Here is a 288,358-nt window from a genome sequence, read left to right on the forward strand (position 1 = left end):
TATCGTCACGGTCATGTAACTTCTTCAGGGGTCCGAGTCACTGATATAACCCTTAAAGATTGGCACAAGTGTGGATCACACCAATATATGAACTGTTTCACTGATTGTGTAGAAAAAGGACATCTGATGATTTTTTGTGATTGTATTAAAGTTATTATAAGTATATTTTCACCATGTATTGCAAAGAGATATAATGAAGGATTGAATGTTTATTTGGAGCACTTTTTGTAAGAAGAGTATTATATACATCATGGAGGATTTAAATTGATGCACAATCTAAAGGGAGAGGCGCAGCAATATTCATTTTGGTTGTTTGACGGAAGGGATTGTGGGAACACAACTCTGTTTGCAGCCACTCATTCGTTTTATATTGGATTGATAATTTTAGCACATACTGGTTGTAAAAGGTTGCGCGGTATAGCACATACGCATTAATCGGAAAATACTGCCACTATCTGTATACTGTGGTCAGCAGCCCATCTCCTTAAGAGTTCTCCTGTGTACTCAGTTTAACAAAACAGGAACAGTGACTGTATAAGGGATTTTACATAAAACATTAAATGAAGGTACAGCAATATGAATAAAACATACCTGTAAGACCACAAGGAAGCATACTGTCACTGTACACCAATATCAACAACCCACCTATATCATTACAGGCAGTTATTACAAAACATACCCATACATACATGTACGGTGACCAGGTTTTCAAAATGAAATCCAGGGACATATTTTTTTTTTTTAATTGGCAAATGGTAAACTATTTTAAAGGGCATATTTTCTTCAAATTATATATGCCCATCAGTGCCGCCTATCAGTGCTCATTAGTGCCACCTATTAGTCTCCATCAGTGCCACCTCATCAGTGCCCATTAATGCAACCTATCAGTGCAACCTATTAGTGCCTATCAGTGCCACCTCATCAGTGCAGCCTATCAGTGACCATCAGTGCAGCCTATCAGTACCACCTCATCAGTGCCCAACAGTGCAGCTTATCAGTGCCACCTCATCAATGCAGCCTATCAGTGCCCATTAGTGCCACCTCATTAGTGCCCATAAGTGCCCATCAGTGCAGCCTAATCAGTGCCACCTCATCAGTGCAGCCTATCAGTGCCATCTCATCAGTGCCCATCAGTGCATCCTATCAGTGCCACCTCATCAGTGCCCATCATTCCAGCCTATCAGTTACCATCAGTACCACCTATCAGTGCCCATCAGTGCCACCTAATCAGTGCCCATCAGTGAAGCCTATCAGTGCCCATCAGTGCAGCCTATTAGTGCCACCTCATCAGTGCCCATGGGTGCAGCCTATCAGTGCCATCTCATCATTTCAGCTTATCAGTGCCCATCATTGCAGCCTATCAGTGCCCATCAGTGGAGAAAGATTACCTTTTTGCAAAATGTTAAATCAGAAACTCACCTCCTCTTGGTATGTGGTCATTACACTCAGTCTGTAGCTCAATTCATTAAAGGCAATCCCGCCCCTATGGACTACATTGCCCCTAATTCCTTGCAGTACATCATCCAGAAGGGAGGGGGACTGTGCTCTGTTCTCTCCCCTATGTACTACCGCTGCACCGAGAGAGATGGAAGGAGGAAGCAGACGTAGGAGGAGAGGGGCAGGATGCTAAGAGGAGAGGGCAGTCACAGTGCACAGAGCTGGACCTGACACTTCTCACACTGTGAGACTGACAGCCAATGTGGCCCCCGCCCACCAGGAAACTGCCCGCTCCAGGTCAGAATCGGCCCTGTAAAGCAGGAACAAATCCGGGGACAGTGTCCTCAGTCCGGGGACGTCTGGTCACCCTAACATACATTACAGAATTTATAAAGCAGCAGAACATACAGAGCAAAATAGACTAACCAAGGGCAGGCTTAGTCATATACAGCAGCCCGATTACAGTCTACATATGCTGCACTGTTTGTCTTCAATATATAGGTCACTCACCTGCAGTTTAAGCTCTAAGACTAACAAAAATATAGCCACTATATTACAAACTACAGAACCAAATATAACAAAGATACAACCTTTTCAGAACATGTAGAAGTTTGTATAGGGAGACATTTATGTCTGCTTAAAAAAAAATACTGCTTCCCCTTTTCTCTAACCTACGCTATATACTGCTGGTAAAAAAAAAAAGAAAAATTGGTATAGTCATGTGATGCAGAAGCTCTGACTTCCCTGTGTCATGTAGGGAAAAGTAGGGAGCATGGTCAACAGATGTGTAAAACTGTGATTTGCAGCGCTGCTTAAACTTATAAATAATTTATAAATATAACACAAATCATGAACTTCATAAAATAAAATAAAAATCATAAAGTGCTATTATATCATCAATTCCTGTAAGATCAGTGCCAGTGAAAACAAATGAATAAATCAGTGTCCATTATATCATCATGTTGCTATGATGAATCTTTCCACTTAAAATCATACAGGTGCTAAGCTACAGATGACGTTGTGTTCCACATCGAAACGCGTCTAGTGATTGGTCGAGCGTATCACGTGACCTCCGGCCGGTGTAGTGGATGCTGCGGGAGCAGCTAGCCGACGAGCCGCTCTCTTCATTCATTTTTTGCATGACATTGTACTATGTTTGTGAGTATATCCCCATTGTTTTACCCAAATAAACACCCTTTTTAAACGATCTTCACCATGAATGACTTCTTTTTCATGAGGACATCGGGGAGGAATCTATATTCACAGCTATAATTGCACATCAAGTGGAGAAGCAGTGTACAACAACTCTTACATGCCTGAAAACTATCATTTGGCGGTGAGTAGATAACCAAAGGGGGAGACCCCGAACAAAGCACAGATCGAGCACCTTAGCACCTGTATGATTTTAAGTGGAAAGATTCATCATAGCAACATGATGATATAATGGACACTGATTTATTCATTTGTTTTCACTGGCACTGATCTTACAGGAATTGATGATATAATAGCACTTTATGATTTTTATTTTATTTTATGAAGTTCATGATTTGTGTTATATTTATAAATTATTTATAAGTTTAAGCAGCGCTGCAAATCACAGTTTTACACATTTTAAAAGAGCACCCAGCACTTTCACACTGCAGCTAGCAGCTTTTTACACATTCTATTAGTATATTGTTGCACTTAAGCACTTTTTCCATAAGCGCAGGGTCCCCTCAGTTTCACATGGTCAACAGATGAGTAATGGAAGCCAGCAGGTCATGTCACTGCTCCTGGAATTTAGCAAGGTTTTCCAGGGCTTTATGACACAGGGAAGTCGGAGCTTCTGCAATATACGTGACTGGACCAGAGAAGATTGGAATATGGTATTTACACTGATATTTATACCAGCACTATGCAGCATAGGTATGGGGGAGAGCAATGTTTTTAACCCCTTCCCGCCAACGTAACGCAATTATGCAGCCTCGGCTTCAAGGTGTACCGGGGTGATGACTGCAGCTAGAGAAATCACCCCAGTACCGTTTTTTAGAGCCGATGGTCGGCTTTCTTTTAATAACAACCAATGCCGCTTTCTGCAGCTCGCCTGGGTCTCCCGTCCCACCGGCCAGAATTGGCTTTGCTCAGGACTCGGTTCCAGCAATGTCATGACATCACTTCTGGTTACTGGAACCTTAAAGGCGCCAGATTTAAAAGAAAATTACAGTATTCAAAACAACCAAACTTGGTGTTTTGAATGCTTTTAGGTGCAAAGGAGGGATTTAAGGTATTTTAGACCCCAGATTCCTCCCTAAAGAGGACCTGTCACTGCCTATTACTGTCATGGGATGTTTATATTCCTTGTGACAACAATAAAAATGCTAAAAAATTTTTTTTTAAAGGGACAGTGTAAAAAAAAAAAAAAAATTTAAAGCGCCCCACCCCTCCGTACTCGAGCGCAGAAGTGAACACATACGTAAGTCGCGCCCGCATATGTAAACAGTGTTCAAACCAAACATGTGAGGCATCGCAGCGATCGTTGGAGCTAGAGCAATAATTCTAGCACAAGACCTTCTCTGTAACTCTAAACAGTTAATCATTACATTTTTTAAAAAGAGTCATGTATGGAGATTTTAAGGAACCGTTGTTTGTCACCGTTCCACGAGTGTGCGCAATTTTAAAGCATTACATGTTACATATCTATTTACTCTGCCTAACATCATCCTTTACATTATACAAACAAATTGGACTAACGTTACTGTTTTTATTTTTTAATTCATGAAGTCTCAAAGGAGACTCTGTTATGTCAGATTCTATTGAGACTGTCCTTTCAATTATTTTTAATGACTGGCAGTGTTATCAACAAAAACTAAAGTGTGCTGAGAAATATAATGTCTTGCAACAATTTGGCTCTTTTTTCGGAATCAGCTGAAAACCAAGGGCATATGTGTGGTGACACTAGAGGTTTGTGATTATAGTCCAGAAACTGTACCAGCAAATATCTTTTATGTCTAGAGATTCCGCTAAGTAGTTCCTGAAACATTTTTTATTTACTTAGAGACTGTTTTTTCATGTACTGCAGCTAAATATTTGGGATTTCGCTATCCTACCAAGCTCATTTTTACTATCTGTCCAAGGTTCACAAACCTGGTATGTCTCCAAGATGCCAGTATCTTTGCCAGTATTTGATCTCTGGTTTATGGATTGGGCAATTGGAGTGATTCCCATGTTCAACTCTTGGTCTGTCACCTTCACTAAATTCATGTTGTGTCAAGTTGTTAGCATGCTGTTTATATAGGCAAAGGTGCAACAACCATTCACATAATATACTGCAATTCGTAAGTCTGCCCCTAGGTGGTAGTGTTATCCCTATTGACTGTCTCCATGTTCTCATTATTTTTTAATAAAACAAGAAGGGCTCAGCCATGTGTCTGGCAACATCTTTGAGAGTCATATCTGCAGCATCTTTCCAACACAAATAACTCTATTCGGTAATCTGGGCTTTCTAGCTTTTAAATTCAGCATCAATTTTATGGCCCTCTAGCCTTTTTCTTAAAGAGTAACTCCACTTTTGTTGAGAGAAAAAAAAAAAACAATCAATGTACATTGCAAGAGGTTTTACAAACTGCCTGCTTCTACCCTTAAGCTGTAAATTCCACTATGTCCTTGAAATCCGGATTCCTGAATGGGAGTGTCTGTGTTCATTATAATCCGCTAATACACTTTCATTGTTCTAATGAGGAAAGTTGCAGTGTCTGCATCCCTTTAGAAGTACTTAAACCTTAGGGAGTATCTCAATCTGCAGATTGAAAAGGAAAGGTAAATTTAATAAAATTACATTACAGCTTGTGTGGCAGCTCTATACTGATATGGACTGCTTAATGTTATCAACCTACAGAGGGCTGAATTCAAAGAAACCCCCAAAATAAAAGTGCAAAAATGATGCAGCAGACTAGTCCATTTTGCAGAAATTTCTTTGCAGCAACTCAAAATGGTACTCAGCAGTTTGTATGGCCCCCACATGCTTGTATGCATGCCTGACAACATCAGGGCATGCTCCTAATGAGATGAGGGATGGTGTCCTGGAGTATTTACTCCCAGATCTGGACCAGGGCATCACTGAGCTCCTGAACAGACTGAGGTGCAACCTGGCGATGTCTGATGGACTGAAACATAATGTCCCAGAGGTTTCTATTGGATTTAGGTCAGGCGAGCGTGGGGGCCATTCAATGGTATCAATTCCTTCATCCTCCAGGAACTGGCTGCATACTCTCGCCACATGAGGCCGGGCATTGTTGTGCACCAGGAGGAACCCAGGACCCACTGTAGTGTAGGGTCTGACATTAGGTATCTAGGATTTCATCTAGATACCTAATGGCAGTCAGGGTGCCATTATCTAGCCTGTAGAGGTCTGTGCGTCCTTCCATGGATATGACTCCCCAGACCATCACTGAGCCACAACCAAACCGGTCATGCTGAATAATGTTACAGGCAGCATTATGTTCTCGTGAACCAAGAGGAGCCCAGGACCCACTGCACCAGCGTAGGGTCTGACAATGGGTCCAAGGATTTTATCACAATACCCAATGGCAGTCAGGGTGCCATTGTCTAGCCTGTAGAGGTCTGTGCGTCCCTCCATGGATTTCCCTCCCCAGACTATCACTGACCAACCACCAAACCGCTCATGCTGAACAATGTTACAGGCAGCATAACGTTCTGCACGGCTTCTCCAGACCCAGTCACGTCTGTCACATGTGCTCAGGGTGAACCTGCTCTCATCTGTGAATAGCACAGGGCACCAGTGGCAGACCTGTCAATTCTGATGTTCAATAGCAAATGACAATCGAGCTCCACAGTGCTGGGCATTGAGCAAAGGGTCCACTAGAGAATGTTGGGCCCTCAAGTCACCCTCATGAAGTCTGTTTCTGATTGTTTGGTCAGAAGTATTCTCACCATTGGCCTTCTGGAGGTCATTTTGTAGGGCTCTGGCAGTGCTCATCCTTTTCCTCCTTGCACAAAGGAGCAGATACCGGGTCCTGCTGATGGGTTAAGGACCTTCTATGTCCCTGTCCAGCTCTCCTAGAGTAACTGCCTGTCTCCTGGAATCTCCTTCATGCGCTTAAAACTGTGCTGGGAGACACACCACACCTTCTGGCAATGGCCTGTATTGATGTGCCATTCTGGAGGAGTTGGACTGCCTATGCAACCTCTATAGGGTCCAGGTATCGCCTCATGCTACCAGTAGTGACCCTGATCTTAACCAAACGCAAAAACTAGTGAAAAAGTCAGAAAAGATGAGAAGGAAAAAAAAAATGTTGGCGGCCTCAACTTGTCAAACCATTCCTGTTTTGGAGGCTGTCTCATTGTTGCCCATCTAGTGCACCTGTTGTTAATTTCATTAACACTAAAGCAGTTGAAACTGATTAACAACCCCCTCTGCTACTTAACTGACCAGATCAATGTCCCAGGAGTTTAATTGCTTTGATGCTATACTCTGATTAAAAAGTGTTCCTTATATCCTATGCGTGTGTATATTATATATATATATATATATATATATATATATATACACACACACACACACACACACACACACACACACACACACAGTCTGTTGCAGCACCAACAAAAGTATAAGAAGCGTAATTTACTTATTTTTAACAACTGAGAATATCCATCAGTAAAGACTGTTACTACATATTCTGAGATTTTCATACTTGGATTCATTTTTATATTAACTGGTTCTTGGATGTGTTATGTGCACTGGTGGCACTGTACTAAAGTTTTTCACTGTTGCATCTTGCACTTTGTGTTTTATATATATATATATATTTTTTTTTTTTTTTTTTCATTGAGCATTTGTTTTAATATTGTATGCACCTCTGCACTTTGTTATCTGCTTTAACCAGGCATATGGTTAGATAAATAGATTATAATTTGATCTTTGATGTGTCACACGCATCATAGATCCAATAATTATTTTTTTTGCACTTTGCGTTGTAGAGTTATAAACCTATGTTTTTTTGATCATTTGTTTATCAATACACGCACCTTACATGTCTTAACCTTTATATCCTCAGATACAGGGATTATTAATTGTTAATTTTTTATTCCTTTAATCCCATTTATGTCAATCACTTGAGCGCACTAGCACATACACAGTACATATTTTTTCCCAATGTCCAGGGACTCCTAGGTGCTGCTCTATAGTAAGTTAGCACTTCCTATATATTTCACTTTTTCATATTATATATACAGTGGGTACGGAAAGTATTCAGACCCCCTTAAATTTTTCACTCTTTGTTATATTGCAGCCATTTGCTAAAATCATTTAAGTTCATTCTTCTTCCTCATGAATGTACACATAGCACCCCATACTGACAGAAAAACACAGAATTGTTGACATTGTTGCAGATTTATTAAAAAAGAAAAACTGAAATATCACATGGTCCTAAGTATTCAGACCCTTTGCTCAGTATTTAGTAGCCCCCTTTTGATCTAATACAGCCAGGAGTCTTTTTGGGAAAGATGCAACAAGTCTTTCACACCTGGATTTGGGGATCCTCTGCCATTCCTCCTTGCAGATCCTCTCCAGTTCTGTCAGGTTGGATGGTAAACCTTGGTGGACAACCATTTTTAGGTCTCTCCAGAGATGCTCAATTGGGTTTAAGTCAGGGCTCTGGCTGGGCCATTCAAGAACAGTCACGGAGTTGTTGTGAAGCCACTCCTTCGTTATTTTAGCTGTGTGCTTAGGGTCATTGTCTTGTTGGAAGGTAAACCTTCGGCCCAGTCTGAGGTCCAGAGCACTCTGGAGAAGGTTTTTGTCCAGGATATCCCTGTACTTGGCCGCTTTCATCTTTCCCTCGATTGCAACCAGTCGTCCTGTCCCTGCAGCTGAAAAACACCCCCACAGCATGATGCTGCCACCACCATGCTTCACTGTTGGGACTGTATTGGACAGGTGATGCGCAGTGCCTGGTTTTCTCTACACATACCGCTTAGAATTAAGGCCAAAAAGTTATATTTTGGTCTCATCAGACCAGAGAATCTTATTTCTCACCATCTTGGAGTCCTTCAGGTGTTTTTTTAGCAAACTCCATGCGGGCTTTCATGTGTCTTACACTGAGGAGAGGCTTCCGTCGGGCCACTCTGCCATAGAGCCCCGACTGGTGGAGGGCTGCAGTGATGGTTGACTTTCTACAACTTTCTCCCATCTCCTGACTGCATCTCTGGAGCTCACCGATGTGCATAAAGTGAGATGAATGGCAGCCTCAGGCCAGACTCCAGCCAGGCCATGCCTCCATCATGTTTCGCTCCACCACTTGAAGCTTAATCATGGGTATTAAGCTCATGATTAAGCTCCAAGGGGTGGAGTGAAATGCGTAGAGGGCATGGCCTGGCTGGAATCAGGGCTAAGGCTGAAATTCATCTCACTTCATGCACATGAGCCTGCTTCATGATGTGTGGCTTATGGATCTTTTCCTTTGACATTGCTGCAGCTTGGAGCTAGAATGACCTCCCTGTCCCCATCTGCTCCTACAGTGGTCTAGTTGGACTTTACACCTCGGTCACAATCATTTAAACATGCTTTATGATCCCCGGCAATACCAAACACAGCAACGCTAAGAATGTCCAAAATTGTTTAGCCTGATGGAAAAATTATACATTTTTATTATTTTGCTATTTATGCAAGCAAAGCCCATCCTAAAGAAGATTAGGACCTGTGGAAAAACTGGCCCCATTTCTGAGAACTATTGCAGTATTCATGACTCGGGAAATAATTGTAACAGATTGTAAGGAGAAATGGTTGTGACACGCTTGTCACTCTTGCCATATGTTCCCAATCCCTCTTATTACTAGCAGGATATGATTCTGAAGATGTGTTACTGGAAGCATAAACTGCACAGAAGAGCACATAACACAGGCCTGCTGCCCCTCTTCTTGCCTCTGCCAAAATGATAGGGATGGCCTTAGTGTGCTCATTGTCATTGACTGTAATGCTGTGGATGCAGAGGACAAATGAGCTGCCATGGTACTTGCAGCAAATCTCTATCTTCCTAATGCATGATCTGCTGTCTAAACATCCCAGTAATACTAATAAACATTTTAGTGTTGTGCTACAAGAGGCAGATTATACCACAGGCAGCTGGAGACTCCTATGAGATTTTCCATTCTCTTCTTCCAAATGATACAGCATGCAAACTTAAAACAGAATACCATTTGATTACTCAACTATAAATTAGAAGTCTTATAATTGTGGATTTTAATTAAAATTAAATTTGAATTAAAAAATGAGAAAAAAAAAAAAATCTATAAAAGAGACTTTTTATGTGTACCTGTCTGGCCATCCATGTTTTCAATCTTTGCTTTCCTAAAGAGGAAAGCAGTTACTGGATTCATTAGCGTAACTTCTCCACTTGTTTCGGATGTCTGCGTCTTCACTATAGCACTGTGTGTTTTGTTTTTGAATTATTTTCATCGGTTATACATGCAGTACAAATTTGTACAAAAAAAAAGTACAACCCAATTCCAAAAAAGTTGGGACACTGTACAAATTGTGAGTAAAAAAAGGAGTGGACTAATTTACAAATCTCATAAACTTATATTTTATTCACAATATAATATAGATAACCTATCAAATGTTGAAAGTGTGACATTTTGAAATGTCATGCCAAATATTGGCTCATTTTGGATTTCATGAGAGCTACACATTCCAAAAAAAGTTGGGACAGGTAGCAATAAGAAGCCGGAAAAGTTAAATGTACATACAAGGAACAGCTGGAGGACCAATTTGCAACTTATTAGGTCAAGTGGCAACATGATTGGGTATAAGAAGAGCCTCTCAGAGTGGCAGTGTCTCTCAAAAGTCAAGATGGGCAAAGGATCACCAATTCCCCCAATGATGCGCCGAAAAACAGTGGAGCAAATATCATAAAGGATTTTCTCAGAGAAAAATTGCAAAGAGTTTGAAGTTATCATCATCTACAGTGCATAATATCATCCAAAGATTCAGAGAATCTGGAACAATCTCTGTGCGTAAGGGTCAAGGCTGGAAAACCATACTGGATGCCCATGATCTTCAGGCCCTTAGACGGCACTGCATCACATACAGGAATGCTACTGTAATGTTAATCACAACATGGGCTCAGGAATACTTCCAGAAAACATTGTCGGTGAACACAATCCACCGTGCCATTCGGTGTTGCCGGCTAAAACTCTATAGGCCAAAAAAGAAGCCATATCTAAACATGATCCAGAAGCACAGGCGGTTTCTCTGGGCCAAGGCTCATTTAAAATGGACTGTGGCAAAGTGGAAAACTGTTCTGTGGTCAGACTAATCAAAATTTTAAGTTCTTTTTGGAAAACTGGGAAGCCATGTGTGCATGGGCAGCTTACACATCTGGAAAGGCACCATCATTGCTGAAAGGTATATCCAAGTTCTAGAACATATGCTCCCATCCAGACGTCGTCTCTTTCAGGAAAGACATTGCATTTTCCAACATGACAATGCCAGACCACATACTGCATCAATTACAACATCATGGCTGCGTAGAAGAAGGATCCGGGTACTGAAATTGCCAGCCTGCAGTCCAGATCTTTCACCCATAGAAAACATTTGGCATTATAAAGAGGAAAAAGTGACAAAGAAGACCTAAGACAGTTGAGCAACTAGAAGCCTGTATTAGACAAGAATGGGACAACATTCCTTTTCCTAAACTTGAGCAACTTGTCTCCTCAGTCCCCAGACATTTGCAGACTGTTATAAAAAGAAGACGGGAGGCCACACAGTGGTAAACATGGCCTTGTCCCAACTTTTTTGAGATGTGTTGATACTATGAAATTTAAAAGCAACTTATTTTTCCCCTAAAATTATACATTTTCTCAGTTTGAACATTTGATATATCATCTATGTTGTATTCTGAATAAAATATTGAAATTTGAAACTTCCACATCATTGCATTCTGTTTTTATTCACAATTTGTACAGTGTCCCAACTTTTTTGGAATCGGGCTTGTATAAAAACAAAACTTTGGAACCAGTGTGCTTAAAGCAAATAAGCAAGTGCTCCACCACACAATCCACTATCATTGAGTACACAAAGTAAGACTGTTGACAGGCTTTAAAGACCACAAAGGTCACCACAGTGACAGCTATACACATCCTCGATATGAAGAAAACATTATGCATGCTTTTGGCACATGACACCAGGGGATGTGGTAAGCAGGAGCAAAAAGGAAAAAGGACAGTCATACAAAGTGGATCATCCTGTCAGGGGTACATATAAGAAACTGGTGGGACCACATAAGGAACCATATGAAGGCAGTTGGGGTAAGACAATGAAATCCAAAGATTCGAACCATAAGGATACAACTTTATTGAATCTGGAAGGACATCCCCTACTGCTATAAGGCAACTTTATAAAATGGTAGTACCGAGTTAATGTTTTCCATTCAGCCAGAGTGGGAGGGGCCTGGTCCTTCTATTTGAGGACAACTGCCTTTCTGGCATTAAATAGTAATAGACTTATCAATGTTTTAACCATTCTGTGTTAGGCTAGGGGGTCCACCACGCCCAAGAGGCCGAACACCACATCCTTAGGAACTGTAACACATAAGCTCAGTTATGTTTTGCACTACCCTAGACCTGTACATGGATATCTCAGAACACGACCATAACATGTATAAAATCTGCTAGGGAGCATCTCCAGCAGGTGGTAGAGTACTGGGCAGAGATTACATTCAGCCTTGCTGGTGTAAGATAAACACGATGCACCGTTTTTTATTATATGAGCTTAAAATTAACCCTTTAAACCCCAAACTGCCACCAGATAGCTTTGGGTCTATCAATCCTTCGCTATATTATCAATAGCAATTTATAACTTTAAATAAATGTCTGTACACACACTGTCACCAAAGACCGGTGTATCCGGAGATTTCAAATGTAATGTAAACCTCGTGCTAGATGGCAACCAAGGGAAACTCAGACTGCTGCACCTAAATCAATCCTAAATACAGAAATAAAACTAAAATTAAATAAAAAATATGAAGTGCTGTCTTATAATAAATCCAGACAAACATGTGACAATATTTGCCTGATAGACATGCCTTAGTCACAGTGCATATTCATCAATAATGTAAAAATAATAAAGCATATATTGCACCTGGTATATAAAAAAAAAATATTATAGAACTCTAACCAATTCATCAAATATACACAAAATAATTCATCAAATGTATATAAAAAAGAACCTTCAAAGAAATGTGCATAAATTCATCAAATCTAGTCATAAAAAAGTAAAATAAAACAATTTTTAGTGCTCCCAAGTGCTCGAAATCCGACATAAAATTCATCAAGTAAAGTTCATATAAATTTGATTGCAAAAAGTTCATAAGAAATATATAATTAATCACTAGTGCTCTTCTTCAGGTGCCAAGTGCTCAAATCACATAAAGTGCTCCAAAGTGCTTCTTAAATGACACAGCCTCTTACCAGACCAAAATGATCTTCAAATCATAAGAGATTAATAATGCTGTTTGGTTTAGCGAAACCCTCAGCCGATGCTCTCACCACCGGATGGTTCCAATTTCAATTACTCCGTCAGCAGCAATGTACAACCATATCCCGGCACCATAGAATCTACTCCATCAGTATTGCTTGTTGCCCATCAAGCTCTCCCAGGCAACAATAGGATATTAAATACAAAAGAGAAGAAGGCTCATAGCGCATATATAAATTTGATGAATTATTTTGTATATATTTGACGAATGAGAGTTCTTTGACATTTTTTTTTTTTAAATACCAGGTGTAATATATACTTTATTTTTATCACATTTTTGATTCAACTTTTTGATATATTATTTGGAATTATCACTTCAAGTTGCACAACGGTGGAATTCTTACACATAATTGGGACTTGTTACTTTGATTATATTGTATTATATATTGGTTGAGCTACACTGATTATGTTATACTGATTTTTGCTTAAGAGTCATATGTGGACACACTCTGATAGCTGTTCGCAGCAAACCCAATTAACCTCATTTAAGGCCACTGAAAATTATTTTGCATAGTATGTTTTGCACAGAATCATTTTTTTTATTGAACTTTAAGCAAACAGATACAATCCTCTTGCTTTAGTTCACACTGCACCAAAACAAGACACATAACAACAGCCTTTAATACATAAAAAAAAAACGAAAAGGGGGGAATTCCAGATAAGAAAACACAAGCACAGCATATAAGGATATAAATATCACAACCATTGATGAAAAATAAACTTGGCAAACATCAAAATTGTACTCAGCCTCAATCTTTTTTAATATTGTGCAGATTACATACCTCTTTAGTCTTTTTTTTACTAGTTATCAGCTTGCACAGAGACTTTTTGCACTGGGTTTGTGAATAGTGTGCTGATTATATATTTTTTTATAATATTGCTACATGTTTATCTGGGTTTTTTTTAGAAGAAAGCGCATCCTATTGTTTATTTAATATCCAGAGATTTACCATGTAGCAGTGCTCGTCAAGGTGACAGGGATTCTTTTAAGTCCTGTGTTAGTGTATTACAGAAAATGTTAACACTTTTCAAGATATTATTCAATGATGAATAGGTAAAAATGGTGCAAAGAAAATATTTACAGAAAAGGGATATTACAAAAGAAACAAAGAGACAACAATGCAACAGCAAAACAAAAGTGTTGAAAAATGAAAATTCCTATCAAGTCCTGGTTACAGCAAATTTCAATCAATAAACAGAGTGGAAAAGGGACTCTCATAAACTTGACAGATCTTCCTTCATTTAATGGTACACGAGAACTGACAACTGCAGGGAAGACCTTCTTTCCTTGTATGTGGGGGTGGGGGGGGGGGGGGTTGGCTTTTGACAGAAATGATCTAACCAATTAGGCAGTTGAGGAGTGGACATGGGACATCCCTGTCTTTATGATCAAGCCACAGATCCAGTTTTGTATAGGTATTATTATCTTTGAATACCTACATGTTACAGTCTGGTAACTTTCATAATATTGTCCAGCATTGAAATACATTTTGAATGGATATAAATTTGACAGGTTTCGGAGGTCCAGTTCCCCTAGGGAGAGGAATTTGGGCCGATTCTGCTCCCAGTACTTTCTAGGGTAGCAGTGTTTGGAATCAAAATGCCACCAATTAACTGATGGAGGTAAAAATGTCCTTATTCTGGCTGTTCTGTAATTATTTCAGAAGTTATGAAATACACTTTTGGTATTGATTTGATCAGGAAGAGAGACAGAATTATGTTTTGCTAAAGACTCCAGCTACGGTATTTACAATGGGGATGATCTGGCAAGATATCTGTTTTTTTTCCCACTGTTCAAGATTTCAAGTCTGACAGTTTTACGAGGACCCCTAGACTGAAGTATGGCTTCAGGTAACAGGAAAGAGGGTCTGCATGTGTCCTCTCAAGGTATTGATAAGAATATTCTTGTATGCAGCTTAAAGCTTGTGGAGTGTATAAAATGCTTTTCTGGGGGCAATGTGAAGGAAATTACTGCTGTTATTAGGTCTCTATTCTACAAAAATGTCATGGCCGACCTAGGTTTCCTAAAACAACATAGCTGCTACACACAGCTTTTCGTGTGCCCCATATGCACGACCATTACAAAGGTAATCCCATACATCCTCCCAGTCTTCATTATACAGAGTTGTAAGATCACAAGATCACTTCTCATGGCCTTTAGGTAGTACTATATGAGCAGGATGGTGAATGGCCTTGTAAATGGTTGAGTGTGTCTTAGAAAGGATTCAGATCTCAGCAGAGACTCCAAGCTAGGTAACAGCGAGAATGATTGTAAACCAAATTTAGAAATGCAGGCTTGATAAAGCTGCAGAATGTGAAAAAAGTAACGGTTGGGGAGAGTATTTCCTTTGTAGCGCTGAAAACCTTAGCATGACGCTGTGTACAAATATATCCCCCAGGGACGCAACACCTTTGGATGCCCAGATGATGGGCTCCAGGAGATTAAATAGATGTGGTAGTTTAGGGCTTCTCCATAAAGGGATATATGATGATCACTGATTGGACAATGCCCTGTGAAGAACTTTGGTTCTTTTCCATGCCCTGATCATGGCTTTCATGGTGTGTGTGTGTAAGGGAAAGGGAGCTTGGCATCCCCTATATAATAGAGACTCCAACGTTTCATATGACCCCAGGGTAGCAGCTTCCGCAACGACCGCAGCATTGTTTCGAGGGCACGTAAACTAGTTATGGGCATGTAAGAGATTTCTGCTTTGCTACTGCCAAGAAAGGAGAAAAGTTAAGGGACACAAATTTGGCTGGATTATTTAAATCATGGACTGTGGAAAATTTTGCATTTCATTTGGAAATCAAGGTCCCAGAGTCTGGAGGAAGAGTAGAGAGGCACAAAATCCAAGTTGTAAAAGGTCCAGTGTGAAATTCCCGCAGTCAGTGATAATTTGGGGAGCCATGTCATCTGCTGGTGTTGGTCCACTGTGTTATCAAGTCCAAAGTCAGCAAAGCCCTCTCCCAGGAAATTCTAGAGCACTTCATGCGTCCCTCTGCTGACCAGCTTTATGGAGATTCTTCCTATGTCTTTGTACATTGCTGCATTATTTTTTCCCTAGATCCTGACTAGTCTCCCAGTTCCTGCCACTTAAATACATCCTCACAGCATGATGCTGCACCACCAGTCTGGGTTCTGGGCTGGGCCACTCAAGGACATTCACAGAGTTGTCCTATAGCCACCCCTTTATTATCTTGGCTGTGTGCTTAGGGTCTTTGTCCTGTTGGAAGATGAACCTTTGCCCCAGTCTGAGGGCTCCTGGTTTTCTCAAGGACACCTCTATACATTGCAGCATTCATCTTTCCCTTGATCCCGACTAATCTCCTGGTTCCTGCCGCTGAAAAACACCCCCACAGCATGATGCTGCCACCACCATGCTTCACTGTAGGGATGGTATTGGCTAGGTGATAAGCCATACCTGGATTCCTCCAGACACGACGCTTGCCATTCAGGCCAGAGTTCAATCTTTGTTTCATCAGACCAGAGATTGTTTCTCATGGTCTGAGAGTCCTACAGATGCCTTTTGGCAAACTCTAGGCAGGCAGTCATGTGCCCTTTACGGAGGAGTGGCTTCCATCTGGCCACTCTACCATACAGGCCTGATTGGTGGAGTGCTGCAGCGATAGTTGTTCTTCTGGAAGGTTCCTCTCTCTCCACAGGGAAATCTCTGTCAGAGTGACCACTGGGTTCTTGGTCACCTTCCTGACTAAGACCCTTCTCCCCTGAACACTCAGTTTGGCCAGGGTGCCCGCTCTAGGAAGAGTCCTGGTGGTTCCAAACCTTTTCCATCCATGAATGATGGAGGCCACTGCGCTCATTGGGACCTTCAATGCTGCAGATTTTTTCTGTACCATTCCCCAGATCTGTGCCTTAATACAATCCTGTCTCGGAGGTCTACAGACAATTCCTTGGACTTCCTGGCTTGATTTGTGCTCTGACATGCACTGTTAACTGTGGGACCTTATATAGACAGGTTTGTTCCTTGTCAAATCATGTCCAATCAACTGAATTTAGCACAGGTGAACTCTAATCAGGTTGTAGAAATATCTCAAGGATGTTCAGTGGAAACAGGATGCACCCAAGCTCAATTTTGAGTGTCATGGCAAAGGCTGTGAATACTTATATACATGTGATTTTTTTTCGTTCTTTATATTTAATACATTTGTAAAGATTTCAAACAACTTTCATGTTCTCATTATGGGGTATTGTTTGTAGAATTTTGATTAAAAAAATTAAGTTAATCCATTTTGGAATAAGGCTGTAACATAACAAAATGCGGAAAAAGTGAAGCACTGTGAATACATTCTTGATGCACTGTAGGAGGCAGATCTTCTCACCTAACGCTTTTATTTAGCTCTCTAGCATGACCTGCCTCAGTATATACAGAACAGATGAAATGAAGCCAAAATCCCTTCAATGTACTTTATATAATTAGGCAGAAGAAGGTATTTTGTTTTTTCTTAGAACAGAAGTTTTAATTGACCAACCCAGCAGGGCCACAAGGATATATTGTTCATTATATTGATAAACAAGTGTGGTCAACATGTTCTCCATGATAGAGTTAACAGCTTATATTGAGTTAGAGAAGGGTCCTCTAAGGGACTATTCACATGGGAGATTTTCTGAGAGTATTCTAATTCACAGCAATCTGTGATGTCATCTGGAGAGCTGGAGACTGAAGACTCCCAGCCAATTATAGCGGAATAACACATTCCTCATGTTGTGTTGGGATGCAGGAGAACAGAAAATGTTTCCCATTATGTAATTGTGTCTATATACTCGGAGTGCTTGTAGCTCTTCATTTGGTGGGCTGATGTTCCTCACAAAACCAATCTGCTGTAACTTGAAAAAAAGTACACTAGCCAATCTAGCCACTCATGCGGAAGATTGAGCAAACTAAACCATTTGGCATCACAATACTTGAGCCCTAGCTTGAAGAGGTCCTAACACAGATGTGGTAAAACATTCTACACATGTAATAGCTAGTTGGTGTTCACGGTTCAAGACATATTCTAACGCCCATCTGAGTAAACCAATTAGGATTTCAAATCCTTAGAACTGAACAAACATTTGTACACTTTTGTAATATACAATGGTATAACTTCTGCTTTAATCTAAGTGGATTTATGGATTCAACTTTTTCTCCCAATGTTGCATAAGAATGTACACGCAGTTGTGTGATATCTGTACTTTTACTTTCTTAATTATCTATTTCTAACCCCCATTCTTTCCTCATCCCTTCTTCCATATTCCTCATTTATAGGAATGTATCCATTTTTGATAGACATTTTATACTTGAAATATTTTTCTGTATCTTTAGACAAATGCTTTTTTCACCATACCTCTGTAACCTTTGTTCCTTTTCTTCTGAAAAAAATAAATAAATAAATTTACTAAAACAAAAATTACACAAGATTTAACCTTGCTGTGGATGGTAAATTAAAAACAGAACTACATTTAAAAACAACAAATTGCCAGGTGGTAGAGATTCTTTGTAGGAAAGACTTTGTATGTCTCGTCTGCAAAAAAAAAACTCCTTCCCTAGTTTTCAGTTTGTGTGTGTACTAGGCATGTGACAGTATCAGATGTCCATGCTGCGATTAATTAAGATTTTGGCACAGTATAAAGCAGGGCTTTTTTTCTCAGAAAATAGGTGCAGGAACTCACCCCCCCACCCAAACCCCACCCCCAACCACACCCAAATCCCACCCCCAACCACACCTTCTTTAGAGGAGAGAAGTACAGCGGCGCCAAATGATTGTAATAAGTTAGGGCTTAGAACTGCGTATCACAAAAGGCGCGTGGTTCTGGAATATAGGACTCAGGACTTCATAACACACAGGGCTCAGGACTGTGTATTGTGCAGTGCGTATAACAAAGGCGCAGGAAAAAAAAAAAAAAAACAGCAAACAGGATAGTACTTTCATTTAATGCGAAGTGTCCCTTTTTCTCAGAAATATGGAGCATATAGCCCTGTGTACAGATTGCAGGGATCAGGAATATGTAACACAGAACCCAGCACACAGAGCAGTTGTAAAGCGTATGTAATATGCAGTCCAGGATACAGAGCGCAGGGCTCAGGAGTATGTAAGGCAAAACACTTTGTGCAGAGTACAGCATTAAGCAGTACCATCCAGGGGCCTTTAATATGTAACATACAGCATACAAAGTATAGCAGTTCTGAATATGTAATCTACAAGGTGCTACAGAATTATCACCACTGGACCCTGCACACTGTGACATACATTACATACTCTTGGTCACCAACTCTGTATGCTTTACAGTACCCCAGAAAATTGCCTTGGTCTTCCCCCAAAAGTAACCATCAAATCCTCACCTCTGCTTATCTCTTTACTTACCTCTGTGTCCCCCATCCAAAGCTCTACTCTGCACCCCTATTCACAATTCAACTTAGCCACCCCCCCCCCATCAAAACCTCACCTCTGCACCCCTCTAACCACAAACTAAAGCTCACCCCAATCCACAGCTCTCACTTTTGCCCCCCCCCCCCCCCCCAAGTTTCACCTATGCACCCCCAGCTTCCCTTACAGCTCTCATCTCTGCACAACCTGCCCCACCCTTCACAGCTCTAATTTTGCACAACCTACCCTCCCCTCCTCATCTCTCCCTCTGCACCTCTCACCTCTGCTCAAAGCTCCCCCCTCCCAATTCTCCTCTCTGCACAAATTACCACCCCCAGTTGTCCTTTCTGCTAAAATTCCCCCCAGTTCTCCTCTCTGCAAAAATCCTCCCACTTTCCCAGCTCTCCTCTGTGCTCAAATCCCCCTCCTCCACCCCAGTTCTCCTTTCTGCATAAATCCCCCCACTTGCTCAGCTCTACACTCTTCACAAATCTCCCCAACTTTCCCAGCTCTATGCTTCGCACAAATCCTCCCCTTTTTCCATCGCTCCTTTCTGCACAAATTCAACCGACATTTCCAGCTCTCTGCTCTGCACAAATCTCCCCAACTTTCCCAGCTCTCCGCTCCATGCAAATTATCCCCCTTTTTCAGCTCTCCTTTCTGCACAAATCCAACCGACATTCCTAGCTCTCCGCTCTGCACAAATCCTCCCCCTTTTTCCAGCTCTCCTTTCTGCACAAATCTCCCCCCCCCCTTTCCAGCACTTCTTTATGCACAAATCCCCCTGACTTTCCCAGCTCGCCTCTATGCATAAATTCTCTCCCCCCCCCCCCCCACACACATAAACTTTCCTAGTTCTCCTCTCTACAATGCCCTCCAGTTCTTCTCTGTGCTCAAATCCTCCACACACTTGCCACCACCCCCTTCATATTAGAGTCTCCCACATCACATCAGAGTCCTCCAACCCCCCACATTATATTTCTGCCATCTCATAGTCCTCTAACACCAGAGTCACCTCTTGCATATTAGAGCTCCACCTTCACATCACAGTGCCCCCCCCTTTACACACACACACACACACACACACAAGTTGCCCCCTACACATCAGAAATGCCTTCACATCACAGCCCCCCTCCATCATTTAGGGGGCATGTTGCTGCAGGCTGGGTAGAATCCTCTAGCAGGCATTTGAAGTCCTGTGTACTCCACACACATTTTTACAGTATTCCACTCTGTCTGCACGATCCCCCCTCCCCCACTCTTTCCTAGTTCTCCTCCTCTCTCTCCGTCTCTGCAGAGCTCTCTCCCATTCACAACTCAACTCCCTCACCTCTTCCACCGTCAGTGCTCCGTGGTATGTGCGGGCTTTTTTTATTTTTTTAAGCCAATCGAGGAGCTAATACAACTGTAGCTGGGGTGGAGTTTCAGCTCTCCTCCACTCCGTGCTACAATTGTGAGTAGAGGAGAGACACAGGCAGCTGCTGATTCCCCTGCTGCGACCCGATGACTTGAGTTGCGTGACATAGGCTGGAGAGGAGAGGGCTGTCATAGGTTCCGGAACACCGTTCCCCCGCGTTTCCGGCTGAAAAAAAGCCCTGGTATAAGATATTATCACGGTATTCAATTACATGATTTCAAGTGGCCTTGATCAGTGGCCTTTTCATTAAGGGGGCAAAACCTTGCGGTCAAGAAGTGGTAAAACATGCAGGAGGATCAGTGTTTTTATTTATAAATTACTTTACTATTGCTTTAGGCCTGGTTCACATGCATGCGGGTTGGCGGCTCACATTTGCACAGGCATAGCAGTCCACTGATTTGAATGGGCTGCTATGCCCTTGTTTTCCGCAGAAAAAAAAATGCAGTGGCCTTGAAATCCATCCTGCTTTTGCATCATGTGACTTACCTGCAGTTCCTGCTTTGGCAAGCTTTCTGCATTTTTATATACGTGAGCCCAGCATTTAAAAAAATTGAATCAATGGGCTGCTATGCCTGTGCAAATGTGGGCCGCCAACACGCATATGTGTGAACCAGGCCTAAAGCAGTAGTAAAGTAATTTATAAATAAAAACACTGGTCTTCCTGCAGGTTTAACCACCTTTGGACCGCAAGGATTTGCCCCCTTAATGACCAGGCCATCGGATCGGAGCTGAGCACCAGTCATCACCAGGTAGACCAGACACTGCTTGATGACTATATAATAATGTAATGTGGGCTGCTGTGCCTGTGCATATAATACATTCAGTTGGGCAAAAAAGTATTTAGTCAGCTAACAATTGTGCAAGTTCTCCCGCATAGGTACACTTTGAGAGGCAGAATGGGGAAAGAATCCCGGAAATCACTTTGTAGGATTTCTAATGAATTGGTAAATTCCTCGGTAAAATAAGTATTTTGTCACCTACAAACAAGCAAGATTTCTGGCTCTCACAGACCTGTAACTTCTTTAAGAGGCTCCTCTGTCCTCCACTCATTACCTGTATTAATGGTACCTGTTTGAACTTCTTATCAGTATAAAAGACACCTATCCACAACCTCAAACAGTCACAAGACCAAAGAGCTGTCGAAGGACACCAGAAACAAAATTGTAGACCTGCACCAGGCTGGGAAGACTAAATCTGCAATAGGCAAGTAATGATAATCTCCCTCGATCTGGGGCTCCACACAAGATCTCACCCCACGGGGTCAAAATGATCACAAGAAGGGTGAGCAGAAATCCCAGAACTACACGGGGGGACCTAGTGAATGACCTGCAGAGAGCTGGGACCAAAGTAACAAGGCTACCATCAGTAACACACTACACCGCCAGGGACTCAAATCCTGCAGTGCCAGATGTGTCCCCCTGCTTAAGCCAGTACATTTTTGGGCCTGTCTGACGTTTGCTAGAGAACATTTGGATGATCCAGAAGAGGATTGGGTGAATGTCATATGGTCAGATGAAACCAAAGTAGAACTTTTTGGTAAAAACTCAACTCGTCGTGTTTGGAGGAGAAAAAATGCTGAGTTGCATCCAAAGAACACCATACCTACTGTGAAACATGGGGGTTGAAACATCATGCTTTGGGGCTGTTTTTCTGCAAAGGGACCAGGACGACTGATCCGTGCAAAGGAAAGAATGAATGGGGCCATGTATCGTGAGACTTTGAGTGAAAACCTCCTTCCATCAGCAAGGGCATTGAAGATGAAACATGGCTGGGTCTTTCAGCATGACAATGATCCCAAACACACCGCCCGGGCAACAAAGGAGTGGCTTCGTAAGAATCATTTCAAGGCCCTGGAGTGGCCTAGCCAGTCTCCAGCTCTCAATCCCATAGAAAACCTTTGGAGGGAGTTGAAAGTCCGTGTTGCCCAGAAACAGCCTCAAAACATCACTGCTCTAGAAGAGATCTGCATGGAGGAATGGGCCAAAATACCAGCAACAGTGTGTGAAAACCTTGTGTAGACAAAAGCCCCGTACACACGTACCGATTGTCGGCCGTAAATATTCGGCCACCGACCGATCGGCCGATTGTAGGCTTGTTAGTATGATGCTTCCGACAGCGCATTTTCGGCCGAACAGAATCTGTCGTGCAGACTTTAAAATATTTGTTGGCCGTCACCAGAACGGCCGATTGTTCGCCAGTCAGTACAGATTTCGGCCGACAGACAGCAGATTAGCAAGACTGGGCATGCTCAGAAAAGAAAAAAGACAAGGAAAGTTAACCATCACATGACATCACTTCTGCAGGCGGCTGTTGTTGGCCGACAAAATTCGTGTGCAGTCTTTTGCAGTTTTCAACAGACACGACAGCCCTGGACAAAAGACGGCAGATCGTTCGGCCGACGATCAGTACGTGTGTACGGGGCTTTACAGAAAACGTTTGACCTCTGTCATTGCCAACAAAGGGTATATAACAAAGCATTGAGATGAACTTTTGTCATTGACCAAATACTTATTTTCCACCATAATTTGCAAATAAATTCTTTAAAAAAATCAGACAATGTGATTTTCTGGATTTTTTTTTCTCATTCTGTCTCTCATAATTGAAGAACACCTATGATGAAAATTACAGGCCTCTCATCTTTTTAAGTGGGAGAACTTGCACAATTCGTGGCTGACTAAATACTTTCTTGTGTGTGTGTGTGTGTGTATATATATATATATATATATATATATATATATATATATATATATATATATACACACATATACACATACATACATACACACACACACACACACACAGTATATGGTAATAGTAGTGGGTAGGTAGTGGTACTTGCTGAGATTTTCTTGTAGTAGGCACTGTGACAGCCCAGGAGGAAGCATGCGGCTGCAGTAAAGAGCAAAGCCGCTAATTCCTGTGTATGGCTCCTCCTGTCACAGGCGGAGTGCATCTGAAATCACTTCGCTTGCAAGCCAGACCTATACAGGAAGTAGCGGCTCTGTTCTAGTAAAGGACAGCTGAGCCGGGAGTCCAGACACCGCGGTGAGACGCAGGGGCAGCCCGTTAGTGTATGGAGACTGAGAGCAGAAAAATACGGTATTATAAAAATAACCACAATACCGTGTGTTTGCGATACCACAATATAATCGCATTACCGAAAACCAGTATATCTTTTGTGTGTACACTGCCTGTGGTGCATACACATTGCAATGTACACTCTGGGCCCTCGGCAATAAGGTGCCAAGAATGGAACTAGATGGTGAGATGCTGTAGTACACATTTTCAGTTACATCATCAACGGCCGAAAAATTGATTTTTGTAAAATCTTACCGTAAAATCCTTTTCTCTTAAGCTCATTGACAGACGTAGTCCTCCTTGATTAATATCAACTTGGGTTATACTGCCCTCTACAGGAGTAGGACTAGACAGGAAAGAAAACGGTTCTAGCCACACCCTAGGGGCAGTCCCAGAGGGTATATCCTCTCACTTCCTGCTACAGCAAATCAGTTATGTCACAAAGCAGTGTTTAGAGAATTTAACCCAACCCAACTCAAAAACAGAGGGGCGGGTACTACGTCTGTCAATGAGCTAAGAGAAAAGGATTTTTACGGTAAGATTTTACAAAAATCCATTTTTCTCTGTCGCTCATTGACAGACGTAGTCCTCCTTGATTAATATCAACTCGGGACATCCCAAAGCAGTGCCACAAATGAGGGGTGGGAAAATGGAAATCAAAATCCAATCTAGAAGGCCCAACCGGTGCCAACTAGAAGTTTTAAAGGCTCATCAATCACACGACGAGACTCAACTGAAATTCCAACGGAAAAAAACCCTCGAGGTAGACCACCGGTCTCCTCAAATTGCGGCCTGCAAAACCTTGTGGCCAAATGAGGCATCCGCCGATGCCATCACATCAACTTTATAAAATTTTGTAAAGGTATGAACCGACGACCAGGTAGCCGCCTTGCACACCTGGACCACTGACGCCTGATGGCGGTAGGCCTAGGAAGTACTGAGCGCTCGAGTGGAGTGCGCCTTAACAGGGAACGGAGGATTCCGACCCTTAATAGAATAAGCCTGTACCACCGTCTGTCTAATCCATTTGGAGATAGTCGCGGCAGATGCAGGCAACCCCTTTCTGGGGCCATCCGTGATCACAAAAAGTGAATCCGTCTTACGGAACGATTCCGTAGTCTTCAGGTATACCCTGATTGCCCGAACCACATCCAAGGAATGCAACGCATATTCCTGAGGATGATTGGGCTTAGGACACAAGGAAGGTAGCACAATATCTTCATTCAGATGAAAATCTGAAACCACCTTAGGAAGAAAGGATGGCTTCGGATGAAGAACTACCTTATCACTATGAACCACTAGATATGGGGAATGGCATGATAATGCAGCCAGTTCTGACACCCTGCGTGCAGAAGTGATAGCCACCAAGAAGGCCACCTTCTGGGATAATGTAAGCAAGGGAATCTCCCTGAAATTTTCAAAGGGAGGTTTCTGAAGAACCGACAAACACCAAATTAAGATCCCAGGGCGGTAAGGGCGCGCGCACTGGCGGAGCCAAGTGCCGCACCCCCTGGACACCAAGGAATGAGTAGCCCAAGGCTTCTGAAAGAAGATTGCTAATGCTGAAACCTGACCCTTGATAGTGCTCAAGGATAGTTTCTGCTCAACCCCCTTTTGCAGAAAAGCCAAGATTTGGGTCACCGAATAGGTACGTGGGGAAAATTCCAAAGATTCACACCACGCGATATAAGTCATCCATGTGCGATAATAGACTTTGCTGGAAGTCGCTTACCTTGCTTTAATTAGAGTAGGAATAACTGAAGCTGACACCCTCTGTCCTTCAGTACCTGGGTCTCAATAGCCAGGCCATTAAAACCAGCGACTGTAAAGCACGATGGAAGATCGGTCCTTGAGACCGCAGATCCTCCCTGAGAGGAAGTCTCCAAGGAGCGTCCGCGACTAGCCTTTCCAAGTCGGCGTACCTGGCTTGACGAGGCCAGCTCGGAATTTCCAGGATAACTGGAGTTCCCTCCACCTCTATCCTGCGGAGAAATCTCAGCAGCAATTTGAGAGGGGGGAAGACATATAGTAGCTGATACTGCCTTTACAGGCCGTTCAGCGCGTCTGCTGCGTCCGCTAGAGGATCGCGGGTGCGAGTCCTGTTGAGCCAACCTACCAACAGATCCATATCCGGGGTGCCCCAATGAAGGGACAGCTGGTGAAATACCTCTGGATGAAGAGACTATTCCTCTTGATCCAGAATCTGACGGCTGAAATAATCTGCCTGTCCACCCCCGTGATAAATATCGCGGAGAGAACTGGAACAACTGTTCCCCCAATAAGAATGTTGGCCACTTCTATGGCCGCCAGGGCACTCTTGGTGCCCCTTGGTGATCGACCCAAGTCATGACCGTGGCATAGTCCGATTGGATCCGAACCGGGCTGCCCTGGAGCTGCTCGGTCCAGTAAATCAGACAAAGTCTCAGTTCCAACACATTTATCGGTAACCTGGAATTTATCCGAAGAAATGACTTCCCCTGGCTGAGCATCGGAGACCGAAGCCACCAGACCAGAGCCTCCCTGGTCCGCTCACTCAATCGGATCCGATTGTCCAGGGAATCAGGATTCCGATTCCATATGAGAAGAATCTCCTCTTTGGAGAATTCGGGTATGAGACTGGGCAAATGGTACTGCCTCTAAGGAGGCGACCATCAATCCCAGCCAGTTGACGGACAGCAACATCCGAATCATTGACTGAATCTTCTGGAGTTTCTCCGCATGGAGAAACACTCTTGCCAAGGATGTATCCAAAATTAGGCCCAGATAGTTCAGTCTCCTGGTGGGAACCAGGGATGATCTTTGGGAAAAGCAATGAAAACGCTGATGTCCTGCGAAGATGGGGGATACAAGGATAGGCATCCTAAATGTCTATGGACGCCAGGAAATCCCCCTGATGCAGGGAGGCCACCACTGTATGGATGGACTCCATCTCTTCCAAGACCAGAATTGGACGCACCTAGCCCTTTTTCCTGGGCATTGTGAACAAGTTCGACTAGAACTCCTCCAAGGAATGGGAACTACCACTGCTTGTTGTATCAAGCTGTCCCCCGCAGAGCTTTTAAGCGACCCGGGGATGTCGACTATTGGAAGGGAAGAATCGCACCGGTGGAAGTGATCGAAACTCGATCTTGTATCCCGACCATATGACCTTGCGAACCCCTTTATCCGGGATTCTGGAAAGCCCTGGATCCAGAAACCGGTGAAGACGTCCCCCCACCCTAGAGATGGGTGGGGCCCATTCTGTCAATCCAACGGGATAACAGTGGCTTTATTTAGTCTGGAAATCGGTGAGTCCACTATTGGTGGTACCGTCCATCTTTGTAATGAGGGATTCCTCAAAATGATAGCGCCTAGCCTTGCGTTTGGAAATAGCAGGGCTTATTTACGGACGACCCTATTTGGGCAAGGGAAACCCTTCACCATTTTGGTAGGCTTGCTAGTACCAAAAAAGGAATAGGAGTCTCAGCTACCTCTGCCGGTGTAACCTCAAGATTTAAGGTTTCCCGGACAGACACAACTAGTGCTTCCACCAACGCTTCTTGTGCTATGGCGGAGGCAGAAGCGTCCTCCTTACTGTCTGAGGAGACCGTACCTGAGACAACAATCCCAGAAAAGGGACTGCAATGACCAGCTCAGAATCCGTATCTGAGGTATCAGATGACATAGGGGTAGGCGGGGGTCGCTCTTCTTGACCCCCATATCTGACAGGCTACCTCCACCCGGGATACCAAAGACTCCAAAACTGCTTATAATGCATCATCACAAGTGGGGTACTGGAGGGTCCTGCGGCCACCCTGAGGGGATCAGGTGGGGATACATGTGTGGCAGGGTTCATGTAACAAGACACTTGCCAGCAAACACAAAAAAAAATTAATTTTTTTTTTCTTTTTTTTTAACTTAGTCCCCCAGCGCAGTAGTGCCCCTCAGTCTACCTGCTTGGACCCCTCAGAAAGAGAGAGAGAGAGAGAGAGACCCCAAGGCTCACCTGATGCACAGAAGTTTATCAACCTGCTTCCAGCACTGTCTGTTACAGACAGGAAGTCTTTGGCTTGCTTTCCCTGGGCCAAGGAGGCTACGCCAATATGGCAGCCTCGTGCGATCTGCAGGAAAATGGCGGCGGCCTGTGTAGGATAGCGGCGGCTTGCAAGTTAGCAGCAGCCTGCGGGATGTGTGCATTCGGCCTGTGCGGCCTGCGGAAGTGCCTCGGCCTGCGAGAGGCTGTGCAGCCTGTGGAAGTGACCGGCTTTCTGGAGGGATGCCGATCTTTGGCTGCAGTAACTCAGGCATAGGCATCGGCCTGTGTACACACTAGACAGGTAGGATACCTCTATACCTCAATAGTAATGCCTTTTAGTAGTCTGCCACTGACTTCAGTCACCCTTACAGTCATATAGTGACTTTAGATAGTCAGCTCCCAAACCAAGCCTCCTGGTTTCTATTCACACTCAAATTGGGGGATCTGTGACCTGTTATAGGATAGAGGGGAGACCCAGAAACTGAGTGTCCGACCATCCCAGAGAGGGGCCCGCGTCCACCAACAAACCCGACAGGGGGAGAGGGGGAACATTCTACTCACCATACCGGAACCAGGCGGGCGCCAACTCCTGACAGAACCCCTCTCCACCGGGGTGGGGGGGCTGTCGACCAATACGGACGCCGTGACTCTGTTGGTCATTGGCGTCCAGGCGAGACGTTTAACTCGCAGGGTCAGTCCCCGTCCAGTGGGACTATGTCGCGGCCGACCCAGCGCGGAGCTATGGCCTGCACGCGCTCGTAGGCTGAACTGGGGTGACCACTGGATCTCAACATCCAGCCCGTCGCCCAGTTTCAGCGTACTTGCTTGAAGATCTCACAGGAACACTGGAGAAAAAAAGCTGTCTAAAAAAAGTATTTCTAAAAAAATCCTGCCAGGACGGAAGATCCTAGCAAGGAATCTAGGTCCTTACTCCTAACTAGACAGAAAAAAACTGATTTGCTGTAGCAGGAAGTGAGAGGATATACCCTTTGGGACTGCCCCTAGGGTGTGGCCAGAACCGTTTTCTTTCCTGTCTAGTCCTACTCCTGTAGAGGGCAGTATAACCCGAGTTGATACTAATCAAGGACGACTACGTCTGTCAATGAGCGACAGAGAAAAGACTAGATAAGTCTAAGAAATGGTTAGCAGCCATGAGTGAGCTATTTGTTGGAGGATGGCAAACATTGCAGTAGGTCAGCCATAATGTGCAGGTACAACATTATGGCAAGTCCATGACAGGTTCCAACACTGCAAAACAAACATTTTAGATTTTAGCTGGGCTGTAAAGCTCAAATACACCTGTAACATTTAATTTTTTGGGGGATTTGGATGGAGCATGGGTGGGTCAATTACCGCTCTGATTTATTTATTTTTTTGTATACATTTTACTGAGACATTATGACATTTTTCGGACTTGGTTGGAAAATGCCATCTCTCTCTCAAAAGTACAATGGATGTTTATTTCCCTAAAGCTGACATTTAGCAAAAAAAAAAAAAAAATTTATATATATATATATATATATATATATATATATATATATATATATATATATATATATATATATATATATATATATAGATATATAGAGAGAGAGAGAGAGAGAGAGAGAGAGAGAGAGAGAGAGAGAGAGAGAGAGAGAGAGAATGTCCCATATTGTGTAGGCAGTTGAATCCCAGTGAAGACTTCACTGCATGGATGCCATGTCCTGTTCCTAAACTTCAAGTACTGCAATGGTTGACAGCTTTGGGTGTTCAGACTGAATAGCAGTACAATGATCTGACAAAGACACACCATCTCCTTCTCCATTGAGAAAAGTTCTTTCATTGATTACACTGCTTGTAACATGATCTGTAAATGGGGAAGTGTCTGATCAGTCACAGAATTCTCTCCTCCATTCACAAATTGTGTCAAATGTCATCTTTCCAAAATAGGGTGTGATGCGTTCAAAATACATTACATGGTACATGTGGTCTTGCACTTTAATATTTTCTATGGGAACAAGGATTGTTATTGTGCAAAAAAAATGAAGTTCTCCAACCTTTTCTTGTGATCTGGCCACGCAAAATTGGATTTATCCTGTTAATGCCTACGTTTTTCTGCATAATGTCACAGGACATTGCATAAGATGTGAAAAGACCTTCAGAAAATGCCCTTGGACTATAGTTAATCTGGCGCATCCACAACCCCCCCAAATGTGCATCACTCCTCACATATCCCATGGCCCTTCATTCAGAAAGAAGAGGGAGGTGGCCCTAGCAGCTTTTCCACTAGTGACCCTCCCAATGACGTCACATAAGATGGTGGCACAAGGGGTGCTGAGAAGAGGATCTCACCAGGCCAGCACTGGGCCCGCTGGGTGAGGGAATATCTGAAATGTGCAGAACATAACATGCAAGTAGAGGTTTTTAAAAAAAAAAAAAAAGAAAAAGGGGGGGACGGGGTGCTGAAGATCCACTTTAAAGAAGTCTACTACTAGAAATAGTGAGCAGTGGAAATCACTAAACATTACCAATTTACACATTTTTCAAGAACAGATAATATGCATTCCAAGACCCAAAGGTCTTTGTGATGTGGCATTCACTTCCAATAAAAAAAAAAAAAAAACAGCTTGCAGAAATCAATTGTGGGAGCACAACTCTATATAATCATTTTCGACCAAACAAAGCATTGCACAGGAAACAACCTCAGCAGCTTGTCTATCTTTTCATTCAAAGCAGATGGTCCGTGCCCAGGCTTCCGGAAAGACTTAGAAGGACTGGTTGACAAGAGATCTAACCATCCTAGGATATGGAATTGGGATAGAACCATTATTTAATTGGGTTTCATTTATAAAAAAAAAAAAAAAGTCCCAGATTTGTGCAGCACGAGGGCAACCTTTGCTGATTTAGTGTACAATAAACATAGCTGGTAACATTTCCTGTAGATACCTTCCACGCTGCCTAATTCTTCAGCTGGATCACTATACAATTACAGCTACTTTTGGGTAGATGAGAGCACAAAGATCTCCCCCTCACCATGCACTGCTCAGAGCCTAAGCTGATGACTAATACATGGGGGCAGGAAAAGGGTCCTTAGTTCTGTGTAACTATGTGAACCAACACAAGCGTCAGCAGGAAAAAGGGTAAGCCTATGAACACAGAAGAAATGGTTGAATTCACTCTGAACGGACAGACTCGAATATATAGGCAGTAATGTCAGAAATTCCCAATCTGTATTATTGTTCTGGATCAGTAACGCAGAATGTAATGAAATCATTGGGTAAACACTGTTGTGAGACTTAAGGTGCTGGACCTGCCTTGCACTCGGGGTCTGGTTGCTGGGGCAGTGTTCTGCATGACCCATGTAGGTTAGGATGAAATGGCTACCTTTTTCAACATAGCTGTAGAGACACTACCGCAGGTAGAGTAATGCGACTCAAATGGAGCACAACTGGAAGATCTAAACAGAACATAGATCAGGGTGGAGCATTTTTTTTTTTTTTAAAACAAAAAAACCAAACCTTCCACCCACCAAAACAAATGAAAAAAAAAAAAAAAGCAAGCTACTGGCATTTTTTTTAATTACTACCGATGCTTTACTTCTACACGCTTTTTGACTGCGCGCAGACTCCATAACTGTGGGTCTTACAGGGCAAGCATTATAGCTAAGCTTACCAGTATTTTGAACAGGGGTAAGAAAATGGCATATTTGTTTCTCTCAGCACAAGCTTCTTTTAATGCCAAGACTGCTATTTTCTGCTCTTTCAAGTGAATATTTTCTACATTGCTACAAATTCCCATGCGAAGACACAGACCACAAAAAAGTCCATTCACATAGTTTATTTGAAAACCTCAAACCATTTAAGAGTAACAAATAAATAAACTGAAAAAAACAGCATAACCAAAAAGTGACATTTGCTTCAAATCCCAGTAGAGGAGACGTCAGCCTACCTGTTCATTATATTACCACTGTAAAGTCTGCCAGTGCCTGGGCTCAGCTACTAACAAGAGAAAGTTTACACTTCAACAGAACAAGGCTTCAAACAAATCACATTTATGTAGTACACAAATATTAGGAAGATGGTGTGCTATAGAAAAGTTTTATTGATTTATTAGAAAGACACCGCAAAAGGACCCCTTTAAATTCAAAACACCACCCTGAATGCCGTTCACCAGCCAGGAAAACTGAATTGCTTCATAGAAGCATAAGAATATTACAATAGATGAACAAACATACTAGATTATATTTCAGGTGCACTGCCAACATAGTTTAAGGATGGGTGGACTGGTAATTGAGTTTAGAGACATCAAATGATGTACATTGGAGGAGGATAAATAATCTGGGACACAGGGATGCAACATTGAGAGCCATGTATCATAAAATGTTAAAATATAAATTATTTTCTTACTGCTTAAAGACTGCAGTGCACCACATACATCATTTACTGCTAAGTTTTATATTTGAGACAACATTTAAATTGCAAAAACCCACATCTCTCCTACTCCTTAACCCTGATTTCATCCACTTCCTCATTTAAAGTGACAAGTGTGTGTACAAAAGGCATGTTCGTTTAGACAGCAAAACTGCACAGTGTTGGTTACTGGGCTGGCACATATAGTGTCCATGAGTGAGCGTGTACCCCATTTATCACACCATTTCGCTATAGAGATCACCGATCTACTATGACCACGGAAAGCACTACAAGCTATCCTTTTAACTTGTATGCACAGTCACTGCCCTGTGTTGACTTTAAGCTAAATGAGAATGTTATTACCAACACCAAAAGTCATTATAGATAAAAAGTGATCTTTATAGATCTATGTATTCAAGCGCTCCACACTGCAAAAGATTGGAAAGATTCTTGCGTACAAGTGTAAGCGATTAGAACTATACGCCTGGTTTACTTGTAAAACTGGCAGAATATCAACAATCAGCATCCAAAAGGATTCTGGCACGAGTTCATTTTGATGCATTTCCCCTTCACTGATTTTTAACCACAGGTACAAAGTGCAAAAAAGCACACTTTGTGTTAAAATGTACCAAAGGAAGAAAATCATACTTGCTACTGTTCACATCATAAAAATCTCTCGGTGATGGAGAAAACAGGCATTTACAAGCATCCAGGGCTTTTTCTGAAAGTAAATAGTAAAAGATGTTCAAATAATATTAACAGCATTAGGTCAATCCTTAGTAGAATTTTTTTAAAAAGGAGTATAACTAAGCAGGATTTTCAGATTCTTCACAAGCGTAAGGCTGGGTTCACAATACGTGCGGACGCGGCTCACAGGAATGGTCCAGTGTGTCCTTGTTCTCTTTTTCAGGAACTAATCAGGTCCGAATTTTTGCCTGAATTTGGACCTGAAACAGAGCAAGACACACACTGGACCCCTGTGCAATCCGCTCCATGGCCTCCCCGGAGATGTATGAACCGGCTCCATTGAGAACCGGTCACAGACTCCTGTCATGCGAATTGGATGCGGTGCAAAACCGCATCCAATTCGCATCAGTGTGATTCCAGCCTAACTGCAGGGAAACTTTTATAACGAACGCAAACCTGTGCTTTGCCCATTAGGAAAAGGTTCAAGTCAAGGCCCCCTCTACAGCTGATTATCTTCTCTCTGTTCATTTTCCTGCGTTTCTTTTACAAATGCAGAAAGGAAAGGAAGTCTTGTGCAGAGAAGGGAAGGGATGCAAGCTTGTGTAGCTGGCATTATAGTAAAGCCGTTCTGCATTGGTAATACACGGGTTCACTTTAAAGGGGCATTCCTGTCTGTAAATTCGATCTCTACTAGTTTTTAAGTTTAGCGAATACTACATGCTATTCACAATGGACTAGGTTACTTGCAGCATTATAGAAAGTATACAACTTTGCTTGGAAAGCAGGTACACATCTAAAAAGATATGGGCAAGAAAGTTGATGGGGTACTTTATACAGATTTGTTATAATAAAGGAGTTTACAATATATACAAAATTAGGAAACTCAGCTCTACAATTCATGGCAAATCTGTGAATGCCAACTGATCCTCTGATGGATCCAACACCAAGGAAGGGTCCTTTTAGTAATAAAAATGCTAGTATAGTAGGCATCTGGTGGTGACCCATAGACATCTGCAAATTATAATCTAACGAGAATCTTTTATTTCATGTTTAAATGGAGTATGGCGACAGTCTTTTTTTTTTTAATCAGACTGCCATGTTAGTTGGATGTGTCTGCTTCACCATGTCTGTATCTTTCTCCGATACATTAACCTGTGTGGGAAGGCTGAATCTGACAGGTAGAGATCTGATGGGTAGTGTAATGGAGTGTATATAAAGTAAGGGGCTTGTAGTAATTGGGAATACCTCTCCTGCATGAAAAACAAGACAGGGTCCCTTTTGACATCAACTCTGATCAGTCAAGTTACTCTCTTTATATACATTTTAAATATTCAAATATAAACTATAATTTTTGTATTACCCATTAACCACCCCTCCCTTCAGGTCCAATATGTTCGCTGAGCAGTCTACTTCCAAAGTCCTTCACAGCTGGTGGTTCTTCTATACATACACGACCATATCTGTTCCTTCCTATGGAAAGGCTTTTCGTCAACTTTTTGTCTCACCAGTGGAGGCGTGGAGTATGTCATTCACACATAGAAAAACTCAGCTCAGCTGGAAGACTTTGGAAGCAGCAGGAACAAAGTATAACACTTCGGAAGAAGGAACTTCAAAGGATATGTGTACTTTAAGTTAGTTATGTAATATTTAGATGTGACCTTTAATTTGGGTATCTACTTTTTACAGTGTACCAAGATAGAGTCACAATAAAAAGACATACTTTCAACAAATTGGAAAGCCCCCCTCCACCCATTCTGATGACAGTTCAATTGTTCACATGTGGAAGCAGCTCTTGGACCAAAATGCAAAAAACTGACAATATAATCTGCTGCACAGGCACAAAGATCCATTAACAAGCCCCAGTTTACCTTGGTCTGTATGAAAAAAAAATAATGAAAAAAAAAAAAAAAAAACCTCAAAGATTTCATAAAAAGGAAGCATTGGGGGGAAGACCTTCTACACAAGACTTTGGTTGGTTGGTTTTCAGCACATAAATCTGAATGTAACAGATTGCCTTTACTTGAAAAATACAGACAAGTTATTAAAAGGAAAATGGAAGCTGTACATAATAACTTAGAGTGTATATACAATTTCATTTAAAGCATGTTGGCTGTACAATGGTTTGGCGCAGTATTACGCTGGCCCAATATTATTACAAACTAGTGGATGCATGGTAACAGGATAAATGCACCATTGATGTATGAATAATGCTAATGAACCTGCCAATCTGAGTGCAGATATTGACTGAACTTGGAACAATAAGTAGTAATGTTTAGCTGGCTTTTAAATATCAAAGCATGAGTTTTTGTCATGCATGTATCCTATGCATATCTACCAATCAAAAAAAAAACAGCTTGCAGCTGCTAAGAGTGGGCAGATGCATTAAAGCTCTACGAGTTATATTACAAGTCTCCGGTTTGCACCTAATTGGTATTTAGGTCCAACAGGAGGAGTTGAACAATTAGCATAAATTATTGTTCTTACCTCTAAAAACCTTGTGTGGGCAAGTACCCTACACTGAAGGCAGCCATTTTGTTGGTAGAGCCAATATTGCGCCTACCAAGCCATTACAAACTACTTTCATAACACAATGGTTTCAATATTGGGTTTTCCCACTATATAACCATCATAAATACCCAACAGCCCCATTATAAAGCAGTCCTAAAAGTCAACATGCAAACTTGCAATCCCCAAGGGTGGCTTAATACAGCCAAAAATGGAACCAATTGCACAGACATACATGGTAAATAAGGTTGGATTAGCACTTCATGGTCTCAAAGAGGTCATCCGGCTGTCCCCTCCTTGGTTGTTTCATAAACACTGCAACCTCTATCTAGTTCCTCTGATGTTTGCATTATTATAATGTATGAATCATCTAGCAGAAAGGAGTTATAAGGCTATGAAAGCAGCAGAAACTTTTTTTTTTCTCAGTCATGACAACATTTTTCATGGCGCCTCTCCTGGTCTCTGCTCTATTTAAATACAGCATTAGGGGTGAGGAAAGGAACTTTTTGTTAAACCAGACATATACCATTATAAAACAATTATAGTGCCTGCTAAAAATACCTTTGTGATCCTATACTTTATTGTTGACATTTTAACTCCTTCCTGATCGATGCATGAATTTTACAATTTAAACATCAGAAAAAAAATTAGGTATTCAGAGATGCAGTCCTTTTTCATTTCCATTTATAGGTAAGGAGGAGACCGCTTCAGGAATTCAATCACCCTACAAGCATCTGGAATACTAAATGCTCTCTATTGGGTGTGTTTTTAGTTCAAACAAGGAAGCGCTAATCCTAACCTTTTTATACTTGCCTTTAGAATGTAAGCTTTCTGTTGCAATTTTGGTTACGTTGCCTCCTTGCCACCATAAGGAACTGCAATGTTTACTTCTAGACTTTAGATCTAGCTTGAAATTGACATTTTATACTTTCTACATAACTGCTTGCTTAAGGCTCACCCTATATCATACAAGCATGAGATAATTAACTATACTTATGCTCTTATTCCATAGGTATGAGGCAAGTAAACAATATTGGCAGGTTATAAGAGAACAGATGAATAAATAATGCCCTATTCACAATCTAGCTTTCCCCCTGTAGCACCAAGCATACAGAGCTCAGCTAACACTATGTGGGGGGGAAAAAAAAAGGAAGACAAGTGACATGACACATAAGCATTATGTGGAGGGGTGCCACATGAGAATCCACCAACAAAGGACTTTTTCCTAAAAACACACAATACTAAAGCTAGAAATGAATTTACATACAATGTACAGCAAATGATTCTTGTTCACAAAAGGTCCAGAGGAGAAATGACCAGGAAAATTGTGTCCTTGCATGGTAGCAGATTGATGTATCTTTATTAGGCTCACTCTACTACCAGAAAAGGCACAGGGCTTTAGATGCAATCCACTTGTTAAATATGAATGCAATGCACACAGAGCACGGGTCAGCATTTGCCTGGCACAACTTTTCAGTGTGCCAAGATGCTGCAATTCTGTGTGTGCCTAACACCCTGAATGTATATGAAGAAAAATCAAAAAACAACAGTCTATATGGATGAGATAATGCACATCTAAACATCAGTTTGAGGGTTTTATAAAAATGAATCCATTTGCCAAAAATGGCCTCTAATAAAGACTTCATATTAAGTTTTATGTCACCTTGCAGTTCCTCTGAAAGTTGATTTGGATTGTATTTAAAGCAGCAGTCCACAGACAAAGACACTAACAAGACAGGAGGAAAGAGCTCTATTCTACCCTGTACACAGTACGCAGATACATGTAGTGTGATGTAAGAAAAATATATTAGCGCATCTTATATAGAAACAAAGGGTTTCCACGGTTTCTTAAACATTTTAATTGACTGCCACTAAGTTTTATTTTGGGGAAAGCCAAGGGATCAACTCTTCGTTATATTTCCTTTCCAGATATTGACCACTAAAGAAACTAACCTGTAACTTCATAAATGTAACGGACTTTCATTCACTTCAAGGGTTTTATCAGTTATCTCTGAGATGCTACCAAATTCAATTTACTGAGTGGTAAACCGATTAATGCCAAAATGGCCTGTATTCCATTACGAATGAAAATATACAGAAATAACAGACAAGGCTATGTTAAATCCAATCATGTCAGCAATAACTCTGTTCATAAGATTAGAGATGCACAATTGTGCATCCACATTCATTAAGATAAACAGGTGATTGAATAATCCTGCCAAATGATGATCGCATCTATTAGTATATGCAATTTTCACACAAACTTGTCATTCAGCACAGCCACTGAAAAACTATATCTTTAAAATTTGGCCATGTGGAGCTATGGCTGGCAAGCCTAATCAAACGATGTATGGGTCCTTTAAACCAGAGCAGGTTGTTATGAAGTTGACAGTCCATCCACAATAAAAATTACACAGAGCAATTATAACAGTTCTTAAATTCTGGGGTCAGACTTATCTGTAAAGGACAACAAAAATGACCACATTCCTTTAATCTGTATATGAACTGATGTGGAACTAATACAGTATGAAAATGGCTCTCGAGTATTACAGGAGGTTAACCACATACAAGCTATAACTTTTACCATATCCACGGCCAAAGGTCCTTTTTTTGCCCTCAATGACTGCCATTAAATTTCCTTCAAAAGGTTTCTTCATAGCTTATCCCCAGTCTCTAGCCATCTTGAAGAAGACTTCTAGTCTTTGACGGGCCATACACATTACAATCTCTGAATAGTTTCCTTAAAGTAAGCCAACAACTCTGTAGTGTAAGAGCCTGCTTAAACGTTCTATTGAATTCATATCCAATCAAGTAATGCATCTCAATACGCAGTTGCTGTCTAAGGAGATTGCAATGTGTGTGGCCAGTTTTAGACTAGACAAAGTAAAACAAAAAAAAAAAAGAGTGTTGGCTTCAAGTAGGAGTAACACGTACATTTAAAGAGCAAATGAGAAACAAACAACTATTGTACAGAGAACTGGAACACAGTGGTTGCTGCTTTAAATGAGGGCACCTATGAATTCCCCTTACTACCTCTGATATGGGGTGGTGTGTAAACACGCACACCTGGAAGGATAGAATCACAGAGGTAGAAATCACTATGGAATGTTCTTGATAGCATAGAATTCCACAGCACAGACAGTTCTATTTTAGGCATTCTGAAAAACATTTCTTTTTGTAAAAGCACTACTACGATGCACAGAGGAAAATCAGGTATATGACAACCTTAAATACCTACTGACTGACTTAAGTACCCTACTGACTGCTAAAACAAATGGACAAATGTCTTTTAAATGATAAACATCGTTTTCCCTGTGGTTTGGTAACAAGTTCAATGAAGGTTATATTCAAGCTTTTCCATTGGTCTCAGGTCCTAGCTGTAGGCGGACTGCTGGTCCAATTCTCTGAGCCAGATCTGCAAGCACTACAGGGAGCAACTAGTTGTTCTGAAAGGGTGAAAAGGCTTGGGGGGGCTTTATTTTCCCCCATACATCCTTTCTATGTCTTCCTGGTAATGACTTTTCAGCTCCTTGCGCTTTAATTTAAAGGCATCAGTCACCAATCCAGTCTCAGGAGTCCAAGGCTCAGCGACTAGGCGGATCTTTGCTGGCAGCTCAAACTTCTCAAGGGTGGCTGAAAGAAATGTATTCACATGCAATGATTAATTTATTTCCATATTGTAAAATGTTGAACAAATATACTAGCATATGATTTTAGAAAACGGAACTCCGGGCAAACCACTATATACACATATGAAATATAGGAGCGGTTCTATCTGCCAAAAGATTTGCATTTCTTTGTTTTCAGTCCTGATATTTACATAGCCCTTCTAGACTGTAAAGTTCTGTATAGCACTGCAGAAGGTTCGTTTCCTCTTCACTGCAGGTAATATTTACAGGATGAGAGTAATGGAAGGCCTAATACACAGCTGCAGCCAGTCTTCAGTCCTGATATTTACATAGCCCTTTCAGACTGTAAAGTTCTGTATGACACTGCAGATTAGTTTCCTTTTCACTTCAGTTAGTACTTTACAGGCTGAGAGTAATAGAAGGACAGAAGGAAAGCGAAGAAGCAGCTCACCAATGAGCTCATCCCCGTCACTCTGCTTTTTGTTTTTAGCATGCTCCATCTGAGTAAATGAGTACTGTAACACACCAGATGCCCCTCTTTTGGCTATTTCTCCCTATCCTACCTTGAGCTCTGTTTTACAGGTGATTTCATGACGCTGAGGTCAACTGCAGGCGCCATTTTATAAATACTCAGCTGCAGTCATGTGTGTCTGGGTGTTAGGGTTTATTCACATTGCCTGCCCTCTCTCCATTTTAGCGTGCAGGCAGTGGTCAGTTTTTCTGTGTGAGAAAAAGTGAGAAAAAAGGGGGGTAGTAGCACTTAACAAAATATATCACTTGAACGTGAGACCATACACTTCCGGGTCTAAGGTGCGCAGCGTGGAGCGGCGTCTCCTATTCCCAGCCAACTATTTTACTTTGAAGGCTTTCTATCTACAATCTTGTAGTAAGTGCAATACATCTTGAATAAATGAATATACATTAAGAATTACTGCACCATGAGAGCATTTTTTATGTCCCTATTTATGGCTTGGCTTCCTGATTGTGGCATCGTTCTGGCTGTTGTATGTACACCTATGGAAATGGGATGAACAAGAGATTGATGTGAAATACACAGCGTGTTTGACCCCCTGTAATTAAGGGGTCCAGTGGATCTGGCAAGCGGTATTTATAAACATCTCACTGGGTGATCATGTGGAGGTGAAGGCTTTGTTAAGGAATCACTCCTATCAAGTCTGTGTTCTCATGATTGGCCGTTCTGATCGATCCAATTGCTTTGGACACTAGAGACTTTATAGCATGATTTTCATTTGCACGATGTGATTTGATTTAATCAAGTGATATATTTTGTTGAGCGCTACTACCCCCCTTTTTGCTCTCACTTTACTACGTATTCACGTTTATGTAGCAGCTTACATTGTGGGAGAAATTCCACTTTAAATCACGTTTATCTATTTATTAATTTATATATTCTTTTGCGCAGTTTTTTGGTATTTACTCTTTTTTTCACAGTTTTTCTGTGTGGTTAAGTGGCGGTGTGGTGCCAGTTTCAGCACATCCATTTTTTTAAACTTTATTTGAAGTGCACAAAGTGATACTTAATTCATGCCTTTGCACAGCAGTGTGGTTGACCCGCAGGTGCTATCCAGTGCATTGCAGGAAAACTGCAGCGTGAGCTATGAATATCTGCTTGGAGTTCAGGTTTCAACCAGCTGTTAAAAAGGGTTTCATTTAGTTTAATTTTGATTTTAAGAAATCTATATGGGCTTACTTGGGAGTTTAGCTCAGAACAATGTTACCTACCCACAGGTACTGTACTAATAGAGAATACACAGGATGGTCATATAGGTCAGTAACAGTCAATTAATCTAGGTTAGAAAATGAGAACAGTTGCTATGGTTAATAGCAATAGCACATATATTACCCAGCTATTGCATACCAATGGTAGCCAAACTTCTTTAATGTGACTATCTAGTAGGGATCGACCGATTATCGGCAATGCCGATATGCACTTTCCCCGATATATGGGAATCGGCCCCTGAGGTTACTGATATTGCAGATATTTCGGGAAAGTGCATGTATCGAAGTGATGCCTGCAGATAAGCATCACCCCGCTGCCAGCTTTTATAGCCGAGGGTCAGCTGTCTTGTAATGACAACCGATGCGGCATAGAAGCCGCTCGGCTGTCATTACAAGGAGTGGGAAGGGACGTCTCCCCCCTCCCGTCGCCTTCTGCGGCTCGCCAGCGTCTCCCGTCCCACCAGGAGACACGGGCATCCTACCTGCATGGCCGCCGAAGATAAGACCCGATCAAAGCCGCATTCGGCTCAGATTGGGTCTACATGTAAAAAACCCAGAAGTGATGTCATGACATCACTTCCGGGTACTCGGCGGCAAATTAAAAAAAAAAATGTGAGCATTCAAAACAGCCAAACTTGGCATTTTGAATGCTTTGCAGAGGAGGGGGTTTGGGGTCTTTTAGACCCCCAGATCCCTCAACAGTACCTGTGAAAAATAAAAACAATTTTTTTTTTTTAAATGTCCGAAAATATCGTCGGATACCGATATCCGATGACCAAAATATTGGTATCGGCACTAAAAAAAAAAAAAAAAAAAAAAAAAAATTATTATCAGTCGATCACTACTATCTAGGTCTGGACTAAACCTGTGAGCCAGAAAGACCATGCATTTAAAAAAAAAAAAAAAAACAACAAAACACTGGGATTTTTGACTTACCGTAAAATCTATATTTCTCTGATGTTCATTGACGGACACAGCTCCTGGTATTCATAACCATTGGGTTATATTGCCCCCTACAGGAGTAGGACACTAGGCAGAAAAAAAATCTGGCTACACCTGTGGGCAGTCCCAGGGGGTATACTCCCTCTCTCTGCTATAGCCACTCAGTTTTGTAACACGCAGTATCAGGAGAATAACTCCGCAAAGAGGTGTGTGCTGTGTCCATCAATGAACATCAGAGAAATGGATTTTACGGTAAGTCAAAAAACCCATTTTCTCTTTTGTTCATTGACGGACACAGCTCCTGGTATTCATAACCATTGGGACATCCCAAAACAGTGTTAAACATGAGGGATGGGAACCAAAAAAATTCCCAAGCCTAAAACAGCCGACCAGACAACAGGGGCTCAACCAAACAACCAGAGCCCACCTTAAAAAAGCAATACACCCTCAGAGGATCAAGTCCTCTAAACAGCAGCCTGCAAAACCTTGCAGCCAAAGGAAGTATCTGCAGAAGCCAACACCTCCACTTTAAAACTTTGTAAAAGTGTGCACCGATGACCAGGTGGCCGCCCTGCAAACCTGCGTCACTGACAATATAGAGGACGGAAGGCCCAGGAGTAAGGAAGCGCCCTAGTAGTGCGCGCCTTGACAGGGAAAGGAGGAACCTGACCCCTGATAGAATAGGCCTGAACCACCGTCTGTCTGGTCCATCTGGAAATGGTTGCAGAGGAAGTGGGCAACCCTTTCCGAGGTCCCCCCCGTGAGTACAAATAGAGAGTCTGACTTCCTAAAACACTCTGTAGCTGCCAGGTACACCCCAATTGCCTGGACCACATGCAAGGCATGCAAAGCAAATTCCTTAGGATGTTTAGGCCTGGGACACAGGGAAGGCAACACAATGTCTTCATTCAAATTAAAATACGACAACCTTTGGGAGGATCGATGTACAGGGAAGAACGACCTTATCCCTGTGAATCACCAGTTAAGGTGGACAGGATAACGCTGCCAGTTCCGACATTCTGCACGCAGAAGTGATAAGCACTAAAAAGGCAAACTTCTGAGACAACCCAAGCAGGGTTGATGGTACTCCAGGCAGATTTCTGTTAAACAGAACTGATCTGGGGGCGTCGTTAACTTTGAACTGACACCCTCAGCGAGTCACATATGGCAGTGTGAACTGCCTGCACTGGAAACGTAGTAGATTCGCAGGGTTCCTGCATCACATAAGTGTGAACTGGGACTAAAGATCCCAGCAAGGAACCAGGTCCTAAATAGGCAGAAAAAAAAAACTGAGTGGAGAGGAGAGGAGCTGTGTCCGTCAAACGATAGAGAAAAATGGATTTAGGACTTACCAGTAAAAGGTTTTCTGGAGTACAGCACATTTCTTTAAATAATTATGAATGGGTTATATGCAGCTATCTTCAGGTGATGGGAAATTGGCAAGAAAGCCTGCAGGGACATTCCCCTATTCAAAGCCTCCTACTCCAAAACAAGACTTCGTTTTGCAGCAAGCAATAAAAAGGAAGATAAGAATAGAGGTGGGAGGTGTTATGAGCTCTGTACTGTGGTCCTGGAAATCAATTGTATGCAAGTCAAAAATCCCATTTTCCGGATTGTACAACACAAATGCTTCTGTAAATCCTTAGGACTGGAATATCCCAAAACAGTTTAATTGAGGGGTGGGCAACATGGCAAACACCAACAGGCCTACTTAAAATGTCAAAAAGGGCACAACAAACTCAGGAGAGGAGCATGTAGCACTTTACGCTTGAAACTGGCATTAGAAGAGGCTTGAACAGCTACCTGGCAGTACTTAAAATGTGTGAACAGAAGCCCAGGTGGTTGCCACAGAAATCTGAGAAGCAGATGCATAATGCTGATAAGCCCACTATGCACTGGCAGTGCACGCTTAACAAGGAATGGAGAAACCCTACCCTTTAGGCCAGGGTCGGCAAGCGTGGGAGCCGACAGTTGAATCCTGAACACTCCTCTGCCTTCCCTCAGCCTCCACCGCTCTCGTTCCCTGCAGAGCAGAGAGCGGGAGGCAGCATAGTAATGGATGGAGGACGGGAGCAGCCTTAGTGGTTCATTGCTAGGCGATCCTAACAACCAATCACCAGCTTCTTATGAAAGGTTAACCCTGGCAGGTTCCACTCCTGCCTTCCACCCAACACTATGTGGTCTCCTGATCTCCGCTCTGCTGTACACACGCTGGACGGGTAGGAAGTGCTACCTACACAGCGCTGTGTATGTGTGAAAGGGACAGAGGAGACACTGTTGGAGGGTATATAGAAGACACTACGAGAGAAATGAGCACAATGCTTTGGAGGATGGCAAGGCAGGGGACACTGCTTTCAGGGGGCATAGGATACTTAGTGGGGGGGCCCAGAAGGACACTACAGTGGGGTGTGTGATGTAAATAGGGAAGAGGACACTACTGTGGTGGGCGATGTGAAGGGGGGGGGCAGAGGTAACAGGGGACACTAATATTCTTCATGTCGTCTTTTTATTGGGAGCCTGATATTCTTTTGTTTTTTCAAAGGTCGCCGCCTTTGCGACTTGAGAGAACCAGAAGGGGAACCTAAAAGGGCCAAGATTGGTCTCTTAATGGTTCTCTAGGCAAACTATTGGTCTACACCAGACTGGATCAATGACAGAATATGTCCCACAGATCACTTCTAGGATAAAATTTCCTCTACTTGCACCACGTAAAGCAAGCATCCGGGTGCGACAGTAGGTTACGAGAAGTCTAACTCCAAGCATTCAAGAGAGTTGTTTCTCAGGACTATGGCTTCAGCAGATATGGCAAGATGTAGGTAGATTTTCACGAAATAAAGAGGAATCTGCACAAGGGAAATATCCGTCAGACTGCAAGTTATGTCCCTTGGCTGATATTTCAGTTTGTAATTTTGGCTGCATGAAGGTTTTAAAGACAGTGACCACAAAGCAGGAACAGGGAGGTCTGGATGATCCTAAAGGGCTCATGAAGCATCTGTCAGGAGCCTATGTCTGAAAATAATATACGTTATACTTGCCTGCTCGGTGCAATCATTTTGCACAGAGCAGCCCCGATTCCTCCTCTTCTCTGGTCTCCGTTTCAGTACTCTGGGCTTCTCCCCAGTCTGAGTGCCTCCATAGCAAGCTGCTTGCTATGGTGGCACTTAGTTGTGCCTGCTCCCGAGCTGGATCTGTGTCCATCGACACACAGAGAATGGCTTAGCCCTGTCTTCCACTCTCGCCTCACTGGCTGTGATTGACAGCAGCAGGAGCCAATGCTCCCCTCTGTCCAATGAGGAGAGAAAGAGCCGAAAGAGATGCTGCTCTTGTGCACATCACTAGATTAAAAACGAATTTGGGTGGGGGCTTGCCTTCATAAACTAAGGCTAGCTGGGAGTGTGAGGGTTGTATAGCAGGATGTCCATGCAGCACAATCCAGCTTGTGGTGAATAAGTGCTGATGAGCTATTAAATTATAGAAAAATACTGCAATTAAGTTATATCAGCATGTCAGATTGCATGCTTACCTGCTGCGGAAGATTCTGCCAACACTCTAAGGACTTCTTTCTCCATTGTTGGATTATTGCACAGAGACTCGAAGCTCCCTACAACTCTCTTCTGCTCAGCCAGCTTTAGGAGCTCCTTCTGGTTTGGCACCACAAAGCCAATAACATACGACTGATCACTGGAAAGGAAAAGATATCAGTAAATGAAAGCAGCAGCAATCCTATATCTAACAACATAAATAAGCTAAAAAATTATAGCGAAGTACGTATTTTCCCAGTGGGTATAGGGCCAGCATCCTAGAAAGGAGGAAAATGCAAGACTTCGCAGCATAAAACTGAAATTAGTCAGTAAATGCATGTAGTGGAAAGGAAGTGCAATGCTAGCATGTAAACAGAGCCCAGATCTGGAGAATTAGTGTGGAAATAATCCAGACATAAACTAAATGAAAATTATGACTTCTGAATGAATTTTGTTTATGTGAGCAATGATCAATCAGCTTCTAAAGAAATATAACTGGCACAAAAAAAAAAAATCAACTTGCTTATATACACAATATTGTAGGTCCTTACTGGAATATATCCCAAATTTCATTACTTCTACCCAGTCTCCTGGCTGCTGGAGTTTTAACCCAGATGTTTGAAAGGACTATACATACCAAAGTAGTAAAAAAATGCAGTAGAAAAACAGATTGTTTTATTTAAAAAAAAAAAAAAAAAAAAAACCCTTTACTTCCATTCTTTACTTTTTTTCTTGCAGTGAATAGGTAATAGACTATTAAGGTATTCACTAGCAATCAAACAACCACCAAACATCAGAATTGCACAGATATTTTAATATATGTTGTGAATTCTCTAGGCAACCAGATGCAGAGCAATCGCTTTTCAAGTACTCTGGTGACTGGAAAAGAGGATGGGCAGGGGTCTAAACCACCTGTTCTTACCAAGACATCTAACTATTTCGCCAGGCGGCTCTTGTTGTACTATAGTACAAGGTGCTGTTCGCACCAGTGCATTGCAGGAATGCATGCAAAAACTGAATTTTTGTAAAATCTTACCGTAAAATTCCTTTCTCTGAGTCCTCTGACAGTCGCCACCCACTCATTCAGTCTTCACCAATGGGTATTGACCTCTTATCCATAGGAGCAAGCTAGGCATAAGACTTGTTAAAAAAAAGTAATTTACATAGACACACCTATGGGGGCTGTCCCACTGGTCCAATAACCCCCCTGCTATCAGCCATCCCAACTCAGTTTGGTGGCAAGCAGTTAAAGTCCACAGAACCCCAAATAGAGGGGCGGGGACGGCGACTGTCAGAGGACTCAGAGAAAGGAATTTTACAAAAATTCAGTTTTCTCTTACGTCCTCTGACAGTCGCCGCCCACTCATTCAGTCTTCACCAATGGGTTGTCCCAAAGCAGTGTAGACATGAGGGGTGGGAAACGTAACCGTCATAAAGGCAACGCAGCACCCACATCAGAGAAAGGAACCTTACGTGAACAGAAAGGTATCCTCTGGGTAACAGAAAAGGCTCAACTGGAGCAACCACCCAGGAAAGCAAATAACCAAGGGGGAAAACAACCCCAACAGCCAGGGACCCGCAAAACTAGGGTCCCCTTAAGGCACTGCCGCACACAGAACTTTGCGGCCAAAGGAGGCATCTGCCGATGCCAGAACATCAAGTTTGTAGAATTTTGAAAAGGTGTGCACAGACGACCAAGTCGCAGCCTTGCACAACTGGGCCAACGAAGCCTGATCCCGGAAGGCCCAGGAGGCACTCACCGCTCTGGTAGAGTGCGCATTGACAGGGAAGGGCGGTACCGTTCCTTAATCGAATAGGCCTGTACAATCGTCTGTCTGATCCATTTGGAAATGGTCGCTGCAGACGCAGCCATACCCTTCCGAGGTCCCTCAGGAGGGACAAAGAGGGAATCAGACTTCCGAAAGGATTCAGTGGACGACAGGTAAACCCTGATCGCCCTGACAACATCCAAGGAATGTAAGGCAAACTCCTTAGGATGTTTAGGATTCACACAAAGCGAAGGCAAAACAATGTCCTCATTGAGGTGAAAATCAGAAACCACCTTTGGAAGAAAGGACTGGTTGGGTCGCAAGACCACCTTATCCCTATGAACCACCAGGTAAGGGGAGCGGCAAGACAAAGCGGCCAATTCCGACACTCTGCGCGCTGAAGTGATCGCCACTAAAAAGGCAACCTGTTTTGACAGCAGAGGCAAAGAAATTTCCCTGATGTTTTCAAAGGGAGGACGTTGCAAAACGGACAGAACTAAGTTCAAGTCCCAAGGAGTTAGAGGCGCCCTCCGAGGAGGGGCCAAGTGACGCAAACCTTGAATAAAGGTGCGAATCAAAGAGTTAGACGCCAAGGGGCGCTGAAAAAGGACGGCCAGTGCAGACAGCTGGCCCTTAATGATGGTCAGCGCCAGGCGCTGATCCACACCAGCTTGTAGGAAGGCCAACACCCTCGCCACTGAGTAGGCACGAGGAGGGAAGCCTCTCGATTCACACCAGGCAAAATAAGCCTTCCAAGTACGGTAATAGATCTTACCGGACGAGGCTTTCCTAGCCTTGAGCAAAGTAGGAATGACCTCAGATGAGAGACCCCCGTCTCTCGACCTGGCTTTCAACAGCCATGCCGTTAAAGCCAGCGACTGTAAAGCAGGATGGAAGATCGGTCCCTGAGACAGTGATCGTCTCGTAACGGTAGCCGTCATGGAGGCTCGACGGCCAGTTGAACGATGTCTGCGTACCAGGACCGGCGTGGCCAGTCCGGGGCCACCAGAATCACCAACTTGGGTTCCGAGACCAACCTGCGCAGGAACCTGGACAACAACTGAATCGGGGGAAAAGCATATATCAAACGATACCTGTGCCAAGGCACCACCAGCGCATCCAAGGCATCTGCCAGCGGATCGCGCGTTATTGCCACGAACCTTCCCACCTTGTTGTTTATCCGGGACGCGAACAGATCCACATCAGGGGATCCCCATTTTGCACACAGCAACTGAAACACCTCCGGGTGCAGGGACCATTCCCCCTGGTCCAGGGTCTGTCGGCTTAGATAATCGGCCTGCCAATTCTCCACACCCGGAATGTAAACTGCAGAAATCGCGGGGACGCGAGTCTCGGCCCAAGACAGAATACTGGTCACTTCCTGGGCCGCCTGGGCACTCCTGGTGCTCCCTTGGTGATTGATGTAAGCCACCGCCGTGCCGTTGTCCGTCTGCACTCGTACAGGGCTGCCCTGAAGACGATCCGACCAATGGATCAGGCACAGCCTGATCGCTCGCAATTCCAAGATGTTTATCGGTAGGGAGGATTCCTCCACCGACCAAGTGCCCTGGGCAGACAGGTTGCCCAGAACACCACCCCAGCCCGACAGGCTGGCATCCGTGGTAATCACAGTCCACAGCAACGGCCGGAAGGATTTTCCCTCCGCTACTGCCGGGGACTGGAGCCACCACAGAAGATCCACTCTGGTTTGGTGACTCAGACACCCTCAGGTCCAAGGACTGGGGGAGCCTGTCCCACCTGGCCAGTATCTCGGCCTGGAGAGACCGCGTGTGAAACTGCGCAAAACGGTATGGCCTCGAAGGCCGACACCATCAACCCCAGAGACCGCATACAGGTCCTGAGCGACGAGGACTTGTTGTCCTTGAGGGACCTGACCTCATCCTGCAGGGTCCAGAGCTTGTCCTCCGGCAGAAACACCTTCGCTTGGGCGGGCTCTAGGACCATCCCCAGATACAGGAGACGAACCGAAGGAGACAACGTCGACTTCTGAACGTTGATGGTCCACCCAAACTCCTGGAGCATCTGAACCGTAGTGGACAGATCGCGCAGCAGGCTCTGACTGGCACTCGATCTTAACAGGAGATCGTCCAGATATCCCAAGACTGCAATGCCCTGTGCCCGTAACAGGCCCAGAACAGGAGCCAGCACTTTGGTAAACACCCTTGGAGCCAAAGCTAGATCGAAAGGTAACGCCACAAACTGATAGCAAATCGGAGGTACCTCTGATGACTCTCGAATATGGGGATGTGTAAATACGCATCCTTTATGTCGATGGAAGCCAGGAAATCTCCCGGACTCAAGGAGGCCACCCCCGAACGGAGGGATTCCATGCGGAATTTTTGAACGCGCACGAAGCGGTTTAGAGCTTTTAAGTCCAGAATCGGACGCACCTTGCCCTCCTTTCTGGGCACAGTGAAAAGATTTGAATAAAACCCCCGAAATCTGTCCCGATGAGGCACCGGGACGACAACCCCCTGGGCGAGGAGATCCTGCACCGCCCGATGAAGATCTGGGGTCAAATGAAGATTTGAGGGAAAGAATCTGTCCGCCGGCCGCGAAAGGAATTTGATCTTGTAGCCCGATCAAATGATTTCCTGAACCCACCTGTCCGGAATCCGGAGCAGCCAAGGTTGGAGGAAACCACGCAGATGTCCCCCCACCCCTGAAACGGGTGAGGGCGCCCCTTTAGGCAGCGGCGGACTGAGCCACTGCACCAGCCTGGGCAGCCTTTGGCTTGCCCGCCAAGGGCTTTCTCTGGCCATCCTGGCCCTTGAAGGGTTTCCCCTTGTCCTGCGCCTTGAAGGCACGAAAGGACCCAATTTGGTTTAAAGGAAGGGCCCCGCTTACCGCGGAAGAACTTACCCTTAGGATTCTGGGGCAGCAGAGTGCTCTTGCCCCCAGTGACACCTTTAACCAATTCATCCAGGGAGTCCCCAAAAAGACAATTCTCCGCATAAGGGATGTCAGACACCGTCTTCCTGGAAGTCTGGTCAGCCGACCAGCTTTTTAACAAAATCAAGCGACGGTTAAGTATCGCGACCCCCGATCGGCGAGCCGCCTCATCCAAGGCCGCATCACACAGATAGATGACCCCTTGGTAAATCTGGTCCACCATCTCCAAGGTAGTAGGAGGGGCAGTTTGAGCACCTTAGCCCAATCTGCCACAGCCTGAGCCGCCATGACGGAGGTGAAAATAGGTTTCAGCATGGAACCCGCCACCATATAGGAATGGCGGGCAAGGGATTCCAGCCTCCTATCCGTAGGGTCCCGGAACACCGGGGAATCCTCGGTGGGTACCAGAGTGGCCCTATTCAACCTAGACACAGTGTGATCCACTTTAGGAGCCACAGTCCAGCGCGAATCCGTAGGAGACGCAAAAGGGTAACGGACTTGAAACCGTTTAGGCACCACAAAATGGCGCTTCAAATTGCGCCATTGTTCATTCACAGACATAAATAAGGTGCATAAAAACCGATCCACAAAGCCCAAAGGCTCAAAGACTCTTTCACACACTAGCAGCGCTACAGTCCATAAAATGAACATAAATATCAGAAAATTGAGGGAAAGTCCATGCATGCAGTCCCAAATACGAAAGGTTACTGGAGAAGGTATATCCTTGCAGGGAACCGGAAAAAGACCTCCACCATACCGCTGTGCGCACCCTTATGTGGGAACACTTACCAGATAAAATCTGCATATGCACCAAACATATCAGCCAGTGGGATCGCCATAATCTCCTTCAACCCTCCGAAATTCAAATTCAATGGGACCACCGTAAGGTATCGGACTGTAACCGCCTCACCAACATATGGACCTGCTAAAGTCCTCCTCCTCTCCTCCCGCAATCTCAGCTCTGTGCTCTCCACCACACCCGCAGCCCTTCCCGGCCGCCTCCAATGTTCATTCACAGTTTCGTGGAACTCAGCGAGGCAAGGGAACACCTGCGCCGCCTTACGGGATCTGCGGGTACCAAAAGAGGACCGCTTGCCCGGAGGATTGGGCTCATCCTCTAAATGTAGTGTATCCTTAACAGCCGTAATCAGCGCAGCCATAGCTGCGCGTTCTTCGGCCGTCCCTTTTAATCATTTCCCTCCTCATCCTCACCCTCTGACTGGGAAGAACGAGACCCCTCAAGGGGCACACTGTCTATGGCAACCATATCGGAATCAGAAGAAAGAGAAAGCCTAGGCCTCTTCTTAGTATCCCGTTCAGCCATCAAAAGATCCACTTTGGACGCTAAAGTCGCAAGTGCAGCAGTCAGAGCAGGCAGTGCCGAAGATCCAGAGGAACCTGAATCATCCACTAAGGCTGGGGGAAATTTGCTTTCCTGGGACTCCAGCCGGAAAAAAAATACCTTTTTTTTTTTAAGGTACTGGCCCTTTAAGCGCACAGCGATCCCACAGCAGTACACCGCTATGAAAGACTATACAAGCAGACGCCGCAAGTAGGAATGAGCTGACAGCCAGAGATATTCCCCACAAAAAACAGCAAAGGCAGACCCCCACAAGTGTTACCACACGCCAGCCGATCTCCACTGCAGAGAAAGAGGAAGTGATGTCACTGCATGAGGCTGAACTAGGAAAAACAGTCTAAGGAAAAATGGTTGCCCATAGAAAGTAATGGGAGGCTCCGGTAAAATGGCCGCCGACATGTGCACAGAAAAACACATTGGCACACACAAGATGGCGCCGTAAGGCGCCAAAACACACTTCATTCATTGCTGCAGAAGTGCCCACAGTGAAGCCAGCAGTACGCCCACACCTAAAATGGCGGACCGGTGTTTTTTTAACCCGCAGCGGTCGCTACACATGTCTGCACCTCCAACCACATACACAGCGACACTCAGGAGAGGGACCCCCACAAACCCCCCACATAGTGATCCCACTGCGATAGAGCCCCCGCAGGGACCGGGGGTAAGGGAGCCCCAAACACACAGACATGAGGGGATACCACAGACCATCAGACTGCCAGCCCCAGACAGAGGCCCCACACAGAATGTACTTACCATACCCGATGACGTGGGTGCCTCTCATCGACGAGAAGCCTCCCACCCCAGGCGGTGGGGGTGCCATCAGCCAAAAACGCAGGACGCTAGCAACGCACGGAACCGTGGGTGAGACGTCCAAGCGAGGTGGCCACCTCGCAGGCTTTCATCCCTGAGGACAGGGACAGGTCGTTTGCGAGGCCAGGGTGTACGCATAGCCCGCTAAACGCTCGATGGTGGGCTGGGACTCCATAAGGCCCTCTGTCCTGGAACACCAGGACGACCAGTGCGACTCCCAGCTCCGCAACGCCGCCGTCATCCGACGAATCGACTAACTAAATGCTGAGAAATAAACAGCTAGTAGTGTAAGAAAACACACTTGAGAAAATAAAATCATAAAATAGAAGAAAGGCTGAGACCGTAGCCCCAGCACAGGGAAGCCTATCTTACTCCTTAACTAGGCAGAAGACAAACTGAGTTGGGATGGCTGATAGCAAGGGGGTATTGGACCAGTGGGACAGCCCCCATAGTTGTGTCTATGTAAATTACTTTTTTTTTTAAACAAGTCTTATGCCTTGCTTGCTCCTATGGATAAGAGGTCAATACCCATTGGTGAAGACTGAATGAGTGGGCAGTGACTGTCAAGAGGACGTAAGAGAAATTACACATTTTCCCTCAATGCACAAAAACCGGTTGTCCCTTTGCAGACACACAGCGGTACAATTACTTCCTAATGGCACCCCCAAGCATCTGTTCATGCATTGGTACTGTGGCACCATGCATTTTCATGCGCTACTATATAATAAGGTGCAGCCAATTTTTTTAAGTTACTTTTGCATTGGGAAACCCTTAAAAAGAAAAGGGTTGTCAACACGATGTGCAGAAAGGGGCAAAAAACTACCTGTGCTTTTTCCTATCTTCTGGGGTGAACAGAGCCTCAGGGAAGGAAACCAGGAGAAAAGTAGAGATGTGGAGCATAGCCACTGTTTCCTCATACCATTTTTCTGTAAAGGCAAGCTCAAACCACTGGTGGATGTGGACAATGGATTTTGGAATTTTCCAAATGGAGACCTTTAACACTACATTGCAATGCATCTAAAACAAGTGGTAAAACACATGATAAAACGGCATGTGGAACTGCATGTGCTTTTATTCACATCTGGCTCCAAAGAGAATGTGCATATCGGAAACTGCCAACGTTTAGTGCTGCCCAAAATCTCCCAGTTTCTCAACTGCTTGGTACTGAAAGTCAGGTAAATCCCCATTATCCTACTGCAAAATGATCTAGCTGCAGGCTTGGGCAATAACATGAGGAAAGTCACTATGTTTGCAAAAAAACAGTGCCCCAGAAGAACACTGCACAGACACAACCATATTCCTAAATGCAGACGGTCGTGAAAAGGAAAGCAGCAAGAAACAGTCACAGCAGTGATGACTCTTGTGAGTTCTGTGATACAACCAGAATGAGTCACTAAGCTGCTGACTTCTCCCCCAGCACTGTATGAGGATTCCTCTCCCATACTATAGACAGGAAGTATAGGAGCATCTTGCTGCCAGACACTGTGGAAGATGTGACCGAGTGCATGGAAGCTGTCACTGTGATGTGAACATCAGTTCATTTTAACATTTGGCCTTAGACAATCTGCTTAACCACCCAGGCTATCGAGCTTCCAACAACTTCGCACTGCAATGAGGACTTTTAATCAACATTCTACTGCAGAAAGTTGGCTGTTCTACACAAAACTATTTCAGAGAGTATGTTTTTTTTCCCCCCCATTTTCACACATTTTGGTCTAGTATGGATTAAATGTGTTCAATTAAAGGGATACTAAACACATACGGTTTAATTTACATTGTCCCTTCTATTTCTGTATGTGGATGATGGTACTAATTTTAAGAAAAAAAAAAACACACATCCAAGTACCTTTTTCCTAATCGATATACAGCTGTCACATGACCCAGCTCTCTCCCAGCCTGTCTGCAGGGAAACATAAGCAGGAGGAGCTTCTAGCCCTCTGCTGCTGGTCACATGTTCAAAAAAACACCCTTTGGAATACAGAGTAAAAATAAACTCAAACTGTTTTAAATTGGCATACAAATATATTTCAAAACAAATCTTTATTATTTTGTGGAAATAACATGCCATGGGTAGATTTCTGCCAGTCACAGGCTAGGTCACGCCCCTCCAGTCTTTGTCTTAGAATACGAGGGAGGCGATTCCTCTATTAATCTACATGTAATATCCGGCCCCCATTGGGTTTAGCTGGTTAGTGTGTATGGCGGAGGAGGAGGAAGGAAGGGAGGGAATGGAAGGGAAAGGGAAAGGGAAAGGGAAAGGAAAAGGGAAAGGGAAAGGGAAAGGGAAAGGGAAAGGGAAAGGGAAAGGGAAAGGGAAAGGGAGGGAGGGAAGGATGGAAGGGAGGGAAGGATGGAAGGGAGGGAGGGATGGAAGGGAGGGAGGGATGGAAGGGAGGGAGGGATGGAAGGGAGGGAGGGATGGAAGGGAGGGAGGGAGGCAAGGAAAGTGGGAGGGAGGGGGCTGTCATTTACCACTGTGTATACACTCACATGTTTGACTCTATAGTCACATGGGCTGCTAATATGCGATAGGGAGGAAATGCTCAGCAGTGAAAACTGAGCATGTGCAGAGCTGTCACTACAGCTGTAAAATACCTAGCTGAATTGGGGACATAAAAAGAAGGTGGAGACAGAGCAGCAGGATCAACCGGGTTTTTTTTGCAGAATACAGAAAACAAATCTCATAGTGATTATGTACAGCATGTAATACAGCATTTATTGATATGAGTTTTATAATGTGGATTTAGTGACACTTTAAAGCCATTCAATTTTCAAATGTGTATGATTAATCCAATTTACCACTCTACATAAGGTAGTAAAAAGACAGGCAATTCTAAATAAGGAGTCTGAAAGCTAGAAAAAAATATTCTAGCACAAAAATTACTACAAGATGCCTCACCAGTAACCTTCCCTCCTAATGGATAACATCTCTCACTTTAACAGGAGGCTGTGGTGAATAGCAAATATAACAAGTCATCCTAACAGAACTTCAGAAGTCACCCCATAACAGAATTTATGGCAACCTTTATCATTAGATCAAAACAACTTTTTTGAAAACCAGATGTAGATAAGACACCCTATTCATTGTGATATCCACACCCAACATATTAGGACTGTGTTGTGTTGTAGGACTCAATCTCTACCAACTACTCTTGCACTTCTTCAATGTCCACTCCTAGATATTTATCTGCACAGAATATTAGTAGTCCTATTAAAATAGAAATGCCAAGCCAATATGTCAACAGCTGCAGGAAACAGATCAATTTGCAGATCAGGTGGCTGCTCTTACCTATTTGCATATGCACAGATGTTATCCACAATGGGGAGGTTTTTCAAAGCAGCTTCCACTTTACCAAGTGAAACATATTCCCCTGCTTGGAGCTTCACCAGGTCTTTCTTCCGGTCTAAAAAAAAAAAAAAAAAAAAAAAAAAAGAGATCACAAAATGGCAATCTTACATGTGAGATACCTTATATTGCTGCGGTTATCACAAGACTTAGAATATATTAGGAATGTGATTTTACCAACTTAGACCTAGAATAAGAACTCTTCGATATCCAACATGCAAGCAAATGAGGAAAGGTATTACAGTTTCTTTAATTTCAGAAGGAAAATAAGGAGTTATATTAATTCTCACAACACTGTACATTGAGATTACTGAAAAATAGAATAGTGCTCAAACAGCCTTGCAATGATATAAAGCCTATAAAGTACATTCATGTGCAAACAGTAAAAAGCCAATTATTGTTTCAATTATAGACAAAGGCATATAAACTTTACAGGCGTTATATGAATTAGAAGTCATTTGTTTATATCACTGCAGATCATGAACTAGGTCCCTGTACACCTTGACTCCCAATTCTCCCCTCTGGCTGGGACACCGATGGGCTGCCCCTCCCCATGGGGTTAACCAGTCAGGGAGAAGAGCTGGAAGGATTCCCCACCTGATGTCCCCATAGCAGAGAGCAATGGCCTGATAAGTTTATTAAATCTCTGTTTCCTGTCCCTGTCACTCTCTCACATGTGTGCTAAGGAGAGGCAGTTTCAGTGAGATCTGTCCTCTTGCTGAAATCTTCCTCTTACAAATCCCCACCCCGCATAATCTTCCGCTGCGGCGGAAACTAAAGGACTGTGACAGGAACTAATCAAGAGTTCACTTGCTCCATTCAAAAGAAACCGGTACTATAGCTTCAATGCTTGAAACACAATCTATGAATGGAGAGGGAGGACCCTATCAATTATTTGCAGGTCCTCCATTCATAGAATGTGTTTTGTTTCCAAGGCAGAAAAAGCAGGCATAGTCTAGTTGGGAACTCTTCTAAATTGCCTGTTATTAGACCCTTTGTTATATTAAACTCCTCCACACCCAAAGATAAACGGAGCTGAAGTGGGGGGCATCTAAGGAGGAATTTTTCAGCGAAAGGAGAAAAAAGTACAAGGGACACATATCAGTGAAGATGAGCAGAGTCATTTGTGCTGATTTTTTTATTGTTTTAGGTTAACTTAGGCTTTAAGATGGCAATTATCCTGCTTGAAAATATAGAGGATAAATCAAAAAAGGCAAGGCGTTTGGACTCAGATATAAACAATGGTCTAGGAAGCCATCATGTACACTTAATTTTGTAAGAATAAAGCTGGGTCTAAAAATAACTATTTCATATATCTAAAATAGCCTAAATAATTGACTCTAGGGCTGGAGAGATCTTCCACAGAAAAACACTGCGACTAAGAATTAAAAAGTCTCTTTGGAGCCTTTTCGAATACATCAATGGGAGTATGTGCACTCGCTCCCATTAAACATGGCTGCTGGCCACTAAATTCACCCATGCAATCTATCAAAGCATTAAAAGCCTGTCTTCAGCCATACCATTTTATTTTGCTTTGGATGAAGGAAGAAATGGTTACTTCTGCCATTTTCTATTGCCATTGTGTCCCTACTGGGGAGATTTCCCCTGACTTTGCCAGGATAGAAAATAAAAGCAAAAACACACTTTTAGTAAACTAAGGAAGGGTTATCACTTCTATGTTTTTACTGCTGTCTATGACTACCTGTTCCAGAGATGCACAAACCCCCAATTGCACAGACTGGAAAAGAGAAAAAATCTGAAATGCAGTCTCAGGGAGAAAAAAAAAAACCTGAAAAATATAAACTCCAAAAGGAAAAAATGTGACTTAGTTTGGCTTCCAGCCACCGAAATTGTTTGAAAATACATTAGCATAATGCATGTGAACTTGCTTTTAGTTTATCTAATTGTGGCCAGCCATCAAAGTAAAACACATTTCTGCTAGTCAGAAAGATGCACTGGTTTAACATAACTGCTTCCTGTGTCATTGGACAGCAGTGATGATGCAGATTCACTGTCCATTGAAGTGTTGACATAAGAAACTGCTGAACCAGAAAGATAAATTTCTTATCCATGAACTAAGTGTCTCCTGTATGGTGGTACAGTGTGAAAAATGTGTGTAAATTTTAAGACTGGCACATATCTTGGCATGTAAAACCATGAACATACATGCATTTCAGCTGTGTATTTAGCATTTTGCTGGAGTTTTACTTTAGGCAGAAAATGCAAGAGCTTAGTAACTGGGTCAGTGTGTTAGACAGTTCTGTTAGTAATGACTAGTACAACCTACAAATTATACAAAATCAGCTACAATTATCAAAGTACTAAAGAGCTGCTAGATTATAGAAGAGATTTGATTGACTTTTTAGGTAGTACACAGACTACTGGAAAGCCTAATATTGTTAACAGGCGTTGAAGAGTAACTCTGGAAAAGGGTACCTTAACACTTCCGCAAATAACCAATAGTAACAGTAATATGCCAGAAGTTAATATTTCATGCTAAAAAACAAAAGAAAAAGGACCTTTAGGGAAAGCTGTAATGTTTTCTTTATCAACTTCATAATGTGGCAGCAGCAATTCAGCTGTTGAAGAACCAAAGGCCCTTGGAAAACTGCAGTCTATCTGCAACTCATTTAAAACTGTTTTCAGAACAGTAGAGAGGCTAACCATAGACAAGCAGATGTCTCTCTGAGACCGATGGACGGAGAGATATAGCTATGGTTTATAGTACTGGAATCTGCCCATCACATCTTCTACAACTTGTTCAATAGGCTGAGAGAGTATTGGCTAGGTCACGCAACCTCTGGGCGCACCAAACACAACCAATATAGTTAAGTGCACAGTAATGAATTTTAACTTCAGCACTTATGAATGAGCTCAAAAAGTAAACGCCACATGACTAATTTCTGTTGAGCAATTCTTACCTTAAAGTGACTGTGAATGTTTAATTAAAAAAAAAAAAAAGTAAAAATCAATGTCATACTTACATGCTCTGTGCAATGGTTTTGCACAGAGCAGTCCCAATTCTATTATTGGGTCCCCTGCCAACACTCCTGGCCCCCCCTCCCCCCCAAGTGCCCCCATAGCAAGCCACTTGCTAAATGGGGGCACTGGTGCAGGCTTGCTCCTGAGCTGCCTTTTTGTGTCCATAGACACACAAAGCATCACTCGGCCCTGCCACCTACTCACTGGCTCTGACTGACTGGAGGTCAGGGAACATTTTTTACCTTAGAACCACTTTAACTGCAGTAGGACGATTTCAATCAATAAAAAAAAAAAAAAAAGAAGAAGAAGAAGGGAAAAAAAAAAAAAAATCCTTCACACAGGAGTTCTTTCAGCATTGGGGGTCCCTCTCATAGATCTCAGTAACTGTTATAGACCTATTTTACAACCAACGCCACAACAGGAACGTCGGATCCTTAATACCTTCTTACCAATGATTTTCAAGCAGCCATCGGGGTGAAATTCACCAATATCCCCGGTACAAAACCAGCGCTGACCATTTTCATCCACACAAAAGTCCTCCTTTGTCTTTAGCTCATTCTTGTAATACCCCATTGTAACATTAGGTCCACCAATCAAGATTTCCCCTCTGGGAAATGGCTTGTCCGTATTGAAGTAACCACCTGTGGAAGAGATCAGGCAACACAACAGGTCACAAGAGACTATTTACCAACATGAAACAGAAATATCAAATTCTTGTCACATTAATATGCAATTATTCCCACAAAGATTAATCCTCACAAATTGAAAAACTGCTGACCCTAATCATGAGAAAATACATTTAGGAATAACATGACATGTCACACAGGAATTGAGCTTATCATGATCTTCAAAAGTCATTTCCTGCCAAACTAACTTTCATTGAAATCTGAAATGTTTACGAGAATGTATGATATTTAAGTACAGAGCTGGGGATAAGTGCCCATATTTTGGAATCACCCTGTCCTCCATCAAAATTACATTCAATATAGAACCATTACTTGCTCATTTAAAACACTGGATTAATTCATTACTTAAATGGTTACACTCCACCTTTAGGACCATGTTACATCCTTCTTTACGGTGTAACATGGTGCCAAGTGGCCAGCATAAATTCCCTGCAGGTCATCCAATTTGCATTGATCAACGTGTAAAACATGGCGATGTACACCTAAAGACTAGGCCCGAGAAAAAGGGTGTAAGAGTTGCCTCTAGGGGTGCATTCTGCTTTCCAGAAAGCAGACTTGAACCACATAAGGTGGGAGATTGGAAGTCCTTGGTTAAACACATGCAGGGAATTCCTTCAAGCAGTTTGTGGTCTGTTACAACTGTGATTACATGTGTGCATCACAGTACACATCAATTATGGACCCAGACACTCCATACATATGAACAAGTGCAAAATTATTGCAATTTAACTTACCTTCTTCCCAGTTCTTGAGCTTTATCTCAGAACATACCAAAGGTGCTCCCACTCTGCCTGTACTGTAGTCCCACACTGAAAGAGAGTAGCCCTGTTACTAAATGCAATATGTGCATATCTTCAATGTCCAAAAAAGAAAAAAATGTACAAAATACATAGGATGTCAAGATTTATACTAAATTAAATTGGACTATACCAAGGTCTTAAACATATTAAAACAAGGTTATGCAACATAAACAAGTGATATTAAAAAGTTTATTTTTAAATAAAAACAAATAGCTCACACTTACCTGCTCTGTGTAAATGGTTTTACACAGAGCACCCTCAATCCTCTTCTTGGGTCCCCTGCCGCCACCCTTAGCTGGCTCCTGCCCCCAAAGGAAGCCACTTCCCACAGGAGCACTCGTGCGGGCTTGCTCCAGAGCCGGGCTGTTTGCAGCTATTCACACAGCCTTGCTCGGTGCTGCCTCGGCTCTCTGCTCACAGGTTCTGACTGACTCTCAGCCAATCCAATGAGAGCCGGGAGAAGACACACGTTTGACACCATCTGAACCCAATACGTTTATTTTGGTCTCATCAGACCACAGGACATGGTTCCAGTAATCCACGTCCTTAGTCTGCTTGTCTTCAGCAAACTGTTTGCGGGCTTTCTTGTGCATCATCTTTAGAAGAGGCTTCCTTCTGGGACAACAGCCATGCAGACCAATTTGATGCAGTGTACGGCGTATGGTCTGAGCAATAACAGGCTGACCCCCCACCCCTTCAACCTCTGCAGCAATGCTGGCAGCACTCATACATCTATTTCCCAAAGACAACCTCTGGATATGACGCTGAGCACATGCACTCAACCTCTTTGGTGGACCATGGCGAGGCCTGTCCTGAGTGGAACCTGTCCTGTTAAACCGCTGTATGGTCTTGGCCACCGTGCTGCAGCTCAGTTTCAGGGTCTTAGTAATCTTCTTATAGCCTAGGCCATCTTTATGTAGAGCAGGCATCACTAAATGGCGGCCCGCGGTCCGTTCCCGGCCCCCATCCTTCCCCCTCCCGGACCGCAGCTGTCATGCAATTTATCAGCCTGCTCTCCTTTCAGCTGTGATTTCTTTGCAGACTTGCAGGGCCGACAGCGTGAGTTCTGAAGGGAGGGCGGGAACTGCCCGAGGTGAACAGTCAGTGATTGGCTGCCAAGATGAATGGCAGTCTAAGCAACCAATCACCATCTTGCAGCTTCCTTCCTCCAGACCTGCTATGCCTCGAGTTCTCCTGGCTGTGTAAGGTAGGGGAGACGTAATGTAGGAAGGGGGAGAGACACTGAGTACAGCAAAGAAGAGTACTCTAATGTGTATGGGGGGCTGAGGACTGTGATATGTGTGGGGGACTGAGGACTTTGATGTGGGGGGAATGGGGGTTAAGGCTGAGTACTATAATGTCAGGGGGGGGGGGGGGAACTGAATACGTTAATGGGGAGCTGAGGACAATGTGGGGGAGCTGAGTACTGTATTTGGTAGGCTGAGGATAGTAATGTAGGGGAGTTGGGTACTGTAATGAGGGGATAAGAAGGGTGTTGATGTTAAGGGGGTATGATAACACAAAGGGGGGAGGGAACTGTGATGTGCAGTGGACAACGTGGAACGGATGCAAGGATGGGATTGTGATATGGGGCTCAGTGTCACAGGTAGGTCAGCCCATTCATTTTAATGGACTGCACTACCCATGAGAAATGCAGGAAAACAAGTCCCTGGCCCTTTTTTTAAATTGCGCAGCACCAAGCTGTGCTGAAGTGTGGCGTGTTCCTCTGTGGGCCGGGAACATGTGCAGTTTCACCTGCATTCCCCAGCTGCAGAGATGGCAACGCCTAGGAGAGGGTGCTGTAATGTAAAGGATCTGAATCAAATCACAAACATGATTCGGACCTCCGCTGGAAAAAGATTTTACTAAGCGGACCTCCATGAATTTTAATTCAGTACCCCTGATGTAGAGCAACAATAATTTTTTTCATATCCTCAGAGTGCTTTGCCATGAGGTGCCATGTTGATCTTCCAGTGACCAGTATGAGTGAGAGAGATCACACCAAATTTAACACACCTGCTCCCCATTCACACCTGGGACCTTGTAACACTAATGAGTCACATGACACTGGGGAGGGAAAATGGCTAATTGGGCCCAATTCGGACATTTTAACTTAGGGGTGTACTCCCTTTTGTTGCCAGCCATTTAGACATTAATGGCTGTGTGTTGAGTTATTTGAGGGGACAGCAAATTTACACTGTTATACAAGCTGTACGCTCACTACTTTACATTGTAGCAAAGTGTAATTTCTTCAGTGTTGTCAAATTAAAAGATATAATAAAATATTTAAAAAAAATAAGAGGGGTGTACTCACTTTTCTGAGTAACTGTATATATATATATATATATTTTAGCAGGGCCCTCTGATTCCTCCTGTATTGAATTGTATTGCATCTGTACTGTCTGCCCTCATGCTGTAAAGCGCTGTGCAAACTATTAGCGCTAAATAAATCCTGTATAATAATGATTTGCATGCAGACCACTCAAGGTTATGCCTGCATGTGATGATGACCCTATATGACAAGGTTATGCCTGCATGTGATGATGATCCTATATGACAAAGAACTGAAATCCAATGAATGAAGGCTCCAGGGCAGGCCAGGGACAGTAAGACCAAGAATAGAGATGGTGATCGAGGTCCCCCAGCCAGGAAATGAGTTGGGCTCTGCGAGACTTGCTGCAGCTTCTAATGCATACAATGTGTAGTGCAAGCTCTATGCAGTAAAACTCAACTAAGATATTTTAGTACAGGATAGAAGTCTGTAAAACTGCGAGATTGAAGAGAAGGCTGTTTTTTTTAGATTTACACATTCTTCAAAAGAGAGGCTTTCTAGTTTATCAGTAGATTTTCCCAACCCCCTTTTTTTTTTTAATCAAACGAGTCTTTATTGCACAAATATGTATAAACAACAATAACAGGAGAATGCAGTGAATCACAGGTAGTGGAATAAGCAACATAAGATACAGCTGGACATAGGTATAAAAAAAAAGCATAATAACAAGTACAATGTGAAATGTAATTCAAGGAGGCGTCACTAGTATGGAACAAATTCAGAATATAAGGCATGAAGACCGAGGCGTACCTCAGATGGGCAGTAGATCATCTATGCAGAGGAACTTTAGAAGGGAACCCAGGTTAAACACACGTCTCTGGGGCCTGCGTCCATCTATCCCAGATCTTATTAAATTTTGTGGGGCAGCCACGATGTGTGTACAGCAATTTCTTGTATGGTACAGTAGCGTTAACTTCTTTGAGCCAGTCATGAAACGTAGGGGGTCTGTCACGCATCCAACGGCGCGCTATCATTTTCCGGGCGGAGAACAAAGTTTCGTGGAGAAAAATAGTAGTAAATTTATTCATACTGGTATCAGGGAAAATTCCCAACAAACATGGTTTGGGGAACAACGAGAGGGGGGAGCCCATAGTGTCATGAAGAAATTTAACTATCTGAGCCCAGTAACCTTGGATTTCGGGGCAGCTCCACAACAAATGATAAAAAGTTCCCCGCTCCCGGCCACACATAGGGCAGATGTCAGTGGCGTTCGGTCGGTATTTGGCAGTCAATAAGGGGGTAAGGTATGCACGATGTAGGATGTACGTCTGAGTAAGTCGGTCGGACAGTTTAGGGGAGACCAATTTACAGGCATCCAGAGCGTCACTCCACTCGTCGTCCTCCAGAGGGCCCACATCCCCCTCCCACTTAGCCTTAGGTGTATACGCAAGGACCGTAGAGGCCGGCTCATGCAGCATAGTGTATAAAATCGAGATGAGGTGACTAGGGTTCGAGCAACTAACCACTTCAAGTACTGGGACCGGGGGCAGAGCTGGCACCGGAAGAGGAAATTGCGTGCGGAACGCATGCTGTAGCTGAAGGTACCGAAAGAGCATAGTACGCGGGAGGTGAAATTGGCCGGCTAGGGACTCAAAGCTCCTAAGGGTTCCATCCGCAATGATATGAGATAGGAAGATGATACCGTGTCGTACCCATACATGCACATCGGGGATAGTTCGGAATTCAGGGAGGGACGCATTGCACCACAACGGAGTGTAGTCATGGAGTCCAGGGAGAGCCAGTTTGTCGGAGACAACGTCCCACAACCTCCTGTATTGATATAGCATTGAAGTCCGACCATCCCTGTGATCCGCCCCCCGAACACCCGAGACAATAAGAGAAAGGGGATCAGTGAGTGCATGGGCCCGAGTAGGTGCCAGGAGCGCTAGAAATCTATCTCTATCAGAGGAATTATAATGGAAAAAATGGGACAGCTGCGCCGCAATATAGTATAGGTTAAAATCAGGGAGAGCCAGACCTCCCAGAGTGGTAGCGTTCTTCAGCTTCCGCCAGGACAGTTTGTGCCTGGAAGTTCCCCAGACAAACGGTTTAAGGAGAGACTCCAGCTGAAGAAAATACCGGAGCGGAAGATAAATCGGAGAATGCCACAGCACAGAGCAATTTAGGAAGCAACACCATTTTTATCAGATTAACGCGACCCATCACCCCTAACGGTAGCCTAGCCCATGTCTGAGTCCTCGCCTTGACCATAGTAAGGAGGGGTAACAAGTTGTCCGAGACATAGTCTGCCGGCTTTGTCGTGACCTGAACCCCCAGGTATTTAATGCGGTCTACTCTACATAAGGGGAATTCGGGATCAGAAGGGAATGACGAAATATCATCAATAGGCAAAATTTGGGACTTGTCCCAGTTGATCTTCAGACCGGAGAATTGACCATATCGGCCAATCAGGGAGAGTGCAGCATGTAGCGAGATCCCCGGGTCAGCGAGGAACAGCAACGTATTGTCAGCGTACATACTGATTTTCTCCTCCAGGGGCCCAACGCGGAGGCCTGTGATATCCGGGTGACCCCTAATAGCAATAGCCAGAGGTTCAGCCACCAAGGCATACAGGAGCGGTGACAACGGACATCCCTGGCGCGTCCCCCTGCTAAGAGGGAAGCTATCAGACGTCCAGCCGTTGGCCAGCACTCTGGCCACCGGGGCCTGGTAAAGAACCTGCACCCAGCGGACAAACCGCGGGCCAAAGCCATAGTTTTCTAGACATCTCCAGAGAAATCCCCACTCCACAGAGTCGAAGGCCTTGGCCGTGTCCAAGGACACGACCACCCTGGCTCCCCTATTGTCATGAGCGGCTTGCAGATTCATAAACAGCCTACGCAGGTTAAATGAAGTATTGCGGCCAGGCATAAAGCCTGATTGGTCAGTGTGGATCAATGAGAGAATAATTTTGTTGACCCTAATGGATAAGATTTTTGCCAGGATTTTTACGTCCACCTGGAGGAGGGATATCGGCCGGTAGGACTCAGGCCGCTGCAGGTCCTTACCAGGCTTGGGTAGCAGAACCACCAGAGCCTCCCTCATGGACGGGGGTAGGGTAGAGGTCTCAAATATATCTTCAAACAACGCTAGCAGGCGTGGGGCTAGGTCTTCAATATACAGAGAATAGAATCCTATCGGGAGGCCATCCAGGCCGGGTGACTTAGCCCTCGAGAACTGCGCTATGGCCTCCATGACCTCCTCCACCCTGAGCGGGGCCTCCAAAGACTCAACCTGCTCGGCACTCAACTGAGGAAAGACCACCGAGGCCAAAAAGGCGTCCATAAGGGAATTATCCGCCGGGGCCGTAGAAGTGTAGAGATCCCGAAAATACACCCGGAAGGAGTCCGCCACCAGTTTAGGGTCAGTAACTAGGTTTCCCTGCGCGGAGCGCAAGCGAATCACCACAGGGGGCCTATCCTCACAATGCACTAAATAAGCCAGAAGCTTACCCGCTCGCTCGCCGTGCTCGAACAACTTCTGCCTCTGGAAAAACAGCTTCCTGCGGGCCCGGTCATATTCCAACTGTGTCACCACCCTAGTGGCTAGTTTGAACTGCGCAGCTCCCTCCGGCGTAGGAGCCGCCTGGAAGGCCTGCTCCGCCGCGGACAGACCGCGCAGGGCGCTGCGATAGCTCTCCAAAGAGTCGGACTTGAGCTTGTTAATTGCATTTGTTAAATGGGACCGGACATGGATCTTAAACGTTTCCCAGACCACTGACGGGGAGGCAGAGTGGGCATTGTCCACAAAAAATTGTCGCCAAACCGACGCCACATCCGCCTCCGCCGGAAGAAGCCCAAGCCAATGAGGGTTGAGCCTCCACGCCGGGAGAGGTCGGTCGCGGCCAAAGCCAATCTGCACCCAATAGGGACAGTGATCCGATAACCCACGAGCCGAAAATCCAGCACCCACCAGGCGTGGGAGAAGGGAGGGGGAGACCAATATTAGGTCTATACGAGACATGGATTGACGAGCAGAGGAGTAGTAGGAATAGGCCCGTCTGTCAGGGTACATGGCTCTCCAGGAGTCAAACAGGTTAAATTCCGTCAACAGTCTAGCAAACCTAGTCGTGGTGGGTAAAGGGGAGGGCGGAGCCGTCGTGTGTAATCTGTCTAGGGAGGGGTTCAAGGTATTGTTGAAGTCGCCCAACCAGATTACTGGAATATGGGGGTTTGACAACATAAAATCTAGACCCTCTGTAAGGACAGTGGACGAGAAAGGGGGGGGCACATAAAATGCCATGAGTAGGAAGGGCTCCCCACATAGCAGCACAGAGAGAAATACATATCTACCCTGAGGGTCTACTAGGGATCCCCGAAGCTCAAACTGCACCGATTTGGCCACCAACACCGCCACTCCACGGGAATGGGAAGTAAACACGGAATGGAACGTCCAGCCGATCCATGGGCGTCGAAGCGCCATCTGGAGACGGCCCTCCAGATGGGTCTCGACCAGCACCACCACATCCGCTCGCTGACCCTTAAGATAGGCAAACACTGCAGAGCGTTTAATTCTATCGCCCAATCCCCGGACGTTCCAGGTTAGAAATTTAAGTTGAGCCATCAAATACTAGGGGAGATAGGTAGTATAGGAGCCCCGGGGGTCCCGTTCGACCTGAAAAAAAAAAAAAAGAAAAAAAAGGGAAACCTCATAAAGTGTAGTAAGCGAGTAGCCTCGGTCAGGCAGGCATATAGCTGTTCCTGAGATATTGCACGGAAACGTGAAAGACATAACAGGATACTTGATATACATTCCCACAGACATAAAGCAAACGTGAACAATAAAGAAAACAACAACAAAACCCCCCACCCTGCCCTGCACCAACCCAAACATGTGCGGGCATACCATTTCCCAATCCAACCACAGCAAAGACCGGACCTGCAAAACATAAAAAAAATAAAAACACAAGAGGAAATAGGACAAGCAGGTCCAGCAGTTGGCCCAGAAAAACAACGGCCTGGGCACAAACCCCCACTGACCACACAGACAGTGGAGGGGTGGTTGGTGCGCAGCTCTGTCAGTCACAGAGCTTGCGGGCGAAATTTCGCTGGGTAGCAAGGCACAAGTGTAGGAAAAAGCTAGAGAACCAGAAAGAAACACATAGAGTGGAAAAAGAGAAGAGGACGGGGGGAGGGGGGGGAAGAAGAATTCCCAGAAGCCACCGGGAAGCAGAAAACCATCAGAGAAAGAGGGAGAAAGAGAAAGGGAGAAGGAGAGGGGGACATGTATGAAAAGAAGAGGGAAGAAAAAGGAAGAAAAAGGAGGGAAAAGAAGACCAGGGCTCGCCGGCCATAGTCACGGATAGCAGCATCCAGCAGGATAACCCGAGTCATCCAAGGAGAAGGCGGAGAAGGTAGAGACAGGCTAGGAGCAGAGAAACGGCAGGGACCAGGAGGTAGGCACATAGGGGAAAATGCAGGCATATGAGACAAACGAGTCACTGCGGAGGACAGCAAGGTCCTCCTCCAGACTGAGTAAGAAATCGGTGGGACAACAGGTGGCTGGAGAGTACACAAGGAGGCATGTCCATTCAAGCCAGTAATTATCATAGCCACCCATCAAATGGGGATACAAAGCCTCCCTCCATCCAATAACCCAACAGGCAGGAAAAGGATATTGTGGAAAAATCAGTCACTTGCAGGCATCAAGGAAAAGAGCTTGCGGGAGAAGAGTTCAGTTCCGAGTGTCCAGGCGTTCCATCCACGATATGACAGCCTCAGGATCATCAAAAAATTGCACTCTTCCCTCCCCCTCAACCCGTAGGCGGGCAGGGAACAGCATAGCATACTTGATGTTCTTGACGCGAAGTCTGCGCTTGGCCTCAAGGAAGGTCTTTCGTTTCTTCTGCACTTCAGCCGAAAAATCGGGGAAAATTGCAATCCTCCCATTCCCAAAGGGGATACTGCCCTTCTCCCTGTTTAGGCGGAGAATGGTGTCTCTATCCCTGTAGTTTAGCATCTTAGCAATAAAGGTGCGGGGGGGCGCCCCCGGAGGAGGGGGCTTCCCGGACAAACGATGGGCACGTTCCACAGTGAATGTGGGGGAGAAGGCCTCCCGGCCATAGGTATCGGTCAGGAGACGTTCCAGAAAATCAGCCGGATCCCTGCCCTCAGCCCCCTCTGGCAGCCCAATCAGTCTGATGTTGCATCGTCTCAGACGATTTTCCATATCATCCTGCTTGACCAGAAGCTGGCTCACCTGGAGCTGGAGACGATCAGAGACATGCTGCAGGGGGGGCAGGGAATCCTCCACACCACTGATCCTCTGTTCGGCCTCGTCGACTCGGTCCCGTATCTTCTGCTGGTCTTGGCGGATCAGGGAGATGTCTACCTTGATTTCCTCAATCTTCGCTGTAAGGGAAGCCTGGCACACAGAGATCGCATCCAGGACACGGGCAGTGTCTGCAGCCGCCACGCTCCCCCCCCGCTCCCACCACGGCGCCATCTTGGGCAGCACTGTCCTTCTCCAGGCGGCGGAACTTATCAAGCTTCGCCGCAGTGTCCGTGGATTTCTTTGGAGGTGACATAACACCCGGGGCGTCAGGACACAAGTAAGACACTGTGGAGCCAAAGGTAGGGTCCGGGATGCAGGATAAACGAGAGAGCAGGATAATCAGCCGGCGGAGCTCTGGTCACTAGCTTCCTACTCCATGCTGCTCCAGGCCACGCCCCCCCCAACCCCCTTTTTGATCATTCACACTGGTCAGTTCCACAACAATTTTAAGCAGAAATTACTTTCTTTTCTATACAGCTGGTTCACATTTCTGGGCTACAGTAGAGTGCATTCTTCTTAACGGGAAACTATAAGGACCCAATAACACTGAGATGTGAGCATAACCATGCATCAAGTAGCCCCAAGATCCTCCATTCTGGTGCTTTGTATTGACACATTCATGGTATGTCACCACACTGGACAAAAATACTTCTCTTGCCCCTCTATCTTATGCAGTGGACCACAGCACACAGTAGTGCACTTGCACTGAACAGAGAATAGGGACATTTTTAGGATTGTTTTTTTCCTGAATATTCCTACTGTGTATGACAAACTGCATTGTTATACTGAGGTATATGTATAGAACACAACTTAAAATAGGGTTGTATTGCACTTTTTGAATTGAGCACATGTATTTTTTACAATTCTTGATCCACAGCATATAGCATTTTGTGGTTGTTTTAGCTTTTTTTTTTTTTTTTCTATTGACTGTGCAGTTTGCCCGGTAGTACATTACCACGCGATGTAGTGTACCACAATGCAAGTGTGTTGCCTTAAGCCGGCCATACCTGGATCGAAGTTCAGCCTGTTGTGCAGGGACTGGCTGAATTTGCAATCCATGTATGGGCACCCTGGTTGCACACAAACTGATCAACTGACTTGTGTTCAACCAGCCACTCAGATTTTTCCTAATTGATTATTCCCACCTGCTATAGCCAGCAACACTAATCATTCTGCCGGCTAAATTCAATAGCGCTGCGAGAAGGATTCCCCCATCAACACTGTGCTGATGGGGAAATCAAGCAATTTTCTTTCCATTCACCTCTGTTGGAAGGAAAGAAAATTGCATAATCTATGGCCTGCCTTAGTGTGTTGGGGTTCCATTAACAATAAATGGCACCATAACAAACCAAGGACTGTAAAAAGAAATGCAGTAACGCAAAAATGAACTTTTAATGTTATCATTTCAGAGTCCCCGCTCCTAGTGTTATAGCCCTATTGATGTATGTATGCTGGAGAGCGTACAGCGCGGCTTATGATTTTCTTTTATCAAGCTTAGCAACAGAAATTTCCCATCAATTACAACATTTCCTTAAACAGAGCAGCAATGAATAAGTATTGGGCTGTCAGTCATTTGGATCTTTAGAATATTTCATGAAGCATGCTGGAGAACCTACTTTGACACTGAAGATTATTAATGAGAAAGCGAAGAAAATATAAACAGATAGTATAGAATTAATCTTGTACAACTTATGGTTTCTTTGCAAAGTGAACATTTTGGAACCTTAGTCCTGCTGTCCACACTTACATTCAGTAATGGTGCCAGCACCACATGTCTCCGTGAGTCCATAGCCCTGTCCTACTGGACAGCAGAAGCAGATATTCATAAAGCGCTGAGTAGCAGCCGATAGAGGGGCACCGCCGGAGAGTAGGACCCTCAACTTCCCTCCTAGAAGTTTTCGCACTTTCCAGAATACAATCCTGGAAAAACAATGAGAAAAGTCAGTTATATTTTTCCTCCCCCCAAACTATTGGATCAATTGCAATAGTGTTTTTTTTTCTTCTTCTTTAGGTTATCAAACACACGCTCAACAAGAATGGGGAAGCTCATGCCCATCATGGGGAGGATATTGACGTAGCCCCAGACGGAGCCCCCCCAAGAGTGACAGCTAGTGTGTGTGTGTGTGTGTGTGGGGGGGGGGGGGAGTATTTGCAGTAAAAAACAGAGGGGCATTTTAGAGGAACTTTTTTAGCGCTCAAAAGATGCTGCTTGCAGGGTTTTTTTTTTTTCCATGAGCTTTTCAGGCGATTCTTTTTAGCCCCAAAGTGCTTAAAAAGCGCCTCAGCGTGAAAGGGCTAATAATAAAAGATTGATGAGGTTTTACTTGGGAAAAAAAACAAAACAAAACAAAAACCACCACATTTTAAGAGATACCCATAACGGATTCATGAAAGACAGTTGATTATTTTTAATGAGGTGGCAAGTAAAAACATTTGTGAAAAAAAGGCGAATGAACCAAAAACTGCGCAAATGAATAAATAAATAAGTAAATAAACGTGATTAAGATGGGATTTCTCCCACAATGCAAGCTGCTACATAAACGTGAATAAAGTGATAAGAGAGAAAAAGGGGGGATTGTAGCGCTCAACAAATCACTTTGAAAACTTGATTTAAATCAATAACATCGTGCAAATAAAAGTCTCTGGTGTCCAAAACAATTGGGTCAATCAGAACGACCAACAATGGAAACACGGACTTGATAGGAGTGATTCCTTACAAAGCCTTCACCTCCACACGATCACCCAGTGAGATATGTATATATACCGCTTACCAGATCCACCGGACCCCTTAATTACAGGGGATCATGATCAGTTGATCCCCTGATGACGTCAGCCGTGACTGACGAAACGTACGTCGGGAACGTGAGACCATACACTTCCGGGTCTGAGGAGTGCAGCGTGGAGCGGCGTCTCCTATTCCCAGCCACCGATTTCATCTTTAAAAGGCTTTTTAACTACAACTTTGTAGTAAGTGCAATATATCTTGAATAAATGCTTTAACATTAAGAATCACTGCACCATGAGAGCGTTATGTCCCTATTTATGGCTTGGCTTCCTGATCGTTCTGGCTGTTGTATTATACCTATCAAAATGGGATGCATAAGATGTGGAGTACACAGCGTATTTGATCCCCTGTAATTAAGGGGTCCAGCGGATCTGGTAAGCGGTATATATATATATATACATATCTCACTGGGTGATCGTGTGGAGGTGAAGGCTTTGTAAGGAATCACAATAAATTGTTTTGGACACCAGAGACTTTTATTTGCACGATGTTATTGATTTACATCATGTTTTCAAAGTGATATATAATTTGTTGAGCGCTACAATCCCCCTTTTTCTCAAGTAAAAACATTGGACAGCGGGGTGGCTGTAAAGAAAGATGATCCGCACACCAGTAGTTAAAAAAAAAAAAAAAAAAAATCTTTACCTTTATTCAAAAACCACAATACACAACCGCAGATAAGATCAGTTGATGCATTTCAGCCTATAAGGCCTTAGTCGGTTATGACTAAGACCTTCTAGGTGGAAACGCATGAACTGATCTTACCTGCGGTTGAGTATTGTGTTTTTTGAATAAAGATGAAGATTTTTTTCTTTTAGAGCAACTACTGGTGTGCGGATCATCTTTCTATATATGCACTATGAAATGGCTTTGGATTTCATCAGTATGTTGTATGGGTAGGAGCACTGTTGCTTCTATTTGCACAAAGGGGTGGCTGTGGACGCAGTATACTTGGATTTTTGCAAAAGCGTTTGACACAGTTCCCCATACATGGCTAATGTGTAAGGTAAAGTCTACAGGCTTGGAAAAATCAGTTTGTAAATGGATAGAAAACTGGCTAAAAGACCAAAATTCAGAGAGTAGTGGGTATTGATTCATACCGGATGGTCTAAGGATATCAGTGGTGTACCCCAAGGTTCATTGTTAGGACCCTTGCTTTAACATCCTTATAAAGGATATAGGGTCTGGGATTGAAAGTACCATATCAGTGTCTTTGCAGATGACACAAAGCTATGCAGTGGAATAACTTCCTTACAGGATATCTTCCTTAAAGAGAGAGGAACTGACGCCATTTCCCCTCCCTGTAACCGTGGAAACCGGGAGCGACGAGTATTCGCCACTTCAGTTTCCGCCCCTTTCTTTACCTGGCCACCAGCAGCCAGAGAAGCAGCCAATCGGACCAATCTCAGTCTGACTGGCTGCATGGGGGCCAGAGAAGAGATATGGGTTCAAAAAGACTCCCAATCTCTCCATAAAGAGGACCTGTCACAGCCCATGTTGCCACAAGGGATGTTGTTCATCCCTTGCGATAGCAATAAAGTTTGCACAAAAAAAAAAAAATAATTTGTATAAAAAAAAAAAAAGAAAAAAAAAAAAAAAGAAGGAAAGTGCCCCCATCTTACTGTGCTTACGCACAAATGCGAACACATACGTTACTCCCACATGCATATGTAAAACAAATCGCACCACATGTGCTGTATTGTCGCAAAATTCTAGCACTAGACCTCCTGTGCAACTCTAAACTGGTAACCTGTAAAGGCATTTTAAGGGTCACCTATGGAGAGTTTTAAGCACCGTAGTTTGCCGCCGTTTCATAGGCAGACGCAATTTTAAAGAGGGACATGTTAGGTATCTATTTACTTGATGTAACATCCTTCACATTATAGAAAAAAAATTGGGCTTTACGGTTTTGTTTTTTTATTTATGAATGTGTTTTTTCCAACAAAATTGTGTTTGAAAAACCGCTGCGAAAATACCGTGTGGCAAAAAATTGCAACACCATGTTACTCTATAGGGTCTGGGCTAAAAAAATATAGAATGTCTATATTATGTACAAGATCTAATGTTTGGGGGGTTTCCTAATGTTTGGGGGTATTTTTCTAGTCAAAAAAAAAAAAAAAAAAAGTAGATTTATACATGTAGGCGTAAGTGTCAGAATAGGCTTGGGAAGGAGGTGGTTAATTGGGCAACTATATGGCAAAAATGGATTTTTGTAAGATCTTACCGTAAAATCCTTTTCTCTTAAGCTCATTGACAGACGTAGTCTTCTTGATTCTCAAGAGCTGGGTTATGTTGTCTCCGCAGGAGTAGGACTAGGCAGAAAGACAAAACGTTCTGGCTCCACCTTAGGGGCAGTCCCTGAGGGTATATCCTCCCTCTCTCTGCTACAGGGAATCAGTTCTGTTCTAAAGCAGTAACAGAGAATTTAACCCAACCCAACTCAATGATAGAGGGGCGGGTACTACGTCTGTCAATGAGCTTAAGAGAAAAGGATTTTACGGTAAGATCTTACAAAAATCCATTTTTCTCTATCGCTCATTGACAGACGTAGTCTTCTTGATTCTCAAGAGCTGGGACATCCAGAAGCAGTGCCACAAATGAGGGGTGGGATTGACAGAAATCAAAATCCAATCTAGAAGGCCCAACCGGAGCCAACCAGAAGTATCAAAGGACTCATCGAGTAAACAGATGAGACCTACCCCACAAATCCTCGAGGTAGACCAACAGTCTCCTCAAACAGTGGCCTGCAGGAACCTTGCGGCCAGAAGAGGCATCCGACGATGCCATCACATGAACCTTATACAATATTGTAAAGGTATGAACCGACGACTAAACAGTCGCCTTGAAAACCTGAACCACTGACGCCTGATGGCGGAAGGTCCAGGAAACTCTAAGCGCCCGAGTAGAATGCGCCTTAAAAGGGAACGGGGGATCCCGACCCTTGAATAAAATAAGCCTATACCACCGTCTGTCTGATCCATCTAAAGATGGTCGCAGCAGAACAGGCAACCCCTTCTTAGGGCCATCCGTGATCACAAACAGTGAATCCGTCTTACAAATTGAATCCGTAGTATTCAAATATATCCTGATCGCCCCAACTACATCCAAGGAATGCAACGCAATTCTCGAGGATGATTGGGCTAAGGACATAGGAAGGACAATACACTGTCCTCATTCAATGAAACTTTGAAACCACCTTAGGAAGGAAGGATGGATTCGGATGAAGAACAACCTTATCCCTATGAACCACCAGATCTGGGGAACAACAGGATAATGCAGCCAGTTCTGACACCCTGCGTGCAGAAGTGATAGCCACCAAGAAGACCACCTTCTGGGATAAAGTAAGCAAGGGAATCTCCCTGATATTTTCAAAGGGAGGTGTCTGAAGAACCGACACCACCAAATTAAGATCCCAGGATGGTAACGGCGCGTGCACTGGCAGAGCCAGGTGTCGCACCCCCTGGATGAAATTCCGCACCAAGGAATGAGTAGACAAAGGCTTCTGAAAGAAGATAGCAAATGCTGAAACCAGACCCTTGATAACACTCAAGGCCAGCTTCTGCTCAACTCCCTGTTGCAGAAAAGCCAATATTCGGACTACCGAATAAAGATGTAGATGGAACCCAAGAGATTCACACCACACAATATAAGACTTCCATGTACGATGATAATCTTTCTGGAAGTCGCTTTCCTTGTTTTAACTAGAGTAGGAATAACTGAAGCTGACAATCCCTTGTCCTTCAGCACCTGGGTCTCAATAACCAGGCCGTTTAAAAATAGCGATCGTAAAGCAGGATGGAAGATCGGTCCCTGAGACAGTAGATCCTCCCTGAGAGGAAGTCTCCACGGGACGTCCGCCACCAGTCTGACCAAGTCGGCGTATCAAGCTCGACGAGGCCAGTCCGGAGCTGCCAGGATTACTGGAATTCCTTCCTCCTCTATCCTGCGAAGAAGTCTTGGCAGTAACCCAAGAGGAGGGAAGGCATACATTAGCTGGTATTGCCCCCACGGGGTGACCAGTGCGTCTGCGGTCTCTGCTAGAGGATCGCGGGAGCGAGCCACGAATCTCTGTACTTTTCTGTTGAATCGTGATGCCAACAGATCCTCATCCGGGGTGCCCCAACGTAGGCACAACTTGTGGAAAACTTCTGGATGGAGGGACCATTCCCCCTGATTCGGAGTCTGACGGCTGAGATAATCTGCCTGCCAATTTTCCACCCCCGGAATGAACACCGCAGAGATAGCTGGAACAAATCGTTCCGCCCAGCGAAGAATGCAAGCCACTTCTTTGGCCGCTCGGACACTCTTGGTGCCCCCCTGGTGATTGACATAAGCCACGGCCGTGGCGTTGTCCAACTGGATCCGAACCGGGCTGCCCTGGAGCTGCTCGGTCCAGTGAATCAGACAAAGTGTGATCGCTCTCAGTTCCAATACATTTATCGGCAACCTGGATTCTTCCGGGGACCAAAGTCCCTGGACAGATAACTGACCGAGAATTCCTCCCCATCCGGATAGACTGGCATCCGTGGTCACTATCGTCCAATATATTGGCAGAAATGACTTTCCCTGGCTGAGCATCGGAGACCGAAGCCACCAGACCAGAGGCTCTCTGGTCTGTTTGCTCAATCGGATCTGATTGTCCAGGGATTCCGGATTCCGATTCCATCTGAGAAGAATCTCTTGCTGAAGAATTCGGGTATGGGACTGGGCAAATGGGACTGCTTCGAAGGAAGCCACCATCAACCCCAGAACCCTCATGCAAGTCCGAAGGGAAGACCAGCTGTTGGATAGTAACAACTGGACTGCTGATTGAATCTTTCGGAGTTTCCCTACCGGAAGAAAAACTCTTGTCCTGACTGTGTCTAGAATTAGACCCAGATATTCGAGCCTCTGGGTGGGAACCAGAAATTACTTTTGCTGGTTTACCAGCCACCCGAATTCCTGTAAAGAAATCATAGTAATTTCTATGTTTTGTAGCAAGGTCTGAGGAGACTCTGCATGAAGCAGAAGATCGTCTAGGTAACCAAGAATCGATATGCCTCTTTGGCGCAGTAGTGCCAACATTGGGGCCAACACCTTCGTGAAGACCCGAGGAGCCGTGGCGAGACCGAAAGGTAACGCCACAAACATAGTGGTTCTCTTCTACGGGAAAGCGTAGAAACCGCTGATGTCCTGCGAAAATGGGAATGTGAAGATATGCGTCCTAGATGTCTATGGACGCTAGGACATCCCCTGGGTGCAGGAAGGCTGCTACTGTGCGAATGGACTCCATTCTGAATCTTCTTATGTTGACAAAAAGAATTGAGTGCCCTTAAGTCCAGAATTGGACGCACTTTGCCCTCTTTCCTGGGTATTGTAAATAGGTTTGAATAAAACCCCTGAAAACGTTCTGTCCAAGGAACGTGGACTACCACTCCTTGTTGTAGTAAATCCGTGACTGCTCTCCGCAGATCTTCTAAACGATCCGGGGATAGTCGAATATTGGAAGGGAAGAATCGCGCCGGTGGGAGAGATCGAAACTCGATCTTGTACCCTGACCTTATGACTTCGCAAACCCACTTGTCCGGGATTCTGGAAAGCCATGGATCCGGGAACCGGCGAAGACGTCCCCCCACCCCAGTTATGGGTGGGGGCGCACCTTCGGGCTTTGGACGATTTATCTTCAGGTCTGGAGGGGGCGGGCTTTTGCTTGCCCGACCAACGTCCCCTGAAGCCTCCTGAAGGAGCTTTGGAGGACTTAATTTTTTCACCTGCGGGACGAAAAAAACCTCTTGTGAGCAGAAAAAGAAGGCCCTCGTCTTTGACGAGTTCCTTTACCTTTAAAATTTTGCGGTAAAAAGGTGCTCTTTCCACCCGTGAGATCCTTAATGATCTCATCTAAGTTGGCTCCAAATAGACGCTCTCCTAAAAAGGGGATATTAGCCAATGCTTTTTTGGAACCTTGGTCGGCTAACCAACCTTTTAGCCACAGTGTACGCCTGAGAACCACCGCTGAGACAGATGCTCGCGCCAATAATGGAGTGGCGTCTAACGCCGCATCACACACAAACTGTAACCCCTGTATCATTTGTTCCAACAAATCTGATACCGCCTGAGGGACCTCTTCTAAGTCCCGGCGTAACCACTTGGTCCATTCAGTTACAGCCTGCGAAACCAGACCAATAGCAATTATTGGTCTGAAAGCTGATCCAATCAAGGTAAACATGGTGCGAGACATAGCTTCTATCTTGCGATCCACTGGATCTTTAAAAGACGGAGCGTCTTCTAGAGGAATAACCGTAGCTTTATTCAATCTAGCAATTGGTGAATCCACCACAGGTGGTTCTGTCCATTTCTTAATGAAGGTTTCCTCAAACGGATAACGCCTGTTAATGCGTTTAGAAATAGTAGAAGTGCGTTTTGGCAGACTCCATTCTTCTTTGATTGGATTGCCAAAACATTTGGGCAATGGAAAAACCTTCGCCACTTTGATGCGTTTTTTAGTCCCAAAAGGGATTTCAGTTTCAGCTATTTCTGACGGAATACCCTGTAATCTTAAGGTTTCTTGAACAGATACAATGAGTGCGTTTACCAACGCTTCCTCTTTGGCTATGGCTGATGCCGAAACATCCTCCTCACTGTCTGAAGAGACAGTACACGAGACACCAATACCAGATGAAGTACCTGCAACTGCAGAAATAGGCTCAGAGTCTGAATCCGAGGTTTCGGATAATAAGGGGTTAGGCGGGGGTCGCTTACTTGCGCCCTGTCCCTGACAAGCCACTTCCACCCGGGACACAAAAGTTTCCATAATAGCTGACAATGATTCAATCGTCAGTGGGGTGCTGGAGGATCCTGCAGACCCCTCGAGGGGATCCGGAGGAGATACATGAGTGGCAGGGTCCATGTTAATTCAGGACACCTTTGCCAGAAAACACAAAAAAGTTTTTTTGTGTTATGTGTCTCCCCCTAGCGCAATAGCGCCCCTCAGAGTACCTGCTTCTCGATCCCCACAGAGAGAGAGAGGGACCCCCAAGGCTCACCAACCGATGCAGTGAAGTTTCCCACCAACTGCAGTCAGCGTCTGTCTTTTACAGACTGGAAGGAGCTGTTGCTTTTTCCCGGGTAGAAGGACGTGGCTCTGCCCCCTGTGTACGCCTTCCGGCGTTCCCAGCTCTCCACGAGGTAGCTGGGCTCATGAAACATGGCCGCCCCCATACAGGAGACATTAGACTCCAAAAACATGGCGGCCGGTGTGACCTGAGGACATACATGCACCTGGTCTACGGCAAAATGGCGGCGGACCGCCAAAATCGTTTTTCCCAGCACATCCACCTGCATCTCTGCTGAGTGGCGATTTATTGATCTACAGGAGATACACTACAAATAAGGTAGGATTATACCTCCTATGTCTGCTGTAATGCTACAGTCTGCTGGGTAGAGTGTTAGCTCTCAAACCAAGGCCACTTCCCACAAACACACACTGTATTTACAAGGGGGACTTTTAGTGTCAGATATATACTGACCATGTATGGAGGGGCCCATAATTCATACTGCCTCATAACGAGGAAAGAAAAAAGGGAACGTTTACTCACCATACCGAACCGACAGGCACCCTCTCTTCACAATACCCTCTCCACCGGGGTGGGGGGTTGTGGACCACTCCGGACGCCTCGACTCTCTGGTTCCTGGCGTCCAAGCGAGACTTAACTCGCAAGGTCAGTCCCTCCACTGGGACTCCGTCGCGGCCGACCCAGCGCGGAGCTCTGGTCTGCACGCGCTCGTAGGCAGAAACCGGGGTGACCACTGGATCTCAACATCCAGCCCGTCGCCCGGCCCCGCATACTTACTTGAATGTGTCGCGGCCGACCAAGCGCAATGCAATGGTCTGCGCGCGCTCGTAGGCCGGCTGGGGTGACCACTAGTGTCGCCCAGTCCGGCGTTTTTGCTTGAAGATCTCACAGGAAAAAAACACTGGAGAAAAAACTACCTAAAAAATATTTTTTCTAAAGAAAAAATCTTGCCAGGACCAAAAAGATCCCAGCAAGGAACTTAGGTCCTTACTCCTGACTAGACAGAAAAAAACTGATTCCCTGTAGCAGAGAGAGGGAGGATATACCCTCAGGGACTGCCCCTAAGGTGGAGCCAGAACGTTTTGTCTTTCTGCCTAGTCCTACTCCTGCGGAGACAACATAACCCAGCTCTTGAGAATCAAGAAGACTACGTCTGTCAATGAGCGATAGAGAAATGAAGTTTAAGGTTGATAAATGTAAAGTTATGCACTTGAGGGCTAAGAATATGCATGCATCATACATACTGGGGGGAGTACAACAGGGGGAATCAATGGTGAAGGATCTGGCTGTTCTGGTAGATCATGAGCCTAGTAATAGCATGCAATGCCAAGCTGCGGTTTCCAAAGCAAGCAAAGTCCTTTCTGGTATTAACAGAGGCATGGACTCCAGAGAGAGAGATATCATTTTCCCCCTCTACAAATCATTAGTAAGACCTCATCTGGAATATGCAGTTCAGTTTTGGGGACCAGTTCACAAAAAGGCTATTGGGGAACTAGACAAATTTTAGCGGAGAACAACCAAACTTATAAGAGGCATGGAGGAGCTCCACTATGAGGAACGATTATAGAAACTGAATTTATTCTCTTAGTAGAAAAGGAGATTAAGGGGGGATATAATCAACATGCATAAATACATAGTTGGTCCATATGGTGAACTTGGTGTTGAGTTATTCACTTTAAGATAATCACAGAGGACAAGGGGGCACTCTAAGTCTAGAGGAAAAGAGATTTAATTTCCAAATCCCGAAAGGCTTCTTCACAGTAAGAGCTGTGAAAACGTGGAATAGACTTCCACTAGAAGCTGGTTTCTGGCCAGCTCAGTAGATGTTTTTAAAAGACTGGATTCTTTCCTAATGCATAATACAACTGGATACTAATATTTATAGGTAAAGTTGATCCAGGGAATATCAGATTGCCTCTTGGGGGATCAGAAAGGACTATTTTTTCCCCCCACTGGAGCAAACTGGCTCATGTTTTATTGGATTTTTGCCTTCCCGAGATCAACTGTGGGTAAAGGATTGTGTATATGGAGGTTTTCTATTTGTATGTTTTTTCTCTGTTGGTTAAACTGGGTGGACTTGGGTCTTTTTTTTTTTTACCAAGATTAACTATATGTAACATAAAATAATGCCATCCTTTAGCCATTCCATGTCTACATCACAGTGCATCACACTGTGCAACAGCAAAAATCAAAAGAACTTTGTATACCAAAGTGTTACAATAATTCTAGCAGTTTACACTTACATATTTATTAGAACTTTAAGACCTGTCTGCACTAATCTAATGTATAAAAGATATTATGATCTTACAGAGCCCAGTGCTGGGGAAGCAGTGTTTACCCTGCAGGTCACTTCTGTTCTGTGCTATTACATAATGCTATAGGCAGCTAAGAAAGGCCATTGCACTGCACATTGCAAAAGTCCATTTGTTATGTGAACTCCAGACTTAATACAGAGCCATTAGCAGAAGCAGACTAAGATCATCTACTTCCCTAGAATGCAGACAACGACTCCTAAACTCTGTTTACAATTTACTTAAACAGTCACGCCACTATGTCCCTCCCCATGGCCTCATCTTCCTTCCCCTGAAATGAACAGTCTCCAACATTAAATTCTGCTGTTACTGCAATATCTTTTTCACTACACAACAGAAATCAAGAATAACGTGTAATTGATATAATGTTTCCAAATGAATCATGCTTTTATTCGATCACAGCACCAACCAATAACAATTGTTCATGCATTACTTCTTCCAAACATGCCTATAAAAAATAAAAGCCTGTTAGAGCTAAAATATTTTTTGGGATTTGGCAACAGCAGGGGGTTGGAACCGGTTAGATTTATTTTATAGTGTTCCAAAATTGTTAGGTTTTAAAAATGAGCCACAATGTCTAAAAATGTGGGTCACACAGTTCCCCCCAGTACCATGAGCAAATCTTTCAGCAGATACACAGCGGCAAGAAAAAAAATGGATTTTTGTAAAATCTTACCGTAAAATCCTTTTCTCTTAAGCTCATTGACAGACGTAGTCCTCGTTGATTAATAACTCGGGTTATACTGCCCTCTACAGGAGTAGGACTAGACAGGAAAGAAAACGTTCTGGCCACACCCTAGGGGCAGTCCCAGAGGGTATATCCTCTCACTTCCTGCTACAGCAAATCAGTTATGTCACAAAGCAGTGTTTAGAGAATTTAACCCAACTCAAAAACAGAGGGGCGGGTACTACGTCTGTCAATGAGCTTAAGAGAAAAGGATTTTACGGTAAGATTTTACAAAAATCCATTTTTCTCTGTCGCTCATTGACAGACGTAGTCCTCATTGATTAACAACAACTCGGGACGTCCCAAAGCAGTACCACGAATGAGGGGTGGGATAACAGAAATCAAAATCCAGAAGGCCCAACCGGAGCCAACCAGAAGCATCAAGGACTCAGCGAGCAAAAAGATGAGACCTAAGTGAAACACCCAACAAACCCTTGAGGTAGACCAACAGTCTCCTCAGATTGCGGCCTGCAGAACCTTGTGGCCAAAAGAGGCATCTGATGATGCCATCACATCAACTTTATAAAATGTTGTAAAAGGTATGAACCGACAATCAAGTCATCGCCTTGAAAACCTGGATCGCTGACGCCTGATGGCGGAAGACCCAGGAGACACTAGGCGCCCGAGTAGAGTGCGCCTTAACAGGGAACGGAGGATTCCGACCCTTAATAGAATAAGCCTGTACCACCGTCTGACTGGTCCATCTAGATATGGTCGCGGCAGACACAGGCAACCCTTTTCAAGGGCTATCCGTGATCACAAAAAGTGAGTCCGTCTTACGAAAACAAGTTCATAGTAGTCAAGTGTATCCTTCTGAACCCCATCCAAGGAGTGTAATGCAAACTCCCAAGGATGGCTAGTCTTAGGACACGGGGAAGGTAACACAATATTTTTATTCAGATGAAAACTCTGAAAACCACTTAGGAAGGAAGGATGGATCTGGAAGAAGAACCACCTTATCCCTATGAACCACCAGATATGGGGAACGTCAAGATAATGCGGCCAGTTCTGACACCCTGCGTGCAGAAGTAATGGCCACCAAGAAGGCCACCTTCTGGGATAATGTAAGCAAGGGAATCTTCCTAATATCTTCAAGAGAAGTTTCTGAAGAACCGACCACACTAAATTAAGATCCCAGGCGGTAAGGGTGCGCACACTGGCAGAGCCAGATGTCGCACCCCCTGGATGAAATTCCGCACCAAGGAATGATTAGCCAAAGGTTTCTGAAAGAAGATTGCTAACGCCGAAACCTGACCCTTGATAGTGCTCAAGGACAGTTTCTGCTCAACCCCTTGTTGCAGACAGACCAAGATTCGGGTCACCGAATAGGTATGTGGGGGAAATCCAAAAGATTCACACCACGCCATATAAGACTTCCATGTGCTGGAAGTCGCTTTCCTTGCTTTAACTAGAGGTAGGAATAACTGAAGCCGACACTCCCTTGTCCTTCAGTACCTGGGTCTCAATGGCCAGGCCATTAAGCCAGCGATTGTAAAGCACGATGGAAGATCGGTCCCTGAGACCGCAAATCCTCCCTGAGAGAAGTCTCCAAGAAGCGTCCGCGACTAGCCTCACCAAGTCGGCGTACCAGGCTCGACGAGGTCAGTCCGTAATTTCCAGAATAACTGGAATTCCCTCCACCTCTATCCTGCGAAGAAGTTCCCGCAGTAACTTGAGAGGATGGAAGGCATGCCGTAGCTGATACTGCTCCCACGGGGCGATCAGCGTTTCTGCTGCGTCCGCTAGAGGATCGCGGGTGCGAGCTACAAACCTCCGCACCTTCCTGTTGAGCCAAGGTGCCAACAGATCCACATCCGGGGTGCCCCAATGAAGGGACAGCTAGTGAAAAACCTCTGGATGAAGAGGCCATACCCCTTGATCCAGAATCTGATGGCTGAAATAATCTGCCTGCCGGTTTCCCACCCCCGGAGTGAACACTGCGGGGAGATCCGGAACAAACCGTTCCGTCCAATGAAAAGATGCTAGTCGTTTCGATGGCCACCAGGACACTCTAAGTGCCCCTTTCTTGACATAAGTCACGACCGTGGCATAGTGCGATTGGATCCGAATCGGGCTGCTCTAGAGCTGCTCGGTCCAGTAAATCAGACAAAATCTGATCGCTCTCAGTTCCGATACCCTATTGGTAACCTGGATGCTAATCGGAAGGAATGACTTCCCCTGGTTGAGCATCGGAGACTTCCTGGTCCGCTCGCTCAACCGGATACGATTGTCCAGGAAATCGGAATTCTGATTCCATTCGAAAAAAATCTCCTTCAGGAGAATTCGGGTATGAGACTGGGTATACGGTACTGCCTCTAAGAAGGCCACCATCAGTCCCAGCCAATTGACGGACAGCAACATCCGAATCGTTGACTGAACCTTCTGGAGTTTCTCCGCAAGGAGAAACTTTCTTGCCCAGGATGTATCCAACATTAGGCCCAGATAGTTCAGTCTCCTGGTGGGAACCAGGGATGATCTTTGGGAAAGCGAAGAAAACGCTGATGTCCTGCGATGATGGGGATACAAGGATAGGCATCCTAAATGTCTATGGACGCCAGGAACTCCCCCTGATGCAGGGAGGCCACCACTGTTCGGATGGACTCCATCTTAGAAGGGAAGAATCGTACCGGTGGAAGTGATCGAAACTCGATCCTGTATCCTGACCGTATGACCTCGCGAACCCCTTAGTCCGGGGTTCTGGCAAGCCATGGATCCGGAAACCGGTGAAGACATCCCCCCACCCCAGAGATGGGTAGGGGCGCATCAGGCTGTATACTTCAGGCTTGGCTGAGCCAGACTTTTTGTTTAGCCGACCAGCGCCCTTTGAAAAACCCTCTGAAGGGGCTTTGGAGGGTCTCGCCTTATCGCCCGCCCTCGCGGAACGAACAAACTCTTTATGAGCAGAAAGGGAAGGTCCTCGTTGGTTACGAGGTCCTCTTTATCCTAACAGTCTGTGGCAAGACAGCAGGTGGTACCGTCTATCCTTTAAAGAGGGATTCCTCAAACGGATAGCGCCTAGCCATGCGTTAGGAAATAACAGGGGTTCGTTTCAAAACGACCCCATTTGGGTAAAGGAAAATCCTTCGCCCTTTTGGTAGGCTAACAAGTACCAAAAAAGAATTTCAGTCTCAGCTACCTCTGCCGGTGTAACCTCAAGACTAAAGGTTTCCCGGACGGACACAACTAGTGCATCCACCACTCTTGTGCTATGGCGGAGGCAGAAACGTTCTCCTCACTGCTGAGGAGACATTACCTGAGACAACAGCCCCATAAGAGGGACCTGCAGCTGCATTGACCAGCTCCGAATCCGTATCTGAAGTATCAGATAAAAAATAGGGGTAGGCGGGGGTCGCTTCTTGACCCCCGTCCCTGACAGGCCACCTCCACCCGGGATACCAAAGACTCCAAAACTGCCGATAATGCATTAAAAACAAGTGGGGTACTGGAGGGTCCTGCGGCCACCTTGAGGGGATCAGGTGGGGATCCCTATGCGGCAGGGTCAATGATTATACAAGACATTTGCCAGCGACAAAAAATGACAAAGTAAAAAAACTTTTTTTTTTTTTCCCCCAGTCGCAACAGCGCCCCTCAGTGTTACCTGCCTTTTTGGACCCCACAGAGAGAGAGAGACCCCAAGGCTCATCCCTGATGCACACAAGTTTATCAGCTTGCTCAGTGCTGTCCTGTTACAGACAGGAAGTCTTTGGCCCTTTTTCCTGGGTAAAGGAGGCGGCTCCGCCCCTTAACGCCTTCCGGCGCCTCCCCCTGGCTCCACGAGGTGTTTGGTCACCTCAAACATGGCCGCCCCCATGCTGGAGACACGAGGCTACGCCAATATGGCGGCCTCGTGTGCTCTGCAAGACAATGGCGGCGGCCTGTTAGGATAGCGGCGGCTTAGCAGCGGCCTGCTGTATTCGGCCTAGCGGCCTGCGGCAGTGCATCGGCCCCCCAAACTTCACCCTGGATGGTGATCAGCCTGGCCGGCGGTACCGGACCCTGGCGGGCCGCATGCGGTCCGTGGGCCGTCGGAAGGCAGCCTGCCCTTGCTGGAGGAATGCGATCTGGACTGCAGTTATACATGCATAGACATTGCCCTGTGAACACCTCTGACAGGTAGGATACCTTATGCTACCACAGTAATATTCTAGTACTGCCACTGACTTCAGTCATCTTTACAGTTTTGAAATGACATTAGATTGTCAGCTCCCAAACCAAGCCTCCTGGTTTCTTGTTCACAAAAATCACACTCAAATAGGGGGATCTGTGACATGTTATAGGATAGAGGGGCGACCCATCCTTACCATTTCAGAGAGGGGCCCGCGTTCACCACAAACCCGTCAGGGGGAAAAGGGGGAACATACTACTCACCATACCGGAACCAGGCGGGCGCCAACTCCTGACAGTACCCCTCTCCACCGGGGTGGGAGGGCTGTCGACCAATACGGACGCCGTGACTCATGGTCATTGGCGTTTAAGCGAGACGTTTAACTCGCAGGGTCAGTCCCCGTCCAGTGGGACTATGTCGCGGCCGACCCAGCGCGGAGCTATGGCCTGCACGTGCTCGTAGGCTGAACTGGGGTGACCACTGGATCTCAACATCCAGCCCGTCGCCCAGTTCCAGCTTTCTTGCTTGAAGATCTCACAGGAACACTGGAGAAAAAAGCTGTCTAAAAAATCTAAGAAAAAAATCCTGCCAGGACCGAAGATCCTAGCAAGGCATCTAGGTCCTTACTCCTAACTAGACAGAAAAAAACTGATTTGCTGTAGCAGGAAGTGAGAGGATATACCCTCTGGGACTGCCCCTAGGGTGTGGCCAGAACGTTTTCTTTCCTGTCTAGTCCTACTCCTGTAGAGGGCAGTATAACCCGAGTTGTTATTAATCAACGAGGACTACATCTGTCAATGAGCGACAGAGAAACTCCTTTGAAGTCTTTTTTTGCCATAAAATATGATCTGATCCTCATCTAAGTCACAATAGACAAACACAATGTGCTTAGGCTGATAACCCAAAACAATTCTGATTACTCATAGCTTTATTAAAACACACCCATAAAAGCCGGGTACGCACAGGCTGAATGTCGGGAGACAACCCCCGGTTAAAAAAAATAAAAGCCAACATACCATGCATGTGTAAGCTGGACGTGCATGCTAGAAAACCGCTCAGTGGGAGATTGCTGAACTAACCTTGCATGGTTAGTACAGCGGCTCCAACTGGAGCTGAGTGTTTTTTTTTTGTTTTTTTTTTAGTTTGTGCAACCCAACGGGGATGAACGAAAAAAAGAAAGAATAGTGTGTACTCCCGGCTTAAACATTCAGTGCTGGAGAAAAATGCAAGTGAACCCTTTAAGTTATTGTAAAGTCTTTTTTCTAATAACATAAACATGTTCTACTTACCTGCACTGTGAAGTGGTTTTGCACAGAGCAGAATGGATCCTCCCCTTTTGAGGTCCCCCTTCTCTATTCCTGACCCCTCCCTCCTGTCGAGTGCCCCCACAACAAGCAGCTTGTTATAGGGGCACCCAAGCTGAGCTGCAGCTCCATGTGCCCATTCAGACAAGGAGCTGCCATTCGGCCCCACCTCCTCTCTCCTGATTGACTGACTGCTGCAGGAGCCAATTGGCGCCGTGGCTGTGTCTCAGCTAATCAGGAGAGAATGTTCCAGACGGCAGAGGGACTTATTAGGGGGTGCTGTAACAAACAGAAGGCTGTTAATCTTCATGCATAGAATGCATGAAGATAAAAAACCTTCTGAGTTTACAACTTCTTTAATAACTGGTCAAACCTCCTTTGGCAGCAATTACTTCAAACAAGTGCTTTCAGTAGCTTTTTTGGCAAACTACTGCAGAACACCAGTTAATTCCAAGGGGTACACAATTTTTTTCTTGACACTGTTTATCTAGCCTTTGGACATCTCTTAAAACAAACAGAAATCACTTAAAATACTCACACCAAGGAGCCCATGCACATATTTATTGGTTTGGACTGTATTTTATTGATAAGGAAACTTATAAAAACGTGTGTACCTGTCACACAATGGGGTGCTGTATCCTCTGGAGATCTGCTTCATTTTGTAGTTGTAGGCAAGAGAGAAGAGACCTTTCTGAACCGCACTCATTGTGGCTACCTTACTCATAACATTCTTATAAATACGATCCATGATTTCCTATAAAGAGAAAAGAAAATCTATTTAAATAAGGAATTTATTTCTAAGTGACATGCACACAATTGTGTTGTTTTTCTATGGAATCCAAGGCAAACTCTGTGCTGGAAAAATGCCCCTTTAATTTATTAATCATACAGAAAGCTGCTAAACCTTGTTAAAATTGTACTTGGTGCATGCATCTTTCCGGAAGAGGATTTTTACTGAGTTTATATAAAAGTACATACAAACACACGAATACTCCCCTAACAATACTGGGGGTAAAAAGCAGACACAGGAACCAAAGTACAATAGGACACATAGTAATCAAACAAGAATTTCCAGCACTTGTGCACTTTTCTCATTTCTTCTTCTCAAGGCAAAATCTTTTCTTTTACATTTTGTATAGTGTGACCCTCTGTCAAGCTTTGCTACTTTTATAGCTATTGAATTATTCCTTTTTTTTTTTTTTTTTTTTTTTTTTTTTTTTTAACCACTCTACTTGTACTGTTGACTTACGATATTCAAAAAAAAAGAAAATTGAAGGGAAATCAAAAATTTGTTGTCACCTCCACCAAAGGTTAGGGAAGATCTTTCATTGGGGACATTTGTTTGAGGGGCAACTAAGAGGAGAATCCCCCTGATTTTGGGAGATTTCTGTACGCAGGTTCAATTTAATACCGGCCCCCATAGCTGCTTACCTTTTCGCTCCCTCTCTCAATAGCCCTTACAAAAAACACATTTCTACCTAGTCAAAGCTATATGAAGCCATGAGTTCTTTCCTTGCCTTCATGTGAAAACACTTAAAACTGGAATTTCCAATTGGCAAGCATCAGAGTTAGAATGTGGAGGGAAGTAGTGCATACCCACAAGTGGTAGTTATCTCACCTACATGAGCAATGCACATATTTAAATAAAATTAACTTTGATTGTTAAAAAATAAATAAATAAAAGTAGCTTTTCTTTATTTAGACTACTCACTACTCTTACTCTTGGACCTCTCTGCTGTCTTTGATACTGTTGACCCCCCCAGCCTCAAAAAACTCAGTTTGCTCGGTCTCCGTGACTGTGCTCTCCATTGGTTTGAATCTTTCTCATCTCACCTTCAGTGCAACTTACAATTCCACTTACTCCCCTGCAACTCCTCTTACCGTTGGGGTCCCCTAAGGTTCTGTCCTTTGACCGCTACTATTCTCAATCTATACCTCCTCCCTGGGTCAGCTAATAGCCTCCCATGGCTTCCACTACCATTTCTATGCTGATGACACCCAAATCTACCTCTCTAACCCTCAGCTCACCCCATCAGTCTCCTCCCTCATCACTAATCTACTAACAGACATATCAGCCTGGATGTCTCACCACTTCCTCAAATTGAATCTAGCTAAAACCGAGCTCATAATATTTCCTTCTCCACGTACGTGCCCCTTCCCCTGAATTCTCTGTCAAGATCAATGGAACAACTATCAGTCCTTCCACACATGCCAGGGTGCTAGGGGTAACCCTGGACTCTGCACTGTCCTTTCAGGCTCACATCCAATCCCTGTCCAAATCATTCCGCCTTAACCTCCGCAACATCGCTAGAATACGGCCCCTTTTAACCAACGACACCACCAAGCTTTTAATTCACGCCCTGGTTATCTCTCGCCTCGACTAGTGCAACTCCCTCCTCATTGGATTACCCTTACATAGATTATCCCCCCTTCAATCCATAATGAATTCTGCTGCAAGACTTATCCACCTTACCAACTGTTTAGTATCCTCCTCCACCCCTCTCTGCCAATCCCTTCACTGGCTTCCACTCACCCAACGAATAAAATTCAAAGTGCTAACAATAGTTTACAATGCCATCCAAAACTCTGTCCCCAGCTACATCACTAACCTGATCTCAAAATATCAACCAAGCCGCTCTCTTCGGTCTTCCCAAGACCTCCTGCTCTCTAGCTCCCTTGTCACCTCTTCCCATGCTCGCCTCCAGGATTTCTCCAGAGCTTCTCCCATTCTTTGGAACTCTCTACCCCAATCTGTCCAACTGTCCCCTAATCTATCCATCTTTAGATGATCCCTGAAAACCCTTCTCTTTAAAGAAGTCTATCCGGCTACTAACTAATACACTGTTTCACTTTCTTTTTCACTTAGCTCATCCCCCCACAGCTATTACCTTTTGTATTAATTGACCCTCCCTTTTAGATTGTAAGCTCTAACGAGCAGGGCCCTCTGATTCCTCTTGTTCCAAATTGTATTGTAACTGTAATGTCTGCCTTAATTTTGTTAAGCGCTGCGCAAACCGTTGGCACTATATAATTCCTGAATAATAATAATAAAAAACAACAATAGACAAAACTGTCCTAGAAGCCTTATCCTGTTTGCCCAGATTTATGAGATGCCAAACATTTATATTTCATTCACAATGCACACGTACTTCATGGCGATAATAAATGTGTAAAAAAACAAGTAACATTGTAGTATACTTTCTTCCTCCACTGTTATAAAAATAATTATAGAGAGCAGAGGAATAGAAAGAAAGCAGTTTTCATAACCTTGCACTGTCACACAATTGCCGGACAATCAGGCGCAATCTCTGGGACCCAGGATGTTAGAACAGGCTGATCCTGGAGAAGACAGCATGCAAGCACAAATTACAAAAATAGATAGACAGTAAATCTATTTTTATTTTTTGCAGGGACCTTAGGATCTATCACCAGAGTCAATAAAAGATTATCAAAAGCACAGCTAATATAAGTGCCTGGGTCTCCCTTTATATTCACTTCATTAAAGTGGTTGTAAACCCACTTTAAATACTTTTACCTATAGGCAAGTCTATATTAAGGCTTACCTATAGGTGCTATAAATATCTTCTAAACATGCACCGTTTAGGAGATATTTACAGGGCATGCAGCCGATGACATCATCGGCGCATGCGCTCTGAAGGAACGGCCACCCGTGCCGCTCCTTCAGAGCCCTATGTCGGGGACTGCGGGTCCCACGCGCATGCGCGGGAGAGATGTAATTGCGCCTCCGACCAATCAGATGGGAGGAGGATGCGATTTAGGAAGCAGGACAGCTGAGCATGTCGGCCGTCCTGTTGCTGAGCGGGCGGCACTGCGGGGACTTCGTTTTTAGGTAAGTACTTCATAATGAGCTAGTATGCGATGCATACTAGCTCATTATGCCTTTGTCTTTACAGGTTTTTTTTTTTTTTTCCCCACACTTTTTTTCAGAGGGTTTACTTCCTCTTTAAGTAATGCCCTGGACAACAGTAAATCCACAACAGTAAAATCAGTCTGTATATGCAGTAAAGCATACTGGTTATACTCACTGTAAAACCTAGGGGGTTATTGCAGTGTGTGTGTAAAAAGGCTGTTTTATCCTGTCTTCTCTGATCCTCCTCCTTCCACAGTCCCCAATCCATCTGCTGATAGTACAGTCTAGTGGGTACAGTCTAGTGGACACTCTGCACATGCTCAGTTTGGTGTGTACTGCTGGAGAGTTTTTTTTGGGGGGGGAGAGGTGCATGTGATCAGCACAGGGCCAATCAGCACAGTCAGACAGTGTCATGCAGGGGTTATGCAGCCTCATAGGCTGATCAGAAGAGAATGAAAACTCCTCTGACAAGCTTTAACCAGTGCTAGGCTGGACACTGATAAAAGTCACAAGACTGCTATATACTGATGATGGGAAAAAGTATTTAGCAGTTTATATTTATTAAATAATTGCATTTCCATGTTCTGTGTACTGTGGGAGACCAGATCTAGTGAATGCAGGGTCCAGGGTTTAGTGACACTTTAAACTGGGAGAGGAAGGGACAGCCCTGTGAGCCAAATACGAGCTTGGCAACACTACACAGTGTGGCCAATCCTCCTGGCAGGAGTGATGACTTTATCAGTATCCTGCTGCTCTTTCATTGCCCAGTCAGCAGGCTGAAAAGGGAGACCGTGAACAGGATGCATTGCCTAACTGCAGTTAAGGCCATAAACGTGGTAATGCTGTCTAGCAAAAGTTAGTAAATTTGGAGATAGGCAGAACAAATTCACAAATCCTTTGGCATGAAAAACAGATGTATTTGAATTGTGTTTTAGCAGTCTGGATAAATATCAGCTGTAAAGACCATATTGGCAAGGGGACAGTGGGACAGAGGACACTGACAGTCTCCCTGGTTGCACAGAAAGACGGTTTGCAGGTAGGCAGGGCCACTATGATTTTTTTTTTTTTTTTTTCCTTTAGGCGTTCCTTTAAGAAATTTGAAAGTATAGCAGATTTAAACAGCACATTCTTATAGTGCTGAATTCAAGTCTGATATATTTTCTAAGGCATGGTGATCACTGTGCGCAAGGAGGAGACACTACTCAATAAGAAAACATCTAATGAATGCACAGCAGAACATCAATCATCTCAGAGGCTTGGTGGAAATGGATGTAAATATTTGTACCTGCATCATTTCACACACTGTGCTACGAATCTGAACATTGACTCAGTATAACGTCAGGGCTGCCAGTTTACAGTAATAGCATGAGTCGTCGATTAGCTTTCTTTTTAAAAAGCAACTTACTGGGACAGCAGCCATTAGGGTGGGCTGAAGCTCTGATGCGTCACCTTTGCTTCCTTTCTTGATTTTAGTAGACTAAAAAGGAAAAAAAAGAAAACATAAGTAACAGTTCCACAAGTGAAGGTGTTTATAAAGGAATGACAGCTGCTGAATGTGAAGAAAGTACAAGTTGACATATTACAGAATGGTTTGCGTCATCTCACTGCTCTATGGATTTTCCTAAAGTTATACACAGAACATGTAGTAACCCTCGCCGCTCATGTGATCAGCAGTCAAAGAACATTCCCCTTCAGGTGCACTGAATTTACAGCAAAACACATGTCTAGGTCTTGTGTAATAAGGAACCCAATGTTCCTGGACTATTCTATACATTCTTACAAAACACTGAACCAAATACATAAATTCAGGCTGCTATGATGTGATAGGGTCTCTCCAGTTACAAAGACATTGCTCTCCAAGGCACTCGACACTCAAAAGGAAATAAGAGCCAGAGAACATCGGCCAGAACATCGGCCAAAACAGAACAAAACACAGGAACAAAGATATGAAAAAGAGATACCATATTAGGAGGTTGTCTTACTCATTTTATTTCTATTCACATCATAGGAATTCCTTTAAAATTATATAAAAAAAAAAATCACACCCCCCAGTAAATTTCAGTGATGTTTAGGAAAAATCACATTAATCAGAAAAGAATTATAACCACTTCTGAAGATTTACCCCTCTTCACGACCAGGCCAATTTTTTTGCGATACGGCAATGCCTTACTTTGACAATTGCACAGTAGTGCAACACTGCACCCAAAACAATTTATATAATTTGTTCCCCACAAATAGAGCTTTCTTTTGTGGTTATTTGATTATCCCTGCAGATTAAATTTTTTGTGCTATAAAACAAACAAAAAAACATATATATACACACACATATATATATATATATATATATATATATATATATATATATATATATATATATATATATATATATATATACACACACACACACACACACACACACACATATATACATACACACAATTTTATTTGTTTTTCTTAACTTTCTGCTATAATACATATCCAATAAAAATGTAAAAAAAAATAAAATAAAAAATAACGGAATTTTTGTAAAATCTTACCTGTAAAATTCCTTTCTCTGAGTCCTCAGACAGTCGCCGCCACCTCCAAGTCATCACTATTGGGTATTGACTTCCACTCCGCAGGAGTAGCTAGGCATAAGACTTAGTCAAAAGAACAAAGGCATTTGCATATACACACCCATGGGTGCTGTCCCACTAGGTCAATACCCCCCTGCAGTGACCACTCCCAACTCAGTTTGGTAGCATAGCAGTAGGTTATAGACAACAACCCCAAAAGAGGGGCGGGGACTGTCGGAGGACTCGGAGAAAGGAATTTTACAGGTAAGATTTTACAAAAATTCAGTTTTTCTCTTACGTCCTCCGACAGTCGCCGCCACCTCCAAGTCATCACTATTGGGATATCCCAAAGCAGTGTAGACATTAGGGGTGGGAGACGCAACCGTAGAAAAGGCAACGCAGTACCCCCATCAGAGAAAGGAATCTTACACGCACAGTAAGAGAACCTTTTGGGCAACAGAAAACAATGCTCAACAGGAGCAACCGCCCAGGAAAGCAAATACCAACAGCCAAGGACCCAGAGAAAAAACAAGGGTCCTTCATGGCACTGCCACACTGAGAACCTTGCGGCCAAAGGAGGCATCAGCCGATGCTACGACGACCAAGGCGCAGCTTTGCACACCTGTGCCACGATGCCAATAGGCCCAAGACGCACTCACAGATCTGGTAGAGTGTGCCTTAACAGGGAAGGGTGGAACCCGTTCCTTCAAGGCATAAGCCTGTTCAATGGTCTGTCTGATCCATTTGGCAATAGTCGCAGCCATGCCTTTTCCGAGGTCCCTCAGGAAGGACAAAGAAGGAATCAGTCTTCCGAAAGGATTCCGTAGACAGGTAAACCCTGATCGCCCGGACAACATCCAAGGAATGCAGAGCAAACTCCTTAGGATGCTTAGGCTTCGTACAAAGCGAAGGCAGGACAATGTCCTCATTAAGGTGGAACTCCGAGATCACCTTAGGAAGAAAGGAGGGGCTTGGACGCAAGACCACCTTATCCTCGTGAATCACCAAGTACGGGGAACGGCAAGACAACGCCGCCAGTTCCGTCACTCTGCGAGCCGAAGTGATTGCCACCAAAAAGGCAACCTTCTTGGACAGCAGAGGCAACAATATCTTCCGTATGTTTTCAAACGGAACACGCTGTAACACGGACAGAACCAAGTTCAAGTCCCATGGAGGTAAGGGCTCCTTCCTGGGAGGAGCCAAATGTCACACACCATGAATGAAGGTGTGAACCAGGGAATGAGACGCCACAGGGCGTTGGAAAAGAATAGCCAGTGCAGACACCTGGCCCTTAATTGTGGCCAGCGCCAGGCGCTGGTCCACCCCAGACAGGAGGAAGGAAAGCACTCTCGACACCGAGTACGAGCGAGGGGAGAACCCCCTGGATTCACACCAGGCGAAATAAGCCTTCCAGGTACGGTAATAGATCTTACCAGAAGAGGATTTCCTAGCCTTAACAAGGGCAGGGATGACCTCAGGGGAGAGACCCCTATCCCTCAAGACCTGGGTCTCAACAACCAGGCCGTTAAAGCCAGCGACTGTAAAGCAGGATGGCAGATCGGACCCTGTGACAGGAGATCTTCCCGCAGTGGTAGCCGCCACGGAGGCGCCACTGCCAGGTGAACAACGTTGGCGTACCAGGACCGGCGTGGCCAGTCCGGCACCACCAGAATCACCGGGTGCGGTTCTGAGACCAACCTGCGGAGGAACCTGGACAGCAACTGAATCGGAGGAAAGGCATACATCAGACGATACTGATGCCAAGGGGCCACCAACACATCCGAGGCGTCTGCCAGAGGATCGTGCGTTCTTGCCACAAACCTTTCCACCTTGTGGTTTAGACGAGATGCGAACAGATCCACGTCCGGGGATCCCCACTTCGCACACAGCATTTGGAAGACCTCCGGGTGTAGGGACCATTCCCCCTGGTCCAGGGTCTGGCGGCTCAGATAGTCAGCCTGACAATTCTCCACACCCGGAATGTGAACTGCTGAAATCGCCGGGACAGGAGTCTCGGCCCAAGACAAAACGTCGGTCACCTCCTGGGTCGCCCGGGCACTCCTGGTGCCCCCTTGGTGGTTGATGTAAGCCACCGCGGTAGCACTGTCCGTCTGTACCCGAACAGGACGGCCCCGAAGACGGTCCGACCATTGGAAGAGAGAGTTTTATCACTCTCAATTCCAGCACATTTATCGGAAGGGAGGACGACTCCTCCGACCAAGTGCCCTGGGCAGACAGGTTGCCTAGGACTCCACCCCAGCCCGACAGGCTGGCATCCGTGGTAATCACCGTCCACAACAACGGACGGAAGGACTTGCCCTCCGACACCGTCGGGGACTGGAGCCACCACAGAAGAGCCAATCTGGTCTGACGACTCAATGAGACACTCAGATCCAGGGACTGAGGGAGTCTGTCCCACCTGGGCAGGATCTCCGCTTGGAGAGCCCGCATGTGAAACTGAGCAAAGGCCGAAACCATCAACCCCAGGCCTCGCATACAGGTCCTGTGTGACAAGGACGGATTGTCCCTGAGGGACCTGACCTCGGCCTGTAAGGTCCGGAGCTTGTCCTCCGGCAAGAACAGCTTCGCCTGAGCAGAGTCCAGGATCATTCCCAGATAGGGAAGACGAACCAATGGAGACGTCGACTTCTGACCGTTGATAGTTCAACCGAACTCTTGCAGCGTCTGCACCGTGGTGGACAGATCGCGCAGAAGGTCTTGGCTGACACTCAATCTCAGAAGAAGATCGTCTAGGTACCCCAAGACCGCAATGCCCTGTGCCCTCAACAGGCCCAGAACCGGCGCCAGCACCTTGGTAAAAACCCTTGGAGCCGAAACGAGACCGAAAGGTAACGCCACAAACTGATAGTGGTCCTCCGCTATAGAGAACCGAAGGTACCTCTGGTGACCCTTGAAAATGGGGATGTGCAGATACGCATCCTTCAGAGCTATCGAGGCCAGGAATTCTCCTGGACTCTGGGAGGCCACCACCGAACGGAGAGACTCCATTCGAAACTTTCGAACTCGCACAAAGCGGTTCAGCACTTTCAGGTCCAGAATCGGACGTACTTTGCCCTCCTTCCTGGGCACAGTGAACAGATTTGAATAAAATCCTTGAAACCTGTCCCGATGAGGCACCGGGACAATCACCCCCTGAGCAAGAAGGTCTGGCACCGCAGACGCCCAGGAGGCAAATGAAGATTTGAGGCAAAAAATCTGTTCCCTGGCCGGGATAGGAATTCGATCTTGTATCCTGATCGAACGATTTCCTGAACCCACCTGTCCGAAACCCGGAGCAGCCAAGGTTGGAGGAAACAGCGCAAACGTCCCCCCACCGCGGAATTGGGTGAGGGCGCCCCTTCAGGCGGACTGACCCGCCGAGCCGGCATTGCCCGACTTGGGCTTGCCCGCCCAGGGCTTCTTCTGGTTACCCCTGGCCCTTGAAGGGCTTGCCCTTCGATTGGTTCCGAATGGCACGAAAGGACCCCTGATTGGATCGAGAAGCCGAACCCCGCTTGCCACGAAAGGACTTGTTCTTCGGGTTCTGGGACAGCATAGTGCTCTTGCCCCCTGTGACGCCTTTTACCAGGGAATCCAATGCCTCGCCAAAAAGGCGAGAACCAGCATAGGGAAAATCAGCAACTGTTTTCCGCGAGGACTGGTCAGCCGACCAGCTCTTCAGCCAGATTAGTCGAAGGTTAAGTACCGAGACACTAGACAGGCATGCTGCCAAAGGGGCCTCATTTAAGGCCGCATCACACAAATACATGATTCCTTGGTGAATTTGATCCACCATATCCAGCCGGGCAGGTGGAACAGCATCAGACACGAGGTTGCTCCTAAGCACCTTAGTCCAATCAGCCACCGCCTGAGCCACCAAAACGGATGTGAAAATGGGTTTGAGCAACGAGCCCGCCACCGTATAGGAATGGCGGGCTAGAGACTCCAACCGCCGGTCCGTGGGATCCCAAAAAACCGGGGTATCCTCTGAAGGAACCATGGTAGCCTTGTTTAAGACTGCCACAGTGTGATCTACCTGCGGAGGCACACACCATTGCGATTCCGTAGCCGGCGCAAAAGGATAAAGCAATTTGAACAGACTAGGTACCAGGAATGGACATTTTAAAGTGCGCCACAGTTCATTAACAGTGTAATGAAACTCAGCGGGACAGGGAAAAACCTGCGCCGACTTGCGGGTCCTGTGTGTCCCAAACGAGGACACAATGCCCTGAGGACTGGGCTCATTCTCCAAATGTAGTGTTTTCTTTACAGAAACAATTCATCCATGGTCGCGCGCTCTTCAGGCGACCCTGGGGAGGAAGTATCAACCCCCTCCACCTCAGCCTCCCCCTCAGACCCCAGCGGGTCTAAGGATGAGTGGGACCCTGAAAAGGGCACGCTCGCCGCAGCAGCCATATCACCATCTGAATCAGAGGAGAGAGACAATCTGGGCCTCTTTCTAGCAGCACGTTCAGCCAGCAGCACCTCCATATTGGACACTAAGGTCGCCACTACAGCGGCCAAATCAGGTTTTAGAGGGGCCACAGGAGAACTGTCCTGAGAATCTATTGCCCAATGAAGTAACAGTGCAAAAATATTAAGGTACTGCTTCTTTAAAAGTGCCCAGCCCACCGCTACAGGTACAGTGACACAGGACCCCCAAACAGGTGAAAAAAACTGAGCCAGAAATGAACACACAGAAGGGTGAGAGGAATAGTCTGCAGAGCCCCCGCAGAGTATTATCACCGATGTCGCTGCCTCAGAGGAAAAGGAAGTGATGACAGAAACAGGCTGAATTACAGGCTGCAATGACTCAGGGAAAATGGCTGCCCCATAGGACTGAATGGAAAGGCTCCGGCAAAGTGGCCGCCGAACATGCGGTCGGACCGATCGTTCTGCCACCGCAAAATGGCGGCGGATGGCGCCAAAACAGCATGTAGCGATGCCCATAGTTAAGTCCAACATGCTTGCCCATACCTAAAATGGCGGACCGCGCGGTTTTACCCCGCTGCGGCCGCCACACACACAGTCTGCACCCCCAGTGAAAACACCTAAGTGACACAGGGAAAGGGGCTCCCACAAACACACAGCATTGTATGTGCAAAAAATATCCCACAGGGATCACCAATCAGGGAGGCCCACACCGGCACAGACAAGGGGGACACACAGCAACACAGGACTGCCACCCCCACACAGAGACCCCACACAGAAGTACTTACCTGTACCAGATGGCGTGGGGAGCCTCTCATAACGGAAAGCCACTGTCCTCATCTGACAGGGAATGCCGTTAGCCAGGGACATTTCACTGCAGTATCGCAGATGAGTCCAGTGAGGTAGCCACCTCACGGCTGCACCCCTGTTGTGAGCAGGGATGGGTCGTCCATAGTGCCAGGACGAACCACGGCTGAACGCTCGATGGCGGGCTGGGGGTCCATCTGACCCTCATGCCCTGGAGAACCAGGGCGGCCAGTCCGAATCCCAGCACCGCATGAATCCATCTTCATCCGAAGAACCGACTAAACTAAAGCTGACAAATAAACAGCTAGTAAATCAAAGAAAAAAACTGACATTTTCAAAGAAATCAAATAAAAAAGGATTAGATTGGCTGAGACTGTAGCCCCAGCACAGGGAAGCCTAACTACTCCTGACGCTAGGCAGAAAGAAACTGAGTTGGGAGTGGTCACTGCAGGGGGGTATTGACCTAGTAGGACAGCCCCCATGGGTGTGTATATGAAAATGCCTTTGTTCTTTTGACTAAGTCTTATGCCTAGCTACTCCTGCGGAGCGGAAGTCAATACCCAATAGTGATGACTTCGAGGTGGCGGCGACTGTCGGAGGACATAAAGAAATTTGAATATTTTTATTTCTCTTATCAATTTAGGCCAATATGTATTCTGCTACATATTTTTGGTAAAATAAAATCCCAATAAGGATATATTGATTGTCGATGCTAAAACTTTTGAGCAAACCAAACTAAGGGTTTTTATTATTGGAATTTTTATTTTTTTTGTTCTAGTAATGGCGGCGATCAGTGACTTATAGCGGGACTGCAATATTGCAGCAGACAAATCGGACATTGATGCTTTTTTGGGAACCAGTGACACGAATACAGTGATCAGTGCTGGAAAGGGGATGCCATCAGGAGCAATCAAAGGGTTAACTGTGTTTGTGGACTGTATGGGAGGTGCTTTTATCAAGGCGAGGCATGGATCCATGTCCCTGCTTTGGATGAACACAGGATCCATGCCTTCTGTAATGACAAAACAATCTGCATTGTTTTCATAGGCAGACTGCCACTCTGCCTGTGCAACGAATGATTGACGGTTGGCGGACATAGAGCCCCCCGGTACCCGTTCTGCCCACCTTAGAATGCCGGCTACCCCCATAGCCGCCAGGACACTTCTTGTGCCCCCTTGGTGATTGAAATAAGCCACGGCTGTGGCATTGTCTGATTGAGTGTGCACTGGACAACCCTGAAGACGATCAGTCCAATGACCCAGACACAGTCTGATTGCTCAGAGTTCCACGACATTGATCGGGAGTCTGGAAAAGGTTAACAAAAGCTTTTACACATAACACCCCTCTGGGGGGCTGTTACTCAGCTATTACCCATCAGCCACTAGGAGCTGCTCTTCAGTTTTGTAGCAAGCAGTACATGAAGACCATCAACCCCAAAAAGAAGAGGTGTGGGGCAGCGACCATCAGAGGACTCAGAAAATAATTTTACGCTAAGTTCTTACAAAAATTAAATTTTCTCTTACGTTCTCTGACAGTCGCCGCCCGTTCAGTTAGCCTTCATAAGTGGGATGTCCCAAAGCAGTGCAGGTGTGGGAAGACGCAACCAAAAAGGGCAACGTGCAACCAGGCCAGAGTAAAAACAGGAGCCAACCCTGGACAAATACACCCCAAGAAGAGACAGAAACAAACATCTCTGCAAAACAACTGCCGCACACAAAACTCAGCGGCCAAAGGAAGCATCCTAGGATGCCAGTACATCAAATCGTAGAATTTTGTGCAAGTGCGCAGAGACGACCACGTCGCCACTATGCACACCTCAGGGAGCCTGATGGCGGAAAGACCAAGAGTCAATCACGGCTCTAGTAGAACGTGCACTCACAGGAAAAAGGGGGGCACCGGAGGCTATAGTGAAGAAGCCCAAAACCAAAGTCCGTCCGATCAGAGCTGGAAGAAACTGCAAAGGACGATGCACCCCTTGAGTAAAGGTGCGAATCAAGGAATTCGTTGCCAAGGGACGCTGGAAGAAAACCGGTAAAAGGCCGACAACTGACCCACAACCGTGCCCAGCGCCAAGTGCTGATCTACACCTTCCTGCAGGAAGGCCAAAACCCTTGATACCGAAAAGGAGCGTGGATGAAGGAACCAGGCAATATACGCCCTCCAGGTACGATGGCAAATCTTCCTGGAGTTAGCTTAGCTGTCGGAGCCTTCAGTAAGGCAGGAACAACAGCATCTGAGAGACCCTATCCTCTTGAAAATGTGGCTTTTAACAGCCTTGCTGTCAAGGCCAGAGACTGTACAACAGGACTGAATATCGGCCCCGGAGACAGTAGAACGTCTCACAGCGGAAGCTGCCAGGGTGACTCGACAACCATCTGTCCAAGGTCTGCGTACCAAGACCGATAAGGCCAGTCTGGGGCCACCAGAGATACTTGAACTCGTTCCGACACCACCGGCGGAGGAACCTGGACAGCAGTCGAATCGGATGGAAGGCCGATACTGATACCAGGGCCCCATCAACGCGTCCGTGGCGACTGCCAGAGGACCGCGGTTTCTGGCCACGAACCTTCCCATATCAATGTTGAGAGGGGACGGGAACAAAACCATGTCTGGAGACCCCAACTGGGCACACAGGAAGCGAAACACCCCCGGACGCAGGGACCATTCCCCCTGGTGCACGGACTGGCGACGAAGACAGTTCCGTCTGCCAGTGCACCATTCCCGGAACATGAACAGCCGAAACGCTGGAAAGCGTAACTCGGCCCAAGACAGGACCTCAGCCACCGCCTGGGCACCCTAGGTGCCCCCTTTGGCGAATGACATAAGCCTCTGCCGTGGCGTTGTCCAAGTGAAACACAAACCGGGCGACTCTGATCCGAGTCATCCAAGGGAACAAGAAGAAATTTGATTGCTCGGAGCTCCAAGATGATAATCGGCAAGGAGAATCCCTCCGCCGACCACGTCCCCTAGGCACAAAGCGTGCCCAGAACTCCCCCCCAGTCCGACAGGCTGGCATCTGTGGTAATCACTATCCCCAGCATAGGCAGAAAAGATTTGCCTTGCGCCAGAGGGGGTGACCGAAGCCACCCGAAAAGTCCACCCTTGTGAGGGGGTTCGAAGATATCCTCTTGTCCAATGACTGAGGATTCTGTCCCACCAGGTAAGAACCTCTGCTGACAGAGATCTCGTTAGGAAATTAGCAAACAGTACAGCTTTGAAGGCCGAAACCAGCAGACTCAGGGGCCGCACGCAGGCCCGTAGAGAGGAGAGATAGTTGTCCCTGAAGGACCCAATCCCGCCGCCCCACAGGGTCGGAAATTTTCCTACCCTGGGAGAAAAAACCTTGCGTAAGCGGAGTCCAGGACCAGCCCCGGGCAACCGAGACAAACTGACAGGGTCAGTGCCGACACCAGAAAGTTGATGGTCCACCCGAACTCCTAGAGCACCTGAAACGTGACCTGTAGATCCCTTGACAAGAGCGGCACACGAGCCCGCCCACAACAGGGGGTCGTCCAGAAAACCGAAGACCGTAATCCCCTTCACGCGCAGCAAAGCCAGCACCCGAGCCAAAACCTTGGCGATTACCCTGGGAGCTGAAGCAAGACCAAAGGGTAATGCCACAAATAGAAAATGCTCCTCTGCCACTGCGAAGCGGAGATACCGCTGAGGACCTCCATAGATAGGGATGTGCAGACACGCACCCTTTTAGTCGATGGAGACAAGACAGAAGCCCCCTGGACTCAACGATGCCCCCCACCAACCAGATGGATGCCATTCGGAACCTCTGCACCCGCAGGAAGCGGTTCAGACACTTGAGGTCCAGAAACTGACGGACTTTTCCCTCTCACCTGGGAACCGTGAACAGGTTGGAATATAACCCATGAAACCAGTCCCGCTGAGGGAATGGCACAATGACTCCTGGGGCGAGAAGCGCTCACACCGCCCCCCATGAGATCATGTAATCGATCGGGAAACAGATTGAGATTTGAAGGAAGGAAACCTGTTTGCGGGGCGAGAACGAAACGAAGCTCACAGCCTGAATGAAGCAGTTCGTGAACTCACCTGTCCTGAATTAAGGACAACCAGGGTTCCCGAAAAGTAACGCAGATGGCCCCCCACCCTCTAAAAGGGTGAGGGTGTCCCTCAGACGGAGGAGGACTGGGCAGCGGAACCGGCTTGACCGGTCATGAGCTTCCCGGACCATGGCTTCCTGCGACCACCTGAGGCCTTGAAGAAGTATCCTCTTTCCCGCGCCCCCAAGGCACGAAGGGACCCCCGAAGTGAAGGAAGGACCAGTTTAGCGTGGGGGGATTTCACCGTTAGAGGTGTGGGGCAAAAGGGTACCCACACTCCCCGTAAGACCTGTGAGCAACTTTGGCAATACTTATACTTTAAATATATGTGTGACATCAAGTTACTTGAGAAACCACTAAGACATTTAGAAGGTTTAACGAGCAATATCCTCCAACAATTTGACGGTTTTTGAATTAAAATGTATTGCAGATCAAGGCAAAAATTTTTTTTTTTTTTTCAAGCTTCATTAATGATCAATGCCAACACAGCTAACTGGAAACCCTTAAAAGCGAATTCCACCTTTTGCAAAAAAAATAAAAATCTATATTTATTATTTTTTTTGCAAATGTGCCTGCAAAGAATTGCAATCTCAACCAGTGAATAATGAAGCAATGCACAGGCTTCTCATCCAGCTGGGGACACCGTCAGAAAGGTGGTGGTGGATTAGGGGGTGCAGGTCTGCTTGCAACCAGGTTATGTAAATATGGGGTGATGGTGGAGTTAACCTTTCAGAAAGGGGTATCTGAATGTTCTGTTAAATGTCTTTTGAAGTAACAATGCAACTTACCTGATCCGAGAGTGTCTGTGGCGAGGAATAGCCCACTCCGCATCCACGGGACAGGCACACTAACTCGGCACTCAACTCCAAGACATGTGCTAAAGGTAAGTATCCAATGTATGTGTCTCGCTCTCTGTAAATATGGGAAAACAGGTTTATTGCTACATTGAAATATGTAACCTTGCCACAAGATGAACTTGTACTATCCCAATAAGAAGAAAAAAAAAAAAAAAAAAAAAACACACTTTACAAAAGGAAGGAGAATGGTTTGGAAAAGGGAATTTCTTAAAGTCCCTGAAAAAGCCTCTGCCACAATTTTGAGGTCCCTGAGCACTTGTGACGTTGGTGTTCTCCACAGCATTGTGAAGACTATCTCCCAGAAGATTATCTCCCAAAAATAAAATTGTCCCACGCAACATTATCTGCAGTGCTGAAAATCACACATATTCTATCCTAACAAAAGGTGTAAACTAGTACATTTTACAGGGGGGCGTTAAAGTTATAAACCTGCCACCACATAAAAAATAACTGATGTTTTCAATTCCAATTTACAAACAGATTTGTGTCTTTTTCAGGTATTTACCTAAACCTATTAAAGCTATAGTTATATAACGGATTTGGGCTGAAAGTGCACTCTCTCAGGTTTAATCGGAGGGTATGTACATCCAAATCGGAGGAAGGGTTTAGGAATTACAGCATTTACGAATAGCCACCCCCTTTTTCAAGGGACCAAAAGTAATTGGACAACTGAAACAAAAGCTGTTTCATGGCCAGGTGTGGGCTACTCCTTCGTTATTTCTTCATCGATTAAGCAGGTAAAAGCTCTGGAGTGGATTCCAAGTGTGATATTTGCATTTGGAATCTATTGCTGTGAACCTACATCATGCGTTCAAAGGAGCTGTCCATGCAAGTGAAACAGGCCATTGTTAGCCAAATCAATAAATAGTTTGGTACATTTTGAGAAAAGAAGAATGCACTGGTGAGCTCAGCAACATAAAATGGCCTGGGCGTCCACAGAAGATAACAGTGGTGGATGATCGCAGGATCCTCTATTTTGGTGAAGAAAAACCCATTCACAACATCCAGACAAGTGAAGGACACTTCAGGAGGTGGGCGTATCATTGTCAAAGTCTACAATCAAGAGAAGACTTCATAAGAGCAAATACAGAGGGTTCACCACAAGGTGCATATCATTCATAAGCCTTAAGAATAGAAAAGCCAGATTAGACTTTGTCAAAAAAAAAAAAAAAAAAACAGCTGAAAAAAGCCAGACCAGTTCTAGAAAAGCATTCTTTGAATAGATTAAACTAAGATTAATATATATCAGAATTATGGGAAGAAAAAAAAAAAAAAAAGGCGGAGAAGGCTTGGAACAGCTCATGATCCAAAGCACACAGTGTCATCTGTAAAACCTGGTGGAGGCAGTGTGATGGCATTGGCATGCATGGCTTTCAGTGGCACTGGGTCATTGGTGTTTATTGATGATGTAACAGAAGACAGAAGCAGCTGGATGAATTCTGCAGTGTTTAGAGATATATTGTCAGCCCAGATCCAGCCAAATGCAACAAAGTTGATTGGACGGCACTTCACAGTACAGATGGACAATGATCCAAAACACACTGCAAAAGCAACCCAGCAAAGGAAAAGAAGTGGAATATTCTACAATCACCTGATCTCATCCCAATTGAGCATGCATTTCACTTGCTGAAGGCAAAACTAAAAGCAGAAAGACCCACAAAGAACAACTGAAGACAGCTGCAGTTAGAGCCTGGCAAAGCATCAGAAAGGTGGAAACCCAGTCTTTGGTAATGTCCATGGGTTCCAGACTTCAAACTGTCGTTGCCAGCAAAGGATTCTCAACACAATATTAAAAATGAACATGGATTATATTATATTAATTTGTCCAATTACATCGAAACCCCTGAAAATAAGGTGTGTGGGGGGGGGGGGGGGGTGCGCTTGTGTGTATAAAAATTGCTGCAGTTCCTAAAATTTGTACTTGATATTTATGTTCAACCCCTTGAATTAAAGCTGAAAGTCTGCACTTCAAATTCCTTTGGATTGTTTCATTTTAATTTTATTCTGGTGGCATACAGAGCCAAAAGAATGAAAATTGTGCCTGTGTCCACATATATATGGACCTAACCGTATGAATAAATACATCCAAAATTTCCTTAAGGGGGACTCCGGCCAGAAAATTTTACTTTACTTTCGATAAGAATGGCAATAGGCTTATAATCGCTTCTCTATCAGATTGTTAGGGTTGTCTGCAACACCACTGGGGAGATTTCTCTGCTCTTCCTATTCCACCACGGTCATTGATCCAGAAAGTGGAAACCTCCAGCTGGGTCACAGACAGCAATAAAAACCTAAAAAGAAGTCCCTAGCCTGTAATTGTACCCTTGGCCAACTCCGTGGCTCTCTTTTTTTTTTTCACTTTTGCACTAAAATAAAAAACAATAAAATATACGAATCTGTATCTTTGTGTCCTGACTACAGTAGTGAATTGCCTCACTTCCTGTCGTAACTGCTGTAGCTAGAACAGAATTTTGGGGATTTCTAGGATTTAGGCCAGAAATAAAACCTTACAGAAGGTGTAATCTTAAAAAAAAAAAAATGTTGACATTTTCCAGTAAACATCGTAATAGAATAAATCGTGACTTGGGGGTGGGGAAGGATACTTTCCCACTGCATAGCAACATCATTCTAATTTTCTAGAATGACTAATGCTGGTCATACATTAGCAGACCAAATGACAGATTTTCGAACAATTTTTCGGTTCGTTTGTTTTTCGTCCAGTTAATGGGAACAAATAAAAAATCGGTTTTAACTTTTCAGAGCTGAAAAATCGAAGGAACAGTTTGGAAAATTCTGCCGAACGAACGATAAATTGAAAGGTTAATGTGTTTCTCGCCCGAACTGTTTGCACCTTGGCATAGATGACAAAATGAACGAAAAGTAAAGGGATGTCCATTGAATGATTTATCAATCAAAATTTGGTTATTACATGATTGCACGATCGTTTGCTCTCATGGCCGAGTGTTCCTATTTTTCTAAGAGGAGTTTGAATGATTTTTCATATAGTGTATGGCCAGCATTACAGTGCTCACTCACTACAGAATACTGGTTTCCTTGCATATGTATCCACACAAAGCTTTTTACATATTAAAAACAGCAAATCTGGAGAGTAAAAAAAAACAATAAGTTTACTTTATAGAGTACCTGGTAGGCTGGATTATGAACATAACATTCACTTGACAAAACACTGCAATATATCAGTATTGTACTTGCTGAGCTGTAATTGGTCATACCCCAGGTTTGTTATCCTCTGTGCCATGCCGGTTATGCCAGCAATGATATTGCTGTGAGAGATCATCACTCCTTTGGGAATGCCTGTAGACCCACTTGTATACATAACCACAGCGATGTCGCTTGCCTTTGGAGTGGAGCGATGCTGGTTTGCTGAGAGACAAAAAACATAGCTCAATATAAATATGTTAAAAGTGTATCGAAAGCCAAATAACTTTTTTTTTTGTGGATACATTGAGGATTGGAATTTTATTGCCATATGGGTCCGTTAGGGAATTTTTTTCTCTTTCTATCTGTTCTGTTAACTACGGTTATGGAGATGGAAATTAATGGGAAAATCTAAAAATAGAGTTGTCACCAAAACAGGACTATAGGGGCAAGTCTTTCAATGGGTACACTTTTTCTAGGGACAAATAGGAGGGGATTTCTCTTACTTTGAAGAGATTTTGCCTCACTTCCTGTTGTGCATACAGGACATGAAAAGAGGAAGTGAAGAAAAAAAAATCTCTCCAAATGGGACACAGATGGCGCAAGACAACAAGGGAAAAAACCTGATCATTTGGATCCCGGAGTTGCTTCAGAATAGGCAAGTATCGTAATGATTTCCATTTTCTGTACAGGGTTAGATAGATTAGGCTGAGTATAGGGGTGCACTTTAACCATTACCTATTTTTGGAAGGTTTTATTCTAGACCAGGCATATGCAAACTGTGACCCTCCAGCTGTTACAGAACTACATGAGGCATAGCAAGACTGACAGCCACAAGCATGACACCCAGAGGCATGATGGGACTTGTAGTTTAGCAACAGCTGGAGGGCTACTGTTTGCATATTCCTGTTCTAGACGGTCCTTACAGCTCTAGTTTGCTAGTGTCCAATTTCCTAAAGGTAGCAGCATAACCCAATGTGCCTAAATACTAATCCTTTAAAACTGTAAAGTGCAGTTTTCTTAATTGTACACTACAGGACAAAGTCATTGAACCTTAGCCCTGGCCCAATCATTTTAGGGGACTCTGTACTGAACTGTAGGGATCCAGAAGATCAGTAGTTTAGTGTCTCTCAGACATGTTCAACAATCAAAGGTGGCATGCCTCAGTCATTGACATGAGCCAACAGGCTGACCCCCAACATACATCTGAAAGATGGGTTGATTAAGATCGGGCTAATATTTAATCTAACTAAATATCAATTTGTTTTTCCATTTTGTGGACAGATGTGTGTGGCATTACATCACGACTCATACTGTATTTCTAAAGACCATAAAAATACTAATTTTAGGTAAAATGGCTATTATAAAACAATAAAGCTTGTGCTTTTCAGGCCCATAAAGACTTAAGGTTAACAGCTGGCAGTATTCTTCTACAGGATTACTAGAAAGGAAAGCAGGTGTTCGAGAACACTGCTTCGCGCTACACCAACTTCATGTTAAAATGTATTCAGCTCTGATAAGCCCTAGCATCCTTATCTGGATTATTAACTGTTACTTAAACCAACTTGCAATTCATGCTCAGAGGAACTGCAGATCCAATGAAAAATTGTCAGGAAGAAAAAAAATGCAAGAGAAAGTTTTAAAATATTTGTCACCTAATCAGAAATGCTATCTAGATGTACTAGACCAGGGTTGTCCAACCTTTTGACCTTCCTGGGCCGCATTGGAAGAAGAGGAATTGTCTTGGGTGGCACATAAAATACATTAACAATTAGGATAACTGATGAGCAGAAAACGTCAGGCAGATTATAAGCCAACACGGATATAGCTAACGTACCCGAGTAACAAAACTTGATTTTTTTGTAATATTTTGTATTAAACGTAAAAGAGGCAACATAAACTAGTGCTAATATTTGACACTTTTTTTGATACACTAACAGATCAATATCTGGCTCCATGGATGTAGTGAAAACGCTCAATGAATTCAAGGTACTCATCAGATATTTTGGTTCTAATTTTGCCCTTCGTGTGCTTCCATCTTGAAGATACTTGCTCAAAAATATAGGTGCTACCGAAAACTGATGACATGAATAAGGCATGATTGCGAAGAGTGGGAGTTTTTTCCTATTGGGAAAATTAAACACATAAAAGTCCAGGAAAGAGACCCTGTCAATTTTTTTTCAGCCACATGTTCACTAAGTGTAAATGCATTTTTACAAAAAGTTGCCTAAAAAGAAAACAAAACAAGTTTTTAGGCAAGTTTACGATTTTGTGTTGGGCTGTATTCATAGCCACCTTGGGTCGAGGCTGGACACCCCTGTACTAGACATTGATCGGTTGCGGTTTTTCAAACTCTAAAGAAGAGTGTTGTCTAAACAAAATAACAGGAATCGGACATAACAGCACATGATGTAGAAGGAGATCCATAAAAAGGTCAAGCAAATTCATGTTTAGAGAGCTTCAAAGTCTATACAATTTTGAGATTATGTACACAATAAAAAAAGGAATATACACCAAAGTCAGAACACCTATTCTATTTAGGTCAGCGACTTAAAGTACCAAATCCACTTGCTCAGCATTGCACCAACCAGCATTTGCAGGGGATGTTCACAATCTGTGCGGACATTTCTCGCAGTACAAGTTTCCTTGAAAATGCTTTTGTATCAAGTAATTTAGCCATGGGAGGACACCATAAAGCTCTCGTACAGCTACAAAAATGCAAGTTCACACTGCTCTATCCTCACCTAGCACTGCCTGTACAGGAACCCTAGAGATTAGACCAGGATAGATCGAGATACCACCCTGAGCACTGCTAACTAGGCAAACAAGTGTTGTAAGTGTCAGACACCAGCTGAAGCTGGAAACTCTAAATGTGAATGAGATGATCAGGGTTATGTAATGTGTACCAGATGTATGGGCCTTGAGGCTGCAACATCTGGTCACACGGAACAAGAATACTCCAAAATAATACTAAAAAGGGGGATGGGTGGGATGTACACAGTTCATCACTTGCTTAAAAGGATTCTATATTTCTTGCTGTGCAAGGAAGCTTAATATCAGGATATCTGGATTTGTTTTCACTGCTTGGAAATTAACCCACTAGCTTTGTTTTTTAACTAGATCCTAGAAATTAGGTTATTCTGCAAGAAATAGTTGGAATAAAGTACACTGCTGAAAAAAAAAAAATTAAAGGAACACTTTGAAAATACATCAGATCTCAATAGGGAAAAATCTCATGCTGGATATCTATACTGATTTGGACTGGGTATGGACTGGGTAATGTGTTGGAACAAAAAGGATGCCACATCGTTTGAATGGGATTTTTGACTTACCCTAAAAACCATCTCTGATGTTCATTGACGGACACCGCTCCTGGTTCTTCTTAACCATTGGGTTATATTGTCCCCTACAGGAGTAGGACACTATGCAGGAAAAAGCTTGACTACGCTTATGGGCAGTCCCAGGGGGTATACACCCACTCTCAGCTATAGGCACTCAGTTTTGTTACAAGCAGTGTCAGAAGAAAGCCAACTACATAGAGGGGTGGGAGCTGTGTGTCAATGAACGAAAGAGAAATGGATTTTACAGCAAGTCAAAAATCCCATTTTCTCTTTCGTTCATTGACAGACACAGCTCCTGATTCTTCCATTACCATTGGGACGTCCCAAAGCAGTGTTAAACATAAGGGGTGGGAAAAAAGCAGAAAAAAAAAAAAAAAAAAACTCCCAAGGCTTACCATAGCCAATCAGGTAACATGGAGCTCAACCATAAACTGGAGCTCATCTGAAAAAAATAAAATTACCCTCAGAGGACCAGGTCCTCTAAACAGCAGCCAGAAAAACCTTGCGGCCAAAAGAAGCATCCGCAGATGCCAACATATCCACTTTGTGCACGCTGTAACGGACCGTTTCAGCAGACAAGGGGTTAAAATCCGTTTAGGCGATATGCCCCTTTCTGAGAGACAGGCACAGCTACTTGCAGGACACCAAACTCCCGAACTGGATACAAAAATAGCACTCCAACCTGGAACCTCACGAATGGCTGCTAGCAGACGAACAGGAAAAGCATACATCAGCTTACATTTCTAGCAATCAGTCTCCAACAGCATACAGTGAATCCCCCCAAGAAGGAGACAAAGCTCCGAGTTGAGGGTAAAACAGGAACAACAACTTTTATTGGAAGAACACAGCACACTTTTATACAGAAATTGGAACATCCTTCCCCCAACAACCGCTTTCCCATTGGTCAATTTCACAGCACCTGCAGTCCCCCATAAGGTCCTCTCCAGACATGCAAATGAGGGCTCGAAAATGAGTCAGTAGTGATTGGTCAGATAGCTTGACCAGGAGGGCTGCTATGCAAATGAGAACTTGAAAATGGGTCAACAGGGATTGGTCAGATAGCTTTGACCAATGCAAGGAGACAGAAGCCCCAGGGGGCAATCAATGTAAACTATAGTCAGACACAGAACAATGGTTCACTAACGAGCCCTCAATACACATTACTCTGAGTGTCAATACCTCCCTTAGCAGACAACAGGTGAGGTCATTAGCACACCTGACAAAAGGTGAATGGGGAGCCACCTTCGACAGCCCATCTCCTCAGAACTTCCTGTAATGACCATATTAGGAGTTGACTTCCTGTTCAGAGAGCTCATGACAAATGGGAACAAAAAACTTCATATTACAAGGGAGACATTATTCTTGAATATGACTGTCCCATTTGTAGTAGTCCAAACCATAGTGTCAGTGTTCACCACCCTCCATCCATAACAGATGCAGGGTGACTTAAACATAAGAAAGCCACACAAGGTTGGACATAGTGCCTCCCAACCTCCTTAAAGGAATTTGGGGTCCACAACCCCCATGCCCACGCTTTTACAAAAATGTTTATAGACAACCAGGTGGCCACCTTGCAAGCCTGCATAACAGATGCTTGTTGACCGAAGCCCAGGAGACACTAAGCACCCTTGACAGGGAAAGGAAGAACCTGACCCCTTGATGCAATCAATAGGCCTGAACCACTGTCTGTCCGATTCATCTGGAAATGGTTGCATAAGAAGTGGACAACCTTTTGTGAAGTCCGTCTGTGAGCAGAAATAGAGTCTGACTTCCTAAAAAGTCTCCGTAGCTGCCAGGTACACCCTAGCTGTCCAGACCACATCCAAGGCATGCAAGGCAATTTCCTTTGGATGTTTTGCCAGGGACACAGGGAAGGCAACACAATGTATTCATTCAAATGACAGTGAGAGACCACATTAGGAAAAAAATCACTGACCGGGGAGAAGCACCACCTTATCCTTGTGAAGCACCAATAAAGTGGACAGGATAGTGCAGCCAGTGCCAACATCCTGCGCGCAGAGGTGATAGCCACCAAAAAAGGCCACCTTCAGGGACAGCGCAAGCAGGGAAACCTCCTGAATATTTTCAAAGGGAGGCTTCTATAGAGCTTAAGCACCACATTAAGATCCCAGGACAGCAAAGGAGGCCGCACTGAAGGAACCAAATGTCCGACACCCTGAAGAAAAGGTACGCCACCAGGGAGTGTATGGCCAAAAGGTCATTGGAAAAAGACTGCCAAAGCCGATACCTGGCCCATGATGGTACTCAAGGCCTATTTCTGTTCAATCCCCAGTTGAAGGAAGGTTCATATCGGATCCACCGAGAAGGAGCGAGGATGAACCCCAAGATATTCACACCAAGCAATGTACGTCTTCCACGTACGGTGGTAGATCTTCTTAGAAGTAGATTTCCAAGCTTTCAACAGCGTAGGAATCACTGACTCAGACAAACCTCTATCCATCAGCAACTGGTGTTCAGCAGCCAAGCCGTCAAAGCCAGCGACGGTAAAGCAAGATGGAAGCTCGGTCCTTGGGACAGAAGATCCTCCCTGAGAGGAAGTCCCCAAGGAGCATCAGCGACCAGCCATACCTGATCGGCGTATTAAGACCGGCAAGGTCAGTCTGGACGTAATCCCTTCTGCTTTGATCCTGCACAGGAGTCGATCCGCCAGCGCCACAAAAACAGGGGGAAACGGTTTCCAATCCAGGTCTCGGCGAAAAAGTTTAGCCCACTCGGTCAGAGCTTGCGACACCAGGGTAATAGTAAATACCGGCCTAAGTGCCAAACACATATGGCAGGCCAGAGCCTCCGCCTTCCTATCAGTAGGATATTTAAAGGCCGGGGGCTCCTCAACCGGAATGAAGGTAGCTTTATTTAACCTGGAACCCGATGACTCAACTACAGGTGGGACCGTCCACCTTTAACACACAGTTAATCCTCATAAGGATGCCGCAAGAAAAGAGCGCTTAGGAATCACTGCATTTTGGACAACCCCACTGTTTTGCGACAAAGTTGTCAAAGTAAGCGGAAAAAGGAACACCCTCGCCGCTTTGGAGGGCCTGTGGATGCTAAAGGGAACCGGCACAGCATTAGCAGCAACCTCCATTTTTAAAGTGTCATGCACTGACAAACAGTGCATCCACCAGCACGTTTACATGCACAGCTAGAGGAGCAGAGGAATCATCCTCACAATCTGAGCATCCGGGTGCATGGACGTAGACCCAGTAGGGTTGCTATATACTAAGCTCGCCTAAAAAACATATCAGGGGAGACCAACTGCGATCCCGCAAAGGGGACCCACGAATGGACCACCTACTGGACTCCGCAAAAAAAAAAAAACAAGAGGGGGGGGGGGGGGGTCGCTCTCCGAGCCCTCCATAATAGGAGATAGCCCTGTTAAAGGGGGCCGCCCGCCGTGACATGGACGCGCAGGCAGGGTACCCTGATGGTCCCGCAACAGGGTACCCTGATGGCCCCACACAATGATGGCAAGGCTGTCATCAAAAAATGAAGACCCCCTACAGCGCCACCCCTTCCAAGGGAGGCGACATGCTGACCACATGGCTTAGCAAATTTTTGTGGAGGCCCAGCTGCAAGTGCACAGATCCCGGCAGATGCCCAAAGGAAGATGCCCAAAGGAAAAGTAGAGGCTTCGGCTAAACGCACTGGGGCCGCCACCCAACGGAGGCGCCTGACTCGGCCGCAAGCCGCTGCCTAAATTTTTGTGGGCGCCCAGCCACTTGGACGGGAGACCCAGCAGAGCTTCAGCCACCCTCACAGGGGCCGGCTCACATAGTTTCTGACTAGTAGGCCGCAAAGCCGCTGCCTAAATTTTTGGCCAGATTCGGCCGCATGAGGCGCATAACCGCGGATGCTAAGCTATCCCCTACCCCAGCCCAAGAACCGCCGCAGGGAGCCCAAAGGACATCCCTGCCCCAGTCACCAACCCCCAGGATAGCAGGGAACCCTGCTCAACCCCCCATTGCGCACCAGGAAAAACCCGGTCAGCAGCAACTCCAACCAGCCCCCCCTTAAGAGCATGTGGTAACAGCCAGCAATTAACCTCAACCCAGGGAGGGCGGAAAGACCCACAGTGACCAAATTCTAGAGGGACTGGAGGGGAACGAGAGGGTTCGACCGTCCCAGGGAGGGGCCCACGTCCACCCCAAAACCGTCCAGGAGTAGAGGGGGGGGGGGGGGGGACACACACAGCTACTTCCTATACCAAAAACAGGGTGGGCACCGCCCTGGACAGATCACTGCTCCATCACAATGTGGGTGCTGTCAGCCAGTAAAAACACTGCGACTCAGGCCGCGGCCAGGTCATGTGCGTCTCGCGAGATGTTTAACTCACAGGTCAGCTCCCGTCCAGTGGGGTTATGTTGCAGCTGACCTAATGAGGACCTGCGGTCTGCAGGCGCTCGCTGGCCAGACTGGGGGGACCCTCTGGATCTAGATTATCCAGTTCGCCCCCCAGTCCAGAAATTAATTGTAGATTCTTACAGGTACAAAATAACAAAGTACCCCCTGGGACTGCCCATAGGCGTAGTCAAGCTTTTTCCTGCCTAGTGTCCTACTCTTGAAGGGGGGGGGTTAACCCAATAGTTAAGAATCAGGAGCTGTGTCCGTCAATGAACAAAAGAAAACGATGCAGCAGGCTAGTCCATTTTCATTGCAGCAACTCAAAATGGTACTCAGTAGTTTGTATGGCCCCCCACGTGCTTGTATGCATGCCTGACATCGGGGCATGCCCCTAATGAGACAACGGATGGTGTCCTGGGGTATTTCCTCCCAGATCTGGACCAGGGCATCACTGAGCTCCTCAATAGAGTGAGGTACAATCTGGCGGCATTGGATAAACCAAAACATAACGTCCTAGGAGTGCTCTATTGGATTTAGGTCAGGCGAGCTGGGGGCCATTCAATGGCATCAATTCCTTCATCCTCCAGGGACTGACTGCATACTCTTGCCACGCGGCCGAGCATTGTCGTGCACCAGGAGGAACCCAGGACCCACTGCACCAGCGAAGGGTCTGACAATGGGTCATTTCATCCCAATACCTAAAGGCAGTCAGTTTGCCATTGTCTACCCTGTAGAGATCTGTGTGTCCCTCCATGGATTTGCCTTCCCAGACCATCACTGACACACCAAAAAAATCGTTGTGCTGAACGAGGTTACAGGCAGCATAATATTCTCCATGGCTTCTCTAGACACATTCATATCTGTCACATGTGCTCAGGGTGAATCTGCTCTTATCTGTGAAATGCACAGGCCGCCAGTGGCGGGCCTGCCAAATCGGGGGTTCAATGGCAATTGCCAATTGAGCTCCAAGGTGCTGGGCAGTGAGCACAGGGCCCACTAGAGGACATTGGACCCTCAGGCCACCCTCATGAAGTCTGTTTCTGATTCTTTGGTCAGAGACGTTCACACCAGTGGACTGCTGGAGGTCATTTTGTAGGGCTTTGGCAGTGCTCATCCTGTTCCTCCTTGCACAAAGGAGCAGATACCGCTCCCGTTGATGGGTCAAGAAACTTCTACGAGACTTTTCAGCTCTCCTAGGGTCACTGTCTCCTGGAATCTCCTCCATGCTCTTGAGACTGTGCTGAAAGACACAGCAAACCTTCTGGTATTGATGTGCCATCCTGGAGGAGTTGGGCTGCCTGTGCAACCTCTAAAAGGTCCAGGTATCGCATCATACTTCAAGTAGTGACACTGACCCTAGCCAAATGCAAAACTAGTAAAAAAAAAAGTCAGAAAAGATTAGGGGAAAAAAAAGGTCTGTAAAACTATTCCTGTGAGGTGGTCTCATTGTTGCCCATCTAGTGCACCTGTTAATTTTATTAACACCAAAGCATCTGAAACTGATCAACCCCCTCTGCAATATCCCAGGTGTTTAATTGACGGTGCTATGCTCTAATTAAAAAAGTGTTCCTTAAACTTTTTGAGCAGTGTACATTAAAAAGAAAAATTGATTTAGCATACTCTTTATTGCTTTTTTTTTTTTTTTTTTTTTTTTTTTGAGCCTCCTTTCTTGCACAGGTTTTACTTAATGTTTTTATTGATGGGAACATCAAATACCAAAGCTACAGCATTCCCTGTGCCACCTCCAACACTAAATATCCAATGGTTAGTAGAGTCTAGTGAAGAAACAAGGCAATAACGGAGACCCTAGGCCAGACCTCTCCAAAATTTCTAAACAAAAAGGGCAAGTTTATTGTCTTTTAGGACTTTAGGAGAGGGGCCCTGACTGTGGCTAGTGGGAGTATATCATGCTCCATCATTAGTGTCAGTGTGAGGAATGATGCCCCCTCATTGGTGTCAGTGGGAGGAATAGTGCTCCAAGGACCAGATAAAGGCAAGCAAAGGGCCGCAGTTTGAAGACCACTGCCTTAGGCTCCTTTCACACACTCCGTCCGTTGGACAGAGTCCGTTTTTCTCAGCGGGGGATCGAGCCGCCGATCCCCCGCTGAGCAGCAGGAGGACAGCTGTGTCTCCGCGCTGTGTGCGGAGACACAGCTGACAGTTCCCCATGCATCTCTATGGGGGAAATCGGATGTCAACGGACCGTCAGTCCGTTCTCACCCGATCCCATCCGATCCGCTGGACGGATGAAAAATAGGGTTTCCATCCGTCCAGATTTGACGGATCGGATGTCAGCGGACATGTCTCCGCTGACATCCGATGCCCCATAGGAATGCATGGGGGGACCGTTCAGATCCGCCAAAAAAAAACGGACAGGCGGATCTGAACGGTCCGCCTGTGTGAAAGGGGCCTTAGACTGTCATCTTTCTAAACATTATCACTTTTAATTAAGCATAAGGGTCCCAATTGCACCACCTAATACCAACAAAGAATAGCAATAGGGCAGCCTAGGACCTATGCCAGCAATTGACAAACCTCGTGACTCACCTTGCCTTGCTCCTAGAGCCTGTACGGAGGTCATACTGTGCACAGAGATATTATTGGGATAGTTAGTCTGCTGTGTAGTGCTGCCATCGACCAAGATGATATGTCTCAGGAGAGGGACCTGGGGAAGTATGCTCTGTACAAAGAAAAAAAATGAATTAAATAATCATACAGAGGGGAGAAGGAATATGCTTAGCTGAAATACTGACTGGATACAAACATTACACAGATAAAATCTCCATGTGCTCTTCAGTGCAAGAATGATGACCTCTATTAACGGGCTTTTGTTCACATCAGATGTGTTTTGCATTCCCATATACTCTTAAGTAATTAGGAATGAATGAAATCCTGCCTAAAAAGGAGATTAACCCCTTCATGCCTAAGCCTGACATATGTTGCCTACAAGTTAAAATCAGTATTTTTTGCTAGAAAATTACTTAGAACCCCCAAACATTATATATTCTTTTTTAGTAAAATAAATTTGCACTTCGACTGGGATGTTATACTAAAAGTGATTAACAGATGCAATAAACAATGTGCAATAATTAAAATCAAATAGTAAATGTTCAAATGGGAAAATATAAGTGAAACTCTAGTTGCCTGGAATTGTGTAACAAGTGAACTACATTAAATCATTTTTTTGGGAATAAGTAGCCACAATCTGTTCACAAAAAATAATAAATGGTGCAAAAAGTTCATAAATAGTCCAGTACGCCACAATTCAAAGTGTTTAGCAAAAAGATGATGCTCCAACTTTCCACATGCAAATGCAACACACTGTAGTGCAGCTGAAATAATCCACAATAGAATATGGGATAAAATCTTGCATCAACTGGGATGAAGCCTTCCCCCCAGTCAATGCCTCCAGAGAGGAAACGCTTAGGATTGGAGCTAGCAAAGTGATGTCAACTAGCGCGGACCGCACTGCAGGCAGCCATGCAAGATTTTATCCCATGTCACCCAAATTCATTGTCTTTGATGGAAGTGCAATTTTTAGTTAATAAACCAGCTTTATACGTATTAATGCACATGAGCATCTTCCATTATCTTTTATAACCACATGATGTGATTAACAAGATTAAGGAGCACCATAAGCCTGGGTACATTCCCTGGAGCTGGTTGATCACTTCTCTTCAGAGGCGCTTCCACTCACACGCATGTGATCTCTAGCGGCCAATTTTCACATATAGAGCACAGCGGTGACACTTTCCATTGTGGATTGTTTCAGCTGCACTACAAAGTTTGTTGCATTTGCATGTGGGAAAGTTGGAGTATCATCTTTTCACTAAACAGATTGAATTGTGGAGCACTGGACTATTTATGCACTTTTTGCACCATTTAATATTTGGCATTTTTTGTGAAGAGATTGTGGCTACTTGTACACAAAAAAAACATTTTTGATGTGCCGTAATTCACTTGTTACACCGTTCCAGGCAACAGGAGTTTCACTTAGCTAGTGACATTTTGCATTTGAACATTCACTATTGTTTGATTTTGCTTTTTGCACATGGTTTATTGCATCGGTTACCTAATCCCTTTAAGTCCCGGTTCAGACTGTTCCGACTTGTCAGGCGACTTGGTCGTCTGACAAGTAGCGGACCGTGCTGTGCAATTAGAACATTTCTAATAGGAGCGACTCAAGTCGCTCAGACTTAGAAAAAGGTTCCTGCACTACTTCGGGGCGACTTGCAGTGACTTTCATTATGTGAGGTCGTTGCAAGCCACGCCGAAGTCGCGGTGCATGGGCGACGGCATAACTCGCCCGAAGTCGTGTCGCCCTAGTGTGAACCGACACTTAGGATAACATCTTAGTCAAAAACAGCACATCTTATTTATTTTACAACTTATTTTCACGTCACTATTCAAGGAGTGTTGGATTGCAGCAGTTTTTTTACTTCACATATTTGCAGCTGAGCACACCTCTTTGTATTTACTGAGATATTATATATATATATATATATATATATATACATATACATACATACACACATACATACACACACACACATCACTTTTTTTTTGCAAAGACCTTAGAGAATAAAATGGCAATCGTTGCAATATTTTATGTCACACGGTATTTGCACAGCGGTCTTTCAAATGCAATTTTTTTTAAAGAAATACACTTTCATGAACTAAAAACAAAAAACAGTAAAGTTAGCAATTTTTTTGTATAATGTGAAAGAGGTTACACCAAGTAAATCGATACCCAACATGTCACGCTTTAAAATTGGCAACTCGTGAAATGGTTACAAATTACGGTACTTAAACTCCATAGGGAGATTCAACATATTTTACTCGGTTACCTGTTTAGAGTTACAGAGAAGGTCTAGTGCTAGAATTATTGCTCTCGCTCTAACAGTCGCGGCGATACCGCACGTGTGGTTTGAACACTGTTTAAATTTGCGGGCATGATTTAAATACACGTTCACTTCTGCGCGAGAGCATGGAGAGACGGGTCACTTACAACTTTGTTTTTTTTTACACTGTCCTATTACATTTTTTTGATCCCTTTCATTGCCATCACAAGGAATGTACACATATCTTGTGACAGTAATAGGCAGTAACAGGTACTTTTTATAGAGGGATCTGGGATCTAAAAGACCCCAAATCCCTCCTTTGCATTCAAAACGCCAAGTTTGGCTGTTTTGAATACTGCCTTTTCTTAAATCTGGCACTTTTAAGGCTCCAGTAACAGGAAGTAATGTCATGACATAGCTTCCGAGTTTCTACATCGGAGAACAGATCAAAGCCAAATCAGACAGACATGTCGGCTCACTGCTCCAGCCTCCTGGTGGGACAGGAGATCTGGGGGTGGGATGGTAACGCCCCCTCCCGCTCCTCAGCTTCATTGCTTTGGTATTCCAAGAAAGCCGACCCCTGGCTCTAAAAAACAGCACTAGGGTGATGCCTCTAGCTGCAGGCAACCGCTTGAAGCTGAGGCCGCATATTCCTTCGGCGGGAAGAGGTAAAATGCAGATAGAGGTCAAACGAACAATAAATTCTATCACTTTTAAAAGACCAGCGCCAAAAAAGAAAAAAAAAAAAAAAAGATGGGAACTATGAGGCCTTAAAGTGGTTCTAAAGCCTTAAGGGTTTTTTTTTTTTAACCTTAAAGTGGATGTAAATCCTCACACATATCCAGTGAAGTGAATAGCCTCAGATGATAGACAGAGATTAAAGAAATCTCCCTACATAAGTTTTATTTGTATACATGCTGTCTTCAGCTTTTTACATTCTTTGGAAAGTGCAGCACGCGTTCGAAGTCTTTTTTACTCTTCCAGCAGTGGGTATGGAATCTGGACATACACTGAGCTGATTGGAGGAAAGCCACCCCCCCCCCCCCCCCTAGGCAGAGGAATGAAGAAACTTCCAGAGCTGCAGTCTGAATAGTCAAGCTCTCTGCTTTTCTATCTCCAAGCACCCTCCCCGACACAAATATTCAGCAGCTTGTATCTAAAGTCAGAGTTTGTCAGAAGTTATCATGGTAATACCAGGGGAAGGAAGCAGCAGAAAGACACAGGACTTAGGGCTTTGGATAGAGATAAGTAAAACAATACAGATATATGTGCTTAGGTCAAATTTCATGAATGGGGTTTACAACCGCTTTAATGCATTCTATGCAATAAGGTAAAAAACCTTGTGCTGCAGGATCCCCCCAGTCAAACCCATTCCCCCCCCCCCCTTATTGTCTTACCGAGCTCGATCTGTTCCAGCAACATGCACAACCTCACTGGATAAATAGCAGTGGATGCAGAGGCGGCTCAGGAGCTGCTTTCCATGTGGGAAGTCACCGGAGAGAAGCCTGGGGCGCCAGCGGGGGACCCTTCCAGAGGATTGGCGTTGCATAACCATTGCACAGTGCAGGCAAGTATAAAATGGAAGATTAACACTGTAAAGCCCACTTTTCATGGCATCATCTAGAACTTTGGCAATTAACCACTTCTGGACCGGAAGGATTTGCCCCCTTAATGACCAGGCCCTATTTTGCGATTCGGAACTGCGTTATTTTAACAAACAATTGCACGGTCATGTGACGCTGTACCTTAACTAAATTGAAGTCCTTTTTTTCTCCACAACTAGAGCTTTCTTTTGGCGATATTGGATCACCTGTGCGATTTTTATTTTTTTGCGTTATAAAAACAAAAAAAAGCGACAATTTTGAAAAAAAAAAATGTAAACATCAAAAATTTAACATTTTAGGCCAATTTTTCTGCTACATATTTTTGATAAAAAAAATAAATAATCGCAATAAGCGTATTTTGATTGGTTTGCGCAAAAGTTATTGCGTCTATTAACCACCTCCCACCCGGGCCATTGTACATATACGGCCGGGTGGGAGTCTCGTCCTGAATGGACGTTCCGGAACGTCCTTCAGAAGGAGCGAGATCGCGCCGCCGCGGGCACGCGGGCTCCTCCCTGACAGATCCTGTCAGGGAGGAGAAGAAGAGGATCGATACTGGAGCTGGGGTGATCAGTGAGTATTTCTAAGTACTCACTGATCACAGGGGGGGGGTCTGTGCTGGTAATCAGATGATTGATTACCAGTGCAGCCCTGGGGGGAGGGGATGCCACTAGAGCCACCAGGGATGCCCACCCATGACCACCAGGGATGCCCACCATGGCCACCAGGGATGGCAAACAGCCTGCCAGTAGTGCCCTCCTATCAGTGCTGCCCACCAATGCCATATATCAGTGCTGCCCACCAGTGCCCGTTATTGCCATCCACCAGTGCTGCCCACCAGTGCCCATTATTGCCCACCAGTGCCCCCCATCAGTGCCCCCCATCAGTGCCGATCAGTGCCCCCCATCAGTGCCCACCAGTGCCCCCCATCAGTGCCCACCAGTGCCCCCCATCAGTGCCCATCAGCGCTGCCTATCAGTGCCCATCAGCGCTGCCCATCAGTGCCCACCAATGCTACATATCAGTGCTATCTATCAGTGCCACATATCAGTGTCCATCAGTGCTGCATATCAGTGCTACCCATCAGTGCCCATCAGTGCTGCATATCAGTGCCACCCCATCAGTGCCACCCAATCAGTGTCTCCTCATCAGTGCAGGAAAAAACATATCTATTCACAAAATTTTATAACCTAAACAAAAAAACTTTTTTTTTTTTTCAAACTTTTCTGTCTTTTTTTATTTGTGCACCAAAAAAGAAAAAACCTGGCAGTGATCAAATACCACCAAAAGAAAGCTCTATTTGTGGGGAAAAAAATGACACAAATTTGGTTTAGGTACAATGTTGCATGGCCGCGCAATTGTCATTCAAAATGCAACAGCGCTAAAAGATGAAAATTGGTCTGGGAAGGAAGGGGGTTTAAGTGCCCAGTATTGAGGTAGTTAACTACGGGAGAGATTTCTCTTTTTTTTTTTTTACTAGTAATGGCGGCAATCTTTTTTTTTTGCAGGACTGCGACATTGCAGCGGACAGATCGGACCCCTAACTTACATTTGTGACACTTTTGGGGGTACCAGTGACATTACTATAGTAATCAAATCAATGCTCAAATTATGCACCGTTACTGTAATAATGTCACTGGCAGGGGAGGGGTTAACAGTATAGGTGATCAAGGGGTTAAATGTGAGCCTAGGGGAGCGATTCAAACTGTGGGGCGGGCGTGGCTTCTGAGATGACCACAGAGACATGTGATCCTATATAGAAGGATCACATGAGCCCTGCGATCATCCCAGGGAGAAGAGCTGTCGGCTGTGTTTACAACAGCTGACCGTCCTCTCTCAGCAGGCAGCGATCGCGGGTGTCAGGCGGCAATCGGAGCCACCTGACACCTGCATCGGCTTCCCCGCTGACGTTCGGGGGGGGCGGCCCCCCGTTCCTCTCAGGCGAGCGACACACGGCCGCGTCAAGTTATACAAGGAGTTCTATGAATGAATGAACTACAACTAACGTCTGCCATTGTGGCAAATGGCTTGTAGTCCTCAATGTACTGTGAGAGCGCTGGTGAGCACGCTTGTAGTTCATTGATCTTTCTGCTCTCTCCAGTAACTGTCTGCCCATACAGGAATTTTTACTTTCAAATGAGAATGGTAAAAAGGACAAATTGGAGCAGGTGAATATCTTCCTGGGGGGGGGGGACAAACAGCAATAAAGACCTGACACGTTTTTTAATCCCTCTCCGCTATCCAAAACAGAAACGAAAAAAAAAAAAAAAAATAAGTTTTGACTTTGGTTATAGGGATGCAGGAATAGGTTTTTGTTGGCTTTTCCTCATATTTAGCCCAAAAATCTGAAGCTTCTATGCAGTCCTTCCAGCCTTGCATTCAGCTTAATTTTTGTCTAACAGTATAAAAAGGCAGCAATGCACGTAAATAAAAAATCAAGTAATCCCTGATCTGCATAGCTGTACTGTCATAACCATTTAAAGAGGACCTTCAGCTATTTGTTTTGCCAGTAAATACCTTTTATTACTAACTTTCCCTCTCTGGTCCTGTAATTCGCCTAGGTGAGTGACGTGCTGTACAGTATTTGTGATGGCTCCCAAGAGTCACCAGTCATTTTTCTCTCACTCTTGTGAGAGTTTGCCATCTGGGGGGGGGGGCAGAGATAGTGTAGGTGGGTGCCGGCGCGGGCTTGCCGAGTGCTTATGGCGCATGCGCTCCAGCAGAAGTTTGCTGCGACTGCCATCATAGTGTGTTGACATAGGACAGGAAGCGCCAGCCCTTTTGCACATGTGTGACCAGACTGTGTTAAAGTGTGCATGGGCGAGATTTCAGCACTGCCGAGGCGAAGCAGATCGATAACATTTCTGGAGAACAGCGGTCAGGGCTTGAGTTGCCCATATCCAAGATGGCCACTGTCAGTAAAGGGAGGTAAATAATAATAATAATCATCATTTTTTGGACTAAATTCTGCAAGTTGCAAAAAAAAAAAAAAAAAGTTGCAAGTAGTATGTTCGCATTTAATATAACAACATGGTGTATTTTGGTGAATTATGTTGCTGCCTTGAAGTTCCTCTTTAAGAGCTTAGAATCGGATTATTAAAGTGCTCTTTAAAAATGACGTTACCTCTAAACAGATATTTCTTGCACTGGTAGGACTCCAATATATACATAAAAAAAGACCACAGACTGAAGGACTGTGCTGAGACTGTTTAGATATAGAGCAAGTACAATTAGTATAAAACAGAATTTGTATATATGGGCTGTAAAGCTTGGAAGCATTTAGCTTTACAGGAATGGTAATACACGAAACACAACAGCACCTTCAGGTCAGAACACTCAAGGTTCAGATAGGACTGTTTACATGAAATAAAACATAGCCGTACTGAGTGAGCACTCAGCAAGAATAATTCAACTGGTGGATTCACAAACAAGTCTAAAACATGGCAAGGCTAACAAAAGCTAGCATACCAGTAAGAAAAAAAAAGTAGATTTGTTCTGTATTGCCACTTCACGTCTAACAGACGCCAAATAATCTCCTTTATCAAGTGTCTGAAATAAATGACGTCTGTGCTGCCTATAGTGATCATGAACCTCCCTTTCATGTATGTTAATATTTTTTTTTTATATATTTGTTTAAGTAAACAAGAGAAATCTAGTTTCAGTGGGCAACCCAAAAAGCCAAGTGTACTATACGTTCTAATGACTAACATTATTTCAGACTTCATTTTTGTAATTGTTCCATTTGTCCCCCAGCTTGCTAACTTGTCACCAGGACAGAAGTCTCCTTTCACACGGGCGGTCCGATTAGGTCCACCTGTCAGTTTTCCAGGGAGACCCGACTGAACCTTGCACTCTCCCCTATGGAGCGGCAGATGTTAGTGAACACGTCCACTGATATCCGCCGCTAACTTATCCTGCAGGCAAAATCCAGATGGATGGATGGAGGTCCTATTTTCCCATTCGCCTGGCCGATCTGGTGAAAACTGGCGGTGCGTTTTCACTCTATTTTCCTATAGAGGAGAGCAGGACTGTGCTCGCTGTGCAGAGCAGAAATAGACTTGTCATCCGCCTGCTCAGCAGGGATCAGCAGAGCGATCCCCCACTGAGCAAGCGGAGGCCGCTAAATGGAGGCGCCCATGTAAAAGGGACCTATGGTGAAGTAAAATCTGACCAATCTGGACACACAATTATAAAGTGTCAATTGTAAACTTAACAGTAAACTCCATTTTGGAAGTACAGGACAGGAAGTTATAGGTTAAATGCCACTGTCTTCAGACAATTGGACAGTGGCAAATTCTTTGCTGGAAACACCCCAGTGCACCTTCATATAACCCACTCCTCCCCAATTCCATGGGACTCCAGTTTTGTAGCAAGCAATAAAAGGAGAAATAACTGGATTTTTGACTTACTGTAAAATCCTTTTCTCTTAAGCTCATTGACAGACACAGGACTGATATCTTGATATCCGTAGGGTTATACTGCCCCCTACAGGAGTAGGACACTAGGCAGGAAAAAAGTTCTGGCCACACCCATGGGCAGTCCCAGGGGGTATATCCTCTCTCTCCCTGCCACAGGATGTCAGTTATGTAACAAAGCAGTGTAGAGACTCATACCAACCCAACTCAAAATAGAGGGGCGGGTACTGCGTCTGTCAATGAGCTTAAGAGAAAAGGGTTTTACGGTAAGTCAAAAATCCAGTCGCTCATTGACAGACGCAGGACTGATATCTTGATATCCGTAGGGATGTCCCAAAGCAGTGCCATAAATGAGGGGTGGGATAACAGAAATAAAATCCAATCCAGAAGGCCAAAACAGAGCCAACCAGAAGACTCATCGAAACAAGCAGATGAGACCCACCTGAAAAAAAACAAAACCCCCGAGGTAGACCAAAGGTCCCCTCAAACAGCAGCCTGCAAAACCTTGCGGCCAACAGAGGCATCCGGCGATGCCAGCACATCAACCTTATAAAATTTTGTAAAGGTATGAACTGACGACCAGGTAGCCGCTTTGCAAACCTGAAGCACCGACGCCTGATGGCGGAAGGCCCAGGAAGCACTAAGAGCCTGAGTAGAGTGCGCCTTAACAGGGAACGGAGGAACCCGACCGTTAATAGAATAAGCCTGCACCACTGTCTGATCAATCTTGAGACGCAGGCAACCCCTTTCTAGGGCCATCCGTGATCACAAAAAGTGAATCAGCCTTACGAAGAGAGTCAGTAGTAGCCAAGTACACCCTGATCGCCCGAACCACATCCAAGGAGTGTAATGCAAACTCCTGAGGCTGACTGGGCTTAGGACACAGGGAAGGTAACACAATATCCTCATTCAAGTGAAAGTCGGAAACCACCTTAGGAAGGAAGGATGGATTCGGACGAAGAACCACCTTATTCCTATGAACCACCAGATAGGGGGAACGACAGGACAACGCAGCCAGTTCCGACACCCAGCATGCAGAAGTGATAGCCACCAAAAAGGCCACCTTCTGGGATAAGGTAAGCAAGGGAATCTCCCTAATATTTTCAAAGGGAGGTTTCTGGAGAACCGACAACACCAAATTAAGATCCCAGGGCGGCAAGGGTGCACGCACCGGAGGCAGGCAGAGGCGGACTGACTCGCGGCGCCGACATTGCCTGATTTCTGCTTACCCGCCCAGGGCTTCTTCTGGTTGCCCTGGGCCTTGCCCTTGAATTGGTTCCAAAAGGCACGAAAGGATCCCCGATTAGATCTAGGCGCAGAACCCCGCCTGCCTCGAAAGGACTTGTGCTTCAGGTTCTGGGGCAGCATAGTGCTCTTGCCCCTCGTGACGCCTTTCACCAGGGTATCCAACGCCTCGCCAAAGAGGCGAGAGCCAGCATAGGGAAAAATCAGCAACCATTTTCCGTGAGGACTGGTCAGCCGACCAGCTCTTCAGCCATATCAGTCGTCGGTTAAGTATCGAGACACTAGACAGGCGTACCACTAAGGGGGCCTCATTCAAGGCCGCATCACACAGATACACGATTCCTTGGTGGATTTGATCGACCATTTCCAGCCAGGCAGGCGGAACATCATCAGACACGAGGTTGCTCCTAAGCACCTTAGTCCAATCCGCAACCGCCTGCGCCACCAACACGGACGCGAAAACCGGTTTGAGCAGAGAGCCCGCCACCGTATAGGAATGGCAGGCCAAAGACTCCAAACACCGGTCCGTCGGATCCCGGAAAACCGGGGAATCCTCCGTAGGAACCAAGGTGGCCTTGTTCAACACAGCAACCGTGTGATCCACCTGTGGAGGCACACACCATCGCGATTCCGTAGCCGGTGCAAAGGGATAAAGCAATTTGAACCGACTAGGCACCACGAACGGACGTTTTAACGTGCGCCACAGTTCATTAACAGTGTAATGAAACTCAGCGGGACAGGGAAAAACCTGCGCCGACTTGAGGGTCCTGTGCGTCCCAAATGAGGACACAACACCCGGAGGACAGGGCTCATCCTCCAAATGCAAGGTTTCCTTCACAGAAACAATTAATTCATCCATGGTCGCCCGCTCTTCAGGCGACCCCGGAGAGGAGATATCAACCCCCCTCCACCTCCGCCTCCCCCTCAGACCCCAGCGGTTCCAAGGATGAGCGGGACCCTGAAAAGGGCACGCTCGCAGCAGCAGCCGTATCACCATCTGAATCAGAGGAGAGGGACAATCTGGGCCTCTTACGAGCAGCACGTTCAGCCATTAGCATTTCCATATTGGACACCAAAGTCGCCACTACAGCAGCCAAATCAGGTCTCAGAGGGGCCACAGGAGAACTGGGGGCCCCCACCAAGGCTGGTGGAAATTTGCTATCCTGAGAATCCATGCTCAAGTGAGAACAAAGAACAGTGCAAGAATTAAGTGCTGTCCCTTTAAAAGCGCTGCGGAGTGCGCAGCCCACCGCTACAGCTATAAAGACAAAAGACGCCCAAACAGGAAAGGAGACAAAACTGAGCCAGAAGCGATAGTACAGAGAGATATTGAGAGCAATAACCTGCAGAGCCCGCAGAGTGTTGCCACCGCTGTCCTGCTTCAGAGGAAAGAGGAAGTGCTGCAAAAGTAGGCCGAACTAATATGCTGCATGACCCAGGGAAAATGGCTGCCCCATAGGAAAGCATGGGAGGCTCCACCAAAATGGCCGCCGACATGCGGCCGAACCGATCGCTTGTCCACCGCAAAGATGGCGGTGAATGGCGCCAAATCAGCATGCTGTATAGCTCACAGAGCAGCTCACATGCCTGCCCAATGTAGTAAAAAAAAATGGCAGACCGCGCGGTGTCACCCCGCTGCGGTCCATGCACAGCCTGCACCCCCAAACACTGAAGTGACCCAGGGAAGGGGACCCCCAAAAACACACAGCGCCGCAGCGCATGCACAAGCGATCCCCGCAGGGATCGCAGCAGGGAGTCACACAAGGCACAGACATGGGGAACACACAGCAACCAGGACTGCCACCCCACACAGAGGCCCCACACAGAAGTACTTACCTGTACCCGATGGCGTGGGGAGCCTCTCAGAACGGAAAGCCGCTGTCCTCTTCTGACAGGGAATGCCGTTTGCCAGGGACATTGCACTGCTGAAATCGAAGATGCGTCCAGTGAAGTAGCCACCTCACAGCTGCATCCCTGCTGCGAGCAGGGATGGGTCGTTCGTAATGCCAGGGCGAACCATAGCTGAACGCTCGATGGCGGGCTGGGGGTCCATCTGACCCTCTGCCCTGGAGAACCAGGGCGGCCAGTCCGAATCCCAGCACTGCATGATCCATCTTCGTCCGAAGAGTCGACTAAAAACTAAAGCTAACAAAATAAACAGCTAGTAAAGTAAGAAAAAAAAAAACTGACATTTTCAAAGAAAATCAAATAAAAAATAAGATAGGCTGAGACTGAAGCCCCAGCACAGGGAAGCCTAACTACTCCTGAGGCTAGGCAAATTAAAACTGAGTTGGGAGTGATACTGCAGGGGGGGGTATTGACTAGATGGGACAGCCCCCAGGGGTGTGTATATGCAAATGCCTTTCGTTTTTAACTAAGTCTATATGCCTAGCTACTCCTGCGGAGCAGAGGACAATACCCAACAGTGATGACTTAGAGGAGGCGGCGACTGTCGGAGGACGCAAGAGAAATACTTTTTTTGAAGGAAGATGTTGCAGCGAGGTATACCACCAGACCAGGTAGTAGAGTGTAATCTCTTGTTTTAGGGCAGGACATAGGGTTGGGAGGACATTGCCCTCACGGAGGTGAAAGGAAATGACTAACCTGAGAAGGAAAGAGGGTTTAGGTCTCAGGACCACCTTTGCCATATGTAAGGCACAATGAAAATTACAGAAGTACCTACATCACCTGTGCTTAAGGAAATTTTGCATTAAAACAATGTTAAAGGGGAACCAAAAGGAGATAAACGTACCTCTTCTCAAACGGTCCAGGTCCCTTGCCAGCATCTCCTCTCAGGGTGCTGGCCTTCATGCATCTGAATTAGTTGAAATAACTTCTGAACATTTACTAGAGTGAGTCATCCAGACACACGGACCATGATGCTGGAGATGTAAGCTGAGCTCCACATGTGGAGTTCAGTTTACAAGCTGCAGATGACTGAGCAGGCAGGTGTATTTTATTGTAGAAGAGACATGGTTCGTCTCTGGGATAATATCCTGCCTGCTTGCTCTGTTCAAAAAAAATAAGCCTTCAGTTTCGGTTTAAAACCAAACTGTGCTGCTAATATGCTAGGGTCAAGGAGAAGCTTACATCTCCCCCCCCAAGTCAAAGCGCTAATTTTTGTCAAATTTGTTTGAGTTTCAACATGTTATTGTTGCATCTAAACCGCCTTGTATAAGAAAGTAACATCATAAAGTAGGGGTATAAAGATAATTACAGATACAATGTAATATAATGAATACCATCCATGTCGTTCAAAAATATGTATAGCACATCCTTCATCGCTCCTACCTTATCCCTCTCAGACTCAGACAGGCTAGATTTGGGAGGGATCAAAACCCCTTGTGTCCTATGTGCTCTTTACACTCCAGCACTTTGTTCCACCTTATCTGGCAGTGCCCCTTGATCCAGGGATACTGGAGACAGGTAATACAGTTCCTACATGATGACATGGGGTCCCCTCTGACTCTCAGCCCTAAATCTTGCTTGTGGGTATTTTCCCTGACGGGGATCTGAACAAATCCACTACGACTTTTCTTCATGAGACACTGTTAATCACCAGGAAGTGTATTGCCAGGCAGTGGATGCGCACTGCACCGCCCACCCTCTCCTCCTGGAAACTGGAGGTCAACAATGTCCTGCCTTATAAGTGCCTGATTTACGTTAATAGGGGCTGCCCTGCAAAATTTAACAAAATTTGGGACAGGTGGATCCGGGAGCCCTCAGCGGGATAGTGGAGCGCTCTGGACTTGGTGTGGGAGTGTTGGCCGCTCCGGCCTACCTCTCCGATTAGGCTTGTCCTTGAGATGTGGGCATGTACCTTGTCGGTGTATGCCCCCTTCCTCTCCCCGCCTGATTTTCCCCTTAATCGTGTCAGGCCATTACTTGTCATGTTGTAAGTGATGTCTTAATCTTTTTTCATTTGCCTAATGTATGTGCATGTTTATTTTTCAAAACGTGGTGCATATCTATACATGCTGTATGTTGCAACTCTTTGTTTTCAATAAAGTTAGCTTTTTGCAATAAAAAAAAAAAATATATATATAGGTATAGCAAATAAGAAAATTTGTCCTTGAAAATATCTAGAAAGGATCACAATCTAGTATATCATAGACGCACTCCCCCTCCCCCCAAAAATGGGGGGGAAAGGTCTGTGCGTCTTATGGAGCGAATTACTGACTAGATCCCTACCGGGCGGTCCGCGGACACTGATCTGGAGTTTCCCCGCAGTGTCTCCCGGCTCAGCTGTCATGTATGAGAACGGAGCCGCTACTTCTTGTATAGGCCGACTCACATGGGGAATTGATATCTGATGCACTCCACCTGTGAAAGGAGGAGCCATACACAGAAATCAGGGGCTTTGCTCTATACTGCAGCCGCATGCTTCCTCCCGGGCTCAGCCACAGAGTGCATGCAAGCAAATCTCTGCAAGTACCCGCTACTATTACTGTAGTGTGTGTATATATTACACACACACATACATACACACACACTTTATTTTTTTATTTAGGTCAGAATATTTTTTTTTTCTCGTTTTCCTCCTCTAAAATCTAGGTGCATCTTATGGTCAGGTATGTCTTAGGGAGTGAAAAATACGGTAATGTTAAAGCGCTAATTTTTCAACCCAAGTTGGTTTCCGTTTCTGCACAGTAGAACTCCCTGAATAGTGGGGCTCTACAGGCACTGCAGAAGAGAAAACTAAAAGTTAAGTGCAGGCACATCCTGCAAACTGCTGGCTAAAAACATTTTTAATGGTCAGCACACATATACTTGACTGCATGAACATTACCTTTAATTTGGTTTGAAGAAGCTCCTTACTGGTAATTATGTGGGTTACTTCAGTTTCTGCAAGTCCATGGGCAATAGCGGAACCACCCAACGTGGAATACAATGTGACAACTGCAAAAAAGAGAAAGAAATAAAATAATTTGCATTTGCTGACATGACAAACATCAACATTTGCTGAATACTTTGGTCGACCACATACTTGGCTTTATTAATAAGCAGAGCAAATTTATGTGTTATCATAAAACAAATGTATTGAGCACACAATACAATGTTGGTAATAAAAAAAAAAAAAAAAAAAAGATAATAAAAATCAGCATTATTGTGAGTATTGGAGCTGAGTTAACTTCACTGTGCGTCCTAAAAGCAGCACTTAAGCTGGCCATACATGGTGCAAATTTCTGTTCTGCAACCACAGGTTGCAGGAAGGAAATTTGCATGATTCCCCCATCAACACAGACAGTGTTGACAGGGGGATTAGCAATTGTCTTCTCCCACCCTGAGAAGACCGTAATTATTGCTAGTGGCTATAGCAGTCACTAGCGATATTTGCAAGAGAATCTGGTAGGTTGGTTGTACCAAAGTTGATCGATCAACTTGGTACATTCAGCCTGCCCATTAATGGTAGTGTGTTACTACAGGGAGCTATGCAAGCAGCAACAAGGTCCATGATGGGGGGGGGGGGGAAGGTCTTCTTATCCTGCTGGGGCCAGTGCTGTATGCAGCTGGATGATACATACAGTTTATACAGCGTTCTCAGCCACAGCAACAGTTAGTGAGGTAACAAATTAGTCTGGACAAGCTTGATCCAAATTAACTACTTAAAGTGTTACTAAACCCAGGACCCTGCATTCACTATATCTTGTCTCCCACAGTACACAGACTATGGAAATGCAATTATTTTAATAAATATAAACTGCTTAATACCCTCTCTCATCAGCAGTATATAGCAGTTTTGTGATTTTCTATCGGGGTCTGGTTAAAGCTAGGAGGAGGAGTTTTCATTATTATCTGATTGTCGTATGAGGGCTGCCTGACCCCTGACCCTCTGTCTGGATGGTGCAGATTGGCCCTGTGCTAATCACATACACCCTCCCTTAACCGTTTCTGGACCCAGAAGGATTTTCCCCCTTAATGACCAGGCCATTTTTTTGCGATTCGGCACTGTGTTACTTTAACGGAAAATTGCGTGGTCGTGCGACACTGTACCGAAATAAAATTGCTGTCCTTTTTTCCCCCCCACAAATAGAGCTTTCTTTTGATGATATTTGATCACCTCTGCGATTATTATTTAAACAAAAAAAAGAGCAACAGTTCAGAAAAAATAAATAAATAAATTATATATATATATATATATATATATATATATATATATATATATATATATATATATATATATATATATATATATATATATATATATATATATATATATATATATATATATATATATCACATTCTGTTATATAACATTCCAAAAAAAAAAAAAATCTAAATTTTTAAATCCTTTTAGACCAATTTGTATTTTGCTACATTTTTTTTTTTTTTTTTAAACCAATTTTGCAACAATAAGCGTATTTTGATCAGTTTGCGCAAAAGTTATCGGGTCTACAAACTAGGGGAAAGATTTATGTCATTTTTATTTATTTTTACTAGTAATGGCAGCGATCTGCGATTTTTAGCGGGACTGCGACATTGCAGCTGACAGATCGGACCCCTGACATTTGACACTTTTGGGGGCGACCAATGACACTACTACAGTAATCAGTGCTAAACATATGCACTGTTACCATAATGACGACATTGGCAGGGAAGGGGTTAACACAGTGGTGATCAAAGGGTTAAAGCGGAGTTCCAGCCCCATAATCGACAGTTGATTTTGGGCCATCCGCTTGCTATAGGTCACCTGAAACAGAAATGGATAATTACGATTTATTTTTTATTTTTTTTTACTTGCCTTGTAATTGCAGAAAAATATACTCACCTTTCTTCCACTTACTCCCTCGGCGGCCGCGGCCCACGCCGTCACTTCCGCTTTGCAATGATTCCTGGGAGCTGAACGTTATCGCTCCCAGGAATCAATGCGACTGCACCGGCCCCGACGTCAGTTCCGGTTCAGGCACGTCACACCTTGCTAAACAGCTTCTGGGCATGCCCAGGAGCTGCGCAGGGATGAAGCTGCGGCCCCGGAAGGGACGACGGGGCCGGCGCAGTGCATCGTGGGACCGAAGAGGACGCAGAAGAGGATCGCGCTGGCTTCAGCTGCCTACACCTGAGATGGCAGCGCTGGAGAAGAAATTTTAAAAGTGAGTATTTCTTCTTGCAGGTAAGTGCGAACTGGGACAGATCAGAGGCTATCCATTGTGGAATGTACTAGCCCTGACTGTCCCGGGGGTATCTTCATTGAATTTTTTTGTGCCCGGAACTCTGCTTTGTGAGCCTAAAGTGTTTTCTAGCTGTATGGGGGATGGGCTTGTGAAATGACCACAGAGACCTGTGATCCTATATAGAAGGATCACAGGCACTCGATCGTTTCAGAGAGAAGGGTCAGCTGTGTTTACAACAGCTGACCGTCCTCTCTCAGCGGGGAGCAATTGCAGGTGCCCGACGGCAACGCTGCCGCCGGCTCCACGCATCGGCATCTCAGCTGCCTTTTGGGGGCAGGAGCGCCCCCCCCCCAGCACCACACAGGTGACAGACCTAGGGCTACGCCGGTTCGCGCAAGAGAGCCACCTGCTGTTTATGCTTGGTTGCAAATTTAACCAACATTAACAAAAAAAAAAAAAGTTACAAGAAGGCGTTTGGATATTCTAGGCATACGGTATACACATGACTAGATAGAATCGAAGTGGAGCTCCAACAGAAGCGGAATGGTTGCCATGTACAGATGCTCCAGATTCTATCTGCTCGAGTTTTAGTAAATGCTCCTAGCATATTCTGTTAAGCTATTTTATTACTGCAAGGTTAAAGTTCAAAAACATTTACTTTAAGAGCTAAATACGCCAAATGCTCGCTGCATCCGTTGGCTCGTAGGGCATATAAAACAGATCCACTGAAGTTGTTAGTTTTTGGAGAATCATATATACTGAAAACCTTCATGCACGATAAAGTGTTCTATTTTAACCCTGTCTTATAAAACCTTGGGAATGGGGCATCAGGCCACGGTCTGAGCACTGTACTGGAACATATTTGAACTAATGTGGACCAGCTGCTTGAATTTCCATGCATGGAGGACAATCCAAGGGACTTGTATGCACACTTTGGTCAGCTGAATGCAGATTTGTTCTGAAAGTGTTCCTTCTCCCCCGCAGAGAGGAAGACACAAGAGGACAGCAGCTGCACTTCTGTCTGGGAGCTAAAAACCAGTGTGGGAGAATAGGGAAACCAGAAGGCCTCATAGTCCAATTTCTTAGAGGGCAAAAGAGAGGCCTCAATCAAGACCAGGATAAGGTAAACAAATCAAGGCTACTTAAGGGTAAAGGACTGCCAATGGTTTCACATGGTGGAGCCAAATTAGTTGCACCGATTTGTTTTCTCTTAATAGACTTTTAAAATATATTTTTTTGGTCTGTAGATATTTACTATGCGCAAATACCTGGAAGAATGCCACACATCAAATTATAGATTATAATACATATAATGATGCCTAAAACTACAGCTTCTATAGAATAACAAAAAATAAAAAAGGATATGGCTCAAACATCTGAAAATCACCAAATGCAACCCAAAAAACTGGCAGTGCAGTGCATATGATGCAAAAATTATATTGTATCCTGCTGGGACATGATCGCAGTCTTGGCATGGCCAGGACAGCGAGGACTTGCGGTATTCGATGGATCGCTGCAGTCTTTAAAAAAGGAACTTCACTCTGTCAACATTGACTATATTTTAATCATTATGCTGCTGGCATTAGTAAATAGGGTTGCGCCAATACGTTTTTTTTTTTTTTTTTTAAATCGGCGAGTTCGAGTAACTATACTTTCTGGTCAAGTACTCGCTGACAACGTGTACCAATCCCTTTGTGGCCAAATTTGAGACTATACAAAATTAATGTGCTCAAGTTGCACTGCAAAGAGTCGCATGCGATTTAAACCAGAATGTGGTGCAATTCCTGGCCAAATCGCACGCGGTTTCCCCCATCATTTCTGAGTGATTCCTGTATAAAAAAAAAAAAAAAAGACAGGGAAGCTCCATCTAAGAAGTGCAGAAATGGGCAAACAGTTTATTAAAAAAGGTTATAACAACTCACATGTTTAAAGAACAGATTATCTTGCATGTCAAATGCAAAACAACGGCCACTTGCGCTGAGGAGGAGGCACTAATAGGCATCACTGGTGGGCACTAGTGAGCATCACCGGTGAACAATGACAGGCATTGCCGATATGGAAGAGCTCTCTTGTGAGGAAAGCTACTTGTCGACTCTCCTTATGCGCTGTCAGTGTGAGGAGAGGAATGCCGATAACCGGTGTAACGTTAAAAAAACCATACCCCGTGAAGAAACCATACCCCTCGTCACTTCCGGTCTGAAACAGCAGAGCAGCGCAGCAGAGCGCATGCTCAGAGCCCCGGAGACGTAATTGAAGAAGAAAGAAGTTCACAAGTGCGCATGCTCTGAGGGTATGATATGTTAACGGCACTAATACTTGCGGCGGAAAAATTAAAACAGTTCTGCTGCAACATCAATCATCTCCTCTCCTCTCCCTGTCACTTCCCTGATCTCCCCTAATAAATATAAAAGCGGCGGCGGGTGTATAAAATGTAAGTGACGGCGATCTGTGCTCCGTGATCCGCTTTTATATTTACTAACTGAGATCAGGGAAGTGACAGGGGAAGGAGCGGACATGAGGCATGATGTAGAGGAGCAGTTATAATGTAACCGCCGCAAGTTAAACTACCGTGAGAAATCCATACCCTCCGGAAGTGACGAGGGTATGGTTTTCTCACGGGTATGGTTTTTTCACGGAACATCGGCATTTCCTATTGGCACTTATCAGCTGTGATTGGACACAGCTGATCACATGGTAAAAGGCTTAAGTCATTGGCTTTTTATTGAGATCGGTGATGCGGTGTGCCCAAGCGCCCCGTTCTGAAGGAAGTCATATGACGTCCAGTCAGAATAATAAAGCCCCCCCCTGTCGTTCTGCTATAGGACGAGTGGGAAGGTGTTCATTTTTTTTAATTTTTGTAAAGATAAGTTTACATTTAGCGAACACATGTGGCTGAAGAAAAATTTGACAGTGTCTCTTTAGAATTTTTCTTTCCAAAGAAAAATCTCCCACTCTTGACAATCACGCCTTATTTAGGTCATCAGTTTTCAGCAGCACCTATATTTGTGAGCAACTGTTTTCAAGGATGAAGCACACGGTGTGCAAAATTAGAACTAAAATATCTAAAAGAGCACCTTGATAATTGCTTTTACATCCATTGAACCAAATATTAATGCGTTAGTTCATCAAAACCGTATTAAACGAACATCACACTCGTTTTAGGTTGCCCTCCTACTTTTATAATTAAAAAAAAAAAAAGAAACTACTATATATATTTAAGTGATCGTTAACGTGTAATCTGCCCGACTTTCTGTTCATCACAAGAATAATAGGAAGTATAGCTATTTTATGGGTGGCCCAAGACAACTCTTCTTTCCAATGTGGCCCAGGAAGGTCAAAAGACGGGAAACCCCTGACCTAGAAGGTCAGAGCGTCTGCCTAAAACACACATCTCATTTGCAGACGTCACACTTCTTAGAACTACGCTATTTTTTTTTGTTCAATACATTTTTAAGATTAGGTTTGACAAGATGAAGAATACAAAGAAAAAAATTCACCACACATACATAAGTCAAGGTTACATTGGAAAGTGGCATAACAAAGCATTATGCAATCACTTACGCAATTGACATTTTATTTCTGTTTAGTTTGGTTTTTTGTTTAATGTTTCAGTTTGAGCCAGTTGGCACTTTAGAATCAAATGATCATAATTATAAATATATAAAAAACTGCGTCCTTTTTCCCCAAGGCCGTTTAACTTTTTATAAACAGAAGGAGCCCGAAAAAATGCTTCCTAAACCTATTTTAACTTGGCAATTCTTATGGAATTACTGACCCATAATAAAATGACTTCAACCTCTGGACAAACATATTGCAGGTTCACAAATTTCTTACCAAAATTCTCTGACTTGCATAAATAAAAGGTCTGGCTGTCCGTGTGCTACCCATATAAATTGACCTGGAATCTTGACTTAATGACAGAAATGTCATGAGACCCCAAAAAAGCAACAGTGTTACCTGTATCAACTACTAGACACTATGTTCAAATTCTCCTTAAAAAAGTATAACTAAAAAGGCAATTTTTTTTTTTTTTTTTTTTTTAGTTTCGGATAGAGTGGAGGCTAGAACACCTCTCTGTTTTTGATTGTTGTCTGTGCCTCCGTTAGAAAGATTCACACTCTCCATTTGTCCTGTTTACAATTGCCATTGAAAGTAGAAAGGAAAAAAAAAAAAAAGAAAGAAAGAAAGAAAGAAAGAAAGAAAGAAAGAAAGAAAGAAAGAAAGAAAGAAAGAAAGAAAGAAAGAAAGAAAGAAAGAAAGAAAGAAAGAAAGAAAGAAAGAAAGAAAGAAAGAAAGAAAGAAAGAAAGAAAGAAAGAAAGAAAGAAAAAAAATCGCAAGTTTTGGGTTGTTGCCGGAAAGGTAATCGATGGGAATCTTCCCAATGGGGACGTTAATTCTGGTGATCTAGGGGTCCCAAATGAACTCCCTTCATTTGCAAGGATCTCCTCTCACTTCCTGTTTGGCTATGGGACAGGAAGTGAAATCTCTGCAATAGAAAAGAGATGGCAAAAAAAAAAAAAAAAGTCTGACGGGAGTTATAACCCTCCCTAACACTATCCAAAATGAAAGAAAAAAAAAAAAAAAAAAAAAAAAAAAAAAAGTTAAAGGCCCCTTTCACACGAACTATCAGATCAGTTCCGCCTGTCAGTTTTTTAGGCGGACCTGATCAGATCCTCCATGCATCCCTATGGGGCAGTGGATGTCAGCGGAGACATGTCTGCTGACACCCACTGCTATCCGCATCCGATCCTGTCCGTGAAATCCTGACGGACGGAAACCCTATTTTCCATCCGTCCAGGGGATCGGATGAGAGCGGACAGGCGGCCTGCTCTCATCCGATCCCCCATAGAGAGCGGCGGGGCTCTGACATCTCCCTCTCCGCACACAGAACGGAGAGGGAGCTGCAACCTGCCTGCTCAGCGGGGATTGGCGGATCGATCCCCCGCTGAGCAGCACGGAGGCGGACCGTGGGAAAGAGCCCTTACCTATAGTTCTACTTAAAGGCTACAGCAGGCATGTCCAACCTGCGGCCCGAGGGCCGCATGTGGCCCAGGACCACAGGCAATGCGGCCCACTGACCCCTGACAATTCTTTTTTGCTGGGGAGGAAGGAAGTGGAGTCGGAGGCATGGCCACAGCAGCTTCCAACTAATGGTAGGAAGAGGCTGCCTCGGAGGGGAGGGGAGAGCATGTGCAGTGTTTCTGACTCCTACCACCATGACCACTTCAAATCACTAAAGTGGTCATGGTGGTTAGAGTGTTCCTTTATTGTCTCTCAGAAGAAGTAAACCTCCTTATACTGATTCCATTTCATTTGATCATCCTCTAGTTGTGTTAAATTAGTGCGGGGGGGCGCAGCGGCGTATTATTACATACCTTAACTATAGTATATATTTTATATGCGGCCCGAGAAAATTTCTCTACGCTCAATGTGGCCCAGAGAAGCCAAAAGGTTGGACACCCATGGGCTACAGCATCAGCAACATCTAATGGCAAATGTAGTAAAGCTCCATTTATTCTTTTCTCCAGTTACCCATTTTTTCACCCACAGACTATAGCAACTCTTAAGATTCAGTGAAACTTGAATAGATGTCATGTCAATTTTCTGTTCCGTTCTGAGCCTTGCACGGTGTCATATACTTAATATCCCTAAGGTACAATGTTCTCTTAGTCTGGTTACTGCTGAATGAAGGCAGTCAATGTTTTTTAAACACGATAACTGAGGTTATTGGATCACACAGGCCATGCACACTCACTTCAGGTTTATTTATTTCCATGTCCATTACAGCAGGCATACTGAGATGGGAACCCAAGGCAAACACATGGCCAGAGCTTTTCTTCCTGCTTCTGCTTTGTGAACCGCTGGGATTTAGCGTTAAACCAGCAAGTGGCTACATGGTTCCCACAAGCTGTCTTAGCTCACTTCTATGACCCCAGTTACATAAACAATTAAGAACAGGGGAAGCCTGGGTCTATGCTGAAGTTAATGTGCATTGTGTATGGTGTACACCCTTCATAGCCTGGAAAGTAGTATTGCAGTCCTCTAGTCCTACTAGACCACCATTCATTTGGGTGGGCTCCATTCTCCAAAATATTGCTATTATAAAGAAGCAAGGGAATTTGCAAGTGCATACACATTGGATAGTAGGCAGGATCTCTAAACTTTATATTAAAAACCATAAATATTTAACTTATAATAAAATAATAAAACAGACACCCATAGCTTGGAAATAAATTGCTTGCGGCTGTTTATTATTGGTTTAAAATAAATAAAACCAGTTATTTATTAAAAACATTCAGACAGCCTAGCCATTACAGCTCAGGCTGTATCAATAAATAAATCATTTTTTCAAATAACTCCAACTTTACCATAAGATACCACCAGTCCCCCTTTGTATAGTTACAAAGGTGACCCACCACATAATAACAGCCGCGACATAAGGGGAGGGGGGGGGATGGGGAACACACAGCTTGATGTCCTCTGAGGCGAATGAGCCCCTTTGAAACCAGACCCTCCTTATATAGGACCCCAAGACTATTCTAGAAGCTTCCTCAGGAGTCACGTGTTCACCACGGGTGCGCCCATCACCTGCCAGTACACGTGATCCCTCCTACCTCAGGCAATCCTTCCCGCTTCTTTTCCCTGAGGAAAAGGAGATGAAAAAGCCCACCTAAAAATCTGACTAGAAACCTAGTAATTTTCTCCCACCACTTCTCCCATGAGGAAAAAGGGGGCATATAAAATGCCCCTTTTCCTATCATTCTAACCACATTCAGGCACCTCTCTGTGCTACAAGATTCTCAAAAATAACTGTTCCATCTCATCCAAGTATTTGTTTCTAATGGAGAGTTGAGGAGCTAGCAGGAAAGTCACAATGGCACGCAGTGCGGGTGGGCTGACAACATATGAGGCACTATATGACCAGGTTTGTTCCATCTACTGAGTGCACTAGAGCCTATTAGACTCCGCTAACATGTCAACAAAGCTTTTTGTGTGCCCTGGTTCTTGCAAACAGAATGTCCAACTGGAGCCTACTAGAGGGCACATTTATATTTAGGGACATTGTGGAGGTAAAACAAATGGAGGCTGTCAGTACAAGGTCAAACCAACTGTCAATCTATTTCTGGGACTTCAACTGGGATTTAAGTAACAATCTAGTTAGGAAGGTACCAGCAACCATTTTGTCTGGTTGTTATTGAGGCTCCATGTTTTAACAGATCATTCAATAATTTATGGCAACCAGAAAAGATCAATCGGGGTGTGCCACAGACTCCACAGAAGAAATGCACTTTTCAACACACTATGTAGGCATGGTCCACTATCCTCACCAATGGAAAAACCCAGGCTTGAAATATGCCATGCAGCCATTGCTGGAGCTCATACATGTAGAAGGGTTTGCAAACAGACTGCAAGAGATCAGCAACAATGAAGTGTGACAAAACATACAAAGGGTAAAGAGGAGGCTAGGGAGCAGCAAACCTCATTGCCTAGGTGAGGAATAACGAAGTTGGATCAAGTATTTGAAGAAAAAGTACTTGCTACAAAATAAAAAAAAAATCCAAAAATGTGTAAAAATCGGGGGGAGGGGTCTGGAATTATGCAATCTCTTACAAAGGAGAATGGTGGGGTATGCTTTATGTGAAACACCCAACATGCACTGCAAGCCTCGGTGATGGCCAGTGATAAATGTACTGTAGAGCTAAAACAGTGAAAATTGTCAGAGGACATTCCGAAAGTTGGACAATGATGATAGAAGCCAAAAAGTGAATGGGTAGATAACGTAACATATATTGTTAAAAAATATCCTGTTTGCAAAGCCAAACAAGTGCAATGAATCCCTAGTTCCGATTATACAAACGCTGTGGCTTTTCCAAGTCTGGTAAGGTTAAATCATATGAGAATCCTGTGGACTTGCCAAAATTCTATACTGACTTCATGAGGCTGACAGAGGGAGAGGATGCAGCTGGAACAGAGCACTGTGCTCAGGCCTAGCCTCTCAGCCAAGGTGCAGATTGGGAGTTTAGAAGCATTCACAAGTGTCTTCATAAGCAACGCCTTCCTGCTCTAGAAGCTGTATCACAGATGTGCAAATAACGCTCCAATTAAAGCAGACAGGATCTCTTAGGAAGACAGAACATATTCTCCTTGTTCTACGCATGGGATACAACAGGTGGACAAAGACAAATGGCATTCTGCACGTCTGCTCTAAACGACATCCAGCCTGAGATGTCAATGTGAAAGAACGGATCCCTCTTCCGTAATCCATGCCCGTCTCTGGGTCGTCTTCAGACGAGAGCGTGTATTTATGGAACTTTATACTATAAAGTGCTAGCCCACAAACCACAGTAACAAAGGAACTTTGTGCAAAAGAAAAGAAATACAGGGAGAATTTTGGCTGGTTCCTGATGAATCAGATGAAATTCAAGTCGTGGGTGGTCCTCTTGGCATGCACTCACCTAACATCATTCAATCTGGAAAATTGAAGAATTGAAGGAGCAGAGCAGAAAAGGGTTGGTGAAATAGCAGCTGAATGTAATCAGATGTAGCCACTCTTCATATATTCTGAAAGCCGCAGGCACCAGCAGGAGAGCTTCCTCTTGAATATTCCGCAGGGGAGATTCCAATCATGCTGAAAAGGAATGAGCTCAAGTGTGTTTGGATTGTAGTCAGAACCTACCTGAACTAATTCTGCCAGAAAGCAGTAACCTGTTCTGGGTCGATCATTAGCGGCCAAGGCATTCCCTTTCCCACACATACATAGGAAGGGGGGGGGGGGTATGTATACATGCAGTTTCTAGGTGGGAAAGGTTTCAAAAACAATAGTTTTCTGTGTCATGGTTACACCAGATTGCAGCGTTTCTTTGCATTCCAGAGCTGTGCAATATTATGCAACATGTTTGTGCAATATTGCATTGCTCTAGAGAAGTGATGGCGAACCTTGGCACCCCAGATGTTTTGGAACTACATTTCCCACATGATGCTCACGCACTCTGCAGTGTAGTGGAGCATCACAGGAAATGTAGTTCCAAAACATCTAGGATGCCAAGGTATGCCATCACTGATCTAGATGGTCCTGCATGTCACCAATTTATTCATAAACGACCTAGAGGATGGGATAAACAGCACATTCTCGGTATTTGCAGATAATACTAAACTACCGTATATACTCAAGTATAAGCCGAGGCCCCTACTTTTACCACAAAAAGATGGGAATTGACTCGAGTATAAGCCCAGGGTGAGAATGCAGGGTGGCGGGCATGGTACAGGAGAATGCAGGGTGGCTGGCATGGTACAGGAGAATGCAAGGTGGCAAGCATGGTACAGGAGAATGCAGGGTGGCAAGCATGGTACAGGAGAATGCAGGGTGGCAAGCATGGTACAGGAGAATGCAGGGTGGCAAGCATGGTACAGGAGAATGCAGGGTGGCAAGCATGGTACAGGAGAATTCAGGGTGGCAAGCATGGTACAAGAGGTTGCGGGCATACTAGTGCGGCTGTCTCACTTACCTGTTCCAGAGGCGCCTTCATTTTAAAAATGCCGCCGCCCGGCCCCGAAACGTCACTGCGCACGCGCCGCCGCTCGGGACAGCTGGTATACGTTCGGCTATTTCCGGCCTGTCCCGAGCGGTGGCGTGGCATGCGCGATGACATGTATACGCCGGGCAGCGCCATTTTTATATCTTAAACACGTCGGAGCGGCCGGGAACGTTTTTTTTTTTTTCGTTGACTCGAGTATAAGCCGAGGGGGACGTTTTCAGCACAAAAAAATGTGCTGAAAAACTCGGCTTATACTCGAGTATATACGGTAAGCAGGGTAATATCTATGCATGCAGGATGCAGTAACCTTACAAGCAGACCTGAACAAAATAATGGGCAACTATATGACAGATGAGGTTTAATGTTGAAAAATGTAAAGGTAATGCAGTCGGGCGTCAGAAACACAAACTCAAGTTGCTGGCTAGGGGGGGAACCTCTGAGTGAATCTAAGATGGAAAAGGACCTGGGGGTACTAGTCAACAGGCTTGGCAGTGGCATGCAATGCCAAGCCGCTGCAAGCAAAGCCAACAGAATACTGGCATGTATACAAAAGGGGATCCACTTTACAAGACTCTAGTTCGGCCACATCTGGAGTATGCCTTCCAGTTGTGGGCACCGGTCCTCAGAAAGGATGTGTTGGAACTGGAGAGAGTCCAGAGTACAAAGAGCAACAAAGATAATTAGGGGAAAGGAGGACATCAGCTATGAGGAAAGACTACAAGCATTGAACTTATTCTCTCTGGAGAAGAGACGCTTGAGAGGGGATACAATATCTACAAATACTGTACTGGTGACCCTAGCATAAGGAACAAACTTCAGAGAAAGGGAATACAATAAGACACGTGGCCACTCACTAAAACTAGAAGAAAAATGATTTAACCTTAAACTATGCAAGGGGTTCTTTACTGTCAGAGCAGTAAGGATGTGGAATTCTCTTCCACAAGCAGTGGTATCAGCAGGGAGCATGGATAGTTTCAAAAAACTATTAGATGGGCACCTTAAAGACCACAACATACAGGGGTAAACAATGTACGGTTAACAACACACACACACACACACTATGGGTTGAACTGGATGGACTGATGTCTTTCTTCATCCTCACTATTGCCTCGTTTCCACTGAGCGGATCGGTACGGTACGCTAATTTGAGTGTTTCTATTATGAAAGTGGCCCATACAACCGAACCAAACCGCACCATTCCTGGTCCTGCTTCAGATGTAGGGCCATAGGAAATGGTACGGTACGGTTAGGGCGGAGCTACTGGCGTCACACGATAGAGTCCACTGATTGGCGGACAGGAAACCATCAATGCTCACGTCAAATGAAAGAGCAAAACAAACCCCTCATTTGGTGTAAACCCCGCATGGTCCCTGGTGGCCTGACTTGCAGTGGAAACGCTCACCTGAATAGACCGGACCATTCTAACCCTTCCAAACTGTACCGACCCGAACCGTTCCGCTCAGTGGAAACAAGGCATAAGTAACCAAAAACAGTAAGCACAGCCCGGCAGCTCAAAATGCTGGCGCCCACACTCTGATTTAGTGTGCAGACAGCAGCATTCTGAGTTGAGGGCGAGTGTGCACAGGCCCTAGTGCAGAACAAGAGATATCTAAAGCTGGCCATATATGGATTAAAATTCTGCCAGTTCAGCAGGGACCGGACGAGATTTGATCCATGTATGGGCAGGTCGATTATACCCAATTGATCAACTTGGGCACAACCAGCCAGTCAGATTTACATTAGATTCCTGCTGGCGGCTATGTCCACTATGAGCTGCAGGTTGCATTCCCCCATCAACACTATGTAGATGGGGGAAATTGAGTGATTTTTTTTTCCTTCCACCTGTGCATTTTGGAGGCGATACCACTGCCTCTTGAATGGGTTTGTTTTTTGGCAGCAAAACTGGGGTGTGGTATTCCTGTTCAAAATCCCAAACACAGTTTGGCTCAGGGCTGTATTGCGGCTCCATTCACTTGAACACACTATGGTGCTTGCCAAATGTGACATGAAGTATATCATTTTTTTGCCCTGTTTGGGGGGGGGGGGGGGGGGGGCTAATGCCACTGCTTCAATTACCTATTTTTACTTTTCCGTAGCCACCCAGATAAGCAAGACCCTAATATGGATTGCGTTAGGAATACCATGTATTTGTTTAGGGTGCAATTCCAGTACAATGGATCAAAAATTGCACCATCAGCATTTTTATTAATGCAGTGCAATGCAGATCATATGTTTTAGTGTGCTGCACTGCGGTGTTGGGCTGCCACTGAAAAATAATGGTGTTTTAACAACCCACTGGAATGAACAAGCCCTGGACTAAAGCCTAGTACACACGCAACGAATTTCCGCCGACCGGTCATCCATCTTTTGTCCAGAGTGGTGTTTTGTTGGTTGGAATGTGCCTAGACTGCACACGAATTTTGTCGACCGACAGAATTCTACTTCAGAAGTGATGTCATGTGTTGGTTTGCTTTCTTTGTGTTCTTTCTTCTCTGAACATGCCCAGTCTTGCTCATAGGATTTTTCCCTGTCGAAATCTGTACTGACTGCACGAAAATCGGACGTGTTTTGACTGAGGACAAAAATTATATAGCCTGCACACCAGAATTTTTTCGGCTGAAAAGTCGGAGTCGGTTGTCGGAAGCAACATACTAACAAGCCGAAAATCGGCAGATTGGTCGTCGGACGAAAATTCCCGGCCGAATTTCGACTTGTGTGTACGAGGCTTAAGAGGCATAGGAAAGGAATAGTTAAAAATCATTCTTACATTTTAAAATAGCTGTGGGGGGGGGGGGGGGGGGGATTTCCAATCCCACCTACTGCAGTCTTTGTTTTCCCTTCTAGCAGGTAATACAATGCACCACCACATTCCCTGCACCTACCATTTTACTGGCTCATTCCCCTGATGACCCTTCACTGACAGACCCAGCTTTTTCTGAACTCCTAAAAGCAAATATCACAAGTCCACCTATGATGCTCCCAGTTATCAAGCCTACCGTTCCATACTTTCGACTATTCCATTCAGTGGTATTGTGGGGCTGCATTTTACATTAAACCTGCCTTCAAAAGTGCGTCTAAACGCAAACAAATATATTGCATTTTACATTAGATGTGGTAGCGGAATGTTTGTTTTTCAGGAATGTTCCTTTATTTGCACCGGGTGATCCTGCCATTAACATACTTCCTGTCCTTGGGTAACCAGGCTCACTCACCATACTGTATCTTTAAAGCAGCATTATCACCCTTGGACAAGAGATGTGTTAGGACTACAGAACATCTCCCTCTTCTGTATTCCACAGAGAGCTGGAAACAATGCTAACTGCTAATAGATAGCATGGAGCACAGCTCACTGGAAGGAATAACAGTTTTTTGGGGGGTTTTCTGCATTTAAATACAACACAGTACTTTAAATTTTAGATTTACCAGAGCACAGGATAACAAAACAGAGGCAAATTATTTGAGTTTATACACATTTAGCCTGGGTTCACACTAGTGCGTGCGTAACATTGCATGTAATTCACACAGGAATCGTGTCAAATTTTGTATGGCTCAAATCGCACCTGCACCAAAATAGTGCAGAACCCTTTTTTCCCCCTGCACCTGAAACATCGCATAGGTGTTCACACCCATGCAATGAGATTCTGGCAATCGCACTGCGTTTTGGGATCTGTTTGGGGGGTGTTAATCTAACATTGACACCCGCAGCAGATCGCATGGGCTCTAGGGCTGCACAATATTGGGGAAAAAAATAAATAAATCACATTGCAATATTTTTTGCCCAACTATATATATTGCGATATTTATACCCGCCTCTTCCTGGTGTACATGGTACAGTCGCCTCCCCTCCGTATTTGGTAACTTCTTGGCAGCCTCAACCCATGTGCGCTCCCTCTGCCTCTGTTTGTCCCTCATGATCGGGCTGTGAAGTCGGTTCTCCCGGAGGGAGGGGGAATCTCTCTGGCTGGGGGCAGACGGAAACGCGGGAAGTGGGAGTAACGCTGGGAGTTGTAGTCCTCTCCAGCAGGCAGCTCCTTCGCACCGGAAGCACACTCCCAGTCCCCACAATACACTTCCGCCCCACAGCACAGCGAACCAATCACATTGTGAGTAGCGGCACAGCGAACCCAACAGGTGTGCAGGCACGCGTGATTGGTTTGCTGTCCCGCTGCTCACTGCACAGTCAGGAGAACTAGCTGCAGGGCTGCCTTACATCGCATACACGCTCGCAGCACGATAGTCGATATCACATTGACTATCGTTCAGCCCTAATGGACGCTGTGCGATTGCAATGCGGTGTGGGCAATGCACAGTTTTCGCTGCATTCCCTGCATCGAATCAGTGTGAACCAGAACTCAGAGGTTGATTTACTAAAACTGGAGAGTGCTAAATCTGGTGCAGCTCTGTATGATAGCCAATCAGCTTCTAACTTCACCTTGTCCAATTAAGCTTCGACAAAAAAAAAAAAAAACCCTAGAAGCAGATTGGTTCCTATGCACTCTCCGGTTTTAGTAAATCAACCTTAGTATTGATAATTGCCATTGCTGGCCTAGTTATCTGTCATTCTGATCCAGTGAGTCGAGTACGGAATCAGTGAAATGGAGGTAGTCAACATGGCTGCCATTAATGCCTGCAGCTCCGGTTGTGTGAGGTTTTAATTAAAATCTGCTAGTGATAGAGTTGTATAGGTAGAAACCTGGGGCCTGCTGGGGTCCCTTTAACACCTTTGTGCTTTATGGACTACAAACCTCATTAGGAAGGTCTACATCTTTGGCTTTCATTTCTGGTCAATGCTTCAAAAAAGAAATATACAGTTTTACAAGAATTTGTATCAGATGCATAAAGGCACTATGAACATGTATTTACATGCTTTATTAACACGCTATATAGAAACAACCCCTCCCACCCCATCAAGCTTGCCAAAATCTATGCAGCCATGAACCAAACAAAAAGGAACTAGCTTAAGTATACTTAAGATGCATATGTTTTTATGCACAAAAGTATGTGCACCATTACTGACTGGGGTAAACAGACCATGGGAACACAAAGAAGCCGCACAGTTTAGCGTGAGATTTTAATAAAGAACAGAGAAGATACATGCGTTTCTATATAGATGCTTCTTCCTTGCATTTAGAAATGAGAAAAAAAAAAAAAAAAGGCGCAAAAGTTCATACTGGGAAAAAAAAAAAAAAAAAAAAAAAAAACACACACCCCCCACACACAGACCTACGTCATCAGGATCCAATGTTGCTGACAACACTGAGGCTTGTCAGCCGTGTACCATGCAGTCGCAGCAGTTTCCGTGTTGAGGGAAAAGGCTAGGAGTGCGAGCGAGCACGTTTCAAGAACTCGAGGAAGGCTCAAAGACCTCATGCCCTGAACACGCAGCTCTCCCCCTCACATCCTGCTCCTGAGCGTTGGAATACTGTCCAATATGGTGGGAAAGCTGGAGCTGGGGTGAGAAGGGGGCTTCAGTTTATTTATGTTATATGAAAAGTCAAAAGGGTGCATAATACAGCCTGGGGGGGGATGGTCTGTTCCAGGTTTCTCTAATATCTGTAATGAATTACAAACCCATCTAGTGCAAGGTAGGGGGGGAACTTTTACGCAACTTTCATACTGCTCTGTTACAAAAACGCGGTAAAAATACATATTCATTTTTGCTGCATTTTGTACCTGTGAAAAAGGACACGTGACTCAAAAAGCGCACCAAAACTACAACGGCGAGTCCATTTTTTGCCGCGTTTGATGCATTTTGCATTATTTTAATGACGAGGTATGCTTTGGTGTAGTTTATGTACCACACCAAAAACAGAAAGCAAGAGACTTTGAAAAACACAAGTGACCCGAGTGAAGAGCTCCATAGGATTTAATGGTCATGCATTTTTCTTCTGCTTTTGTTTTTTGTTTTTTTTTAATGCAAAAAAAGAGAAACTGATCAGTAAGAAAGCAGCCTTAAAAACTACACAGGCAGTGGGTAGAGAATGAAGGACACCGACTACATGTGACAAGTTCATATCCCATGTCTGCTTAATGTATTTGACATCGAGATTTTCGGGAAAACACCAGATTGCGTGGTTTCCGAAAGCATGGTTTATTGTCCCAATATCTTTATGATAAACAGCAGCCAAAAAATCTTGCCCAACAGCAAGTGTTTACTGGTAGGAAGTTATATTCCACCGTTATCTCATACATACACGGAACGGCCCTTTATAAGCAGATCAAATTAGATTTTGTATGATCTATGACATATGTAAATGACATCACGTGGTGCGTCTTCTCACTAACTAGTTAATGTGGCACTGATAAACATCCCATCTCACTGCTGTGACTCAATCACCATGAGGGATGGGGTCTGGGAAGTTCAAGCAAAATCTTCATCCTAAAATACTAATCTGAGTGATAACACACACTATGCTGCCACCATTGTAAACGCACTATGCTGCCACCATTGTAAACGCACTATGCTGCCACCATTGTAAACGCACTATGCTGCCACCATTGTAAACGCACTATGCTGCCACCATTGTAAACGCACTATGCTGCCACCATTGTAAACGCACTATGCTGCCACCATTGTAAATGTACGGCTGAACTGTTACTAAAAATCAGAATACTGACAAAAGGAAAAGTATAGCTGGGCTTATTCATAATGGTATGTCCCGTATCTGCAATATTCTTTGTATTCAATCATGGCTGCCAGAGATTATTAGCAGTTAGCCGTGTCAGACAACACTGGGGTTGCTCAGGTCCAAACACTTGCAACAAATCAAGAGCGGATGCTTACTATTACCATTACTGGCAAGTCCTCCTCTCCACTTATTTCACTTTGTTAGGGCTTAAGTTGATGGGCATACTCGCCAAACACCGCCATATCCATTTTAATGCAGCGTCACATGCACTGAAATGGGAACCACAGTATTTGGCAATAAAATTGTGCGCTTAAACTGCTTTGTTTGCAGTTTAAAAAAAAAAAAAAAAAAAAAAACCCTCAATAGAACATACTGGGCCCAAAAGAAAAGGAACACCAAAAAAAAAAAAAAAAGTTAAAAAAACGCAGCCCCCAAACTCTTATATACACACTGCCCCACTGGGAGAGTGAATGAGCAATTGCCGACCTGCGTTTGATGCAGGTGTTAGGCCTCATGCACGCTGGATGTTTGACGCTGTTCTTTAGGGGCAACTGGAGTTTTTTTTTTTGCCTCTAAACATCCTTGCATGTTAGCCTGTGTCCATACACACATAGGCGTTTAGAGGAAATTACAGGCAGAAAAAAATAAAAATAAAAAACCTCACTGCCAATGCATCCAAAGCAGCAGAGTTTTGGCAAAAAAAAAAAACCTGACGCGTGTAAACGCACGTCAACTTAACTACGCATGTTAATGCTAGGCATGTTTAGAGTTAATTCATTTGAATAGCCAGATTAAATATTTATTCATGCTAATGAAAGGAGTTATGCCCAAGCACTTTATTCGCCGAAATGCGTAACATGAATTTACAATCGCCAATCGTTTTTGGTGCCAAGAGGAAAAGGAGTCTAGGAGAGATGGTAAAAACCTCCAGTGAAAAAAATTGAAGTTGGGGGACATTTTCTTTAAAGAGTGCAATTTTGAAAAAGTGTGAATCCAATGAGGATTCCATTTTACTTAACTATTTGGGATCCTAATTCGTTTGTGTCCACCTACCACCAGAACTTCTATGACAGGTTGGAATCACACAAGAGAGGTCACTGGCCTAAGTAATGTATTCTTTACGCTGCTACCAAACAACAAAGTCATAGATGGAGAGTGGATCCTGTCTCACTCCACCCAGAATGGCAAAATCTATTTCACATAGAACTAATAGATGCAGAGTACATCCTTTATATATTTCAGATATACTGTTAGATTTCCTGGAAAAAACTTTGTATATATTATTTTGCCTGTATTTTAATAAATTCTATTTCTTTGTTAACTTATGGCTCATTGATTAAACACACATATACATTATATATATATATATATATATATATATATATATATATATATATATATATATATATATATATATATATACACACATATACATATACACATACACACACACACACATATATATTATATATATATATATATATATTATATATATATCTCTATCCCTTGTCTACCACACTGGTCATACCCATTTTCCAAATGTACCCCAGGGGACGGTGCCTGTTAATAGTTTGACCACTCCTCCCCATATAATCTCCTACATCCTTTATATAATACTCTGAAAACAGAAAACAGCCTGCCTAGCTTAAACATGGGACACGTAGCCGTCCACAATGAAATGCCCTGCCTTGCTTTAAGCACAAGGCTGTATTGCTTTAATTTAACCAACTGTTCAAAAAACACTCAATTCCCACAATATCACCCAGCCTGCATTCTGATCACATATTTGTGGCAAAGGATCACTAACTGTGGCCATGCTACACAAACATAAGCATGAGGTGACATGCTAGGGAATCACACTGAAATTGGTCACCTTGGTTTTAAATTAAAGTGCTTGTAAACAATCACCTTGTAAAAACAACCCAGTTTAACACCGACTTGAAGAAAGGCAAAACATTTGTGTATAGATATATATATATATATATATATATATATATATATATATATATATATATATATATATATATATATAACACATTCCCTCTGTTCTCAGCTGCATAAGAGCTTGGGAGGACAGACAGCAGTACACTGATCTGCCCAGTGAAAGGCTGTACCAGGGCAAGTCTGATCACTGGAGGAGAGCACACAGTTCCCAGCATAGCTTAAAAAAAACTGACCAGTGTGTTTTCTCCTGCTTAGTGTGGTCAGTTTTTATTAGGGAAGCAGAGGGACTGGCCTGAACACCAGGAATTTCACACAAACCAAAAAGAACAGGATTGTTTTTCATGGTACAGCATATGAAATGTTGGGATTACATGAACTTTAAGCACAGAATAGTTGATCCCAGCATGGAGACGAGGCAGCACAGTAAGCCAGCTGTATGCTCATTTTAGGACTGCCTCTACCAATGTGCTTTAAGACCTGCAAAATGCAATGTTCAGAAAGGAGGAGATGTTTACTCCACAGATTGGGCAGGGTTATGTACCATCTGTGCCATGAGAATTGTATCCTGGGTAACATGGGACAAAAAAAGGATGCACTCAATGCCAAAAACCCATTAGAGGTGAACTTATGAAGTTAGTAAATTACAAGGAAAAAACTAAATCCAGAGCAGATGTGCAGGGTGTGGAGCAGATCATATAATCTAGTATGGGGAAGGCTTGTGGCACCCTGGAGTATAACATAAGACAGTGCAGTGTGTTCTGTGGGTTACATTCCCAGACAAGTCATCAATTCCTGCAAGAGGGAAGGTTATTACTCACGTGGGAAATTATACATGAAGCACGCCTGTGCCGATATGATCCACTCCGCTCGTGTCTCACAGAAAATGGCTATGTTCGATCGAGGTTTCTGGTCCAGTGCAGCAAGCCCACTTCCAAAATGAGAGGCGGCTAGGTAAGCCTCATCGTAGGTCATCCAGTTGTACTTCCCCAAGATAACCTGGTAAAAGACAAGGAAGATCGTACAGGCATAAGTGCAAATAATAAAAAAAAGTTACAAAAACACAGTGAGATTAGAAAAATGAGAATACCAATTACCACCAAATAAGGATAGATAATATACACCGATCAGCCATAACATTATGACCACTGACTGGTAAAGTGAACAATGTGGATTATCGCACTACAAATGCACCGGAAAGTGGGTGGGATGTGTTAGGCAGCAAGTGAACATATTGCCCATTAACCAGATGGCAGAAAAAAAAAAATGGGCAAGTGTAAGGATTTTCAGGACAGACAAAAGACCAAATTGTAATGGCTAGACAATCGAGTCAGAGCATCTGATCAAGAATGGACTCTGGCACAGAAGGCTTACCTCAATGCATAGAATGCATTAAAGCGGAACAGAACTTGCCTAAGGTCCAGTGATACAGCATCCTCAGGCGGCCGGCTTCTGGGTCCTGATCACCAGCTGCTCTCATTGCTCAGGCAGGGATGACATTGGATCTTGCATGGCCGAATTTGTACATACTGCGCATATACATGGGTGGACAGGCAGGTATGTAGGTTTAGGTCTTTTTCACATCAGCACACCAATTGGGTCCACCTGTCCATTTTTCAGGTGGATCCGATCAGACCATTCCAATTCTCTAATGGGGTGGAGGATGTCAGTGGACATGAGTCTGCTGACACCCGCCGGCATCTGATCTGATCTGCAAAAAAATGAGACTGATGGCGACAGGTTTGCCATTCGTCCGGTGGATCAGATGACAATCTGATATAAAAAAAAAACAGACACAATCCATTTCTATCCAACCGCCCCATAAAGGGAAGTGGGCTCTGTCCTTGTCCGCTCTGCATAGCGGAGCGTACAAGGAGCGGTCATCTGCCTGTGGGGATCAGCAGAGAGATCTCCACCGAGCAGGATCTGTCATCTGCCTGCAGTGATCAGCAGAAAGATCCTGAAGCAGGATCGGTCATCTGCCTTGGGTAATCAGCAGAGAGATCCCGAAGCAGGATCGGTCATCTGCCTTGGGTAATCAGCAGAGAGATCCCGAAGCAGGATCGGTCATCTGCCTGCGGTAATCAGCAGAGAGATCCCGAAGCAGGATCGGGCATCTGCCTGCGGTAATCAGCAGAGAGATCCCGAAGCAGGATCGGGCATCTGCCTGCGGTAATCAGCAGAGAGATCCCGAAGCAGGATCGGGCATCTGCCTGCGGTAATCAGCAGAGAGATCCCGAAGCAGGATCGGGCATCTGCCTGCGGTAATCAGCAGAGAGATCCCGAACAGGGTCGGTCATTTGCCTGCGGTAATCAGCAGAGAGATCCCGAAGCAGGGTCGGTCATCTGCCTGCGGTAATCAGCAGAGAGATCCCAAAGCAGGATCGGTCATCTGCCTGCGGTAATCAGCAGAGAGATCCAGAAGCAGGATCGGTCATCTGCCTGCGGTAATCAGCAGAAAGATCCCCACTGAGCAGGATCGGTCATCTGCCTGCAGGATCTGTCATCTGCCTGCGGTAATCAGCAGAGAGATCCCCACGGAGCAGGATCGGTCATCTGCCTGCAGGATCTGTCATCTGCCTGCGGTAATCAGCAGAGAGATCCCCACGGAGCAGGATCGGTCATCTGCCTGCAGGATCTGTCATCTTCCTGCGGTAATCAGCAGAGAGATTCCCACTGAGCAGGATCGGTCATCTGCCTGCAGGATCGGTCATCTGCCTGAGGTAATCAGCAGAGAGATCCCCACCGAGCAGGATCTGTCATCTGCCTGCAGGATCAGCAGAGAGATTCTCACCGAGCAGGATCTGTCATCTGCCTGCAGGATCTGACATCCGCCTGCGGTGATCAGCAGAGAGATCCCCACTGAGCAGGCGGGATCAGCATGGACGAATCCTGAAAGGGGACTTAATGAATAAGAGGCATAGAATGTCTCTTCTGCATTAAAAATCCTGCCTGTTCGCCCATTTTAATTAATGCCTAAAGTTTCACTCTAAAGGTGAAAACCTTAAGGCTTTAGAAGCACTTTAATATTAAATGGATTTTTTAGGTTTAGAAAAGGAAAAGAAGAAACCCAGTGCCCTTCATTTCCAAACAAAGGTGGCTTGGACAAAGGGTGATCAGACTACTCCCCTGAAAGAGATATAAAGTGTGACTTGCACCCACTCTTATAGTGCATCCTTTTCAGATTCTACCTTTCATTTTTAAACCAGAAACCTTACAAATGAACTAGTCCATAAGGGACTGCTTGACCTAGCCCAGAATTGTACTGTGGCAATAGATTCAGCAATTATCATTTCTATTACACAATATTATAAAAATACATGGTTATTTTAGAAGACCAATAAAATGCAGAAGAATTAGGGAAGAGTGTGGGAAACCAGCTATTAAATTCAACCAAATGCAGCAGGAAACCAAGCACCATTCGTATTGGGGGCAGGGTGTGGTGAGTCATGTAAACCATATTCATTAGTTCATAATAACAAGGATGACTTGAACAGGGAAAGTTTCAAGTGGCCACAAATGTACTTTGCTAGCTTATAAAAAAAAAAAAATCTTCAATAGTACAGAGAAAGTGCCCACAAAAATGAGGCATTATACATTGCAAAGGATCAACACTGCCCTCCAGTGGTGATATGCAAAACTACAAAGATTTTTAACTGCTTTATATTCGTTTGGGTGCTGAACACTTATGTTTGGTTCTTGGCCTTCGTCTGATAGGGAGAAAGATCCTGAGGGAGCTGGGTAGAAAAAAATGGAACAGGAGGGCATCTATATCAAACGCTGTGCTCCTTTTCTATTTAAAGGACCTGCTGGAATGCAGCTAGGCCTGACCCGCAAAGGACATCACACAGATTACCATGAAAGTGGGGGCCATAATTGCCAGTTCATAGGAATGCTGTAAACAAGTGTCAATGCTTTAAATAAAAATGTCTGCATTTTGTGGTTTTTAAAGTGTTACTAAACCCAGTACCCTGCATTCACTATATCTGGTCTCCCACAGTACACAGAACATTGAAATTTGTTTTAGTAAATATAAAACTGCTAAATACTTTTTCTCATCAGTATAGAGCAGTCTTGCGACTTTTCAGTGACTGGTTAAAGCTTGTAGGAGGAGTTTTCATTCTCCTCTGACTGTCCTATGAGGCTGCAGGACTCCTGACACGGTCTGGTCCTGTGACAATCACATGCACCCTCCCAAGAAAAAAAAAAAAAAAAATAAACTCTGCACATGCTCAGTTTGGTGTGTATTGCTAGAGTGCCCCCAAGGCTCTGTCTTATCAGGAGATGGATAGGGGACTGTGGAAGAAAGGGAGGATCAGGAGAAGACAGGATCAAACAGCCATTTTACACAATGCGGAGGATTATCCCCTTAAGTCACACAGTAAGTATAACAAGCATGCTTTACTGCATATAAAGACTGATTTTACGGTTGTTGGTTGAGCAACACTAACTTGGAGTTAAAAGTATATCTAGGTCAAAACCTAAAAAACTGAATTTTTGTAAAATCTTACCTGTAAAATTCCTTTCTCTGAGTCCTCCGACAGTCGCCGCCTCCTCGAAGTTATCACTATTGGGTATTGTCCACCTATCCGTAGGAATAGCTAGGCATATAGACTTAGTCAAAAGACAAAAGGCATTAGCATATACACACCCACGGGGGCTGTCCCATCTGGTCAATACCCCCCTGCATCACCACTCCCAACTCAGTTTGGTAGCATAGCAGTAGGTAATAAGAACCCCAAAAGAGGGGCGGCGACTGTCGGAGGACTCAGAGAAAGGAATTTTACAGGTAAGATTTTACAAAGATTCCGTTTTCTCTTACGTCCTCCGACAGTCGCCGCCTCCTCCAAGTCATCACTATTGGGATGTCCCAAAGCAGTATAGACATGGAGGGGTGGGAGACGCAACCGTAGAAAAAGCAATGCAGTACCCACATCAGAGAAAGGAATCTTACATGCACCGTAAGAACCAACTGGGCAACAGAAAAAAAACAATGCTCAACAGGAGCAACAGCCCAGGAAAGCAAATGCCAACAGCCAGGGACCCAGAGAAAAAAAAATCAAGGGTCCATCATGGCACAGCCGCACTGAGAACTGAGAAGAAGCATCAGCTGATGCCAGAACGTCTACTTTGTAGAACTTGGAAAAGTGTGCACCAACGACTAAGTTGCCGCCTTGCACACCTGGGCCACCGAGGCCCGATGCCAACAGGCCCAGGAAGTACTCAAAGACCTGGTAGAGTGCGCCTTAACAGGGAAGGGCGGAACCCGTTCCTTCAAGGCATAGGCCTGCTCAATGGTCTGTCTGATCCACTTGGCAATAGTCGCTGCCGATGCAGCCATGCCCTTCCGAGGTCCCTCAGGAAGAACAAAGAGAGAGTCCGCCTTCCGAAAGGATTCCGTAGACTTCAGGTAAACCTTGATCGCCCTGACAACAACATCCAAGGAATGCAAAGGCTTTGTACAAAGCGAAGGCAAGACAATTTCCTCATTAAGGTGGAACTCAGTGATCACCTTGGGAAGAAAGGACGAGGGTGTTCTCAACACCACCTTATCCTTGTGAATTATCAAGTAAGGGGAGCGGCAAGACAACGCTGCCAGCTCCGACACTCTGCGAGCCGAAGTGATCGCCACAAGAAAAGCAACCTTTTTCGACAGCAGAGGCAACGATATCTCCCTGATATTTTCAAAAGGAGCACGCTGCAATGCGGACAGGACCAAGTTCAAGTCCCATGGAGGTAAAGGCTCCTTCCTAGGAGGAGCCAAATGTCGCACACCTTGAATGAATGTGCGCACCAAGGAATGTGACGCCACAGGGCGTTGGAAAAGGACCGCCAGTGCAGACACCTGGCCCTTTATAGTGGCTAGCGCCAGGCGCTGATCCACTCCAGACTGGAGGAAAGCCAAGATTCGACACCGAGTAAGAACGAGGGGAAAACCCCCTGGATTCACACCAGGTGAAGTAGGCTTTCCAGGTACGGTAATAGATCTTACCAGAGGAAGATTTCCTAGCCTTGATCAGGGTAGGGATAACCTCAGAAGATAGACCCTTGTCCTTCAAGACCTGGGTCTCAACAGCCAGGCCGTTAAAGCCAGCGACTGTAAAGCAGGATGGAAGATCGGACCCTGAGACAGGAGATCTTCCCGCAGAGGCAGACGCCACGGAGGCGCCACTGCCAGGTGAACAACGTCGGCGTACCAAGACCGGCGAGGCCAGTCCGGCGCCACCAGAATCACCATGTGCGGTTCCGAGACCAATCTGCGAAGGAACCGGGATAGTAACTGAATCGGAGGAAAGGCGTACATCAGACGATACTGATGCCAAGCTGCCACCAACGCATCCGAGGCGTCCGCCAACGGAGCGCGCATTCTTGCCACGAACCTTCCCACCTTTCGATTTAGCCGGGATGCGAACAGATCCACGTCTGGGGATCCCCACTTCGCACACAGCATCTGAAAGACCTCCGGGTGTAGGGACCATTCCCCCTAGTCCAGGGTCTGGCGGCTCAGATAGTCTGCCTGCCAATTCTCCACAACCGGAATGTGAACTGCCGAAATCGCCGGGACATGAGTCTCGGCCCAAGACAGAATGTCCGTCACCTCCCGGGCTGCTCGAGCACTCCTGGTGCCCCCCTGGTGGTTGATGTAAGCCACCGCGGTAGCATTGTCCGTCTGTACGCGAACAGGCAGGCCCTGGAGACGGTCCGACCACTGGAAGAGACAGTTTTATCGCTCGTAGTTCCAGCACATTTATCGGGAGGGAGGATTCCTCCTCCGACCAAGTGCCCTGGGCAGACAGGGTGCCCAGGACTCCACCCCAGCCCGACAGGCTGGCATCCGTGGTAACCACCGTCCACACCAACGGGCGGAAGGACTTGCCTTCCGCCACCGACGGGGACTGGATACACCACAGAAGAGTCAATCTGGTCCGGCGACTCAAGGAGACCTCCAGATCCAAGGACTGAGGAAGTCTGTCCCACCTGGCCAGGATCTCTGTCTGGAGAGCCCGTGTGTGGAACTGGGCAAAGGGAAATCGCCTCGAAGGCCGACACCATCAAACCCAGGCCCCGCATGCAGGCCCTGAGTGACTAGGATGGATTGTCCCTGAGGGACCGGATTTCGTCCCGCAAAGTCCGGAGCTTGCCCTCCGGCAAGAATATCTTTGCCTGAGCAGAGTCCAGAACCATTCCCAGATAGGGAAGGCGAAGCGACAGAGAACGCTGATTTTTGAACGTTGATGGTCCATCCGAACTCCTGGAGCGTCTGTACCGTGATGGACAGATCGCGCACAAGGTCCTGACTGGCACGCGATCTCAGAAGCAGATTGTCCAGGTACCCCAGGACCGCAATGCCCTGGGCCCTCAGCAGGCCCAGAACCGGTGCCAGCACCTTGGTAAAAACCCTGGGTGCCGAAGCGAGACCGAACGGTAACGCCACAAACTGGTAGTGGTCCTCTGCGATAGCAAACCAAAGGTACCGCTGATGACCCTCGAAAATGGGGATGTGCAGGTACGCATCCTTCAGATCTATCGAAGCCAGGAATTCTCCTGGACTCAAGGAGACCACAACCGAACGGAGAGACTCCATTCGAAACTTCCGAACGCGCACGAAGCGGTTCAGCGCTTTCAGGTCCAGAATAGGACGCACTTTGCCCTCCTTCCTGGGCACAGTGAACAGATTCGAATAAAACCCCCGAAACCTGTCCCGATGAGGCACCGGGACAATCACCCCCTGAGCAAGCATGTCCTGCACCGCTTGATGCAAGTCCTGCAGACGCCCCGGAAGCAAATGGAGATTGGAGGAAAAGAATCTGTCGGCCGGCCTGGAAAGGAATTCGATCTTGTAACCTGATCGAAAGATTTCCTGGACCCACCTGTCCGAGATCCGGAGCAGTCAAGGTTGGAGGAAACCGCGCAAACGTCCCCCCACCCCAGAAATGGGTGAGGGTGCCCCTTCAGGCAGAGGCGGAGTGTCCCGCCGAACCGGCATTGCCGGTCTTCTGCTTACCCGCCCAGGGTTTCTTCTGGTTGCCCTGGGCCTTGAAGGGCTTGCCCTTGGATTGGTTCCGAAAGGCACGAAAGGACCCCTGACTTGATTTAGGCGCAGAACCCCGCTTGCCACGGAAAGACTTGTTCTTCGGGTTCTGGGGTAGCATAGTGCTCTTACCTCCCGTGACGCCCTTCACCAGGGTATCCAACGCCTCGCCAAAAAGGCGAGAACCAGCATAGGGAAAATCAGCAACAGTTTTCCGCGAGGACTGGTCGGCCGACCAGCTCTTCAGCCATATCAGTCGCCGGTTAAGTACCGCGACACTCGAGAGGCGAGCCACCAAGGAGGCCTCATTAAGGGCTGCATCACACAGATACATGACTCCTTGATGGATCTGGTCCACCATTTCCAGTCATGCAGGCGGCACGCCATCGGACACTAGGTTGCTGCTAAGCACCTTAATCCAATCAGCCACCGCCTGAGCCACCATAACGGACGCGAAAACGGGTTTGAGCAACGAACCGGCCACCGTATAGGAATGGCGGGCTAGAGACTCCAACCGCCGGTCCGTGGGATCCCATAAAACCGGGGTATCCTCAGTAGGAACCAAGGTAGCCTTGTTCAGCATGGCCACAGTGTGATCTACCTGTGGAGGCACACACCATCGTGATTCCGTAGCCGGCGCAAAAGGATAAAGCAATTTGAACCGACTAGGTACCAGGAATGGACGTTTTAACGTGCGCCACATTTCATTAACAGTGTAATGGAATTCCGCTGGGCAGGGAAAAACCTGCGCAGACTTGCGGGTCCTGTGCGTCCCAAATGAGGACGCAATGCCCGGAGGACAGGGCTCATCCTCTAAATGTAAGGTTTCCTTAACAGAAACAATCAACTCATCCATGGTCGCCCGTTCTTCGGGTGACCCTGGGGAGGATGTATAAACACCCTCCACCTTAGCCTCCCCCTCAGACCCCGGGGGGGTCTAAGGATGAGCGGGACCCTGAAAAGGGCACGCGCGCAGCAGCAGCATCCATATCCCCATCTGAATCAGAAGAGAGACAGCCTGGGCCGTTTTCTCGCAGCCCGTTCAGACATCAGCATTTCCATATTTGCCACTAAAGTCGCAACTACAGCAGCCAGATCAGGTCGCAGCAGGGCCACAGGAGAACTGGGGCCCCCCACTAAAGCTGGAGGAAACTTGCTTTCCTGAGAATCCATGGCTCAAGATAATAAAAAACTACAGTGCAAAAAAGTAGTGTACTGTCCCCTTAAATAGTGCTGCGGAGTGCGCAGCCCACCGCTACTGTCACAGCTGTGAAGACCCCCAAAAGGAGAAACTGAGCCAGAAGCAGTATACAGAGGAAGACAGAGATAAACTGCAGAGCCCGCAGATCGTTGCTACCTGTGTCTGTGCTGTCTGAGAGGAAAAGGAAATGCTGCTGGAGGGGGCTGGCCATAAGCCAGACCCCAGGGAAAATGGCTGCCCCATAGGGATGCATAGGAGGCTACACCAAGATGGCCGCTGACATGCGGCCGAACCGATCGTCTCACCGCCCAAAAAATGGCGGCGGATGGCGCCAAAATGAGCTGTATACTCGCCCCAGAGGGGCTATACACCTGTGCGTAGTAAAAACATGGCGGACCACGCTAATTCACCCCCGCAGCGGTCGCCGCACAGCACACAAGTCTGTACCCCCAAACATGCACCTAAGGTGACACAGGGACAGGGACCCCCGGCAAACATACATGATCTGCACACAGCGAACCCCGCAGGGATCGCACAGAGAGTCACACAGGCACAGACATGGGGACACACAGCAACACTGACTGTCACCCCAGACAGAAGGCCCCACACAGAAAGTACTTACCTGTACCCGATGGCGTGGGGGAGCCTCTATGCACGGATAAACCTCTGTCCTCCTCTGACAGGGAGTGCCGTGAGCCAGGGACATGACGCTGCAGTACCGCAGACAAGTCCTGTGAGGTAGCCACCTCACGGCTGCATCCCTGCAGCGAACAGGGATGGGTCGTTCTTAATGCCAGGGCGAACCATAGCTGAACGCTCAATGGCGGGCTGGGGGTCCATCTGACCCTCTGTGCCCTGGAGAATTAGGGCGGCCAGTCCGAATCCCAGCACCGCATGATCCATCTTCATCCGAAAAATACACTAACACTAAAGCTGACAAAATAAACAGCTAGTAAAAGTGAGCGAAAAAAACTGACATTTAAAAGAAAATCAAATAAAAGATTTAGGAAGGCTGAGACTGAAGCCCCAGCACAAGGTAGCCTGACTATTCCTGATTGCTAGGCAAACTAAAACTGAGTTGGGAGTGGTGATGCAGGGGGGTATTGACCAGATGGGACAGCCCCCGTGGGTGTGTATATGCTAATGCCTTTTGACTAAGTCTATATGCCTAGCTATTCCTACGGATAGGTGGACAATACCCAATAGTGATGACTTAGAGGAGGCGGCGACTGTCGGAGGACGTAAGAGAAATAAGATTTTTGTAAGATGTTACCGTAAAATCTTTTTCTCTGATGTCCATCGACAGACAGAGCCTAATCTCCATGAGCTGAGTGGGTTATGCTCCTCCCATCATGAGTAGTCTAGGCAGGAAAATTTGATTGTACACGCCCTAGGGGTTGTCCCTCCAGGCATAACCCCCACTGCCACAGCCCAGAACATCAGTTTAGTTTCAAAGCAGTAAAGACAAAAGAACCAACCCCAAACAGAGGGGTGAGTGCTGCGTCTGTCGATGGACATCAGAGAAAGATTTTACGGAAAGATCTTACAAAAATCGTATTTTCTCTATCGTCCATCGACAGACACAGCCTCATCTCCATGAGCTGAGTGGGACGTAAGCAGTATAGGCATGAGGGGGTGGGAAAAAAAAAAACTCAACTCAACCAGACAGTAACGTCAACTCCAAGAGGCTAAACCTAGCCAACTGGGCAACAGAGCTTAACCAAACAGGAGCTCACCCAGGTAAAAGACCCCTAAGGCTCGGTTTCCACTAGTGCGACTTGCTGTGCGACTTGACACATGTCAAGTCGCACAGCAAGTCAAAAGCCATTGATTTCAATTCGGCCCGTTTCCACTGCTGCGACTTGAGTTGCGGCGACTTCAAAAGTAGTTCGTGCACTACTTTTGAGCCGGCTTCAGTGCGACTTCCCTCTATAATGAGGGACAAGTCTCACTGAAAGCCGCAAACAACTTTAGCTACGAAGTAGCACGACTTCGTAGCCGCGGTAGTGGAAACCGAGCCTAAGAGAATAAGAAAAAAAACAAACAAATATTCTCTCTTATGAAACAGCAGCCTGCAAAACCTTGTGGCCAAAAGAGGCATCCGGAGATGCCAACAAATCCCACTTGTAAAATTTGGTAAAGGTGTGACCAAGTCGCTGCCCTACAAAACTTGTACAACAGAGGCCTGATGGCAAAAAGCCCAAGAGGCACTCAGCGCTCTAGTAGAATGCACCTTCACAGGGAAAGGAGGAACCTGACCCTTGATTGAATAAGCCTACACAGGGAAAGGAGGAACCTGACCCTTGATTGAATAAGCCTGAACAACTGTCTGCCTGATCCAGCTCGAAATGGTCGCAGCGGACGCAGCCAACCCTTTGCGAGGACCGTCCAGAAGGAAAGAGTCTGACTTCCTAAAGGACTCAGTAACCGTCAGATAAACCCTTATTGCCTGAACCACATCCAGAGAGTGCAAAGCAATCTCCTTGGGATGTTTAGGCTTGGGACATAAGGAAGGCAACACAATGTTTTCATTAAGATGAAAATCTGACACCACCTTAGGGAGAAAAGACAGATCAGGTCGGAGGACCACTTTATCCCTGTGGACCACCAAATAAGGCGAACGAAAGGACAGCACCGCCAACTCAGACTCTGCAAGCAGACGTGATAGCCACTAGAAAGGCAACCTTCTGCGACAAAGCAGAGAAATCTCCCTAATATTCTCAAAAGGAGGCTTTTGAAGAACAGACAAAACCAGATTAAGATCCCACGGCGGTAACATGGATCTCCTCGAAGGGGTCAGATGACGCACTCCCTGAATGAAAGTGCGAATCAAACTATGAGTAGCTAACGGACGTTGGAAATCAATAGCCAAGGCTGAAATCTGGCCCTTGATAGTACCCAACGCCAAGCGCTGCTGAACCCTTTTTTGTAAAAAGGCCAAAACCCTAGCTATAGAAAACAAGCAAGGGTGCAGCTGCAGAGATTCACACCAATAAATGTACGATTTTCATGCAAGATGATAGATCTTCCTGACCTTCAAAAAGGGTAGGAATCACTGAATCAGAGAGACCTCTATCCCTCAACACCCTGCTTTCAACAGCCAAGCCGTTAAAGCCAGCGACCATAAAGCAGGATGGAAGATCGGTCCTTGAGATTAGTAGATCGTAGATCTTCCCGCAGAGGAAGACGCCATGGAGGATCCACAACCATTTTTACCAGCTCTGCGTACCAAGACCACCGAGGCCAGTCTGGTGCCACCAGAACGACCGGAATGCCTTCCATCGCCACCCTGCGAAGAAACCTCGGCAGGAGAACTAGGGTAGGGAAGGCATACATCAGGCGATACCGACTCCAAGGAGCCACCAGAGCGTCTGTGGCGTCGGCCAGAGGATCCCGAGACCTGGCCACGAACCTCTGAACTTTCCTGTTGAGGTGAGACGCAAACAGATCCACCCCTGGAGTCCGCCACCGGGCACAAAGGAGACAAAACACCTCCAGATGCAGGGACCACTCCCCCTGATCCAACACCTGACGACTCAGGTAATATGCCTGCCAATTCTCCACACCCGGGATGTGGACTGTGGAGAGAGCCGGAACATTGTGTTCCGCCCACACCAGAATCTCCGCCACCTTTTTTGCCTCCAGGGCACTCCTGGTGCCCCCTTGATTGATGTAAGCCACGGCCGTGGCATTGTTCGACTGGACCCGATCCGGAGAGCCGCATAACTGACTCGTCCAGTGAAGCAGGCAGAGCTTGATTGCCCTCGGCTCCATCAGCTCCAGAATACTGATTGACAAGGAAGACTCTTCCGTCGCCCAAGTCCCCTGGGCACAGAGCTTTCCCACCACTCCACCCCAGCCTAACAGGCTGGTGTCCGTGGTGACCACCGTCGAAAAGCACCGGCAGGAAGGACTTGCCCTGGCACAGGACAGGTGACTGGAGCCACCAAGAGAGCCGACTTTGTGAGATGGCTCAACTAAATCTTCCGGTCCAATGACCGAGGATCTCTGTTCCATTTTAACAGAAACTTTTCTGCAACTATCCCGAATTGGCCTGAGCAAATGGGACCGCTTTGAAGGTCAAGACCATCAGACCCAGGGCCCTCATGCAAGCCTACAAGGAGGACTGATCGCCTCCATCAGCAACTGGACCACCTTTTGCAACTTTGGAAACTTGTACAAGGGAAGGAAGACCCTCGCCAGAGCACAGTCGAGGATCAGTCCCAGATAAGTGTCCCGCACGGACGGAGTCAGGGCAAATTTGGCGACATTGATCGTCCACCCGAATTCTTGAAGGGTCTGAATGGTGATAGAAACGTTGTCCAGCAGATCCGAATGGTTGACTGTACGCAACAGTAGATAGTCCAGATATCTCACAATGGAGATACCTTGCTGAAGTAACAAGGCCAGCATGGGGGCCAGGACCTTGGTAAAAACTCTGGGAGCTCAGGCGAGGCCAAAGGGTAATGCCAAAAATTGAAAGTGCTCCTCTAACACCGCAAAGCGGAGAAATCGCTGATGTCCCTCGAATATGGGGACATGAAGATACGCATCTGAGATCGATGGAAGCAAGAAAATCCCCCTGATTCATAGATGCCACCACTGGCCGAATGGACTCCATTCAAAACTTCTGCACCCGCACAAAGTGGTTCAGAGCCTTGAGGTCCAGGATTAGACGCACCCTGCCCTCCTTTTTGGGCACAGTGAACAGGTTTGAATAGAAACCTTGAGTGTGGAGGAACCGGCACAATCACCCCCACAGATCTCACACAGCCTCCAACAAATCCTTCACTCCAGAGACAGGTGAAGAGTCAACTGAAAGAACCTGTCCCCTGGTCTAGACCAGAATTTAGATCTTGCACCCAATCGTCCTGAATGAAGGAAGTCCAGGGTTCCTGAAAGAAGCGCAGACTTCCCCCCACTCCTGCCAAAGGTGAGGACGCCCTTTCATGCTGAAGAGGACTTGTCTGCAGCACCAGTCTGGCCAGCCTTGGGCTTGCCCTAGGGCTTCTTAGCTCCTCCAGACGTTCTGAACGGCTTCCCTTTTTCTTTCGTCCCGGAGGCACGAAAAAAAAACATTTATGAGCAGAAAAGGAGGGACCCCGCTTAGTACAGGGAGTCTTACCATCGGAGGATTGAGGAAGAAGAGTACTCTTCCCGCCAGTCAGGCCCTTGATTAACTCATCCAATGAGTCGCCGAACAACCAGTCTCCTCCTAAACTAGGCAGAAACAAACGGAATTCTATAGCAGAGTGAGTGGGTGTATGCCTGCAGTGACTGCCCCATAGGCGTGGTAAAGCGGTTTCTTGCCTAATGTCATTAAAGTCATCATTTCCATGTAAAAAATTGGCAGTTTTCCCACTCACTGGTTTCCAGTGTTTGTCCATTTTAAAATTTTGTGGGCAAAAAATGCCATGGGCACTCTGTTCTGGGTATTTGCTCGACTGCTCCACCCTGCAGGCCATGTGAAATCTCACGCATGCACGCCACATTTCAGTCATGCATGCTAAGCACAGCATTTCTAGCCCTTTGCATACATGTTCCTAAAGCAACGGCAAGCAAACTTCTGCTGTCACTGCTATAGCAGCATGTACACAAAGGTTGGAAGCACCGCGCAGCAATAAAGACAGAGTCGTGGTTTTTGGATGCACACAGGCGTCTCGTCCCATCCTCTCCCATCTCCGCCCTCCTTCAGCTCTCCCATCCTGTGTAGGAAACACACACTAAATAAAAGACCGCCAACTCCTTGGATTAGTGATATTAATTCAGGAGTCAGCCAGACTACAGCTGACTAAGTCATTTACCTAAGCGATCGATGAAGATAAAAACTGGAGCAACGATAATACATTGAAATTTATTAAGGGGGAGACAAGTCCTTTAGCATCAACTTCACAGAATGACTGAAGGTCCACTTCAAATCAAAAGTATATGATTAAAGAAAAATTACACACACAGAGATTCAATCTGGCCTTTTTTGATAAAAGTCAGGCTTTGCCCCAACGCACACGCACCTTTTTAAAGACTTTCCCATTAGGCTGGATTTCATCTTCTTCACTTAGTACCTCTCTGGTTCCCAAGCATCCTTTGTCTTTGAAAAGGTCTGTAGCGTGCTTAAAGACCTTGTCCAGGGTATCACAGCCCGGGTACAGTGAGGAAGCAAGGCTCTGGAAGCTGTCCACTGAGCGGAAGGGGCTGTTTGGATCCTCATTGACAGGTTTGGCTTTTATTCGTTTAGCACGCGTCTGCCTCTCTCGTGCTCTGGACAGCAAGAACCAAGGAACAAATGTAATTACGCCATAAAGCCACATAAAAAAGTGCAAAACGGAGAGCAGCACTGGATTCATGTCTTCTTTTATCTGCATTTTGGAGACTGGGAAAGGGAAGATTTTATCTAGGAAACCTGAAAAAGAAAAAAAAAAAAAAAAAAAAAAAAAAGTTTATTACAAGAGAACAAAAATTGCATACAGGTTAGTAGTTTTTGAGTGGGAAATTTCTACAATTTTTGCTTTTGTCACATTAGTGAGATCAATTAAAAAAAAAGGGGGAGGAGGATAAAGCTCTATCATTTTAGGGTGTTCAGGTGTGAAATTAACATATTGAAAAAGGAAACTACCCCAATGAGATGGAAATAAGAAAACCTTACATAGGTTTAACCTATGTGAACTATGACTTGCCACAAATTGCAGTATCCTACAAGAACATGCCTCCTTTTGACTGCTGTAAACTGAACTTATGGCACTTCATATACAATAACGGCACTACTACATTATTAAGCCTGCAAATATTGTAAATTTAATAAGTCAGACTCTGGCATCGCTGTATTTAAAATAGAATTTCACTCTCAACTGTCTGTTCCCATCTACTTCTGCCTTTGGTGAAAACAGTGTTTCCCCTTAATTTTTTCTCTGTCCCCTTTTCACTCTGTGTGTACTTCAGGTGGTGTCGTGTCCTATGTAGTGCATACAACTTCGAAAAAGGAAAAAAAAAGGAAAAAAAGACAATTTTTTTTTTTTTTGCTGGGGAGGAAGGAAGTTGGGTCGGGGGCATGACCACAGCAGCTTCCAACTAACAGTAGGCAGAGGCTGCCTCAGAGGGGAGGTGAGCATGTGCAGCGTTTCTGACTCCTACCACCATGACCACTTCAAATCACTGAAGTGGTCATGGTGGTTAGAGTGTTCCTTTATTATCGCTCAGAAAAAGTAAACCTCTGTATACTGATTCAGTTTCATTTGATCATCCTCTAGTTGTGTTAAATTAGTGCGGGGGGGCGCGGCGTTTTATTACTTTATATGCGGCCCGAGAAAATTTCTCTACACTCAATGTGGCCCAGAGAAGCCAAAAGGTTGGACACCCATACTTTACAGGGTACCACTTTAGATTTCCAGTGGTCTAGTGCTAGAATTCCCAAATCCCTCCTTTGCACTTGGAAAGCATTCAAAAAACGCCAATATCTGCATTTTTGAATACTTTCAATTTTCCAAAAAAATGCCGCTATTGACATCCCAGTAAACTGGAAGTGAGGTCATGTCCTCGCTTCTGGGCCACTATAGTGGAGACCCGATCAAAGCGGAGTCTGGGCTTTATATGGGATGCCTGCTTGTAGCTTAGGTCTCCCGGCTGGATGGGAGAGCCCGAGAGCTATGGAAAGCGGACGTCCTCCCCCAGCTGCTTTTTAATAGCAAAAGATTGGCTAGTTAACCGCTCTGGTTGCTAATACAATTGAGCCAATCGTCAGCTCTAAAAAAACGGTACTGGGATGATGCCTGTTGCTGCAGGCATCACCCTGATAACCACCTGAATTCAAATGACGTACGAGGTATCTGATTTGGCATCAAGTGGTTAAGCTATGTACATAGAGACAATATTTGGTTTTACACTTTACAAAGGATTACATTTTGCTGGTTGGCATGGTTCCTCCAACCAGAGCAGAGTTCTGTAATGGCATAGTGGCCAGTGTGATCAGCCATGATGCCCATCAGGGAACACCATCTAACATACTTTAGAAGCAACTCTACTAGATCAGCGAAAAATTGAGCCACCCTCAGCCAAATAGTTAACCATTTATTCTTCTCTATTAGGCCCCATTCGCACTTGTGCGATTTGTCATTGCGACTTTGGACCCCAAAATCGTATGACAAGCCGCACCCTATGTTTTTTGCGATTTAAATTTCATTGCCAGCATTCTTCTGTTAAAAAAGTCAGAGGTCAGTGGGGAAACCTGTTTACAGCTAAAAGTCTTTGATTGTTAAGGACGCAGCAGACGCCTTTCCTGCCCGCTCTTTACCCAGCTATTCTTCACACAGAATTGGAACCCGTTGATCATTTTCCCACCGATCAGAAAAATAAGAAAGCAAAACTAAACAAATTTTTACGTTCTGCACATGTCTAGCGACTTGGTAGACCGTAGAGCACAAACAAAAATGATCACATTGGTCAAAGTTATAAACAAAGTCTCACTCATCGTACAATTTTTAAGTTGCACAATTGTGAATGGAGCCTTACAGGTGCAGCTACCTACAATTGTTTTGTTGCTTTGATTTGTAGAGAACAGGAGTCATTTTAAACAATGGATTACTGAATTAAGAGGTTGAACGTGAATCTGAAAGCCTGACAGAATAAAGTTCTTGTTTAATCTTAACACTCCAATTTACAAAAGAAAAGGCTGAGGCTTTAAGGAGGCAATTATTTCTGATGTATCCGCTATACTGCCAACAGACAGAAAATAAGGGCTTCTTCCGTTCTGTCCGCTGCAGACCTTACATGTGTAATACTACCAGTCAGACTGCGGGCTGTGCTGCATACGTGGCAAACACAACACACAATCCAGCCCAGTCAATGAGAAGATTGAATGAAGAGTAAAAATAAAAAAGCAGACTTTTTGCACTGGAGTTTTTTTGTTTTCCTTATAACTGCATAACAGGAGATGAAACATTGTTAGCAAATAACTTTGGGAACACAATAAATTCAGGGTTATACAAAAGACATTTGTTAACAATAGAATAATATTACTCAATTAAACATGGCTATAAGGGCTCAAGGTTTTTACCATCACACATTCTATGCATGAAGGGAAAAAAAAAAACAAAAAACAAATTGTGGGCAGCAGCTCCCCTGATAATTACCCGAGTCCCATCTGGATCCAGGAATGTGCACGAGAGCAGCGGTTCTCCCGGGTCTCTCCCTCCTCAGTGGCTGAGACAGTAGCTGCAGCCAATGGCTCCCGCTACTGTCAATCACAGCCAGTGAGCCAATGGGGAGGGAGGGGGCAGGGCCACGCTGCGCTGTGTGTGAATGGACACCGCGCAGCAGTTTAGATGCCCCCATAGCAAGCGGCTTGCTCTGGGGCACTCGGCAAGCAAAAAGGAGACCAAAGCGCCAGCGGGGGACCTGAGAAAAGGAGAATCTGGGCTGCACTATGAAGAAGCAGAAGAAGAATCTGCTTTAAAGCGGAGTTGAAAAAACTTTTTTAGATAAAAATACCCCCGGGACAGTCAGTGCTAGTGCATTTAAGCAACGATAGCCTCTGAACTGTCCCGTTTCACTTACCTTTTAGAAGAAATACTTCCCTTGAAAATGTCTTGTCCAGCGCAGCCATCTCAGGTGTGGGGCAGCTGAAGCCGGAGCGTCCTCTTCGGTGACTTTGGAGTCCCAGAATGCCCTGCTTGTCACTTCCTGTGCAGGAGCGTCATCCCTACACAGCTTCTGGCATGCCCAGAAGCTGTTCAGCAGGGAATGATGCGCCTGCACTAGAAGTGACGAGTAGGGCCGGTGCATCGATTCCTGGGATTGATGACGCTCATCTCCCATGAGTCAATGCAAGGAGGAAGTGACGTTGGCGGCCTTGTCCGCAGAGGGAGGAAGAGGAAGGAAAGCAAGTAGATTTTCATTAAAAAACAAGGTAAGTGAATCAAAAAAAAAAAAAAATAATTTAATTATCCAATCGTTTTTCAGGCAATTTAAAGCAAGTGGATGGGGAAAAGTTTGTTTTGAGGGTGGAACTCTGCTTTAATATCACTTTAAACCCCTTTCACAGGGGCTTCCTGGTCAGGTCTGCATGCTCAGTTTTTCAGGTGGTTCAGGAGCAAAAACACAACGGAGAGACTTTTCCATTTTTCCCCAAACCCACATGTGATGAATCAGATGTAGCCTGACATAAAACACACAGTCCAATTACATCTGCCAGTCATTACTGTAAACCCAACACAGGTCCACCACCATCTGCTATTAAATACAAGAGAAAACACTGAACAGGCCGACTTTTACAAATGTGACATCTGTCTCATGCTGTCACAATTCACCTGGGGATCTGCTCACACATGTCCTGCCAAATAGATCCTTAAATGATTGCTGACTTCACTCGAACCTAGCGGAGACAAACTAACTCATCCCGGGCTTGTTCACACCTGCGGCAGTGTTGTAACAAGGCTAGTGGTGTGTGCTGTGAAGTATAAGGCCCCTTTCACACAGGCAGACCGTTCAGATCTGCCTGTCCGTTTTTTTGGCGGATCTGAACGGTCCCCCCATGCATTCCTATGGGGCATCGGATGTCAACGGACACATGTCCGCTGACATCCGACCCGATCCGTCAAATCTGGACAGGTGGAAACCCTATTTTCCATCCGTCCAGCGGATCGGATGGGATCGGGTGAGAACGGACTGATGGTCCGTTGACATCCGATTTCCCCCATAGAGAAGCATGGGGAACTGTCAGCTGTGTCTCCGCACACATCGCGGAGACACAGCTGTCATCCTGTTGCTCAGCGGGGGATCGGCGGCTCGATCCCCCGCTGAGAAAAACGGACTCCGTCCAGTGGACGGAGTGTGTGAAAGAGCCCTAAAGTGCCAATTACAAAGCATTACCCACTACTTAAGGAGATGTACAGCCAAAGCACGTTTGGCTGTGATGATCACAGGAGTGCAGTTTGTTCTGCACTTCTGTGACCCGTTTTCAGCAGACAGTGGGCTGAAATCCGCTCTCTGCTGACTTCACAGATGTCGGTCCAGGTACCACGTCATGACAATGGAAGTCGGGATCCACCAGGTGCCTATACTGATACCCGGCTCATCCTCTCAGCGAGCCACAGAGGCCGAGCCAGCCACTCTGCTGCCCACCACAGCCCAGCACTCCAGTGAGTAAGGAGGGGGCAGAGCAGAGAGCTACTGACAGTCAGCTCTCTGCTCAGGGAGCGGTCAGAATCAAGCAATCAGAGGCATTTTGATCGCTCTGTTCTCAGTGTTGAGGCGCTGGGGGACAGATGCTGCAGCCACCTAGGAAAGTATAAATCTTAAAAAAAAAAAAAAAAAAAAACCCACACACATCCCATACATCTTTTAGTTTACTTTTTTTTTTACTTTATTGGAATATTGAAAAATGTTATTTCACCCATGTTTAATCACCACAGTGAGCGGGGTGTAGTGCGTCCCAACATGTGGTGTGGGGGGGGGGGGGAGTCGAAGTACCGCAGTTCCTATCTTTAGTGCACAGTACATTTGCCATGTCTGAGCGTTAAAACTGGGCTGGCAAAGGCTGTCCAGTACAACCCAACAAACAGCTGTAAATAAGTCCTTAATGATTTGAATATAGTCTTTGTATATTGCGTAAGATGCAATTACACAGGTTCCATGGCTTGTTCAATCAAAGAATCTGCCGAATTATGATGCCTTTTAATTACAATGAGCTTACTTATGATGTGTGACTCACTTTGAAGTTGAGAAATAGAAAGTGTGTAATGCTGGGATTTTTCTTCTTTCAAAAGTGTTGTTCCAGAGAACACTTTTTTTTGTTTTTTTTTTTTTTTGTTTTTTTTAGGGAATTCAGTTTTGCGGATGTAGTAAAAACTGGAAATGTGAACACCCTTTTACCCCAAAATGACAGCCCTTCATTACCGACATGGATAATGGAATGTACAGACCACAGATTAGACATTATTCCAGATGTGTATAACACGTTCTTAACTATACTAGAAAGTTGACTGTGTAAAATTAAAGTAAAACTATAGGCAGAAGTACAGGCAGGAAGGGTATTTATAACCCACTAGATTTTTTTTTTTTTGCCATCTGTGTCCCATTGGAGAGAATTCCCTTCACTCCCTGTCCCACAGTCAAAAGAGAAGAAGAAGGGAATCCTTTGAAGACACCCAGGGATTGATTTACTATAAAACAGGAGCATCCAGAATCTGGTGCATCATAGCCAATCAGCTTCTAACTTCAGCTTGTTCAATTAAAGCGGAGTTCCACCCTGGATTTTCTTTTTTTTTTTTTTTATACCCCCGGGACAGTCAGGGCTAGTACTACATTCCACAATGGCTAGCCTCTGATCTGTCCCGGGTTGCACTTACCTGTTAGGACAAATACTTACCTTGCAAACGTCTTGTCCAGCGCTGCCATCTCAGATGTGGGCAGCTTGAAGCCAGCGAGATCCCCTTCGGCGTCTTCTTCCGCCTTCTTTGGTCCCACGATGCTCTGCGCCGGCCCCGACGTCACTTCCAGGTCGCGCGCGTCATCCCTCTACAGCTTCTGGGCATGCCCAGAAGCTGTTTAGAAGGGGATGACGCGCGCGACCCGGAACTGACGTCGGGGCCGGTGCAGGCGCAATGATTCCTGGGAGCTATGACGTTCAGCTCCCAGGAATCATTGCAGAGCCAGGAAGTGACGACGGGCCGCGGCCGAGGAAGGAGGAAGAAGGAAGTAAAGTAAGTATTTTTTTCTTCGCTACGAGGCAAGTAAAAAAAAAAAAAAATATGCGATTATCCATTTCTTTTTCAGGTGACCCGGAGCGAGAAGATGGAGGTAAGTATAAAAATAGGGTGGAACTCCACTTTAAGCTTTGGCACTGAAACCTGGAAGCGGATTGGTTTCTATGCAGAGCTCATAACCCTTTACGCCAATCCAAATTAAAAATACAAGTTTTGCCCTTATGCCCCATACACACGTGCAGATTATCTGCAGACTTTTGTCTGCAGACTTACCAAAACCATATAATATGAGGTCAAACCTAAACACTTTCAATTTGTATGCAATCCGGCAGGCCCTTGCACTACATAGAAAAGGTAAGTCTGCAGACAAAAGTCTGCAGATAATCTGCACGTGTGTATGGGGCATTAGTTCTACTTTAACTACTTAAGGACCAGGCCTATTTCTGACACTTGTTTACAAGATAAAATCAGTATTTTTTTTCTAGAAAATTAGAACCCCTCAAACATATTTTTTTATTTAGCAGAGACCCTAGAGAATAGAATGGAGATTGTGGCAATTTATGTCGCACCGTATTTGCACAGCAGTCTTACAAACGCAATTTTTTGGGAAAAAATACATACTTTTTTTAAATTGAAAAATATAAAAAAAAAAAAAAAACACAGGAAAGGTAGCACAATTTTTTTTTTCTATAATATGAAAGCTAATGTTATGCCGAGTAAATAGATACCCAACATGTCATTCTTCAAAATTGTGCACGCTCGTGGAATGGCGACAAACATTGTTACTTAAAAATCTCCATAGGCGACGCTTTAAAAATGACTACAGGTTACCAGTTTAGAGTTACAGAGAAGGTCTAGAGTTAGAATTATTGCTCTTGCTTTAATGAGAGCTGTGATACCTCACATGTGGTTTGAACATAGTCTACATGTGGGTGAGACTTGCGTATATTTTTTTTCTTATTTTATTTTTACACTGTCCCTTTAGAGCCGGTTCACACTACCACGACCAGAAAGTCGCCCTGTGACTTGAAGAGACTTGGAAGAGACAGGCGACTGTCTGTGGGGAATGCCTGGCTAATCTCTTTCTTCTTCCTGGAAAGTCTGATAACAAGTCGTGTCAATTAAGATAAGGAGGCAACTCCCATTGAAGTATATGGGACAGTCGGATCACAGGTCGCCTCAAAGTAGTACAGGACCCTTTTCTGAAGTCGTGCCAATTCAGTAGTGCCAATTAAGACGACACTGATTGATTAACATTGCTTTTGTTATGTCAAGCGACCTTGGGCAACACAAGTCGCCTCACAAGTCGTGCTAGTGTGAATGGGCTCTTAAAAAAAAAAAAAAAAAAAAAAAGGCCCTTTAAAGCCGTTGGGCGGAAGCGACGTAGGACATCCTCTGGTCCTCCAAGGCCATAGTGTCGAGTGGAGGCCATCTTGCCCTCACTTGACTTCCTGCACAGCACCTCAAGAGTTTTCCCCGCTACTAACAACTCCATTAAGAGGGGAAAACAACCAGGAACCGACGGGAGGAGCACCTCTCCTGCCGCCCATAAAAGTAATACTGCAGTGAATCTGCAGCTGGGACCACTTTTATGTGAAAGAGGACTGCCGGCCGAGTAAGGAAATACTGTGGTTATGGCAGCTATCTGTTGCCATAACACCGGTATTTAACGTCAAAGTGCCGACATAAAACTACAGCGGGTGGTCCGCAAGTGGTTAAACTACCATATCGAACATCACCATGGCCAGGTAAACATAAGACAACACATGGTGGTCCGGTTCAGGTGTTTCTAATGAAGCACAAACTGACAGGCACCAGCAATACAGTGGTCGCTTGTGGAATCTGAAGGATTTGAAAGATGTATACAATCGCTCAGGTGAGTCTATATCATCAATCCGTCGTGGGTTCCTCGCCTTGGCTCACCACCGCAGACAAAGTAACTAGAAGAGGAAATGGCCGCACACCACAGGGAAGCTTGAATGAAGCAAAATACGCTTTTGTTTGTACATATCCAAGTGCAAGGTACGGCAGCAGGGGAATTTGGTTTCACACCGGCAATTCTACCCATTAGTGAACAAGCACACCGAGCCGGTGTGAAACGCATCGACAATTCCCCCTCTGCTGTACCTTGCACTTGGATATGTACAAACAAAAGAGTATTTGGCTTCATTCAAGCTTCCATGTGGTGTGGTTCCTCTTCTAGTTGTGGAATCTGAAGGCAGAAGATGATAAATACACTATATTACCCAAAGTATTGGGACACCTAGCTTTACACACATGTAGCAAGATTTCCAGGCCTATGGCTTGATGTGGGTCTGCCATTAGTACCGGCAATCTCTCCAGCCCATGTGAGCTGTGACAACTGAAGCAGCGACAACTCCGGCATCTTTGTTTGTGGTTTTTATTGGAATAAAGGGGATGGGAGAAGGGAATGAGTGGGATACTCTTTGAGGCTTGAACTAATTACACGTGGGACTTGGTTACTGAAATGCCCATTGGCGCTTCCCTGACGCCAGCCGGCGCCAGCCAACGCTCACTGACACTGAGAACACTCTAACTTAATAGAAGTGCTGAATCCTCGACTTATAATCCAGAAGATCAAAGACTGAGAACTGTAGAGCTCCTGACACTGTTGTACTATGAAAGTCACTGAATACTTCCCCCGTCTGGCACAGCTTGAGGTAGTATATAGTAGAACTCTGTATAGCTGTCACTGTAACTGGCACGCTCTGTACAATTCAGGGCCCAAACTGCAGGTGCCCCCTTTGACCTCAAACTCTTCAGGGTCCACTGACTATGTACCCCCCTCTGTAGCTTCAGGGTCCTCAACCTAGGTACCCCCTTTACAGCTAGCTGACACTGGATCCCAGAACCTCTTCCGGAGTGGTCCCCTCTAACTTCAGGCAGACCCCCAGGGGCAATCCTCAGTACTCACGACCTGTGTAGGCTTTCCTGGGACTGGACCCCTCTCTCCACAAGCTCTCGGCACACCGGATCCCCACAGCCCAACTCTGTGGACACTCAGGCGACACGCTGAGACATCCACGTTCCTCAGACAGGAGGAGAGACAGCCGCACTCTCCTTCCTGGGACTCTGCTCCGGCCAAAGACACAGTGCCATGCACTTCCCCCAAACTTATACCCACTCCCAGAATACCTTGCAGCATAATCTGCCTTCTGGGGTAGTTACAAGCTGGGACGTGTCCCCTGATTGGGCTTCCCACACTGCCCTATGAGAATCCTCTCACAGGAGACAGTGGGGTTACTTCTCCCCTCAGCAGACACATCTGGAAGCCCCGATACCCTATCTAAGCAAATCACAGCCCTGCTGTTAAGCAGACAAGGCCCACTGTAGTTTTACCTAGCACCTACCTGTAGGGTGCTACACACACATGAACTTTAATGGCATCCCAGTCTTAGTCCGTAAGGGTTCAATGTTGAATTGCCCCACCATTTGCAGCTATAACAGCAGCTTCAACTCTTCTGGGACGGCTGTTTAGGTTTAGGAGTGTGTCTATGGGAATGTTTAACCATTCTTCCAGAAGCGCATTTGTGAGGTCGGGCACTGATGGAGAGAAGGCCTGGCTCACAGTCTGCACTCTAAAGCTGGATACACACTATGCAATTGTCTTCAGACTTACCAAAACCATACAATGAGGACAGACCTAAACACTTTCAATTTGCATGCAATCAGGCAGGCCCCTGCATAACATAGTTGGAGGTAAATCTCAAGGAAATCTACCAACAAAAGTTGTATAGTGTCTATCCAGCTTAATTAATCCCAAAGGTGTTCTATCAGGTTGAGGTACAGCAGGGCTCGACAATCCCTGGGCGCCAGGTCGCATTTGCGACTAGAATTAGCGACCTGGCGCCTGGGGGTGCCCTGCAGAAGGTGTCCTGTCATTTTTGCCCGGACTTCCGCGCACGGAGTGCACGGACTTCCGGGCCGTCCGAAAATTGAGGCCCCGGCTTTTCGGCCTACTTGAGATGACAGGCTTCCAATGGGGAACTGGCGCCCTCTTGTGGAGGCCGGGAGTAATGACTGTTTCCACTGCCTTTTTGTTCTCAATTCATTATCATCTCCCTGTCCAGTTAGTTACCTTTGACAGGGAGTGTGGTTATTATTTATTTAATTTATTTTTTAAATGTAAAAAAAAAAAAAATAAATAAATAATATTTTTTTAATTATTAAAAAATAAATAAAAATAAAAAAATATATTATATATATATATATATATATATATATATATATATATATATATATATATATATATATATATATATATATATATATATATATATATATATATACACACACACACACATATATACATACACACACATACACACACTTTTTTTTTTTTCCCTCCTCGCCATGCCACAGCCGAAGGCCCCTTTACACGGGCTGTCTGATCAGGTCCGCCTGTCAGTTTTTCAGGCAGACCTGATCGGACCCTTGATTCTCCTCTATGAAGCAGTAATCTGCCGCCATCTGATCCTGTCCACCAAAAACAGACGGATGGTGGTTCTATTTTCTATCCATTCCGTGGATCGGATCAGATGGCATCGTATGGAAAGAGACAGACAGTCTGTTTTCATCCAATTGTGCTATAGAGGAGAGTGGGGTTCTAGTCATATTTATGTGTAAACTTAGTATCCGTTTTATTAAATAAAGCTTGGTTGTTACTTTTAAAAAAAAAAAAAAAAAAAAAAAAAAAAAAAAAAAAACTGGCTCCTAACTTTTTTAGCTGGCTCCTAGATTTCAGGAAAATTTGTCAAGCCCTGAGGTACAGGCCAGTCAAGTTCCTCCACCCCAAAAAGCGATCATCCATGTCTTTATAGACCTTGCTTCGCCTTTTTTTATTTTCTCATTCTCTGTAAACCATAGAGATGTATGTGCATGTATATTCCACTAGATCTCAGTTTGTGAAATACTAAGACCAGCCCCATGAGGCACCAACAACCATGCCACATTCAAAGTCACTTAAATCCCCTTTCTTCCCTATTCTGATGCCTGGTTTAAACTTCAGCAAGTCGTCTTCACCACGTCTAAATGCCTAAATGCATCGAGTTGCTGCCATGTGATTGGCTGATTAGCAATTTGTGTTACCAAGCAATTGAACAGGTGTACCCAATTAAGTGGTCAGTGATTGCATATTAGTTTTAGCTTTATTTTGGTTAAATATTCTGCGTTTTTAATAATAGGCGATTGTCAGTAAATCCTCTACAAGGTTTTGGGGAGTGAACAGAACACACTAGCCTTCATTCCGATTCATGATTGGAATTTATCATGGCTAGGTCTTTAATTGTGCTTGAACGATTTATAAAAAGGTTCCTTATTTGTATGTTCTATATATATAGATGGTGTCATGATCATTCTATGTATGTTGCAGCCCGAGAAAGATATTTTAGCCAGAAACTGTCGAATTTTGTGATCATGTTTATTTATAATAAAATTAATAAGTGCAGCAATCCCAGACACACACACACACACACACACACACACACACACACACACACACATACATACATACATACATACATACATACATACATACATACATACATACATACGTATGTATATATATATATATATATATATATATATATATAGGGATGGCCTGATTGCAATGCACTAGAACAGGGCTTAACAAAAAAGAAAAAAAAAAAAAGTTAGGAGCCAGTATTTTTTTATTTTTAACATATCTTATGGTTGGAACATATACCATGTTCCTGAAGCTGAACTTCTCCTTTAACCCTTTCGCTGCCAGACCAATTTTTTTTTTTTCTCTGCCTTCTGAATTACAGAGGTGCTGAGGTGCAGAGTTTAAAGAGGCGGAGTCAGTACAGGAATAACCGCTTGCTGACAATAAGGTACCATTGGATATGAAGTCCTTAGAAATTAAAGGAAAACCGTGGAGGAGAAGCTGCATAGTATGCAGGGAATCTGGGAAGGTGTGCAAGAGACAGCCAGAAAACAAGCAGCACTCATTACACGAAAGGAGATTTTTTGAGTAACCTTATATAGGATTGTCAGAAAAAAAAAAAAAAAAAATGAAGATCCAGTTATTACACCATGTTGTTTTTCGAAGGCAAGCTTTCTTTAAAACGAATGTCAGTTTTCCAACAGGCAGGAATAAAAACATGCAAATTAAAATTAACGTGGTGAATTTAATTACCCATCATTAAATCGCCAGCAGTTCTACTGAAAATACACTGTAAACGATTGGCTTCACACCAGTCTACAAAGCTTGCATGTTAGAAGAAAGCCAATAAAAAGGAAGGAGACTTGTATACAAGAGGAGATGTGTAACGGCTTACATAGAACCTCACTGTTTGACAGCTAGGTAAGCTTAAGAGCCATCCCTTAATGACAGATCAGGACACTGGGCACTGACCTGGAGTGAACCTGCAGAGATTAAACAGCACTCTTTGAGACTCCTATGCTTCTCTCACAAGATCTACCATGTAGAAATTTTAAAGCTGCAGTACAGCCAAAACAGCACAAACACCGTAAAAAAAAAAAAACACCCACCTACACAAACTGCTTCATCTGTCATATTTGTAATTCTGTCCAGCTAAATTTGTAATTCACTCACTTTTCATCAAAAACAAAATAATGATACATTACCTATATAGTATAAAAAAAAAAAAAAAATTATATTATATTATATATATATATATATATATATATATATATATATATATATATATATATATATATATATATATATATATATATATATATATATATATATATATATGGATTTTTGTAAAATCTTACCGTAAAATCCTTTTCTCTTAGCTCATTGACAGACGTAGTCCTCGGTGATACAGCACCTTCGGGTTATGTTGCCTCCACAGGAGCAGGACTAGACAGGAAATTAAAAAGCTCTGGCCACACCCTAGGGGCAGTCCCAGAGGGTATATCCTCTCTCTCTCTGCCTCAGCAAATCAGTTATGTGAAAAAGCAGTCTTTAGAGATTTTAACCCAACCCAACTCAAAAAACAGAGGGGCGGGGACTACGTCTGTCAATGAGCTAAGAGAAAAGGATTTTACGGTAAGATTTTACAAAAATCCATTTTCTCTAGCGCTCATTGACAGACGTAGTCCTCGGTGATACAGCACCTTCGGGACGTCCCAGAGCAGTATCACAAATGAGGGGTGGGAAAATGAAAATCAAATCCCAATCTAGAAGGCCCAACCGATGCCAACTAGAAGTTTACAATGCTCATCCTTAATGATGAGACTCAACAAAAAAGAGAAATTTTTTTTTTTTTTTTTTTTTTTTTCCCCAAACAGAAAAAACCCTCGAGGTAGACCACCGGTCTCCTCAAATTGCGGCCTGCAAAACCTTGCGGCCAAATGAGGCATCCGCCGATGCCGTCACATCAATTTTATAGAATTTTGTAAAGGTATGTACCGACGACCAGGTGGCCGCCTTACATACCTGGACCACTGACGCCTGATGGCGAAAGGCCCAGGAAGTACTGAGCGCTCGAGTAGAGTGCGCCCTAACAGGGAACGGAGGACTCTGACCCTTAATAGAATAAGCCTGTACCACCGTTTGTCTAATCCATTTGGCAATGGTCGCGGCAGATGCAGGCAAACCCTTTCTGGGGCCATCCGTGATCACAAAAAGTGAATCCGTCTTACGGAATGATTCCGTAGCTTTCAGGTATACCCTGATTGCCCGAACCACATCTAAGGAATGCAACGCATGTTCCCGATGATGCTTGGGCTGAGGACACAAGGAAGGTAGTACAATATCTTCATTCAGATGAAAATCTGAAACCACCTTAGGAAGAAAAGATGGCTTAGGATGAAGTACTACCTTATCCCTATGAATCACTAGGTATGGGGACTGGCATGATAATGCAGCCAGTTCTGACACCCTGCGAGCAGAAGTAATAGCCACCAAGAAGGCCACCTTCTGGGATAAAGTAAGCAAGGGAATCTCCCTGATGTTTTCAAAGGGAGGTTTCTGTAGAACCGACAAAACTAAATTAAGATCCCAGGGCGGTAAGGGCGCGCGGACTGGTGGAGCCAGGTGCCGCACCCCATGGATGAAATTCCGCACCAAGGAGTTGGTAGCTAAAGGCTTCTGAAAGAAGATTGCTAATGCTGAAACTTGACCCTTGATGGTGCTCAAGGCTAGCTTCTGCTCAACCCCTTGTTGCAAAAAGGCCAATATTCAAGTCACCGAATAGGTACGTGGAGGAAATCCTAAAGATTCGCACCACGCAATATAAGTCTTCCATGTGTGATAATAGACCTTGCTGGAAGTCGCTTTCCTTGCTTTAATAAGGGTAGGAATGACTGAAGTAGACAAACCTCTGTCCTTCAGTACTTGGGTCTCAATGGCCAGGCCATTAAAACCAGCGACTGTAAAGCACGATGGTAAATTGGTCCTTGAGACCACAGACACTCCCTGAGACGAAGTTCCCACGGAACGTCTGCGACTAGCATGTCCAAGTCGGCCAGGCCGGCTTGAGGAGGCCAGCCTAGAATTTCTAGGACCACTGGCGCTGATAGAATCTGAACCAGGCGTCCCTAGAGGTATCTGGCCCCGACCATCCGAGAAAGTCTGGTCGTTTTCTGTTCCCACACATTTATCAGATACCTGATTGTTATCAGGAAGGGTGATCTTTTCTGGTTGAACCTCAGGGACCGAAGTCACCCGACTAGAGGCTACTTGGCCTATCTGGTCAACCAGATCTGATTCCTGTGAGGTATAGGGACTAATCTTAGGAAAAGATAAAGGAAAAGATCTATTCAGGGAACGGTAACTACCGCTTCCTGTAGTACTTAAATGTTGGAAGGGAAGAATCGCACTGGTAGTAGTGGTTGATGCTCGATCTAATGTCCTGAATACCGGTGAAAACGTCCCCCCACCCTGAAACCGGGTGGGGGCGCACCTTCAGGCTGTGTACTCCTTTGCTTCGGGTTTGGCTGGGTTGGTCCTCTGCTTGTCCGACCAGCCCTTCTTGAACCCTCCTGGAGGAGTCTTGCCTTTCCCGCTTGTACCAGCCGGGCGCCCTTTATGGGCGGTAAAGAAAGGTCCTCGCTTGTTGCGAGGTCCCTTAGCTTTAGCAGCCTGTGGCAAAAAAGTGCTCTTGCCCCCAGTGGCATCCTTAATGATTTCATCTAGGTTGGCCCCAAATAGACGATTCCCCTGAAAAGGGAGATTTGTCAAGGTCTTTTTGGAACCTAGGTCAGCTGACCAGCATTTTAACCACAACACACGTCTGAGGATGACCGCTGACATAGATGCATGCCCTAATAAGGGAGTAGTGTCCAAGGCTGCGTCACAGATAAACTGTAGCCCTTGTATAATCTGTTCCATCAAATCAGATGTCTCCTGGGGAATATCTTTTCCCCTAAGGTCTTGGCGTACCATTCTCGCCCATTCCGTAAGTGTCTGGGAAACTAGACCAAATAACAATTACTGGTCTAAATGCTGACCCTATCAGAGAGAAGATGGTGCGGGACTCTGCTTCCATCTTTCGATCCACCGGATCCTTAAAGGACGAAGTGTCCTCCACTGGGATAACCGTGGCTTTATTCAGCCTGGAAATAGGTGGATCCACCACTGGTGGTACCGTCCATTTCTTAATGATGGATTCCTCAAACGGATAGCGTCTAGCAATACGCTTGGAAATAGTAAAGGTACGTTTAGAATGCTCCCATTCTCCTTTAATCTGATTACCGAAACACTTGGGTACAGGAAAAACCTTCACCGTTTTGATGGGCTTATTAGTACCAAAAGGAATCTCTGTTTCAGTTGCCTCTGCCGGTAAAGCCTCAAGTTTTAAGGTTTCCTGCACTGCCACAACTAGTGCGTCCACCAATGCTTCTTCCTGAATTAAAGCGGGAGAAGAAACGTCCTCCTTACTGTCTGAGGGGGCTTTACCTGAGACAACAGCCCTTGCAGAGGAACCTGCAACTGCAGTGACCATCTCTGAATCTGAGTCAGAGGTGTCAGATAGTATAGGGGTAGGCGGGGGTCGCTTCCTTGACCCCCGTCCCTGACAGGCCGCCTCCACCCGAGCCACCATAGACTCCAAAATTGCTGTAAATGACTCTACACTCTGTGCACCGGCGGGTCCCGTGGCCCCCTCGAGGGAAACAGGTGGGGGAATATGTGTGGCAGGGTCCATGATAATTCCAGTCACTTCCTGGATAATATAATTCAAAAATAAAAAACTTTTTTTTTTTTTTTTTTTCAGACCCCCAGCGCCACAAAAAGCCCCTTAGTGTTACCTGCTAGGGATCCCTATCGATCGAGAGAGAGAGAGAGAGAGAGATAGACCCCCAGGCTCACCACTTGATGCTCAGAGTTTAACTGCAACAGGTTACAGCGCTGTCTTGACAAACAGGAAGTCTTTTGGCTGGCTGCCCAGGAAGAAAGGAGGCGGCTCCGCCCCTCTGCACGCCTCCGGCGCCTCCCCTAGCTCCACGAGGTGTTAGGATCACCTCAAACATGGCCGCCCCCATGCTGGAGACACAAGGCTACGCCAAAATGGCGGCTCGTGCGATCCAGCAAAAAAAATGGCGGCGGCTTGTACTGAATAGCGGTGTGCTGCAGGGCACACAACACTCTCTCTGCATGGGGATTTGGCGTGGTTGGCGGTACCGGCCCTGGCGGACCGCATGGCCATTCGGGAGGCCTGCTAATAGCTGGAGATCTGATTAGGAAGGCAGTCTACATGTCCGTGGCTTCTGACTGGTAGGTAGCTTATTTTTATCACCGTAAGATTCCCAGAATGCCACTGATTACAATATTTTTAACATGTATACAATTAGATTGTTAGCTCCCAAACCAAGCCTCCTGGCTTTTTGCACATAAAATCACTCAAAGTAGGAGGATCTGTGTCATTTATAGGATAGAGAGGGACTCTATCTTACCATACAGAGAGGGGCCCGCGTTCACCACAAGACCCGTCAGGGGAAAAGGGGGGGAACATACTACTCACCATACCGGAACCAGGCGGGCACCAACTCCTGACAGTACCCCTCTCCACCGGGGCGGGAGGGCTGTCGACCGATATGGACGCCGTGACTCATGGTCTTTGGCGTTTCAGCGAGACGTTTAACTCGCGGGGTCAGTCCCTCCAGTGGGACTTTGACGCGGCCGACCCAGCGCGGAGCTATGGCCTGCACGCGCTCGTAGGCTGAACTGGGGTGACCACCGGATCTCAACATCCAGCCCGTCGCCCAGTTCAGCTTTCTTGCTTGAAGATCTCACAGGAACACTGGAGAAAAAAAAGCTGTCTAAAAAAATCTTTTAAGAAAAAAATCTTGCCAGGACCCAAGATCCCAGCAAGGTATCTAGGTCCTTACTCCTAACTAGACAGAAAATAACTGATTTGCTGAGGCAGAGAGAGAGAGGATATACCCTCTGGGACTGCCCCTAGGGTGTGGCCAGAGCTTTTTAATTTCCTGTCTAGTCCTGCTCCTGTGGAGGCAACATAACCCGAAGGTGCTGTATCACCGAGGACTACGTCTGTCAATGAGCGCTAGAGAAATATATACATATATATATATATATACACATATATATATATATATATATATATATATATATATACACATATATATATATATATATATATATATATATACATATACATATATATATATATATACATATATACATATATATATACATATACATATACATATACATATACATATACATATACATATATATATATATATATATATATATATATATATATATACACATACATATATATACACATACATATATATACACACACATACATATACACATATACACACACATACAGAAAAAAAAGAAGATAGAAAAAAGAAGAAGAAGAAAAGAAAAAGAAAGAAGATGCTCCTGTTCCTAAAGCATAAACAATAGGATAATGCTGTTGCAGTGTATTTTGTCCCTTTCTTTGATCTAAAATACCTGATTGATTGCGGCAGTTTGTGTCTACCTACAGTATCTCACAAAAGTGAGTACACCCCTCACATTTTTGCAAATATTTTACCTTTTCATGTGACAACACTGAAGAAATTACAATATGATACAATGTAAAGTAGTGAGTGCACAGCTTGTATAAGGGCTCTTTCACACGGTCGCTCCGCTTGTCCTCAAATCCTCCTATTTTTTTGCGGATGATTTGCGGACATAATATAAGTCAATGGCACTGCGGATGTCAGCGGAATACCATACGCTGACATCCGATTTTCTTCCTTTCAGTTCTGTTCCGTTTTTTAGAACGAAACAGAACCCTATTTTTTCATCTGTGTAAAAAATGGAAAGGAGGGAAAATCGGATGTCAGCGGTGTCATCCGCTGACATCCGCAATGCCATAGACTTACATTATGTCCGCATATCATCCGCAAACGGATGGCATGATATGCGGGCACACGGAGCGGATGACGCAAATGTCATCCGCTCCGTGAAAAAAAAAAAGTCCCGCAGCGGACTAAAGCAGCGGAGCGGCCGTCTGAAAGAGCCCTAACAGTGTAAATTTGCTGTCCCCTCAAATAACTCAATTTAATGTCTAAACCGCTGGCAACAAAAGTGAGTACACCTCTAAGTTAAAATGTCCAAATTGGGCCCAAAGTGTCAAATTGTGTGGTCACCCTTATTTTCCAGCACGGCCTTAACCCTCTTGGGCATGGAGTTCACCAGAACTTCACAGGTTGTCACTGAAGTCCTCTTCCACTCACGGAGGCATCACAGAGCTGGTGGATGTTAGAGACCTTGCACTCCTCTACCTTTCGTTTGAGGATGCCCCACAGATGCTCAATAGGGTTTCGGTGTGGAGACATGCTTGGCCAGTCCATCACCTTTACCCTCGGCTTCTTTAGCAAGGCAGTGGTCGCTTTGGAGGTGTGTTTGGGGTCGTTTGTTGGAATACTGCCCTGCGGCCCAGTCTCCAAAGGGAGGGGATCATGCTCTGCTTCAGTATGTCACAGTACATGTTGGCAATCATGGTTCCCTCAATGAACTGTAGCTCCCCAGAGCCGGCAGCACTCATGCAGCCCCAGACCATGACACTCATACCACCATGCTAGACTGTAGGCAAGACACACTTGTCTTTGTATTCCTCACCTGGTTGCTGCCACACACGCTTGACACCATCTGAACCAAATAAGTTTATCTTGGTCTCCTCAGACCAAAAGGACATGGTTCCAGTAATCCAAGTCCTTCGTCTGCTTGTCTTCAGCAAACTGTTTGCGGGCTTTGTGCATCTTTAGAAGAGGCTTCCTTCTGGGATGACAGCCATGCAGACCAATTTGATGCAGTGTGCGGCGTATGGTCTGAGCACTGACAGGCTGACCCCCCTTTCAACCCCTGCAGCAATGCTGGCAGCACTCATACGTCTGTTCCCCAAAGGCAACCTCTGGATATGTCGCTGAGTACGTGCACTCGACTATGGCGAGGCCTGTTCTGAGTGAAACCTGTCCTGTTAAACCGCTGTATGGTCTTGGCCACCGTGCTCAGTTTCAGGGCCTTGGCAATCTTCTTATAGCCTAGGCCATCTTAATGTAGAGCAACAATTCTTTTTTTCAGTATGAGAGAGTGAGAGCGGCAACCCCAAATTTCACACACTTTCTCCCCATTCACACCTGAGACCTCGTAACACTAAAGGACCACATGACACCGGGGAGGGAAAATGGCTAATTGGGCCCAATTTGGACAATTTTCACTTAGGGGTGTACTCACTTTTGTTGCCAGCGGTTTAGACATTAATGGCTGCGTGGAGTTTTTTTAAGGAGACAGCAAATTTACACTGTTATACAAGCTGTACACCCACTACTTTACATTGTAGCAAATTATAATTTCTTCAGTGTTGTCACATGAAAAGATTAAAAAATATTTACAAAAATGTAAGGGGTGTACTCACTTGTGAGATACTGTATGTGAACTGACCACAGAAATCATGGCAGCTAATCCATGATACCATGGTCAGTTTATGTGCCTCTGTCATCCCGATGTGTGTACACAGTAGGGATCAGCTGATCATCGGTGGGGCCAATTATTGGAGGCCAATATTCACTTTTTTTTTTAAGTATCGGTCACAAACCACTCGATTGTCATTACAAGGAGTGGGAGGGGACGTCCCCACCCCCCCCTCTAAGCGGTCCCACCGGGAGACCTGAGCAACCAGCCGACCCTTCCATTCGGCTCTGATTGGGTCCCCGATGTAAAAATCTGGAAGCAATAAAAATGGCGACACTTCTGCGTACTTATTCAAAAACAAGTAAACTTGGCATTTTGAATGCTTTTAAGTGCAGAGGAGATCCCTCCATAAAGAGTACCTGTCACAAGGAAGGTTTACATTCCTTGTGAAAGCAAAAAAAGTGATCAAAAACAGTTTTTTTTTTTTTTTTTAAAAAGGACAGTGTAAAAATTTAATGTGCAGAATATCGGCACCTAATTTTGGCTATCGGCCTGAAGGGTGGCCGGAAAATCGGTATCGGCCCTGAAAAAACTATATCGGTCAATCCTTATAGTACACAGTCTCCTCCATGCTGGTCATTTTTGAATCAGTGTAGTGAGAATCTCTCCTCCCCGCCTTCCACTGTTCTGCTGCAATATATAAACACAATTACTTGTATCACCTGTTTTAGCAAGATCTAAAGTACTGTGTATCCATTTTTTTTTTAAATTATAATTCCAAATACCTTCTTACACAGCACCACTCTGCGCTCATAAGACCTCCCTCTGTTGGCCGGCTGACATTAGAGGGGAAAACTCAGCCCCTCTCGCTGCTCTCCTTTGATTGGGGAAGGAGAGCGGAGGGACGTCTCGTGACCACAGAGCGGCGCTGAAAGTTATTTAGGATTACAAATAAGAAAAAAAAAAAAAAAAAAAAAAAAACAAAACACATGGACACAGTACTTAAGATCTTGCTAAAATAGAGACGGTACAAGTAATTGTGTTATGCAACTTCACAGGCACTTTGAGTGCCGGTTCACACTAGGGCGACCTGGTCGCCTCACAGGTCGCCTCCCATAGGGAAGCTGCGGACCCGTTCTAATAGGAGCGACACAAGTCGCTCCGACCTAGAAAAAGGGTCCGGAGCTTCTTTGGGGCGACCCGGAGGCGACCGCCATAACTTCAATGTTATGAAGTCCGTGGCGGCCACTCCGAGGTAGCAGCGCGCTGCTCACACCGCGACCTCGGAGGTCGCGGTGCGAAGTAGCGTCGCCCCTATGTGAACGGGGGCTAAGGCTCCTACTTAAAATGCTAGTTACGTATGTAAAATTCTCTAAGTGAAAGTAAAAGGTTGTGTATTGTACCTTGGGAGTCATATCTAGACAGTTAAACACAAACTAAAGCCAAATGACCGAGTGTCCGAACTACAAGTCCTGACAGCCTTCGCTCCATAGCGCAGTGGTAGTTCATTGAGTGCTCCGGTCAGCAAGTATGTGAATGGAAAACTACACAGTCTGGCAGCCTTTATGGCTGTCGGCTTGTAGTTTTCAATGAACTACCGCGGTGCTGTGAGCGCTGTGGCAGCTCCTTTCTTCCTGTCGGAATGCATCAGCTGCCTTGTATGAGGAAGCCGATACATGACAGTGTGCAGGAGACCCGCATGGCAACAGCAAACAGCTGATCGCTTTTGCAATGCTCTCCAGACTCCTGCAACAAAAAATAAATGCACATTTTTTTAACCTGCAAAAAAAAAAAAAAAGAAGTGCATTTATTAAATAACAGACTTTAAAATCACTTTGTTTCAGCAAGCAGGTGGAGCTCTAGGCCCATTGTTTTACATGTTTCCCATTAAGAGCATATCTAAACCCAAAAACAAAAAGGTTGTATATTGCAGCTTACCAATCCTTATGGCCCGTACACACACGAGTCGAAATTTGGCCGGGAATTTTCGTCCGACCTGCCGATTTTCGGCTTGTTAGTATGATGCTTCCGACAACCGACTCCGACTTTTCGGCCGAAAAAATTCTGGTGTGCAGGCTATAAAATTTTTGTCCTCCCGTCAAAACACGTCCGATTTTCGTGCAGTCAGTACAGATTTCGACAGGGAAAAATCTTATGAGCAAGACTGGGCATGTTCAGAGAAGAAAGAACACAAAGAAAGCAAACCAACACATGACATCACTTCTGAAGTAGAATTTTGTCGGGCGGGAAAATTGGTGTGCAGTCTAGGCACATTCCAACCAACAAAACACCACTCTGGACAAAAGATGGGCGACCGGACGGCAGAAATTCATTGCGTGTGCACTAAGCTTTAGATGCTGTAGCTGCTGTGTGGACGGACAAATCTCTCCACTGGTGGCTGTCAGAATACCTGAAGAGGTTGCATCTGACTGAATGCAGCAGCTGGTCATCTGACAATTTTCCACCTGGCTCCTTGAATTTTTTTTTTTTTTAATTGAAAGATGTTGGGCAGGAGGAGGCCAACAGTCAACCATGTAAGAAAAATTTTTTTCTTTTTTTTTTTTTGATAAACTGAAAACGCCAGAACTTTGCACAGTATGTATGGGTAGTTTTAAATTGATTCTTCTATCCATGGAGATTCCTCCTCCCCCCACAGAGGTGAATATCTAAAAACGCCAATTATACACATAGCTGAACGAGTGACTCACTCACTCCCTCCCTCCCCTATCCCTACTGGATCCATTGATGTGGCATTATAAGAACATTCAGTTAAGCATAAACCAACACAAAAGGGGGCAGCTAGTGCTACAGTTCCCATAATCCTTTGTAAAATAAAGAAAACAGCAAAACGAGAAGTAAATACACAGGAAAGCTTTTCTAACTGTAAGAGATTTGTATTTCTCCAGTCTTGAGATGTACACAGCTCTGCCACACAGCACAGTCCTGCAGCAGCCCAATTTCCACTTATGGCTCAAACAATATTGTGTTGCATCTACTTAAGGCAGCTCATTCATTGAAATTGGTGGCCTAATAAAATAAAAAAGTTGCACATAGCATTTTTGGTAGTGCAATGCAACACAGCCCTCAGCAAGATGAACTGGGGTGCTATTCAGAACGAATTGTACAGCATGGTGCCAGTGCATGTAATACATTTTGCCAGCAGTAAGGCCTCATGCACACAGTACGTTGGTTTTAACTCTCCTACAAGTCAGCAGTGTTTTTGAAGAAACAATGCCTACACCTGTTACAGGCATCAGGCTCTTTGGTGTTAATTCATTTCATTGGCCAGAATAAATCATTTATGCTGGCCATTGAAATTCATTATTGCTTAATTGCTAGCTTTTAGGCGTGTTTAGCAGGGTCAAGCATTTTTTCTGCCCAAACTCTGCTGCTCCTGGATGCACTGGCAGTGGGTTTTTTTTCCTGTCTCTAAAAGCTCCTGCCACTTAACGCTGCTAAAAGCCTATGTGTGCCTGGACACCTAGGCTAACGTGGAGGGGCGTTAGCGGCAGGAAAAAAAATGCCTGACCCCTCTAGGAGCAGCTGTAAAAACGTCCAGTGTGTATGAGGCCTTACACATAAATTACTGCAACGTAATAACGTTAATGGGCACTCCCCGCTCTTCTCCTCATCCCCAACCTGTGACTGCACAGTAAAGTAAACAGCACACGGATTAAATACATTTCTTTATAATTGTGCTCCCTCCTATCAGAATTGCATCACAACTAATTGACTCATTGTGCGGCTTCTCTCCCACACTGAGAGCAGCTGCACAGAAAGTGAGAGGCCAATACCAAGGTAAAAGAAGCATGGGCAAAGCTTTTTTGGTCATACTTTACATCTGGGTCACAGATGCGCATTTACTTTTGTTCTCCTGTAACCCAGATTCAGCCAACAGTAGGCTAAAGCCCACTGTCAGCTGATGTCACAGAGCTATATTGTTGGGATTCACCTGGATGCCTGATCAGCAGGTGGCTCAGACTCTCAGTTGGCCACTGAGATTAAGAGCCAGCTGCTCTCCCTCCTCCCCAGCTTGATGCTCCAGTGAGCACTGGAGGGGCAGAGTGGAGAGCGGTGACTGAAAAGTCACTGCTCTCCACTTTGAACAGACCAAAAGCTGAGCCATCAGCAGTCACGCGACTGGTCAGTTCTCAGGCTTAGACCTGATGTGGGACAGCCGTAGCATCAGACTTATGCTGCAGCATAGAGGTGAGAACAGGTTTATTTTTCGGTTTTCCACCAAGTCTATACTACTTCCTTAAAAGTCTTATATTTTTCCCCAGCCATAAGTGTAAAAGGAGGCCAAGGAGCGACTTGTACTCAGAATTATGGCAGTACATTGAAACACATTCTTAAATCAGATCAACAGTAGATCTTTACAATATAAAGATAACTAGGGATAAGAAAGGCATAGTTTAGATTAGTGGTCTCCAAACTGAAGCCCGGGGCCAGATGGGGCTCTTAAATTGCCTTTATCTGGCCCTTGGAACACTATTCCCCCCATTGGCACCAATGATGATGCACTATTCCTGCTACTAATACCAGCAATGGTCACAATTACGCGCTCAAAAACCAATGATGGGGCATGGTTTACTCCCACTGGCCAAAGTCTGGCCCCCTAAAGTGTGAAGGACAGTAAACTGTATAGGTTTGGAGATTCCTGGTTTAGATAAAAATACAGCAGATTACATGTACAGAGCAATGTAACATTAATTACGATAGTGCTCACTCCAGCAAATTAGATGAAGAGCACAGTGGTGGGTTTATGAATTATTCCATTAGGCAACTATTAAGTGTATTGTTAGCTATAGTGCTTCATGCACGACAATCAGATTAGCAAACAATTAGCAAGGTATTAGATCGAGAGAAAATAAAATATAAAAAAGGTTGTTATATATATATATATATATATAGCAAAGAAGGTAGCAGAAAGACTAGCCTAGGAAGGGGTCCTAATGTAAGGACACACTGCTACAGGTTAAAGGGAGTAGTCCCCTAGCCTGCCATTTATTTCTACGCGTTTAAGTCTTCAAATAAAGATCAAGTGTCCTTACCAGCATAGACCAAAGCTAATCCTAATCCTTAGACAGATCCCAAACATTAAAGTGGTAATAAACTTGTTTTTGTTATTTTTACCTACAGGTAAGCTTCTAATAAACCTTACCTCTAAGCAAAATTTTTATTTCTTAAAAACGGGAACCATTTAGGAGATATTTTAGCAAACAGCAAGCGGTGACATCACCGGGATTGGCATACTCGTGCCGTACCTTCAGAGCTGTTTGCCCCAAAGTCCCGGAAACCAGTAGGAAGACAAGATGAAGGTGGAAGCCTCTGCAGAGGTGACACCACGCCATTGGAGGGCTTTGTTTTAAGGTAAGTCTTTCATAATGTACTTGCAGTGCATACTAGCACCTTATGATATTGCCTTGCATGTGAAAACTTCTCTTCTTACAGACTTTACTACCGGTGTAACGTGAGAATTACCTACCCCGTGAGAAAAACCTACCCTCGTCACTTCCGGCCAGGAACAGCTGAGCAGCGCAGCAGTGCGCATGCCCACAGCCCCGGATACCTAATGGAACAGCTGAGGAGCTGACTAGTGCGCATGCGCACTAGTATGGAAATATGTCGGTGTACCGTGAACATTACCTACCCACGCCGCGGTTACATAAAACAGCTGTGCTGCAATATGAGTCATCTCCGCTCCTTCCCCTGTCACTTCCCTGATGTGGGCTAGTAAATATAAAAGCGGCTGGCGGCTCCGTGATTTATGTTTTCATACACCCGCCGCCGCTTTTATATTTACTTGCCGAGAGCAGGGAAGTGACAGGGACAGAAGCGGAGATGACTCGTATTGCAGCACAGTTATTTTAATGTAACCGCCGCATTACATACAGTGCCGTACACCGGAAGTGACGAGGGGTAGGTTTTTCTCACGGGTAGATAATTCTCACGGAACACCGGCCCAAGCCCCAATATCACTTGAACCTTGAAACCACATCTGGTAAGCTGCAGTATATAAAATATATTTGTTATTGGGTTTAGATTAGCGATTCCTTAAAATTAAAGCTAAAAAGTTTAATCTGATTAGATTTGCCTTCTCCAGTTGCTCATCAGAATGATTTGAATAAAACCTTTCCATTACGTACATAATGGCCTCATCGCTGTGTCGCTTTGTTTCAAACAAAGGGTAACGGGGCCCTTGAAGCAACCATGTCAGAGGAAAAAAAAACCCAAATAAATAAAGATGCCCTGGGGAAGAACTCTTATGCATCAATCTCTGATGGCACGGGTGTCCTACCTCCCTTCTGTTGCAACGCTGCAGCCTCCATTAGCTTCTTTGGCATTGCACAATTTTAAGAATGCCAGATGCCTGTGCTCCCTACTGCACACCTTGATTCCATCCTCCATATTCTTCTGTAGCGACACAGGCCAGAAGATGAAACCATATATGACGGGACACATGCTTTGGACACTCCCGGAAGAGTTAAATGCTGACTACAAATGACTGAGGCTGCAGCTCTTCCCTTGCATGGAAATGTTAAACTCTACACAGCTTTACATAGGCATATACTGGAACTTGTAGTCAGTGAAGCCAAAAGTATGGAGACTGCTCACTAACTGCAGAGTGACTCATGGGCACAATTGTATTACCCCTGCCTACACACCAAGAGGAACATTAAATCATTTATTGGATTGTATGCTTGTTACAGGTCACGGTTTCAAAGACATAAACCAGAGAGGTCTATGAAGGCAGAAAGTAAGCATTGGAAGCCTCCATATTCCTTTCTATACAGGTTTCACTGGCACAGATCGATTACAGTCAATCGCTCAGGATCAGGAGGACAATGGCAGGTAAAAATACCAGCTGCTGCTTACCTCAACAGGAAGAATCCAGCAGAGAGAGTGAAAAGCTCTTTCTTGGCCTGTTACCAATGAAATAATAATGGCTACATCAGGGGGATAAAAGAGAGAAATCTTATTAGAAGGACCAGAGACTGCAGTATCAGCCTGCATTCATCTGCTCTCCTAATTCAATAGCACCCTCAGGATGTCTGATGCAAATCAAACACAGGGATTTTGCATGTGCATCTGCATTCGGAATAATCTAGCACAAGACATGGATGGAATACACCCTGTGCTTGCTCATCCAATGGATATGGTAATATGGATATTATAGCAAGAAATTATTCTGTAAAAAAAAAAAAAAAAAAAAAAAATGGTACTTGCTGAATAGACCAATATAATCAACTTGATTTGACATGCTTCAAGAAGCTTGTATTCTTAAGCTGTCTTGACCCAATACACTCCAGACAATAACTACTCCATGTTTTTGCTTTGCTATACTTCAAGGTCTAAATTCAAGTGCAGGATCAACTGATGCTGAGAAATTGAAAGAAGTGGAATAAAAGAAAAGGACCGGGAAACTATATTTAGCATCATTTTAATCCCAGCTCCATAAACAGAATTTGGGACAGATGGTAAATTAAACCGGTTTAATCATTTTGTAGCCAGTGCAAACAGCAAAACATTGATTAATTAAGCCGACTATTCCATATAGGCAATAAATATTTACGTACAATCAACTGTCACTTCTGGCTGTTTAGAAGACCATCACTGTTCCATGATAAAATGGGAATTCAATAATGTCCTAGTAATATGCAGTAGGTCTCTAGAAGGGGCACAGCTGCAACTACTGAATGTGCCAACTTGGCACCTAGTTAGGCTGGACATGCATATCAGACTTTGCACCACAAATCTTTACAGCAGCCGTATTATCCGTTTTTAAATTTAAAAAATACTTGAGATCGGTACCAGATAGTCCCTGGTACAGGAAATACTCCAAAGGCATCTCTCAGTACATGGGAGTATCTTGAATTGTTAGTAAAAGGCAAACATTTTTTAGTTTTGCATAGGGTGGAGGGATTAGAACAACTGTCAGGGAGATTTGTCCTATTTGTCCAGTTTACCATTATCGCCAAAAGTGAAAGTAAAAAAAGGAAATCCTAAATTTTAGATTGACATCAGAACACCAACAGAGGAGAAATCATCCAATGAGGACATTAGTCCTGGTGACACACTTGGATTCCCTCACTTTGGCTGGTTTCCCTCCACCCACCCTTTCCTGTTTTGGCTACTGGGAAACAAAACACACACACACACACACACACACACACGTGTGACAGCACTAAAGAAATAGTACTTTGCTACAATGTAAAGTAATGAATGTACAGCTTGTATAACAGTGTAAATTTGCTGTCTCCTCAAAATGATTCAACACACAGCCATTAATTTCTAAACCACTGGCAACAAAAGTGTGTACACCCATAAGTGAAATTGTCCAAATTGGGCCCAAAGTGTCAATGTTTTTTGTGGGCACCATTATTTTCCAGCACTGCATTAACCCGATTGGGCATGGAGTTCACCAGAGCTTCAGACAGGTAGCCACTGGAATCCTCTTCCAATCCTCCATGACATCATTGAGCTGGTGGATTTAAAGAGACCTTGCACTCCTCCACCTGCCGTTTGAGGATGTCCCACAGATGCTCAAAAGGGTTTAGGTTTGGAGACATGCTTGGCCAGCCCGTCCCCCTTACCCTTAGCTTATTTAGCAGCAGTGGTCACCTTGGAAGTGTGTTTTTGGGTGGTTATGTTGGAATACTGCCCTGCGGCCCAGTCTCTGCAGGGTGGGGGGGATCATTTTCTGCTTCAGTATGTCACAGTACATGCTGACATTTATGGTTCCCTCAATGAACTGCAGCTCCCCAGTGCCAGGAGCACTCACTCATGCAGCCCCAGACCATGACACTCCCACCACCATGCTTGACAGTAGGAAAGACACACTTGTCTTTGTATTCCTCACCTGGTTGCCGCCACACACTTGACTACAGCCATGCAGACCAATTTGATGCAGTGTGCGGCGTATAGTCTGAACACTGACAGGCTGACCCCCCCACCCCTTTAACCTTTTCAGCAATGCTGGCCGCACTCATACATCCATTTTTCCAAAGACAGCCTCTGGATAGGACGCTGAGCACGTGCACTCAACCATGGCGAGGCCTGTTCTGAGTGGAACCTGTCCTGTTAAACCGCTGTATGGTCTTGGCCACCATGCTGCAGCTCAGTTTCAGAGTCTTGGCAATCTTCCTATAGCCTAGGCCATCTTTATGTAGAACAATTTTTTTTTCTCAGATCCTTTAGAGAGAGTTCTTTGCCATGAGGTGCCATGTTGTATTTCCAGTGACCAGTAAAAGAGAGAGAGCGATAACACCAAATTTAACACACCTGCTCCCCCATTCACACCTGAGACCTTGTAACATTAACGAGTCATAAGACACCGGGGGAGGGAAAATGGCTAATTGGGCATTTTAACTTAGGGGTGTACTCACTTTTGTTGCCAGCGGTTTGGGTATTAATGGCTGTGTGTTGTATTATTCTGAGGGGACAGCAAATGTACACTGTTATACAAGCTGTACACTCACTACTTTACATTGTAGCAAAGTGTCATTTCTTCAGTGTTCTCACATGAAAAGATATAATAAAATATTTACAAAAATATGAAGGGTGTACTCATTTTTGTGAGATACTGTACATACATACACTGCTCAAAAAAATTAAAGGAGCACTTTGAAAACACATCTGATTTCAATAGGGAAAAATCTCATGCTGGATATCTCTACCAATATGGACTGGGTAATGTGTTAGGAATGAAAGAATGCCTCATCGTTTGATGGAAATGAAAATTATCCATCTACAGAGGGCTGAATTCAAAGACACTCTGAAAATCAAAGTGAAAAAATGATGTAGCAGGCTAGACCATTTTGCTGAAATTTCATTGCAGCAACTCAAAATGGTACTCAGTAGTTTGTATGGCCCACGCGTGCTGGTATGCATGCCTGACAACGTCGGGGCATGCTTCTGAGACAACAGATGGTGTACTGGGGTATTTCTTCACAGATCTTGACCAGGGCATCACTGAGCTTCTGAACAGACTTAAGCCCCGTACACACGTACAGATCGTCGGCCGAACGATCGGCCGTCTTTTGTCACAGGGCTGTCTTGTCTGTTGAAAACTGCAAAAGACTGCACACTAATGTTGTCGGCCAACAACAGCCGACTGCAGAAGTGATGTCATGTGATGGTTAACTTTCCTTGTCTTTTTTCTTTTCTGAGCATGCCCAGTCTTGCAAATCTGCTGTCTGTAGGCCGAATTCTGTACTGACTGGCGTACAATCGGCCGTTCTGGTGTCGGCATACAAAAATTTTAATGCTTGCACGACAGATTCTGTTCGGCCGAAAGTGCGCTGTCGGAAGCATCATACTAACAAGCCGAAAATCGGCCGATCGTTCGGCAGCTGAACAGTTTCGGCCGACAATCGGTACGCGTGTACGGGCCTTGAGGTGCAACCTTGTGGCGTCAGATGGTCTGAAACAATGTCCCAGAGGTGTTCTATTGGATTTAGGTCAGGTGAGCATGGGGGCTATTCAATATATCAATTCCTTTATCCTCCAGGAACTGGCTGCATACTTTTGCCACATGTGACTGGGCATTGTCGTGCACCAGGAGGAACCCCAGGACCCACTGCACCAGCATAGGGTCTGACAATGGGACTAAAGATTTCATCCCAATACCTAATGGCAGTCAGGGTGCCATTGTCCAGCCTGTAGAGGTCTGTGCGTCCCTCCATGCATATAGACAATCACTAACCCACCACCAAACCAGTCATGCTGAATGATGTTACAGGCAGCATAACGTTCCCCCACAGCTTCTCCAGACCCTTTCACATCTGTCACATATGCTCAGGGTGAACCTGCTCTAATCTGTGAAAAGCACGGGGCACCAGTGGTGGACCTGCTAGTTCTGGTGTTCAATGGCAAATGCAAACAGAGTTCCACGGTGCCAGGTAGTGAGCACAGGGTCCATTAGAAGAGGTGGGGCCCTCAGGCCACCCTCATGAAGTCTGTTTCTGATTCTTTGGTCTGAGAATCACACCAGTAGCCTGCTGGAGGTCATTTTGTAGGGCTCTGGCAGAGCTCATCCCTTTCTCTTTGTACAAAGGAGCAGATACCGGTCTGCTGATGGGTTAAGGACCTTCTATGGCCTAGTCCAGCTCTCCAAGAGTAACTGAAATCTCCTCCATGCTCTTGAGACTGTGCTGGGAGACCCCACAAATCTTCTGGCAATGGCACGTATTGATGTGCCATCCTAGAGGAGTTGGACTGTCGTTGCAACCTCAATAGGGTTCAGGTATCGCCTCATGCTACCAGTAGTGGCACTGACCCTAGCCAAATGTAAAACTAGTGAAAAACAGTCAAAAAAGTTGAGTAGGGGAAAAAAAAAAAAAAAAAAAAAAAAAGGTCAGTGGCCTCCACCCACAAAACCATTCTTGTTTTGGAGGTCATCTCATTGTCGCCCATCTAGTGCACCTGCTGTTATTTTCATTAACACCAAAAAGCAGCTGAAATTGATTACCAACCCCCTCTGCTACTTAACTGACAAGATCAATATCTAGTTTAATTGACTTGATGCTATGCTTAATTTTTTGGAGATATCTCCCTCTCTATCACACACTACACGGTCTGCCGGGGGTAAGCACCTTCTTACTTAAATGAAAAAATAAACACGTTTTGACCTTAGTTACAGTCTAAAAATTGTAAAATATGGGGGGGGGGGGGGGGGGGGGGAACATATGAAGCCAATTTAGCTACAGACCCAATAATAAAAATCTGGGCAGAAAGCTGCCATTCTCACCCCAGGGTCACATTCTAGGTTTCATGCATTGATAACACATGTAGAGGCTGAACCATTTTAGCTTTCTTATTTTGGACTAGTGACACAGCCATCATAGGATATCCGATTCTCACACAGATCCTTTCCTTCAATATTTTGTGCCAGATGACAACTGACATGTACAGTAAGCAGCGGCTAGAATTCTTCTTAGCCAGGGTTTCCTGAAAGCCTGAAAATTATTTCAAAGGGTTCCTCAGGGGTAAAAAGGTTAGTAAAGGCCATTCTAAAAAAAAAAAAAAAAAAAAAAAAAAAAAAAAAAAAAATATGTGGTTGGCAGACTTGCAGTGGACCATTTCATTTTATTGTCTTCACAGTAGGAAAACTTCCAAAACTACCAGCCACTATAAGGGTTAAAAGAGTAGAGAATTCAAAGCTCATACACATTTATACACACTGGGTTTAGGAAGAAACCATTAGCAGTATATATTTCAGTGCTGCAGACGGTTTCATCATAGAACTGTAATATCTTGTGTTTAAATCAAATAAATGAAAGCTGAGGTCCTCTGGAAGATCTGATTGCAGAGCAATAAACTAACGTCCTATATGAAGGATGGAAAATGTAATCAGTTCTACGCCTGAGTAAAGAATGTAACATTTACTGTAGATGATTGTCTGTATGACCAGACCGAGCTGGAAATACTCCCTTTCCTCTCAGGGTGAAGTAACGCACAAATATGAGCGATCAAGTATTTGCTTTGGCCTGGCAGCCTACCACGTTCATTTTGCCAGTGCAGGTTAGGATATCAAATAGTGGTTGTAAACCCAGATATCAGGCACACCTTCAATAGTTAGGGCACACCACCAGGGATTGATTTATAAAGCAAACACTTTGCATGAGTGCAGGCTGTACATAGGGCATCAACTACTGCCTAAACTGAGAATAAAAATGGTTCTAAAGAAAGGGTGATTTACTTACCTTAATGCAATCTTTGCTTGAAGGTAAAAAACCTTCTGGGTTACAGCTTCTCCACCCCCTTACTTACCAGAGCCCATCTAAATCCAGCAGTGTGCATGAGAGCAGGTCACTCATTGGCTCACAGCAGCGGGAACTATTGGTTTCCGCTGCTGTCAATCACAGCCAATGAGAAGAGAGTGAGGGCTGAGTCATGCTGTGTATGGACAATGTGGCTCAGGAGTGACCCTGCTTGAGAGGCCCCATAGCAAGAGGCTGCACTCCAAAGGGGCACTCGGCAGAAGGGTGGAGCCAAGACCACCAACAGGGGACCCAAATAGAAAACAATAAGGGGCTGCGCCGTGCAAATCCTAATATATATATGTCCTTCTAAAAAAATTAGCATATTGTGATAAAGTTCATTATTTTCTGTAATGTACTGATAAACATTAGACTTTCATATATTTTAGATTCATTACACACAACTGAAGTAGTGCAAGCCTTTTATTGTTTTAATATTGATGATTTTGGCATACAGCTCATGAAAAACCAAAATCCCTATCTCAAAAAATTAGCATATCATGAAAAGGTTCTCTAAACAAGCTATTAACCTAATCATCTGAATAAACTAATTAACTCTAAACACCTGCAAAACATTCCTGAGGCTTTTAAAAACTCCCAGCCTGGTTCATTACTCAAAACCGCAATCATGGGTAAGACTGCCGACCTGACTGCTGTCCAGAAGGCCATCATTGACACCCTCAAGCAAGAGGGTAAGACACAGAAATTTCTGAACGAATAGGCTGTTCCCAGAGTGCTGTATCAAGGCACCTCAGTGGGAAGTCTGTGGGAAGGAAAAAGTGTGGCAGAAAACGCTGCACAACGAGAATAGGTGACCGAACCCTGAGGAAGATTGTGGAGAAGGACCAATTCCAGACCTTGGGGGACCTGCGGAAGCAGTGGACTGAGTCTGGAGTAGAAACATCTAGAGCCACCGTGTGCAGGAAATGGGCTACAGGTGCCGCATTCCCCAGGTCAAGCCACTTTTGAACCAGAAACAGCGGCGGAAGCGCCTGACCTGGGCTACAGAGAAGCAGCACTGGACTGTTGCTCAGTGGTCCAAAGTACTTTTTTCGGATGAAAGCAAATTTTGCATGTCATTCGGAAATCAAGGTGCCAGAGTCTGGAGGAAGACTGGGGAGAGGGAAATGCCAAAATGCCTGAAGTCCAGTGTCAAGCACCCACAGTCAGTGATGGTCTGGGGTGCCATGTCAGCTGCTGGTGTTGGTCCACTGTGTTTTATCAAGGGCAGGATCAATGCAGCTAGCTATCAGGAGATTTTGGAGCACTTCATGCTTCCATCTGCTGAAAAGCTTTATGGAGATGAAGATTTCATTTTTCAGCACGACCTGGCACCTGCTCACAGTGCCAAAACCACTGGTAAATGGTTTACTGACCATGGTATTACTGTGCTCAATTGGCCTGCCAACTCTCCTGACCTGAACCCCATAGAGAATCTGTGGGATGTTGTGAAGAGAAAGTTGAGAGATGCAAGACTCAACACTCTGGATGAGCTCAAGGATGCTATCGAAGCATCCTGGGCCTTCATAACACCTCAGCAGTGCCACAGGCTGATTGCCTCCATGCCATGCCGCATTGAAGCAGTCATTTCTGCAAAAGAATTCCCGACCAAGTATTGAGTGCATAACTGAACATAATTATTTGAAGGTTGACTTTTCTTGTATTAAAAACACTTTTCTTTTATTAGTCGGATGAAAAATGCAAATTTTTTGAAATAGGAATTTTGGTTTTTTTATGAGCTGTATGCCAAAATCATCAATATTAAAACCATAAAAGGCTTGCACTACTTCAGTTGTGTGTAATGAATCTAAAATATATGAAAGTCTAATGTTTATCAGTACATTACAGAAAATAATGAACTTTATCACAATAAGCTAATTTTTTGAGAAGGACCTGTATATTATATACATACACACACACTTTAAGCTGCACTCCTCTGCACTAAACCCTACAGCAGAGGCTAAAAGAGGCAACATAAAACTAGTGTGATGTTTGACACGTTTTTCATAATCTAATGCACCAATATCAGGTTCGATAGATTCCAATTTTGCCCTCCATGTGCTTCATCCTGAAGATAGTTGCTCACAAATTATAGGTGCTGCTGAAAAACGGGTGACATCTATAAAATTGGATTGGGTGGAAGATTTTTCTTTAGGAAGATAAAATTTTAAAAAAAGACCAATAAACAGACACTGTTAGATTTTTCTTCTGCCCCAAATGTTCACTAAGTGTAAAGACTTTTTTTTTTTTTTTTTTTTTTTACAAAACAACATTTTCAGATAATTACTGCCCACAAAATGAGCATTTTTAATAAGGTAACGATTTTGTGTTGGGCCGCATTCATAACCAGTGCGGGCAACATGTTGGACACTCCTGTTCTACACCATGCCAGTCAACTGACAAAGACATAGCCTATTGTACTTTAAAATTTAGTAGTGATATTTTAGTGTTTTTTTTTTTTTTTTCCCTATCTAACCTCCATGTTATACTTACCTGCTCTGTGCAGTGCTTTTGCCCTGTTCGGGATCTCATCACTGGAAAATGAAGTGATGAATCGACATCAAACCAGAGAGTTGTGCATAAAAGACACTATTCAAGTCCCTGCAATGTAACCACTGCAGTCACAAGATCCATGCACTACCCAGCCATAGCCCCTTTGAGAATTTTACACTCAGCCTTCAATCATTTAGGTGACCATACAGGTAACCACACTAAACGTGCAATCCCATCCCCCAAAACAAACTGAGGGACAACAGCTGTACATGAACGAGAAAATTTGGTTACAATGTAGCCAGGTTTACCAGCCCATCAATTTAAATATCCTGATGGAAGAATGAGGGAACCTTGATTTTCAATCAACAGGAGTGGGCCAGTGAGCTTAACCATAGCAAGAAAATGGACCAATTATTGTGGTTCCAGTCTATTTTTACTCTAATGCAATCCCTGCATTAACTTAAAAAACACACCCCCCCCCCCCCCCAAATTCCCTAAACCCTTACCTACCCCTCCTTTCACCAATGCACCGCTGACCCAGCTGCACCACTGCTCTCCTCACTTTCTGGTCCCCAGGAGACACAGCCTCCTGTTGCTGTCAAACTCCAGTATGGATTGAACAGGGGTGTCGTTTACTGGCGCTGTGTTTATCTACGGGTGTCCCCTATGGCACACAGCTTTCTAAGGGGGCATTCGTAGGAAGGAGCAGAGAGCGTCGGCAGGAGACTTCCGGAACAGGTGGCGAGGGACTGCACTGTGCACTATCGTTGCATAAAGCAGGTAAGTATAACTTTTTTTTTTTTTTTTTTTTTTTTTTTTTAAATCCTTGTCTTGTATCTACCTCAAGATCTTGTTTTAGTCCTCTTTGCACACTTGAATAATATATGTTGAAAACCTAGACTACTGTCTCAATTTATAATATATATATTTTTACACACATACACACACTAAATATAGAATATAAATTATATATCATACACACACCCCTTCTCCCTCTCTCATTAAGGATCAATTTTCCCCATAATAAGCAGGTGCTGAAGCATGTCAGTCACACCACTCTCCCGCAGTGAGAATGGGAATGTCGATATGTCAAGTGTTTTTCCCATCAATGGCCAAAACTAGGTAATAAGGCACTGGGGCATGTCAAACCATTATCTGCCGTCAGTGGCCAGCTTACAGATAGCCTGAATGTATATTACAGTGAAAATAGATATTTCTTCCATATTGGATGGAAAAAAAAAAAAAAAACAGTGGGGACACCACAATAAAAACCCAAGAGTCTAAATTCTAGTACACGAGACTATTGGACGAATCATCTTTTTTTTTTGCATGCTAGTCTCAATATCAATAACAATAATAACAGCTTACTAAAGTATGAAAAATCTCGTACGACAGAAAAAAAATTCAGAAGTGATAATTAGTGGTGCACCGAAATGTTCGGCCGAAAATAAGCCTATCCCATTTCAGCCGAAAACGGGTCATATATGCTGAAAATTAATGGCCGCCACCACAGCTTTTACTTTAACTTATATGGTGCGTGACCGGCCGTGGCCGGCTCCCGAGACCCACCGTTTGTACCTTGTCGCCCACCCTGTGCTAGACTGGTTGCTTGAAACGCCAGCCGCCTGGCGTCTAGCAACCAGTGACGTCACGGTCTCGAGAGGAAAGCAAGGCCGAGAAGAGGACCCAGCATGCAGAGCGAAGGAGGATCTTCCTCGTCCTCCTATTACTGACTCTCTGGCTCCACCCACCTCCTCCCTCCATCTTCTACTGTATGGCCGCTGCAGATAGGAAGGACAGGAGCAGAACTAGAGTCAACCTGCAATCTGTGGGAAGCAGTGAGTGACAACATATGTGTTATGATGTGCATCATTGTTTCCGTATACTTAGCTACCCCCTGGCACTATACCTGTATAATACAGCTATGGGACAGGTATATAGTGCCAGGAGCATCTATATACAGGCTGTGACAATTTTAAAATCATTTGGGAGAAAAAAAGTCATTTTCGTTTTTTTGCCAAGGGCATCCTGAATTTTGGGTTTCTGTTTCGGCCCAGAATTTTCATTTCGGTGCATCCCTAGTGATATTGCCATGAATCTGCAGTAATGTTTCATGCCCTGACTGTACGTCTCTGGTCTGTATCACCTTTAGGGACCGTGCTCTCAAAACTGTGTGTTTAATCTTCTCTCAGCATTGCTTCACCCCAGCCTCTAACAGGAAACACTATATTAACCCGCATACTGCAAGCCATCTTTGCCCAAGCAACAATTGTGTGAAGGCTTCCCCAGGTGAGTCTGGCCATGTGCTCTACATCTGATTCCTGTGTACCAACTTTGGCTTGTTCACCAGACCATCCCTGTCTGCTTGTTGCCCCCGACCTTTTGCTTGTACTCCCGACTATGCCCTGGACTGCTGCTTACTCTCCATCCACCAAAACCAGCCGTGAGCGTGAGCTGGGAGCCGCAACCTACTGGCTCTTAGACTCCGCTCCCTGGGGAATCTTATGCTCTAGCTCCCTGTCCAGGACCGTGGCCCTGTGTAGCTGCTTCGCTGAGCCATCGACCCTCAGCAGTTAGCTGTTTGGTTCACAACCTCTGTGGTGCGCTTCCCATCACTTGATCCTACAGGTGATGCTGACAGATGTAATGTATTTGTATTGTATTTTTGAAAAAAAAAAAAAAAACTGTACTGATTAAACAAAAATCGTACGATCTGGTATTGAACATAGAACATTTTTCTTGTTTGTCCCATGTTTGGGGTAAAAAAAAAAAAAAAAATTGCTTCAAAAAGAGGCATTTTTTTTAATAATATTCTGATCATATGTACAAGGCTTAAAAGGAGTTGTAAAGGTAGAAGGTTTTTTTATCCAAATGCATTCTATGTGTAGTAGCCGCCCTCAGCCTCCCTAATACTTACCTGAGCCCTATCTCTATGCAGCGATGTCCACATGTCCCTCGGCCATCCAAGACTCTCTCTCTCCTGATTGGCTGAGACCCAGCAGCGGCACCATTGGCTAACTGACTTTGACAGCAACGGAAGCCAATCAGGAGAGAGAGGGGGCCAGCCCAAACTGCAGCTCTGTGTCTGAATGGACACCCCAAAAAAAGAAAAAGTGTAAGCTGGTCTGCTTATGACAATCTGCTTGGCTGTTTCCCCTCACTACTTCCATTTCTAGCTGCAGGATGATACCCGCTACTCCCTGCCTATTATACAGACCACACATCATTACAACGTGGTATAAAAGAAAAAAAAAAAAAAAAAAAAAAGAAAAAAATCAGAACTCCCATTAGTAAAATACAAAGAACCAAAACCACACCACTGTTTTTGAGATCAGATAAAATGTGGGATTATACTCCAGCAGCACAGCTCCTTTAGCTACTCATTTAGTAGTTTTAAACAATCAGTGCAAAATCCTGTTTTCCATTGTCGATGAAACTAGCTGAAAAACTATTTTTTTCCTGCATTTTGCAGCAAACACTTACATTGCCTTCTAATATCTCTCTGAGGAGTCCATCTCTACGTCACTGCCTTGAAGATCCAGTCAGGGAGCACACACACTATACATTTAGATTGAATCGGATGTATCGCGTCCAACAATTCCTGGTGTGCTGTCCATAATTTGCATGCATTATGGACAAAGGGTGGTGTGTAATGATACGGACCTGGCAGATTCATGCACAATACGGTAGCTATGCTGGGCCTCCAGTGAGACCCTGCAAGGCATTACAGGTAGAAATGAAAGAAGTAGGGCCAAAGCTTTGTTGCCCCCATCTTCTCCTATGAATCCCAGGCGTGAAGTTAAACCTGCACTCCTGTGACCCGTTTTCAGCCAACATCAGGCTAAGGCAGAATCAGAGGAAGCAATGCCTTCATGTCACTCTCCACACAGGTTTCCTACTGTATGCTTATAAGTAGCGGCACTGCAGAAATCCCCCTCAGACGGCCAGTGTGCCTGTAAGGTCCTCAGACAGCTCGCATCACAGGCAGAATATAGAGAGGCTCTGTACCTTGTGATTGCGGTGATGACCAATCACAGTGATTACAAATGTAATACCATTTACATTGGAGAGCCCGCCAATCTCTCACAAATGGAGGAAAAAGGAGGAACTAATATTCATTGGTTCCAGATCAGCAGCAGATATTCAAGACTGTTGGGTTGTTTTTAACCCTTTCACCAACCCCTTCCTCTTCTGTGTACCTCAACTCTATCCTGTCTCTGCAGTGACATGTATATTAACACCTTTACTACCCCCCCTATGCATGGCCTATACATTTAGGCCCCATTTAAAAGTGTGTCACGTGAATGCATTTGTTTTTGTGCACCACACACAGGATGGCCCAGTCACTTGAATGGGCTGCCCTACACGGGCCACAAGAAACACACCTTGAGTTTTGGGCATATTCTTACTGTACATTTGTTGTGCGTTTTACCATGCATGTTTGCTGGCTGTGTATGGTGTGCCATTAACATAAATGGCATCGCAAACACAGAATTAGCTTCCAGAACATGAAGATGTCAATGCAGCCTTATTGTATTCAGTGCGCTATTACCAAGCTGCATTTTTTTTTTAACCCCAGCAATATTAGCTTGTTTCTTCATTCCCCAAGAATTGAGGCAAAAGAATAGATTGCCTTGGGGTGTTTTTCTAAAAGGGGTCGGGGGGGGTTTGTCCTGTACAGAAAATTGGGAAAACTAAGTTTCCGCAACAATATTCAGTCTTAAGCCCCATACACACGTACCGATTGTCGGCCATAAATATTCGGCCGACGACTGATTGCAGGCTTGTTAGTATGATGCTTCCAACAGCGCATTTTCGGCCGAACAGAATCTGTCGTGCAGACTTTAAAATTTTTGTTGTCCGTCACCAGAACGGCCGATTGTTCGCCAGTCAGTACAGATTTCGGCCGACAGACAGCAGATTAGCAAGACTGGGCATGCTCAGAAAAGAAAAAAAAAAAAAAAAGACAAGGAAAGTTAACCATCACATGACATCACTTCTGCAGTCGGCTGTTGTTGGCCGACAAAATTCGTGTGCAGTCTTTTGCAGTTTTCAACAGACACGACAGCCCTGGACAAAAGACGGCCGATCGTTCGGCCGACGATCAGTACGTGTGTACAGGGCTTTACTCTTCCCTCTATCTGACCGTAGGTCTTCTGAGAGCTCTTTTGTGTGAGGCATCATTCACATCAGGCAATGCTTCTTGTGAAAAGCAAACCCAGAACTGGTGTGTTTTTTATAGGGCAGGGCAGCTGTAACCAACACCTCCAATCTCATCTCAATGATTGGACTCCAGTTGGCTGACATCTCACTCCAATTAGCTCTTGATGTCATTAGTCTAGGGGTTCACATACTTTTTCCACCTGCACTGTGAAGGTTTACATGGTGTATTTAATAAAAACATAATTCTTTGTGGGTTATTAGTTTAAGCAGACTGATTGTCTATTGTTGTGACTTAGATAATCAGATCACATTTTATGACCAATTTGTGCAGAAATCCATTTCATTCCAAAGGGTTCACACACTTTTTCTCGGAGCTGTATATATAAAACACTTTTTAATCAGAGTGTAGCATTAAGTCAAACTCCTGGGATATTGATCTGGTCAGTTAAGTAGCAGAGGGGGTGGTTAGTCAGTTTCTTTGGTGTTTATGAAATTAACAAGTGCAAGTAGATGGGCAACAATGAGACAAATTCCATAACAGGAATTGTTTTACAGGTTATGGCTACTGAATTTTTTTTTCCCCTACTCCTCTTTTCTGACTGTTTTTCACGAGTTTTGCATTTGGCTAGGGTCAGTGTCACTACTGGTAGCACGAGGCGATGGTGATACCTGGACCCTATAGAGGTTGCACAGGCAGTCCAACTCCTCCAGGATGGCACATCAATACGTGGCATTGCCAGAAAGTTTGCAGTGTCTCCCAGCACAATCTCAAGAGCATGGAGGATATTCCAGAAGACAGGTTAGGAGAGCTGGACAGTGCCATAGAAGGTCCTTAACCCATCAGCAGGACCGGTATCTGCTCCTTTGTGCAAGGAGAAACAGGATGAGCACTGCCAGAGCCCTACAAAATGACCTCCAGCAGGCCACTGGTGTGAATGTCTCTGATCAATCAGAAACAGACTTAATGAGGGTGGCCTGAGGGCCAGACGTCCTCTAGTGGGAGTTGTGCTCAATGCCTGGCACTGTGGAGGTCGATTGGCATTTGCCATTGAACACCAGAATTGGCAGGTCTGCCACTGGCACCCTGAGCTTTTCACAGATGAGAGCAGGTTCACCCTGAGCACATGTGACAGACATGAAAGGGTCTGGAGAAGCCGTGGAGAGTATGCTGCCTGTAACAATGTTCTGCATGACCAGTGATGGCCAAGTGAGGCATATCAATGGAAAGCACAGACCTCTACAGGCTAGACAATGGCACCCTGACTGCCATTAAGTATCAGGATGAAATCCTTGAACCCACTGTAAGACCCTACGTGGGTGCTGGGTTCCTCCTGGTGCACAACAAAGCCCAGCTTCATGTAGCTAGAGTATGCAGCCAGTTCCTGGAGGATGAAGGAATTGATAACATTGAACGGCCCCCATGCACGCCTGACCTAAATCCAATAGGACACCTCTGGGACATTATGTTTTGGTCCATCTGACGCGGTCAGGTTGCACCTCAGTCTGTTCAGGTCAGTGATGCCCTGGTCCAGACCTAGAAGGAAATACCCCAGGACACCATCCCTCATCTCATTAGGAGCATGCCCCAACGTTGTCAGGCATACATACAAGCACATGGGGGCCATACAAACTATTGACCATTTTATGTTGCTGCATTTTTTCCATTTAGATTTCCGGGGTGTCTTTGAATTCAGCCTTCTGTAAGTTGATACTTTTCATTTCCATCAAACAATGTGGCATCCTTTTGTTTCTAACATTACCCAGTCCCTATCAGTATGAATATCCAGCATGAGATTTTTTTCCCTATTGAGACCTGATGTGCTTTCAAAGCGTTCCTCAAATTTTTTTTTTTGATCAGTGTAATAATAATAGAAAAAAAATTATATAATTATTATTATTATTATTATTATTATTATTGATAGACGGATTATTGGCAAGGCTGATATATCGGGGGACAATATGCACTTTAACCAATATATCGGTATCGGCCCCAGAACTGGCCGATATTTTTGTGGCGTCATTCTGCCTTCTTAAGCCTCCTACCTTGCCTTGGACAGCCTCGTCTGGAGTCGGGACTAGTCTCACTACCGGTAGTGTATCACAGCCATACACCCACAGGCCCTGTACCAGCCAGCCAGCCACAGCCCCTGTGCCAGGCAGCCACAGACAGGTGCCAGCCAGCCAGCCACAGACAGGTCCTGTACCAGACAGCCACAGGCCCTGTGCCAGCCACCCACCTACCACAGTGTGCCAGACAGACAGCATTAAACAAAGATTAACATGTTCAGTACCAGATTTGTGTCAAAAATTGTCTTTATTTTTCAAAACTTTAAATGTGCAAAATATTGGCCAATACCAATACGTTGTGACCAAAATATTGGCATCGGCCCTGAAAAAAAACATGGTCTATCCCTAATATATATATATATATATATATATATATATATATATATATATATATATATATATATATATATATATATATATATATATATATATATATATATATATATATATATATATATATATATATATATACACACACACACATACACACACACTATATTACCAAAAGTTGAGACACCTGCCTTTTCACACACACACACCAACTTTAATGGCATCCCAGTCTTAGTCCAATATTGAGTTGGCCCACCCTTTGCAGCTATAACAGCTTCAACTCTTCTGAGAAGGCTGTCCACAAGGATTAGGAGTGTGTCTATGGCAACGTTTTGTTTAACCATTATTCCAGAAGTACATTTGTGAAGTCAGGCACTGATGTAGATCATCCCAAAGGTGTTCTAGCAGGTTGAGGTCAGGACTCTGTACAGAGCAGTCAAGTTCCTCCACCCAAAACTCACACATCCATGTCTTTTATAGACCTTGCTTTGTGCACTGGTGTGCAGTCATGTTGGAACATCCCCAAACAGTTTCCACAAGTTTGGGAGCACGAAATTATCCAAAATGTTTTGGTATGCTGATGCCTTAAGAGTTCCCTCACTGGAACTAAGGAGCTAAGCCCAACCCCTGAAAAACAACCCCACACCATAATCCCCCCTCAACCAAAATGATTTGGACCAGTGCACAAAGCAAGGACCATAAAAGACATGGATGAGCGAGAATGGGGTGGAGGAACTTACCTAGCCTGCACAAAGTCCCAACTTCAACCGATAGAACACCTTTGGGATGAATTAGAGCAGAGACTGCCAGCCAGGCCTTCTCATCCAACATCAGTGTCTGACCTCACAAATGTGCGTCTGGAAGAATGGTCAAACATTCCTAATGCCCCGTACACACGTGCAGATTGTCGGCCGAAAATGTTCGGCCGAACGATCGGCCGATTTTCGGCTTGTTAGTATGATGCTTCCGACAGCGCACTTTCGGCAGAAAAGAATCTGTCATGCAAGCATTAAAATTTTTGTATGCCGACACCAGAGCGGCCGATTGTTCGCCAGTCAATACAGAATTCGGCCGACAGACAGCAGATTTGCAAGACTGGGCATGCTCAGAAAAGAAAAAAACACAGGGAAAGTTAACCATCACATGACATCACTTCTGCAGTCGGACAAAATTCGTGTGCAGTCTTTTGCACTTTTCAACAGACACGACAGCCCGGGGACAAAAGACGGCCGATTGTTCGGCCGACGATCTGCACGTGTGTACGAGGCATAAACCTTGTGGAAAGCCTTCACATAAGAGTTGAAGTGGTTATAGCTGCAAAGAGTAGGCCAACTCAATATTAAACCCTACGGACTAAGAGTGGAATGCCATTAAAGTTCATGTAAAGCCAGGTGTCCCAACACTTTTGGAAATAAAGCACATACACACACATATTAGGGTACAGCCTTGCATTAGTGAGTAATTGCCAGTCAAACTATCAACAACTGAAAAATGGCCTAGTAATAATGTGTATATATAGGTTGGTACTCAAGTGGTTAAACTTAAGTGATACTAAAAGATGATTTTTTTTTTTTTTCTTAAAAAAAAATAACAAATATGTTATACTTAGCTGTCCTGTGCAGTGGTTTTGTACAGAGCAGCCCAGATCCTCCTCTTCTCAGATCCCTCACTGACGCTCCTGTCCCCTCCCTCCTGTTCCTGTTGAGAGCTCCCACAGCAAGCAGTTTGCTTTGGGGCACCCAAGCCGAGCCGCAGCTCTGTGTCCTTTTCAGACACAGAGCCAAGGTTCGACCCCACCCCCTCCTCATTGGCTAACTGACTTTGACAGCAAAGGGAGCCAAAGGCACCGCTGCTGTCTCAACCAATCAGGAGGGAGAGTCCTGGACAGCTGAGGCACTAGTGCACATCGCTGGATTGAGAAGGGGCTTAGGTAAGTATTAGGGGGGCTGCTACACAGAGGGCTTTTTATCTTAATGCATTAGGATAAAAAAAAAAAAACCTTCTGCCTTAAAGAGGTTGTAAACCCCCAAAAAATGTTTTTTTTTTTTATTTTTGCAACCTGCAAGAGAAACACATAATGAGCTAGTATGCATTGCATACTAGCTCATTATGAAATACTTACCTTAGAACGAGCCCCCGCCGTCCGCTTACCTGTATGACAGGCGACATGTCCAGTCGCCCGTCTTCCGGGATCGCGGCATCCGGCCATCTGATTGGCCGGAGCCGCGGTGACGTCACTCCTGCGCACGCGAGTGGGAGCCGACGGTCATGGCATGGAGCTCTGAAGGAACGGCACCAGCGGCCGTTCCTTCAGAGCGCATGCGCCAGTGATGTCACTGGCTGCATGTAAGGTAAATATATCCTATACGATACATGTTTAGGAGATATTTACAGTACCTATAGATAAGCCTTACCTATAGGTACAAGTTACAGAGGAGGGTTTACTTCCTCTTTAAGAACCACTTTTATAAGTACATGAAGCATTCCAGTGACCGGCAACAGGAAGCACCTACTCTGTGTGATAATACCCAATAACCCTTCACATGACAATCATTTTTAATGGGTTGTACTTGGGAGGTAACCAGTTTCCTAAAGCTACCATTAGCCTTGAAGAGACCACTCAGGATTCCTCATGCATGAATGTAAACAAACATCACTTCACTGAAGGAATGTTCCAGGTAGAGCAGAACACTGACAGATCTGTCTTTAGTGCACACAAGTATTCTGCAGAATCTATGTCTGGTCATTGCTCTATGGACAGTTCTTTTTCCATTACATCCCAGGAACGTGCATGGCCCATCTATTTATAGAAGAATGCATTGGGTGTTTGGTCTCTCCGAATCACATGGTAAAGCTTGTTTACTGATGAATATGCATTCAGTATCAATTCTTCACACAATCCATATTACAGACTCAGAATATTAGGTTATTTTCCTGACTGAGCTATGCACAATGAATAAATAAAGGTCATTATGTAGTCTATACATCATTTAGCCCTAGGAAGAAAAAGCTTGCAGGCCTTTTGTTCTGGCATCAATACAAGAGGTGAGGCCTGTGCATCCTCTATTCATCTTATTCACTGCATGGTCTTATAATGAGCGTTACATCTGGAAAATAGTCACATGGACCACTGTTAATGGCTAGCAATAATGAGAAATTTCACAAACACAATGCCCAACCAAAGAGCCACCTGAACATTACTTACTCTTTTCCTTTTTCAGGCTAGGTTCACACTACAGCGAATTGGATGCGGGTTTCTCCGCATCCAATTCACGTGTCAGGAGATTGTGACTGGCTCTCTATGGAGCCGGTTTACATATCTCCGGAGCACAGGAGTGCTGTGCGTCTTATGGTCCATTTCAGGTCTTAATTCAGACTGAAATTGGACCTGAAAGGGTGAACAGGAACGTACCCCTGCTGTGAGCCGCTCTGTGCGGCAGTGTAAATCCACACACACTAATTATTATATATATATATATATATATATATATATATATATATATATACACATACACACACATACACACACACACACACACACACACACACACTGATATGGACTGGGTAATTGGTCAGGAATGAAAGAATGCCACATTGATGGAAATGAAAATCATCAACCTACAGAGGACCGAATTCAAAGACACCCCAAAAATCAAAGGGAAAAAATGATAAGGCAAGTCCATTTTGCTGAAATTTCATTGCAGCGACTCAAAATGGTACTTCGTAGTTTGTATGGCCCCCACGTGCTTGTATGCATGCCTGACAACATCAGGGCATGCTCCTAATGAGACGATGGATGGTGTCTTAGGGTATTTCCTCCCAGATCTGGACCAGGGAATCACTGAGCTCCTGAACAGACTGAGGTGCAACCTGGCAGTGCCAGATAGATAAAAACATAATGTTGCAGAGATGTTCTATTGGATTTAGGTCAGGCGAGCGTGTGGGCCATTCAATGGTATCAATTCCTTTATCCTCCAGGAACTCTCTGAATACTCCAACCACATGAGACCGGGCATTGTCATGCACCAAGAGAAACTCAGGACCCACTGCACCACCATAGGGTCTGACAATGGGTCCAAGGATTTCATCACAATACCTAATGGCAGTCAGGGTGCCATTGTCTAGGCTGTAGAGGTCTGTGTGTCCCTCCATGGATATGCCTCCCCAAACCATCACTGACCTACAACCAAACCAGTCATGCTGAACGATGTTAACAGGCAGCATAACGTTCTCCACAGCTTCTTCAGACCCTTTCTTGTCTGTCATAAGTGTTTAGCGTGAACCTGCTCTCATCTGTGAAAAGCACAGGGCACCAGCAGTGGACCTGCCAATTCTGGTGTTCCATGGAAAATGCCAATCGAGCTCCACGGTGTCGGCAGTGAGCACAGGGCCCATTAGAGGAATTTGGGCCCTCAGGCCAACCTTATGAGGTCTGATTCAGATTTGGTCAGAGACATTCACACCAGTGGCCTGCTGGAGGTCATTTTGTAGGGCTCTGGCAGTGCTCACCCTGTTCTTCCTTGCACAAAAGGAGCAGATACCGGTCCCGATGATGGGTTAAGGACCTTCTAAGGCACTGTCCAGCTCTCCTAGAGTAACTGCCTGTCTTTTGGAATCTCCTCCATGCTCCTAAGACTGTGTTGGGAGACACAGCAAATCTTCTGGCAATGGCATATATTAATGTACCACCCTGGAGGAGTTGGACTGCCTGTGCAACCTCTATAGCAGTGATGGCGAACCTTGGCATCCCAGATGTTTTAGAACTACACTTCCTATGATGCTCCTGCACTTCAGTGTAGTTGAGCATTATAAGAAATGCAGTTCCAAAACATCTGGGGAGCCAAGGATTGCCATCACTGCTATATAGGGTCCAGGTATCGTCTTATGCTACCAGTAGTGACACAGACCCTAGCCAAATGCAAAACTAGTAAACAGTCAGAAAAGATGAGTAGGGGAAAAAAATGTCAGTGGTCTCCACCTGTAAAACTATTCCTGTTTTGGAGGTTGTCTCATTGTTGCCCATCTAGTGCCCCTGGTAATTTCATTAACACCAAAGCAGCTGAAACTGATTGACAACCCCATCTACTACTTAACTGACCAGATCAATATCCCAGGAGTTTAATTGACTTGATGCAATACTATGTATAAAAAGTGTTCAATTTTTTTTGAGCGAATATATATATATATATATATATATATATATATATATATATATATATATATATATATATATATATATATAGTCTATGCAATCACCATGCTACACACACACACACACTATATATATATATATATATATATATATATATATATATACACACACACACACACACACACAATATATACATACACATATATGTCTATGCGACCATAATAAGCTGAATGTGAGTCCCTCCTTATCAGTAAGACGTCACACCGGTAATGACGATTATTGTTGTGATGTGAATACGGACTGAGGACGGCCTGATCACGTATAACAGAGGAATGGGGGAGCCGTACCCAGCCCATAGACAAGCCGTACGGCGGGTGTGATGAATAATGCAGGGCTCGTCATAGGGTGATGATCACATCAGGCTCAGGATGGGTGACCGCCAGTAACCTTGGTAAACAGTATGGCCAGTTTCCCTGGTGACGGGAGCTGGGAAATAGGAGAGGAGACACTAACTCACCCGGAGGACGGACGGGCGGCCTGCCCCGGTGTGGATAGATGCTGCACACAGGGAAGACACACGTAGATGCTCGCCGCAGCCGGTGTCACTGCCGTGAACACGCACAGCAAGCCGATGACGCCGCCAACACAACGCTGGCAGCCAATCAGCGGCGGGAGATGCAGAGGTGTGCCACTACCCCTTTCGTTTTACACCGAGCCCCGCCCTCCACATCCTTCCTCCCAGTGTCATTGAGTGCGATGAGAGGGAGGCACTGATTGGTTGCAGAAAGTGGCGCGTTGGTGGGGGCTGGAATGTGATGTCATGGTGGGCGGGGATGAGGTTATTAGAGGTCAGAGCTGAGGAAGAATGTTGGAGTGAAGCATCTAGCCACATGTGTTAGAGCTGGCGGTCTGTACGCTGAGAGCGGGAGACGGTCCCTTAGCTGTTACTGTGGAGACGACAGCGACCGTTTCTCAGAGCTGGGCGCACGTGTAGCCAAACAATAGTAACTATAGAGCTGATGTGTAATATAAATAAAGACGACGAGGGCAGAAATGTGTGAGAGGTCCTGGTCTATAAGGAGTACAGTACATGGCCTACAGTCACTGCTGGGGGCAAATAAAACATTCCCTGGGAACACAAGGTCTATACACAGCCGAGGCGGCGGGACTGCATTGGTCGGCTATTCAGGCATGGTCTCATTACAAGACAAAGTAAAATGGCTGGTGTCATACAGACCCACTTCTCATCATTGTAGTGTGTGGTGAAAACAACTTTATTCAACATAGCACAGTACAATGCCATCCACTGCCTCACACTGCACGTGACCAGTACAACTTAATGTGGAACTTTACCCATAATAACATGATACAAAATAATCTACATCAATTCCACATTATTAATTACGTTACCAAAACGAGTGTGTGCTGTAAATTGCCTCCAGAATTGCTCCTGTGTCTCCTTGCTGGATCCTGACATTTGCTGAAGCTCAGAGCCCCTGAACAGCAGTAAATTATTAAGCGCAACTAAACCCATTGATTTAAGGCCCCTTTCACACGAGCGACCCGATCCGCCTGTCAGTTTTTCAGGCTGGCCTGATCGGATGCTCCGTGCATCCCTATGGGGCAGCGGATGTCAGGAAAGACATCTCCACTGACACACGCAGCTACCCGATTCCGATCCTGTCCATGAAATCCGGATGGAAATCCTATTTTCCATTCATCTAGAGGATCGGATGAGAACAGAGTTCTCATCCGATCTCCCCATAGAAGACAGCAGGGATCTGACAGCTCCCTCTCTGCACATAGGGCAGAGACGGATTTGTCACCCGCCTGCTCAGCGGGGATCGGCGGATGGATCCCGCACTGAGCAGAACGAACTCCATTGCCGTGTGAAAGGGGCCTAACAGTTTTAAAAAACAGTTACATTCTGAGAATGCCAGGATGGCTAACTGGCTTGTGTCGTCAATCAAACTGTCAAACCATCAAATGACTGGTTAAATAACTGATCGAATGTGCAGCAAAATAGCAGTTGCAGATCAAACAGAAGTCACTTCCTTGGATGTAAAGGATACAAGGGTTTAATTCTGCTTTAACCACTTAAGCCCCAGAGGATTTGGCTGCTCAAAGACCAGGGCCTATTTTGCGATTCGGCACTACGTGACTTTAACGGACAATTGCGCAGTCGTGCGATGCTGTACCAAATTAAATTGACGTCCCCTTTTTCCCCACAAACAGAGCTTTCTTTTGGTGGTATTTGATCACCTGTGCGATTTTTACTTTTTGCGCTATAAACAAAAAAAGAGCGACAATTTTGAAAAAAATAACAATATTTTTCACATTTTTTATATGAAATTCTCAAAAAAAAAAAGTAAAAATCAAAATTTTTTTAACATTTTAGGCCAATTTGTTTTATGCTACATATTGTTGGTAAAAAAAAATCGCAATAAGCGGATTTTGATTGGTTTGCACAAAAGTTATTGCGTTTACTAACTACGGGAAAGATTTATGTCATTTTTATTGTTTTTTTTTTAACTAGTAATGGCATCGTTCTGCGATTTTTTTTTGTGGGACTGCGACATTGAAGCGGACAGATCGGACCCCTGACTGACATTTTTGACACTTTTGGGAGTACCAGTGACATTACTACAGTAATCAGTGCTATAAATATGCACTGTTACTGTAAAAATGACACTGGCAGGGAAGGGGTTAACTTTATTAGTGATCAAGGGGTTAAGTGTTTCTAACTGTCAAGGGGCGTGGCTTGTGATGTAACCACAGAGACATACGATCCTACATAGCAGGATCGTATGATCTCTGGAGTTACACCAGGGAGAATGACAGGCGGCTTTGTTTACATCAGCCACCTGCCTTTCTCCCTCTCCAGCGGGAGATCGCGAGTGACCGGCGGACATCGCGCAGCGATGTCAAGGAACGAGCGGGGGCGGAAGCGCACCTCCGGCAGCGCGCGCTCGCCCCCTAGAGGCTCGTGGGCGAGTGACGTAGCAGTACATCACTTTGCCCAGGAGGGGCTGACCGCCGCAGTATATGTACTTGCGGCGGTCGGCAAGTGGTTAAGGTGATCAGCCTCTACTAACGCTCCAGTGCATAAAAATGTCTTAAAATGTAGAGCCCAACTGATCATGTGCAGAGCAGGGTGAGACAGTGTATTCCTGGATTCTACACAGTATACACAGTAAAGGCACTTATCTTTAATGTTTTACATAGCTATACCTGCAAAAGGCAGACATCCCAACCTGCAAAAACTCATTTCATGGAGGTGGAATCAGTATACAGAGGTTTACTTCTTCTGAGAGATAATAAAGGAACACTCTAACCACCATGACCTCCTCAGTGATTTGAAGTGGTCATGGTGGTAGGAGTCAGAAACACTGCACATGCTGGGATATTTACAGTTATGTGCTGGGGGCTAGTTGCACCCCTAGCACATGTGACTTAGGCAGCCAGAAAATGTCATGTCATTATTTATACATGTTTGAGCAAGGACATGACATATTATGACAAAACACAAGTTATTAAAAAACATATTGCAACAATTTACACACGCTAATGCACATACCTTTTCTACTTACTTTGCAGACTGCTGGCGGGTACTGTTGGTGGGTACTGCTGGCTGGTACTGCTGGTGGGTACTGCTGGCAGGTACTAATGGTGGGTATTACTGGCGGGTACTGTTGGTGGGTACTGATGGCTGGTACTGCTGGCAGGTACTGCTGGCAGGTACTAATAGTGGGTATTGCTGGCGGGTATTGCTGGCAGGTACTAATGGTGTGTATTGCTGGCAGGTACTGCTGGCAGGTACTAATGGTGGGTACTGATGGCGGGTACTAATGGTGGGTATTACTGGCGGGTACTGTTGGCTGGTACTGCTGGCAGGTACTAATAGTGGGTATTGCTGGCGGTTACTGCTGGCAGGTACTAATGTTGGGTATTGCTGGCAGGTACTGCTGGCTGGTTATGCTGGCAGGTACTAATGGTGGGTTCTCCTAGCAGGTACTGCTGGCGGGTACCGATGGTGTGGTTACTGTTGGCGGGTACTACTGGCGAGTAATGCTGGTGAGTACTGCTGGTGGGTGCTGGTGCAGTTACTGCTGGCGGGTACTGCTGGCGCGGTTACTGCTGGCAGGTACTGCTGGTGGGTACTGCTGGCTCCTCTGAGACGGAGAGTGTGACAGGAGTCGGTGCTGGAGGAAGCAGCGGCTGCAGTAAAGAGCAGAGCTGCTGCTTTCTGGATCCCTCCTGTCACAGGCAGAGTACATTTGATATCTCTCCACCTGTGACAGGGGTCGGAACTACACAGGAAGCATCGTCTCTATTCTTCACTGACACAGCTGGCATTGCAGCCGGGATATTGCTTCGGCACTTGTGGGTGTCAGCGAGTCGCAGGCAAAATGCGGGAGACTCCCGCACCTCTCAGGAGACTTGGAATGTCTGAAAAGGGGCCAGACTGAAGTGATCCAGTAGGACCTCATTTTCTGACTAGAGTTCCACTTTAAAGTTGTCAGCAGATCGGCCTCTACAAATTCAGCATTGCCTAAAAATGGAGAGCAATTAAGCCCCTGCAGAGCAGGGTGAGTCAGTGTATTACTGGATTATAAATAGTATAGACTCTGATTTTTTAATGTTTTACATAGTTATACCTGCAAAAGGGGCCAGCCTGAAGTCATCTAGCAGGACCGAATTTTCTGACTAAAGTTCCACCGTAAAGCTTAGTTCCACCCAAAAGTGGAACTTCCGCTCTTTTGCTTCCTCCCCCCCCCCCCCTCCAGTGCCACATTTGGCACCTTTCAGGGGGGAGGGGGGAACGGGTACCTGTTTTTGACAGGTACCCTTCCCCACTTCCGGGATACGGCGCCCCAGCGCCATCCTTCGGAAGTGTGGCCCACTCCTCCTTCCCCCGCTGCCGAGCCAATAGGAATGCGCAGCGTGCTTCTCATATGCGCAGTAGGGACCAGCCTGTGAAGCCACAAGGCTTCACTACCGGGTTCCCTTACAGGCAATGGCGGCGGCAGCACCCGACAGCAGATGGAAACATCGGCTGCGGTGTCAACGTCGCAGGACTCCAGGACAGGTAAGTGTCCTAATATTAAAAGTCAGCAGCTACAGTATGTGTAGCTGCTGACTTTTCATTTTTGAAGGGGGGGGGGCGGAACTCTGCTTTAATTAAATGTCTGTGTGACAGTTGGTTTAAAAAAAAAAAAACATGGGTTGTGATCCCACTGCTCTGCATTGTAATTCTGTGACTGGTGCATATTAGTCTTATGCCCTAATGACAGTGGGTGGGAATAAAGGCCCCAGCATCAATAGGAGTAAATAATAAAAATGTCCCTGGTATCAGTGGGAGTAATAAATGCCCAGTATCAGTGGGAGTAATACATTGCCCATTTTTAGTGGGAGTAATAAATGCCCAGTGTCAGTGTGACTAATAAATGTTCAGTGTCAGTGGCACTAATAAATGCCCAGTTTCAATTAGAGTAATAAATGTCCAGTGTCAGTGGTTGTAATACATGCCCATTGTCAGTGGTTGTAATAAATGCCCAGTGTCAGTGGGGGTAATAAATGCCCTATGTCAGGGGGTAATAAATGCCCAGTGTCAGTGGGGGTAATAAATGCCCAGTGTCAGTGGGGGTAATAAATGTCAAGTGTCAGTGGAGGAAATAAATGCACAGTGTCAGTGGGAGTAATAAATGCACAGTGTCAGTGGTAATAATACATTTCTGGTGTCAGTGGGAGTAATAAAGTACCTGATGTAACTGGTCAGTGGGAATAATAAAGTACCTGATGTCAGTGGGAGTAATAAAGTACCTGATGTCAGTGGGAGTAACAAATTCCTGGTGTCAGTGGTCAGTGCAAGTAATAAATTCCCAATGTCAGTGGGAGTAATAAATTCCCAGTTGCAGTGGGAGTAATACATTCCGAGTGTCAGTGGGAGTAATAAATTCCCAGTGTCAGTGGGAGTAATACATTTCCAGTGTCAGTGGGAGTAATACATTTCCAGTGTCAGTGGGAGTAATAAATTCCCAGTGTCAGTGGTAGTAATAAATTTCCAGTGTCAGTGGTCAGTGGGAGTAATACATTCCCAGTGTCAGTGATCAGTGGGAGTAATAAATTCCCAGTGTCAGTGAACAGTGGGAGTTATAAATTCCCAGTGTCAGTGGGAGTAATAAAACTCTTAGTGTCAGTGATCAGTGGTGTGGCGGACGTGGGTATGAGATCCCTGCTCTCTTCACTAACTCGTGACAAAGGACTGGCTAATCTCACACCATGCTGTCACTTACGTAACAATGCCACTCTAAGCTGCACCCTGCACAAAGATTTTCTAGCTCACGGGACTACAATCTAGGTGCCAGCACCTTCAGAGCGATTGTCACTGGGCTAATTAAGCAATTAACCCTTAATTAATGCCACCACCCCCGTTTGGTCCAAGCAGGAGGACGCACATACTTCTAGCAATACCAATTATGATTTTACAATAATTGTCTGTAACACACACTCACTACAGACAGGTATGTTCAGAGGATTTATTCTATACAATGGCACTCTTCAAGAGACAGGATCTTTTTTAACTTGCTTTAAGAGCTTAGGGACAAGGTTAACACTTTTCATAACTAAGGTTGTAATAATGAAAAGGTCAAAGTTGGTGCAAATAAAATATTTACAGAATAAAGGTGTTTCAAAGAAATAGAGACATCATTCAGCAATAGAAAAATAAGATAGAATTGAGGAGGAAGAATACTTGCAGTCAATGTCCTAGGTGTTATCAGAGTTCAGTCGATGAGCCAAGTGTTATCGATTCTCAAACTTGATAGATGTTCCTGCTTTGATGGTACTAGGAGAACTTTCTCAACTGGTTAGGCATCTCCCCTTTTCTCTGGGATCAAAGGGGTGTTGACAGATGCCCCTGACCAATAAAACAGAGTGTCCATCGGCTGCCCTGGGTTTATGATAATATCAGGTCCCTCCTCTACAGACAGTTTTATACCACTATTCATATCTTCCAATATGTACCGGGTGCATTCTTGAAACTGATATATTATTGTTCAGCATTGAATTTCACATCAAGGGATACTAAACACAGGGTAGCTCAGATAAACCTGTCACCCAGGAGGCATCTGACAGCTATCTTCCCTTCTATAAGTGCTAGTGTGGTCATGTATGACCTTATTTCGTTCAGTACAACATTCAAATATATACTTATTATTAATGTGTCATGTTCCTGTCTGAGTTTAAGAATCATGTGTGGATTTGTTATGATAGTGATCTGCCATGTGCCATGTTCATTGGTTGCAGGTTGCCACTCACCATCTATCTTTCCATGGAGACTACAAGTGGCCGATTCTAAACATATCACACAGGCATAGTTGTCACATCACTGTTGTCGCCATCAGGAATCCTGTCCTGAGAAATGCAGTAGCATCACTAGTGGGGGGCCATGGCCCCCCCCAACATTATATTGTAACCCCCAACAGGATCCCACCTCCTGCTCTGGGATAGTGGGTCGGTAAGCCCACATTGTGGGTTCCCAACCCACCATCCCAAGCATTATTGTGAAGAACGGAGACACACTAGAGCAGGAGTAATGAATTAAGATTCAAGGAGGTCCGTTCACTAAAAATTTTTCCCGGCCAAGGTCCGGATCAGAAGTCTTTCCTTTTTTGGCGCAAACCGCACTCTCTGGCACTCTTCTTACAGTTTCCTCCACACACTCTGATAATACTCTGTAAATGTAAACATCCCCTATAGTGTTTCCCCCTTACATCAGGTGCCCCTACCACAGTAATTCAATACATAGCGTGCCTCCATCAGACTACCCCCATAAATCAGTTGCCACTGTCATGGTACCTCCTTATACCAGGTGTCCCCATCAGAGTGCCCCTTACATCAGGTATTCCCGTCAAAGTGTCTATTTACATCAGGTTTCTTCATCAGAAGGCCCCCTTACATCTGGTGTCTCGCATCAGTGCACCCCTTTACATCATTTGTCCCCATCAGACTGCCCCCTTACATTAGGTGCCGTCATCAGAGTGCCTCTTTACATCAGGTGTCCTCATCACATCAGGTGTGCCATCAGAGTGCCCCATTCCATTAGGTGTGCCCATCAGAGTGCCCCTTTACATCAGGTATTCCCAATTTCCCATCAGAGTGCCCACAGATGTATATCTGGTGTCTCCCATCAGAATGCCCTCTTACATCATTTGTCCCCATCAGAGTGCCCCTTTACATCAGGTGTCCCCATCACATTAGGTGTGCCCATCAGAGTGCTCCTTTACATTAGGTGTGCCCATCAGAGTGCCCCTTTACATCAGGTGTGCCAATCAGAGTGCCCTTTTCCATTAGATGTGCCCATCAGAGTGCCCCTTTCCATCATTTGTCCCCATCACATTAGGTGTGCCTATCAGAGTGCTCCTTAAAGTTAGGTATACCCATTAGAGTGCTCCTTTACATCAGGTGTCCCCCATCACAGTGCCATCTTACATAAGGTGTTCCCATTAGAATGCCACATACATCAGGTGCTCCATCACATCATGCGTGCCCATCAGAGTGCTCCTTTACATCAGGTGTCCCCATCAGCATGCTCCCTTAACATAAAGTGACTGCATGCTGATGGGCACCATCAGCATGCCACTTATTTTAAGTTAAGGTGCGCATTTTATATAAAGGGGCGAGCTGATAGGCACATTTTATGTTAAAGGCCACACTGATGGGCACATTTTGTGGTGCCCATTAGAGTGAACCTTACATAAAGTGTGCCCATCAGTGTGCTCCGTAACAAAAAATGTGCCCATCAGCTTACTCCTTAACATAACATGTGCCCATCAGTGTTCCCATTAAGAGAAAATGTGCCCATCAGTGTGCCCCTGTAATTTTCACACCCCACATACCTTAAGGCAAGCAGGGAGCTGGAGCCAGCAGCGTTAACAAGCTGCAGGGGGCGAGAGCTGTTTTGGGAGTCTTGCTGTAGGAGGCGGGGCGCGCATATCACATCATACCTCCTGGCCGGTGAAGTGAGAGCCGAGAGCCGGAAGCTCAGAGATAACAAGCAGCAGGGGGCAGGGGCGCGCATGTGACGTCACATCTTACCTCGCGGCTCCCAGTAAACAGCAGGGGATGGGCGCACACACACAAATCATTGGTTGCAGGGATGCCCGCAGTCCAAGCAACCAATGACTGCTGAGCGACGGTGTAGTGATGTGGCACTGTAGGCTGGTGGCCTGACAGTCCGTACAGGAGCGTCGCTCGGTCCGTGTTCGGACCGCGGGTGGCCATTTAATGATGGCTGCACTAGAGGAAGCAGAACCGATGCTTCCTGTATAGTTTCGGCTCCTGACGCAGGCAGAGTGATACCGAATGCACTCCGCCTGTGACAGGAGCAATACAGGAAGCATTGGCTCTGCTCTCTACTGCAGCCGCATGCTTCCTCCAGCGCCGCTCTTATCACACTTTTACACGATTGGTCCAATCGGGTCCGCATGTCTGTTTTTCAGGTGGACCCAATTGGACCCTCCATTTACCTCTACAGAGCGGCAGATGTAAACGAACTTGTGTCCACTTACACCTGCTTATCTCCAATCTGATCCACTTAAAAAAACAGAAGGGGACCCCCTTCTGTCTGGGCGGATCGGAGGGCCCATAGAGTAGAGTGGGCTGTGTTTCCATGTCTGCTCTGCATATGATGAGTGAACACAGACCTGTCATCTGGCCGTTCTGCTCCTTGTGGCCCACGACCCGTTACCAAGTCGCTAAAGTGGCCCTCGCTTCTCAAAAGGTTGGGCACCCCTGCTGTAGGGGCATGAGTCCCGGATGGAGAGGTACTCTGTAGCAGCCTTTCCCCTTAGTTTTGCCACGGTGTGTGGCGGAGGGAAGGAGTCCCGGATGGAGAGGTGCGCTGTACTGTAGCGCATCAGGAGACCCACAGGGAAATCATAAAGATCTCCCATGAAGTTGATAAAAGTGTTAAGACCGCCGCCACTGTCACGGCTGGCCTTAACAGTTTCATCCTTGTGGTAGGAAGGTCTCACTATTGTTCCCTACCTCCTCCACGCTGAGAGCATGGCATCAATACTAGGCTTTATTACTGCGTAAACTGGCACCAATACTGGGCTTTATTACTGTGTAAATTGGCACCAATACTAAGGGTTATTACTGCGTAAACTGGCATTAAATACTAGGCTTTATTACTGTGTAAACTGGCACCAATACTAGGCTTTTTTTTACTGCGTAAACTGGCATCAATACTAGGCTTTTTTACTGCATAAACTGGCACCATTACTAGGGGCTATTACTGCATAAACTGCCACAATTACTAGGGGTTATTACTGCATAAACTGCCACCATTACTAGGGGTTATTACTGCATAAACTGGTGCCAATACTTGGGGCTATTACTGCATAAACTGGCACCAATACTAGGGGTTATTACTGCATAAACTGGCACCAATACTAGGGGCTATTACTGCATAAACTGGCACCATTACTAGGGGATATTACTGCATAAACTGGCACCAATATGAGGGGCTATTACTGCGTAAACTGGCACCAATACTAGGAGATATTACTTTGTAAACTGGCACCAATACTAGGGGCTATTACTGCATAAATTAGCACCAATACTAGGGGTTATTACTGTGTAAACTGGCACCAATACTGTGAGCTATTACTGGCTAAACTCGCACCAATACTAGAGGCTATTACTGCGTAAACTGGCACCAATATTAGGGGGTTATTACTGTGTGAACTGGCACCTATACTAGGGGCTATTACTGCGTAAACTGGCACCGATACTAGGGGTTACTACTGCATAAACTGGCACCATTACTAGGGGTTATTACTGCGTAAACTGGCACCAATACTAGGGGCTATTACTACATAAACTGGCAACCATACTAGGGGCTATTACTGCATAAAATGGCACCAATACTAGGGGTTATTACTGCATAAACTGGCACTAATACTAGGGGCTATTACCTAATAAACTGTTTGCTGAAATTGCTTTAAACTGTAAAGAAAAGCCTTTAGGAGTTTTCCTATTTCTCAGGTATGAAGCAATACCTGAGGAAGAAAGGAAAACTCTTGAACGCTTGTCTTTTAAGTGTTAGGTTAGTAGAATAAAAAAGGTATCATTGCATACTGCATTACTCTTGTATTTTGTAACCCTATTTATATATATATATATATATATTGTGAGGGATTAGCTCGGTGGTAGGCGTGGATGACCCCTTGGGGGGTGCGTTTTCACAAGAAGATAGCCAAGAAGTGCTTGCAAACAACAGTTTGGTTTATTAAAGCATTTTTCTTCACCAGACTGCAAGCGTCAAAACCAGCAAAATAAAATAAAAGACAAAATAAATCCTTGCCTCTGTGGGCGGCTACCTTCTCACACTGGAACCTACCTAAGAGTCTGTCCCCAACCTACTGTTGGGCAGACTTTGCTGATCCTACAGCAGACCATCAATAGTTCATTTATAATCTCTTCACACAGCAAACAGTTCATTTAATATGTCCCTTTTCCTCTTCATATGGAACATGTCCCTTTGTTTTCTCTCCACATAGAAAAACAGTTCATGTCCTCACCTTTGAGTAGTCTTCACACTCGTTTACCCTCCTTAGCGCACATCACTTCAGGGGCTCTTCTCCCATGCTCTCCCAGCCCACACGGCGACATTGGGCAGCAGTCCTTCTCCCAGGCTTCCTCAGCGTCGGGAGGCACACATCTGTCTGTCCTCCTCTCCCAGCCCACACGGCAACAGGAGGCAGCAATCAATAGGACTTCCTTTGGACAAATTATAGAGACCTTCATTTCCTCATTCTGAACAGCTGAAGTCTGTTAAACTTCCTGCTGGCTAGCTCTGTAGCCAACACCCTATAGTAATTGGTGAACTTTCTAAATCAGGTGGGAATGTATCTCCTGCCTGTGACTACATTCCCAGATTTACCTGACTTCCTGTCACATACCCCCCCCCCCCTCTTGTTTCAACCCTAGGGTTGGGACACAGATTTCCAGGCACGCATGTGTCAAGCACTGCTGACTCACTGATAAGCCTCCTATTATCCTCAAGCTTCCGAATGAAACTGTTTCTGTCATCTTCATTGACAGATTTCTCATAAATGTCACACAGTTTGTCTCTCATCTCATATACACATTCCTCAACTGCATTTTTGGCATCATTTCGCTCCTTCTCAAGTTTGTCTTGCATTCAAGTTTGTCCTATCCGCCATGGAGGACCGTGATCCATAGGCAACTCAATTGGGCTAGTCTTAATGTCTTCAACATTCTTGAGCCGCCTCTCTCTGCAATCCATAAATGTTTTCCACAAAACTTTGAGAACCTCTGCTTCACTAAGCTTTGTTCCAAGTAGGGACTCTTGACGTCCCTCTGTGACTTGAGTTTCCTCTCCATACAGCTGTACACAATCATTGACTCTTTGTTTCTTGAGCTTAGCTTGCTCTAAGATGCTGTGCAGAGGGCCTTCCATTTGCCACAACAGGCTGTCACACATTTCTTCAAAGTGACCCCTGTTCATTTTTCCAGCGACATCATCAACTTTCCTTCCACCAACATATGGGTCAAAGGGAACAACACAGTTGAACCCGGCAATCTGGGTGGTATCCATTATAGACCTCCTCTCTGCATTAGTGAAGAAGCATGGAACTGCAACACATTCTTTTACAGGTTTCTTCAATGCACTTTCTGCTGAACTATTTGACCGCTCAAGGTCACCTAGTTCCTTTTCTCTATCTGAACTCCACATGGAATGTATCTCAAGATCACGCTCAAACTTCTGCCACCTGTCTTTCACCAGTTCCATTTTGGAAATATTCCCTGAAGGCACTTGAAATTCATTTGCTTCACGTTTTCATCAACAGCCTTAGTTTTCTCCACTAGGAGGCATTTGCTTTTTTCTCCCAGATTTATATCACTTGCTTTAGTTTTCTCCGCTTTAGTTTTCTCCACTAGGTTTTCAGCCTGAACTGAGAAATCATCACATTTCTTACACAGCTCCTTTGTTTGCTGAAGTTCTAATGATACATTTTCCAATGCTTGAAGTTTTTGAAGGAACGGTTTATTCCAAAGGGGTGATTCAAGCCACATGTCATCACATTTCTGAGGCTCACTCAGGACAGACCCCAAAACTCTGATCCTTTTAAAAACTGCATCAGGCACACTATCCCCTCTTTGGGACAGATCCTCTGTTGCCTGTAATTCCTCTTCCAGTTCCTGCAACGGAATCTTCATCTCTTCTACTTGCTGTTCTAAGGCTCACTTAGACTTTTCTAGCTCCTGAACGCTTTTCACAACATCATCCTTGGAGCTGACCAAATCTTCCATTTCTGTACACAGCTGTTGGTTAACTCTTTCTAGTTCAACCTTATATTCTAGAGCTTCCTCCAAGGAGCGAGCCAAGAACAGGGCTTTGCTCTCTTTATCACGCGCCTCTGCTTCTGCAAGGTCGCGTTCTTCTGCATATTTTGCAGACACAGTCTTCTCCTCACCAAGCATCTGATCCAACTTCTTTTTCACATTTTCAACACACTCTAATAAACCAACGCTTTCTTCCATGCGTTTTTTCATATCCGCTATCTGAGCTTGCAATGTTGCGACTTGCTCTGATAGGTTTTTCTTTGCTTCCTCCTCCTCTTTTAATTGTTCCAGGAAGCCATTTTTCTCATCTTCCATTTGTTTGAGCTTTGTGCTAAAACTCAGCCTTTGACACCTCTCTTCCTGTAAGAGTTCCTGCGTGTCTTGCAGCTGCGATTCCAAGATAGAAAAATCTTCCGCAATTTCTCTAGATTTGCTGTCTGCTTGATTTGTGACACTGTCCAACTCAACCTGCAATCGGTTTGCCTTCTCTGACAGCTTAGCACACACTCGGTCACCTTCTGACACCTTGACTTGCGATTCCTGCAGCTGTGCCTCTACTTTTTTTCTCTTGTGTTCAGAATCTCCTTTTCCCTGCAGAAGAGCTTTCACCTCATTGGCTAGCTTCTGGGAATGAGACTGTAATTCTGCCACACAGGCTTCTTTCTCCTTTAACTGCTGCTGGAAACGTTGGGCTTCACCTTTCCAACTTTCACAGTCTGCACGTAATTCATCTACCACATTGCTCAAAGTGGTGAGCTCATACACAGTAATTTAGCCTCTCTTTCACTTTTCTCGTTGTCGTTGAGAGACAATGTCGTTTTCAGAGCGACGTTCTGTTCCTGCGCCCCCTGCAGGTCTATTTTTGTAGCTTCCAAACACTGAAGACTTTTTTCCAGCTGATTACGCAACTCCAACCTTTTACACATACTTTGCTTCTGCAAAGTCTGAATTTCAATTTCCTTCTCCATAAGGATGGTATCTTTCTCCTTTATAGTGTCTTGACGTTTTTGCAACTCGACCAAAAGAAGAGCAGTGGTTTCTTCCCACTGTGACACATGAGATTTGAGTAGTTCATTCGTTTCCTGCAAGTTTCTATGCTCCATCTTAAACAATTCCAAGGTTTGTTCCTTTTCTTCCATTTTCCGTTGCAAGGCATCCAACTCAGCCCTGCACACATACTCGGTTTCCTCCAAACCGATGGCCTCCATTGGCTGCTGGCGTCTCTGTTTCCAGCCTGCCATGCTCTCTTGGTGAGCCTTTTGTTGAGCTGCAAAGCTCCGCTGTTTCAGCATCTCCCCCATTTTGAGTTTACTTTTCATATGAGCACACTGCGTCTCCATAGCAATTTCATCAGTGTTGCTAGGGACAACAACCTTCCTCTTTAGTAGACTCTCTTTAGGCATGGATGGGGCTCGTTCAGACGGTAACATCCCCTCCATCCATAGAATCCGGTCTCTCATTTCATCTATCTTTGCATTTTTCAGGCGTTTTGATCGCCCCATCTTCAATAACTCCACAAACAAATTTTTCACAGTCCAGCAAATAATTTTCAGACCACTGTCTCTTTAACACATGTAGTTTTTCTCTCTCTTGCAAGATCTCTTTTCCTGCACACACAGTTTGTGCAGTCCCTTGCACCAGACACAACAAAGTTCATCAAAAATTTTGAGACCGCTGTCTCTTTAAAACACGTTTTTTTTCTCTTTCAGGATCTTCTCTCCTGCACCCATAGATTGTGCAATCTCATGCACCAGACAAAGTTCATCAAACATATGCACTTCTTTGCAGGGATCTCTGCTTCTGCCCAATGCATACCTCCACCATATTTGAGGGATTGGCTCGGTGGTAGGCGTGGATGACCCCTTGGGGGGTGCGTTTTCACAAGAAGATAGCCGAGAGGTGCTTGCAAACAACAGTTTGGTTTATTAAAGCATTTTTCTTCACCAGACTGCAAGCGTCAAAACCAGCAAAATAAAATAAAAGACAAAATAAATCCTTGCCTCTGTGGGCGGCTACCTTCTCACACTGGAACCTACCTAAGAGTCTGTCCCCAACCTACTGTTGGGCAGACTTTGCTGATCCTACAGCAGACCATCAATAGTTCATTTATAATCTCTTCACACAGCAAACAGTTAATTTAACATGTCCCTTTTCCTCTTCATATGGAACATGTCCCTTTGTTTTCTCTCCACATAGAAAAACAGTCCATGTCCTCACCTTTGAGTAGTCTTCACACTCGTTTACCCTCCTTAGCGCACATCACTTCAGGGGCTCTTCTCCCATGCTCACCAGCTTGTCGGGAGGCACTCATCTGTCTGTCCTCCTCTCCCAGCCCACACGGCGACAGGAGGCAGCAGTCCTTCTCCCCGGCTTCCTCAGCGTCGGGAGGCACACATCTGTCTGTCCTCCTCTCCCAGCCCACACGGCAACAGGAGGCAGCAATCAATAGGACTTCCTTTGGACAAATTATAGAGGCCTTCATTTCCTCATTCTGAACAGCTGAAGTCTGTTCAACTTCCTGCTGGCTAGCTCTGTAGCCAACACCCTATAGTAATTGGTGAACTTTCTAAATCAGGTGGGAATGTATCTCCTGCCTGTGACTACATTCCCAGATTTACCTGACTTCCTGTCACAATATATATATATATATATATATATATATATATATATATATTTTTTTTTTTTTTTTTTCAGTGGAATGATACAGTGGTGAAAATTATGAGTGCTCCCCCAGTTTTGACTGTGGTATCTCATGTGCCCCCCCTATATATTTTCCCTAGAGTCGCCACTGGAGAAATGTCATGCAGCCATCACTACATTTTGTCAGGAAGAGGCTAAAGGAGATCAGCAAGAAATATAAAAAAAATAAATAAATAATAAAAATATTGATTGTTCATGATAGAGGGTGCTTTACCAAACCTTGTGTCTTTTATTTGGGGTTTATAGCTACTTTAAATCTCAAAACCAGTCAATGATCAAAGTAGACATATGCCGGTTTTCGGTAATTCGATATATCGCGGTATTGCATAGCCACGGTATTGTTATTGTGGCATTTTTAAAATACCGAGTTTCTGTGCTCCTGGGTCTGACTTGTGAATTGATACATTTCAGTGAGCTGGATGACTCATTCACTCACACAGCTAACCCCTTTCAGCATAATGCCCCATACACACGTGCAGATTATCTGCAGACTTTTGTCTGCAGACTTACCAAAACCATATAATATGAGGTCAAACCTAAACACTTTCAATTTGTATGCAATCCGGCAGGCCCTTGCACTACATAGAAAAGGTAAGTCTGCAGACAAAAGTCTGCAGATAATCTGCACGTGTGTATGGGGCATAAGGCTCCATGTACACGGGACGCTGGAAATGGCCGTCTCCCAGTAACTATAAAGTCTCCCAGTAACTATAAACAAAAATGATTACATTTGTATCTTTTCCTTCCCTCTGCCAGGGAGAAAGGAAGTTTAACCTCTTAAAGACTGGACCTTTTTCTGACACTTGTTGCTTGCAAGTTAAAATCAGTTTTTTGTTTTGCTAGAAAAGTACTTAGAACCCCCAAACATTTTATATATTTTTTTAGCAGAGACCCTACAGAAAAAAATGGCGATTGTTGTAATATTTTATGTCACACTGTATTTGCGCAGCAGTCTTTCAAACGCAATTAATAGACTTTAATGAATAAAAAAAAAAAAAAACGTAACAGTAAAGTTATCCCAATTTTTTTTTTTGTTACACAGAGAATCGTGAGAGAATCGTGATCTTCATTCCAAGCTAAAAAATCGTGATTCTCATTTTGGCCAGAATGGTGCAGCTCTAATATATATATATATATATATATATATATATATATATATATACACACACGCATAGCAGCCCACATTACATTATTATATAGCCATCAAGCAGTGTCTGGCCTACCTGGTGATGACTGGTCCTGGCGCTCTGATCCGATGGCCTGGTCTTTAAAGGGGCAAATCCTTGCGATCCAGAAGTGGTTAAACCTGCAGGAGGACCGGTGTTTTTATCTATTAATGACTTTACTATTGCTTTAGGCCTGGTTCACATGTATGCGGGTTGGTGGTTCACATGTATGCGGGTTTGTGGTTCACATGTATGCGGGTTGGGGGCCCACATTTGCACAGGCATAGCAGCCCATTGATGTGAATGGGCTTGAGCTGCTATGCCTGCGTTTTCAGCTGAAAAAAGGTGCATGCAGAATTAAAAAAAATGCAGTGGCCATGAAATCCATCCTTCTTTTGCACCATGCGACTTACCTGCCGTTGCTGCACACGCAAACTGTTTTTAAATGCCGTGCCCACGTATAAAAAAAATGCAGAAAGCTTGCCAGAGCAGGAACTGCAGGTTAGTCGCATGGTGCAAAAGCAGGATGGATTTCAAGGCCACTGAATTTTAAAAAAATGCTGCATGCACCTTTTTTCTGCGGAAAATGAGGGCATAGCAGCCCGTTCAAATCAATGGGCTGCTATGCCTGTGCAAATGTGGGCCGCCAACCCGCATACATGTGAACCGCCAACCCGCATACATGTAAACCACCAACCCGCATACGTGTGAACCAGGCCTAAAGCAATAGTAAAGTCATTAATAGATAAAAACACCGGTCCTCCTGCAGGTTTAACCACTTCTGGATCGCAAGGATTTGCCCTCTTAATGACCAGGCCATCGGATCGGAGCCGAGCGCCAGGACCAGTTATCACCAGTTAGGCCAGACACTGCTTGATGACCTATTTTAGGCCTGGTTCACAGAGTCTGTACTGACTGACTATATAATAATGTGCATAAGTGAACCAAAGCCCCTAAATTCAGCAATGAAATTGAAGTGAGGTGGAAATTTAATAATTTAAATTTAATAATAGAATACCGTGATAATACCGTATACCGTGGCAAAACCTTAATCAATTAATCGCAGCATGAAAATCTGATACCGTCACAAGCCTAGATCAAAGCCAATCCTATGGGGCATTTATTTTTAAGGGACCATTATTTCCATTGCAATCTGTCAGAAGCCTTTCACTTTGTAGTCTGGATGCTGCACAGGTTCCATAAAATACGAAAGGTGTGATTTGCATAGTGTAATGCTGGCAAAGTATGTGGTCATTATGACTGAGGAACCAATAAAAAAACAAAGTTAGTGGTCACAGCATGTCAAGCCATACAAAAACTATGCTTTGACGGCAGTGTTAACAGGAATATCCCATTTCACTTGCACGCAAATGTTTGGGATGCCCAGATTTGTAGGCAACACATGTTTATTTCACTATTTTATTTTCACTGTGTTTATTATACTATAAAAGTGGTAAATAAAGGTACTCCCTTTATTGACGATTGCAACTCCCTCCTTCTTGACCCACCTCTACACAGGCTCTTCAGTCTACCATGAAAGAAACCATCAGACTTAAGCCTCGTACACACACAACGAATTTCCGCCGACCGGTCATCCGTCTTTTGTCCAGAGTGGTGTCTGTTGGTTGGAATGTGCTCTAGACTGCACACAAATTTTCCCGCAGGACAGAATTCTACTTCAGAATTGATGTTGTGTGTTGGATTGCTTTCTATGTGTTCTTTCATCTCTGAGCATGCCTAGTCTTGCTCATAAGATTTTGCCCCATCGAAATCTGTACTAATGAGACGAAAATCGGACGTGTTTTTATGGTCGACAAAAATTATATAGCCTGCACACCAGGATTTTTTGCAGCCGAAAATCGGCAGATCGGTCGTCGGACGAAAATTCCCGGCCGAATTTCTTCTCATGTATACGGGGCTTTATTCACCTCACCAACCATCCATTGTCCACAGCTTCTAATTGACAACCCCTCCACTGGCTTCTACTCCCCAACACATACAATTCATAAGACTACCCTGCTCCAGGCTGCATCACCAAACTCATCTCAAAATCTCACCAAACCACCCTCCCTGCTCCTTCCAAGACCTCCTTCTACTACTCCCCTAGTCACCTACTCCCACAACTTCACAAGAGCATTTCTGATCCTCTGGAACTTCCTACCCCAATCTCTCCAGCTGTAGAAAATTCTGTACACCTACCCCCCCCCCCCCCTCCACCCAAAAAATCAGCTGAAACACTTTTCATCAACTCAACCCCCACAGTTATTACCTTTTTATATCACTTGCCCCACCCTATTCGATTTTAAGCCGTCACAGCAAGGGCCACCCTCAACCTCCTGTATAGTATTGTATTATTACTCTACCGTCTCCCTATATATTGTAAAGCACTGTACAAACTGTTGGCACTACATAAATCCTGAAAAATAATAATTAAAGTATTTTTGTTGTCAAAATTTACAATCATATGTTCATTTCCAAATTGTATGTTAATTATTTCTAGCCTACTCCTATTAAAGTATAACTAAAGACAATTTTCTTTTCAGTGGAGAGGAATTAGAACCACAGTGAGGTTTTTATTGCTGTCTGTGTCCCTGATAGTCACATGCACCCTCTATATTTGTACTGCTTACCATTATCACTGACAGTGAAAATTACAGAAAATCCAATTATTTTGGTTGGGATCACAAAAACAGGAGTAGAGGAGAACTCATCCAATGGGGACACCAAAGCCTTGTTCACACAGGCACCGATGCTTGTACACCATGAACAGGCCATTTGATTAACTGGAAGGTGCTGCATGCAGGTAGTCCATTTACCTGTTAGGACACAGCCACTCATCCTAATGTGACAGTGGGAGTAATAAATGTGCTGTATCAGTGGTCAATTTGTGAAATGAATGCCCAGTGTCAGTGGTAAGTGGGAATAATACATTCTTTGTGTCAGTGGTCAATGTGAGTAATAAATGCCCAGTGCGTGTGGGATTAATAAATGCCTAGTGACAGTGGTTAATGGTAGTATAAAATGCCTGATGTCAGAGGTCAGTGGGATTAATAAATGCCCAGTGTCATTGGTCAGTGGGATTAATAAAAGTCCAATGTTGGTGGTCAGTGGGATTATTAAATGCCCAGTGTCATTAGTCAATCAGAGTAATAAATGCCCAGTGTCAGTAGTCAATGGGAGTAATAATTGCCCTGTGTCAGTAGTCAATGGGAGTTATAAATGTCCAGCATCAGTGGTCAATGGGAGTAATAAATACCCAGTGTCAGTGGTCAATGGGAGTTATAAATGTCCAGCGTCAGTGGTCAATAGGAGTAATAAATGCCCAGTGTCAGTGGTCAATGGGAGTTATAAATGCCCAGTGTCAGTGGTCAATGGGAGTAATAAATGCCCAGTGTCAGTGGTCAATGGGAGTTATAAATGCCCAGTGTCAGTGGTCAATGGGAGTAATAAATGCCCAGTGTCAGTGGCCAATGGGATTAATAAATGCCCAGTGTCAGTAGTCAATGGGAGTAATAAATGCCCAGTGTCAGTGGTCAATTGGAGTTATAAATGCCCAGTGTCAGTGGTCAATGGGAGTTATAAATGCCCAGTGTCAGTGGTCGATAGGAGTTATAAATGCCCAGTGTCAGTGGTCAATGGGAGTTATAAATGCCCAGTGTCAGTGGTCAATGGGAGTTATAAATGCCCAGTGTCAGTGGTCAATGGGAGTAATAAATGCCCAGTGTCAGTGGTCAATGGGAGTTATAAATGCCCAGTGTCAGTGGTCAATGGGAGTTATAAATGCCCAGTGTCAGTGGTCAATGGGAGTAATAAATGCCCAGTGTCAGTATTAGTAATAAATGCCCAATGTCAGTTTTCAATGGGAGTAATAAATTCCAAGCATGTTTTTACCACCCCCAACTGCATGTGTAAACATGCTCTTCCTGAAGGCTTTACTGGCATTAGTGAAGGGGACCTGTTAGAATAAAAATTTATTGGAGTTTCTTTTGTCAACAGAAGTAAACCTCTGTAAAAAAAAAAAAATGCTGAGAGGAAGGCTGCTTTTTTGACAGACTAGACTCTGTGGGGTCAATTCACTAACAATTATCGCATGTAAATGTTTGTGTTTTATGAGAAGTATCCCATTCAATAATAAATTAGTCAATTCATTGAAGAAAAATATCGAATCTGATAAAAAATTTAATAAAAAATTGATATGAAATATGAGATAAGTAATTAAAGTTAATTCACTACAAAAACCCATTATGTTTTTTTTATCTGTTGATACAGGCAGTCAATATTTTAGGAATATACAAAGTAACATTGTGGGGAACTATGCACTGGCCTAGAAATGAAAGGTATACAATGTATCAGTGTAGAAATGTTATGTCCTGAGCTCAGGGATGTAAATAAATTGTAACATTTCACTAGATGGAGATATTCTGTGAATGAAGGCACCCTAGGGCAAGGTTCACACTTGTGCAGGTCAGGAATGCTTGCAAAATCGTGCACATTCCCAACCCACAGGCAAAACATGCTGCTCTTTAGTAGACGTGTGAGGTTTCCATTAAACTGGTTCAAAAGGTAGAAGGTTTTTTACCCTAATGCATTTTATACATTAAGGTAAATAAAAAAACCTAGGTGCAGCTTCCCTCAGCCACGATTCTCGATTCAGCAATGTGCATGAGAGCAACTCTTCTGGGTCTCTCTCTCCTCATTGGGTCATACAACAGTGGGAGTCATGGGCTTCTGCTGCCAATGAGGGAGAGCAGGGGTCGGTGCCGAGACACGCTCTGTGTGTGAATGAACAATGTCTATTCACAGGAGCAAGGCTTGGAAACCAGCCCGCTCGAGTGCCCACATAGCAAGGGGCTTACTATTAGGGGAACTCGGCAGGGAGAAGGAGCCAGGATCGCTGGTGGGGCACCCAAAAAGAAGAAGATCGGGGCTGCTCTGTGCAATGGTTTTGTAAATATAACATGTTTGTTATTTAAACAAAACAAAAATACCACCTTTAGCCCCCATTCACACTAAGGCGACCTGTGAGGCGACCTGGTCGCCTCACAGGTCACCGCAGGTCGCCTCCCATAGGGAAGCTGCGGACCCGTTCTAATAGGAGCGACACAAGTCGCTCCGACTTAGAAAAAGGGTCCGGAGCTTCTTTGGGGCGACCAGGAGGCGACCGCCATAGACTTCAATGTTATGAAGTCCGTGGCAGCCGCTCCGAGGTCGCGGCGCGCTGCTCGCACCGCAATCTCGGAGGTCGCCCCGGGAAGTAGCGTCGCGTGTATGTGAACCGGCGCTTAGAATCAATTTATTTCTTCATGGCACACCCATGCATCCCCAAACGTGGCACATTTCGGCACATGCCAAATCATGATTAAAAAAAAAAAAAAAGGCGGCAATGACTTCTTTCCCTGCTTTTCTGCAGGTAGGGTACCCCATTCAAGTTAATGTACTGCCCATATACAGAATACAGGTCACAAAAGTGTGAACCTAGCCTAAGGTTGTTTTCATAGTTTCACAATATTTCTGTGTGCATCCATGCATAGAACAATCTTCCTCCAAGGCCTGTGAAAAAATGTAAACATTTTAATAATGTAACAGTTGTGATAAAACAATGGAAAAAGAGTACTAAATGTAAGCTCTAAATATCGCAAAATGTGAACATTTAAAACATTTGTTAAATAACATGTTTTTAGTGAATTTACTTATTTTGAGATAAACACAGCATTTGTTATTCTAACCACTTGGCTTCCAAAGATTTACCCCCTTCATGACCAGGCCATTTTTTGTGATACCGTACTGCGTGACTTTAACTGACAATTGCGCAGTCATGCAATGCTGTATCCTAATACAATTTGTGTCCTTTTTTCCCACAAATAGAGCTCTGTGTTTTTTATTTTTTGTACTATAAACAGAATAAAAAAAAAAACAATTTTGAAAAAAAAAAAAAAAAACAATATTTTTTACTTTCTGCAATAAAACCTTTTCAATAAAAAAATGAAAAAAATCAAATGTATTTATAAATTTAGACCAATATGTATTCTGCTACAAATAATAAGATTATATTGATTGGTTTGCAAACAATTTATAGCGTCTACAAACTATGGGATATTTTTATTTTATTTTTTTACTAGTATGGCGGCAGTCAAGGACTTATAGCAGGACTGCGATAATGCGGCGAACATTCTGACACTGACACTTTTTGGGGGCCAGTGACACTAATACAGTGATCAATGCTAAAAAATAAACACTGTCACTGTACTAATGAGACTGACTTGGAAGAGGTTAACTTCATGGGCGATCAAATGGATAACTGTGTGCCTAGTCAGTGTTTTACTATACTGTGTGAGGTGCTTTTACTAGGGAAAGAGATGGAATGTATTCCCTGCTTTGCAGGGATACAAATTTCATCCCTTCCCTCCTGTTGGTCGGCGATCCGCCTTGTTTACATAGGCAGATCGCAGTTCTAGCTCTCTCCCCGGCGATCAGCAGGTGCCGGAGGACATCGGGTACTGTGCACCCACCAATCGGTTTCTGCTATGTGTAAACACAGTTGTAGGGAGCTTATGGCGGCGTGCATGCGCGTCCCCTACCCAGAAGTATTGGATCACGTATATATACATGCCCTGTAGCAGTAAAACTGCTATAGGGTGGACCTTAAAGTGGAGTTCCACCCTATTTTTATACTTACCTCCATCTTCTCGCTCCGGGTCACCTGAAAAAGAAATGGATAATCGCATATTTATTTTTTTTTTACTTACCTCGTAGCGAAGAAAAAATACTTACCTTACTTCCTTCTTCCTCCTTCCTCGGCCGCGGCCCGTCGTCACTTCCTGGCTTCGCAATGATTCCTGGGAGCTGAACGTCATAGCTCCCAGGAATCATTGCGCCTGCACCGGCCCTGACGTCAGTTCCGGGTCGCGCGCGTCATCCCCTTCTAAACAGCTTCTGGGCATGCCCAGAAGCTGTAGAGGGATGACGCGCGCGACCCGGAAGTGACGTCGGGGCCGGCGCAGAGCATCGTGGGACCAAAGAAGGCGGAAGAAGACGCCGAAGGGGATGTCGCTGGCTTCAAGCTGCCCACATCTGAGATGGCAGCGCTGGACAAGACGTTTGCAAGGTAAGTATTTGTCCTAACAGGTAAGTGCAACCCGGGACAGATCAGAGGCTAGCCATTGTGGAATGTACTAGCCCTGACTGTCCCGGGGGTATTAAAAAAAAAAAAAAAATCCAGGGTGGAACTCCGCTTTAAGTGGTAAATGCAAAAATGTTTCCAGTAATTATCTCTTAGCTACCTTTTACACTAGTGCAGCTTTTTTGTGTATAAAATGCAGTCTCCTTCACCACACGTGAAGAATTAAAAACAAGCCAAAAACACGTGAAGTCACACTACAAAAACACACTGAAAAACCCATCATGCTGCATCTGCACTAGTGTAAAGCAAGGCTTAATGCATTGACCCCCCGCTTGTCTTTTCTGTCATAAATGATTCTTCCTTCCTGTCAGAATTTTTGTATTCTGAGTGTACACTGAGTCATGTGTGGGCTGCCCAGTGTACAGTTTTGGCACAAATCTGTGTCCAGATGAAGTGACATCCATGCTCATGTATAGGAGTTATGTCATCTGAGCTTGCCAATGAGGAGGGCAGCACTGGAGGGGGTCACTTTGCTAGGTAAGGCAGGCCATAGATCAGTGGTCCCCAAACTCTGGCTTGCAGGCAGGATGAAACCTTTTGCTTGCCCTTATCCAGCCCTTGGGACTCTTTTCCTCCAACTGATATGAGGCACCATTCTTTTCATGGATACCAACAATGAGGCAGTATTACCTCCACTGACACCAACAATAGAGCAGTTTTCCTTCCACTGACACTAACAATGGAGCATTATTCCTTTCCCTGACACTAACAATGAAACATTATTCCTTCCACTGACACTATCGATGGAGCAATAATTCCTTCCACTGACACCCAGCATGGGACATAATTCCTCCCACTGATATTAACGAATGTGTACTTTTTTCCACTGACAACAATTGGACACTATTCCTTCCACTGACACCAGTAATGGAGCATTAATCCTTCCACTGACACCAACAATGGGGCATCTTCCACTGACACCAATAATGGGATACTTTTCCTCCCATCAAGACAAACAATTGGGCACTATTACTTTCACTGAAAACAACAATGGGATACTATTCCTCCCATTAAAGTGAAGTTCCGGCCTCAAATACCTTTAACTAAATATACCCCTATAATACTAATCCATCGCCCTTTACAGAACCGCTATTCTCATACTTACAAGGTGTACAGTATTGGATTTTAGTCAAAATCGTACTTTTAAAAACGCTGTCTGGGCGCGGCCATCTTTGACATGGGCATCTGAAGCCACAGTGTAATCTGCTGTGTCCTTCTTCCTGATTCCAGGGAGTGTTCTTGGAGTTCTTTCTGATTTCAGCCTCCTGGGAGTGATGACAAACAGCTCCCAGGATGTAATTCAAAGGCAGAAGTGATGTCGGTGGCCGTGGCCACAGAGGGGGGAGAAGGAGGGAGTACAATCAAAAATGCCCTTAAATTAGGTAAGGGACCCCCCAAAAAAATTGAAAATTCCCAATTGTTGATCAGCATAGTGAGCACTCCAGGAATCACTAAAGTTACAAAATAGGCCGGAACTCCACTTTAATACCAATGATGGGCCACTATTCCTCCTCCTAATGACCATAGGTACTATGTACATTTTTTTATCCCACTGATGCTGGGGCATTTTCTCCTCCTAATGGCGACAGTCCAGCCCCCCTAAAGTCTAAAGGACAATAAACTGGCCCTTTCTTTAGAAAGCTTGAAGATCCCTGCCATCGACAAAGAAAATTGCTTGATTCCCCCATGAACACAGTAAGTATTCATGGGGGAATTCCTCCCACAGCGCTATTGTGTTCTGCTGATGGATTGACTTCTGTACAACCAGCCTGCCCATAGATGGATTGAATCTCTGACTCACCTAATAGCACAGCAGGGTTAAGGATAAGGATGACAGGTCCAGAGAATACAGATTAAAAGCAAAAGACTGCTCCCATATTTCTCTCAAGACAAGTTTCCCTTAATAACAAGGAATAGGTGCCAGCTCCAACCGCCTCATATTTATGTAGCCTTGTTAATATTTGATTTTAGTTGTGCCTATTGTTGTATTTCATGCTCTGCCCAAGGATTATGTACACAAGAATTTGTTGTAAGGTTTTATTGTTAAACCTTATTTAGTCTTTAGTTATTACAATGTATTTAGTATGTTATATATCCAATACTTTCCAAACAGCAGATTCATAGTTAGATTGAACTGGGTAGTCACACAATAGCTATGTATTATTCTTTGAATTATGTTGACTTACAATTGACCAGGTGGTTAAACATTGAGTACCTTAGTAAAGGGTTTACACGGGATGCATACAAAAGTAATAATGAAGAAGTACCGATATTTCCCATTTAAAGTGGATCTTTCAAGTTTAAAAAGCTTTGCCTTTTTCTTTAAAAAAGCAATCCTTAACCACTTTACGTCTGCTCACAGTAATACTACTGCGGCAGAGTGGCTCGTTATTGTCTGACGACGTAGTATTAACGTCGTCAGACACTTCCCCTTCTGGGCTTGTGCGCCGCCGGAGGCTCGCTCCCGCTGTTTTCATTCACAGCGGGAGTCGGGCCAGGGGAGGAGCAGCGGCGATCGCCGCTGCTCTTACCCGATCGTCGGGGATCGAGTCTGGAGATCCGCCCGCTGTGTGTAAACACAGCGGGCGGATCTCCATAGTGACAGGGAGTGACAGATCGGACTGTTCAGCATAGCTGGACATCCGATCTGTCCATGACTCACTCAGTCACCTCCCCCCCCACACGTCAGTAAGCACCAGGCATACATTAACCCCTCCCTCTCCAATAAAATTAACCCCTTCCCTGCCAGTGTCATTTTTACAGTAACAGTGCATATATATAGCACTGATTACTGCAGTAATGTCACTGGTACCCCCAAAAGTGTCAAAAATGTCAGTCAAGGGTCCGATCTGTCCGCCGCAATGTCGCAGTCCCGCAAAAAAAAACGCAGATCGCCGCCATTACGCGTTAAAAAAAAAAACACCAAAAATGACAGAAATCTTTCCCTTTGTTAGTAAACGCAATAACTTTTGCGCAAACCAATCAAAATATGCTTATTGCGATTTTTTTTACCAAACATAGGTAGCAGAAAACAAATTGGCCAAAAATTTTTTAAAAAATTGGTTTTTACATCTTTTTTGGGGGGAATTTCATATAAAAAAATGTTAAAAATATTGTTATTTTTTCAAAATAAACGCTCTTTTTTTGTTTATAGCGCAAAAAGTAAAAATCGCACAGGTGATCAAATACCACCAAAAGAAAGCTCTGTTTGTGGGAAAAAAAGAACGTAAATTTCGTTTGGGTACGGCGTCGCACGACCGCGCAATTGTCAGTTGAAGTCGCACAGTGCCGAATCGCAAAAAGTGGCCTGGACGGAAGACAGCAAAATCCTCCAGTGGTAAAGTGGTTAAGCTCCAGGCAATTGACTGTGCTTAGATATTAGAGAGTCATCTTGGGGAAATCATGTCAATAGTAGAGGAGGGGGAAATCATTTCATCCATCTTCCTTCCACCCTGTAGTAATCTTGTAACTTTCCATTCCAACCATCAGTCTCTCAAATCTGGAGCCTCCAGCAATGTCAGAGACTTCTGCCAGTTGCTGATTGGGTGATATGGAGGTCTACCTAATCTTTAGCAAGGTTTTCCTGAACAATTGCTATTATATGCACAACATAAGGCCAGCGCCGAATATGTCTTGAGGAGGCAATGGTGCATATTTATAGAAAGATCTATTATAAGTAAGATTGGCTGGCAGTGTCTTTGTTCTTCTGCTTGTACTTTAGTGATTTATTTGCCATATAACACTGTCAGCTGTCATTCCATTTGCATTTCATCACCGGCTTCTTACAGTCAGCTAAACAATGGCTTGTTTTTCTTGGCCAAAAATCCACAACTTGAGAAATATATAAAGTCTTATCAAGGATTGGGGATTGGATTTCACAGTACAAAACGTTGTTCCTTTCATGTTGCTCACCATTACATATTTTACTTGATGCAGTTTGTGCAATGTTCTTGTTTGTTGTTACTTTTATCAAGTTTGTTCTGCTTCCATTAATTTGTTTTTTATAGTTCTTTATAGGTGGTGACATATAATAAAACTGCAGAGATTAAATACCACATGGCTATAAGTTATAGTTAAGTCTATTTGAATTAAATAAGGTGACCAGTCACACCTCTTCTACTGAATTGCTGCCAACTAAGGGTACATGAAAAGGATCAGCCAAAGGTTGGAGAAAAAAAGCTAATCAAAGATAAATAGACTTACCTTTGTATAGTAGGGCAGGAGTGATAAAGCAGTCTTCTCAATGCCCAGTAAACTATGGCCATACATGATTCATTTCCTTTCATTCAACCACCAGTTGAACAAATGAAAAGGAATCAATTCCGTCATTCACACATTCGATGGGGAAATGTAGTAATGCATTCAAATGCAAAATGCAGCGTTTCTAAACAAAGCATAACAAGTTCTTAAAGTAATACTAAACACACACTGTTTAACCACTTTAATACAGGGCACTTTCCTCCCTTCCTGCCCAGGCCAATTTTCCCCTTTTAGCGCTGTTGCATTTTGAATGACAATTGCGCGGTCATGCAACACTGTACCTACACCAAATTTATGTAATTTCCCCCCCCACAAATAGAGCTTTCTTTTGGTGGTATTTGATTACCTGTGCGATTTTTACTTTTTGCTAAACAAATAAAAAAAGACCAAAAAGTTTGAAAAAAAAAAAAAGTTTTTTTGTTTATGTTATACAATTTTGTAAAGTTTTTTCCTGCACTGATGAGCACTGATGAGACTGCACTGACAGGCACTGATGGGGTGGCACTGATGGGGTGGCACTGATAGGCGGCACTGATATGCGGCACTGATAGGTAGCACAGATATGCAGCATTGGTGGGCACTGATCGGCGGCACTGCTGGGCACTGATAGGCGGCATTGATGGACACTGATAGGTGGCACTGACGGGCACTGATAGGTGGCACTGACGGGCACTAATGGGCACTGATAGGCGGCACTGGTGGGCACTGATGGGCACTGATGGGCGGCACTGATCGGCACTGACGGGCGGCACTGATGGGCACTGATAGGCGGCACTGGTGGGCAATAATGGGCACTGGTGTGCGACACTAAAGGATGGCAATGATGGGCACTTGTGGGCAGCACTGATAGGGAGGACACTGGTGGGCATCACTAATGGGGGAGGGCAATGGAGGGCTCCCTGAGCCCTGATTGCCATCCCTGGTGGCCATAGTGGGCATCCCTGGGGTCATAGTAGGCATCCCTGGTAGATCTAGTGGCATCCCCCCCCGAGGGTCTGCACTGGTAATCAATGATCTGATTACCAGTGCCGACCCCCTCCTGTCAGGGGAGCCGCCGATCGGCGCTCCTTTACTAGGCACGAACTAAGGAAAGCCGATCAACGACTGTTCCTGTTTACGATGTGACCAGCCGTGATTGGACACGGCTGATCACATGGTAAAGAGCTACGTCAGTAGTCTCTTTACCGAGATCGGAGGTGCAGGGTTTCAGGCTGACACCTCGCATCACCGATCGCCGCTCTGCGCGCCCCCGGGGGGTGCCCAGAGCTGTGTTATCCTGCCGCCGTCATATGACGTCCGGTCAGGATAACACAACCACATTCCCGCCTTAATTCTGTTATAGGGCGGGCGGGAAGTGGTTAATTTACAATATCTCTTCTCTTTCTGTATATGGATGATGACACTGTAATTAGTTTATTAAAAAAGAATATCTAAGTATCTTTTTCCTAGTCATTATACTTTACTGCCAGGGGCGTTGCTAGGTGAGAAAAAGACCAGGGGCTTCAGCCCCGAAGGTATATTTGATAACCCCTCCCACATTTTAAAGTAAGTCCCGCCCAAGCTCCCTCCAATAAGATACTGCGGACATAATACAGGAGACAGTCAGAGACCGCAGACATGATACAGGAGGTGGTCAGAGACCGCAAACATGATACAGGAGATGGTCAGAGACCGCAAACATGATACAGGAGATGGTCAGACATGATACAGGAGATGGTTATAAACCGCGGGCATGATACAGGAGGTGGTCAGAGACTGCTGACATGATACAAGAGATGGTCAAAGACTGTGGACATGATACAAGAGATGGTCAAAGACTGTGGACATGATACAAGAGATGGTCAGAGACTGCAGACATTAGACAAGAGATGGTCAGAGACTGCAGACATGATACAATAGATCAGGGGTAGGGAACCTTGGCTCTCCAGCTGTGCTGAAGCTACAAATCCCATGAGGCACTGCAAAACTCTGACAGCCACAGGCATGCCTTCCTAAGGCAGAGGCATGATGGGATTTGTAGTTTCAGCACAGCTGGAGAGCCAAGGTTCCCTACCCCTGCAATAGATGGTTAGAGACGTCGGGCATGATGCAAGAGATGGTCAGAGACTGCGGACATGATACAAGAGATGATCAGAGACTGCAGTTATGACAGAAGATAGAAGAACACTAGGAGGGCCGGAAAGCACAGGGAAAGCAGAGAGCACTGGAGAAGCTAAAGGGCACGGGGGGGGGGGGGGGGGCACTGGGGCAGCTGCATATAGAGGAATTGTTCTTTCCATATTCCTCCTATAGCCGCTGAATGCCTGCAGAAGGGAGAGGAGGGGAATCAGGCATCCAGCGGCTGCAGGAGGAATATGGAAAGAACAATTCCTCTATATGCAGCTGGCCCACCGCCACTCCTATCCAGTCACACAGGGAGACTTGCTCTGGTACTCACCTTTTTCCCGCCGCCGCCCCCCCCCCCCCCCCCATTGGCACGCCACTGCATCTGTGTCTTCTGCCCTCCTTTGCTTAACTGAGCCGTCGCTTTCCTCGGCTGTGAGCTGAGCAGCACTGCAGCCCGAAGAAGAGGGAGCTGGGTGGAGGAGGAGCCAATTCTAGGCACCGAGGAGGAATTTGAAATCCTCCTCCGTTCTGAGCACTGGGAGCCTCTCCTGCTGCTGTCACGTGACGAGTGACATCACTGGTTGCTAGACACCAGGCGATACTAGCAACCAGTGTGGCAGGCCAGGCAGTAGAGGCTAAACGGAGAGGAGGGGGAGGAGCATATTGGACACTCGGGGCTAATAACTGTAAACGATCCACACGAGACCCAGGGCTTTTTGGGGGCCCACTCGTGGCCCACTCGTCAGCCCCCCCCCCCTCCCAACGCCACTGTTTACAGCTGTCACATTACCCAGCTCTTTCCCAGCCTGTCTGCAGGTAAGCATAAGCAGGAGGAGCCTCTAGCCCTCTGCTGCTGGTCACATGTTAAAAATAAAAAATGAAAAAAAGCAGCCTTTGGGTTACTGAGAGAAAATAAATAACTAATATCAATAAACTGTTTTAAATCTAAATCGTCATACAAATATATATTTGAAATCAATCTTCATTATTTTTTAACAATAACATGGTGTGGGTATATTTCTGCCAGTCACAGGCTGTGTCACACCCCTCCAGCCTGTGTCTTAGAACAACGGGGAGGAGAAGCCACCATCAATCTACATGCAATATCCCATCCCCATTGAATTTAGTTAGTTAATGGGCAGGAGTGAGGTAGGAAGTGGGCTGTCATTTATCACTGTGTATACACCTACATGTGTGACTCTATAGGCACATGGGCTGCTCAGATGTAATAGGGAGGAAATACTCAACATAGAAACTCACTGAAAACTAAGCATGTGCAGAAGCTGCCAACACTGCTCTGCAAAATCCCCAACCCCATTGGGGACATGATCAAAAGGGGGAGATAGCGAACAGCAGGATCAACCAGAATATTGCAGAATACAGAAAATTAATCTCATAATAACTGAGTGAGTATGAACAGCATGTAATACAACATTCATTGATATTTTTATGATGTGGGGTTAGTGACACTTTAAAAACATGTTTAGAAGACTTTAATAGTCTTTTTAGATTAGAGTTTTAAAATTGTGTACAATTGAACTTCATACAGAGCTTTGGTTCCCCATTTATGACAATACAGTAAAACCTTGGATTAGGAGTAACTTGGTTTAAGAGCGTTTTGCAAAACACGTAAAATTAAAAAAAAATTTTGACTTGATAAACGAGCGATGTCTTGATATGCAAGTAGCGTCTTGTAACAACTGAGTATAAAAGAGTCGGCTCTAAGTGTAGCAATATGGTTACATTTAATGAAGGTTCAACATTTAGCAACTCACATGGTTGATAATTAAAAGAGGCACATCTAAGAATGCATCTTGGGTAAAGCTGTCCACATCCTCCTCACCGCCATCGACGTCATCCCTTCCACACTGCGCTCCATGAGCATTTTAAGCCTCACTTCCAGATCGCTTTACTGCAGGGTAGTCTTCCCAATCACAAATGCAGACAGACAGCGGTGAGAGCCGGTGGTGCGGAGGATGATCTATGTGGACAGCTTTACCCCGGATGCCTGCATACTTAGAAGTGCCTCTTTCAATTATCAACCATGTGAGTTGCTAAATGTTGTTAATGTAACCATATTGCTACACTTAGAGGTGCCTCTTTTATACTCTGTAGCTTCTGCAGGATTTTGCTTCTAATCCCCTTGTGGAGGTTGCCATTTGGTTACACAACCTATCACATCACTATAATCTTTTTCTATAAACTATAAACTGAAGGATTTACAGTATGAATAAATGGTTGTGGAACTAAACATCTGAGATTCTATTATTTCTTAAGGGGAAATTTGCTTTGATTTACGAGTGCTTTGGATTACAAGCATGTTTCCGCAAAACAATTTATGCTTGCAATCCAAGGTTTTACTGTAGTTCTTAATTTACCAAATAGTCAAAAGGGGGCCAAAGCAGAATACATAGAAAAATGCACTCGTTATCTTTGGGCCATTCATTGTAAACTTGGTCGCAGTGATGATGACAAGCAGCAGTTTTTGGTTCCTGTACATAACCAAAGGCATTTTTTCCCTGGCTTTTAATAGCTTGCTATGCTCATGTGCTTTGTTTCAAGATGCCAAGGAATGTATCCAGTAAAGTGTCTGATAAAGTAAACTGTTTTAGGGAGTGTAGAGGAGTGTGTCTTACAATACACCAAGGTGAGAACGGACTTAGAATGACATTCACAAAATAAGAACCTTTTCAGACAGGTTAACTTTTGGAATAGACTTGTATTTTTATTGAGTCTATTCAGCTGCATACAAAATTCTGGTATCGCTGTAAAAGATGATAAAACCAAAGCAATTATTAAGTCAGTGACCTTGAATAACTTATCAAAAGATCTCTGATGCCAAGAAGGCATGGCTGAAATATACATCTTCATAAATAATTAATTGTCTCTAATCATATAGTTGTCTTTCCTGGGTCATGAAAATCCACCAAAAACCTTTCCCAACACTGTAAAATAAGTGTGACTATTAACTCATACCTCTGTTGAAGATATAGCAGCTAAACATTTGTGTGCTTAACTGTGCTATAGGTCTTCATTTCTCTAGAGTCACCTTGGATTTACTGTAAAGGAGACAAAGGCTGTGACACAAGAAAGGCATATACAGTGCCTTGCGAAAGTATTCGGCCCCTTGAACTTTGCAACCTTTTGCCACATTTCAGGCTTCAAACATAAAGATATAAAACCGTAATTTTTTGTGAAGAATCAACAACAAGTGGGACACAATCATGAAGTGGAACGAAATTTATTGGATATTTCAAACTTTTTTAACAAATAAAAAACTGAAAAATTGGGCGTGCAAAATTGTTCAGCCCCTTTACTTTCAGTGCAGCAAACTCTCTCCAGAAGTTCAGTGAGGATCTCTGAATGATCCAATGTTGACCTAAATGACTAATGATGATAAATAGAATCCACCTGTGAGTAATCAAGTCTCCATATAAATGCACCTGCACTGTGATAGTCTCAGAGGTCCATTTAAAGCGCAGAGAGCATCATGAAGAACAAGGAACACACCAGGCAGGTCCGAGATACTGTTGTGGAGAAGTTTAAAGCTGGATTTGGATACAAAAAGATTTCCCAAGCTTTAAACATCCCAAGGAGCACTGTGCAAGCGATAATATTGAAATAGAAGGAGTATCAGACCACTGCAAATCTACGAAGACCTGGCCGTCCCTCTAAATTTTCAGCTCATACAAGGTGAAGACTGATCAGAGATGCAGCCAAGAGGCCCATGATCACTCTGGATGAACTGCAGAGATCTACAGCTGAGGTGGGAGACTCTGTCTATAGTACAACAATCAGTCGTATACTGCACAAATCTGGCCTTTATGGAAGAGTGGCAAGAAGAAAGCCATTTCTTAAAAGATTTCCATAAAAAGTGTCTTTTAAAGTTTGCCACAAGCCACCTGGGAGACACAACAAACATGTGGAAGAAGGTGCTCTGGTCAGATGAAACCAAAATCGAACTTTTTGGCAACAATGCAAAATGTTATGTTTGGCATAAAAGCAACACAGCTCATCACCCTGAACACACCATCCCCACTGTCAAACATGGTGGTGGCAGCATCATGGTTTGGGCCTGCTTTTCTTCAGCAGGGATAGGGAAGATGGTTAAAATTGATGGGAAGATGGATGGAGCCAAATACAGGACCATTCTGGAAGAAAACCTGATGGAGTCTGCAAAAGACCTGAGACTGGGACGGAGATTTGTCTTCCAACAAGACAATGATCCAAAACATAAAGCAAAATCTACAATGGAATGGTTCACAAATAAACATATCCAGGTGTTAGAATGGCCAAGTCAAAGTCCAGACCTGAATCCAATCGAGAACTTGTGGAAAGAACTGAAAACTGCTGTTCACAAACGCTCTCCATCCAACCTCACTGAGCTCGAGCTGTTTTGCAAGGAGGAATGGGCAAAAATGTCAGTCTCTCGATGTGCAAAACTGATAGAGACATACCCCAAGCGGCTTACAGCTGTAATCGCAGCAAAAGGTGGCGCTACAAAGTATTAACTTTTAGGGGGGCTGAATAATTTTGCACGCCCAATTTTTCAGTTTTTTATTTGTTAAAAAAGTTTGAAATATCCAATAAATTTCGTTCCACTTCATGATTGTGTCCCACTTGTTGTTGATTCTTCACAAAAAAATTACAGTTTTATATCTTTATGTTTGAAGCCTGAAATGTGGCAAAAGGTCGCAAAGTTCAAGAGGGCCGAATACTTTCGCAAGGCACTGTAAATTGTTACAGTATTTCTGTATTTATACCAGCTGTGTGCCTTGGGTAAAATAAATACTCCCCACAAAATTTCATCTAAAGGACCTAGAGCAGTGATGGCGAACCTTGGCAACCCAGCTGTTTTGGAACTACATTTCCCATGATGCTCATGCACTCTGCAGTGTGGTTGAGCATCATGGGAAATGTAGTTCCAAAATGTGCCAAGGTTCGCCATCATTGACCTAGGGTGTTCCTCATATGCCTTGGTCTTCCTTCCCAACCACAGACACTGTACCTCCTATGTAAATAAAGCTGGCAAGCACTGTTGGCTCGGGTTCATAGATAAACACATTGTATTTAGACTAGATTTTATATGCACAGATTAAAAGGAATGTGTTTTCATTGCCTAATTGACTTTAAAGTGGAACTTCACATTCTCAATCAACATCAATGATTTTTAATCTATATGCTGCTGGAAAATAAATAGGAATGTATATTATATTCATGTGTTTTTACTTTTATTGACATTTCTTCAGTTACTTCCGTGTTTCTGGCCTAGACAAATTATTTCATACATCCCAGGAGTCTTCAGGAGGGAAGGAGGGGTTTTCTCATCTAAGCAAACCCTCCTGTCTGTATGCCTAAGCTAAGGCAGATGAATTCCAGGAAGTAAAGACAACATGAATAATCTCCCATAATCATGATGGTCACTGCCAGAAATGCCATGGGGGTTGATTTCTCAGCAAAATAAAGCATGGAGACATGGATGAATGGTAGAGTTTGCTTTGAATATTAAAAGGGAATACAATTAAAAACAAAATTCTTGGCTTGTAATGCTCAGATGCGGTGTAGTTCTGTTTTATTTATTTGCACTCACAAGCTTTAGGCTACGTTTACACTCATTCAAAATTGTATGCTTTTCCAACATGCACAAAAACGTGCTGCCCTTTAGTGGACCCATGGAGGGACCATTATTGCTTAATGCAATTAGTTCTCAATGGAACCCCAATTCACCTGCTAATGTGCACATCTGTGTGTAGGTAGGTGCCTACAGGGGGTTAACTTTTTTTTGAGTAATCCCTTTTCCTGTCTGTGTTCATTAGTTGAGCCAGCCAGGTGCCAAATGTCACAATGTCTTGAAGTTTTTCTGTGTCCTCGGGTTGACCTGAGAGCTAAGGGTAACCGGCTATAAGGGTTAAACCCCCCCCCCCCCATTTTTGGCCAGGTTACTGCCCCCTACCTACAGGACAACTAACATAAAAAGGGCTGCCAAGCCCTTGGGTCAAGTCCTGGGAAATACTGCCAAAATGTAACTGGTTACTCTGCTGGAGTAATCACCCCCTTTTGGGGAAAGGGGTGTGATAGGAGCCTAATTGGGGTTCCTAGGATGGGTTGTCAAGCCTGGGGACCCTATGGACTTGTATCTGCTAATCATGGATTCACTGCCTTTAAGGATTACTATGAATCATGGACTGATATTGCCTCTTGTAGATTATTGCCTAAATGGACTCTTGTTGCCTTAAAAAGGGATTGCTTGATGGATTTGCCTTCTGCATAAGGTATGCACACTTTATGGGATATTAGAAGAGCTCTGTATAGGAACTGTGTTGAAATTGTCTTTTGAAGATACAGTACATGGGCCTAACACACAGGGTGCTATCCAGGGGAAGCTAATGTGCTGTTGCTAAGGACTACAGTGTTTGTTTCACACGCAATGCAGCCATTCAGCCAGGAGACGGGTGACATGGCAGAGGTGATGGTATTGGAGGGGATTAAGTGCTTGGCACCTCCACTAGTGGCAGGTTCCTCACTCTTTAGAACTGGACCCCCCGCACAGAGTGCCTAAGGACCCAGCCTAGCTCACTTTTTTTTGGAGAGATTTGCTTCAATGATAACTCACATGACCGAAGCCCCCGTTCTTGGGACTAGGCATTAGTGAATGTAGTTCCACTGGTCCCCACACGAATACCTTAGCCCCACCCACGTGTGGATAAAAATGCATGGTGCCACAGAACCCTGTGGCTCAGTGCCTGTGTGATTTGCCAAAAGGGTCAGGGATATTAAAATGAATAGGCTGCCCTACATGCAACACAGGGAAAACACATGGAAATGCATGCAAGCTCTGTCACACCTGCATGGTAGGAATAGAGCCCTACTCTCCTAACAGAAGCTGTGCAGTGTTTCTATCAATATTGGGTGTGAATAGGGGCAATGAAAGGTCAAGAGAAAGTCAGTGAAAGCCAGAAAGTGGGCTTAGGGTCAGGAACAAGAGAATTAGCCACTGAGTGAGCTACCAGAGCAGAACAGCCAGATTCCAAGAGCAAGCAATACAAGTATGGGTAATAGCCAGTCCAATTCAAGGGCATATAAGGTCAAAGAATGAAGCTTTACAGAATAATTCTGTGTCTGTTTCCTGACCTGACTTGTGACTCTGTAACAATATAGTGTGTGTGTATGTATATATATATATATATATATATATATATACATACACACACACGCTGTATATACCTTGCTTTGTGCACTGGTGTGCAGTCATGTGGGAAAAGGAAGGGGCCTACCCCAAACTGTTCCCACAAAGTTAGAAGCATGAAATTGTCCAAAATGTCCTGGTATGCTGACACCTTAAGATTTCTCTTCACTGGAACTAAGGGGCCAAGCCCAACCCCTGAAAAACAACCAAACACCATAATCTCCCCTCAACCAAATGCTTTGGAACAGTGCACAAAGCAAGGTCCATACAGACATGGATGAGCGAGTTTGGGGTGAAGGAACTTGACTGGCCTGCACCTCCGATAGAACACCTTTGGGATTAATTAGAGTGGACACTACGAGCCAAGCCTTCTCGTCCAACAGGGTGGGCCAACTTAATAATAAACCCTACGGACTAAGACCGGGATGCCATTAACCGCTTGCCGACTGCTCACAGTATATTTACTGCGGCAGTCAGCCCCTCACAGGCAGAGTGACGTAGGTCTACGTCGCTCGCCTGTGAGGCTCTGGGGAGCGAGCGCGCGCCCGCGGAGGCGCGCTCCCTCGCGGTCACGGACCCCCCCGTGCGTGTGACCAGCGGACCCGATGTCCGCCGGTCACTCGGCGATCGGCGGGGGAGAGGGAGAATGTCAGGCAGCTTGTGTAAACAAGCCACCTGTCATTCTCCTCGCTGTAAAAACACTGATCACATGGATCTACTATGTAGATCCGTTGATCAGTGTCCTTACAGCTCAAGCCACAGCCAATCACAGTAGAAAGCACGCCCCTAGGGACACACACAGCCCCTCCCTCCCAAATAAAGTTAACCCCTTCACTACCAGTGTATTTTTACAGTAACAGTGCATATATATAGCACTGATTACTGTAGAAATGTCACTGGTAACCCCAAAAGTGTCAAAAATGTCAGTCAAGGGTCCGATCTGTCCGCCCCAATGTCGCAGTACCGCAAAAAAAAAAATCACAGATCGCCGCCATTACACGTTAAAAAAAAAAACACCAAAAATGACAGAAATCTTTCCCTTTGTTAGTAAACGCGATAACTTTTGCGCAAACCAATCAAAATACGCTTTTTGCGATTTTTTTTTACCAAACATAGGTAGCATAAAACAAATTGGCCGAAAATTTTAAAAAATTTTAATTTTTACATTTTTTTTGGGGGGAATTTCATATAAAAAAATGTGAAAAATATTGTTATTTTTGCAAAATGTACGCTCTTTTTTTGTTTATAGCGCAAAAAGTAAAAATCGCACGGGTGATCAAATACCACCAAAAGAAAGCTCTGTTTGTGGGAAAAAAAGGACGCCAAATTCGTTTAGATACAGCGTTGCACGACCGCGCAATTGTCTGTTAAAGTCACGCAGTGCCGAATCGCAAAATACCCCCTGGTCGTTTAGCAGGAAAATCCTCCGGGGCTTAAGTGGCTAAAGTTAATGTGTGTGTAAAGGCAGGTGTCCCAAAACTTTTGACAATATAGAGTATGAATAAAAAAATATATATACATCTATATATACAGCTGCAAGAAAAAGTATGTGAACCCTTTGGAATGATATGGATTTCTGCACAAATTGGTCATAAAATGTGATCTGATCATCATCTAAGTCACAACCATAGACAATCACAGTCTGCTTAAAGTAATAACACACAAAGAATGAAATGTTGCCATGTTTTTATTGAACACACCATGTAAACATTCACAGTGCAGGTGGAAAAAGTATGTGAACCCTTGGATTTATTAACTGGTTAAAACCTCCTTTGGCAGCAATAACTTCAACCAAACGTTTCCTGTAGTTGCAGATCAGATGTGCACAACGGTCAGGAATAATTCTTGACCATTCCTCTTTAGAGAACTGTTTCAGTTCAGCAATATGCTTGGGATGTCTGGTGTGAATCGCTTTCTTGAGGTCATGCCACAGCATCTCAATCGGGTTGAGGTCAGGACTCTGACTGGGCCACTTCAGAAGGCGTATTTTCTTCTGTTTAAGTCATTCTGTTGTTGATTTACTTCTATGCTTTGGGTCATTGTCCTGTTGCAACACCCATCTTCTGTTGAGCTTCAGCTGGTAGACAGATGGTCTTAAGTTCTCCTGCAAAATGTCTTGATAAACTTGGGAATTAATTTTTCCTTCAATGATAGCAATCTGTCCAGGCCCTGACGCAACAAAGCATCCCCAAATCATGATGCCCCCACCACCATACTTCACAGTTGGGATGATTTTTTTTTTTAATTCTTTATTTAGTAAGACAGGAAGGCATACAAGAAGGCAACAATATGTGTGAAAAATAACAGTAGTCCATTATCACAGTACAAACAATGAATCCAAAATCGAGTAGTTTTCAAAAACATGACAGCATAAGAGATCGTGGAGAGGCGATAGACCACCAGGGGACCCCAACGTTGAAGGCACGATGACTTAAGATAGACAAGAAAGCCCAGCGGGCATATCTAGGGAGATCCCTCCACCCACCAGCATCCATCTCAGGGCCGGTTTCAGGGAATTGGAAGAGACATCCCCAGAGTCCCAAGTCACCACGATAATCACCAAGGGGTCTCGAGTGTGTATGCCCCCTAGGGGGGAGAGCAGGATACAGGCCTGGGAAACAGGCTGAACGTAGTATAAATAAGCTAATAAGCTAGTGTCAAACTCCTAGGTCTAGTAGAAGAGGGGTATGGAGTAGAAGGAAAAAACAGGCGTGGAGCCAGAAGAAAGAAAAAGATAGGTAAGGGCAGTGCTGTATCCTGGCCTAGGCCAACAAGGCCCAGGCCTAGGGCGGCACTTTGCAGGGGGGCAGCAAAAAAATATTTCATTATTTGTATAATGACTATGGACTTCCTATTTATTATACAAATAAGTGTAATAATCCTATAATTACAATTAGTGGCAGCAAACACAAGTCCAAATATCTTAAAAGAGTAATCTTACTAAACCCGTAACATAAGGCTTTACTAATGGGCACTGATAAGGCTGCACTGGTGGCCACTGATGAGGCCACACTAATATGCTGCACTGACAGGCAGTAAAGAGGCGGCACTGATGAGGCTGAACGTATGGGAACTGATGAAGCTATGCTGATGGGCACTGATAGACTGTGGTTGTGGTTGTGGTCTGTGGTTTACAGATGACAAGGTGGGTCCTAAACAGGAAGGGGTGTGGCCTTTACAGGAAGGGGTGGGTCATATTTAAATTAGGGGGTGCAGTCAGTTAGTCAGGCCTAGGGCAGCACAAAACCAAAATACACCCCTGGGTAAGGGAAGACAGTAGAAGGGGGAGAGGGAGGAAAAGGGGGAGGAGGTAGGGGAGGGAAGGCCTACCCCACAGCCACGATCACCTTCAGGCAATTAGATCTTTATATTCTGTCGTAAATGTGAATTCATGCCAGTAATACCAGCGTTTCATAAACGTTTCCCTGGTACTGTGCTCAGTGGCAACTAGGTCTTCCATTTCATTGAGGCAGGTAACCTTACAGAGCCACATAGCCACCATAGGGGGCTGAGTCTGTTTCCAAAGCGGGAGGATGCAGCTCTTTGCCGCCGTAAACAAAAGCGGCAGTATCGATTTCCAATAAGATGCCCTCGGAAAGTCATGATGGTGGAGCAGAAAGAGGGCTGGATCCAGCGTAAGGGTATGGTAAGTGAATTTTTGGGCAATACGAAGAAAAGATGCCCAGAAGGGCTGTAAAATAGTGCAAGACCAGAATACATGCAGATAGGACCCCACTGCCGCACCGCATCTCCAGCAGACCTCCGGACAAGCCGGAAACATCCGATGGAGTTTTGTCAGTGTATAATGGCAGCGGGTCAGACACTTGTATCCAAACTCCTGGTATCGAGAACAACGGGAGGTCTTGTACGTGAAAAACAGCATCCTTTCAACCTGGTGATCCGTAAAAGCCAGATTCAAATCTCTTTCCCAGAGCGCGATGTACGGGGGTCGGAAAGACTCATCAGGTGTGACCAGAGCACGGTAGACTAGAGAGATCGTGTGACGCAGAGGTGAGGGATCAGAGCACAGATCTTCAAAATATGTAAGCCATCTAGTGAACAGGGATGCCGAAGGTAACGCCTGTAAGAAGTGAGCAAGCTGAATCCGTTGCCAAGAGGACAAAACGGCAAAGGCTGCGCTAGAATTCATAAGAGATCTGCAGACCCAGGCCCCAGCTCTCACGAAATGCTGGGCCTGATGACATCCAGCAGCTTTCAGAGAGCGGAAACCTGGCTGGGCGACTCCTGGCAGAAAGTCCGGGTTGTCAATCACTGGGAGGAGAGGCGACGGAAAGGTAGCCAGGGGACCATCATGACACAAACGTCTTCCCACAGCTAACGTGGAACCTATGGTCGGGTGAACCGACAGATCCCTGGGTACCGGGTGGAACTCCACAGAGAGGACTGGAGGGAGGACCCCATAGAGTGACACTCAAGTCTTACCCACTGCTTCAGGGAGCCATGGCGATACCAGTCAATTATGCGAGAGAGATGACATGCTTCGTAGTAGAGGACCACGTCGGGCAGTGCCATGCCGCCACTCAGTTTAGGCAACCGCAGCACCCGCAGAGCTAGGCGTGGAGGACCTCTAATCCAGAGGAACTCCCTGAATACCTGATTCACCTTCTTAAGGAAGGAGGATGGAACAGTTACAGGCAGGGCTTGAAGCACATACAGGAGGCGAGGCATCACGTTCATCTTGATAATATTGCAACGTCCAAGCCATGAGAACATTCCCTGATGCCATCCTTACAGATCCTTCTTTAGACGAGCCAATAAAGGCGGGAAGTTATATTCGAAAATCTGTTCCGGCAGCTCGGGAGAGAAATCCCCAGGTACCAGATATGGGACTGGCCCCATTTGAAGGGAAAATCAGCCCTGAGAAGGGACGATAGAGATGTTGTCAGGCCCACCGTAAGCGCTTCCGATTTCATTTGATTTATTTTGTAGAACGACAATGATTCATAGACGGGAAATTCCTTGAAGAGATTGGGGAGAGAGGTGAGAGGTTTAGTCAAGAAAAAGAGAAGGTCGTCAACATACGCCGCCACTTTAGGGGACTCCCCCGCCGCAACCGACAATCCAGCGATGTTCACATTGGCCCGCACCGTCCTCAAAAAGGGTTCTAGGGTGAGAACAAAGATCAGCGGGGAAAGGGGGCATCCCTGACGAGTGCCATTCGTAATATCCAGGGGGTCTGAGAGAGACCTATTGACCTTCACCTGGGATGAGGTTTTGATGTTGGTGTGCTGTGCCTCTTTTTCGCCACATATAGTGTTGTGTGTTTCTTCCAAACAACTCAACTTTGGTTTCATCTGTCCACAGAATATTTTGCCAGTACTGCTGTGGAACATCCATGTGCTCTTGTGCAAACAGTAAACGTGCAGCAATGTTTTGTTTGGACAGCAGTGGCTTCCTCTGTGGTATCCTCCCATGGAAAACATTCTTGTTTAGTGGTTTACGTATTGTAGATTCGCTAACAGGGATGTTGGCATTTGCCAGTAACTTTTGTAAGTCTTTAGCTGACACTCTAGGATTCTTCTTCACCTCACTGAGCAGTCTGCGCTGTGCTCTTGCAGTCATCTTTACAGGACGGCCACTCCTCGGGAGAGTAGCAGCAGTGCTGAACTTTCTCCATTTATAGACAATTTGTCTTACCATGGACTGATGAACAGCAAGGCTTTTGGAGATACTTTTAAAACCCTTTCCAGCTTTATGCAAGTCAACAATTCTTAATCGTAGGTCTTCTGAGAGCTCTTTTGTGCGAGGCATTGTTTACATCAGGCAATGCGTATGTGAAAAGGAAACCCAGAACTGGTGTGTGTTTTTTATAGGGCAGGGCAGCTGTAACCAACACCTCCAATCTCATCTCATTGATTGGACTCCAGTTGGCTGACATCTCACTCCAATTAGCTCTTGGAGATGTCATTAGTCTAGGGGTTCACATACTTTTTCCACCTGCACTGTGAATGTTTACATGGTGTGTTCAATAAAAACATGGCAACATTTCATTCTTTGTGTGTTATTAGTTTAAGCAGACTGTGATTGTCTATTGTTGTGACTTAGATGATGATCAGATCACATTTTATGACCAATCTGTGCAGAAATCCATATCATTCCAAAGGGTTCACATACTTTTTCTTGCAGCTATATATATATATATATATATATATATATATATATATATATATATATATATATATATAGATATTATATATATATTATATATACTGTGTGTGTGTGTGTGTATATATATATATATATATATATATATATATATATATATATATACACACACACACACAGTATCTCACAAAAGTGAGTACACCCCTCAAATTTTTGTAAATCTTTTCATGTGAGAACACTGAACAAATTACACTTTCCTACAACGTAAAGTAGCAAGTGTACAGCTTGTATAACAGTGTAAATTTGCTGTCCCCTCAAAATAACTCAACGCACAGCCATTAATGTCTAAACCGCTGGCAACAAAAGTGAGTACACCCCTAAGTTAAAATGTCCAAATTGGGCCAAATTAGCCATTTTCCGTTCCCGGTGTCATGTGAATCCTTAGTGTTACAAGGTCTCAGGTGTGAATGGGAAGCAGTGTTAAATTTGATGTTATCTCTCTCACTCCCTCATAGTGGTCACTGGAAGTGCAACATGGCACCTCGTGGCAAAGAACTTTCTGAGGATCTGAAAAAAAGAATTGTTGCTCTACATAAAGATTGCTGAGGCTATAAGAAGATTGCCAAGACCCTGAAACTGAGCTGCAGCACAGTGGCCAAGACCATACAACGGTTTACCAGGACAGGTTCCACTCAGAACAGGCCTCGCCATGGTCGACCAAAGAAGTTGAGTGCACGTGCTCAGCGTCATATCCAGAGGTTGCCTTTGGTAAAAAGACGTATGAGTGCCGCCAGCATTGCTGCAGAGGTTGAGGGGGTGGGGGGTCAGCCTGTCAGTGCTCAGACCATGCGCCGCACGCTGCATCAAATTGGTCTGCATGGCTGTCGTCCCAGAAAGAAGCCTCTTCTAAAGATGATGCACAAGAAAGCCCGCAAACAGTTTGCTGAAGACAAGCAGACTAAAGACATGGATTCCTGGAACCATGTCCTGTGGTCTGATGAGACCAAGATAAACTTATTTGGTTCAGATGGTGTCAAGCGTGTGTGGCGGCACCCAGGTGAGGAGTACAAAGACAAGTGTGTCTTGTCTCCAGTCAAGCATGCTGGTGGGAGTGTCATGGTCTGGTGCTGCCGGTACTGGGGAGCTAGAGTTCATTGAGAGAACCATGAATGTCAACATGCACTGTAACATACCGAAGCAGAGCATGATCCCCTTCCTTCAGAGACTGGGCCGCAGGGCAATATTCCAACATAATGACCTCAGACACACCTCCAAGACAACCACTGCCTTGCTAAAGAAGCTGAGGGTAAAGGTGATGGACTGGCCAAACGTGTCTCCATTGAGCATCTGTGGGGCATCCTCAAACAGAAGGTGGAGGAGCGCAAGTTCTCTAACATCCACCAGCTCTGTGATGTCATCATGGAGGTTTGGAAGAGGACTCCAGTGGCAATCTGTGAAGCTCTGGTGAACTTCATGCCCAAGAGGGTTAAGGCAGTGCTGCAAAATAATGGTGGCCACACAAAATATTGACACTTTGGGCCCAATTTGGACATTTTAACTTAGGGGTGTACTCACCTTTGTTGCCAGCGGTTTAGACATTAATGGCTGTGTGTTGAGTTATTTTGAGGGGACAGCAAATATGCACTGTTATACAAGCTGTACACTCAATAAAAAAATATTTACAAAAATGTGAGGGGTGTACTCACTTTTGTGAGATACTGTGTATATATATATATATACTGTATATATATATTATATATATATATATATATATATATATATATATATATATTTGAATAAATAAAAAAAATATCACAATAGCCCCATCTATAAAAAGAATAAAATGTGTATCAAAATAGTCCCATAACTGAAATGGACTGCTGGACGTTGCCTGGAACTATGAGGGATGTAGTTCCTTGGAGACAGCCTCTATTTAGCAAAGTACTATATGGCACTACAAGTCTCAGAAGGGATGGTATTCTGCAAAAGGGGGAAAAACAAAGAAGAAGCCTGGACTGGAGTTGCCAGAGTTCACCTCTGTGTCAGAGTGGGATTTTGCTGCTGTGCTTGCCTAGAGACCACTGTGTCATCAGAAAGACTCAGGTTGCTGGAGAAGAGTTTCATGAAAGATCATTGCTAGAGCATCCAGAGTTGCCACCAACGCCATGGGTTTCGAACACCAAAGGACAGAAGACTGAATAGTGATAAGGGACGCCTGGCCACAGCCCCATTTTCCTTCTTATAAAAGGTACAGCCTCATCCTAACTTGGAACTGCTTCAAACAAAATAAGGTGAAAGACACACCTTTCTCCTGCGCTCAGAAAACGAGGCTCCCCGCCTGCTCTTCCCACAAGGCTTTGCAAAAGGCATCTCAGATGGCTATGGTCTTGCTGCCCTAAAGGACTGGGGAAGTCCAACAGTACTGCAAACAAAAAACACAAAAAGGGTGCATCGACCTAGCGCATTATCCTCAATAATGGTTTTATTGTTGTAAATAAAAAATGGCTACTCACAAACACAGATGAAATCAATCATATCGGACTCTTGAGAAACTTGAGTGTCAAAAGTAGTCCATACGAAAGTCCATTGTCCTATTAGGATGACGGCTGACGCGTTTCGAGGCCTACGCCTCTTCCTCAGAGCCAAAGAGGATTTTTCAGCCTCTAGGCAAGTATTGCTTTAGTTAGATAGATATAGCATTGGGATATTTGGAGGGAATTGGGTTCAGAAATACTTAATCCTGCATTGACTTGTATTATACAAATGTGTTTTATTTTGGGGCTGTTTTTTGCTGTTGCTGTCTTTTTGCTGTTGTTGTCTCATTGGGTGTAAAACTTGATTAAATCTTCCTACTTTAGCATTGGTATGTCAGAGGTACTGCTAGAAGGATCATTGTCACCCAGAGTCAGGGGACCCATACATCAGCGGCTCTATACACTATACTTTAATAACAATTATTGATTTTTTCTAAGCCTTCTTTTTGAAAAAAATTTTAATTCTGTGGGTTTAGCTCTGCTTAAGTATAGTTCAGAGAAATACACAGACAAGTTTTTGTTAAGTTTGTATTGATTATACTGATACCTTTATTGTAAACATTTTATTTAACTTCTGCTTACTGAAGTCAGGCTTGGTCAGTAAGGCAAAGTGCAGTAACCAATGCCGAATAACCATTTAGAATGTCATATTTCACTGATCTGACCAAAATAAACGAAATTTACTGGTTGCTACTGCCCTTCAGACATTATCGTTGCTCTTTCCACTGCTTTAGTATACAGGTAAGCCCATATAAGCTGCCAGTTCATGGACTCTGAAATACTGGGCTCTCTCAATAGGAAGACTTGAGATATTGTCATCAATTTATCATTTGTATTACCAAGTCCAATCGAGGCATCTGGATCTCTCTCAATCAGTCAGATTCGGTTCTGTCTGTGTATCAGTCTGATGCCATGAAGATACATGTTTTATTTGGTCCAGTTGTTCTGTAACACATCGTTTTCATACCAGCAACAGACAGTCAGTCTGCTGTAGACCAAAGCGCTCTTTGTGTGCATTAAAAAGCTCCTGAAGACAGTCTACATAGAGAGTATGATACGCATCCACTTGCTGCTCAGAAGGATTCTTCATCCTAGGCACAGGGATGGGTTTACCAACTGGAATGGAAATGAAAAGTTCAGCTTAGGACAATCAATCAATCTAACCAGCAGACATGCCAGCTATTAGTGTGGTTTTACCTGACAGACACACCTTGTGATACACCCAGGCTCAGTTTACAAGCCACGTGTATGGAGTAATAATGACAACATATACAGTTTACATGTGACAATGCTAGGTGTTTTGATTGTCTAAATAATCCATATAATGTGTAAGTCAACCCAGAAATGAAAATTAAATGTCTGTAGTTGCTTTTTCACTTGCAAACTTGCAGAGTAATTCAAGGGAAAGTGACAGCATCTTTGCAACTGGACCCACTGATGTCTTGCCAGTGCTCCACCTCTCATTCCTCCATGACAGCCAGCAACATCGCACATTGCTTCCATGGGGGAGCATGTCACTTCCTCTTGTGTTACCGTGCTTGAGTCTTACTATCACTTGCTGGGCCTGAGCATTGTTACATGACAGAGGAAGTGACAATACAGGCCCCTTGGTGTCCAACCCCAATCCAAACTGGGAATTTTAGTGTGTGCTTAGACATAGGAAGGATTAGCGAAGGACTGGCTGCAAGGTATTCATCAGTGGGGGGGGGGGGGGGGGGGGTTGTCCTTTGCAAGACAATGCTACTTGGCACCTTAAAGGGGCAGTGACTTTTTAACCTGCCTCTGTCGCTTCCAAAGAAAAAAAAAAACCGGTATAAAATGTAATCACCTAAAAGTTCCTACACATACTTGCAGTAGCTTTCAATCCTCTTCCTCTGCCTGAATGCCAGACTGTTGGCCAAGCTGATTGGGTCAAGCTTTAAAACTTTCTTGAGGTATTGAAGCTTATCTGTCACAGTTCTCACCATGGATTACAGACAGCCAGGCGTGGTCGCCGTTAAGTACCTGACATGGGATTTGAACCTGTATACTTTAACATTCTGTCCTGTTATCCGGCCTCTGAGCCACACTTCAGCTCATATGGATCCAGTCTTGTTAATCTGGTATTGCCTGCAGCACTAGGGGGCTGGACTTCACCTGATTATGCTTCTGTCTCTCATTGTCCACCTAAAGCTAATTGCTCAATTAAGCAAGGTATAAAACACTGCCTCTCAGTTAGAGCAGCGTCAGTTCATTGCTGATCTTTGTTCCTGTTTGACAGACCTTGTTCCTGTGTTGCTGATCTTGGTTCCTGTGTTCCTGATCATTGTTCCTGTTTGACAGACTTTGTTCCTGTGTTCCTGTTTCCTAAGCATGTGTTCCAGACTGACTCCGGCTTCCATCCTTACCTTCGTTCCTGCGACCTTATCCGGACTTGTGTCATCCAGTGACTTCTGTTATTCCTGGACTTCCCTTCCCATTGTATTCCTGCCTGTCCTGCTTATTGGAGCACCTTCCCTGCCAAGCCCCCGTGCACAAATTCACAGCCCAGGTGGCTTTCTTACCTGGTCACCTTGGACTGTGGATATCTGCAAGGGTGAGCGTGCATCTCTGCGTTACAGACTCCGACAAAGGTAAGCCCCGTGACATTATCTACCACTATGTTGGAGGCTACTACTTCCAATATTGTCCTTTGACCAGTGAGGAAGCCTATCATATTAATGATCCAGTATGGAGTAGGCAAGCTTTCACACTAATAGGCAGTGTTGGAGCTTTGCTCTATTAAAATGACCTGCTGCAGGGATGTATTACTGCATTTTATAGCTGTCAGCAGTTTTTCCATAGACACCTTAATGGCTAGTGGTAAAGGACTTTCTTTTGCTTCAGAACTACTTCTCTGCCCACACAAGTCTATGGGAATGCAAAAGATGAAACAGGGTAAATCTAGGTCAACTGCACCTGCAAAGAACTGTAAATTGTGAAAGATCATATAAAATGCCTCAAACTGATGTAAAAAATAGGCAGCATTTACCATCAAAACCAGCTGATGCAGGCCCTACTGACCCTAAACCTAAAAAAACCCAAAAGTTATTATGATGTTATAGGTGGAGTCATTTTGACTATGGCTAGCCATACATTATACAGTTTTCTTGTACAATTTTCCTTTAGATTTACCAAAAACCAAAAATTTGTATGCCATCAGGCAGGCCCTTGCACTACATAGTTGAAGGTAAATCTACAGAAATTGAATAAGAAAATTGTATAATGTATGGGCAGCTTAAGTAACCTGATAGCATTCTATAATACTTGAGAAACCAAGTGGCTGGAGCCTTCTACTATTGCTTGACATTTTTGGTGTTACTTGGAATATTTCTACTCCATCTGTTGCATTCTACATAAAACACCTAAACCTTCCTCTCATAATAGTCAGCTATTCAGACCTGGTGATTCAGGCATAGAACATTTTGATACCCCTTGATATGCATATAATTCCATAAATCTCTCAGTCCCCCCCGGGAAAAAAAAATATTTAAGTAAAATCTTAACTAATGTAGGAAGGAGAATCCGGTGGACCCTACCACTGGAGATCTCCCCGATGCTACCCAACAAGGATCAAAAGGTACCCATTCCCCTAAATCTCAACCCAGTGAACACAAGAACACAAAAAAAAAAACACTACCTAAAAAAAGTGAATTGTTTATTAAATAATAATTACAGAGTGTATCCCGGGATAGCTGTGTACAGCCAGCTCCCTGGGTCCAGGCTAAATACCCTGCTACACTTTATAAATATTCAACCACAATTGCTCTACTCTAGTTAAAAAAAAAAAAAAAAAAAACGTGCCCCCCCTGCTGCAGGCTTCCCTGTCATGTAAAGTAAAAAAAACTAATTGTAAAAAAAAATAATAATTAAACATTGTAATAAATAATTTTTAAAAATTGTAAAATAAAATAAATGTTAATTTTTTTTCTTTTTTTTTTAAATGTAAAAAACAATTAAAAAGGGCTAGTTTACACAGGTTGTCTGTTAGGTTATGTTTGGGGGGGGGGGGGCTGCCAGGTAGGCTGAACAGGGCCCCGTGATTTCTAACAGCAGCCCTGGTTACATCCAATGCTGATCACCACAGTGATATCACCCGTGATATATTAGAAAGTTGACTCCTTACCAGATAGTGGACCATGTTTAATAGTCAACAGAGCAACAGCGCATTTAAAATAACCAGGATGTCATACTGTCATTCCTCATCCCCTTGCTGCGAACTCTCCCATACAATGCAAGAAAGTGACATCTCACAGTGCAATATGTTTAAAAAATCTGTATCTTTAATATTAGAAGTGCACTTACAAATTTTCCACTATAAAATCGCCAATAATCGCCAATAAGGAGCCAACCTTCTCTTATATCATGGGTGATATCACTGTGGTGATCAGCATTGGATGTAACAACTATCTGTTTTTTATATTGCTTATATTTATCGGATAAGAGTGGCATTCACTTGCACTTAGATATGGGACTATACACCTTATTTTATTTTAGATGTTGCACATAAATTACCTATTTTTTCGATTTTTTAAGTTCATGAATTGGGACCTATTATTTGTTTATATGATTTAAATATTTTTCAACACACTCATTTTATTATGTTGATGTATTTTTTATAAAATAAAAAAAATTGCATTTATTTCACATTTTTGCACTTTATAAATTGAGATTTTTATCATGAATTTATATTAGAGTTTTATGCACATTAAGTATGGTATATTTTTTTTATCATGTTGTATTAATTTAGTGCCACGCTATTAGATTTATCTATACACTAATTTGGTATCACAGATTTTTGTGTAGGCTGCTTTTATGTGTTAAAATCTTCCCCAGCGTAGAATTATTTTTGTTTTTGCAAAACACATTACACCTGGTTCAAAATAAATGAAATATAAAAGTAAGATAAGAAATTCCTATGTTAAGTGTCACTGACCGACGGTGTTGATGGCTCTTCGTAGTGGCATTATTCCTTTGGATGAACTGGAAAAGATTCCTTGCCCAAAGAAAATGCAGGGAGCAAAACCAATCCATTGCTGGAATAATTCCTGGAGGCTCTTTTTCCAGCTGCCAGGCTCAAAGTGATACTGCCAAAGAACTTCATTCTCCCCAAAGGAATACACAGGAACCAAGAAGGCACTGTAAAGCAACATATTGTGTTACAATAATAGCAAGCAACTCTTTCAATCTGAAATATTACCTGCAATAGATTGACTTCTACCTGCCTATGGCCACCATTAGCTTATTACAGTCTAATCAGTTAGAACAGTGATTGCGAACCTTGGCACCCCAGATGTTTTGGAACTACATTTCCCATGATGCTCAACTACACTGCAGAGGGCATGAGCATCATGGGAATGTAGTTCTAAAACATCTGGGGTGCCAAGGTTCACCATCAATGGGTTAGAAGATTATTTTTGATTGATTATTATAGGCTATTGCACTTTGCACCTATTTATTAAACAGGACTACTTCATGTTTTTCACTTGTAGGTTGAAAACTCTTTCTGGTTTTTATTGCTCTCTGTGTACCATCTAAGGGGATCCACTTCCTTTACTAAGGGACATGGATGTAACTCCACTTCCTAAAACTCAATCTTTAAAACTGAGCTTACAATATTTCCCCATCTACTAATCCACTCACTTGTTATTTCTCACCTTGACTACTATAACTCTCTCCTTATGAGCATTGGAATCCTCAGACTCATACACCTTACCAAGCGTTAAGTGTCTGCCATCCAACTATGCGAAGCCCTCCACTAGCTTCCAAACACCCAAGAAAAAAATGAAATATATTACAAATAACATACAAAGTCATCCACAAATCAGTCCTCAGCTACATCACCAACCTCATCTCAAAATATGAATCAAACCAACCTCTTCAATCCTCCCAATAATTCTTCAGAGCCTCTCCCATCCTCTGGAACTCCCTGTTTATTTTGCTCTCTGCCTGCCTATATAGAAATTTCCTGAAAATTTGCTAGAACAACTCACCTCCCACGTTTACCTTGTGTATCACTTGCCCTTCCCTTTAGGTTGTAAGCTCTCACGAGCAGGGCCCTCCTAACCCTTTTGTATTGAATTGTATTGTATCTGTACTGTCTCTCTTTATAAGTGCTGCACAATAATTCCTGTGTAATATTAACCACTTGCCGACCGCTCACATGGAGCGTACTGCGGCAAAGTGGCTCGTTCCCGTCCAGCGACGTAGACCTTACGTCGCTGGACTACTCCCCCTGTAGGCGGCGCTCGCGCGCCGCCGGAGGCGCGCTCCCGCTGTTTTCATTCACAGCGGAAGTCGGGCCAGGGGAGGAGCAGCGGCGATCGCCGCTGCTCTGCCCCGATCGTCGGGGAATCTAGTGAGGAGATCCGCCCGCCTGTGTAAACAGAGCGGGCGGATCTCCATAGTGACAGGGAGTGACAGATTGGAGTGTTCAGCATAGCTCTGTCCTTCTGTCACTCAGTCACCTTCCCCCCCCCACACGTCAGTAAGCACCAGGCATACATTAACCCCTCCCTCTCCAATAAAATTAACCCCTTCACTGCCAGTGTCATTTTTACAGTAACAGTGCATATATATAGCACTGATTACTGCAGTAATGTCACTGGTACCCCCAAAAGTGTCAAAAATGTCAGTCAAGGGTCCGATCTGTCCGCCGCAATGTCGAAGTCCCGCAAAAAAAAAAAATCGCAGATCGCTGCCATTACGCGTTAAAAAAAAAAACACCAAAAATGACAGAAATCTTTCCCTTAGTTAGTAAACACAATAACTTTTGCGCAAACCAATAAAAATATGCTTATTGCGATTTTTTTTACCAAACATAGGTAACAGAAAACAAATTGGCCAAAAATTTTAAAAAAAATTGATTTTTACATTTTTTTGGGGGGGAATTTCATATAAAAAAAATGTTAAAAATATTGTTATTTTTTCAAAATAAACGCTCTTTTTTTGTTTATAGCGCAAAAAGTAAAAATCGCACAGGTGATCAAATAGCACCAAAAGAAAGCTCTGTTTGTGGGAAAAAAAGGACGTAAATTTTGTTTGGGTACGGCGTCGCACGACCGCGCAATTGTCAGTTAAATTCGCACAGCGCCGAATCGCAAAAAGTGGCCTGGACGAAAGACAGCAAAATCCTCCGGTGGTCAAGTGGTTAATAATACATTTAATGATGTATTCATTATTGCAGAGCGACACCAATGTGTGTCTTTGATATCTGCCTAGAGTTCAGCTTTAATATTTTGCCACCTCAACATGATTGACATTATCACAGACAATTAATAGTCCATTAGCGCATAGGCCAAAGTCGGTCTATATGTGACCAGACAAACATTTGTTTATTTATTACAGGTACTTATATAGCGCTTGTCAATTTATGCAGCGCTTTTCATATATATTGTGCAGTCACATCATGAACGGTTTTCAGGCTCCTGATTAAAAAAATGTCAGGACTAAATGCAAATGTTGCAGATGACTTACCCATTAGTTAGGGCCTTCCTTATGAATCCCTTCCGTTTTCTTAGTGTGAGTATATGCTTATTCTTGGTACAGTTTAATGCCTCTGCTGCTCCACCCACAACTATTACCACAACATTGCCAGATCCATGGCAGGACAAGAGGTAGTCTATGGATGAATGGGTCACTGAGCACATTCCTGCAATAGAATTAACAGGACAAAATAAGGATTTGTTTACTATATTTTGTGTTCCATTAAAAAAAAAAAAAAAAAAAAAAAAAATTTAAATATCAAGCTTGTAAACGAGCATATGACAGCCCAAAACGTTTGATCAAACAAGTCGTTATTTAGTTATGAAAAAGATATAGAAGAAACACTTTAAGATACATTTGGTACTGCATGTTCAAACTAAAAGTGGGTAAGAACAATTGCTAATGGATGATTGTGGTTAAATCATATAGAGGCATGTTTATAAAACAAAATTATCTGCATCTTCTCCCAGTTGAGTCAGATTTGCTACTGTTTGCCCAACATTGGGATCTGCCACTCATAAATAGGAAATCTAGGTCTGCTAGGTCTTCAGCATAATTATAAAACCTCAATTCACTTACCTTGAACATTTTTAACCAATCATCAACTAGCAAAATAATTCATTTTATCAGTGCTATTGTATGGGTATATGTGACTGCTCAAACCCATACTGTCATCTCAAGTCCACATTCACCCTGTGCACCCGCTGTATATTTATTAACCCCACAGATTTACCTGCAGCCAGAAGATAATCTCTGTATAAAGGCACCTTAAAATTTCCAGCTAATGTGGTGAGATGTGGTTTCAGGTTGGGAAAAACGTGGGAAAATCCAGTACTGTCTGTGCCAAAGTTACAGAATGCTCCAATGCTCATGATGCCATGAGGATGGTATCCAAAGATGTAATTGTGTCTTGGGTCTAGATCTACAGTTTTATGGAGCTGAAAGAAGAAAAATAAAACAGTTTACATTTCATTTTAAACACATTTTGGTCGTCTTATTCAAAAATAAAAGTTTGTTTGGATAGTTGATAAAAGCTGAAGGATGTTGCTATCTATTTAGGTTGATACAGTGGATATAAAAAGTCTACACACCTCTGTTAAAATGTCAGGTTTCTGTGATGTAAAAAAATGAGACAAATAATAAATAATTTCAGAACTTTTTCCACCTTTAAAGCGGAACTCCACTTTTGTTGCGAAAAAAAAAAAACATTCCCCTCTGGGTGATCTTTATACATTGCAAGGATTATAACAAATTTTGTTGCAGATTCCTACCTTTTGTTATTCTAAAGAAAACATTGTTTGTTCCTCTGTGCCTCTGTATTGAGTGGGTCTAATGGGAGTGATTTAATAATTATCAATCAGTTGTGCAGCTGCAGAGCACTAATGAGGAAATCTGCTGGGCCTGCATTCCTTTAGACGTGTTCCTATTGGGAGCATCTCAGCAAAAATGACATTTTTGTTGCAGAGGATGCCTGAAATCTGACTATTATTAGACAGACTTCTTGGAAAATCTGTGAGCCAATCACGCAAGCAGGAAATTATGTTTTTACATTACATTACATTTACAAATACAGCAGCTGCAGATTGAAAAGGAAAAATTTGAAAAATGTTTAATAACATCCAATCACAATATGACTTGTCATTTTTTCTTTATTTGCTATTTCTCCCCCCTACGAAAATGGAGTTACTTTTAATTAATTAATTAAAATTAATTAGTTAATGTGACCTATAAACTGTACAACTCAGTAGAACAACAAACTGAAATATTTTAGGTGGAGGGAAGTAAAAATAAAAAAATAAAAAATATGGTTGCATAAACGTGCACACCCTTTAACTTATACTTTGTTGAAACACCTTTTGATTTTATTACAACACTCAGTCTTCCTGGGTAGGAGTCTATCAGCATGGCACATCTTGACTTGGCAATATTTGCCCACTCTTTGCAAAAACACTCCAAATCTGTCAGATTGTGAGGGCATCTCCTGTGCCCAGCCCTCTTCAGATCACCACACAGATTTTCAATCAGATTCAGGTCTGGACTCTGGCTGGTCCATTCCAAAACGTTATTCTTTTTCTGATGAAGCCATTCCTTTGTTGATTTGGATGTACGCTTTGGGTCGCTGTCATGCTGAAAGATGAAGTTCCTCTTCACGTCCAGCTTTCTAGTAGAAGCCTGAAGGTTTTGTGCCAATATTGACTGGTATTTGTAACTGTTCATAATTCCCTCTACCTTGACTAAGGCCCCTGTTCCATCTGAAGAAAAACAGCCCCAAAGCATGATGCTGCCACCACCATGCTTCACTGTGGGTATGGTCAAATTTAGCCAGGCTTGGATGTTTTTATTCATAAGAAAAGGCTTCTGTCTTGCCACTGTACCCCATAGCCCAGACATGTGAAGAATATGGGAGATTGTTGCCACATATACCACACAGCCAGTACTTGCCAGATAATCCTGCCACTCCTTTATTGTTGCTGTAGTCCTCTTGGTAGCCTCTCTGACCAATTTCCTTCTCGTCTTTTCAGCAATTTTGGAGGGACGTCCAGTTCTTGGTAATATCACTACTGTGCCATATTTTCTCTACTTGATGATGACTGTCTTCACTGTGTTCCATTGTGTATCTAAGTACTTGGAAATTCTTTTGTACCCTTCTCCTGACTGATCCCTCTGATGGTTTGGAAGCTCTGTGCGGACCATGGATTTTGCTGTAGGATGCGACTAAGAAAGTGTCAGGAAAGACCAATAAGAACAGCTGAACTTTTACCTGGGGTTAATCAGAGGCACTTTAAACGATGACAGGTGTGTACTGACTCCTATTTAACATGAGTTTGAATGTGATTGCTTAATTCTAAAGACAACTACATCCCCAGTTATAGAGGGTGTGCACACTTATGCAACCACATTATTTTAGTTTTTTAGTTTTTCTTTCCCCCCCTCCTAATAGATTTCAGTTTGTTGTTCAATTGAGTTGTACAGTTTATAGGTCACATTAAAGGTGGAAACATTTCTGAAGTTATTTATCTTTGTCTCGTTTTTTTACATCACAGAAACCTGACATTTTAACAGGCGTGTGTAGTCTTTTTATATCCACTGCACATCAACAGACCCTGTCACATGTTTTTGTGTTAGAAAATAGAAAGTCCAGCAATGCCCCATGCTTCCTGTGGGATCAAATACTCTGAAACTATAACATGATTAGGTGTTCTGTGATTTGAGAAAGGACTATAGACTCAAGTCATAAAGCTAAAAGTGAATGTAAACACAAAAGGAAAAATCTTGTGTATTGCAGCTTACCCATCATTAGATGTGGTGGCTACATTCGTTTTTCTTTTTTTAAGCTAAAATTATTTTTAGCAGGTATAGAATATACCTGGTGAACTTCCCAAAAATGTAGTGTTCTGACATTTGTTGTTTACAAGTAAAAATCAGCATTTTTTGCTGGAAAAATACTTAGAACCCCCCCAAAGATTATATATATATATATATATATATATATATTGATAGCAGAGACCCTGGAGAATAAAATGGCGGTCATTGCAATTTTTTATGTCACACAGTATTTGCGCAGCAGTTTTTAAAACGCAATTTTTGGGGAAAAATACACCTTTTTCAAATTTGAATGCAAAAAAACAAAATACATAACCACAATTTTTTTTTGTAAAATATAAAAGATGTCAGGAGTAAAATTGTGCACACCCACGTAGCGGCGACAAACAATGTCATTTCTACTATCCATAGGCAATGTTTTAAAAGCTTTTACAAGTTACCACTTTATATCTACAGAAGAGGTCTAGTGCTAGAATTGCTGCCTATAATCTCACATTCGTGGTGAAACCTTACATGTTTGGGACAATTGCTGGTTGCCTGTGTGCAGGACTGAGGCACACGTTAGCCTTTGCGCACTAGCATGGGGGGATGGGGGGACTTTACTTCTTTTTTGCTAATTATTCATTTATTTTATTTTTACACTGTTACTTTAATTTTTTTGTATCACTTTTATTGCTGTCACAAGGAATGTAAACATCCTTACATAGTTAGCCTGGTTAATAGTCCATCTAGTTTAACCAATAAAAAGGGGAAAACAAAACAACAAACTTTTTTTTTTTTTTTTGACAGTCCTATTAACACAATCCTATACCCACAGCTGATCCAGGTGAAGGCAAAAAAACATGTTCCAATTTACTCCAGCAGGGGAAAAAATTACTTCCTGATCACCGAAGAGGCAACTGGATGATCCCCGGATCAGCTTTACCTATAATGTTAGTATTAAGTTATGTTATGTACATTTAGAAAATAATCCTTTTTTAAAACAATCTTTCTAAGCTGGACCAGCTTGAACCAGCTCTTGAGGGAGTCTATTCCACATTTTCATAGCTCTTACTGTGAAGAAGCCTTTCCCCATTTCACCTCCAAGAAGCATTGGGGTTGAAATCTCTTTTCCTCCAGATGTAAAGAGTGTCCCTTTGTCCTCTGTGATGACCTTAAAGTGAATAACTCAACACCAAATTCACTATATGGACCCCTTATGTATTTATACATGTTGATCACATCCCCTCTTAATCTCCTCTTCTCAAGATAAAATTTCAGTTACTCTAATCTTTCCCCATAGCTGAGCTCCTCCATGCCACTTATCAATGGTTGTGCACCAACGCTCCCCATTCGAACTGATGGAGCTTGAGAGGTCCTGCTAAGAAGAATGGGAGAAACTGCCCAAAAGTAGCATCATACTTTATGGCACTGCACTGTAGGCACCACATTAGCCTTTGCCAATCCAGTGGTACTATTTCAGTCCTTAAAGAGTCCCTAAAAATTAGAAACAAAGGCTTTGAAATGACAGAGCTCAATTCTTTAAGGATTTGTGGGTGTATGACACCTGAACCCGGTGCTTCATTCACCTTAATGCTGTCTAAATATTTCCAGACCATATAAATTTTGAGCCATTGTGGCTCATTTGGGGCTGTGTCAATACCACCCCCATCATGGACATGAGCTCCCCTATACTCTGTTGTATACACAGAGCTGAAGAAAGTATTCAATGCATTTGCCTTCTCTTTGTCCCCAGTCAGCCTTTTTACTAGTAATATATGTAGCCGGGATCAGACTAATACAATATATATGCACTTAGACGTTTATCGTTATTGTTGGAATTCCCTGTGTGCCCTTTAAAACTGCTTTCAGAAGGAGATCGACCTTTCACAGGAAGTGGAAGAACTGGATTGTGGGAGATATAGTTGTGTAGTGGGAGCAGACTATTATCTGGATAGCTGAAGGAACTGTACTTCCGGGGAGCAATGGGGAAGTGAAGGACCATGGGAGAGACTATAAACCTATCTGCTCAACAGTGTGAATGCTCTCTTGCTTCCAGGACCAAGTGAGTGTGGATCAGCCTGTTGTGTGCTCACAGAACTGTCGGTGTCTGAGGCCTGGTACATGAGGCCTAATCCGAGTGTGGAGCTCGTCCTCAACGGAGTGGATGCTGATAGCTACACTGTGGATGTTGGCATAGTATAGCTGAAGAGGAAGCGAGTGGAGGCCGGACAGACAGCCTGTGGCAGCAGAGTATCGCTCATTCCCAGATGCCGGAGCGTGGGAGAGTGCATCTCCTGTCTTACAGGATCCTCACAAATGGACATCATAGAAAGAAAGAAAGAAAGAAAGAAAGAAAGAAAGAAAGAAAGAAAGAAAGAAAGAAAGAAAGAAAGAAAGAAAGAAAGAAAGAAAGAAAGAAAGAAAGAAAGAAAGAAAGAAAGAAAGAAAGAAAGAAAGAAAGAAAGAAAGAAGGGATAATGGTCTAGTGATTTCCATAACACACCTCCATCCCAATATTCATGAGAAACAAAAAAGAGATAGACCCGTGGGACTTTAAATGAGGTAAATGTTAGTGGCTGGAAATAAAATACTGAAATAAATAGATAAAAAGATGATTATTGATTATATTTTTTCACATTATCCCTATATATGGCAGATTCTGGATGGTGCATCTTTTCATCCCACTATTTGTCACCCACTTGCCATGGGCTCTCCGTTCTCGGCTTGCATTCAGCAGGGACCCCTCAGCTCCTGGGTCAGACATTTGCCACTGCTGCCACACAGAGAAAATATATCTCCCCATTTTAATTTTATTGACCTGTGAGTACTCCATACTTTTTTAATGTCTACTACTATATTGAACCTTTTTGGCATTTTCATCCTACTATCCACACATTTTTTACTTTAATATGTGTTCCCCCATAGATTCACTTCGAATGCATCTATCTCTGAGGAAGCGAGCGCATAGCTCGTGAAACGCGTCAGTTCAGGATGCAGATTACTGTACTACTATGGAACTAAAATATGTCATTAAGGTTACTCTGAAGCCAAGCTGTATTACAAGATGTACATCGTTACGCAATGTATTATTATTTATACTGTATATTGTCTATATTTTAGCCACGGGGCTTTTTCAATATGCAAACCAGTGAATGATATTATTCATCACTTGTATACTCTTTATATAGCGCAATTAAAGTATATCTTTTTATCTATTTATTTCAGTATTTTATTTCCAGCCACTAATATTTACCTCATTTAAAGTCCCGCGGGTCTATCTCTTTTTTGTTTCTCATAGAAAGAAAGGGTGCCTGTGTGGAATCCTAACCGCAAGTATAACCTTCACTTCATCAACACACTGACAGCAGATAATATTGCACGCATCATTTTCCTTGGGATTACAAATATTACATTGGACTGTGATAAGAGCTCCAACTGCCGGTGAAGACTGAGCAAGGCCTTGCTAGGGGAAGGATGTTGACACTTGTTACATCTTAAAGGGGACACACTTGATTTGTTTTATAGCAGTGCTAGTTAAAACATCAATAGCACTAGAACAGCTCTAAGTTCTTTTCTTTAAATTGATAGTAACAGTAGCATTACATAGGTCAGCAGTTACTGTTTCTAATCTCAGTATATTGTGTTATTACTGTTCATTGATATTGTCATTCTTTATTTGCTATTTCTTTATATCAGTCTTGCTGAATTTCGCCAGTTTAGGTGAGATTTGACTGAGTGATAGAGTTATACCTGTTTATCCTTTCAGTAAATAGCACAACTTCATATATTTTGTGTCAGTGTGTTCTTAAAGGTATACTCATAATGTCGGAACATTAGAGTGTCAGGTGGGTTGGACGGTTCACAGGGTCAAAGGAGTGCTGAGAAACACCCATCAACCAGCAGTCCTCAAGGGGGCAGTGCTACATATACTTGAAGAATTTTTGGGGGTTTGTCCTACTATCCTATGCAATCTGTCGCTTGTTTTGAATTTGTGTGGCCTTAATTTCCTTTTTACATATTCTGTTATATTCTTTGTAACATCTAAACAACGATACCTTTCGTTCCTTTTCTATATAACTTTAAGAGCCAGTTCACACTGAGGCGATCCGACTTCGGGGGGCGACCTGTTAAGTCGTGGTGCACAGCGACTTCGGCGCGACTTGCAGGGACTTCACATTATGGAAGTCTATGCAAGTCGCTCCCAGGTCGCCCCAAAGTAGTACAGGACCCTTTTTCTAAGTAGGAGCGACTTGTGTCGCTCCTATTAGAACGGGTCCTGTACTACTCTATGGACCGCGACATACTGCGACTTGTCAGCCTGATGTGACTTGTCAGCCAGCTAATGTGAATGGGCTCTTAAAAGCTCTTTTCTTATTATTTATATTTTTTTTAACTTTGGCCGTGAGCCACAACGGTTTTATTTTTAGCCTTTTAAACGTATTGCCCATGGGAATATACTGCAGTGAGTTCGCATGCAGTCTTTTTGAAGAATTCTCATTTCTGTTCTGTGTTCATCAATGCCAATATTTCCTCCCAGTCTAAGTCTTGGAGAGCAGTCCTCATACTCGGAAAATTAGCTCTCTTAAAGTTAAATGTTTTTATATTTCCAGTATGTGTTTGTTGCTTACAGCTAACATTAAATGAAATCATATTATGGTCACTGCTACCCAGATGTTCTTTTATACAAACATTAGTAATATGCTCTGCATGGTTTGAGATAACCAGGTCCAACAGAGCACCATTCCTAATTAGGGCCTCTATGAATTGGACCATAAAATTGTCTTGTAATAGGTTTTTTAAATGTTTGGCCTTTAACTGTTCCTGCAGTGCCATTACTCCAGTTAATTTCCGGGTAATTAAAATACCCCATTATTTCCACCCTCCCAGACCTTGCTATCTGTGTAAGGAGCTATGTCTCCACTTCCTCAGTAACACTGGGTGGCTTATAACAGACTCCAATGATAATCTTTGTAGTACACACATCCATATGCAGTTCACCCATAATTCATCAGCCTCATTACACTCTATATCAACTACTGTAGGTTCTCATTCACACTCACATTGAGATCACTTCTCACAGAGACATACACCACCACCCCTCCGTTTTACCCTATCTTTCTGAAAGAGAACATAGCCAGGATTATTAATAGCCCAGTCATGTGAAGAATGAAGCCAAGATTCAACAATACCAATTAACCACTTCAAGACCAGGCCAATTTCTGACATGAGTTGCTTACAAGTTAGAATCTGTATTTTTTGCTAGAAAATGACTTAGAACCCCCAAACATTATATATATTTTGTTAGCAAAGACCCTAGAGAATAAATTGGCGGCCGTTGCAATATTTTATGTCACACTGTATTTGCGCAGCGGTCTTTCAAATGCAATTTTTTAGGGAAAAAAATCCACTTAAATTCATTTAAAAAAAAACTAAACAGTTAAGTTAGCCCAATTTTTTTTGCATAATGTGAAAGATGATGTTGCACTGAGTACAGTAAATAGATACCTAAAATGTCACATTTAAAAATCTCCATAGGCAACACTTTAAAAAATGTTTAACAGTTACCTGTATAGTGTTACAGAGGAGATGTTGCACTAGAATTATTGCTCTCACTCCAACAATCGCGGCAATACCTCACATATGTGGTTTGAACACGGTTTACATTTGTGGGGGACGGGGCACTTTAAAAATGTTTTTTATTTTCCTTATTTATTTTATTTATTCGTTTCCTATTTTTACGCTGTCCCTTTAAAAAAAAAATTCTGATCACTTTTATTGCTGTCACAACGAATGTAAACATCCTTTGTGACAGTAATATGCAGTGACAGGTACTCTTTATGGAGGGATCTGTGGTCTAAAAAAACCCTAAACCCCTCCTCTGCACTTCAAAGTATTCAAAACACCAAGATCGGCGTTTTTTTCACACACATGGATTATTTTAAGCTGTTGACTGCCGAGAAAACCCGGAAGTGACGTTGCAGGCATCATCCCAATAAACTACTTGAGCAAAATGACGTACAGGTACGTCATTTTGTGGCAAGTGGTTAAATCATAGTGTTCTTTGTGCACCAAAGCTTCCAACTCACCTATTTTGCTTGGCAGACTTCTGGCATTGGTGAACAAACATTTTAATTCATTATCACATTTTGCACACGCATGTTGCCTATTTTTTATTTCAGTACAAATAGTACCATTTCCAATGGTTGTTTGTAACATGGGAACCTTCTTATCTGCCATAGCCCTCCCCCCATCCTTGTGACAGCAATAGAGACATGACAAGTACTCTTTATAGAGGGATCTGGGGTCAATAAGACCCCAAATCCCTCCTTTGCACTTGAAAGTATTCAAAACGCCAAGATCAGAATGCTGTACCCACCTTAAAGCGGTGTTCCAACTTTTCTGTGTTTATTAAAAGTCAGCAGCTACAAAAAGTGTAGCTGCTGACTTTTAATAAACACACTCACCTGTCCCAGGATGCAGCGATGCGGCTGTCAGAAGCCTCGCTCCTCTTCCTCTACTCTCAGTGGCGCTGGCATCACCAGTGCAGACACCCGGCTGTGACAGCTTGAGTCTTCACAGCCAGGAGAGCACTGCACATGCACGAGTCGTGCTGCGTGTCCTGAGGGAGGGAGGGGGAGAGGAGAAGTTCTGCTCGGGGCGCCACTGCGCTCCAAGTGGAAGTGGGAGTGGGTAACTGTTAAAACTAGGTACCCCATCCCCCCACCCCCCCCCCCAAAAAAATGACATGCCAAATGTGGCATGTCAGAAGGTCAGGAATACTTAAAGCAGAAGTTCCACTTGTTGGGTGGAACTCCGCTTTAAGAACCTTGTCTTGCTTATGTAAACTACTTTTCCTATAAATCTATCATAATAAAGATGAACATAGGAAGATACGGTCGATGTCTGGCCTGTGAGTGTGTGACAACCTTGGCTGCCCACAGGGATACAGTAAAGGAAAAAGCATAAAAGTGAAGGGACAGGGAGGTGTGTTTATTGCAGGACTACCAGGTGAAAAGAAAAAAGAAAAAGCCTATAAGAAGAAAACGAATGACGCCACAATGGCTATGGGGTGATGTCAAGACATTCAGCCTTTTTACTGCTCATATACTGTTAGCGTTCATATTTTCTTTTAGTAAAGAGCTGTCTATGATTACTGCTCAGTTTGCAAGAGCCTACTTTTAAAACATAACTTAAATAAATTAAATGAAGCTAAGGCACCCTTGGCCTCTCAAACATAAGTTGGGCCTCCAAGAATCCAATTGTTAGGTTACTGAAGCAGAGGTGGAGAGACCTCCCTTTCCTTTCCCCAACATTCATTCCTGCTTCACTTTCCCCTTCCCCTCTTTTTTATTTTTCTTTTCTCACTCCCTGGGTTAGAAAAACCGAGCACAATATTTTTATTAAAAAAGCAGTTAAAAACCAGTGGTCACATGCCTGTTGACAAAGAGGGAAATTACCATGACCAGACTATATAATTGATGTTATTTAAATACCAATTTTTGATATTGACAGCCTCTGTAATTTCAGTGGTTCTAACACTTTTGTATTACACTATGTCCTGTAACAAATGGTTTTTCCTGCATACTTGAATTTATGTTATTTTTTTATATGGCTGCTTCTCCTAAATAAAGAATTTATAAGAAAAATAAAAATGGGTTTATAACAATACCCAACCTACCTTTATGGGGAAATAATCTCTAAAATATTTCCACATGGACCATCTACTCATCCAAACAGATCGTCTTCCACCTGTAATATAAACAAACAACAATTAAAGCAGATTCTAATATCTATCTTTAACACAATATCGGTTGATCTACATTGATCTTGTCAAACACCAGGGCACATAGAAAAAAGGTAGGCTGCACTGTGTAAAGATGCAGACATGCAGCATTTTTAGGCAGAACAGCTCAACGCAATTTTAGCATGTGGGCTGGTGTGAAAAGCTCCCAGACAGTGCAGATGTAACCCTCTTGGTGTATAGGACGGAATACACATGCATATACTAAATTATTTATTTACATTTTTGGTTCCTTCATCATGGCACAGGTGTTTTTGACACATGGAAGAAGGATTTCAGCATGGAATTGACACAGCTAAGCATAATCTGCAAGGATTCATTTAGTTTAGGGGTTATGTTTAAGGATTAATATTTAGAGGGTAACTCATCATTAAATTATCTTAAGATTTAAAGAAAAAAAAAGTTCACTAATTGAACACCTGCAAATAATGCCTTATTGGGCACTAGAACTTGCTAAAATTCCAAGACTGCAATCTTACTGAAAACAAGCACACAGGCTCTCTGTTAATACTTTACCTGCCCTAGTTACAAATGCCTCAGGGCACATTGATATGTTGGGGTTGATTTACTAAAGGCAAATAGACTGGGAACTTTGCACACTGCTAGGGCAATAGCTCCAGAGCTTAGTAAATGAGGTACAGCTTCTCTTTGCAAAAAATACCCAATCAAGTGCATGGGAAATTGAAAAAAATATTTTTGCTTGCACATGATTGGATAACGGAAATCAGCAGAGCGACCCCTCATTTACTAAGCTCTGGAGCAAATATCCTTGCAAAGTGAACAGTCTTTTTGCCTTTAGTAAATCAACCCCACTGGACGCTTATCTCATACACTCATAGGTGTTGCTAAAGTAGCCATGGGCATATATAGGTGTAGCACTACCCCTGTAGGGGCCACTGAGTGTAGATCTATCTTGGGTCTCCCTCTGATTATCCTGTTGCCAGATACCGGGCATTTTCATACAGTGGCCACTGCACTTGAGGCTACTGCGCACGCTTGGAAACGCATTGTGCAATTGGCTGCTGGATCTGTCATGCTGGGCTCCCCTATCTGTCTGCGCCGGATGTACTGAGGAGCAGGGCGTCCTTCTGAAGCCGTCAGCCATCCTACCTAACGGTCTCTCGGCTCACCAGGTGTCTCCCTGAGGAACAGAACACCTTCCTGAAGCTGCTGGCCATCCTACTATCGGGTCTTTTGGCCCTCCAGACATCTCCCTCCTTCACCATCCCCTGCAGCACCCCTTGGAGCCACAAACATCCAGCCGTGGACCCCTGTGTTCCTGCAGACCACCTAACAGATGAGCTATTTTATACTGTTTTAAATGTGAGCAGTTTTCTTGTACCTGCCTTACCCTTTTAATTAAACTGATAACACTTAGAGGCGCTCTGCTTTTTGTTTTTACTGTGCACCTTTGGACCCCTTAGAAAATGTTGTAAACGCTGCATATTTTCACAAGCTTTCATGTACCTTTGCGCGTTTGGCATTAAATAAATTAATATTCTGGCCATTAGAATGCATTAACGCGTGATCGTGCCCAAAAGCTCCTCTCTAAATGTGCAAGTGATATTTATTTTTTTCTCTCTAAAATGCCCCTAAATGCCCCTTTCTTTTAAATGCCTGTCAATGCCTATTTGTTCATGGACACATATGTAGGAAGGTGCAGTCTGCTTTCTCCACTGCAGGGGGCACTCAATCACAGAGGCATTGCAGAGGGAGAGGAAGTCAAGAGGAATATGGCTCTTCTATGGTTACCTGGGTCACTGGGGAAGCTATCCAATTGGATGCCTCCACCCCTTGTGACTCCAGTTGCCATTTTGGGTCAGGCAAAGTGTATTTAAGACCCTGGCTCCCAATCTTGGACCGCATTCCATCCCTTAAGACAGACGCTGTCTGCACATCGGAGACCTGCTGTTACACAGTTCCCTGCAACATGTGAGTACACCCGGTTGGGTTGACTTCTCACTGGGTAGTTGTGCTTGTCTGAACCTTACCTACAATACAGTTCTGTTACTGCATCTGGCCTAAATCAACACCTATGGCCAGAGCATCCAAATACCAGTAGACACACTAGCCTTAATCTCTTACATACTATGAAAATATCAGAGGAATGATTGTCTGTTTTTTGTTGCATGCTAGTCTCATATCGAAAATAAAGAGGTTACTAAAAAGGTAAAAAAATTCTCGTACAACAGAATAAGAAACTTCAGAAGTGATGCAATGTGTTGTATTGTATTAATAATATAATAATTACAATCAGCACAATTAACATACACAAATAATAGAATAAAAATATATAAATATAAAAATAAAAAATAAATCTAATGTGTGTTGCACACAAAAACACTGTGAAGCGATTCCACAACACCCAAGTAATATATTCCAATAAATACAGTGTAGCGCAACACCTTAATCAATAACATATAAATAGTCCACAGTCCCACAGAATGTGTATTAAACCAATATCCAGCAATGCCCAAGTATTACAAAATATTAAAATTGTGATGCAAATTATTCAGCAAAACACTCTGTGTCTTCACTCTTCATGCATAGTACACATCTGTCACCAGGTGAAGGGCCTGCTTACCTCAATAAATTTACAGACACGCTAATCAATCTTTAACCCAAGTGCATCTCTCCTATCTTCCTTGTTTAACATAAAACATCCGTCACATCCACTTGCTGAAGCTCCCCACGGACTCAGCTTACATATCATACAAGGCAGAAAGGCACAAACATAGTGTACTCCATATTGTTCTTTATTTAACCCCTTCGCGACCGCACTATAGCCGAATTACTTATTTACAAAATTGTATAACAGAAACTAGGAAAAAATAAAACGTTCAGATTTTTTCATTTGTTTAGCAAAAAATAAAAAACCCAGTGGTGATTAAATACCATCAAAAGAAAGCTCTATCTGTCTTACAAAAATGATGAAAAATTTTGTTTGGGTACAGTGTTGCATGATTGCGCAGTTGTCATTCAAAGTGCGACAGCACTGAAAGCTGAAAATTGGCCTGGGCAGGAAAGGGGTGAAAGTGCCCAGTAGGCAAGTGTTTAAAACACTCAGCCATAAAATACACTTACAAGATAACAGAATTGTATTGTATTGTAATGTATTCTGTCGTTTCTAAACATTCGTGGTCTTGGTCTTCTGATTTTTTCCGGACAAACACTGTACTGATTAAACGAAAATCGTATGTTCTGGAATTGTATTAGAAAAAGTATCGGGTTTGTCCCTTCGGATGATTTCGCATGAACTGTCGTGATTGGCTCTCAAAAGCTGTGCACTAATGATCAGATTATCGTATGATCGATTCGAAAGCGGTATTTTTCGTCCAATTTTCTGATCGTGTTTACTAGGCATTAAAGGGAAAAGTGGCTACTAAAGGTGAAACACATTGTCTCTATATACTCAGACCGGAGGGTTTACATATGAGGCCTTAAAAAAACTACTTCAACAGCGTAGGTTGCGATCAAATCCTTTTTGCACAAAATGTCCAGGGCAGCTGCTTCTTCTGACAACCTTCTGCCCGGCCGTGGCTGAAGTACATACAGTATCTCACAAAAATGTCCAGAATTGGGCCCAATTAGCCATTTTTGTGTAAGAAGGTCTCAGGGGTGAATGGGGAGCAGGTGTGTTAAATTTGGTGTTATCGCTCTCACTCTCTCATACTGGTCACTTAAAGTTCAACATGGCTCCTTATGGCAAAGAACTCTCTGAGGATCGGAAAAAAAGAATCGTTGCTCTACATAAAGATGGCTTAGGCTATAAGAAGATTGCCAAGACCCTGAAACTGAGCTGCAGCACGGTGGCCAAGAACAATACAGCTGTTTAACAGAACAGATTCAACTCAGAACAGGCCTCACCATGGTCGACCAAAGAATGCACGTGCTCAGCGTCATATCCAGAGGTTGTCTTTGGGAAATAGATGTATGAGTGGTGCTAGCATTGCTGCAGAGGTTGAAGGGGTGGGGGGTCAGCCTGTCAGTGCTCAGACCATATGCTGCACACTGCATCAAATTGGTCTGCATGGCTATCATCCCAAAAGGAAGCCTCTTCTAAAGATGATGTGCAAGAAAGCCCACAAACAGTTTGCTGAAGACAAGCAGACTAAGGACATGGATCACTGGAACCAGGTCCTGTGGTCTGATGAGACCAAGATAAACTTATTTGGTTCAGATGGTGTCAAGCGTGTGTGGCAGCAACCAGATGAGGAGTACAAAGACAAGTGTGTCTTGCCTACAGTCAAGCATGGTGGTGGGAGTGTCATGGTCTGGGGCTGCATGAGTACTGGCGGCACTGGGGCGCTATAGTTCATTGAGGGAACCATGAATGCCAACATGTACTGTGACATACTGAAGCAGATCATGATCCCCTCCCTTCAGAGACTGGGCCGCAGGGCAGTATTTCAACATGATAACCCCCAAACACACCTCCAAGACGACCACTGCCTTGCTAAAGAGGCTGAGGGTAATGGACTGGCCAAGCATGTCTCCAGACCTAAACCCTATTGAGCATCTGTGGGGCATCCTCAAATGGAAGGTAGAGGAGCACAAGGTCTCTAACATCCACCAGCTCTGTGTTGTCTCCGTGAGTGGAAGAGGACTCCAGTGACAACCTGTAAAGCTCTGGTGAACTCCACGCCCAGGAGGGTTAAGGCAGTGCTGGAAAATAATGGTGGCCACACCAAATTTTGACACTTTGGGCCCAATTTGGACATTTCCACTTAGGGATGTACTCACTTTTGTTGCCAGAGGTTTAGACATTAATGGCTGTGTGTTGAGTTATTTTTAGGGGACAGCAAATTTACACTGTTATACAAGCTGTACACTCACTACTTTACACTGTAGCAAAGTGTCATTTCTTCAGTGTTGTCACATGAAAAGTTAGATTAAAATATTTACAAAAATGTGAGGAGTGTACTCACTTTTGTGAGATACTGTATATATATATATATATATATATATATAGACAGGGGGTGGATGCAAAGAGGTTTCAGTAACATACAGATGCAGCAAAGTATAACAAATAGATCAAACACATATTCTATAAAAAACTGTTTATGATGCACAATACTTTATCAAACTAAATGACATTCATTTAGGTATTACGTCTATTTGAATGATTTCCTTGCAACAGTACTGGTAGCTCAATGCTCCAAAATATATATTGTATATTCTGCTGTCTCTACCTGCTGATTTATAAATTAAATTAGTTGCTGCAATTTTCAACTACTAATTCCATATACTGTATGTTAATTACATTGACCTCCCGCTGTCTTTTCCAAAGGTATTTCCTGAAGCCCTCCTTTAATTTTTGCAGTTAGATTTGTTCTCTAGTGCTTTTCCAGAGACTATTTTCAGTTAATAAAGTAAAAGCACAGAAAAAATAAGTATTTCAAATGCTTACTTGCAGTGTTTTTCATTTCAATAAACGATTATGTAGCAGCTGGGAGTAGTGTGGAGGGGAAAACCACATGTATCACCCTGTAGTGTGCTACTAGTGTCAGCATAGGCACATCTATGTTCTGACTCATATTTAACTTGTAAATCTAAATTGGGTCAGGGTTTACTGCAGGCCAGGCTGGATGACTCATACAGGCAAGTCTCTAGTGCTTCCCCCTGGTTGTAGAAGTTTGGAGACATTTATAATTTATAGAAGTTAGTGGGCAGAAGCCATGATTGTTGATCTACATACTTAAGGAAACTTCACCAATCCCCAGGCAGTGGACCTGGCAGGGTGGCTAAGCCAACCCTTAAATATGGGTGAGTCAGGCCAGCAGGGGAGTCAGGGTGGAAGATGGAGTGCTGAGGAGACTGTCGGTGGCCTTTGGAGAGGAAACATGGGTCTGGGGGGGCTCTGCCTCAGGATGGAGCTCCGACTGGCTTGGGAGAATCCTGACAGCAGTGTGGTTTGAAGAGAATCTTACCTAAGGAGCAGCGGGAGCAAGGAGGACAGTTACAGTACATAAGCACACCCAGGAATTCACAAGGGGAGAGTCTGCCACATGTAGCAAACCTTTCTGGAAGACAGTGTTGTGCTTAATCTTTCCTTTCCCTTGCACTGGGAGATCTTTGGAGCAGCCGGGTAGGCTGGTAAAGACGCAGCCAGGGGGGCTAGTAGTTCCTGCAGGCAGTAAAGCTGGAATCAGTGTCTACATTGGAGTTGGAGATACTCCTGGATGCAGCCTACAACACACTGTTCTACTTTTTAAGGGATTGAGAAATCCTAGTCCTTAAGGGGCTTTTTGCATTTTTGATTATCAGAGAAAGTCAGTATTCAGGAGGAGAACAGTTCTGGAGCGTGTACATAGGGAGGCAGTTGTCCCTGTTTATTGTTGCATTCAAGCTGGCCATCTCGTAATTACCATTCCCCCCTCCAATTTATTATCCCTAATAAACAACAAAAAAAACAAGCCCAAAGACTGTTCTTTGTGTCTGGATGGAAGGGAAAAATTCTTGTTGCCTAGCTATACAGGAGTGGGGAAACCAGTCATCTGTAGCCCCTGTGAGGGTAGTGCTTTACATAGAGCAACCTTTTTACTCCAGAGGAATACTTGAAATAATGTTTAGGACCCAGGGAACACCTAGTAAGATTAGTACATTACAGGTCATTGGGAAAATGCCCCTTACATTAATGGTGGTAAGGGGGGGGGGGGAGAAAGGCCCCTTACAGTGGTGGCCAGAAAGACATTCTTGCAATCATACAGCTGGCTCTGCCAAGTGGCATTGAACTGTGCAGGCACCATCAGATGAGATTTCTTTTAGCCAAAGTTCAAGGAACCCCTGGCCATCCCTGGAAGAAACCTAGCTAAGTGTGGCTGCTACAGAGTGTTGCTTAACTAAGATGGTGGCACCCAGCAACAGTCTCACGCCTTTAGGATCTACACAATGAAGGATTTTACTAGTAAAAAATAAGCCTAAAGTACGTTAAATGCCCATATAACCTGATAAGATTGCAGATGAAATGGATAGTCTAGCAATTAGGTCTCTTTAAAAAGAAAAACACATGGTAGATTTTTTTTACTAACCTATCTCGGGAGTTTTCCAATCAGAGATCATCCAGATAATGTAGATGACAATCAGAGGCCATAGCTGGCAATACACAATCCATGCGATTACAAGTACGCAAACAGGACCTGCCAATACCATAGAACATATTAATATGGAAGAAGGATTTGAAAGAGGAGGACAAACATCTAGATACATCAGTATATTACCGCAGCCATAACGTTTTTCTTGTTTGGGGGATAGCTGCATACTTCCTACCCTGTTCATCACTATTATAGGACAAAAGTGAAGAGTAGGTGTGACCAATGTTCCATCACTTTCATAAGAATTCCTCCCATTCCTGTCTCTGGTGAAGGAAGTAATAGGAAATCAACCCCAAGGAGGAATACAGTAATAAGACCTCATGCACACAGACACTTTGCAGTCATTCAATGTAAAAGGGAGTCATACTGTATATCTGTGCCCAGGAGAGACAGCTGTGGTGTACAGCTGGCCATGACTGGCTGTACATTAGTGGTATGCAAGCATATATCGTGCTTGTGTAAACTCAAACACAGATGTAAATCTTAGAACATGCAAAATGCTATATGCTGTAGCTGTCTCTTCGCGGCATAGAAACATGCTCACAATTTACATTGGGTATTTGAAAGCGTCCATGTGCATAAGGCCTAAAAACATAATAGCGCTTTATACACTTTCCCTATTCAAAACTAGAAAAAA

General features: G+C 44.4%; 2 protein-coding genes across 2 annotated transcripts in view; both read right to left on the reverse strand.

The window, feature by feature from the left end:
* Positions 1-38,329: 38,329 nt before the first annotated feature.
* Positions 38,330-216,044, reverse strand: ACSL3 (acyl-CoA synthetase long chain family member 3). The gene is made up of 15 exons (XM_082249393.1): positions 215,890-216,044; positions 166,842-167,221; positions 152,419-152,596; positions 131,168-131,277; positions 116,821-116,953; positions 106,645-106,795; positions 103,343-103,466; positions 92,094-92,165; positions 87,432-87,571; positions 70,280-70,452; positions 59,862-59,936; positions 58,891-59,082; positions 55,403-55,517; positions 45,264-45,421; positions 38,330-39,062 (listed from the first exon to the last, which is right to left on the reverse strand). Exons 2-15 carry the CDS (start codon positions 167,190-167,192, stop codon positions 38,905-38,907), a joined length of 2,130 nt encoding a protein of 709 aa, XP_082105519.1. The 5' UTR covers positions 167,193-167,221; positions 215,890-216,044; the 3' UTR covers positions 38,330-38,904.
* Positions 216,045-262,537: 46,493 nt separating this feature from the next.
* LOC309551035 (diacylglycerol O-acyltransferase 2-like) overlaps positions 262,538-288,358 on the reverse strand; it is a 47,171-nt gene continuing 21,350 nt past the window's right edge. The window contains exons 3-8 of the mRNA XM_082251476.1: positions 287,659-287,766; positions 280,505-280,575; positions 270,254-270,458; positions 269,512-269,686; positions 266,972-267,174; positions 262,538-263,133 (exon numbers count right to left, since the gene is read on the reverse strand). Coding sequence (XP_082107602.1) covers positions 262,979-263,133; positions 266,972-267,174; positions 269,512-269,686; positions 270,254-270,458; positions 280,505-280,575; positions 287,659-287,766 — 917 coding nt within the window. The 3' untranslated portion in view covers positions 262,538-262,978. The remainder of the gene's footprint in view (positions 263,134-266,971; positions 267,175-269,511; positions 269,687-270,253; positions 270,459-280,504; positions 280,576-287,658; positions 287,767-288,358) is intronic.

Source organism: Pelophylax lessonae (assembly GCF_965119305.1).
Source record: "Pelophylax lessonae genome assembly, chromosome: 3".
Taxonomy (NCBI): Eukaryota; Metazoa; Chordata; class Amphibia; order Anura; family Ranidae; genus Pelophylax; species Pelophylax lessonae.

What these genes read in the sequence shown, in the direction of transcription:
- ACSL3 (XM_082249393.1), bottom strand. Translation starts at nt 167,192, where the DNA reads ATGCAGATAAAAGAAGACATGAATCCAGTGCTGCTCTCCGTTTTGCAC. An exon ending in TTCTTCAAACCAAATTAAAG is followed by an intron (nt 116,954 to 131,167) that starts GTAATGTTCATG and finishes TTCTTTGTACAG; the next exon opens with AGCATACTTCCCCAGGTCCC. An exon ending in GGCTCTAGGAGCAAGGCAAG is followed by an intron (nt 106,796 to 116,820) that starts GTGAGTCACGAG and finishes TTTGTCTCTCAG; the next exon opens with CAAACCAGCATCGCTCCACT.